Source organism: Megascapheus bottae, chromosome 1, assembly GCF_031878675.1.
Source record: "Megascapheus bottae isolate mThoBot1 chromosome 1, mThoBot2.hap1, whole genome shotgun sequence".
Classification (NCBI taxonomy): domain Eukaryota; kingdom Metazoa; phylum Chordata; class Mammalia; order Rodentia; family Geomyidae; genus Megascapheus; species Megascapheus bottae.
Genome location: NC_143509.1, coordinates 32,588,231 through 32,876,588, shown reverse-complemented (window position 1 = coordinate 32,876,588; position 288,358 = coordinate 32,588,231). Strand labels below are relative to the sequence as shown.

The 288,358-nt window shown below is 38.0% G+C and overlaps 1 protein-coding gene and 1 long non-coding RNA gene across 2 annotated transcripts; one reads left to right on the top strand and one right to left on the bottom strand.

The window, feature by feature from the left end:
• Window positions 1–52,672: 52,672 nt before the first annotated feature.
• Spata16 (spermatogenesis associated 16) lies at window positions 52,673–280,801 on the top strand. Its single transcript, XM_090342277.1, has 11 exons — window positions 52,673–52,762; window positions 79,801–80,413; window positions 130,833–130,978; window positions 160,787–160,876; window positions 207,098–207,182; window positions 229,615–229,762; window positions 244,392–244,538; window positions 245,846–245,958; window positions 253,651–253,815; window positions 257,376–257,459; window positions 280,433–280,801. Exons 2-11 carry the CDS (start codon window positions 79,802–79,804, stop codon window positions 280,553–280,555), a joined length of 1,713 nt encoding a protein of 570 aa, XP_090198403.1. The 5' UTR covers window positions 52,673–52,762; window position 79,801; the 3' UTR covers window positions 280,556–280,801.
• On the bottom strand, window positions 113,833–148,905 carry LOC150068929 (uncharacterized). The gene is made up of 4 exons (XR_016537131.1): window positions 148,797–148,905; window positions 148,598–148,689; window positions 140,351–140,481; window positions 113,833–113,883 (listed from the first exon to the last, which is right to left on the bottom strand). It is a non-coding gene; the product is annotated as an uncharacterized LOC150068929 (long non-coding RNA).
• Window positions 280,802–288,358: the final 7,557 nt, after the last annotated feature.

Below are 288,358 nucleotides of genomic sequence, written 5' to 3'. Positions count from 1 at the left end.
AGGATCATTTCCCTAGGATGAACCAAAGAACAAGACAGATGAGTAACTCCATTATCCCCATGGACCACTTCCTAAGACAAAATTTCATGACAGATAAAACATTCAAAACAAGGGACAACACACCTGTCTCCACCAGTTATGTTGCATTACTGGAATTGGTTCTCCAATGTAGATGGATTAAGTGTGCTTTGGTCATCAGCATGGAGATATTAGGAAGCTGTGTGACTGAGTGAGAGATCCTTAGGTCTGTTTGGGAGCATTCAGGTGGAAAGGACTAAGGTTTCTCTCATGGAGCTCTGCTAATTCTCCTGACAGGGTTGTTACAAATCCTGGATTGGCCGTATCTGTGGTCTCTGGACACCATCAGTCTCTGGCATTCTGCCTCACTGCAGGAACCATTCATCACCCACTTGTCCTCAACTTTATGATGCCAGCAATCATGAAGTCTTTGAATCCAGACCTTCACCTCCCCCCTCCTCAGGTCATTTCTTACAGTCCATTTTTAAGACATATTCAACACATTTGCAAACACACATACATGTGTACATGAACACACCTATCTAATATAGAGGCACATAACAATATGCACAATGATCTAAGCCTGCTGTTTTAACAGTTAATTTTCTGAGCTCGTTTTATGTCATAATTCACCTGATTCCTCTCTGTAAATATGTTTGCATGCAATATACAGTGTATGTATTCCCTTGAAGAGATAGGTAAAAATGTATTTAGATTTTTCGCAATAAATATTCATATTTCTTGTGATTTAATTAGATTATTAGCAATAGGTACTCCTATTTGTTCCATTTAAAGTAAAAGTTGGCTGTAACAACAAGCATATCTTTAGTCTGAACTTGTTGGAAATAAACTAGTGAATAAAACAAGTACAGTTTTTTTTGTTTGAGTTTTTGTTTCTGACACATAATCTGATGATCTTGTAATTCTCCTTCAAAGTCTCCCTCATGCTGAGATTACAAGCATAGGCTGTCAAGCTCGGTTTACAAACCAAAGAAGAAATATTACTGTTCTACAGTCTGAGAAGTATTTTATTGCCAAGTATTTATTTTCCATATTTTGTCAATCTAATAGGCAAAGATTGTTTTTTAAAATGGCTTTGAGGCAGGCCTGGAGTTTAGCCTAGTGGTAGAGTGCTTGCCTAACATGCACAAAGACCTGGGTTCAATTCCTCGGTACCACATGCATAGAAAAAAGCCAGAAGTGGTGCTGAGGCTCAAGTGGTAGAGCACTAGCCTTGAAAAAAGTCCAACGACAGTGCTCAAACCCTGAGCTCAAGCACAGGACTGGCAAAAAAAAAAAAAAAAGAATGGCTTTGAGGCTTTTTCTCTTGTCATCATTGAATTTGGTATATTTTAAGTGTTCAGGAAAATTTTACACTTTGTTTTCTGTAATATAATCATCTTTGACCTGTTTGTTGATTTCTAAAATGTTTTTCTTATATTAAGGGATTATTTTCTATGATATAAGTTGCACATTTGTTTGCCATTTACCTTTAGATTTTATATGGATATTTATTATTATATTAGAGTTTGGTGGATTGAGGTTTGAATTCCTGGTGTCAGGTTTCTTAGACTGGCCCTTTACTAATTGACCCATACCTCTAGTCTTGCTTTGCACTGGTTATTTTGGAGAAGTTTTTCTGCTCTGGCTGTCCCTAGACCATTATTTTCCAGATTTCAGCATCCTAGCAAGGATTACAGGTATTGACCTCAGTATTTTTGTTATATTGAAGTTATATGTTGAAATTATTTTTAAAACGTATTACTCTTGGGACTGGAATCATGAAGAATTTCTCCACTCTAGAAAAATGTGTAAAGGGCTTTTTTCTGGTTTATTATTATACTTTTCTTCTCCACTTCATTCTCCTCCATTTCCTTCATTTTTAATCTTCTTATTTTCTTTGGTGGTACCAGAAGTCGAACTTAGGACGTTGAGCTTGGCAGATGCTCTATCATGTGAGCCATGCTTCTTTCCCTTTTGGTCTTCATTATTTTTCAAATAATAGTAATAGGCTGTCATATATATGCCTGTGCTAGGCCTAGACCTAGACCTAGATTTTTCTATTTACCTTTCTTCTAGGAAGACAGACATGAACTACCCCATCGAGCTACTGATGGAAATAAAGTCTTCTGTTCATGCCTGGTCTGTTTCAAACCATAATTCTCTCAACCTCTATATATTCCAATAGCTAGGAATATAAGCATGAGCTAGTCGTACTCAGCTTATTCTTATACTTTTAAATTGTTCTTTTTTTTTTTGCCAGTCCTGGGCTTGAGCTCAGGGCCTGAGCACTGTCCTTGGACTTTCTCAAGGCTAGAGCTCAGCACCACTTCCGGCTTTTTTCTATGTATGTGGTACCAAGGAATCGAACCCGGGTCTTCATGCATGCTAAGCAAGCACTTTAACCACTAGGCCAAACTCCTGGCCCCTTAAATTGTTCTTCGTGACAAATTATTGACATATAGGCTTCAAAGATGAAATTTAAATTCAAATTTTCTTTCCAATAAAGACAACCCATTTCCCAATACCACTTATTGATGAACTCCTTGTTTTCAACAGTGGTTTCAAGAATTATTTTCATTTGTGTAATAAATTTCAGACTCTTGGAATCCAGTCACCACCAGGTTGCTCTACCTTAGAAAAAGAGCTAATTGAAAGACCCTAGATTCATACTAGTGACGAATGAAAAGCCCATAAGTCATGGGCTAAAATCGCAAGACCCAGAAGGATCTGAAGGCCTTCTAAGATAGATGATTTAGGGAAAGAAAACATTCTATGTTATTTGGCCTTCCAGCTGCACTAAGAAAACCAAGACTGCACCCTGAAAAAAATGTGTTTGGGTTACACAAATATCACAACCGCCATTTTGCTTCTTTATCTGCTGGCTTGCTTGCCTTAGCAACACCACTTACTGGTAACACAATTGCCTTCCAATTAGAAATAGCCACGTATGGTGCCACAGTGGGCAAGTCGACTAAGAATGATAATGTCTAATGTTCACACTGAAGAACAAATGGATTTAAAGATCACTAAATAATCACCAATGAAATTATGGCACAATAGTTTTGCATGGCCTGGTTCTGTAATCCTTGCTTATAAAACCCTCCCCCAACCTAAGCACAGGCTGTTTTTCACTATTAAGATGGTGATTCACTGTCTCAATAGTGGGAAGCAGACCCCACGTGGCTTAATAAAGTTCCTAGCTTTCTTTAACTGAGGGTCTTAAAGTCTCATTTGAATTTTGGATATAATGGGCTGTTTAAACTGGTATTATATTCCCAGTTCTGTCTCATACTTCTGCCCAGTCAGGCACAAAAACTCCACTGAGCCTTGCTGTTCCATGCTTTCATTACTTTCTTTTACTTAAGATTTACTTCTTTCTTCTAGCTTAATTTGTCTAACCTTACAATCTATTAATCCAGTTCAAAACACCTATTACACTTGCAGGTTAATTGAACAAGAGTGTTGCTTTTAAAATTGCATTAAAATTTGATCGTTTTTGTTTGGTTTTGCTTTTGTTTTTGCTTTTTTGTTTGTTTGTTTGTTTTTGTCCTGGGCTTGAACTCAGGGCCTGGGCATTGTCCCTGAGCTTCTTTTGCTCACGTATTGCACTCTACCACCTGAGCCACAGCACCTCTTCCAGCTTTTTCTGTTTATGTGATACTAAGGAACCGAACCCGGATGTTTGTGCATGCTAAGAAAGCACTCTAGCACTAAGCCACATTCACAACCTAAAATTTGATTTTTTTTTTTTACCAGTTCTGGGGTTGAACTCAGGCCCTGGGCACCACCCTTGGGCTTTCTCAAGGCTAGTGCAGTACCACTTGAGCCACAGTACCACTTTCAGCTTTTTCTGTTTATGTGATACTGAGGAACCCAACTGGGGTCTTCGTGCATGCTAGGCAAGCTTCTACCTCTAGGCCAAGCTCTTGGCCCCTGGTGTTTTTGTGTTTGTTTTGTTTTATTTGTGGATCATGGAGCTTGAACTCCACCTGGGCGCTGTCCCTGAGCTCTTCAGCTCAAGGCTACCGCCCTACCCTTGAGCCAAGCCCCATGTTCCATTTTCTAGGGGTTAACTGGATATAAGAGTCTTGGGTCCTTTTGTGCCTGGGCTGGCTTTGAATCATGATCCTCAGATTTCAGCCTCCTGAGTAGCTAGGATTACAAGCGTGGGCCACTGATGCTCCACTTCCTTGATGTTTTTAATCTAAGAATTTTACCTAAGCCTTTTTTGTATTCCTCAGTTTATGCATACACACATGTATATACTATTCATATGCATAAATATGTTTTAGCTTAAACCTAGATACCTAATCATAGTGTTGTTCTTACACACGAAATAATATATTTCATTTCTTACTTTTAAATCTATAATTGAATTTTTACAGATTTCTGTACATTAAATTTATATAGAATCAGCTCTTAAGTCCTTCACACATAATAGTTTTCTGGTCAATTGTTTTAGGTAAACACACTTCTGCTATCGAGTATGCTCTTCACAGTCTGCTTTTGTATTTCCTGCATTGTTCTCATCTAATTTCACTGGCTGCTACCCTGATTGTGATGCTAAACAACAATGGCAGCTGATTCTTTTATCTTTTTCCTACCTATAGTAAATACAATGATTCTATTTTTGTCATAACCCTAACATTTTAGTGTCCTAATATTAATGTGTTGGTGGAATATCCATCTATTAATATCTATTACTAATTGATCATAATGAGCACAGTTTTTCTATTTTACATATTATAGACTTATACATCAATTCTTCCTTTATATATCAACAAACGCTACCCAATAACTTCAGAATCTAAGGTGAAGAACCTAATGTTTTATTCTGAGATATTAATTTTAAAGATACGATTGAATTTTTTCTTCAGTACTACCTAATACTGAAACCTGGATGCTGCTGGGTCAGGAAAGTCTTGGTGTGAGTATATATGATTGAATCTGAAATTTCTTCTGTTTTATAAACAGGAAAATTATCTGTTATGTATGACTGGTTATATAACATCGTGCGGGTAGTTTCGTGATTTTTTTTTTACGACTGATGCAACTGTCTGTAAAATATAGTGTTTTCAGGGCACATATTTTTATGTGGACCTTATTTTTAGTATTATTTAGTAGAAACATGAACAATAACTTGTGAAATAAAACTTTTATTACTATGCTTCTATTTCTCTATGCATTTTAGTTGAGTGAAAAAAGTATCCTATCCTCCTTAAATGTTCTCCAGCTTTTAACTTAGAAATTGTTTCATTCATAACACAGAATTAATCTAAATGATAAAGCAGGAATTTCTGAAAAAATGCAACATCCAATTGCTTTCAAGAAACTGCTATCTTCTCAATCTCATCTTATTTAATAACTGATGTTCTTTTTTCATAATTTGGATGAATATTGTTATTCATGAGGGAAAGAGTGATTCTAACAGCCCAGAAAAGAAGGAACACATTATTGTTCTACTTGCTTATTTCCAAGTTCCAAGTTTACAAATAGCTCTTCCTTCACAATTCAGCTTACTACTCATCACTGACCTCGCTGTCTTCCACAGGCTCAGATTCTGTTGGTGGTTCTGGGCTGTGGAAAAGATGTTGGATGAGTAATATTTAAATGGAAGACATAGAAATCAAACTATGAGGTCATCTAAACTGATATAATTAGACAGATCACTAACTGTATTCAATATTTGACTGTTCCAGAAATTATGGTGATTGGCTTCCTTATAAGGCTTCATATAATGGCATCTTCAAAGCACAGTATTGTTCTAGACTCTCATTTCCCTGTAGGTGATACTTGGAAGTTGATATTAAATCTTTCTTCACTCTTTGGAAAAGAAAAGTGACCATCCTCTGTCAGCTTCCATTCACCTTCCACAGGTTTCAGGGTTATATAAAACCTCCCTCACTTTAGATAGATGGCTGTTACCATCCATTTCTTCAATGTCACTGTTTCCTCATAAACCAGTAAGCAGCACAAACAATTGTGACAAAAAACTATGTCTTCTCTGAAGGCCAATTGTATCAAATCATTGTTGATTTTAATTGTTATTGCATGAAAAAAATAAACCCCAGCTCCCTCATCTGGCTCTTTTAGCTCTACCATCCAGCTTCCTGTCAATTTTCCAAAAGTATTTCTTGAGAAGACTTCTGTGCATAAATATTTTCTTTCCTAATTTTGTGTCACATCCCTCCTCCTGTTTCTCTTTTAAACTCTGTTACTTAGAAAATCCCATTCTAATTTGGCACATGAAAAACAATCAACAGATGTTGTAAATATCACTGTAGACTTTCTGTTTCTACACAAGAAAATTGGCTGAGAACTGAGTGTCTGTGGTTCTGGATTTGCTTCCTGACATCACGACACCAATGCCTTTTTTCAAGCAGACATTCCTGCCCATTCAGTCTAAAGTATGGCAGCTACTCCCCTTTTGCCACTTTTGCATACATTCTCTAATCAGTGGAGCTGTGCAATTGCTATTCTGCTATTTTCCAGTATAAATGAATTTCCTGTGCTTTAAAACATTGTATCATATTTGTTTTTCTATGTTTATCTTTCTGGTTTTACAGTACTGTATTCTAGCGTCTTTTCTGCACATTGGACTTCTCTGAAAAAAAGACAATTCCTGAAGAAAAACAATCATTGTTTCATAGTTTCCCACATTCAATTTGAGGAAGAACTTTGTTAATAATGTTTATACCTCAGTCTATATTTAGTATTAGTAGGCTTTTAGGGGATTTTTTTCAATTTAAGAGCATGTGTGGAAAACAGCTAAATATCGGCATAATCATAGATTTAATTTTGCAGATGTTTTATTGGCATACATCACTAAACATCCACCTCATCTTGTAGATTATTTTACATTATTCATCATATTTGCTCATTCTGAATTCCTCAATGAACACTTCAGCAATACAGAACTGTAGGTTTCATCCATTTTAAGTATCTAGTTCTTAGTGTTGCACAAATAGATACACAATAAAAAGCAGAGAATAGCATTTATCTACACTACAAATGCTAGTCTTTTAGTCAACTGGAGAGATTTCAAATTAAGGAATGCTTGTCTTAGCAGGGTGCAGTGATTCATACCTGTAATCCTAGCTACTAATACGGCTGAGATCTGAGTAGCTCAGTTCAAAGCCCATCCAGGCCCTAAAGTCCAAAGTCCTTGAGACTCTTATCTCCAATTAACCACCAGAAAACCAGAAGTGGCACTCTGGCACAAGAAGTAGGGTTGTAGACTTGAGCTGAAGAGCTCAGGGACAGCACCCAGGCCCAGAGTTCAAGCCTCACAACTGATAAAAAGAAAAGAAAAGTTAGTCTTACCCAAGAATGTTCAACAAGAGCTATCCTTGCGTAGAAATACAAGGAAAGAGATATATTTCGAAAGGATTCGCACAACCCCGGTCTTTCCTATATGTAACCATGTGAAAACTTTAATTCTCAGAATTGACCTGTCATAGCCAAAGCTAAGAATTCTGGAAAAGGGGGGAATACATTTATAAGCTCTCAAATTACAGAATTTAATACATGTTTCTTATTAGAAAGGCAGATCTGTTCCTGCCTTTAATCGCTTAAGAACTTGGGTGACAAGAATGGAAAGCAGATTTGGTTCCTGTGGCTCATGCTTTCAATCCTAACTACTCAGGAGGCTGAGATCCAAGGATTGCAATTCCAAGCTAGACCAGGCCAGAATGTCAGTGATACTATTATGTCCAATTAACCACCAGAAAACCAGAAGTGGTGCTGTGGCTCAAGTGGTAGAGTGCCTAAGCCCTGAGTTCAAGTCCCACATGTCTGGAAACAGGGAGGAAAAAAAGAATGGAAAACAGAATCTTCTGTAACACAGTATCAATGAGTCTTCCACAGTAGCCAGAATTTTGGTTGTGTTCAGGTTCAAGACAAAGTTAGATAGGGTTTGTTAGATAGCAAGGGAGATTATTGGGTTTTAGAGTTTTAAAGCCTTAAACACAATAGAAAATCTTTATTTTTTATTGTTGGGGTAATGTATAGAGGGGTTACAGTTACATTCACCAGGTAGTAGGTGCATTACTTCTCACAAATTGATACCCCTTCTCATGTTTTTCTCCCCATTCCCTCCCCTCTCCCCCTCCCAATCATTTTGTTTCCCCCCCTTCCCTTTCCTATTTCAAATAAACATATACACAATATATCAAGAGCAAATTCAGGGAAAATGATGGTATTCTATTGCCATAGTGCCTAGCTGAAACTCTTGAACAAGAAGACACAGAGGCTGTCTCATTTATATATATTTCTGCTGGACATGAGTAGTTCTTTTCTTGCCTGTAATCCTAGCTATTTGGGAGGGTAAGATCTTAGGATCAAAAAAGTCCTTTGTCTTACATTAAAAACCTCATTTGTGGGGCTCGGAGTTTGGCCTAGTGGTAGAGTGCTTGCCTAGCATGCATAAAAACCCAAGATCAATTCCTCAGTATCACACACATAGAAAAAGCTAGAAATGGGGTTGTGACTCAAGTGGTAACAGCACTCAGGCCCTGAGTTCACACTCCAGGACTGGCAAAAAAATATTTTTAAAAATCTCATTTGTAATAATTAGTAGATATCTAGGACTTTCCTAAGCAGAGGATCACAATAGCTCAAAACCTAGGTACATAAGGTCATATAGGATGAGACTAAATGAAAAGAACTTTAGGATATGGAAACAAGAGGTTTATCTTGTGTGATTGTTGTTCTTAACATACTATGTTACTTCTTGTCTTTTTTTTTTTGCCCTTATGGCTAATGTCATATTGTTACTGTATCTGACTTACGTTACCTGGTATATTGTATATTCATTTATTTGTTTATTTAAAATAGGGAAGGGAGAAAACAAGATGATTGGGTGAGGGTGGGGGGAGGGAAATGGGGACAAAACCATGAGAAGGGGTATCAATGTGTGAGAAATAACTCACCTACTACCTGAGGAATGTAACTGTAACTCCTCTATACATTACCCTGACAATAAAAAAAAAAATCTCTTACCAGCAAAAATCAGAAAGTGGAGGTGTGGCCACAAGTAGTATAGTGCTGGCCTTAAGCAAAGAAGCCATGCTTCAGACCCACAGTTCAACTTCAAATACCCATATATGTACATATATGCAATACAAATATAATATATATTATGTAAATACATAAATACCATGTATATATAATTGGAAGCTAATAACATATAAAACAGAACCCAATGTATTTTCAGGCTGTAACTCTATGGCTGGCTTCATGGATGTTGTTAAGTAGATTCCAACATGATTCCAGCATTAAAGTTCTTGAATAGTTTCCAAGAGTTTGTTAGCTCTCCCTCTCTATTATAGCTGTATTTTCATGAACTGAGCACATTTTACTATCAACAATGTCACTTTGGTTTTGATCACATGAATGAGTTAGTCAATCTATTCAGAAAAGTCAGATGGCCACAGACAATTTAGTATTGGTTATAAATTGTACTTAACCCTGAAAATACTCAGGATATTGCCAAAAACATCTCTTCACATTGTCAAAAAGAAACATACATGTATAAGGAAGAGGATGAGATGTCATTTATGTATTTGTAAATAAGTGTACCTGCAAGAACTGTATCCCTACTTAGAGACATGCAGATAATTTATAGCCACCTACGGCAAAAACATTTGTTTTCCAAATGCAAATTTGCATCAGGGTGATTGATCTATTATGGGACAATCTGAGCATAACCAAATTTGATGTTTACTTCTGCACAATTTCACCTGTGAGAAGAGATAAAGAAAGCAAGATAGCCCAACTGCATAAAATACACACTTTCATACACCTCAGAACCTGCCTACATCAGTTCACTCCACATGTCATCAACAGCCGTCATTCATTCCTGGTGTTATTTCTGATCCCAAATAATCCTCTTTCACTCACTTCACAGTAACTCTCAACCTAAAGTCTTCGCAATATCCAAATAAAGTTCAAGCAACCTTTATTGGATTATTTACATGTTTCTTTATCACTTTCCTACCGTTTTTGTTAGGTACTCCTCTCAATGTGTTTCACAAACTAAGTTTTTGAGTGCTGTTCCCCAATATCATATTTCCAAAATGCTGTTCTTTGACCTCTAATCATTTGCTACTCAAAATGTGGGCCAGTCTTAGACAGCTTGAGTATCTGCACGTGTGTGAAAAACGCCCTATGTTAATCTCCGTGGAAAGACCCAATCAGAGTTAGGATTTTAACAAAATTCCTCGGGTGAATCCTGTGTACATTAAAGTTTAAGAAGAACTTTTTTCAAGTCTTCTGATCTTGGCTCTTCTGTATTTTACCTCTTAGGCAAAGGAAAGGCTTGGCACCCTTACTTCCTAGCAATGCAACAATAGTTTCTAAGTTGGTGATGTGCCACAATCAATTTCAGTGGAGGGCCCTAGCTTCAAAAACAATTTTTTTTTGCCTTCTAGTACCTATCCTTTCTAATTCTCAATTGCAAGTCTTGATCAGATCTTGCCATTTTCATTCTCCATGAATTAAATATGAATTCTTTTCCACTCTAACCACCTAAATTACAACTAACTAGCCTGTCGGTTCCATCTGCTCCATAAGAGTGTGGATTTCACATCACTGCTGCCACACTGGTTATGCTTCCACCTTTACCTCTATGTACTTTTCAGCTTCTGTGTCCATTTCAATTAAGAGTTCTATGGTTTTATGACCCTGGGTGAATTTCTTTTTGTATAAATTGCTTAACTTGTGTCTAGGTGTTACCTCTTCAATGTGGCCTTAGAAGTGATTTATTTATTTGCCTTTCATTGGGTTTTGTTCGGTTGCTTTATTGTTTTGTAACAGGGGAATTTGAACTCAAGGTTGGCACTGGGCTGCTCAGACAGGCTCTATCACCAGCTCTGCTTGTCTCTGGTTATTTTCAAGATAGGGTCTCATCTCCTGCCCATGGACAATGATCCACCTATTTCAGCTTGCCATAATTATTGAGATACAAGGCATGTGCAACCACATCCCTCTTTCTACTGAGGCGATGGAACCTGGTAAACTTTCCTGTACAGGATAGCCTATCTCCCTAGACCTCCTGATCTTGGTAACCTTCATAACTGAGGGCAGCAGAAGTACACTAGACATCCCAGATGTGTGTTGATAAGGGGTCTGGTACACTTGGATGCTTGGATGTCCGGGGATCAATCTTGGATCCTTCAGATCTTATCCTCCCAAATAGTTCTGATGGAAGGCCTCAACTACTCAAGTCAGGATAATTCGCCTTTCAAGTTTTCAATGTTCTCCACAGTTGTTGACTGGATATATAATGATTCCATAATACTGCTTAACTACTAGAGAACAGGCTAAAACAAACCCATATTTAAAGCAGCATAATACAAATTATTAAGGTTTCCTTTTAGTACAATGCTTTCTACCTTCATACATTAAATGTGCCTATTTTTACTTTTATAATTGTTCTTAACTATTTCTACTGTATTATTCAAATATGCGAGTATATATATGTATGGTTTATGTTTGTATATGTATTATTTGTTTTCTTCACATACATATATAAAGTAAAAAAGTAGTACTTTTTATAAGTTGTGATAAGTTTGAATAAAGTAGATATTGCAAAAGAGCTTCCTGGATTCAGAAAATTAGTTTCAAATTTACTGGAGTTGGGCCCATACAAAAAGAACAAAAGAAAACTGCCAAGGATTTAAAGTGAAAAAGAAAGACCTGAGAAATCACCAGTCAAGAATGATAGTGCTTACTTTTAATTTCTGTTATCAGGAGGCATAAAAAAGAAGACTTATAAGTTCAAGACCAATCCTGACACTTGGGGAGTGTGGTTCAAGTGCAAGAGGGGTGGCCTAGTCTAGCAAGTACGAGGTCCTGGATTTAATCACCAGTATGGAAAAAATTTTTGAATCAATACAGTTTTCACATTTAGCCTGTATAAAACAAAAATGCCTGGAATCTTCAATAAGTCAAAAAATGGTTTGGGGTTAGTATCTCTCCTCAGATGTAACTGTCTTGAAACCAAGGGCAGCATAAAGTCTGCCTTGCCATTTTAATAAGTTGCAGAATATTTTTTTCTTTAGCTGGTGGAAAATTGAACATTAATAATCCAAATAAAAATAATTTAAAGAAAACAACTTTTGTTTGTCAAATAAGCAAGGATGTTAAATCATCATAGTATCCAATACAGTGAAATCTAAACTAAACTTTTGACTACAGATTCAGAATTGAATTTGTGAACATATATTAAAGCCCAAGTAATGTCCATGGAATTTAAATAGATAATTTTATATTTGAACCCATACTGAAATATAGTGACATGCTATCCATTCAAGTAATTTGGATTCAAGGAAGCTCCAGTTTTGTTTCTTGCCTTTTCAATAACTAATATTTACTCAAATATTTGTAATTTTTTTGATCAGTCGTGGGACTTGAACTCTGGGCCTAGGCATTTTCCCTGAGCTCTTCAGCTCAAAGTTACCACCTTACACCTTGAGGCACAGCACCACTTCCCAAATATTTGTAATTTTTAAAGCATTTTTGACTGTAATATTCTATTTTAAAGGTGAGCATTGGCATTTAATCATTGTCCTATGTTGAACAAGTCAAGCAAGGATTTCTGACTTCATCTCTCATGTTTTAGGATAATTATACACTCTATACATATATAGAGTGTATAATTTCCCTAGAGCTTCCATATGGATTCATATATACCAATATGTGTAGATAAAAATGCTGAGTAAATGTGTTTTTTAGACTCTATAGCAATAACTTTTAATGATAATAATAAAACATTTATGCTTAAATATTTTGCTATTGATTTTAATTAAAATGTTATATAATACTTACCATGGGCCTTACAATGGTTTAATTGATAAGTATTAACTCTTTTATTTATCATTAACTTGATAGAAACTAGATATTAATATATATGGAAATATCAGACATGGGTAGGTCATGGCTATAATGGGATTCACACATAGTCTGTTTAGCTATGCCTAAATTCTTAATCACTACAACCAGCTCCTTCTTTGTGAAGGAAAAAAAGAGATAATTTTGTGGAATAAGTTTAAAATGTTTATTCTTTGTTGATCTAAAATTATTTTTCTATATGCAAAGTGCTGTAGAATCAGTCATAAGATGCTAGACTCTGGTAGCTCACACCTATAGTCCTTAGTTACTCAAGAGGCTGAGATCGGTGCTGGCTTCCAGGTGGAAGTGGAGCTATGTATGGCTCAAATGGTAGAGGGCCAGCCTTAACTGAAAAAGCTTAGAGACAGCATCCAGATCTTGAATTCAAGTCCTCTAGTGCTGGCACACATAAAACCAAAATAGAGGGCCGGGAGTTCGGCCTAGGGGTAGAGTGCTTGCCTAGCATGTACGAAGATCCAGGTTGTTATCCTTGGTACCACATATATAGAAAAAAGCCGGAAGTGGTGCTGAGGCTCAAGTGGTAGAAGTCTGGCCTTGAGAAAGCCCAAGGACAGTGCTCAAGCCCTGAGCTCAAGCCCAGGACTGGCAAAAAATTAGAATATATAAACTGATGTCCTTAAAAGATGCTGATTGGTGCCTTCAATTAACTAATATTATTTCTATGCTACATCTTATCAATCCTTTAACTTGTTACTTAGACCTTAAGTATTTCTTCATTAGCAGTCTCTTCTATATGAATTCAAGCATATTTGAACCACAATGCACTTTGTAATTTCAGTTTTGCTTATCAATTGATAAACATAATTGCAAAAGTCAAATTTCTACAAACATTTCCAAGAGACAGCAGCTATACTACAAGAACTTCCATTTCTGTGTTCCAGGGAGAAATGTTTCAACTACGTCTATCCTCTGTGATTTTTTTTCCTCATCTTAAATAACCTGTGTAAGTTTTTATTTCTTCAATACTGTTATATATTGTGCATTATTATCCACTAGTTGTCAAAGGTAAGGAGGAAACTCTCCTTTTGGGTACTGATGGCTAGATGTGAGAATGGTAGATTTCAGATTTAGGAGATACCTGGAGCTGTGTCATTTGCCTAAAGCACACCATACTTACCATATAGGGTATTCTCATCTTTCAATCTTGTTTCTACAAAGAGTGTCCTCTGCCCTCTTACAAGGATTTGGAATCAGGATATAAGCATGGTGGAAGGAACAGAGGGGATTTCACACAACTGGAATTCAATCTTTATCTTATTCAATCTTTTTAATCTGTTAGGCAAATGAAATTAGTTTTGCCTTCATTTTCCTTACAATATTTTCTTTGATCCTGAGAAATATAAAATTGCAGTTTATTAACTGCAATTGCAGTTTATTTTCTTGTAGAAATAAGAAACTTGGAAAATAGTATGGGTGAGTAGATTTACAATTCTGTAAACAAATAGAAAAGCAAAACAATATATACATAAAGTTGTTTTGTTTTGTGCTAGTACAAGGGCCAGTACTCAGAATCTTGCACTGTTACTTGCTATTTTTGCTCAGTCAAGACTGGCACTCTACCACTTGAGCCACAGCTCCACTTCCTGTGTTTTGTTTGTTTTTAGTAGTTAATTAGAAATAAAGATCTCAAGGACCTTTCTGCCTGGGGTGGCTGTGAACCCTATCTTCAGATCTCAGCTTCCTGAGTAGTTAAGATTACAGGAATGACCCCCCATTACTCAACTTAAAGGAATATACTTTTTCATCTATTAAGAATGTACTTTTAAAACATATTTGCATACTAGTCTAGCAAAGGGAGTCTTTATGCCTGAAATTTCCACATGATGTCTTGTTCAAAAGCCTTATTTTCGTTTTTCTTTTCTTCATTAGAGTAATGAAATGTCTTTGGAATTTTCAGAGGGTACCTATTTTTCAGGCCCATATGTTATCATATTGTGCTGAGCTTTTAAATGTGTTTAATTTTTATTTTAATTGCAAAGGAAAACTTCTATCTCCTTTCATTTCTAAAATCATGTTTCTGAATAACTTTAATTCATATAAGCATAAAAAGAGCCCTTTTACAGCCTCATTTCAGGTTATTGACTATCTTCGTACCAGTTGTCTTTTCAAAATAAAACAAAAACAAAATCACATATTTGCATAGCACACTTGGTTTCAAATCCATTTCACATACTTTGTTGCATTTTCTTCTTCTAAAGCTTTATGAGGTATGGAAGCTGATATTATTTTCCACACTTTATAGATAATGAAACTGAGGTACAGAGTTTAATGCTCTTGCCCAAGGGCATATAGCTAATAAATGATAAGAGAGAACTACAACACAAGCCTTCTCTTTTCCTGTTCACAAAATCATAAATCATGTGCTGTTTTTTTTTCCATGCTTTACTTTCTTCTCTAACCAAGCTCTTACTATTCTATTGGACCAAATGTTTATCTCTTCATCCTAGCAGTGTTCTCTGGTCGGGATTCCGACCCATGTGCTAGAGTGACCTCAATGTTCTTGTTTGTAAAAGGTATATTACGTGATAGAATCTGACTAACTCAGTTATAAGGAAAATAGCAAACTTTGCTTAAAATCCTAGTTCTGTCATATGGACTATGCCATCACTTTACCATCCTGAAGCTGTAAAACAAGAAAAATTTCGCTCACTGGTATTTGTGTGTGTGTGTGTGTGTGTGTGTGGGTGGGTGGGTGGGTGGGTGTGTAATTAATTAGAGATAAGAGTCTTTTTTTTTTTTGCCAGTCCTGGGCTTGGGCTCAGGGCTTGAGCACTGTCCTTGGACTTTCTCAAGGCTAGGGCTCTACCACTTGAGCCTTAGCACCACTTCCAGCTTTTTGCTATGTATGTGGTACCGAGGAATCGAACCCGGGTCTTTGTGCATGCTAGGCAAGCACTCTACCACTAGGCCAAACTCCTGCCCCGAGATAAGAGTCTTAAGAATGCCTCCACCCTAGCTAGCTTGATCGTGATCTTCACAACTAAGCTTCCTGAGCAGCTGGGATTGCAGGTGTGAGACAGTGTCTGGCTTTACTCATTGCCATTTTAAGGAATTAACTGAGATAACATACCTAGAGCTCTCCTCTATTTCAACAGGGATAATGTGTAGTCATTACTACTGTGGTTTGACTAAGTAGTGCCATTATTGACATCATCATTCCTGTCTTACTTTGATTGCTACTAAATCTCATGATTTCGGATTTTCCTTCACCCCTTATTCCATTGATCAACCTACTTGTTACTCTGGAAAACCCTTCTCCCAGCCAAACCATATCCACCTGCAGGTGCCTCTCTACCCATCACCAGAGGGTTGCCTTGGCAACCCTCAGTCTCTCAGTCCGGATCCCTACCTTCTAAAGGAGCCCCAAGGGGACCCTCTACCAGTGAGACCAGAACAAACCATCTTCAATAAGGCTTCAGCACTAAAGAGAGGAAGTCCTTTACCTGGTCTCAAGGTGAATTCTAAAGGCAAATAAGTTTTCTGTTGGTGTCTTCTTTTGTTATTATTATGGCTACCATTTCCATTTTCACATCTTTTCCCATTACTTTTGAATACAAATCCCCACTCTTACAATTCCTTGTCATTGATTTCCTCTGTTCCAAGATGATCTGGATTACTTCTATCTTCCAACCTTCCCAGGAGCCATTCCCTATTACAGCATGTTGTCAAGGCTTTTCTTCTTGCTATTTCCTTTAGGAGAGATGAATTTGGAGCCCACCCAGCCAAAAAAGGCTTGTGTGGCATACAGGTACTGGAACAGATGCCATCATGATAAATTTAATGGGATATCATTTTTTTAAGTTCCCCTGATATAGTTCTACCTTATAATTAATGTGGGAATTTTCTCTTTCCAGTCCCCAATCCCCAAGGGGAAAGCTACGGATTACTTGCTTTGGTCTGCTCCTCTCCTACTTGTTAATCTATTATCCTGCTCTGGAAGGTTATTCCTAAATAAGATTTCAACCACCTCTCCAGTACTCTACTCCTCAGAAGATGTGTAGGGGAAGCCTGCAGCAGCATCCCCTGTTTTCAAAGCATTTGATTTGCCCCAGAATGCAAACAGTCCAGCTTTCTTGCCTCAGTAGCATTTCCTGCTTCTCTTATTTCATATGGAGTTTTTGGCTAGATGATACTGTCCCCGTGGGAATAAGTAGGCCACGATTTTCTTGTAAAACTGTCATGCAAAAATCTTATTCATACTGAATGCAAAATAATGAGAATGGTGTTACACCATACTTTAAGATTTTAAGTCAGGAAAAACAAATCTTGCAATAGGAGCTGTTATAGATTATATTGAATGTATATGAATATTATTATCATTCTCTCAGACCCTGAAGTCCCTAATACTAGCAGAGAAGTACACAAAGGTCCTGGAGTCTCACCCAATGGATAATCAAAATGATCATCTTTAACTCACTGCAATCTTTGTACAATGTTTGGAGTGCTTTAGTTGTTTGTCTAACAGTGTAATAACAGGAAAATCAAAGACTATTGGTCTCTTCACTAATTAATATATATATACCACATATAGATATTATAGATAAATACATATTATAGACCTATATATTTCTATGGACATAAATATACATATCTAGGCCTGTACATATATTATATAAATCTATATAGAGATATCAAGATCTATATCCAGACATAGATCTATTGATACTTAAATATGTCACATCTAGCCAGATACCTTCTATATTTATAGAATAGATATGTATCTATACATATATATCAATTGCATACATATGCTATTGATATACTATTGCTATGTTATTGATAGAGGATAGCTGATAGATGATAGATTTGATAGTGATAGATAATGGATACAGATCAAGATATAGATTAAATGGTAGGTTGATAGATATGATTAATAGATGTAAAGCTAGATGACAGATACATAGAAACATAATGCCATATATGTACATATGTACATATATAAATATATATATGTAGATAGATAGATAGATAGATATCTGGTCACTATCAGAAGTGGATTTCCCCAGATAAAAACAAAACCACCACTATTCATTTTTATATGCATCCTCTCTCTAACCTTCTTCTAGTTCTTCTACTTCTATATCTAATAATAAAAATAGCTTACATTATGTCCTTTGAGGGCTTTCTTTTAAAAGTTAGAGCACTTTTTCCTATTGTCTGCTATTTTAAAGTGACAAGCAGGAATTAATTTCTTTCGCTTTGGATATTGTTCCCTATTTTTTTCTCTTTTTTTTTTCCTCACCCCATTTATACTCACTTTTTTTCTCTCGCTACCAGCACACCTTCTCTTTTGCTCAAATGACACTAAATCAACCACAAACATCCAATGAAAAATCAAAACAATTCTGTTTCCAAACCAGAAATGCCCATTTTCTTTTCAGGACAGAGAGAAAAAGAACACTTTTATCAAAAGCTATAATTAACTGAATGCCCTTGGGGGTGGGGGAGGGAAGAGAAGCATACTTTATAAATATCACTGTTAGTCACTTTTCCTTCTACAACAAAATTCCTGAGCATTTCAACAAGCTTCCATCCTTGGTGGCCTGGTTTCTGCACCTTGGATGGGGTAAGCATCGCATCATGTCTGAAGCAGGATAGAGTGCAGGTACTGTTCCCTAGGAGACAAGGAGAAAGTGAGGGACCAGAAAACCTTCCAGCCTCCTAATTTCCTACCCCATAATGCCATCAGATTAGGCAGCTATGGATAGATTTAGTCATTGTTTAAGTCAGCAACCTCAGGATCCAAACCCTTCCCAATTCCCATCAGATAACTATCAGGCCTTTAGCACTGAGGCTTTGGGGCCATTGCCGATTCAAACCATAACAACGGCAAAAAAATCCACTCCCATAAACCGATGAAAGCACTTTCCTGTCCGAACAACCATCTATGGCAAAGCTCATGTCCGCCCATGCCATTAAGGAGCCATCGACCTATTGAGTGCTTGTGCATTCCAGGTCAAACAGTGTGTGAAGCAAAATAGATTACTTTGTTTAATCTGTGCTCTAATGCTACAAGATTAGTGTTAGTAATATTACTGTCCTTTTCAGAAATGAGGAAATGGAAATTTCAGATGGCTAAATAACTTGCCTAGCATCAGAAAAAGAGAAGAAAATGTAGAATTGAAACTCACATCAGACTCATTTTACAATTCATCATTTTAATCTTTGTACACCAATGCCTTTAGATTTTTAAGGAGCTTTGAAAATACATTTTGAAACAAAGGTACCCATAATATCCTTTTTAAAATATTTTTTTAATTTGTGTAACTATCTTTACCTAGCTGTACAAAGGAGATTCAATTCAGCATGTTAGTTTATAAGAACAATGCCTCTTCATCAGTATCACTTTTCATTATTTTTCACTCTCTCTCCCAACCCCGCACATCCCCTCAACTTACCTAGCTCTGTTTTCACATATGTACATTGTATATTGTGACAGCCTTCAGCAACTCTTTCTCCCTCCATTTGTCTATCCTCACTGAAAATAATATTTGTGGTCAAATGAAACAATAAAAGAGATTTCTAAGATTGCATAATTTTTCAGTTCCTAATTATGTAAATATATCTACAATATACAGATATTTCATTGTATAATAATATAGCCATTTCTATAGATATGAATGAGGATTTATTAGTAAAAAGCAGCCAGTACATAATCAACTCTGAAAGAGATGGAACCTTACATGACCAAAGGCTAAAAGAGATGCACACCCCATTATAAAACATCATACATTTATATTTAACATTTGACCACTATACATTTAAATATTAAATTATATAAATTATTAGAAAATTATCCTTTGATTATATAACTCTTAGCATAACAAAAATTTTTGTATGTATCTACAAATCTATACAACTGAAAAGTTTAAATATTTCAAAAGTTAACTGGCTGGTAATGTTTGGATGTGCAATAAAATACCAAGAAATATGCTCCAGAAACTATTACATCTATTTCCATAAATATTATTCTTAATTTCACTTCAACAGAAGCATGATTTTTATTAGTAGGATGGTTTATTTAATACAGTTGTGTCTATTGATGAGTGATTTAAATAATTTTTAAGTGATGTATTTAAAAACATAGAATGTGAACATACTTCATTGCTGTCAAAAAAATTTTTTTGCATATTTGTTTTTTTATTGTAATTAGTAAAAGGGTTACATGATATTTGCCAGATAGAAGGTGCATTAATTCACATACATTGATACCCTTTCACATGTCTTGGTACTCGTATCCCTCCCCCCCCACACCCCCCACCCGTCTTGGTTTTCCCCCCTTCCCTATCAAATTTCAAATATCCAAATACAAATAAATTCAATAAATCAGATAACAAAGTGAGATGCTATACCAATATGAGATAACCAAGGGACAGCAAAGGAGATGAGAGACAACATAGTACATTAAGGATAACAATCATTCATTATATGGCTTTTGTTTCACTATCCTGGAGGTCCTTTCAATTAGCTTCACATTATATGTCCTTATGTATCAAGATTTTGCTCTATTGCAAATCTCTGCTAGTAGAGCCCAAGGTTTCTACTGATTATGACGAATGAGGGAAACCATTGAGCCTAAGTTCCTTTGAGTCTGGCTTACTTCACTTAATATGATTTTTTCTAAGTCTTTCCATTTCCTAACAAATGGGGCGATGTCATTCTTTCAGCTGTCAAAAATTTTTTAACTTATTTTCATGTCTCCAAAACAGATATTATCTAATAAAATAGTCTCTCAACAACTACAACATAATATATACTGTAATTTATGAGCAGTTAAATCAAAGCCTATTACTTAAGGTGTAATACTGGTGATTTAATTAAATCATTACTTTCGAATATAAACACAACTATCTTCAATTCTTACATATAAAGTCAATCTTATTGTCAGAATAATAAACTGTATTATAAGTCATATAAATTATCTCTTGATCTTTCCACATGCAAGTTTCAGAGTAAACAAAAACGGTGGGTTTTTATTATAAAAATCCTTCTGTCCTCATATGTAACTGTCATAAATTTGATACTCCTTCATTAATAAAACCCTAAACCAGAAAAGAAAAATACACAGAATAAAGGATCCTCTTCAAGACTGAGAAATAACATTTTGTTATAGTGCAAAAGATACTGCAATCATCCTATCGGGAAGGAAGCTTTTGACAAGTCAATTAAGGTCTCTTTTTTCCCATGTAAAGCCTTTCTGCCTCTCAAATCCTGCACTGGAAAGCAGTGTTGATTTCTGATGTCGATAAAAGGCTAGTCCTGGAACCTTCACTAGACCAAGAGCAATAACACTGTTATCTCTGCAATACAAGCTTCAGCACATGAAGAAGTTACTCCTGGGGTCTGTTAGACTTGATCACAGAAAAATGGTGAGGAAAAAGGTCATATTGTACTTGGGCTGAGTGCCAATTTCAAGTGACAAAGGTAATTTTTTTTAAATTTCCTTCTTTTTTTTTCACCCAGTCTTGAGGCTTGAACTCAGGGCATGGGTGCTGTCCCTAAGCTTTTCATGCTTATGGCTACCACTTTGCCACTTTGAGCCATCTGGGCCACTTTAGGATTCCTGGTGATCAACTGGAGATAAGAGTCTCAAAGACTTTTCCTGCCTGTGCTGAGCTTGATCTTCGATCCTGAGATCTCAGCCTCCTGTGTGGCTAAGGATGACAGAGGTAAGCTACCCACCCTTGGCTGATTTTCTTTCTTTGCTGCTGTTTGGTAAGTTTGTGCTCTCCACGAATGTCTAATTTGTTATAACTGAGATGAGTCTCCTATTGTTTAGGTCTGCATTTAGGAAGCAGAGATTATTTTCAATTGCAAAGGAGCATCTGTTTAACAAGACATCAATTCCAAACCTGACCACAGCTTCCATATGTAATTTACTTTATTCAATTATTTTGGGGAGCAGTGCTATACCATGCTTCAAACTCCAACAGTACTCAATCATTAGAGGTGTAAATCAGGTTGGAGTGCAGTATCCACTGGGTCTCATCCAACACTGGACAATCAGAAAATAAAAACAAGAAAATACAAGAGAGAGGAGAGAGAGAGAGAGAGAGAGAGAGAGAGAGAGAGAGAGAGAGAGAGAGAGAGAGAGAGAGAGAGAGAGAGAGAGAGAGAGAGAGAGACAGAGGCGGGGGGAGGGTCTGTGTATGTGAGAAAGACAAAGACAGATTGCAACTTGTTCATCCTCATTTCCACGCAATTTTTTATTACTATACCATGAATCCTTGACAATATAAAACCTATAAAGGAGATCTTAGGGATCTCTCTTACAGATCTGAAGATTTTGCAGTTGAATGCTTAAAAGATAAACAAAATGAGACACCTATTCTCCCTTCCAAAAATGAGAGATTTATATGGACCAAAGGGAAATAAATGTGTCAAATTGCTACTTAATCCTTGTCCAGGCAGAATTCAATCGGAATAAGGTGCCAGATTAAATTGCCATGATGATCTATTGAAATTACAAATATGAAAATTCCCACAACAGAAAGAATAATAGGTAAATACATATATATACATATATATGAATAAGAATACTGGTATAATATGAAACAAGTTACACAATTGCTTTACTTCAGAGTGAAGATTGAATTCATGTAGAACAAAAAATTTTATGTTGATCAATCCTATTAGCATATGTGCATTAATAAATATACACATACTCACAACCTGGATTGCATTAAAGTACAGAACAACTGATTTAATTAGATGAAATATTGATTTATAAAGAAGTATTAAAATTAGCATATTTACAATATTTCAAGATAAGAAGATTAAATAACATAATTAAATTATTTTCCATTTGAAAATGTATGGCTTTTCATACAGAGAATATCATATTTTGAATAAAGTAAAAGTATTAAAAGAAATTACAAGCCTTCTGTAAGTATCAGAAATATTTCTTCTAAGTTAAAGGAGTATAAACTAGAACAGAGAAAATAATTCTCTTTTTACAGTGAGTCAGTGACAGGTTCCTATATGCATTATCACCAGTTTAGATAACCAAAATATTTCTGTTGAATGTTTCCCAATTAGAATTACAAGAAAGCAAGAGAGCATGAGTCACTGAGGTGCCCTGTTTCAATGTCCTTCATGTTTCAAGAGCTATAAAATTAAGTTTTCTCATCTAAGAGGAGACCAAAAAAAATCTAATTACCCATAAACATTTTCTACTGAGAATAGGAAGCTGCAATTGTTTGACTCTTACATTATATGTATGATTTGCACCTAAGCCAGATATGATATCTCATCCATAAAAGAGACATATAAAATAAATAATAGAAGCCAGGTGCAGTGCTCACATAACCCTAGCTATTCAGGAAGCCCAGATCTGAGAATATAGGCTCACAACTAGCATGGGCAGGAGAGTTTGTGAGAGTCTTAGACCTAATGAACCATCAAAAAGCCAGAAGTGAAGGTATGATAGAACAAAAAAGCTATGGAGTAGCAGCCTGAGTTCCAGTACCAGCTCCAGTACCAGCACAAATTAAACACACACACACACACACACACACACACACACACACACACGGTATAATGAATGGATTTTTTCCAATCAGATGAGAAAGTTACAAGATTATCCTTCCCATTTCAATAGTAAAAGCAACAAAAAAGTGAATCCAGAAGATTCAGTCATTGAAACATGTGAATGACTTGAGAACCCAATCAAAATAATATTGAAAAAATATTGAGATTTTTTTATAGGAGAGGCAAGACATGAGCTTGCTGAGGAAGCAGTATGTCTGGAGAAGAGAGAAAAAAGGCAACTATCAGACAGATTTGGGGAGTTATTGGAATCCATACAGAGGGTGGCATAGAAGATTACAATTGTAAATAACGCATCCAAAAACCAAATCTGTGCAAATTTTCTGACTGTGGACTAAGCTATTCATCAACTGTAGGTAGTAATACACCAAAAGTTGGAACGATATCAAAAATCAAAGATGCTTGTTGCTTTCTAGATCTTTGTAGAAGTGTAAATCTATCTCCTGTCAGGCTGTATTGGAGCTGGAGGCATGGCTCAGATGGTAGAATGCCAGCCAATGAGTTGAAAGCATCCCATACTAAGTTTGACTCTTAGACTCAGAAAAAACATTTGTAGGTAAGTCATAAAGAAATGTATTATGAAACACAACAACAAAGAGTACATCTTAAAGCAGTGATGGACTAAAGACATTACACAGAATAGAACAATGTTAGTGACAGTTGGTTGTTCAGAAATAACAGAAGCTGAGAAACAAAGATATGGATTGTATTATGTGCTGGGGGTGAGAAAACGGTGAGCTTGGGATTAGATATACACTGAAAAACTCATCAGAATATAAGGCAAAATAAACATATTCTCAGCAAACAAAGGCTACTAGCAAGACAGCATTCCTTTTCTGTGTAAATACTAAAACATTCTTTACGTTCCAGAAAATACCAAATAGAATCCTAGATTTACAGGAAAAACTGAAGTCTATCAGAAAGTGTATAAATATATTTTATTTTGTGTGTTTGTATATTCACATTTGTGTATGTATCTCTATATACAAACAAAATGATTATATAATTACTTCTAAGTTTACTGAGAGATATGGATTGTACAAAGCAAAAATAAGAACAATCTGCTATGAAAATGTGCAAGCAATTGCAGTAAAATACAAAGAAACAGAAGTAAAAGGCCTAGGAAGAAGATGAAAGAAATTACATGAGCACTAGATACAGGAAATATTAAAATAGCATTAATGTGTGACAGCTTAGTGATCACAGAGCTCATGTCTAGAAGAAACATCTAAATGAGATGACAAATTAAACTCATCAATAATTGAAGAAAATAAAATAAAAATACTCTCAAATAAAGTGTCAGGCTAAACAAAATTGCGGGTCAAATTCTGTTCTGTTTTAAAGAAACACATTGAAAAAACAAACTATAATAACATTAAGCAAAAGAAATTTAACTCACGAAGGACAAAGGTGAAACCAGAGTAGCAGCAATATTGACAAGACAAATGTTGGAAATGAACACTACAACTTGGGAGTGGGTTGGGAGAGGGAATGTGGGAATGTGGGATAATGACATGAGAAGGGGTAACATTGTTCAAGAAGTAATTTACTCACTACCTAACGAATGTAACTGTTAACTGCTCTATACATCACTCTGATAGTAAATACATAAATTAGTTTTAAAAAGAAATTGATTTTAAAAAGAATAGATTTCAAGAAAAAGTACTGGAGACAAAAGGAAATTTCATAATGGTAAAACAATGTTAAACATAAGGCAAAATATAAATATATGGGTATAAACTATGTGTATGTATATATGTACATATAAATATAAACAACAGTAACATTTTTGATTATGCATCAAAACTGTCCCAATTAATTGCCATACCACACAGAGGTTCAGTCATAATCAAAGACATTTATGATTACTGTTTCAATAAGTGTTTTTTTTGTCCCAGTCCTGGGGCTTGAACTCATGGACTGGACACTGAGCATTTTTTGTTCAAAGCCAGTGTTCTACACTTGAGCCACACATCTACTTCTAGTGTTTTGGTGATTAAATGGAGATAAGAGTCTCAAGGTCTTTCCTGCCCAGGCTGGCTTCAAACTGAAATCCTCAGATCTCAACCCCTTAGTAGCTAGAATTATAGGCATGAGCCACCAGCACTGGGCTCAATAAGTGATTTTTATGGGGGAAAATCACTTTTTTTAAATATTTTTATTGTAATTAATAAAAGGGTTACTTGATATTTTCCAGATAGAAGGTGCATTAATTCATATACATCGATACCTTTCACATGTAGCAAACTTTTAAGTCTGAATTTAGCCATCAACAGTTAAATGATACATTTAGAACACCACACCCAGCATGTACAGATTGTCTGTACTCTTCAAGTGCACTCATAGCATTTATGTAGATCAGGCCTCAGGTCAGGGTTATGCCATTTTGCTATTCAGTCTACACTGGGAAAATCCACACACGTTTCTCACTGTTATAGCCCTGGAGATCTAACTTGCTCCTCATGATCTAGAAAGGTCGGAGCTGGAGAATAACAATTCCCACAGTGGAGTATCATCCAGTCAGATATGACAAAACTGAGAAACTCAACTCACAGATGAAATAAATGATGTTCCAGCTTAGACCAAATACCACCAAAGCATTTAAACCACTTAGACTATATGTCCACTGTGATAGTAGAAGAGAAATAATGTATATCATGTAGAAAATGACCACATATCTGGAAACAAACTACATATGTCTAACTAAGCCATGCCTAATGGAGGCTCAGTAAACAAACTGAATTTGTGACTATTCTATCATCCCAATGGCTACCAGATAATATTTGTCCAATAAATGCTTTTCAAGAGCATTTACACTGAAACACAACAAAGTAGTTCCAGGGTAAAACACTGTCAAAATTATCTCTAATCCTCAGAAGATTTAAAAACCATGTATTTGTTAATCATCTTTAAACTCCTACTTTCTTTATAAGTCCATAGCATAATGAGAAAACAAAATTTTTACTTGAGTGTCAATTATCTGCAGGAGTGCATGTTGTAACTGAGAAGACAAACAGAGCAAACACACAATCCAATATGTTTTGTATAGCCACTAGGACATTCATGCCTGAAGTCATTCCCCTGAAGCTGGGAAATTAAATTTGTCTCACCTGAAGCCATTTAGGTGATTTCAGGAGGAAGAGAAGACGAGTCATTATAATCCAAAGACAAGTTATTATGATCAGCAGAACAAACTCTACTCTCATCACATTTAATAAGAACTTGTAATTAATTTGAAAGCTGTATTCTTAATGTTGTTGACTGAAAATGGGTTCCAACTCGGTCCTATTTTCTGTTTACAACACAAAATCAGATGTCACAAGTACAAAAATGGTAAATAAAAATGCAAAAGCTCTTCCTTTCCATAGTCATAAAAGATATTAATCTGATCATACTCCATTGTATTGGACCAAGCATATACCTAGAATCTTTTTCACCAGTGACCTTGTGATTAACACTGGCAACAAAAATAACTGCAGTAAAATAAATCCACTTTCCATACTTGTTCTGAATTCCTCTTACTCTGGTCTTGCCTGATCTAGACCCTGTGCCTATAAAATAAGGACAGTGGTAGTTATAAATAAAGACAGAATACAGTGTTACAAACATCATAGTATAGTAGCTTCCAGTGTCACACAATATAGCCTATGGGAATTAAAATAAATTGCTATTTAATAGGACACTCTGTTAGCTGAAAGTAACCAATTATATTTTAGCCAGTGAATCCAGAATAAAATACAACAAACACTTTCAAGCTTGAGGAAATGGGTAGTTCCAGACTTCTTTTGCCTTGCTCATTACAAGCTGAATCTTTTGTGGATATTCATGTTTATTTCTTCTACTTACTTTATCTTAGGTGTCTTTTCAATCGCATTTCCTCTATAAATGGAATTTCATTGTGCATTTCTTCTTCTATTAAGCTTTCTTTGGTCCTATATTGCCTCTCTACCCAGACAGAATGCTAGGAAGAATTTTCCGCTTCTATTCATCTATTCCATGTCTTGTCTTTGAGTTTATTCAGGTTATTCCATCTGCCTTCATGACTCAACTTATTTCTAGCTGCCTAATAGATACTCACGTAATTGTTCAAGATGTAGTTCAGGCCTCATCCCTTCTACACCTCCTCTGCTCTGTTGGTTAGCTAATGTTTTGTTTACTATAAGTCCTCATTTAACAGCTAGCCAGTACTTGACAACTCTTACATGAATATAGCTTTCAACTTTCATAAATATTTAATTTAAAGCTCATGTTTTCTAGCTAAATAATTAGAACTTCAAAAACAGGAATTTGTTTTCTAAGATAATCATATCATTAAACTAGATTTACGTCTGTCACTCAGAAAACTAGCTGACAATTGACTTCCACAGAAATAAAACTGAACAATTTTCTTTTACTTCTTCATGTACTTATGTATCTATGGTGATACCATTTGAAACTCAGGAATTCATGCTTACTAGACAAATACTCTACCACTTGAGCCTACCTCACAATTTGCTTTTGAATATCTTTTTAGCCATCACCATCTGAGGAATAGCTGGTCAGCTTATTAATGAAGCTTTATATATACTAACAAAATGAAACTTTATATTGAGTATCCAAATTGGGCAACATTTTCTTCAAAATCAAAGCACCAGTTAAAATCAAAGCTTATCGGGCCGGGAATTTGGCCTAGTGGTTAAAGTGCTTGCCTAGCATGCATGAAGACCCGGGTTCGATTCCTCGGTACCACATACATAGAAAAAAGCTGGAAGTGGTGCTGAGGCTCAAGTGGTAGAGCTCTAGCCTTGAGAAAGTCCAAGGACAGAGCTCAGGCCCTGAGCTCAAGCCCAGGACTGGCAAAAAAAAAAAATCAAAGCCTATGAAGAGATCAAAATGAAACATTGGTTTGAACAATTAATACGTAGTTGTGTAATCAATAATGAAAAGAATTATTTCATTCAATTAGAAAGCAGTTTTCAGGTGTTCAAATTTAATGACCAATGATTGTGAAATTAGCTTTAATAAACATGAGGATATTATTATTATCGAAATACAGATATCTTTAAATGAGAGGGAAAGCAATTTGTCACAAGGAATGTTAGTTAGAAAATAGCTTTGTAGGATTCAAAATTATTTGATTCCTAAAAGTGAAATATATAACTTGGTGCTGATGGCTTGCACCTGTAATCCTAGCTCCTGAAGAAGATGAAATATAAGGATCACAGTTTGAAGCCAGCCTGGGCACAAAAGTCTGTGAGATACTTATCTCCAGATAACCAGGAAAAAAACTAAAGCTAGAAGTAAAGCTCAAATGGTAAAGTACCAGCCCTGAGTGAACAAGTCACCTGAGAGCCCCAATACTGGCACAAGTCCTCAAAAAAAGTGAAATCCACAGTTTAATTCTGTCCCGCTTATGAAGCAAATTCAGGTGAAAGCTGCAATCACTGCCTCCTTGTTGCATAGCAAGCCGATGTTACAGCCTTGCAGAGAGGCAGGCATTGGACGGATACATGATGCATTGTTGTAAGATGACCCAATACACAGTAATAGGAAAGAAAAAGACTAGCCATGCTTCAACTGCAAAGATGCGTTTAAAAGAGATCCTGGGGGGGGCGGGAGTTTGGCCTAGTGGTAAAGTGCTTGCCTGGCAGTCAGGAAAACCCAGGTTCGATTCCTCGGTACCAAATACATAGAAAAAAGCTAGAAGTGGTGCTGAAGCTCAAGTGGTAGAGCTCTAGCCTTGAGAAAGTCCAAGGACAGTGCTCAGGCCCTGAGCCCAAGCCCAGGATTGGCAAAAAAAAAAAAAAAAAGAGAGAGAGAGATCCTGGTCCTCCAAGCAAAAGTCCTCCAATCTTATTTTGGTTACAAATTGTGCATGACAGCATGATGTCTGGGCTCTCAAGAACTTTAAGAAAACAGAGGACACTCCATTAAGGGAAACTGAAGTTTTCTCTTTCCAAAAAATTTACTTCGGTACTGAGAAAATCTTACTAGATTACAGCATGTTAAGTGAGGTGTCCAAGCGCAGAGAATGACTCAGTAACAAAGCTGAGAATAAAACATGGGCTTTACACCCCAGAAAACTTCTATCTAAAATAAAATTGTAAACCTATGTGTAACTAAAAAGGTGTTCTCATGACTCTTAAATGCTTCACTGAAAATTTACATCTCTTCTCCCTTCCAAAATTCTTTTTCTCCTTTTTGTCCTCCTCCTCCTTCCCCTCCTCCTCCTCCTCCCCCTCCTCCTCCTTCTCCTCCTCCTCCTCCTTCTTCTTCTTTTCTTTTTTTTTTAATTTTTATTTTTTTATTGTAATTAGTAAAAGGGTTACATGATATTTGCCAGATAGAAGGTGCATTAATTCACATACATTGATACCCTTTCACATGTCTTGGTACCTGTTTCCCTCCCTCCCCACACCCCCCACCCCTCTTGGTTTTCCCCCCTTCCCTATCAAATTTCAAATATCCAAATACAAATAAATTCAATATATCAGATAACAAAGTGAGATACTATACCAATATGAGATAACCAAGGGACAGCAAAGGAGATGAGAGACAACATAGTACATTAAGGACAACAATCATTCATTATATGGCTTTTGTTTCACTATCCTGGAGGTCCTTTCAATTAGCTTCACATTATATGTCCTTATGTATCAAGATTTTGCTCTATTGCAAATCTCTGCTAGTAGAGCCCAAGGTTTCTACTGATTATGACGAATGAGGGAAACCATTGAGCCTAAGTTCCTTTGAGTCTGGCTTACTTCACTTAATATGATTTTTTCTAAGTCTTTCCATTTCCTAACAAATGGGCGATGTCATTCTTTCTGACAACAGCATAGAATTCCATTGTGTACAAATACCACAATTTGTTGATCCACTCATCAACTGAGGGACATCTAGGTTGGTTCCATATCTTTGCTATGGTGAATAGTGCTGCAATGAACATTGTTGTGCTAGTGGGTTTAGTATGTCCTTGTTTCTGGGTGGTTGGGTAAATGCCAAGTAGTGGAATTGCTGGGTCATAGGGGAGTTCTATGTTTAGCCTTTTGAGGCACTGCCACACTGCTTTCCATAGTGGTTGAACGAGTTTGCACTCCCACCAACAGTGTAGTAGTGATCCCTCCTGGCCACATCCCCTCCAGCATCTGTTGTCATTCGTTTTCCTGATCCTGGCCATTCTAGCTGGAGTGAGGTGGAATCTTAGAGTTGTTTTGATTTGCATTTCTTTTATGACCAGAGATGTTGAGCATTTCTTCATGTGTCTATAGGCCATTTTTGTTTCTTCTTCAGAGAAGACTCTCTAAGTCTTTGGCCCATTTTTTAATGGGATGGTTGTTACTTTGGAGGTTAGTTTTGGAGTGATTCAATTTTTTGAGTTGTTGATATATTTTAGATATGAGGCCTTTGTCCGTTGTTTGGTTGGTGAAGATCTTCTCCCACTCTGTAGGCTTCCTGATTAGTTTATTAGCTATGGAGCCAAAAAAAATAGAATGGAAGAAAGACAGCCTCTTCAACAAGTTGTGCTGGCAGAACTGGTTAACCACCTGCAGAAAACTAAAGCTGGATCCTTCTTTGTCACCTTGCATTAGAATTAACTCCAAATGGATCAAAGACCTGGAGGTAAAAGCTGACACACTGAAAACTCTACAGGAAGGAATAGGAGATACACTAGGCCTCCTTGGCACAGGTCAAAACTTTCTTAATAAGGACCAAGAATCACAACAAATCAGAGAAAGGCTGGATAAGTGAGACTGCATTAAACTGCAGAGCTTTTGTATGGCAAAAGACATAGCTAGTAAACTTCTTCTTCTTTTCTTCTCCTCATCCTCCTCCTTCTTTTCTTTCTCCTTCTCTTCCTTCCCCTTCTTCTCCTACTGTGCATCATTATCTTTATTACATGATGCCTGGCATGTAATAAACAAGATACTTAAGATATGGAACCAACCCAGATGCCCCTCGGTTGATGAGTGGATCAACAAGATGTGGTATTTATACACAATGGAATTTTATGCTGCCATCAGAAAGAACAACATCGCCCCATTTGCAGGAAATGGAAATACTTGGAAAAAATCATATTAAGTGAAGTAAGCCAAACTCAAAGGAACATATATAGACTCAATGGTTTCCCTCATTTGTCATAATTAGTATAAACCTTGGCCTCTCCTAGCAGAGGTTTACAATAGGGCAAAATCTAGATACATAAGGTCATATAGGATGAAGCTAAATGAAAGAGCCTCCAAGATACGGAAACAAGAGCCATATACTGAGTGATTGTTGTCCTTAATGTACTCAGTTATTTCTCATCTCTTTTGTTGTCCCTTGGTTATTCTCATATTATTACAGTACCTTACTTATCTGGTATATTGTATATATGTTTATTTGTTTATTTTAAATAGGATAGGGAAGGGGGGAAATAAGATGAGGGGAAGGAAATGGGGACGAAAACATGAGAATGGGTATTGATGTTGCAAAGTAATGCACCTTCTATCTGGTGAATATAATGTAACCCTTCTATTAATTACAATTAAAAACAAAAATTAAAAATAAACAAGATACTTAACCGCATGGGATGTTGGAGAAAGTCTAAGTTCTTACTTCACCATTCACAGGTTAAGAAACCAACATCTAAGACACACACACACACAAACACACACACACACACACACACACACACACACGGGGGAAAAGGGGAAGATGTCATTTGAAAATGATCAAAGTACTATATTAAAAGTATATATTATATACTATATCATAGTATATATTATAGAATATATTATATTATATAAAACCTAGTATATGCTATATATGAACATACTTATAAGTACAGATATGTATTAGAAAATGGGTTAATGAAAAAATGCCTAAATACTGGTGTTAAAGGTAGAAGAGGACTTAACAAAGTACAATATGGTAAATGAATTTGATCAAAGTATATTAGACATGTGTATGGAAATACCACAGTGAAGTCCTCTGTACATCAATTTACATTAGTAAAATAAAGGGGTTTACCACTAGAACTATTCAGGACTTCATGAAACAATGTTGCTCAACTGTTGCCACTTTCAATGTGAAACTTCCAAGTGGTATAAACAGAAAATGTGAATTAAAACATTTTTTGTCTGAATGACCAGAAAGGCATGTTTACACTTTCTTGTCCTGGGGAAAAGCTCAGTGTGTAAAAACAACTGATTCTGCCTTGTGTAAAAAAAATTAAGTGAAATAGTAAGAGAGAGAGAGAGACACAGAGAGAGACAGAGACAGAGAGAACAATAGCCCAAAGTAGTCTGTCAGTATGTCCTCGTGGTATTCTGAACTATAAGCAATTGTGGATACTTCAATATTCTTTTATTACTATTGTAAGCACCTTAATGAAATTAATCGTACACTCCAAAAAAACTTTTTGTATTATTTGTTTCTGTTTTTGTTTTGTTTTGTTGTTTGCCAATCCTGGGCTTGAACTCATGACCTGGGCACTGTCTCTGGGCCTCTTTGTGCTCAAGGCTAATGCTCTACCACTTGAATACCAGCACCATTTCTGGGTTTTTCTGTGTATGTGGTACTGAGGAATCCAACTCAGGGCTTCGTGCATGGTAGGCAAGCACTCCTCCACTAGGCCACTCTCTCAGCCCCAGACTTCTGTACTATTCTTTTTTCTTTTTTTTGCCAGTCCTGGGCTTGAGCTCAGGGTTTGAGCACTGTCCTTGGACTTTCTCAAGGCTAGAGCTCTACCACTTGAGCCTCAGCACCACTTCTAGCTTTTTGCTATGTATGTGGGGTACCGAGGAATCGAACCCGGGTCTTCGTGCATGCTAGGCAAGCACTCTACCACTAGGCCAAACTCCCAGCCCCTTCTGTACTATTCTTATACTCCGAAGTTTAATAGCATTATTTATGCAGACTGTAGAAGACAGAACAATATGCCTCTATCTCATTAACAAGAAATGCATATAATTTTAGTTTTAATTATGGAATCCTATTAATATACTTTTTACTACTGTCAACACATCTCTTATTTATTTTTTCATATATTATATGTCACCTTAATGTATTTCCAGCTTCATAGGCTCAAACAGATTGCAAATATAAAGAATGTACAGCTAGGTGCAAGTAGCTCACAAATGTAATCATAGCTACTCAGAAGGCTGAGTGTGGTTTGATACTTTCATCTCTAGCAAAATATCAAAATAGAAGTGTCACTCAAGTGTTAACAAAGCTAGTGAACAGCCCTGAATTCAAGCCCCAATACCATCACAAAGTATAAAAGGACTTATAAACTACTATTTACAAATATTTATTATGTCCTTGCTGACTTTCAATGGTTATTTTTTTTTAATAATAACAAAAACCGCATGGTATTGGCACAAAAACAGACCAGAAGATCAGTGGAACAGAATAGAAGACCCAAAAATAGAACCATATACCTATAGTCAACTTGTATTTGACAAAGGAGCCAAAGATATACAGTGGAACAAACACAGTCTATTCAATTATTGGTGCTGGCAAAACTGGGCAGCCACATGCAGAAAACTAGCCTTTCTCCATGCACAAGCATTAACGCAAAGTGGATCAAAGACCTCAATGTCAGACTGGAAACTGTGAAGTTGCTACATAATAGAGTAGGAGAGACAGTGGAACTCATAGGCACAGGTAAAAGATTCCTGAACAGAATCCCAGGGTCACAACAGATTGGAGAGATGCTGGATAAATGGGACTACCTAAAAATAAAAAGTTTCTGCACAGATAAAAACATAGTCACAAAAGTAGAGAGACAGCCAACCGACTGGGAAAAGATATTTACCAATAATACATCTGACAAATGCTCAATATCCAGTATCTACAGGGAACTCAAGAAACTAATCTCCCCAAACCTAACAACCCATTCATTAAATGGGCAAGGGAACTAAAGAGAGACTTATCAGAAGAAGAGATTAAAATGGCAGAAAAACATGAGAAAATGTTCATCATCTCTGGTCATAAAGGAAATGCAAATAAAAACAACCCTAAGATACCACCTTACCCCAACAAGAATGGCCAAGATTTTGAACTCAGACAATGACAGTTGCTGGTGGGGTTGTGGAGAAAAAGGAACCCTATTATACTGCTGGTGGGATTGTAATCTAGTTCAGCCACTCTGGAAAGCAGTGTGGAGGTTACTTAAAGAACTGAAAATTGACCTTCCCTGTGATCCCGCCATACCACTTCTGGGCATCTACCCTGAGCCTCATAACCCAAGATACGGTAAGGACACCTGCTCAGCTATGTTTATCTCTGCCAGGCAATGGAAACAATCCAGATGCCCTACTGCAGATGAATGGATACAGAAAATATGATATATATATATGTATACACACACACACATACACACACACACACACACACACACACACACACACACACACACAATGGAATTGTACATAGCCAACAGACAGGATAAAATAATGGCATTTGCAGGGAAGTGGATGAATCTAGAACAAATCATGTTGAGTGAGACAAGTCAAGACCAAAGGAACAAAAGGTGCATGGTATCCTTAATATGTGGCTATTAGATCCAAACAGTACAAGAGCGAGGACTCAATATTTGCATACCCAATGCTATGGACATGATATTGGAAATATAAACATAACTACATAGACAGAAAAACCTAGGATTCTATAGACATCATGTTTTATTTCATAAATTAACATGTATCTGTGATATACAAACCGTTAGCCTAATTTTGATTATGTTCTAAAAACATATATGTATATAGAGATTCCCTTCTTGAACACTTGTTTGTTAAGCATGTCATTTGAAATATGATGTAAAAATCAATGTTAATAAATTCTTTTCTTTAAAAATTTAGCAATTATTTTCTTTCTTTATTTTTTCAGTCTTTTTCTCTTAATTGACATGTTGATGAGCAAGGGGGGCTAGTTATATAAGTAAGGTAATAAGTATATTTATTTTTTATTTATTTTTTTTTGCCAGTCCTGGGCTTGAGCTCAGGGCCTGAGCACTGTCCTTGGACTTTCTCAAGGCTAGAGCTCTACCACTTGAGCCTCAGCACCACTTCTGGCTTTTTTTTCTATGTATGTGGTACCGAGGAATCGAACCCGGGTCTTCATGCAAGCTAGGCAAGCACTTTAACCACTAGGCCAAACTCCCGGCCCAGTAGTATATTTATTTTTAAACACTTATCTCATCCTTTATTTTACTCCCATTTACCCCTCCCTACTCCCTTCCTCCCTCAAGTTGTAAAGTTCATTTCCAACATAGCATCAAGTATCAATCTTGCAATAGCTTATCCTTTGTCCTGATTTTTTTTTGTTAGTCCTAGGCTTTGAACTCAGGGCCTGAACACTGTCCTTAGGCTTTCTCAAGACTAGAGCTCTCCCACTTAAGCTACAGCACTACTTCCAGCTTTTCCTATGTTTGTGGTACCAAGCCACTAGGCCAAACTCCTGGCCCCTGTCCTAATATATTTGTGATTCCCTTTCCCTTTCACATATCACATAAACTTATATTCAAGACAAAGGATACAGAAATATAAAACAGAAAAAAATAACTGCAAATAGAATGTACTAAGAACCTGTTGTTTCCAGTTCTTGGAGTTCATGTTAATACCCTTCATTCTATATGGTCTTATGCACTTAGCAATTGGGCTATTGAGAGCCCCTGAAAAATCAATTTCTATTGTTTGTGATATGTGCTTGTTCATGAAAATGCACCATCTATTTCTTTTTAAAACTGTGTATAATACATTCTCTTTGACACTGGTACTCTTTACTTTCATTCAATAGTCCATCATTTTTGATAGTCATGCTATATTTCACAACTGAGGTATTACCAATGGAAAAACATAGCCACTTCCAAAACTGGTGTTGGGGAAACTGAGCAGCTGCGTTCAGAAAACGAAATGTGGATACCTGCTTGTCACCATGCACTAATATCAATTCAATGTTAATCAAAGACCTCAATATCAGACCCAAGACAGAGCAGAGTAGGACAACATTAGAACTTATAGATACAGGCAGGAACTTCTTGATTAGAGTTTTGACAAGTGGGACTACCCTTAAAAAAGTTTCTGCAGAGCTAAGGATATAGTTACCAAACAAGAAAGACACACAACCAATTCAGAAAAGATCTTTTCCAGGAATACATCAAACGAAGACCTAATGTCCAATATATCATGGAGCTCAAGAAAGTAACCCTTCCCAAACTTAATAAACCCATCACTAAATGGGCAAGCTAGCTAAGGACAATTTCTCAGAAGAACAGGTAAGAATGGCAAAGAAACACCTAAGGAAATGCTCACCATTCCTGGCCATAAAGGGAATGCAAATCGAAACAACCCTGAGATTCCATCTCACCCCAGATATATTGGCCAATGTTTGGAATTAGAACAACAACCAATGTTGGAAGGGCCATGGGAAAAGAAACTCTACTGCACTGCTGGTGGGAATATAAACTAGTACAATCACTGGAAAGCAGTCTGGAAGTTCCTCACAAAACTAAACATAGACCTTCCCTACAACTCTGCCATATCACTCCTAGACATCTACCCTGAAAGTCATGAGGCAGGATATGATAAGGACATCTATACATCCATCTTCATTACACTGTTCACAATTACCAAGCTATAGACACAACCCAGATGTCCCACAATAGATGTGTGAATCCAAAAATGTGTACCTATATACACTGGAATTTTACACATCCATTAGAAAGAATAAACGCTGTCATTTGCAGGGAAATGATGAACTAGAGCAAGTCTTGTTGAGCCAGTATCAGAGAGAGAAACAGCATATTCTCTCACATATTCAGAAGTTACATCTAGAACTCATTTGGATATGACAAATTACACCAGATTCTAGACACTCTCACACAGTGATTCCAAAAGAAAATCGTATTTGGGGAGAATTACAAGAGTGCAATGCCTACGCACCTCTTCATATTTATATAAAATAATATGTATACTGAAATGAACTCCTAACATATGGAAGCAAAAGACTTTCTCCTTCCTTTTACTGATGATTCTGTGTTCTTTACCTTATATATTGTGCATTTGTATTCACATGTATATCTTTTGGAGGTTGAGAGGAGGGTACAGAAAGTGAGGATAAAGGATAAAAAGTGTAACAGTAGAGTGCACTAGCCATTGATGAAAATGAACTATACATGAGCTGGGAGTTTGGCCTAGTGGTAGAGTGCTTGCCTGGCATGCATGAAGACCTAGATTCAATTCCTTGGTACCACATACATAGAAAAAAGTCAGAAGTGGTGCTGAGGCTCAAGTGGTAGAGCTCTAGCCTTAAGAAAGTCCAAGGGCAGTGCTCAGGCCCTGAGCTCATGCCCAGGGCTGGCAAAAAAAAAGCAAGAAAGCAAGGAAGGAAGGAAGGAAGGAAGGAAGGAAGGAAGGAAGAAAGAAAGAAAGAAAGAAAGAAAGAAAGATAGAAAGAAAGAAAGAAAGATAGAAAGAAAGAAAGAAAATGAACTATACAACTCCTGGGTGGAGATGGGAAAGGAGGGGCTGAAAGAGTGAAGGAACAGAAAAAAAAACTATGTGAAAGGCAATATACCTGTTACCTGACTCTTGTAAGCATAACCCTCGTACATCACCTCTATAATAACAGTAACGTACAATTTAAAAATGAGGTATTATAATTTTGAATTCACTTCTGCTTTTATAAGTTCCACTAAAAGTCTTGGCAAACATCTGTTTTGAAAACCAAAATTCTAATGCAGACATCTTACTTAAAAATGTGAATTTCCTCTACTCCACGTCCCTGGGCTCTTCTGTACTTCAATCCTCATTCTCCACGTTCCACTTCTTCAAGTCCCCTGAAATCTGCCTCTATTCCAGGAGTCCTTTGTCATCGTCGCTCTGCCCAGCACACTCCAGCATGGAATCGATTGCTCTACCTGTGTTTTTACCTCCACTTCGGTGCTTCTGAGGTCTGATGGAGAAAATCACGCAACCACTCAGATCGATCCTAATTTCAGCTTAGGACTTTTCACATCCACGGAGCACCCATCACTGCCCGAAGCCCTTCTGTGCTTTGCCAGGCTCACGCTAGCCACTTCCAATGTTCCTCTTCCGTTCACACCTCCTAGCACATCTCCTCATCTGCAACAATCCACAGGAGACCTCCTAAAACCAGCGATAGAGACAGAGACAGAGTGCCTTCCTGCCTTCCCCGTTGCCAAGTTAACCTTTCTCCTACGTGGGCCTTGTCCCCAGCCTCTGAGTTCTGGACTCAACCTTGAACCCTTTCAGATCATCAGTTTCCATGTTCAAAGCCTCCTCCTTTCTTACTACTCAGTATTTCTACTCTATTTACAGTTTCCTTTTCTCCTGTACTCAAGAATCGTCCATATTACGTCTTTCCTGACTTCTCCTGTTAGGCTTCTCCTTTCTTTACTCCCTCATATTTCCTCCTCCCAATTTCTCTAGCCTCCCCCCCTCCCCAAACTACTCACACCCTTGTCCAGCCACTAACGATCTCCTCTTATTTAACCGAGCAAATGCTTGGTAATCCTGCCTAGGCTCTCTATGATTTCATTGCTAAAATCCTCCCTCTTTGCGTCTTCTGTGGCACTGCATACTCTCTGATGACTTTCCTCCCAACGTGTGCCCTGTTTCGTGTTGGTCTCGGGCCAAACCACTCTCCCATCCCTTTCAAGCAGGCATCCACAGCTCCACCCTCAGCCAGCTTCTCTCTGGTGAAAAATGTTCTCTGGATGATTTATGTGACTTCCAACACTCATTTACTGTCCGCCTGCTGATAGTCTCCAGAATTATAGCCCAGACTTCTCTGCTGAAACCCAGATCCATATAAAACAACTGCTATGAGATTTTTTTTTCCAACTAGGTCAATGCAATAGAGTCCTAAAATTCATAGGATAAAAGCAAAACTCATCAGATATGCTTCTGGCTTGTACAAATGCCTCCATTTTGTCCTGTTTCTGACTTAGCAAATAGTATTCCCAATTCTTTTGACTCAAAAATACATATGAATGGATTATGTATGTATCTATGTGTGTATGTGTATGTGTACAAATGGGGTAGTATTTTCATTTATTTGGGGAAGGGGGTTATGGGGATTGAACTCTGGCCTGGGCACTGCCCTGAGCTCTTCAGCTCAAGGCTACTGCCCACCCACCCTTGAACCACAGCCCCACTTCTCATTTTCTAGTGATTCATTGGAGATAAGACTTTATATTGTATTGCCCAGTCTGGCTTTGAACCGTGATCCTCAGATCTCAGCCTCCCAAGTAGCTAGGATTACAGACATGTATTTTTAGATATTGTAATATTTTTCTAACATTTTACATTAAACACAAAATCAGTATGCATCTTCATTCTCTGTATATCTTGATCCTGACAGCTTTTCCCTGGACCCAAATGCTTTCCCCATTCAGTTGACATTGTCAGTTTCCTGGATGAGTTAACAGCCTTAAATTCATGTCTCAGCTCCCTATGGGATCCATCTTTCAGATAAAACACAAGAAATACTCCAGTTAATTTCCCACAGCACCCTGGAATTTCTAACCTCCCCAGCGTGACAACGAAACCCCTCATAGTGTCGCCCCCACCTAACCTTGCATCTCATTCTTGATGTGGCTGCTCCTTTGTCAAGATACTGCGAAGGACCGGAACTTTACAGCACTATGATCTCTTCAACACTTGCCTCAGTCTGAAGGACCAATAACTAGCCACCTCCTCTGCGAAGTTCTGTTACTGTTGTGGTACCTGGCACCATTTTTTTATTAGCTTCTCAATCATCATCTGGAAAGAAAACATTCTTGAGTAACATCATTAAAAACAGCTCTGATAAAGCACAGTCACAACTACGTATCATAAAGCAGGTACAAGGTATTTTATATTCACAGAGGGATGATACAGTACTGTCCTACGCCTATAATACTAGAGGATACAATTAAAAAGGCATTATTGAGACTTGATTCTATTTTTCCAGCAGAAGGTACAAAGGATGGTATGACACAGCTCTGTAAAGAAATGTACTTTCTTAGATAGGATTTCCTTCTATTAGTGGCACAGTTCTAATAACTCACTCTATCAGTTATAAACCATTTGAAAATGAAGGCGTAGGAGCAAGAAGAAGAAAAAAAAACCCCAAACAACAAAACAAAAACTATACCCATACCCACAACCACTGGATTCATACAAAGATGACTGAATGAAGGCAAGCAGGACTCAACCTAATAATATTTTACCAAATCTGTTCCGTTTGAATGGTGAGAGCTCCACACAGGAGATGTCAAAGTTGCCAGACAATGCACATTTGGATATGTTCAAGGATGCTGACATTAATACTTAATCATTTACTCACTTATCCAGGAAGGGGAGATCAGTTACTACTGTAAGAGTGCTATTCTTGAGCAAAAAAAAAAAACTAAGGAAAAGTACCTAAGCCCTGAGTTCAAGTCTCAGTAATGGCACAAAAAAGAAAAATTCCAGTTCCAAAATACTCATGTTATCAAGTTTGTAGACTTCATCTAATAAATATATATTACATGAATAAAAGAGAGCAGTACAAATGTCTGTGAAAATATTTTATTATTTTTTGTAAGTAGCTAATGATTAAGAAAGTATAAACAGCATCTTAGCTAGGCATTTACACTTTATACTTAGGAAAACTTTAAAGTTCATTTATTAATGGAAACTCTTCCTTTCCATTTCAATATATAAACTACAAAGTTATGCAGCTCAATTCCTAAACCAGACTTGATTTAAACACTTTCTACTTAAGCAAAAAAAGAAAAAGAAAGTCTAATAGGCTTTTCTCTCATCCTTTTCCTTGCCTGGTAACTGATCTTTCCTGCTTATGACTCCATGTAGACTCTTCAAGTCTATTCAGGGATTAGCCTGGTGACTTCTTATGTCAGTACTAAAATGTCACAGTTTTTCTTTAATCATAGAAGTGATATTACAACTTGAGCAAAAAAAGAAAATGTGCCACCTTTCCTACCCCATGATGCTTAAATATCAAACAACCTATACCCGCCAAGCTGATGCCCTACTTGTCCAACCCAACTTGTTCAAAGAAAATAGGTTACCTTCCATTACCTATGATTACCAGGTAAAACACAGAACAAGGTACATTTGATTTCACATAAACAGCACACATTTTTTCTCATTTGCTTGTGTATCAGCTCTTATATGGGCTACGGTTACTAAAATACTATTTACAAATTAAAACTGGGCATCCCATCTGTGTGTGTGTTGGTCTGTGATCAGGACTTGAACTTAGTACTTGATACTTTTACTCATGGCTAGTACTCTACCAACTGATCCATGTCTCCAAACCCCATCTCATTGTTTTATTTGTTAAAGCTGGCTATGAGAGCTACTTCCAGGAAGTAGGTCCTCAAAAGTCACTTTCTGCTTTCTGGCCATCCACACCCCATCCAGCTTGTTTGAGTGGAAGATTATTATTGATCTACTTTTAGACACTCACAATCATTTCAATATAATCTGAATTGACTATCCTATAACATAATGTCAAGCAGACCAGTAAGTAAGCCAACAATAAATATATGAATGTGCAGCAGAAAAGGCAGCAGCTGGAGGTATCCACAGATCCTTGTGATTGGATATACCCCTGGAGGTACTAACACATTCTCCTTAGAGCTGCACAAGCACCATGACACCCCAGTGGCAGAATCTTTGTTGTGTATGTGACATTTATCAATGTAAATGCAATAAATGTCAAAAGATACATGAACAACTGGGCATATTCAAGTTATTTGTGCTTGAAAACAATTGGCTTTTGTGGAGTCAAAGTATAGGTCTGCTCTCTCACAAAATTTTACCTACTCTACCAGCAGAACAAATACAAAATACCATAGATACAATATACACTATATTTTCCTGATGTGTAATGTGACTTTAATGTAGTAAGACTTCAGGCATATGATTCTCAAAGTCACCATCTGTGATGGATAATTTAGTGGTTCACTTGAATTGGCCATGAAGTACCCAAATGTTTGGTTAAATATAATTCTAGATCCATGTGTGAAGGTGTTGTAGATGCAATTAATATCTAAATTGATAGTTTAGTAAAACTAATTATTCTCTCCAATTTGAGTAGGATTTATCCAATATGTTGAAAGCCTAGAGAGAACAAAAGGTAAAGAAAGAAAGGATTCTGTCTATCTGTCACTGTTTCTTTATCTCTCTCTCTCTGTCTCTCAGTGTCTGTCTGTCTGTCTCTGTCTCTCTCTCTCTCCTTGACTGTCCTTGAGAAAAGACATCACCTTTGGGCTAAAACTGAATCGTACACTATTGGCTCTTTTGGTTCTCAGGCCTTCAGACTGCTGATCTCAGCCCACATGGCCGTTCTTTATAGTGATCCATCTACAGAATCCCTAATTGATTCTGTTTATTTGGCTGATATACCCCTCTTTGTTCCCAAGCTCCTAATGGAGTTTCAAATAAATGAATAGAAATCATACTTTGAGGAAATCAGGGATGAAAATAAGGACCTGTCTCTTGTCTATCTCCACAGTAAGGTGACATGAAGCAGCTTTCCTCATGCAGGAGGTGGAGTCTTAGCAGATAGCCATGTGCTTTGGAAGGAGAACGAATAATGAATGGTCTGAATTGGGCCATCTACAATTGATGAGATATAAACAGGAAAAGCAAAATTATTAATCAGACATGCAGACAATCAGGCTTAGAACCAAGTAGCCAATCAAAAAGTAGATCTACTATTCCAGTATACAGAATTTATAACAATTAAAGAAGACAGAGAAAACTAGATTAGGGATAAAAATATCATAGAAACATTTAAGGTGATAATCAGGTTTCCATAAGGACAGACAAACATAGTAGGATGAAGCCAACCCTTATCTTAACAGCTGTGCATACTAAGATATGCTATATCTATGAGAAGAAATATCACCTCCAAAGGAGTAACTCCTCTGAACAACTAATGAACTATTTAATCAAATGATTACCAGGAAGTAGACACATGTTTAGAGGGAAGAGAGTGGGCAATAAGAAGGGATAAATAGAAAGAAGAGGCAATCATTATATTCAATATCAATCATGTAAGAAATGAACTTTATAACTTGAAAGTAGAATCTGGAGCAAGAAAGATGAAGAGAACCAATAGAAGGGTGACAGGAATCAAGATGCTTTGTACCCATGACTTGCCTTACAGAATTGAAACCTCTTTGTGCAACTACTCAATAATAATAACATAACAAAAAGAATGATCAATTTAGTATCTGTTGACTGACACTAATTTAAGCTATGTATTATTATGTTGAAGAATTCAGGTGGAGACAAATACCAGTAGCTCACACTTATAGTCCTCATTACTTGGGAGATTGAGGTTGAGATCAGAGAGTCATGATTAGAATCCACACCAGGCAGTCTGTGAGACTCTCATCACCAGTTAACCATCAAAAAGGCCAAAGTTGAACTATAGTTAAATGGTGGAGTGCCAGCCTGGAGAGAAAAAATAAAAAAGATGAAAAGAAACAAAGTACGATCGTGGAAAGCACAGTTCTCAGATGCTCTGAATGATGCTATGTTGTACTTCAGTGAGCCAAGAGAGGCTCAACTGGAGTCATGCTGCATGTTGGAACACTCCTGCATTCCTGCTGGGTGAATATTCACAGCTGAACCCTGCAAGAGAAATGAGCTCCAAAATGCCTTCTCCAGTAACACACTCACTTCTAACCCTGTGGTCACTTCCTCATCCTCATGAGTACTTTTCTATTCACTGGCTCATGAAGAAACTGTATTGCCTGTGTTGAACGTGTTACAGTTCTGCAGTACATCTGCCTGGCATTTGTATTCAACTGTTCTATCCTCTTTCTTGGTGTACAAGAGGACTTTATACATAGCACAAAGTGTTATAACTCTATTTCTACAGGTCTAGCCTTGTTTTAAATTATTTGCCCTTAATACTCCTCTATGTTTTCTGAAACACTGACCCCATTGGTACATTAAATGTTTGCATCCATTGTTTTGACAACTAAAAGCAAAGCAAGGTTTAGGTTTCTACTCCAACACTACTTTTTCTATTTCCAGTTTACATTGACCTATGACTGAAAATCACCTGTGACTGTAAAAATTAAATCAACATAAATTGACTATGCAGATGTGGTTGTGCATGTACAGGGTTCCTTCAGCCCAATCAGCTAACTACATCTGGAATTTTGTCAGGTACAACTTGTACAACCATACATGGTAATATCATCGCTTCATGCATCTCATTTTCTTATAATTAATTATAGAATGTAAGAGCCAATCACAGTCAGATGCTGGTGGCTCATGCCTGTAATTCTTGCTACTCAGGAGGCTGAGATCTGAGCATCACTGTTTGAAGCTAGCCTGAATAGGAGATTCCATGAGACTCTTTTCTCCAGCTAATTACCACAAATTCAGAAATGATGCTCTGGTTCAAGTAGTAAAGCACTAGCCTGGATTAAAAAGCTAACGGACAGCACGATCTCAACACCAAAATATGCACATAAACACACAACACACAAAACACACACACACACACACACACACACACACACACACACACACACACAGTCAATGATGTGCTCTTCCACAACACTTAGGATTTTCTCCCTTTCTGCCAAGTTTTGTAAATTCCTCCCCTGAAATAACAAAACCTTAAGTATTTAATTTCTGGTGACAGAACCAAAGCAGAATTTTCTTGTTTTACTTTTATTTTTTTGTTGGTCAGTGGGACTTGAACGCTGGGCCTGGCTCTGTCCCTGAGCTCAAGACAACTGCCCTACTCCTTGAACCATAGCACCACTTCTGATTTTCTTGTGGTTGATTGGAAATAAGAGTCTCACAGACTTTAGTGCCTGGGCTGGCTTTGAACCACTATTCTCAGATCTCAGCCTCCTGAGTAGTTAGGATTACAGGTGTGAGCCATCACACCAGCCAAAGCACAGCTTTCTTAAGGGGGACAACACAAGTTCACATTCTCCGCTCAGGGACTTGAACATGTTATTATTAGACTCTACATGGAACTTAACTAACCCATCCAGTTTACTGCATTGCTGTCATAAAAGGAAAATCAGGCAGCTCAGTTCTTGTAACCCAGAGAGAATCTCATTAAAGGATAACATAATTCCTATGGTATCCCTAAGCTTTAGCCCCCATGTTGACATCACCATTCACTCAAGTAAACCTAAAAGACTCAAGCTTCCCAGATGCCAACTCATAAAGAAATGAGGGTGAGCATTTGAAAAGAAGGTATGTACCAGGGGCTCACATCAAGAATCCTACCCAAGAAGGAGGCTTATATCTCAGGATCAAAGTTCAAAGCCAGCCCAGACAGGAAAAATCTGAGACTCTTATCGCCAATTAACCACCACCAAAAAAAAAAAGCTAGAAGTAGAGGGGCTGCCCAAGTGCTAGAGTACCAGCCTTGACAAGGGCTGAGTTCAAACTCCAGTACTGGCACAAAAAGAAAAGACACCCTTAAAGAAACCAAAACAAATCACATCAAGAGAAATATAAATCATAAATACATGCATCAAGGAAATGCAAATGTGACCAACATAAAAAACACACTTTCTATCAAATTAGCAAAAACAAAGCAAACTTCAGTACTGAAGTCAAAGTGAGAGACCTGCATGCTCCATTATACAACTATAAATCAGCTAAATATTAATCATTCCTGGTCAATGTGTTATCAAAATATTCTTATTAGAACACCTTGTCAAACTAAGATGCACACCTATGAAAAGGCATATCCTTTAACTTAAGGAATTCCACTCATAGAAATAAACCTAAAGAAATAAGCCAGAAGTAACTATCTGAAAAGTAAGCTTGCATTAGAATAAATATAATACCAAGAAAATTGCCCAAAAAAACCTCTCCTGTATTCCTAATAAAATCATGGTGCCTACATGCAATGTAAAACAAAAGCTACAATAATATTTTGCAGAACATTAAATATAATGCAAATAATGGGTCTTTTGTAATGTTAAGTTAAAGGAGATACAGCAGAACTTCAACTTAGGCAGTAAGGTAGGTAGAATGAGCTTTCGGAAAAAACATGAATACTAGATAAAATATAAAATGCATTTATTTTCATGCCTGGCTGGATTCATAAGAAATTAAAGAAATTAATTAATCAAAATGTAGAGAAGAAAAGCAACGATTAATGTACAGTTAGATGTACACTTGAACTTGCATGTTCCTGAGTGCTGACCATGATATGTATAGAGTCTGAGTTCTATTGGGTCACAGATATGAAATTCAGCAAAAGGGTGTAGTTTCTGCAGGACTGAGAAGCAGAATGCAGAGTTCTAAGATTCTCCTTTTCAGAAACTGGTCAGAAAAATGGGAAGTGGAGGAGTAAGAGAACATTAATGAAGAGATTTGCTGTCTCAGAAGAACAGGAAGAAAGGACAGAAGGAAAAATAGAAAGGGAAAGAAAATATTACTTCCTGAGTATTCCTAAACATAAATTTACATTTAGAAAGCTTTGAAGATGAAATTCATGTTGTGTATGTAGATAGAAAACTTTGAATAAAAATCTTACTTTAGCCGGGAGCTGGTGTGAGAATTGCGGTTCAAAGTTGGGCTGAGCAGAAAAGTCCCTATGAAACTCTTATTTCCAATTAAACGCTCAAAAATTAGAAGTGATAGGGCCAGGAGCATAGCCTAGTGGTAGAGTTCTTGCCTATCAAGCATGAAGCCCTGGGTTTGATTCCTCAGTACCACATACACAGAAAAAGTCAGAAATGGTGCTGTGGTTCAAGTGGTAGAGCACTAGCCTTGAGCACAAAGAGGCTCTCTAGGCCTAGAGTTCAAGTCCCACAACCAATAAAATTTATTGTAACCAAAAATTTATTTTAAGCCTCTCCAAATAATCTCAAACAACAGGAGGAGATATCAATCTAAATATGTCTGTGGCCAGGTGCTAGTGATTCACACGTGTAATCCTAGCTACTCATAATCATAGCTACTCAGGAGGCTGATATCTGAAGATCATGGTTCAAAGCTAGTTTTGGCAGGACAGTCCAAGAAACTCTTATCTCCATTTAAACAGCAAAAGCCAGAAGTGGAGCTGTAGCTTAAGTGGAGAATATCAGCCTTGAGGAAAAAAGCTAAGGGAAAGTATCCAAGCCCTGAGTTCAAGCTCCAGTACAAGTACAAAAAAAAAAAAAAGCTTGTGTCTAATTAATGAATGTGCTAGTTCACAAATACTTTATAAAAATATCTTTACGTGGTGGAACTAAAAAATAAATAAACTTAACTATTGCATATATTAAACTTACTTTTATTATATTGCAAAAATAAATAAATAAAAAATAAATTCTATCACCATGGTAGAATATTTTAATGTATTTATGATAGCTGAAGTAGACACACAAAATATTATTAAGGACACAAGATTTGAATCCTATAATTAATAAGCTCTATTTAATGGGCATAACTAGAATTCTGCACTTAAAAGTTGCAAAGTGCACATTTTTGACATATACATTTATAAAAATTAACCTTACATTACATTAAAAAGAAAATCTCAACAAATTTCCAAATAATTGGTGTTCTACTGACCATATTTTCTGATTCAGTGCTTCTCAAACTTTATAGTAGCATAACTACCAAGAGAGCTTTGTAACAACCTATATTACTCTGATAAGCCACAAACAGATCAACCCACTAGATTTCAGTATACTCCAAGAACTTGTTTTTGTTTTGTTTTGTTTTTTTATTTGCTTTTTGTTTTGTTTAGTTTTTTTTTCTGTCATTACTGAGCCTTGAACTCAGGTCCTGAGTAGTTAGTTGTCTCTTAGTTTTGTTTTGTTTTATTTTGTTTTTCACTCAAGGCTGACGCCCTACTGTTTGGGCCACATCTCCACTTTCAGCTCTTCAGTAATTAATTGGAAGTAAGAATCTCATGGACTTCTCTTCCTGAACCAGCTTCGAACCGTGTTCCTCTTATCTCAGCTTCTTGAATTGTTAGGATTACAGATATGAGCCACTGACCCCAGCCTAAAAATCAGCCTTTTAAACAAGTTCCCAAATATATAAAACATATATAGAAGAACCCAAATATATTTTCCCTAGGCTCTTTGCCGGTTTTTGTTGTTGTTGTTGCCTGAGACCTGTTCATGAGCTTCTTTTGCTCAAGGCTACCACTTGAGCCACAGCCATGTGCAGCTTTTTCTGTTTATGTGGTACTGAGGAATCGAACCCAGAGCTTCTTGCATGTTACGCAAGCACTCTACCATTAAGCCCCTTCTCTCTCCCAGGTCTGAAACTTGAATTTGACCTCAGGTAAATTGGCCTTGCTATTCCTAAAGGGTGCAAGGGAGGGATTCTTCAAGGCATTTCTTGTTGATGCTGCTAGTCAATGCAATGCTTAGCATTGCTGGCTTTCAGCAGCTTTACTCTATGACATTACTTCTCTCTCTATCAGTATCCTGCCCTTGTGTGTCTCCCTGTTTCTCCTCTTCTTATAAGGTTATCACCCATACAGGATTAGGGCTCATCCTAATTTAGTATAGCTTCTTAAAGCTATTAAAATTGTAAAGAACTAATTTAAAAAGAAAAGTCAATTTACAGCTTCCTGAGATTAGGATTTCATCACATCCTTTGACAACAAAGATGTCTATTGACCTGATGTGAATTCAGTCCTCTTGAAGTTGATTCAGGAACCATGTCTTAAAGACCGTTACTCAAAACAGAACTACATAAATGTGGGGAACTGTTACACAAAAGAAATGACTGTGATCAATGGTGAGTCAGGAATTTCAAAGTAGCTAGAAGCCAGTGTTTGTAATCTTCTTATCACAGAAATAATAAATGTTTGAGATGATGGGTAGACTATTCTGAGTTGACCATTACATAATTGTATATTTGGAGGCTATACCTTGAATCTCGAAACATACACTTATGTGTTATTAGCAAATGAAAAATGAAATGAAGCTATAGGTCAATATTTTTCAGCTTTCTTTTAAAAATGTCTGTGTGTTGGGAACTTAAAAATGCTTTCTAAATAAGAGATAACAATTAAAAAACAAGAAAAAGTACTCCTTGAGAGATACATCATAGGACATGTATATGCCACCATAGAAATAAAAGAGAAATGCATTATATATTATATGTATTATATATATATTATGCTTTATATATTATAATAGTAAAAAATAACCAAACTTAATACACAAGGACCAGCAGACTTGGGTAGAAATAAAAGTGGAAACAAATACAAACTCTGTAGAAAAATAGAAGCAAAATAAATGCAAACAAAAATAAATTCTTTGAAAGGACAAAAAAAAAGAGAAGACAATCAACAGAACAGTTCAGCAGCATTTTTCAAGGAAAGGAGAGAGAGAAAGAAAGCTTAATTGCAAGAAGGTTCAAATATTAAAAAATAAGAACATAATGACTAACATGTTTTAAAATGTAGAATAATTAAATTGGATTAGACAACTCAAAAGAAAAATAAAACACACTTGAGTTGGTACTATGCCCACTAAAGTAGGTTTTTCCTCCAGGAACACAAGACTAGTCCAAAAATCTTAAATGTACTCATTGTTATCTGCCATAATAATGAACTACAGAAGAAAAATCCTGCTCATATCAGAGAAGAAAAAGCATTCAATGAAACCTTGCTACAGTGATGATTTTAAAAGAAAATTGTCATCAAAAGAAGGAAACTCTTCACTTAATACATTGTACGTAATGGTCAAAGACTGACATTTTCACCAAAATAAGGACTAAGGCAAGAATAATTTATGCCTACCTCTCCTTTCTGATCTCATACTCTAAGGTTTGGCAACAACAAGAAAGCAAGAAAAATAAAAGGCATTAATAAACAGACCAGAAAGGGGGGAAATAGAAGTTATGTCTGTTTGTAGATATCATAGTTACCTAGGTAGAAAACCCCAAGAAACCATTTTTAAGGTACCTGCTTGAGTGATGCTGACTCACACCTATAATCCTCAGGAGGCTGAGATTTGAGGATTATAATTCATAGGCAGCATGGGAAGAAAAATCTCCAAGGTTGACATGTCTCCAATGAACCACCCAAAAGCCATAAGTAGAGATAGAGCTCAAGTGATAGAGTGTCATCCATGAATGAAAAAGCCAAATGAGACAGCAGCCCTGCGTTCAAGTCTTAGTACCTGCATACAGGACACACTCAGCTACTAATGCTGAGCTTAGGAAGATTACTGTGTATTTCTACAACATAGCAGTGAATTACTAGAAATAGATGCTTTTTTACAGAATAAACATTATAAGAACATCCAAAACATGAAATCTTTAGGTATAAATCTTCCAGAATATACAGTATTGAAATACTGATAGACACAACAAAATGTATCTCCTAAGCACCACGCTGAATGAAAGAATTCTGGTTCAAACCACTGAAGGCTATATCGCTACAGATATTTATGTTAACATTTGGGAAAAATAACACCAGGGGACCAAAATGCATGAAGAGTTGCCAAAAGTTGGGAATGGTCTATTGAAGAGTAATATGGAATTATTAAACAATGATTCTGTATCTTGACATGGAATTATTAAACAACAATTCTGTATCTTGACTGTATGATGATTACAATAAAGGCTCAAAGAATTGCTTACCACCAAAAAAAACATTTTTCAAGGAATGAGATGAGATGTTTGGGAAGCAGTGTGACCACGCATGTCAGTGGTTATGACCAAAGTGAGAATACACGCGTGCAGAGGATGGAAAACACTTAGGATGCATATCTGTTTCAGGAGCCTCTTCTCACTTCCAATCCATGCTCTACCGATTTTTGGAAAAGGTTAGTAGATATTGACTGCGGGACTTCTTGGACCAATTTATGTCCCTATTTTTCACCCAGAAGTGAAATATAGTCATTGCTCTGAGTGTAACAATGTCATTGCTCTGACTGTAACAGTGTGGAGAACTCAAACCATAATGAAGTCAGAGGCCCGATATCAACAGGTATAATCTTAGCTACTCAAGAAGATAAGAGCCAGAAGATTGCAGTTGGAAGCCAGCTTGAGCAGAGAAGTTAACCAACTTCAAATCCAAAATAACCAGCAAAAAGTGTGGTTAAAGGCATGGCACAAGTGGTCGAGCACTAGCAGTGGCAGAAAAAGTGAAGCAAACACTTGCAGCCCTGAGTTCACTCCCCAGTACCAACACACTTACTTACTTAATTAATTAATGAGAACAATGACTAGGTTATTCTCACAGTTTTTCCATGGACAAAACTAAACTATGATATTATCCCTGGGAAATAGTACTGAGGAATCGAACCCAGGTCTTCGTGCATGCTAGGCAAGCAATCTACCACTAGGCCAAACTCCCGGCCCTATATTTTCTTTTTTAAAAGAAAAAAATCCTTCAAAAGTTTTTCTCTAAAACACATATACATAGAAGTTTATAAACCACATACCTAAAAAAAAAGCCAGAAGTGATACTGTAGCTCAAGTGGTAGAGCCTTGAGAAAAAAAAAAAAAACAAACAAAGGACAGTGCACAGGCCCTGAGCCCCAGCACAGGACTGGCCAAAAAAAAAGAAAGAAAAGAAAATATATACAAAACTCTTAAAAGGGCATTTAAATGTAGTCTGTGCTATTGTGAGTGTAAAGAAACTAAAAATACTTTATATCAATTTATAATGAATAGATTGTGAAGACATGTGCTACAATGTTATTTGAGATTCTTAGGTAATTTTTATTTTTTGCACATTTTCCTGTATTTCACAAATTATTATCAGCGATCTTTGTACTTTTAGAAACTGGAAGGGAAAAACACAAATTGCCCTCAGCCTTCAAGGTGCAGGGGGCGTGGCCAAAGAGTCCAGGGCACCTCCTTAGGACAGGGGCGGGGCCAGCACGGCTCAGGAGGGGCTTCAGTAAAAGGCGGAAGATTTATATGATCTGAAGAGAAACCAGAGTATTCTCAGGAGGGGCTTTAGAATCAGGGGCGGGGTCTCTGAGTCCCCGGCGTGGCCATGAAACAGCAGAGCTCACAAGGAGGACACTGCCAGTGACTCTGCCAGGGGAAACTAGGGCTGTGTTGGAGCTCTAGATCAGGGGGCGGGGCCCGTGAGGCTGTGAGTGGGGCTCACTAGGGCGAGGGCGGAGCTTATGAGTCCGCAGGCGGAGCTAAGACGAAGGAAGGAGCTCTAGGCCCGGGGGCCGTGGCCTTGAGTCCGGGGGCGGGGCCCACAAGGCCGGGGGCGGGGCCTCGTGGACGACACTGCTCTCAGAGGGACGTTTGGCGCCGTTTGTGCGGGCAGCCGCGGGGAGGAGTCGGCCTTGGCCCCGCCCCGGAGGGCCGCACCTCAGCAGGTAGGGGCAGGGGCTCCAGCCAGATTCATACTTTCCTAGTCCTCTGGCTTGGTGAGGCTGGAGTTAGGGGAGACTAGAACCCCTTTCCTCCTTCGCTCCCGGGGCACGGGGGGCCCAGGAGGGGGCCGGGGAACGAGGGGACAGGGTCACCAGCTCTGGTCCCTGATGCTATCCCGTGGGGGGAGGAGTGTCCCTTGTGTGAGTGAATGAATTAATGAATGAATGCCTCCCTCCCCCCAAGCCCGCCTGTCACACCAGGGTCAGCAGGGAACACTAGCTGCCTGTTTACTGAATAAAATGTATATTTCCTATTCTTTACCTGTGAACAATGTACTTGCAAAGAGTAAAGGCAAGGCCTCTATGTGTGAAGCACCTGTTTAGGAGTCAACTTTATACACTAGCAATATTATGTCCAACAAGAGGTTAAGGATTTTACAGGTTTCAGCAAAGATACTGGGTGTGTCAAGTTGCTCACTTTCCCCTGTTACTGAAGCCTGAGTAGAGTGTTTTCTTCTAATATATCATAGGCTGTTGGTTGATTTGTTTTTAAATTGATGTCTGACAAGGCACAGGAATTTGCCTTTATTTTATTTTACATTCCATGTCAGTCCTGGGGCTTGAAATCTCTGAACTAGGTGCTCAAAGTTAGCACTCTACCACTGGAATCACAGCTCCACATTGAGCTTTTTGGTGTCTCACAGAATTTTCTGCTGGTTAGAGCCTTCATCGTCATTTTCCTGATATGAATGAAGAATGGAATATGAAATGTGAATATGGCAGAAAGCTGTTGTGTTTGCATTTCAGTGAGGATGAAAGCAGTTTTTAAACCTCAGATCATCCACCTAACTTAGTGGGATGCTGTGGGATATAATATAGATATAATCAAGATGGTTAATCTTAATAAAATAATCTGGCATAGCACATTATTATTAATGTTATTAATAAGACATAATCTCAGGAGATTGAGTTCTGAAGATCCTGGTTCAAAGGCAGCCTGGGAAGAAACATTTATGTGACTCAATTAACTCCAATTAAGCATACACACACAAAACCAAAACAGAACAAAAAACACACAAAAACTGGAAGAGGAGCTTTGATTCAGTTCATAGAGTGCTCGCCTTACTCAAGCCTTGAGTTCAAGTCCCAGTACTGGCATGGGTGTGTACACGCACACAAAGACAGAATTTAAGACATTTTTGTTCCCTAAAGATGTTTCACTGAAATACCTGTTCAAACTCATTCAATCTACTATTCATCAGGTGTTATTATAAGTCAATTGGCTAAAACTTCCCATTTGGACAATCTCCAAGGTGTTTTCAAAGAGAAATAATTTCAAAAGTCATTCAGGAAAATTGCCTCCTCCCCAGCCCCCTGTTTGTTTAGATTGAAAAGAACTACTTATAAGTTGTTCATCTTCTGAACAGTGAAGCCAGAACCTTGAAATAACTGATTACAACTCAAAAGTAAGCAACAAATGAGTAGGAATCATGAGATAGGAAGCTTTAACATGGTTTCTAGGCATAAATATGTTTATTGCTTACTGCAGGAGAAATGTTCTAATTAAGAGGCATAATATGACTAAAGCCACCTCATTCTATGCAGAAATTTATAGCAAGTTCACTCTCTCTCTCTCTCTCTCTCTCTCTCTCTCTCTCTCTCTCTCTCTCTCTCTCTCTCTCTCTCTCTCTCTCTCTCCTCTCTCCTTTCCTGCTTCCCTCCCTCCCTCCCTTCCTTCTCTCTCTGTCTCCCACATCAGTTCAAAACAGATGAATAGGAGTCCCAGTGGTAGGCCTGGGTAACCAATGGGATGCAAACACCATATGCTCAAGGGTTTTTAAAATCCTTTTATATCGAGACCAGAATATTGTCTCTCAACTGGTCTCAAATATATTGAGTCATCTTCTTGGAAAGAAACATTCAAGTTGTAACATTTTACACCCATAAACAGCCTTGCTGAATTTTTTTCAAGGATGTTATAAAATAAAATATTATAGCAGTCTGGCTTAAAGATCACCCAAATAGAGACTATAACTTATCACAGCTCTGGTGAAGTTTCAAAATATACATGAAGAATGAGCATGAGCCATCTGTCCAATAAGAAACAGTTTCCTTATTGTTCGATTGTGTTTTTTAAAAAAATGCTGAACAATGATAATAGCAATAAAAAATGACAGTGATGATAGAATAGTTAACATTTATTGAACACTCATGATTATTTTCTATTACTGTCCTCAACAAGCACAGGAGGCAGACAGTGTCATTAATCTCATTTTGTAAATGAGAAAAACCGAGATGCCAATGGCTATAAATGACAACACCATTCCAAATTCTCTGTGTGATGGGAAAAAAATGGTTATATAATGACCTGAGGGTACCGACTCTGATTTATCTCTACATGTTAGAAAGCTTTCAGAGATAAACCTATTTACATGTGATATGAGAGACATCTGTGTATACCTGCATAGATCTAAGGATTTGAACCAGTAATTTTCCTCAATTTAGGCAGCTTCAAAAGGTAATTGAGCTGATTTGACACAGGCTAAGTGTTAGAATATGACCCTTTGATCTTAATGAGAAGAAACAGGAGCTGAAGTCACACTGCACAGGAGAATTGCACGACAAGTGGAAAATTGATGTGGTTTTAAGTGGACCATTTAAAAGGAAATGTTTCAAGAGAATCACATTATAGTCACTGAGTAGAAATCAGAGCTTCTGGGACCCATCCCCTTTCAGGGATGAATTTCTTCTTCTATCTTGCTGTTACTTTCAGATTTACTTTAATAAGTTGTATATATGCCTTCCAAAAGGAAGCATTGGCCTATGGAATGTAAATTTGAAAAGATCGAATTGCTTTCTACAGGCAAGGATGTATATAACTCAGAGATGATGTGTTTAAGACGTGTCTGAAAATGCACACTTGAAAATATTGGTCTCATTCTTCCTCTGGCAACCTTAGCTTATTACTTAGGAGTTGGATGATTCCACATGTGAGTTTCGAAGTTTCTGGCATTCAACCCAGTCCTGTTTCTCTGTTAAAATAGCTTTTCATAGGAAACTCCGTATTGGGGTGTTCATCTGATTTCTCCTGCATGAATGCTTCCTTGCTTTCCTACCAAGCCTCATTTAAACCTCTTATTAGTCAGCACAACCCAAGCAGAATAATTCATTGCCATCTTTAAAGATCCCCTAAGTTATAGCTTGAGAAGACTTTGTATTATCACTTTTCTCCTCCTCCTCTCCCCACAAACTGTATGCTTCCCTTGGTGGAAATTGACTTTCTTTAGTGAACATGTGCAGGCGAGGAGCAAAACTATGACATAGTAGCCACTTCACAGCCCAGGACTCGGATATTTGGAAATCTAAGATTAAAGCATAGGAAAAAAAAAGAATGCCAAATGGAATATACATCTATCTGGTGCCTAGAGAGGGAAGTGGAAAGGAAAGAAAGAAGAGGGAAGGAGGAGAGAGGAGAAGAAAAGAAAGTGAAGGAGAGGAATGGGAAAAGGAGAAGGGAGGGAGGAGGGGAGGAGAGGAAAGTAGAGGGAAAGAGAGGAGGCAGGGAGGAGAGCAGGAAAGGCAGATGAGTGGGTTGGAGAAGGGAGGGCTTGGAAGGAGAGGAAAAGGTGGAGGAGAAAGGATTCTCCTTAGTGCTCAGATAAGGTGGACACTGGAGGAACAACAGAAATTGTCCATATTTCTTTATGCCTGGCAGCAAGATCATCGAACACTAAGGTCATCAGACTGGGAGCAAATACTTGATGTATGTGGGAGTAGACATAGATTACATTTGTAAATGTAAATGTTTCAGTTCAACTGAAAATATTCAGAATCCCTTCAGTGGCTATATATTCATCCGCTAAGACCATGACTGCAAGAAAGGAAGGAAGTGCTGTCATTCCTGCACATGCCATTTCTTCTTCCATTTTCCTCCCATCCTGCCTTGCCTAGACCACCATGCTGTGGTGCTGTCACAGAATTTCACTGGCCAGTCCTTCCATGGAACTGGATATCTGGTTTGGTTCTTACCTCAACTTTCATTCTGTTTACCTATTTTCCACCTATCTCTCAACCTTCCTAATTCTTAGTAACTTTTCATTCTTTTTGGTCTTTCAGATCCACACTAAGCTCTCAAAAATAATGGAATGGGAATGAGGAACTATTTGGAGAACTCTCTAGAGTCTCTCCAGGCCCAGGCTTGAGAGTGCTGCTTCTGTCTGTAGCTTGTTCAAGCTAATTTAGACATAAAATGATGAAAATGATGGCAGAGACAGACTATTTTTTGTGCCAAGCTCAGAAAAGCTCTTGAGGTACATTTCCACTAATGGTGAAATGTGGGAACAGGAACAAAGGCTATTAACACTTGCCAATCTTCAGTAGTAACTTAAAACTAATGAGCAAATATTTATTAAAGTTAAACAAATATTTATTAAAGTTGAATTCCAAACTTCATTCCACTCTTTTTTTCTCTTCTCAAGTCATGACCATTTTCTTCCCTGTTCCCAAGATCCAGGCAAAAATAATCTTTCTTTCTTTCTTTTTTTCTTTTTTTCTTGCTTGCTTGCTTCCTTCCTTCCTTCCTTCCTTCCTTCCTTCCTTCCTTCCTTCCTTCCTTCCTTTCACTCTCTTTCTTTTTTCCTTCCTTTCTCTCTCCCTCTGCTTCTCCCTCCCTCCCTCCCTCTCTTCCTTCCCCCTGCCTCTCACTTTCTGCTCAGGCTATTTTCTAGGGCAAGTGTCTATTGTTTATTCACAGTACTTTCCAGTGAATATAACAAATGTTTGCGAAGAGGTGTCTCTCATAAGCACACAGGGATTTTTCCTGATACCACTACAACTTTATACTTATGATGATGATGACATCAAACAAAGTGTTCGTGTCTGAGGCTATTATATAGTCTTATTATTATTATCCCAGTTTACCTCTGACCAGGCTCTGTAGTAAGACTATCTCTACTATCTCCCCCACCCCCACCCCGTGCCCCTCCACTTTCATCATCACTGTGTTGCTTATGTGAAGTGGCTTTCATTTGTTTTTGTGTGGTTTTTGACCTCCTGGTCGGTTTTGAATAAAAATAACTTTTGGGGCAGGGAGTTTGGCCTAGTGGTAGAGTCCTTACCTAGCATGCACAAAGACCCGGTTCGATTCTTCTGTACCATATACAGAGAAGAAAGCCAGAAGTGGTGCTGTGGCTCAAGTAGTAGAGCTCTGGCCTTGAGAAAGTCCAAGGAGAGGGCTTACGCCCAGAGCTCAAGGCCCAGGACTGGCAAAAATAAATAACTCTTGATTACCAAATTCTTGCCTTGCCTAAGGCTTACATTTCTACACTATGCCCAGGTTAGAGGCAACAGGAGGTATGAGTTGAAGGAAAACCTCAGAGCCTTTGATGTATGGAATTTCAGGCTGTCCTGACCTATGGCTTTGTTCATGTAAAACCTTTTAAATAACACATAGCCTACATTTCGCAAAATACACAAATTGTAAGTTCATTGCTCCTTGAATTTTTCCCAAGTGAGCATGTTCTGTCTAACCACTTCAGATGAAGTAGTGGTGACCGCAAACCTGGAAGCTCCATCCTCCTACTATTTATTTAAATGAATTGCACTATACATGGTCTTCAGTGCCTGATTTCTTCCTTCCCTCAATGTTTTGTGAGATCTGCCCATATGATTGCATTAGCTTTGTACTTCGTTTACTCACTTGTGTATATTTTCTTCTCCAATGGTTTGGTTTGGCATGTTTGTCCATTTCTGTAGGCTGTATTGAAAAAATTTGCTGCCAATTTTCTCAAGTGGTTATACTAGTTTGTATTCTTAGTTGCCATGTGTAGGTTTCTATTTATTCCATGACCTTGCTATTCATTGCCTACTTTTAAGATTTCAGCTATGTGCATGGATGTGTCATAACTGTTAACCTAAGGGTTCAATTTGTCTTTTCTTCATGACAAAGCTACTCATCTTTCTAAAAGTGTGTAGGTCATTTGGAGATTTTATCTTCTTACTTACCTATTTAGATGTTTGCCAGTTTCTCCACAAGGTTTTCTGTTTGTTGATATTGATTCATGGATGCCCTTTATGTATTAATGGATATGAGTTTAAGTGAGATATGTGTATGACAATATTTTATCTGTTCTGTGAATTGCCTTTTCATTTTTATGGTACATTTTGATAAGCAGGAGCATTACACACAGGTTGAATCTTTCTTTTCCAAAATTCTTGGGATCATAAATCCAAAGACATAAAATGGGCATATGCTTTGCATGCACATTCAATTACATGCAATATGTTTACCATATATGTATTTTGACTGTGCTCTGTCATGTAAGGAATTCCACGTGGTGGCATTTTGTTGGCATTGCAAAAGTTTTAGGTTTTAATCATTTTAGACTTCAGATTTTAAACTTTCAGATTAGGGATGGTCAACTTATAATCATATTTATTTTTTGTTGCTTAATGAATTTTTCCTACCCTAGTCATGAAAACATTGTTTTCTTCTAAAAGCACTCATGCTAATTTTTAAACATAGTTTCACAATGCATTTTAGAACTGCTAGATTTGTATCTTACAATATGAAGCAAAATTCTCTTTCTTATCATTACACTTAGCCAAATATCACGTATTTAAAAAGTTATATTTCCTTCCATTGCATGGCAAGGTAGCTTGTTATCAATTAACTGACCATTTATGTCTGAGTCTATTTCTAGACTTTTTATTCTGTTCAGATAGTCTAATTGTTTATCTTTGCATCAAAATCTGTTTTAACTGCCATGTCTTTATTTATAATAGCTCCCACTACCCAGCTGTTTTAAGTGTACCAGCTTTATTCTTCAGAATTAATGTGTTTTTTCTTGCTCTTTTGTATGTGAAGTGTGACGTCTGTTGTGTCTCCACTCATGAGTTAAGCTTTGGCCAATTTTGGTAAGGATTTCAGGTGCACTTGAAAAAAGAAATATTCACTCTCAGGTTTTGTGATTCAAAAGTCTGCACATGTCAAGTAGGTCAAGTTGATAACAACTTTCAGTGTTCCTAAGGCGTACTTTTAAAATTATGTTTCCTTTATTTACTTTCTTTTCTTTCTATTATTTTCTTTTGGCCTGAAATTCTACTAGCCACTAACAAATATGATCAGAGGTTTATGAGCTTTTCTTTATTTCAGTTTTTACATTATATATTTTAAAGTGAGGCAACTGAGTCTACATTTAGGTTTATGCTACTTTCTTTCAAATAGTCCCTTTTTATTATTTTTATTTATTTATTAAAAATTTATTTAAAACGTTTACATTGTGGGGCCCGGAATTTGGCCTAGTGGTAGAATGCTTGCCTACATACGTACATAGAAAAAGCCAGAAGACAGTTGATGAATGGATCAACAAGATGTGGTATTTGTACACAATGGGATTCTATGCTGCTGTCAGAAAGAACGACATCGCCCCATTTGTTAGGAAATGGAAAGACTTAGAAAAAATCATATTAAGTGAAGTAAGCCAGACTCAAAGGAACTTAGGCTCAATGCAGAGATTTGCAATAGAGCAAAACCTTGATACATAAGGCCATATAGTATGATGCTAAATGAAAGGATCTCTAGGATATAGAAACAAAAGCCATATAATGAATGTGTGTTTTCCTTAAGGTACTATGTTATCTCTCATCTCCTTTGCCGTCCCTTGGTTATCTCATATTGTTACAGTATCTCACTTTGTTACCTGATATATCAGATATATTTGTATTTGGTTATTTGAAATTGGATAGGGAAGGGGGGAAAAGAGGATAAGGGGTGGGGGTGGAGGGGAGGGAAACGGGGACCAAGACATGTGAAAGGGTATCAATGTATGTGAATTAATGCACCTTCTATCTGGCAAATATAATGTAACCCTTCTATTAATTACAATAAAAATACATGAAAAAAAGGAAAAAAAGAAAAAAAAGCCAGAAGAGGTGCTGTGGCTCATGTGGTAGGGCTCTAGCCTTGAGAAAGCCCAAGGACAGTGTTCAGGCCCTGAGTTCCAGCCCCAGGACTGGAAAAAAAGTGAAAAGTAACGTAAATGTATTGTAAAAGTGATGTGCAGATAGGTTATAGTTACAAAAGTAAGGAAATGAACCCACAGACCTATAGCCACCTAGCTTTTGATAAGGGAGCCAAAAATACAGGAGGGAAGAAAGACTGACTCTTCAACAAAGGTGTTAGCAGAATTGGCTCTGCTCATGAAGAAACTGAAGTTAGATCCTTATATATCACCCTGCACCAGAATCAATTCCAAATTGACAAAGACCTCAATGTAAGACCAGATACCATGAAAATATTACAGGAATGCCTAGGGTAAATATTAGGACTTCTTCACACAAACTTTCTCAATAAGGACACAAAAACACAACAAATCAAAGAAAGGTTGGTTAAATGGTATTGCATTAAACTGTAGAATTTCTGCATGGCGAAGGACACAGCTAGCAAGATGAGTAGAAAGCCCACAGAATGGGAGAAGATCTTTATTTGCTATGCATCAGACATTGGCTTCATATCTAAAACATACTTGGAATTCAAAAAAATTAAATTTCCTAAAAACAAATCCTCAAAGAAACAACAATCCATTAGTAAGTGAGTCTGAAGAAGAAATAAGATAATCAATAGACACGTGAAGAAATGTTCAGCAACTCTGATTATAAAATTGAAATATATAAATTGAAATCAAAACAACATTGAGATTCTACCTTATCCCAGTTAGAATGGCCATTGTCAAAAAATTAAAAATATTTCTATTGTAGACAATCTGAAAACAGAGACAAGACAGGTTTATAATGAAGAATTATTAACTGGATAAAAATTGGTTAACTAGTAAAAGGAGTAAGAAAGAACTGGGAATGCTGCAGCATTCTCAGAAATAAAGGAACCTGAACACAGAGATGATCTTCAATTTTGGATAGATCCTGCAAGGCTAAAATTGGGAGCCTCTGATGGAGTGCCAGTCAAGGGGACTTGCTGAGATTGGGTTCACTTGCCTTGAATCCAGAAAAATAATATAGCTGTAGTGATGAAAGAAGTTTGCCAAAAGGATATATTTGCTACCCTGTGTGTTTACTACCAGTAGTAAACACTGTGTAGACCCTACAAACCAATGCACTTGCTGATGATCAAAGCAACACATCAGAAGGAAAAGTCTGTTCTTCCTCTCCCAGCCTTTAAAGGATTCTCCACCACCACCATCTATTGGGAGAGCCTAAGTTCCACCAGCTGAAAAAAAAATAGAAATGTATTTTGCGGAGCTCAGCTCTAGTATCACAATTCAGGGAGAAGTGTGATGTGGGGATGAAGCAGGCAATAGATAAATAATTGGCATGGCTTCTTTATTTCCGGTAATACTTCCTGCCAGCACAACTACTTCATCTGATGATAGCAGCTCCATCCCCTTATCTTGGGTGGTGGTTGCATTCCATGCCATTTTGCATGGTGTCATTTTCAATATTCTATGCTCACATAGTCATGGTAGATACCAGAACACCCGTGAAATCTGTGGGGGAAATGGTTCCAATGATTGAAAAAAACTCTAGAAGTGTTCAGGGTACCTGGAGTTCAGTACTCTGTGTAATTGTGTAAGTTTGATTTGTTTTTCTCATAATACCGCCTATTTTCACTAAAGACCTTCTGCCTTCCAACAAATCTCAGATTTTCACTTTTTCCTTTACATTAAGCAGGTTCACTTTGCTTTCATTTTTAGCCCTGTTTGCTTTTTAGGGAAGGGGTTTCACAGAAAAGAACCATCAACTGAGCTGCATAATGCACATGTGCGAATATAAATTTTTAATGTTGAAATTTAGCCTTTTTATATTTATTTATTTATTCATGGTCATGCTTAGTCAAAACCATGGGGTAACTACTGTTAGCATTTATTTTTTTATAGAGTGACAACATCACACTTAATGAAAATCTTTGTATCTTTGAGTCTTAAAGATTTAACCTCTATAGAGAACTTATGTTCCAGATGAAGCACTAATTCCTAGCATGTTATCTTTTTTAATCCATGATTAAACTAATATTCACATCATTTGGAAGAGGAACCTGGGTTCCATTAAAGTTAACTTGCCAGAAATTTATGTGCCAAGTAAGAGACATGTAGAATTTGAACTCATCTCTCATCAAGTCTAAATTCATCTTCTGTCTTGTTCATCTCTTCAGTTATTAGGTAAGGAGCATCTTTTCAATGACAATTCTTTTCATTGAACTTCTGATTCCCTCATCAGCTTTCTAATCCCCCAGCAATTAGTCCAGTATTCGGGGTTTGGGCCAAATGATGGGGAATAAACCCAGAACTTTGTTCCTGCTACTCATAATACTGATGGGATGCATCCCAATTCCAGTACCTAATAAGAACTCCAAAAGTGTTGATGGACTGGATGAATGAATCCATCTTTAAAGGCAATTTGTTAGAAGCTAGGTAAGCGAACATAGTGTTTCATTAATTTCACAGCTAGTATAGCCTTACTTTTGCTGACCGACTATTCCATCAGTACCCAGAAACCAGTTTGACATTATCCAGGTAAAGTGTGTAAGATCACATTGATCTGTGGTCAGCATAATCATCAGACTACTGATATCAGAACCTCCTGGGATACCGTGAACATGAACATTCATTGGTCCTTAGAAGAATGGTATTTGCAAAATGCTCTTTAGGACAACTCACCTAACATTTAATGTACTGAAAGAGACATGAAAGTAATTCATATGAGACTATATGAACCTTGTTGGGTATGTTTGATTGTTTTATCATTTATGGGTAAAGGTTTACTTCATATGCTATATCCATTTAAATTCTTTGGACTTGGGCTATTCCCGTTATTGTTTTCCACTGCTTGCACCATATAGACATTTCTATCTATCATCCTGGTCAAATTCTGGAGGACGTTGGACACAATAGGTCCCAGGAGATTCTGATGCACACCCATGTAAACCATGAATTCCTTGAAAATAGAGGCACTCCGGCGATCAAATAAGACATGGCATACATCAGTTGCTTACAAAACAATACATGGAATATTGAATGGATTCGTGAATTTTTAAGAAAAGGTAGGGTTTTTTTAATCACTACTGTGTAAGTCACATTTATCTCACTTTGTAACACAGGTTTTGCTGCTAACAACTGTGGACATTATAGTTTTACAAATGAGTTTTGATTAAATGACAACAATATGAATACGCTTAAAACTTAGACTCAGAACCTACAAAACATCTTTATTCAAAGTCATTACATAAAGGTCTGCCCTCTCTAGCCCTCATCTCTAAAACAAAAGAATTAGAGATATGTCCTGGACTGTGTTATGTTAAAATCATCGCTTTTACATTTTTGTTTGGGTTTGTTTGTTTATGTAAGCTCTCTCTGTCTCTGTCTTTCTCTGTCTCTCTCTGTCTCTCTGTCTCTGTCTCTCTGTCTCTCTCTGTCTCTCTCTGTCTCTCTCTCTACCACTCCTGGTGCTTGAACTAAAGGCCTGGGAGCTGTTCTTGCACACTTTTGCTCAAGGCTAGGCTAGCGCTTCTGCCATTTGAGCCACAGTTCCACTTCTGGCCCTCCCCCCCCCCCTCTCTCTCTCTCTCTCTCTCTCTCTCTCTCTCTCTCTCTTTCTCTCTCTCTCTCTCTCTCTCACTCTCTCTGTTACCAAGGAATTGAACCCAGGGCTTCCTCATGCTTAGGTGAGCACTCTACCACTAGTCTATACTCCTAGCCCATTAATGAAGGTTTTTTTTATTTTTAATATTTTTTGGCCAGTTCTGCCTTGACCTCAGGGCCTGAGCACTGTCCTTGGGCTTTCTCAAGGTTAGAGAACCCTACCACTTGAGCCACTTCCGGCTTGTCCTATGTATGTGGTACCAAGGAATGGAACCTGGGTTTTCATGCATGCTAGGGAGCACTCTACCACTAAGCCAAAATCCTAGGCCCTATTAAAAATATTTTGTTTGACTTCTACCTCCACCTCTTAAGGAGCTGAGACTACAGAGCTTGAACCACAACCACTACTTTTTTGTTTAGTTTTTGAGGATAATAAATGAAATTATTTTTATTGTTATTTCTCAAAGATACTTTAGTATCTTGTAGCCAGGCCACCAGTGAAGCAGTCTTGTGATATGGGAAAGGATAATCAGTGCTTAGTAATCTTGGTTCAGGCAGGGATTCTCTGGGGATACTCAGTGTGGAGGAAAGCTGGATGAGGAAGCAGAGAGTTGCACAAAGTGTCTCCCCACACAAACTGAGAAATCAGTATGCCTCCAAATGTGAGGCTCTGAGAACAACCTGCCATCCATTTTTTGGTATCTGATTGGAGAATGTTTAACCTGACTGTAATCATGAGACCATATCAGGGAAGAACAAACTGAGATTGATTCTATAAAATAGATGCTTCAGAGACTGCAAAAATGGCAAATCATAAGAGACAAAGAAAAAGTGAAGAACTGTCCTAAAGTAGAAGAGACATAATAACTATTATCATTACATTATTCTTGGCTGGGTCTTACCCTGGAGCAGAAAAATACTAAGCGGACATTATTGAAACAACAAAATAGGAAGAATGACTGTAAATTAGACAATAGTAGGGTGATAACATCCCTGAATGTGATAACTGTATCATGTTACAAGAAAGAAACATTCTTGCTAGAGAGAAATACACACTGAAGTACAAGAGGTAATGAGACAGTACAGGCAATTTACTCTCTGGTGGCTTGCAAAAATAATACACAAACACATACACATGGAACAGAAATATAATTGGGATAAAAATGTTTAAACTTGGTAAACATGGCTAAAGAGCAAGACTGAGTCATGGATATTATTCTCACAGTTTTTGTAAGTTTAAATTTATTTCATTTTGATTGGACACTAATTGCTCACAACTATAATCTTAGGTATTCAGAAGACTGAGATCTGAGAATCACAGTTTGAAGCCAGCTCAGACAGGAAATTCCAAGACTCTCCTGTTCAATTAACCAGAAAAAATTCAAAAGTGGAGATATGGCTCAAATAATAGTGTACCAGCCTTAAGGGAAAAAAGCTAAGGAACAGCACTCAGGCCATGATTTCAAGATCCAGTACCAGCAAAAACAAAAATGACCAAATTAATTAGTTTTTTTCAATTAAAATATATTTATTTATTGTATATTTAGTTATTTAACTGCATTATATAATGTATCACATACATATACACTAATATGCATCTATACATATTAATACATATACATAATAATATACATGTACAATAATTCAAAGAAAAAGTTGCATAGTTTTTAGCAATGTATGTTCCACCTCTGTGTAAATTAAACTTTAAAACAATTTTTTAAGTAATATGTGTTGTTCAAAATGTAAAATGCTTACTTCGTCAATAGTGTTCATTTTGTTAGGATGTGAACAAAGTTCTGACGGGCCCAATATATCTCTCTATCAGTAAGAAATGACAGTTGGTATATAGCAAGCAGTGAAGTAAGACAGAGAAATCTGAAGAAAACTGAGGTCACTTTATGGCAATGAGCAGGCCATTTCCCCTGGCTCGGATTTCCTTCACCTACCAAATAAGGAAAGTGAAATACAATAGAAATCCTCTCCTTGGCTACACTTCTAAAATTTTGAGTTTAAGTTTGAAGGAATAAGCCAGGGGTTCATGACTATGATTCTAACTGCTCAGGAGGCTTAGAACTGGAATTGGATTCAAGCAAGGCAGGCAAAGTATAGCGGGGTGAGGAGGATTCCCAACTAACTATCAGAGCTGGAGGTGTAGCTTAAGTGATAAAACTAGTTGAACAAGCATGAGGACCTGAGTTCAACCTCCAGTATTGGCCAAGAAAAACAAAAATATATAAAGTTTAAAAGAATAAAATATAAAAACTTAGGAACTGAGAGATTTAGCAGCAGAATTAAAAATTTGACCAAAAATGCATTTTTAGCTTTTTAAATAAAGAGAAACTTAGATCTATTTTTTATGGGCAAGGACAGCACAGTGTTTGCAAAGAAACACTGAAAAGGTTAAACTCACTCTTAGAATACTCCAGAATCAGCCGGGCATGGTGGCTCACACCTGTAATCCTAGCTACTCTGGAAGCTGAGATCTGAGGATCTCAGTTCAAAGCCAGCCTGGGCACAAAAGAACCTGAGATTCTTATCTCCAATTAACCTCTAGAAAATGAGAAGTGGGGCTTGGCTCAAGGGTAGGGCAGGAGGCTTGAGCTGAAGAGCTCAGGGACAGCGCCCAGGCCAAGTTCAAGCCCCACGACCCACAAAAATAAATATATAAATAAAAAAGAATACTCCAGCATCTGGCAGCCTGAAAGCAGTATGTTTGAGGAAGAAACTTAGCCAATGGGCTCAGAAGCATAATGAAACATCACTTTGTCAAACCTCATTGCCCTTGTCACAGAAGTTAGTTCCTGTTTTTATCAAAACAGAGTAAGGACTTCAGCAAAGCAGTCTCATAGCAGTCCAGGGATGAGGAGTAGAGCCATTCTCTCTCTTCCCAAAGGGACTTACTTTTCTGAAGGTTTGAGTCATGCAAGAGTTCTGTGTGAACAGAATCAGAAAGATTATTTACTTCATAATGACCGAGTAAAATAGACAAGAGTAGATGTGTTGTACTGTTGATATCAAGTAACAAGCAATAAAAATAGATGAAGGGAAAGAAGGTGAGGAGGGACAGAAGAAGGGACAAAGAGAAAGAGGAAGGGAGAGAGGAAAGGAAAGGAAGGGAAAAGCATCAAAATGCCACCATAGCTAGTGACGCTTTCTATGCTGAAGCCAATTTGCAAAAAAAGGTAGCTTTATATGCAGGTGACTTCAAACTAAACTGTAAGGCATAAGTTGTCAAGTAGCACAAAAAAAGACAGATAATTTTAAATTATGAATTATACAATAGGTAGGATAAAATTGTTCTGTTGCCCAGTCCAAAAATATTTGTGTGAACTTAGTCTGTCTCCAGCTCACTCTTATGTATTAGCAAGGTAGGCATAGAGGCACAGCTCAAGTACATACCACTGTGATAAGTACTATGGAGAGATTAAAATAGATGACTGGGGGCTAGTTAGTTCATCAGAGAAGGCTTTTTTGGGGAGCACACAATTAAGCTATGATCTGAATTATGTAAAAATAGGGAAAAGAATATTTTATCCCTAAGAATGCAAAGGTTCTGAGGTAGGAATGAAACTGCTTGAGTAGAATGAAATGAAAGCTAAGTGGCCAGGGCCTAAACAGAAGGAAGGGACTTGCAAAGGGGCAGAGGCTACAGGGGTCATATTGGATTGTGCAGTTACAGACACCCACTGGAAAGGCACTAGGCAAGAATGAGGTAGGAGACTATTTTCATTTAAAAGGATGACTTGCCTTTGATATGAAGAAAAAGAGTTACAATGATCTAGATGTGGAATTATGAGACCTGAGGAACGCTGTCAGTGGACAGGGGTAGAACTCTGAAAGGAAGAGTCAGTACAGGAAGATGGCGATAGGATGGATACTGAGTGGATGAAAAGAATCAAAGATAACTTGGAAAAGTTCTTTCCCTTCCACTGGGAACAAAATGAGTGGCCTGCAATGACCCGGAGTAGACCAGGGGTGGAAGAACTGGAGGGGATGGGAATTAACAAATATTTTGAACTTGAACATTTTAAGATGCATTTTCATCCAAGTAGAGGTGCCATAGAGACCACTAGTCCTAGGGCTCTAGGAGCTAGGATTCCATGATAGTATTGAAGCCATAGGAATAGACACAGTTCACTTAAGCACAGGAGAGAATTGGGGCAAAGCAGCAGAACTCCAGTCCTGGGTTCTTGTGTGGATGGACAAGCAAGGAGCTGATACGACCATGAGGACAAGGGTGAGTAAAATTAGAAGAGCATGATGTCACTGGAGAAGAGAAGGCAGAATATCAACTGTGAAGAAATAAGAAATAGGAAAGTGAATGATGAGCAGCAAAAGCATAGCCTTGGACAGAATGGTTGAGCAACAAGGGAGTGGACTGTGAAAGAAAGATGAGCTGGAAAGATAGAAACTAGTAAAAGCTGCTTTTTTCCTTTCTGCAATAGAGAAGAGAATGCTGCTGGGGTAGCAGGAAGGAGATGCAGAGTCCAGGGAGGGTTTTTTGGTTCATTTTTCTTGGAAGAGCCTGCTGATTTAATAGCAATCCAGTAGCAAGAACAGGTAATGTGGAAGGTGACAGCTCTGAGAGCATAATAATCCAGAGGAACAAGGGGGAGAGTCCAGGAAAAGGTTTCCCTTTTGAGATGGGACTATTTTAAGGAAGTATCCTTAAGGAACTCTTTGGGGAATTACCAAATCTCTTTTCTTTCTAAAGTACCATTACATAATCATCCCATTCGATTCTTCCAAGACCATTCCCAGTTTTCAGAGGAGGAAAATAATGTTTAGACAAGAGGAATAATTTCTCCTAGGACATACATTTAATGAATAATAAACCCTAGAATTCAAGCTGTTCCTGTAACGCCACACTGAATGCTCTTTCCATTACATAACCCCAAGATAAAGTAGCCTTGTACTGCTCCGTCTGACACACTGTGAGTGGTGTTCTGCGTGTGCTGGGTACAGAAAGGTACAGTTGCTCCCAGGCATTTTGCCCATCAGGTGGTTGATCAGTAAATGGTTTGACAATGTTACATTTGAAGTCCCAGGAATCCATTCACGTGGAAGTGTTATGTCTGCATTCTCCCCCCCCTCCAAATTTAATGAGTACTGGAATGTAACTAGTCCATAATTATATTTGCAACTAAAAATCCTTAAAAACACTTACAAATCCATGATGCTTTTCTTGCCAAATTTGGCTGGCATACTCAAGTGGAACATAAATTGTGTTTACACTTATGTGTATCATACTAGAGCAAAGTTTCTTCTAATAAAATAGCAGCCAAAGTTAAATACTTACTGATCAAAAACAAAATTAAAGGACAGTGTCAGTCACCCCCAACCGGGGGCACAATGCAGAGGAATTTATTATTATGTTCTCCAAAAGAATAGTAATTTGTTATCTGATGTTCTGAGTTCAGGTGTCAGCTATGGTAAATTCTCTCAATGGTCTATTTCAAATTACTTAGGGTAAAAATAAATGTAATAACATGTATAAAAGAATTGTGAAAAACACATGGGCCAAGTGAGATAATAAATTTGGCATTAACTGTTATTATTCCATGTATACTATTTCATGGTATATTTTATTTTTGTGTGTGTGTACTCACACACATATGTGTGTGTGAGCACATGTGCATGCACCAATGCAGGGACTTGACCTTATTACGGCTCTGCACACATGTCATTCACCTTATTTCTCTACTGGTTGATGCTCTCCTACTTGAGGCATGCCTCCAGCCTGAGTATTTTGCTAATTAATTGGAGAAAGACTCTCAAACTTTTCTGCATGAGCCAATTGCATCTGTTGATCCTCAGATCTCAGCCTCTTGAGTAGTTGGGATTACAGGCATGAGCCACCAAGGACTGCCTTCTTTTCTTTTCTTTTTTTTTTATATCTTTGCAAGCATTATAAACCAAATTCACTTAACACATTTCTAACAATGATGTGCTATTCCTTATAAGGATACTAGATAAAAGAGAAAAGACATTGATGACCTAGAAATGTTTGTCCTACCTTTTCAAAAACAAATAATAAATGGAACTACCTTAACTGTATAATTGCTATGTTTCTAAAGAAGCATAGACAATCTTGCCAGCCCTAAATAAGTGCATATATTCCAATAACAAATGTGCCTTGAAGGAACTACACACCAATAGCATACACAGCTCTCTGTCTCCAGTAGTCAAGTAGAACAGCACCTTCTCTGAATGATTGTATTTACTTATACGACACTCTCTGTGTATCCTCCACCAGAGCTCGCCCCAGCTCACCCACAGCTTCACAATGAAGACCTGGCATCACCCCTACTCTCTGTTAACAACTGCCTAGCACTGTTACCTTGCTCATAGTTTAGGTGCTCAATATATGATTATTAGTTGGAAAGAATATTGTATAGCATGTTTTTTTTTAAAACAGGAAGATATTCTGGTAGACTAACAAGCAAGGTGTTTTTTTTCTCATAATGTCTCTCTGGTTACATTTAATAGCAAGTTAAAATTAGATCCTTTTTTTTAAAGAAAGAAAACCATAGCAACTGGGATGTTGAATGTTGGAGAGAGCACATTCTTAAGGCTTCTCTTTTTCTTAATTGTCCATGTTTGAACTGTGTGTTTCAGTGAAAAATCTAATAAACAATGTGCATTACTTATCATTGCCATGTAAGCTGCCCATTAAGTGTGAGAAGCAAAAGAAACTCCCACAAAGAAGAGAAATCTTGATGACATGTCTGAACAAAAAATGTTTTAAATATTTACTATGAATTGTTTGAGAAGATATGGTGTGCATACACAATAGAATTCTATGCTTCCATCAGGAAGAATGACATCACTCCATTGGTAAGGAAATGGAAAGACTTGGAAAATATCATAGTAAGAAATGAAAGCCAGACCCAAAGGAATATAGACTCTATGGTTTCCCTTGTTTACAATAAATAGTGCATGTCTAGGATAGTCCTAGCAGAAGATCACAATAGCTAAATAGTTATGTATATATGACCATATAAAATGATGCTAATTGAAATGAATTATAAGATGTGGAAACAATAAGCTTTTTTGTTGTTGTTTTAATATGTTGTGCGAAGTTATTTTATCTTTTTTTTAAATTTTGATACCTTGTATTTTGTATGTATATTTATTTGAATTGGAAAAAGGAAGGGGAAACAGAGCGTAATGAGATAAAAGTAAAAGGGTGAACCAATGCAGCAGTGATACTCACAACACACCATGTTGGAAATGAACTTTACAATTGAGGGAAGGCAGTCAGGAGGGAGGGAAAGCGGGAAAAAAATGAGGGAAGGAGCAACAATGTTGGCCAAGAAATATACTTGCTGCCTTATTTATGTAACTGTACATCACCTTTACAACAAAATTAAAATAACTTTTTAAAAATCTACTGAATATATTTAAGGGGGTTACTCACTGGAAATGATCCATCACCTGACCTCGCTTTATTTCCTGTATCTGTAGTTACTATAAAGCCTTGGAGATCGTTATCATATCAATAATTTGCTGGCAATCTTATGTTAAGCCATCTCTCTGTAAAGAAATCAATTTTACAGTTCTCTCTTCCAAGTTAAAGAATGAGCATTTTTACAGAATGTTATCAGCAAAATATTTCTTTGACATACATAGTGATTGTCTGATAGTTTTCTCTAAAGGTATTTTATTGAAGTATTTTTATTGAGGTAATAATGATTAAAATGTAGTTCAGTACCATAGGAAGACTGACTAATGCTATGTTAATCAAGTTGACTACTAAAAAACAAAACATAACAGTGAAGAGGCTGAGAGTTTAAAGCTACCCTTTACATGATTCATCAAACTACCAAAGAAGAAAATGTAGTTTCCCTAGGACCAAATTTAAAACAAAGTATAACAAAACAAACCCATCAAACCCTGTTAGAAACATCCTTTTTTTCAAAGTTTTATCCATACCTCTAGAGAAAAAAAAATCCAAGACTTTTTTTTCAGAATATGTGTAAATTGGTCTTGGATTCACCACATTCATATCGATCAAAATATATATGCAAAATTCTGAGCTAATGTCTGGATAAGTAAAGCATGTCTCTGCTTTTAGGGAGTTTATTGGAGAGAAATCCATCATTTAGGCATAACTGTGATTTAAAAATAAGTACTATAAATTCCCTGGCTACTCTGAAGAGGTATTGAAGAATAATTCCTGTCTAGGTTGGGGCAAGAGAATGGATGGTAACGGGAAGGTGGGAAGTTCTTAGTAGGGGCTGGAAGTGAACATTTCTTATATTGAAGAACTTCAATAGAGAAGGTCTAATGATTTTTGCCTTGGAGCTAGCTTACAGGAGGGGTGTTGGGTAAGGAAAATAACATTGGGCTAAGAGGTGAAAGACCTTGAATTCCACATTACTTAAAGAGAATTTAATAGATCTGGGAAAAGCTCTGAGTAGTTCCGTAACTCTTCTGTCATGTATAACAATTTTTATAAAGAACATGTCCTTCATCTGAAATTGAAGTCACATGATTTAGACCCAGCCCACTAAATAGTGCTTGGGTGCTTTCTCAGCCTGCCTATTTAGGGCACATTGACATATTTGAGTATGTGTTTTGGATTTGAGGAGGGGGTTCAAATCATGGTTTCTTAGCTAAATTTGTCTTGATTCATCTTCTACAAGTCTGAAAGCCAAACATTTGCTAACCTGCTTAATTGCCTTGAGCATCGATATGCACACCACGGCTGTGTTTTTATTGCTTGTGTAAACCTTCAGTAAAGACCAAACTATGATTGCTAGAGAGAAAGGCTTCAGGGCTGGTACAAAAGTACTCAAAAGCTTCTTTCTTATAAACAATAAAACCTTTTTTTATCTTGTAAGGAGAGAAAGGCACAGGGCAAAGGCCGGCAAAGGACTGAAGCTAAAAGAATTTAAAGACAAAATAGAGGAAGGGGAAAAAAGGAAGCAGACAGAACAATTATTCTTTAGAACAAACAATTGCAAAGATAACTGCATTCATATGTGTTCAAGAGACGTGAAAAATGCAGCCGAGACAGATAATGCTGCTGTACCATGCTAACAATGTTACTAAGGGCAACCCACCTCCGATATTCTGAAATATGTTAATGTTTGAAGTAGACGGCTAGCATAAGACACCTGAGAGGGAGACTACAAGTTGAGGGATATCTTATCCACCAACATTTACTGCTCAGTTTTTCACTGTGACACTGGACATGAATCAGAGTTCCTGAAAATGTGTTATTTTTGAGCTTCAATTTCCAGAGTAGCATCTCTACTACTAAAAGAAACTTATTAGACAAATGAGCATCTGGAATGATCATCCACCAGAGTGAGCTTCCTGCCTTTCTTTATTCATTCTTTCTTTTCCCTCTTCCTCCCTCCCTCCCTCCCTCGCTCCCCCCCCCTCTCTCTTTCTCTCTCTCTCGGTGATACTAGGATTTGAACTCAAAGCCTTGCACTTTTTAGTCAGGTGTTCTACACCACTTGAGCCATACCTCCTGTCCTTTTGCTTTAGTTATTTTTTGACAGGGTTTGGATTTTTGAATGAGACTGGCCTGGACTGGATCCTTTCCCAATGGCCTTTCAAAGTCACTGACAGATTTGTATGCAATACTTATCTTGTTTATGAAGATGAGGTTAGGCTAATATTTTGCCCAGGCTGGCAAACTGCTATCCTCAGTATCTCTGTCTCCAAAATAGCAGGAATTACAGTTATGAATCACCACACCTGGCCTACTACAGCAAAAACTGTAGCTTGAACCTGGCTTGCTGGCCAGGTGCTCAAGTCTCTTCTGAGGCCCCATCCTCATCTTCGTAGAGAACTTACCTGAAAAGCCTAAGCTAATTTGTTTTCCTAAATCCAAATCTTCTTACAGTACAAAACCAAATACAAGAGTGACTGCCAAGACATGTTTTTCCTGGGGCTACTTGAGTTACATATGTGATTCAGTGGCATATTGGATGCCAGCAATGATTTGTGAGAGAGAAAAGGGAGATGGGCCTTGCTTGGAGAGAGACTCCACTCATATCCATGTGAAGCACCCTAAACACTGGCAGGATATACACTTGCGAAGGTCCCAACCTTTCCATGCCTTTACATCACAGAAATAATACTCTAATATGTCAATATAAGTCACTGGAGAAGTATTTTTCTTGTCGTTACCACCAGCAAATGAATGTTGGTGAGTTTTTGGAATTTGGCCTGTGATAATATGGACCATCACTTGTATATTTGCAGTATACCCATGTGTAACCTTACACATGTACTTCTTTTGATTATTAGAATTTTATTGTCTTCATGTGGTTGCACAGAGGTTACAATTCAAAGAGTCAGTGCAATGCTTCTTGATCAAAGTCAGCCTTTCCATCATTCTCCTCCATATCTCCTAATCTTACCCACTCCCTTCATTTTCCCATTTTCATTTTCTCACATACAGTGTACTTTGAATATTATGACCTCATTTCCCACCTTTTCTCTTTGCCTACCCCCTTTTCTTACCTTACCTCTCCCCCACACCTCCTCCATGCTGCTGACAACTCAAATACCAGCTTTCTGGTATTCATTTTGTTAGACTGTAAGTTCATTGTTCAAAGGAGTTACACCAACTGGAATTCTCCCATGGATGAATGGATAAATAGATAGAGATAGAGAGATATATCAAACCTTAATATGTATATGTTTCTGTGCATATGACCTTGTATGTACTTACATATATATTTATGAATTAGAACTGATTTCCACATATGAGAGAAAACATGCATGCTTGTCTTTCTGGGCCTGACTTAATCCACATCTAGGTCCATTTGAAAATGTTATAATATTATTTTTCCTGATGGATAGTAAAATTCATAAATATGTATGTGCTTATAAATATTATATATGTGATACATATTAGTACTATGTGATATATATCACATTCTTTTATATAGTCATATACATATACATACATATAATTACATATTCTTGATTCATTGATCCATTAAAGGGTTCTGAGCTGTTTCCATGAAAAGAATTAGCAGAAGAGAGAGACAAATCCTTCAAACAGTACCACAGAGCAGGGAAGTATGTCTTTATTTGTACCCTGACTTGTAATGTTTTACAATGTGTTCAAGAGTAGAATTGCTGATTTATTCTGACAATACCTACATAGAGATTAGGAAAGCAGGAGTACCCCAACCATTAAAAGTTATTGTTAGAGTGTCATTTCTTTATTTTCCTTGAGGAATCTCATAAGTGACAGTTTAGGGATATTTGAAGGTCTTTTTAGCCCAAATTCTATCTCTCAAGTAAATAAATGAAATAATATTAACAAAATAATTACCTCTGAGAAACAACTCAGTTATTTTCTTGAGTTAAAAAAATGGTCTCCTTCTGGACAAATGGCCCCAATAATCTCTTTCATTTCACTGTTATCTTAGATAACATTCAGCCCACTTCTTTCTGTCTTCTGGCCTCCTGGTGAGCCAATGTGTTTACTCTAAGGTGTACTGTATAGAGAATGAGGTCCAGCCTGGACAAAGGAAGAAAAAGTAATCTGAGCATAAGTCTTGCTGATGACGAGCTGCCTGTGGCCAATGCAACCTCTCTCTAGTGCTGTTTCTTTACAATATATGTATTCCAGTTAACCAACCCAAACGCATTCTAGAGCAAGATATGATAGCAAATAGAAGCTATTCCTTCTGTTACACTACAAGCTGGTGGTTAGAAGAGCTTGTTATTTGTTATACCACTGCAATTCTCTCTTGTATGAACCATGCTTTGTTCAATACATTTCTGCATGTATGTATGTAACCCTGTATATGTCTTCATACATGTTTATAGTTCAGATCTAACTTCTATATGAGAAAAAAAACACCTGCCCTTTGTCTCTGAGCCCAACTTCTCAACATAATTTTTAACTTATAGTTAAACAAAATAAACACAAAGAAGCTGAAACATGTGTGGGGAGGAGGGGAGATTCAAAGGGAGGAAGGACAGACAGAGAGAAGTAGTATGGATGAAGACAGTCCATATGTGGAATTGGAGCAGGTAGCTTCAAGGGATGGGCAGAGCAGGGAGAATGGGGGAGAATGATGGAGGAGGTAACATTGACCAAGATCCATTTCATTCATAAACTGATACGCTGAATTGAAACATCTTTGTATAGCCACTTTATTTTTTTCAGTATTTTTTTATTGTAATTAGTAAAGGGGTTACATGATATTTGCCAGATAGAAGGTGCATTAATTCACATACATTGATACCCTTTCACATGTCTTGGTACCCATTACCCTAACCCCCACACCCCCCACCCGTCTTGGTTTTCCCCCCTTCCCTATCAAATTTCAAAGAACCAAATACAAATAAATTCAATATATCAGAGAACAAAGTGAGATACTATAACAATATGAGATAACCAAGGGACAGCAAAGGAGATGAGAGATAACATAGTACATTAAGGACAACAATCATTCGTTATATGGCTTTTGTTTCAATATCCTGGAGGTCCTTTCAATTAGCTTCATACTACATGGCCTTATGTATCAAGATTTTGCTCTATTGCAGATCTCTGCTAGTAAAGCCCAGGTTTCTACTGATTATGACGAATGAGGGAAACCATTGAGCCTAAGTTCCTTTGAGTCTGGCTTACTTCACTTAATATGATTTTTTCTAAGTCTTTCCATTTCCTAACAAATGGGGCGATGTCATTCTTTCTGACAGCAGCATAGAATTCCATTGTGTATAAATACCACAACTTGTTGATCCACTCATCAACTGAGGGACATCTAGGTTGGTTCCATATCTTTGCTGTGGTGAATAGTGCTGCAATGAACATTGTTGTGCTAGTGGATTTAGTATGCCCTTGTTTCTGGATGGTTGGGTAAATGCCAAGTAGTGGAATTGCTGGGTCATAGGGGAGCTCTATGTTTAGCCTTTTGAGGCACTGCCACACTGCTTTCCATAGTGGTTGAACAAGTTTGCACTCCCACCAACAGTGTAGTAGTGATCCCTCCTGGCCACATCCCCTCCAGCATCTGTTGTTATTCATTTTCCTGATCCTGGCCATTCTAACTGGAGTGAGGTGGAATCTTAGAGTTGTTTTGATTTGCATTTCTTTTATGACCAGAGATGTTGAGCATTTCTTCATGTGTCTATAGGCCATTTTTGTTTCTGTTTCAGAGAAGACTCTCTTTAAGTCTTTGGCCCATTTTTTAATGGGATGGTTGTTACTTTGGAGATTAGTTTTGGAGTGATTCAATTTTTTGAGTTGTTGATATATTTTAGATATGAGGCCTTTGTCCGTTGTTTGGTGGTGAAGATCTTCTCCCACTCTGTAGGCTTCCTGATTAGTTTACTAGCTATGTCCTTTGCCATACAAAAGCTCTGCAGTTTAATGCAGTCCCACATATCCAGACTTTCTCTGATTTGTTGTGATTCTTGGTCCTTATTAAGAAAGTTTCTACCTGTGCCAAGGAGGCCTAGTGTATCTCCTATTCCTTCCTGTAAAGTTTTCAGTGTGTCAGCTTTTACCTCCAGGTCTTTGATCCATTTGGAGTTAATTCTAGTGCAAGGTGACAAAGAAGGATCCAACTTTAGTTTTCTGCAGGTGGTTAACCAGTTCTGCCAGCACAACTTGTTGAAGAGGCTATCTTTCTTCCATTCTATTTTTTTGGCTCCCTTGTCAAAGATTAGGTGGCCATAGGTCTGTGGTTTAGTATCTGGGTCCTCAGTTCTATTCCATTGGTCTTCAGGCCTGTTCTTGTGCCAGTACCAAGCTGTTTTGAGAATTATAGCTCTGTAATAGAGTCTAAAATTTGGAATTGAAATTCTTCCAGCGCTGTTCTTTCTGCTAAGAAGTGTTTTTGCTATACGGGGTCTTTTATTATTCCATATGAACTTTTGAATTGCCTCTTCTATTTCTTTAAAGAATGCCATTGGGATATTGATGAGTATTGCGTTGAATTTGTAGATAGCCCTTGGCAAGACTGTCATTTTCACAATGTTGATTCTTCCAATCCAGGAGCATGGGAGGTTTTTCCATTTCCTTAGTTCTGCTTTAATTTCCTTTTTTAGGGTTTTAAAGTTTTCATCAAAAAGGTCCTTTACATTCTTAGTTAAGCTAATTCCTAGGTACTTTATTTTCTTTGAGGCTATTGTGAAAGGAGTTTCTTTCCTGTTTATTGCCTCATTCCTCTCACTGTTTAGCCACTTTATTTTTAAAAGAAATAGAAATTCACTAATTTTCCATTTTAAATAAGTTTATATTTCGCAGCAAGTCTAGAAGTGTGGTAAGAAATAGAGAAGATTATGACACATTTTGATCATTGGTGCTTCAGGATAATGCCTCATCTCCATGCAATGAACTTTGTCTATCCTACTGCAACAAAAATATTACTATCGTAGACTCAATGTACAGCTGTTAGTCATAGCCCAGGAAGCTGAGGTGTATCATGTAGGAACAGAGATACCAATTGGAAGAAACTGAAAAAGGCAAAGTTTACTTCTGCAGGAAGGTGCACCCTCTGCCAAAATTCTGGCAGACAAGGACACAGAGCTGGCAGGATGCTCCTTTTTAACCCCTAACCCAGCAGACCCTGTCCCTCTGCTCTCATTGGCTGAGCTGAGGTCCATAAAATACACCAGCGATACAGCTTAATGAACAGGATACAACTAAAATCCAAGGAGCTTCTAAAAAGAATGTCTTAAAGTGATCAGGAAAAGGATGTATGTAACTAAGATGTAATTGACAAAGACCAATCCACCTGGCCAAATGAGGAGCCCTTCAGGAAACCTATTCTTTGAAGATTAACAGAAAAGGAAGCCAATTGCTTTGATAGAAAAGAGGCTTTTTCTCAAGAGCCCCATATCGCTATAAAATCTGTTCTGAACAACAATTGCTAGTAAAGTTGTTTAAGCTTGAGACTTCGTTTTTTAATAGAAGAAGCAAATAGAAGAAACTGTTGTGCTCACGTTTTTGGAAGCTTTTCAAAGGAAACAGCTGGGGTTTCTCAGACTTCCAAGTCTATGATGCAGGTTCAGCATGGATTTTATAATGAGATCTGGACCCCCTGATTCTCTGGGAAATTAATATAAAGATAGATTTGGGGAATAGAGGTCTCTTTTGGTTTTCAGTGGATAGGTATAACCTTTTCCTAGCCAATGACTTTAGGCATCTGATAAAAGTATTCACTCAGTTTTATTCAGCTAGAGATTGTTTTTCTAAACAGAAACAGTGTAGATGTATTTTTAATAAGTTCTTTTCTTGAAGAACTTGAAAAAGTCTTGAGGAGTTCTGGGACTGGTACATACATTGTCTCAGTTAAAGAGCCCATAGATGATATAAATTCCATTTTACTTTGGGGAGATATCTGTATGAATTCCAATATAATATCATCCAAATCTATAGTGTTTCCAATGAAACAAAGTAAAAACCCGCAGAATTTCTAAATATTGTCTGAATTCTTTTCCTTCTTGCCTCTATAGGATGAGTTCAGGAAGCAGCAGGAATTTGGAAACCACACCCAAGAGAATCCATCAGGATCCTCTTGTTCCCAAGACAAACACAAGCAAGAAAACGTCTACCTTAGCAAATTCACCCAGCAGCCTGGAAGTGCCACCAGAGACTAAAAAAAGCTGTGGAGATAAACAAGCCGAAATCCCAGTCGAAAGAATAAAAATGACCAAGAGCATCAAGGAAAAGCAAAACAATGATTTAGAGAAAGTGGGCTCTAAACGGAAAGCAGAGGGTGAAGAAAAGCCAGTGGCTAAGAAAGAGGCCAAAGTAACAGAACTTGACAACCAGCTCCACAACATAACTCTGCCTCATATCTCCTTAAAGACTATAATGGATGTGGAAGCAAAGTTGGTTTACATTGACGAGGAGGACGTGAACTATGAGTTCGTAAAATCTTTCATGTCCACCGGGGTTCAGCCAACCTGCCAAGCTGAGGAAATCGCAGACCCGCCAAGTGGACCTAATTTCAGCTTTCTGCCTCAGATTGACAAATGGCTCCAGGTGACCCTCAACGATGCCAGCTCTTGCTACAGACAAAAGAAGTATGCTGTGGCCGCGGGACAGTTCAGGACAGCGCTGGAGGTATGGGAGTTAAGAAAATATAGATCAGTGGGCCAGGAGTTTGGCCTACTGGTAAGAGTGCTTGCCTAGCATGCACGAAGACCTGGGTTCGATTCCTCGGTAACATATACATAGAAAAAAGCCGGAAATGGTGCTGAGGCTCAAGTGGTAGAGCTCGAGCCTTGAGAAAGTCCAAGGACAGTGCGCAGGCCCGAGCACAATCCCAGGACTGGCAAAAAAAAAAAAAAAAAAGAAAAGAGAGAAAGAAAATATAGATCATTGTCTAGAAGGTAGGAGAGAGGAGATGCAGTTATATTCAGCCGCTCCACTCACAGTGTCATGAACAGGAATCATAGGTGAAAATACTTATCAGAATTATGCACTCCCCGATTTATATAAAAAATATAAAGAATTAATATGGCCATATGAACTTGGCATACAGAAATAGCCCCAGACTATAGAAACTTATGCTTTCAATCTGTTAATAAACCCTACAGCAAATACCCCAAGTGAGGCTGGTTTTGTCATTTAGATGCACTTCTGTAAAAACCACTATGTTTTATTACAATGAGATGAGTAGACTATAGATTCTCTCCAAAGAGATAGTTAATGTGCATTTGATTGACCTCTTTTGTTATGTAGTTTCCTTGAGCAAGCTCCTTTTACCTTTTAGCGTGAATTGATTGATACTTCACACATATTACTTACAAGAACTGATTGATGCCATACATGATACTTACTAGAAACAAAATTTTACCTTGTCATTACATTTCCTTTGCTAGTATACTTTATTAAGAATTACTTTTTCAGCAGAGCCAGGTTGATGTGTCAATATCTTGACATTAAGATTTAGCCTTTGAATGAGTACTGATGGCCTACACCCCTGAAACCCTAGCTCTTTGAGAGGCTGATATCTGAAGAATGCAGCCTGAAGCCAGCCTGGGCAGGAAAGGCCATGAAACTTTGACCTCCAATGAACACCACAAAACCAGAAGTGGTACTTGGCTCAAAGTGGTAGAATGCTGGCAAAAAAGCTCAGGGACAGTGCTTAGGCCCTGATTTTAGGCCCCATGACTGACTCAAAAAAGGAAGAGAGAGAGAGAAAGAGAGAGAGAGAGAGAGAGAGAGAGAGAGAGAGAGAGAGAGAGAGAGAGAGAGAGAGAGAGAGAGAGAGAGAGGATCAGAAGTGATTGGTAAAACTCAGATACATCTACAAATATTTCCCTTCTCACACAAAAAAAGACATGATGTACTATTTCAACTTCTTAATCTTGTACCTTGTAAGGAGTGGTGATGAAATGTAGGTCGTTCATTAGTGTCTGATGGAAGCCTAACTGTTCTGGGAACTGAGTCCTTTGGCCCAGAGAAATGACTGCTGAAAAGACTTCGTGAAAGTCCTGAGCATTTCTGACAGAACCATTTTTAGCTGGGTTTTTGTTGTTGTTGTTGTTGTTGTTGTTGTTGTTGTTTTCCATTGGAGGAAGGTTAGAGGTACGATTTTATAGGTAAAGAAAGAGATAATTTGGGCAACAAAAAGACGTATTATTTTCAAACGCTATACAAACTTATATTGGAACTAGATAGAAGCAAAAGATTTCCTAAATTAACTGGAAGAAAATACCCATCTTTCTATAAAGCTCAGTGTTGAATACTAATGGAAAAATTCTGAATCATGATTTGATGACCTGAAGACACAACTGTATCAGAAAATGCATGTATTCTCTCCTCTCCTTCCCTCTTTCTCCTGCCCTTCCCTTTTCTCTCTCCCTGGATTTTTAGGAAACTTTTGGATGCTGACACTAATTACTGATAATTAACAAAGGTAATTATTTTGAGACCGAAACTTAGCTTAGACATCTGGCCTAGCTTTCATCTAATTATCTTGGGAGTTAACTTGGAAATCTTACCTAGAATGTCTGGTAATAAACTAAAAGCTACAGGGAATAGAGCAATTTGTAGCTTCTTTAACTCTTCTTCTCCTGAAGCGAACTTGCAAATTTAATACTTTCCCATTGTTCTCAGAAATTATGTAATACAGATCTCTTTTTTTTGCTCATATCTTAGAATGGCTTTGAGTAAGACATTGTGGGTGACAGATGCCAAGAGCAGAACGATGATTACAACTGATAGATGTATTGGCAAATATTTCAGTTTGTATATATATAGGGTTAAATTTGTCTGTAAATGACAGAATATTTAAACTAACCCTGTGGGAAAGGAAAATATTTCTTTTCCTCTCTCAAATGTGTAAAATGTGTCAAAGTTTGGTACAGTTTAACCCACAGGCACCAGATTATATTTTTTCCCTTAAGAAGTGGACTTGACAGCCACTGGTGGCTCAGGCCTTTAACACAAGCTACTCAGAAAGCTTGGATCTGAGAATTGTGATTCAAAGCCAGCCTTGGCAGAAAATTCTATGAATCTCTTATCTCTAGTAAATTACTCAGAAAAAGCCAGAAGAGGTGCTGTGACTCAAGTGGTACAGTGCTAGCCTTGAACAAAAAGAGCCTCAGGGACAGCAGACAGCACCCAGACCCTGAGTTCAAGCTCCAAGAGCAGGAAAAAAAACAAACAAACAAAAACAAGTAGCCTTGACCTCCAAAATGGTTGCTCCTACTGTACCATCACATGCATGTTCCAGCTAGCCAAAAGGAAAAAGAGAGAGACTCAAAACCACAAGGTGTCCACCATTTCAATAGTTTCTTCTCTGATCAGAATTTAGTCATGTAACTACACATTACCTGTGAGGAAGACTGGAAATTCTTGCATTCCAAACAGTCTAACATTCAGAGGTTCTATTAGATAACTAGGAATAGGTATTACTTGGAGGAAATTATAATGCATATAAATACTTGCCAACTTGGTGGTATACATTAAGCAATAGGAGTAACCAGAATTCTGGTGGTTAAAAGTAGCCACAGATGGGGACGGGAGTTTGTCCTAGTGGTAGAGTGGTAGACCTGAGTTCAATTCCTCATTACCACATACATATAAAAAAGCCAGAAGTAATGCTGAGGCTCAAGTGGTAGAGCTCTACCCTTGAGAAAGTCCAAGGACAGTGCTCAGGCTCTGAACTCAACCCCAGCCGACAAGTGAATTATAAAAGTACAAGCCAATCAAAGGCCCCAGAGATCTGAAAATATTTATTAATTAACACAATAATTTCTAGTGCATGTCAGAAGCCCATTAGGAATATTCAGTTGTGATATTACTTTTCATGTGCTCTTAGCAAAGTAGTCACTTCTGTGTTTTCAAAAAGTCACTACTCCATGTAGGTAATTCTTATCACAATAATTCATAATGGTTCAAATAGGTATGCATTGATTCAAAGACAATTTAACTTTCAAAAAGCACTAAACTTTAATCTTTGAGGTATTTCAGAAAATTTCAGGCATTTATTTAAACGAGCTAGATGAAATAACTTATTTTCATATGTTTTATTTGTGCCAAAATTAGGCCAGTTGTTCCTTATCTCTTTGGTCAACTGATGAATTGTCCTCAAGTTACAATGAATCATAATCCAATCTTGGGTTTAAATATTGTATATCTCAAGTCAAGGCATTCGAGCAAAATATACAAGCTGAGGATAACACAAATTGAAATCATTTTCATGCCAAGATACTCTCTATATTTTTTAAAGAGGGCTATGCAAATTCATTAACTATAAAAATAGTAGAGCCTCATCAGTTGAGGTATCATATGCCTAAAATCATACTTCCTCAGGAAGCTGAGATGGGAAGAGATTGGAGTTAGAGACTAACTTACCTCATCCATTTCATCATCCAATAGCTGGTGAGGTGGTGTACATCTGTCCTTACAGCTATGTGCCAAGTGTAAAAAGGAGGATCCCAATTCACATGTGCCCTAACACAAAGCCTCATTCAAAAAGAAAATGGAAATAGAATGATCTGAAGGTCTGGCTCAAGTGATAGAGTATCCACCCAGAAGCATAACACCATGAGTAAAAACCCCAGTACCACACACACACACACACACACACACACACACACACACACACTAAGGATGCATTTGCATATTAGGCAATATATACTACTGCTCAATGAATTGCTTAGCTGGCAGTAAAAAGGAAAATTTTAATTAATAGACATTGTAACCACATTTTCAAGGGAATAATAATAGTAATTAATATAGACTCCTAGAGAGTTGTAAAAGGTCAAAGGACCGTAGTCAGATGTTTCTTATCACATTTGAGAACCAAGTCAAAACCATCAGTTTAGCTTCAATCAGAGGATGTGAGTAGTTAAAAAGGCTTCTACTTCTGAATGAGAATAAGTGTGTATTTCCCCTTCAAGTGTCACAGCTTCAAGCAATCTTATTGAACCAGTCCAAGAAAGAAGAATAAAGCATTCCCTTCCCCCCACAGAAACTTTCACATCACAGAAGAACTCCTTTCAGTGCTACTCTTCTTTTAATATCCTGATGCCCATGATCTGCAAAGTTAAATAATTAGCAAATTTAATAATTTCATAGTTTTTCTGCATGCCAGCTACTGCATTACCCATTTTGGTGCTATGTTCACTCATTATTCTATTTTCTTCTCACACCAGCCAATGAAACTAGATAGACAGTGGAAATAACTGGCTCAAAGGTCCTTCAACCTTATTCGTTGAAGACTGGCCCCCACCGCCACGCTCTTATAAGTTAGTGGATAGTGATTAGTCAATTGGAGGTGTGCCCCTGAAGGAACAGGGAAGTTGTAGTCTCTTCCTCTTTGCTCCCCTGCACGCTCGCTCACTCACTCAGGATGGAAGTAGTGGGATTCACACTGCATTTCTGCCTACTGCCTCAGCACAAGCTCAAATGATCAGGCCAAGCTATTAGGCTCCAGAACTACCAAAAATGGGAGCCCAAACAGCCCTTTCTCTTTCTGAAAGAAGTGTGTCATGTATTTTGTTATATTAAAAGAAAGCTGACTAGCACATTTACCCTCAAGTTCACATTGTGTAGTTTGACCTTGACAGTCTTTAATGCCTAATACTGACTTCGTGGGGGTAGGGGGAAGAAAAACAAACAAAAAACCTTTATTTGGCATTTTTAATTTTTAATCTTAATTTATTTTTAAATAGTGGTACAAAGGGGTTTCAGTTCAATGTATCAGCCAGGCATCAGTGGCTCACATCTCTAACCCTAGCTACTCAGGAGGCCAAAATCTGAGGATTGCAGTTCGAAGCCAGCTTAGGCAGGCAAGTCCAATCAACCACCCAAAAGCCAGAAGTGGAGCTGTGGCTCAAGTGGTAGAACACTCATCTTAATCAAAAAAGCTCAGAGAGGGCACCTAGGCCCTGAGTTCAAGCCCCAGGATAAACATTAAAAAATTACTACTTCAACATATCGATTTATGAGTAAAATTCATCTTGAACAGTGTTACCCTCTTATTGTTCTCACCCATACTTGCCATGCAGTGCAGTTACCTGCTTCTATTTTCACCCATGTACAGTGACTAATGACTACCCTTCTCTCTATGGCAATGCCCCTTTGGCCTCCCCTATCTCTAACAATACCTGTTTCTGTTTCGTTGGTAGTCAGTTATGTTCAACTATAAGTTACTTCTTCAAAGCTGGTACTCCGTCATGATCCTCCCCTCTGAATACCATCCTGTATGGTTTGCCGAACGGAACTGCTGCTTAATTGTACAAGTAGAAAAGAGTTAAATGGGGGGGAGAGCATACTGCCAGCCTGCACAAGATGGAGGGGTGCAGGGATGCATGAGGGGGAAACAAGTGGAAGGGAAGTGGCAAGGGAAAGGCTGCTAGGGGGCCGAGGGCAAAATAAGGGGCAGAGCTAATGATGGAGACTGATGTGTGTGTGTGTGTGTGTGTGTGTGTGTGTGTGTGTGTGTGTGTGTGTGTGTGTGTAGAGAGAGAGAGGTGGGAAGGGGACTATTTTCCCCGGGCAGACCTAACAACATACCTTAGCTAATAGGTTTCTCTACTTATGCATGTGTCCCTGTATGTTTTCATATACACTTATAATTTAGAGCTAACCTCCACATAGGAGAGAAAACATGTCATTTGTCCCTCTGAGCCTGAGTTACTTGATCATAGCTTAAGTTTTTGCAAGGTCCATCTTTTTCCCTGCAAATGACATAATATGAAGTCTTGGGTAACAAGATAAATGTTTGTATACATGCATATGTATATATATGTACATATGTATGTATATCTACCTACACACAAACACACACACACACATATATATATATCATATTTTTAATCTGAGCTATCTCTGTGTCTTGGCTGTGGTGACTTGTGCAGGTAATGAGAACACATGCCGCCTCCACTGTACGCTGACTTGTAATCTTCTGGGTAAATGTCTAAGAGTGCTTCTGCTGCTGCTGCATCTAGTTCTACGCTTACGTTTTGAGGAATCTCTCCTTGCCCTCCATAGTGATTGGGCTAGTTTATATTTCCTACCTGTAGTGTAATGGAGTTCCATTTTCCCCATATACCAGCCAACATGAACTGTTCCTACTCTGGGGTAAGACAGAATCTTAGTGTTGCTTTGCTATGCATTTCCTTTATGACTAGAAATGAGGAACATCTCTTCCTGTGTCTACTGACCATCTTTACTTCTTCTGAAAAGCCTTTCTTTAGCTTTTTTTTTTTTGGCCATTTATTCATTGGGTTATTGATTCTTTGAGTTTAGTTTCTTTTTTTTTTTTTGCCAGTCCTGGGCTTGAGCTCAGGGCCTGAGCACTGTTCTTGGACTTTCTCAGGGCTAGAGCTCTACCACTTGAGCCTCAGCACCACTTCCGGCTTTTTTCTATATGTGGTACCAAGGAATCGAACCTGGGTCTTCATGCATGCTAGGCAAGCACTTTAACCACTAGGCCAAACTCCCGGCCCCAAGTTTAATTTCTTTTTTATTTTATTTTTTGTCAGGGTAATGAATAGAGGGATTACAGTTCATCAGGTAGTAGGGGCATTACTTCTCGTACATTGATTTCCCTTATCCTTTATGTTTTCGTCCCCCTTTCTCTCCCCCCTGTGGTTTAGTTTCTTGAGCTCCTTTTAATGTCTTAAGCTCCATTTTCTAGGCTTTATATATTTTTTCATTATAGTCATTATCTTTAAGGATGATCATTTAACATGTCAATTTGTGGGTACAAGGCCTCTTGATTGGTGTCATCATCATTCTCCCCTTTCCCTCCCAGCTCTGCCCTTTCCCTCAATTTTCCTATTGAGTTCCTTTTCTATTCTGGGTATCAGGCCCTTGTCAGATGCACAACTAGCCAAGATTTCCCATTTGGTAGGCTCTTTCGCATAGTCACTGTGTTCTTTTGCAATGCAAAGACTTTTTAGCTTGATGTAATCCAAATGGTCACTTTTCTTTCCAAATTACTGATCCCTTAGAATTTTACTCAAGAAATTCCTGCCTATATCAGTAAGTTATCAAGTTTGCTGCCACTTCCTTGTAGTAGTTTCAAGGTTTAAGGTTTACATTGAGGCCTTGGATTCATTTTGAATTGCTATTAACACAAGGTAGCAGACAAGGATCCTGTTTTTGCCTGCTGCAGGTGGACATTCAGTTTCCCCAACATCGTCTGTAGAAAAGAAAGAAGCTGGCCAGGAGTTTGGCCTAGTGGTAGAGTGCTTGCCTAGCATGCACGAAGACTCGGGTTCGATTCCTCGGTACCACATACTTAGAAAAAGCCGGAAATGGTGCTAAGGCTCAAGTGGTAGAGCTCTAGCCTTGAGAAAGTCCAAGGACAGTGCTCAGGCCCTGAGCTTAAGCCCAGGACTGGCAAAAAAAAGCTTTGCAAACAATAGTTTCAGTATCTATGCTTCAGAAGTTTTGGACCTGCAAAATTATGTTTTTAAAGTATGTGGAAGAATGGGTTAACACTGCACTCAGATTGCAGAAGACCATTACAAAAATTACTATTACATCATTATTTCACAAAATAATGGTTCAGCACTAAGCCAGTACAAAGGAATGGAGAAAATGGAAAGGTTCAGCACCAAAAAACTAGAAAGGAAGAAAGAAAATGGAAAGGTCATGTGTTTAGAATGAAGGGTATTTTTTAAATACATTACATTTTAATTTTAAAGAAATATTATTAACTTGCCTTTTTTTCATTTCCCCTTGGATCAAGACAGCACAGGTCTGAGAACCAGTTTTTGCAATCATTGTTCTAGAACACATTCCCTTTATGGTAAACGTTAGGTATCCAGGACAATTGAACCCACACGAGGGCCTTCTTATAAGATTACTCCCAGTGTAATGGAATTTGGTATGAAGCAGGTCCATTTTGGATCCCATTCAAGGGGGTTTATTTAATGAAGTAGCAAAGATATCTCATTATAGGGCCGACTCACCTATAATTGCTCTGCTGAGAATAATTCTGTAGCAAGTCTCTAGGGCATAACAATGAGACTATCCCAGAAAGCTCAATTTAAATGGATTCTAACACAGGTATTTCTTTGTGCAACATAATCAGTAAATTAAGAGTTTACCCAGTTCTCAGAGTGTCTGGGCCGTCCTATTACATATCAGTGGTTTTGCATGTGGATTCATACCCCAGTTCCTAAATTCTTGCTGGACTCTGGGCTTTTTCCCTCATTTTCCTATCAATAGCCCTCTAAGATTGCTATTCTCATCCCCATTTTCCAGATGAAGAAACTGATGTTCTCAAAAGTTTACATAACTTACATAAATTGACACAGCTTCTGTGTGACAGAGCTGAGATGAATGTCAGGTGGCCTGATTTCACATCAGAGTTTTTTACACTTCTACTTTTTATATTTTAACTTACATAAAAATTGCAAGGAATCTTATTAAAAATACAGATTCTGAATTTATCACATAGGACACAAGATAGCTAATTTCAATTAGGTTTCAGATGTTCTCTTTGCCTCCTATCCAGGGCCCACTAAGTAGCAATTGGTTCTCAAACAACTGCCATCACACCTGAAGCAAGAGCAAACCTTCTTTAAGTGTATAGACCATTACGCCACGAATCGTGCCTCTCTTCTTACCTTCTAGGTATAAACTGTCTGTTGAACTCTGTCTGTTCAGTATTAGATATTTGTTTTAATTTGATTATTGCACCTTCCTTCCCTAGGGATATCATACTAATAAGTACTTAATGAAGAAAGATATTTGAAAAAAAAAGAGCACTAGCACACTTTCATGGGAGGAAAATACCAAATGAAAACCTTCTGATCCTTGAAAATTAAAGGATGAAATTAGCAACTTTTTTAGAATTAAACAATGACTCTGTAAAATTGCTCTCAAGAAAATTAAACTGTATGATCAATAGAAAAAAAGTATGCTAATATCACTAACAGATACCTGGTTGGACCTGACACAGTCTAGATGCTGGAAATGTGAATAGGAATGGAGCCTACTCCTGCCTGCTCTCAGGGGTCACAGGTTAGATACTGAGTGCCAAGGCATATCTGCACTTGGGGTTATGGGTTGTTTTCTTTTTGTTGTTGTTGTTGGTTTTATTGTTTTGTTTTCATTTTAGTGTGTTATTGTTTAAAAGACATTTTTAACCTAAAAGGTGACCTTGAAGAGGACACGTAGAAAGACTGGCTACATTTCTCAGTTTAATTTAATTCTATCAGGGGATCCTCATCCCATCCCTAGGGGAATTAAAAACAAACAAACAAACAAAAAAACACTGAAAGATGGAAGCTAATTAGAGAAGAACTGAATATCAGTTTAAGACTTCAGGAATTAGAGAAGTGATGCTAAGATGCCGCCATAGGAGACTTGGAGGACATAGAGAGACACCCCCCCCAACTGCCTGAGCCCCTATTACTGGCGGCCTGTGACCCCAGATTGTAGCCCTTCAGAGAGCACTCACCTCAGACACTCTGACTACTGTGCCTTCTCTGGACTGAAGTAGACATTTGCATATCAGCTGAAGGAGCCAACATTCTAATTGGTAGGCAATGGTGTCCCCACAGCAGGCCAGGAAAAGGTGGGGTAGGGTTGGGGGAAGGAGTGTAGATCAGTGTAGATCGAGTTTTCACATTATTCCATGATGACTGTCTGGAAAGAAGAGTAGGAGAGTTCCACAGGACCAAAACATAAGTGGTATTCCATATAAAAAGACTATGGAAGTCACTGGTTGTTTTTTGTTTGGATTTTTTTGGTCTTGTTTTAGCTGCTGTTTCTGGGGCTTGAACTCGGGGCCTAAGCACTATCCCTGAGCTTGTGTACATAAGGCTTGTACTCTACCACTTAAGGCTCTACTTTTGTCTTTTTTATTTTTTTTTTTTTGAGGGGGAAGAGGAATCCTAAACTGGAGATCAGGGTCTCAAGGACTTTTTTACACAGGCTGGCTTCCACCTGTGACCCTTAGAGCTCAGCTTCCTGAGTGGCTAGGATTACAGGTGTAAGCATGGTGCCCAGCTAAAAGCCAGTTCTTAATGTAAGTGTAATCACTTGAGGAATTGCTCTATCTGTGTGGATGCTCAAACCTACTCCCAGGAATCTGATACAGTTGGCTCGGATCTAGACAACCACCATGCTGGATGACCAGCACGCCATATTCCCACATGCATCATTGAGTTGCTCCAGATTGAGAACCAATAGCACAGAAGCTGGCCATCTCTTTTCTCTCTTAAAATCATCTACAGTACTTGCAAACCCCTCTGCAACTTCTAAAGACAATGAATGGGAGCAATGTATAAGCATTCCAAAGCAATTAAACAGCATCTAGATGACCTGTCAGTTTTCCCGAGGGCATAATCCATGATTATAATAGGACTGAAATACCCACTGTGTCATTTCCACACAATTCCACTCTACTGTTGGACAATTCCTTTGCATCATTGTAAAACATATATCAATTAAAAAAACAAATTAAAAGTCATACAAGAAAATTAAATATTATACCTCATATTTACTCTTTTGAAGCTTATACTTAGAATAACTTTTTAGTACTCACTTAAGGTAAAAATTAACTTAAGGACTCCTTTCCTATTACTACTAAAGAATTGATTCATAGTAACCTCTGACTAGTGGTAATCTGAATTATTAAATGTATTCCTGATTGAAGTTATCACCAAAACAAAAAAGAGATTAATCCACAGGATGCAGAATCGACTTTTGTTTATGAACAGGATTGCTTTCATAGTTAGAAGTAGACATTTTTGTTAACTTTCAAAAATGTAATTTTTAGTTCGAATAATCTCACTCACTCACAAAACTTGATGATTTAGGACACCTTGGAAATCATGGATTTATGTTGATTTAGGAGTGACCTGTGGAAATAGACTGACACTACCTAGGGAAGAAGCTCACTGTGCATACGAGTATTCCCTGTTTCTTCTCCAAACCTCTGGGTTGAGAAGTCCAATGAAAGCAGGTGATTGCTAGCCCTAGCGTCAATCCTGGGCTCCAGCAATGGTGGGCACTGTGCCAGACACAATGGCATGAAGATACCAGAACACAGCCACAGAATCTCCTCACCTCTCAGAGCCAAGTGTTTGCTCTGCATCCTTGTGGTTTCAGGACAAATATGGTTCCTTTACCACTACAAAACCATGTGGTTTCTACTGCCACTCCAATCCGACATGATTTTGATTGAGGGCTCACGCACATTAAAAATGATTCTTACTCAAATATTGGTTAATGTTACTAAACATTTCTCCAACTATTTATCTTTTGGTATTTAGTACAGGGTTCTCACATACAGTGCAACTCTATGTTCAAATGAAGCCCACATGTCCTGAGTACCTGAGATCTACTTTGTTTTGTCACAGAAATGGACCATCAACTTGTCTAAGAGCAAGTTTATCGAGAAGATCACAGTTCAAGGCCAGCCTAGGAAAAACATTAGTAAGACTTTAATCTCAGTGAAAATAAGCTAGGTGTAGTAGGTAGGAAATATGAATGGGAGGATTGTGGTCCAAGGCCACAGTCCCAGAGCAAAAAGTACCAAGACTCTCACCAGAAAATAACTACAAAGTGGAAAGTTCCTCTCTAGCAAGGACTTAAGTTCAAATCCCAGGACTGCCAAAAGTAAAGCAGAGAACAGGAGAGGGGAGGGAAAAGAAAAAAAAGAGTGGAATAAATGAAGGAAAGAAGGAATTAGAGAAGAAAAAAGGAAAAGGAAGAAAAAAGAAAGGAGGAAGGGGATGTATTAAGTCTCAGGCTTGTAGTTTGAGATTTGAGAGAAATCTCAATTTCCATTAATTCGGTTTGCTAATATAGGGGAGTTGAGTTTAAAAGCATGAGAGGCCAAGATATGTGAAGATTTACCCATAGCTGGGTGTCAGAGCTTACTAAGATGACTGTGACCCAGGGCAAAGAGGAGCCATGACTTAAGAAATGTAGGGCAGTTATCTGGAGTCAACAAGATAGAGAGTAGACTCAAAGAGCCTGGAAGAGTCTACAGGGGAGACTGTCTAGATGACCTTGTTTTCCAGCACTCAGGTGATAAAGGAAAGTAAGAGGAACCACGTGACCTGACTGCAGGGTAGACGTGGGCTCCCTGGAGAAGCTAACAAACTGAAGATGGTGAAGGAAACATTTAACCTTGTAGTGAAGGGTATGGAGTAAATATTTACAATAAGCCATGTACATGAGACTGAACCACACTGAGTGGGGTGGAGCACAACCAGAGTCAGATTTGGGGGTGTCTTATTTAAAGACTGTGAAACATACATTGAAGCAGAAAGTATTAAGTATTTCCTGCAAGTCCAGCTGGCTGATGGTCCAGCATGGGCAGGAACCTGTGTGCATAATCCATTTGTGATGACCATCTTTGCATAGCTTAGAAAGCCCTGGTCAACGAAAGGAAAGGAAGCAGACATTCATAGTGAACACAGTAAAGAAAGAATTGTCCCCTGTACCTCTGCCGAATCTGTTTTTTCCTATGCATACACAAAGCCCAAAGTGAATGGGTTATTAGAAAGGGTTACTAGCAGTAAAGGTTATTAAAATTATGCAAATGGCTACAATGACAAATTGCTTTTATTACACACCTTTTAAGTTGGTAGGCAGGGTTGTTTGTACACTTTGACATGTTCATTTATATTTATTGGGCTTTCCTCCTGTTTTTGATATTTGAAATATTACCAAATAATTGTTTATGAGTACTTACAGAAAAGCAACCCAATGCACATAGTAGTAAGAATACTTTAAAATAAAGGAATCACCTTTCTTTCCCTAGAGCCTTTTAAAAAGTTAATTTGACATATCAATAAGTGAGAACTCTCCGTAGCTTTCTAAACACATTACATTGTGTGCTTTTAGGACACTCTCCTATGGACAATGCCTAGGGCACTGGCTTTGAGATAGGGGTCAAAGTTATTTGTTTTCATGTAACATTTAACACACAAGAAACTTTTTTTAATACCAAGCAGAATGATGAAAAATGAGCACTAATGAAACAATCAATATTCTGGCTTTCTGATGTCTTCATAAGGTGAGGATATTGAAAGCTGGTAATTTCACACCAGTTGGTTCATTTGTTTTTATTTTAATCAATCATGAGCTTGAAATTTCATTTATCAATGAGCAAGGGAAAAAATCACATAGCTTCAAGTAGCTCAGCCCTAATATAAACCTCAAATGAGCTGAATGTCTTATCATTTATTTGTATGGGTTAGAGGAACAGCAATCAAGTATCCACTTAAGCAAAGGAAGTACCTAAAATATTATAATCTCTAACACCTGGAGCATGTGTGATCTCAGTGTCTGGGAACCTCAGCTGACACACAGGGGTCTGCTCAGAGCTTCCAGCATTCGAGTTGCCTCTACAGATAACTGTAAAATTGAGTTGTCACCTGCTTCTCTCAGCACTGGGGGCAAGGAACACAGAGGCTGCATTCTGAAGCAGGCCCTGGAGTGCAAAGTGTTTGTGCTCATTAACTTAGTCACAGTTCCGCTAAGAGGTAGCGCCATCTCCCCTGTGGGTGTCCACTTAAGGAATCTCAATGGTGACCACCGCCATTCGTTAAGTTTGGCTGTCCCAGGAGGAATATAAAAAAATGACAATGAATCCCAAATGCCTTGACTGATGTTAGAGACGGCTGTAGTTGCCTGCCATCTATTTTTGACCTCTGGGTAAGTGCATCCTGATGACAGTGACAACATAGTGAGTTTCTTGGGTAAATCATTAGCTCAGCCACATGACATGACCAGATCAAGAAGAGGTGTGCCAGGCCTTCATGCAATCTCTGTTTTATGTACTTTAATAGCTCGTTTCATTTCTGAATAGTATTGTGTTTACAAAGTTCCAAGTTCAGATGTAGGAAATGGGGTATAAAGTCTCCTCTCCCTGCCTATCCTTCAGCCGCCACATTTCTGTCTAAACGAGCAACCATTGTTGACCTTGTAATTCAATCAATTATTAACAATATGGTAGCTGACAATATTCTATCTATATTCAAATATTATTTTTCTTAAAATAAGTCTCAAAGGTCATTTTTTCTCAGTCTATAACTCATGGCATAGCATTTCACTATTTTAAAGGTATCTATTCTTCACTGACGGTCATCTAGATTGTCTCCAGGGTTCTGTTCTTAACAACAGTGCTCCAACAATAACCCAATAGGCATGCCACTTTTCATGAATGCTCATGTCTATAGGATACAACCCTGGTGTTCAAGTCCAAAGAGTTTGCACATTGTATATAAATAAGGATTAGGATAAATTACACTCCTATGTTTCAGAGAACTATTTTTGTTTGCTCATAACAAGCTATTGTATTCTTCTGTATCTTTTCTAAAACAAGTTAAAAAAGTAGAAAGCAAATTTGTATTTTCTTATTACAAATGATTGCATATACATATATATATATATATAGTTGCCTATGCTTGAATCTTTTACATTGACTTTGGTACATATTTCCACTTTTATTATTTTTTCCCATTTGTTTGTATCTGGTTTGTGCTGGCTTGACCTTAGGGCTTTGTGCTCTTGGCTTTTTCTGCTCAAGGTTGGTGTTCCACCACCTAAACCACACCTCTAATTTTGACTATTTTCTGGTTGAGAGAAGACCCCAGACTGGCTTTGAACTGCATATCAGACCCCAGCCTCCTGAATGACTAAAATTATTGGCATGAGCCACTAGCACTTGACATGTTCTATTTTTGCATCCAGTTTCCTAATGGGTTGATGCCAATGTTAGGAAGGCTGTGGCTTTTAAATTCTAAACAAGTTAGAAAAGCCCCTTTCAGGCAAATAAATTTTCCTCTCTGTAATTCTGGTAATTCTCTATAGAGGAGCAGAAAATGACTTCCCTTTTTAATTTGTGTTCAGTTATAAACTTGCATTAGAACCCAATTACCACCCTTCACTGTGCCAGGTCCAGCCTGAGTGGCCATTTGTTACACTATGAGGTAACTGTCTCTAAAATTAAGTGTATGTTCATATTTTCAAGAAATGGGATAGTAGTTAAGCAATAACATTTACCAAAAAGAGAATTCTTACTCTATAAAAATTAGAAAGCTTTTTATTAGAAAGGCTCTTATACAAAAGCATTACTTCTCTTACACTGAGAGATTATAAAATCTACAAGGGCTAGTTTAGTGATTTAGGAATTATTACTTGAGATTTTCACCTTTTAGGTTTTCATGTTATTTCGAATATCTCCAGTCTACTACTGCTGCCATTGGTTCTAGAGACGTTCTGAAAAGAGTTATAACATAGCAGATGCTAATACCTATATAAATTTAGATTTCGCTTGTAATAGTCAATAAGCATAGTGGGTGGTAAGTACAGTTCTATTAGTTGTTGACTTTTGTTGAAAATGTCATCTTTAATTCATCTCTGGTATAAACCATTGATTACAAGTAGAAATACAATTTGATTCCTACTGATACATATTTACTCTAAAACAGGATATAAACATCTCAGTTGGGACTGGAGCTTGGCCTAATGATACAATGCTTGCCTAGCATGCAAGAAGCCCTGGGTTCGATTCTTCAATATCACATACACAGAAAAAGCCAGTAGTGGTGCTGGGGCTCAAGTGGTAGAGTGCTAACTTTGAGAAAGCTCAAAGACAATGCTCAGGCCCTGAGTTTAATCCCATGACTAGCAAAAAAATGAAATTAAAAAATTAATATCTCAATGATGGCTCTGTAAAACATGAAACTCACCTGGGAACTCTCTTGAACTGAGTGGAAATGACTGAAAGGGTATTTTTCTTGCATGATATCAGGAAACCACTGCAGAACTCTGAATATGAATTATGTCGATGAATCCAGTAAAAATGAATCTCACAGAAAGATGACAGATAGGTAGGTTTTCAAATGATTTCTTATCTTTAAAGAGGTGAAAGAAAAAAGAATTTTTCTTCACTTCCATATCTAGCCAAAAGTTAATAATTTGCAATTAATATTCCTCATTTTTTGTCCTCAAATTGTTTAAGTTCAAATACTTGGAGACTGATTTTTGTATGTGTTTTGGGTTTTGTTTTTGTCTTTCTTATTGTTATTGTAAAGGTGATATACAGAGGGGCTATAGTTGCATAAGTCATATAAACAGTGCATTTCTTTCTGAACAGTATCACCCCATTCCCTTGCTGTCTCCCAATTTTTTCTTCCCATCCCTACTCCCAAGTTATACAATGTATTTTCTACATAGTGTCTGGTGAGTACCACTGCTGAACTTATTCACCCATTGTCTCACATTTCTCTGCCCCCTCCCCCTCCCCCAAACAGATAAATGAACAAGCAAGACAGAAGGAAATGAAAACAAAGAAAAAAATTCCCTTGTTTCTATCTACTGGAACATATATATATATATACATATATGTATGCATATGTGTACATATATGTGTATGTATATATATATATAATCCTGGGGCTTGAGCTCTGGGCCTGGGCACTGTCCCTGGCCTCCTTTTGCTCAAGGTTAGTGCTCCGCTCTATACCACTTGAGCCACAGTGCCATTTCCAGCTTTTCCTGTGATTAAATGGAGATGAGTCTGCTAACCTTTTTTGCCTAGGCTGAGAGCCTCCAGAGTAGCTAGGATTACAGGCAAGAGTCACCAGTGCCCAGTGATAGATATTATTTTATGTGATCAGATGCACATAGCTATTGTGCCTATGTGATTCTGTCCCAAGAAAACTTTCCTTTGGTCTCACTCTGAGTTAATGTCTAGAAACCTATATATCATGTCCCATTGTATTTTTTTAGAGAATTCATCCTTTGTTTTAGTGCTGTTGTTTTGTTTTAATATTTTATTGTCTATAAATAGGCATGCAAAGGAATTTTGGTTCGACATGTCAGTTTGTGAATGTAATACATCTTGATCAATGTCAGGCCTTTCATCATTCTCCCCATCTCTCAGAGTGTGATGCATGTTAACTGTTGTTTATTGTTTGTACACTTATGTCAATATTCATTCAGTGGCTATTGTGTTAATTCTTATGACAACTTAAATGAGTAACATGATTATTAGCCCCATTTTGTAGATGAAGAAGATAGGCTTATGGCAAATCAACTTGCTTCATTAGCAAGTTAACTAACAAGAAACTAGCAAGATGTCTCATAAATAACTAGCAAGTCAAGTTCATCTAACTAGAAAATAGCATTTGAATAGCTGAGGTCACAAAATATAGTAACTGAAGCAACTGCATGATACTACCTATATGCCGGTGGAGCCTTTTTAAAAATTTTACAGAAAACCACAAATGATATCCAAAATATCACCATTACCTAGTAACTTTTATGAAAATATTACACATAAGTCTGAATAAATTCCAACATCTATTTGTTATGAGGTCAATAAGCTTACATAAAATGGAGCAGTTGTGTCTGTCATATTTTTCCCCTATGGGTGTGCCATATAGTTTTTGAAGAGGCTCCCTCTTCCAGGGTGAGGCTTCCATCATCCTGAAGTTTGATACTCAACTGAAACTGGATCTTTGAATTCTTTATGAGAAACTGAACATAAAAATAAAATTAGCCCAAGTCCCTTTAAAATACTTTTGACCAGATCTTATTTTCCCTTTTTTAAGCACATTTTAGCATAAACCTGCTGAGAAATATATGCCTGCCCTTTACGGTCATTTACTGGCTGAATGCTTACAACTATATGCTTGGAATTTGCCTTTAGCTCAAAATTACTTTTATTTTTAAAGCATTAGATAAACAATATAATATCCAAACAGGGATTTGGCTTTAAACATTTATGATTCATGTTCTTAAATAGGTACTAAGCAAACCACACAGTGAGATGGCTGTTGTTCTTACAGTGAGAAAATCCAAGAGGAATCGAAAGAGTGGAAGACAAGTCTAGCAATTATGAGAACTTATGTGTTTGGGCCTCAATTCATCCCAGATTGAGCCATTTTTTTAAGAATGTACTTATGATGGCTTATTGTATGAAGGAAATAGAACTGAAATAAAAATTAAAGGAGCAGGACTCAAAAGAAGAATTGAAAACAGAGGGAATAGGAGAGTAAGATAAGAAAGAGCATATCAGAAAGCCTATTCTGTGCTGTATTGCACTCCAAATGAACACAATGCCATATTCTGTGCTTAGTAGGAGTTCAAATACAAAGAGAAATGAACTTATTCAGCTACATTCCATTTACTAGCTTACAAAAATACCAATCTACTAGAAAGAGTGTCTTTCTATTATTACGGAACTCTAAAAGAATTTTGTCACATGAAAATTGTATAAGTTTTATCAATATCTTTTGAAGTTGTCTCAGAATATAAATATCATTTTTACAAGTATGCTATAAACAAAAACAATGGCTCTATTTTTTCTCTCCAATACAGAACATGTGTGAATTTATCCTACATGTATCACTCTATACATAATAATTTCTTGTCAACATCAGTCCAAAAATTCCATTGTGTGCCTGTTCTATATCAGGCAGAAAGGAAGGTTGGAGTTCTACTCAGAAACAGTGGAATATTTATCTGAAGCCTAAGAGATGAGCAAGAAACAGACAAGCAACAGGAGAATATAAGATCTTCCTTGTCCAAAATATTTAATACCTCCCCTTTTCTTTTTTATATATTTTTATTTTATTTTATAGAAGGGTTACATTATATTCACCACATAGAAGGTACATTACTTCACAAGTAACCAATTAAGCATATATAAAATATATCAGATAACAAGGTGAAATATTCTAACAATACGAGATAACCAAGGGACAGCAAAAGAGATGAGAGATAACATAGTACATTAAGGACAACAATCACTCATTATATGGCTTTTGTTTCTATATCCTAGAGGTCCTTTCATTTAGCGTCATACTATATGGCCTTATGTATCTAGGTTTTGCTCTATTGCAAATCTCTGCTAGGAGAGCCCAAGGTTTCTACTGATTATGACAAATGAGGGAAACCACTGAGCCTATATTCCTTTGAGTCTGGCTTATTTCACTTAATATGATTTTTTCTAAGTCTTTCCATTTCCTTACAAATGGGGCAATATCGTTCTTTCTGACAGCAGCATAAAATTCCATTGTATAAATACCACATCCTTGTTGATCCACTCATCAACTGAGGGACAAATGGGTTGGTTCCCTATCTTTGCTATGGTAAATAGTGCCGCAATGAACATCGTTGTACTAATGGATTTAGTATGTCCTTGTTTCTGGACGATTGGGTAAATGCCAAGTAGTGGAATTGCTGGGTCACATCCCCTTTTCATTTACGTTTGTTTTCTATGATTGTTAATTTTTTCCCGAACTTAGTAGCTTAAACAAATTAGTTAACTCTATGGCATAAATAGATCTCACTGGACTAAAATCAAGGTATCTGAAGAGTAAGTCCTTGTGTAGGCTCTAGGGGAGAATCTGTTTCGTTGCCCTTTCCAGCTTCTGTAGTCCTCCAGCATTCCTTGGCTTTTGACCCCTTCCTCCTCCTTCACAGCGTATTGGCTTCAATTCTCCCTGACTCTGACATTGACTCTTCTGCCTCCTTCCTTCATAAGGAGTCTAAAAATATAGTGAGTTGCATCAAGCCCAGTCAGAAAAATCTAGGAGAATCTCCTTATCTTCCAATCTATTGTATACCAGGGCCAATGGGATAACACTGTGTATATTAAATTAATTCCCTCTTAATTACTGGCTCTTTAGGAGCTGTGAAATTATGAGTTCTTATTCTACCTGCAAGCTAAGAAGGTAGCCGGTCAGAGTTCAAGAACGATAATAGAAATCATGAGACTCCCGGACATGAGCAAGAGCCTTCACTGCAGCTGGCACAGACAGCTTCACATTCCATCAGGTCCTCTAGTCCCTAAGTTCCATGGCAGTGACACACACCGGGCCTGACAGGTGCCTACATATGCTATGGGACTGTAGTGCAGGAGAGGAACCTCAGACGTGGGGAACCTAAGCCCTTTAAATGGACAGTGAGCCCACTTTCTTCTCTAGATTGGAACACTACCATTCTCTTGTTGATCACACTAATGGGCTCGAAAAACAAAAGATCATCCCATCCCATGAACAAGACTTGCAAAAACACTAGCGACCATGGAAATATGTGCATGGTATCTTTGATTTTATAGTATCCCAAACCCAGTTGGTCTTATATCAAAGCATGTGGTTTCTTTTTTTCAAGTGCCATTTTTTTCAACTTCATGACTTGCTCAGCTCACTCTCTTCTTATTTATACATTTTGTTTTTACTTCAAGTATTTTATTTAGGCTTCTTATTCTTCCAAGATCTAGAAATCACCTATTACATTCCCTTGTTACTATCTTATCACTATATAATGCCACCTGGAAACATGATGAATTTTTACCCACCTAATTTACTATATAAGTAATACAAAAGCCAGATTGGCCTACATTCATAATGAGGAAACAAATATTAGTAAATTAACTAATTATGGCTCCCCAATGTGAGCAGATAATTATTAGAAAAAACCAGGGGACATTACTTTTTTGTGCGGTGTTACTAAGAAGTAAAATGTCACTACACAAATTTGTTTCCATATAGTAAACCTACACCTACCAGAAGAACAGGTAATGAGCATAGCAAGTTTAAAAAGACCCAATCAAATGAGTAGATGATTATATTTGACAGGAAAGGTGCCAACATGAGTGAATTTGCTAATGGGTCTATTAGCTTATTTGCTGACTTCCTAAAGTTAAAGGTACTGATCATATATGTTTCTGGTTTTCAGAGTAAGAATAACAAAAGAAAGAAAGAAAGAAAAGAAAGTGAAGCCATCTAATGATGAAAAAAAGGTACTTGATCCATATGCAGGAAGTTAATAAAATGATACACAACCTTTCTTGTTTGTGTACAAGGAATGCGATAGACACATTTCAATAAGATACAGTTTCCAGGCAGTATTCCCTCCCCTAGTGGTAAGAATTGAGGTGAATTTCAATGTCCTGCTAATTAATCATTCTGAGACCAACATTAAGATGTCAGATCAAGAGAAAGGCATCAGTCCTTGTTCAAAATAGGGATCCCTTCAGGAGTCAACTAAGCTGTATTTCTTTGGTTATGTACAGAGTAATTACCTGCAATCTCACTGCTCATAACCTCTGGTCCTGTTCATGGTCCAGAAAACCTGGAGTGCAGCACCATTCCTATTTCCACCACCCCTCATGCTCCTCCCATTATAGATCACAGAGCCCATGTGAAATTGATCCATTTGAATAGAATGGACCAAAATACTTAGCAGTTTTCAAGGACACACTGTAGCAAAAGGCTGCAGCAAGCTAGTGCAAGGTGTTTACGAACTGCAATCAGAAAACTTGCATTTTCAATCTGGCTCCTTCCCATGTGATCTCTAGAGGATCTACACTTCGATTTTCTCATTTGCAAGAAAACACCTGCAATGTGGTGTTCTGGCTCTGATCTCAGGGTTATGTGCTGCCAAAGTCTGTGGAGGGAACAAACCCTAAGCGTGAGGTGTGTTTTAATCTTTCCTTCTTTCCTTTTTCCTTCCTTCCTTCTTTCCTTCTTTCCTTCCTTCCTTCTTTCCTTCTTTCCTTCCTTCCTTCTTTCCTTCCTTCCCATCTTCCTTTCTTCCTTTTTTTCTCTCTCCTTCATGTCTTCTTTCCATTCTTTGATTTCTTTCTTTCTTTTCTCTTTCTTTATTTCTCTTTCTCTTTCCTTTCTCTCCTTACCTTCTCATTCTTTCTTTTTTCTTTCTTCTTGCTTTTTCTTTTTCTTTTTTAAGTTGTTTTATTAAAGAATTTATTAACATTGATTTTTACATCATATTTCAAATGACGTGTTTAAGAAACAAGTATTCAAGAAGGGAATCTTTATATACAATCACTGGCACTTAGATTTTAGAACATAATTAAAATTAGGCTGAGGGTTTGTATTTCTTCTGTGGGGGGGTAGGGGGATATATTGTGTTGTTTTAGAATTCTCCTTGAGGGAGTTTTACAGCAATTATTAAAAGCAGGCTTTTCAATCAGTCGCTGGTAACTCACAATAGGAGGTTGAGATCTGAGGAGCGCAGCCCAAGCCAACCCAAGCAAGAAAAGTCCCCTGAGGTTCTTTTCTCTGGTTAAATTAACCAGCAAAAAAGCCAGAAGTGGAGTTGTGGCTCAAGTCATAGAGTGCCAGCCTTGAGTGAAAATGCTAAGGGCCAGTGTCTGGACCCTGAGTCCCAGCATTCACAAACAAAAGCAAGCTTTTTTTGTTGTTGTCATTTTGTTTTTGGTTTTTATTGGACAGCAATAGCCTTTCAGTGGATAGTCTGCTAGTCTCCAGCCTAAGACTGGGCCTAAGACTGGCAAGAAGAGTGTAATAAATGCACAATGTATGAACTGCTCAAGCTAGAAAGCTCCAAGCAAGGTTCAGAATCCCACCCAGGCCTTTAGCCCTGCTTCACAGAAAGATCTGCACATTGTAAGTCCAGGAAGAGCCTTGCTCTGTGGTTTAGGGTCCTGGTACTCCCCAGTCCCCCTGCTTTCTGCCATCCCAGGTCTCCCCTTACTCATCACCCCAGCAAGGCCTCCCCACTATGCACCCCTGCCTGAAACAACTCCCAGTCCTCGCCTGTCCCAGTCCTGACACAATCTGCCATCGCCATTTCCTCAGGTCCCCTGTGAACACACTCTCTCTTTAGAGCCTTTATGGGAATCGATTCTTATCCTCTCCCTCACTGGCTGCTGTCATTGATAAGGGGTAATCATGCTCTCCATCTGAGTCACTGCCTCCACCCTAGATCTACCAATTTTCTCCTGGAGCTTCCTTCTAGCTCATCATTTCCGCAGCCATCCTCTGATAAGGACCGTTCAGCCATGCAGCTTAGATAAGGTGAGAATCCGGAGGGGAAGAGGCCGACTTTGCTGTGGCTTTTCTTGTGCCTCCCATTCCCCAGCTCAAGTGAAGGATTCACACTCGAGGGAACCAAGCGTTCCTCCATCCAAGCCAATTCTGTGCAGATGGATGTGGAGCTGCATTATTATTTCTCTGAACTTCTCTGAGAACTTACCTTTCATTTGGTCATGAAAAGCAGGTAATGGCAAAATCTGCTTTCTGAAGCACTGTCACATGAGTGGGTCTGTATTGTCTCATGGAGGACGGGTCACTTTTGGACTGTCTTTGGACAGCTTTGATCCAAACAACGGCTCCATTCTCTGGTTGTCACAGTAGCTCCCCTGTCCCTACCACGGGCTCCCCTGTCCCTACCACGGGCTCCCCTGTCCCTGCCACGGGCTCCCCGGCACCAACCTGCCACATATCCCTCCAGTTGAGGGCTGCGGAGTGAATGTGGTCTTCGAGGAGGTCGATGCTCCCACACGAGGTGTGTGTCCATGTCCCCAACTGTCCTGCACACACACACACACACACACACACACACACACACACACACACAGACACACACAGACACACACGCACGCACGCACACACTAACGAACAAGACAGGCAGCAAAGGGCCCCAGCAAGAGGGCTCCACAGCATCATGCGTGGTTTGGCTTGAACTTTATTGGGATCAGAATGGACAGATTCAGGCCTGGATGGACTTGAATGACAGAGAAGTGCCTTATTGACCTCAGTGCTGTTGCTTGCGCATGCGCCTAATTGGAATTCCCGGGTTTTTATACCAGATGCAGGAGATACAGTCCTGCTGCGTGAAGTCTCTGTAGAAGTTGCGACCCAGAAGGTCACACAGAGGACAGTGCTCTTCCCGAGTTTAGCCGGTTTGGGCAGCCTTTTTGTTCTGAAGGTAGTCAAGGATCCTAAATCAGTGATTATAATTGACTGCATTAAGTGGAGCAGAGCAAAGCAGAGATTCTCGTTTTCCTACTCACTGTTTTCTCCAATGAATGAATGAATGGATTCATGGATAAATAAGCAAATAAACACTTGTATTCCCTGCTTGCAAATCTAGAGTACCTATGAAGTATAACCTGAGGCCACTCCAGTCTAGACATTCTCAGATCCTTTGAAAGGGAAGTTTCAAGTTCAATTCCTGCTTACTTCCCTTCCTCTGATTTTTCTCTAGTGAATCTAAGTTCATCTAAGTAAATATTAAGAATATGAAATTCACATCCTATGTACACAATTATATACCTAATCATATGTGTGTATAAAATTTTGGTTCATCCACTTTTCTGAATAAAGACACATTGAAATAGAGAGCATGAATAAACAAAAAGCAATTGAGGACAGTCTAATTAACTTACATAAAAATACACTTTGGCACTCTCCAGATCCATAGCTAAATAGTTGCATTTGGAGATTTTAAATTGATTTTTATTTTTGGTCAGAGGCTTTGTTATATAATTAAGCCATTTTCAAAGAATAATTTGAAACAGTCTATAGTACGTTGCAACTGCTACTATTTTTTTCCAATTTCCAATTTGTCTACATATAAAAATAACCTTGTTATTTTAAGTATATAGGATGTGTATTTTACATCATATTTTTCCACTTGAAATTATATTGTGCATACTTTTCATGTTATTTATTGTTCATCTTTACCATTACAGTTTCATGAGCCTAAGAATACTCTTATCAATTTCCCAATCACTGGTAATTAAAAAACATTTCCAGTTTTCCATCCTACAGAAAATGCCAACAGAAATTACCGAACATATAGACATTCTTCCTAAGTGTCTGGCCATATTTTTAAGATTTTTCACATATCCATTACCTGGCTATTTGCTTGTTATTTTGGAGACAGAGTCTCATGGACTTTTTTTCTGCCCAAGCCAGCTTCAAATCTCAGTCTTACACACCTCAGCCTCCTGAACACACTGAATTAGGCATTAGCCATTGGCATCTGGTTTCAACTAGGTATCTGATGAAATCCAAGCAACATGTTTACAAGCAAATGATCTTAATGTCTTACCATAAAGAATAATGTATCATACATAACTAATAGCAGTTCTCTTTAAATTTAAGCAATGACAGGAATGAAATCAGTTTTAAATTAGTTAACACGACTTGTACTTTTCCAGTTTATTTTTGCTGATGTTTAGTTTTTCTTTTCATGATGATTTGGTTAATGGTCTTAAGCAAGAAGACCTATAATTCCACTGCTTTTTAAAAAGATAAATCCTTTCTTTTGTCCTGATCTGCTGTCATCGTTGTTGCAAATCTCTGCTTCCTTTTTGTGATATAAGTTCCATAAAATTGCCTGCATTTGTTAAAATAAACTTCTACTTATCTCAGATTTTCCTCTCTCAAGATCCAACAGGAGCCTCAATTTTGTTCTTTGTGATTTCGTATTTGTTTGGTCAAGCACTGCCAGGAGCTGGTGTTTAGACCAGGAAGCGACTCATTATTCTCCCAAATGGATCCTGTGTCTCAGTTATTAATCTGCATCAGCTGGAGGCAAATAGCTTTCCCCAACACCCTCCAGTCTCCACACATAATCAGGAACTCCGCATAGGAAGACAGGGTTGGTAGAAATTTTTGTCTGGCTATGAGGAACAAGCAGTTAATGTAATATAAACAAGTCATATGGCATTTTTAATTTGAGTAAAAAAATACACATTTTATTTTAAAGTTGTTTGTCTAGTCACTGCCAGGTATCTGTTAGCTACTATGCATGCAGATTCGCTTTCTCTCTGTCTGTCTGTCTCTCTCTCTCTCCCCTGCCCCCCCCCCTTTCTCTCTCTCTTTCTCTCAATTCCCAAGTAAGAGTTTGCTGTTTATGATGTTAGGGTTCAAGGGATTTGATTAAGCCAAGCACAGGGAAAGACAAGCCATCTTTATGAAGCTGCAGCTTGGGTGTTGCTGGCTCCCTCTCAAATTTTACAATAGAACGCTCGAGGACTGGGAGACTGCCTGTTCTCACAGTACATGTTTCAAAAAGAAAAAAACATATTCCATTCCAAGTTTGTACAAGACATCACTCTTTTCTCCCCAACAATTTAGGACTGGTGATAATTCTCTGAACATTGAGCATATTTATACGCAGCTTGGCTACATGAAGTAAAAGGCCCAGCTTTCAGATGTGTGCTTTTGCTTTCAGTCCTCCTTGCATTTTAGAAGTTCATAAATCAGGGAATGCATTCAGAATTTGTCTAGTGGCGCCTCTGTTCACTTAAAGTCAAAAACTTAGCAAGATCAGAAATTGCCTCAAACTGGTTCTTCCATTAGTCATCAAATATAATTTTGGAAATAAATTGCTCTCTGAGATAAGCTTTCCATAAAATCTCTGCAGTGGCTTCCCTGTGCATCTCCACAGGCTTGGGCTTCACTTTCCCATCACCCTCACCCCTTTCTTTGTGAACCACCCTAGTGTTTCTCTTCAGTGCAACCACAGCACGAATCTTGGGAAGAAGTGCCAAATGACAGGGCATCAAGACATGTGTCTTACTTTACATGCTGGAGTTTCAACATGACAAAGCCCATCTTGATCTCTCCACATCTTGGGAAAATACTCCAATATGATCTGCAAGAGCTTGTTTGCCTGTTTCCTTTTTTTACTATTATTATTTATTTTATTTTCTTGCCAAGGTACAGAGGGGTTACAGTAGCATATGTAAGGTAATGAGTGCATTTCTTGTCAAACTTTGTTACCTCCTCCCACATTTTTCTTCCAATGTCTCTCCCCTCAAGCTTCCCCTCTCCAAAGCTGTAAAGGTTCATTTCCAAGATATTGTCTTGTGAGTATCGCTGTTGCATTGGTTTTCCTTTTGTCCTTTGTCTCACCATTTTGTATTTCCCTTTTCCTTCCCTAATTTAAATAAACATACATCACACTAGGTACCAAAACCAAATACAGTGACAACAAGTGATAAACCATAGTGGGGGGAAAAGTGAAAGAAAAAAGAAGCAACTTCATGTAGTACATTAAAAGATAACAACCACAAAGAAAATCCTCTTATTTTCATATCTTGAGGTTCATTTCACTTGACATCATCTTATAAAGCCATATGTATATAGCTATTGTGATCCTTTGCTAGGAAAATCTTACACATATATTAAAAGCTTAGAGACAGTACCTGGGCCCTGATTTTTTTCCAGTTGTCCCTAGCCACTGGATGCTTACAGGAACAGTTTCACTACTTATGGTTTTTGTTGTTGTTTTGTTAGCCTTGGGGCTTGAATTCAGGACCTAAGTTATGTCCCTAAGTGCTTTTGCTCAATGCTAGCACCCTACTACTTTGAGCCACAACTTCATTTCTGATTTTTCTGATGATTAAGGGAGATAAGAGTCTCACAGACTTTCCAGTCCTGGCTGGCTTTGAATCATGATCCTTAGATCTCAGCCTCCTGAGTAGCTAGGATTACAGGTGTGAGGCACCAGTGCCCGGCTGTCTCCACTGTTTATAAGTACTCTCTTCCCAAGGATAGTTACATAGATTCTGCTAAAAGAATGCTAGGGTAGGGCTAGGAAATCTCGTCCACTACCGTTCTAACAATGACATTCTTGCAATTCCACAACGTTAGTGCAAATCAAGTGAGAGAAAATTAAAATCACAATTTTGTGACTCGGAGATGGATTGATACTGTAAGATATGGTATGGGCCATTTTTATACTAAAAATCCTTGTGTATCTAAAGTTTAACTGTTCCTAAACATTTTAATTTGCTAAGGCTGGCAAGTAACCCTATTATAGTTAACAAACACAAAGGTTACTTTCCTTTGCAGATTCACACATTTTTTGGTTAGTCCTGAGGCTTGAACTTGGGACTTGAGCACTGTCCCTGTGCTTTCTCAAGGCCTAGTGCTCTATCACTTGAGCCACAGCACCACTTCCAGCTTTTTCTATGTATGTGGTACCAAAGAATTGAACCCAGGTGTTCATGCGTCTGGGCAAGCACACTTACACTAGTCCCAACTCCGGGCCCCAATTCACATACATACTTATAACCCACATGGTATGTATACATATATTCATATATGTATATAAAATATGAGTTAAGGAATGTTTCCCAAGTGATCGATAGCATTCTATCACCTATGAACTAGGTGGAAATATCTCATTCTAATGTTAATGAAGAAAAAGTGATTTGAGTTTATATGTTTATATTCTTGATTGTTAAAACTACTTTGTGTACTGACTGGTAGATCAGTGCACACCAGTCATGTCGGTACACCCTGACTACTAAGTAATGGTGGAATATTTTTTAATATTTTTTATTGTATTTAATAAAAGGGTTACATGATATTTGCCAGATAGAAGGTGCATTAATTCACATACATTGATACCCTTCCACATGTCTTGGTCCCCATTACCATCTCCCCACCCCCCCTCTTGGTTTTCCCCCCTTCCCTGTCCAATTTCAAGTAACCAAATACAAATGTATCCAATATATCAGATAACAAAGTGAGATATTGTGACAATATGAGATAACAAAGGAACAGCAAAAGAGATGAGAGATAACATAGCACCTTAAGGACAGCAATCATTCGTTATATGGCTTTTGTTTCAATATCCTAGAGGTGGAATATTTTTATTTAAGTGTTTATAAAGGATAAAAATGTTTGCAAAGAGAAGCTTGAGTAAATTCATGTGAAATAGCCATAACAACTTCATTCTCACTTCCCTACTGGTGTGGGCTGCTTTTGTCTTGGTGTAATAAGATACACAAAGCTGGATATTCGTAAAGAAGTTTATTTAAGCTGGTAGATGGGCAAGGAGTCCTATGCTAAGCACAGTAGAACAGAGAAGCTGCAAGGAAACTAGCCATGCAGTAGAGGTGAGACCTGGGATTGTTTGTAACAATATACATTTCAAAAGCCAACTCATTTGTGAGATCAGTGTTGTCCCCATGACCTGAACGATTCCACCATCTCTTCATATTATCATATTGGGGACCAAGCCTTCAGTCCATGAAGTCTTTGGAACAAATGACTCCCAATCATTGGACTAAAATGTGAGAAATGTAATTTGGTGTGTGTGGGTGTGTGTATGTGTGTGGGGGGGTGGGTGTGTGTGTGTACTGGTTGGTGCTAGGGCTTGAACTCAGGCCCCAGGCACTGAACCTGACTGCTCTATCACTTAAGCTACTGCTCTACTTCTGGCTTTTTTAGTGGTAAATTGGAAATAAGAGTATCATAGACCTTTCTGCCCAGACTAGCTTCAAACCATGGTCTTCAGATCTCAGCCTTCTGTGTAGCTAGGATTACAGCCACCAGAGCACAGTGGAAATGAAATTTTCCCTCTATAAGGTGGGGGTGGTGGTGAGAAGAGTACTGCTTTAGCCACGACCACAGAAATTTGTTTTTTTGGAAAAGAATTGAAAAGTTTTCTATTTTATAATTTTTTTTTGCTGAAGAGCTCATGTCACATATGTTTTTTCTTATTTATGAGCACCATAATATTGTCAACTGTGCAGTCCTTGAAGCCAGAAGTGATTTCAAGTCATAATGAGGCCTGCATCTAAGATATTTGTGACTTGTCAAGCGCACAGAAATACAGAGAATTGCACTGAACTCTGGCCCTGTCTCTATCAACTCACTGTCGAACTCTGGACAGTGTCATATTTCAGGCAGTCACTTTCTACATTCAGACACCAAGAAAAATTCCTTAACAAACTGAAAACCTTCTCAGGGTGACTTGACAGATGATGTGAACGATAAAGATACTTAAAGGTACAGCACCCTGGGGAGGTTGCAAAAGTGGTTATTTGCTGCAGGCTTCACCAACTCCTTGTAATTATTGCAGCCATATGACTGAAAAGAACAGACATGGAGAATTCTTTCTACTCATCCAAGGAGCGGGTTTCTTCTAGTTACATCAATGGGCAAATGTGAGATGAGTGCAGTCATAAAGGTTGAGCCCCAGAACAGGGCCTACCGCCTGCGTCTGCGCGGGATATCTTTGGGAAGTGAGGTGCTTCAGGACTGCAAACAGCCAAAGCTGGATCTGCAATACTAATGAGAGGAAAACCTATTCTCATTCGTCGGGCTTCTTCTGATATCATTTCTTGGCACTAAAACAGAGACAGAGAAAATGTACAAATGGATAGGTGTCAATATTAGATATCATCTCCCCTTTCTGATCACTTGGTGTCTGTGCTACTTTAAATATCATTTCTACATTGGGCGCCAGTGGCTTGAACCTATAATCCCATCTCCAATTAACCACAAAAATGCTGGAAGTGGAGGTGTCACTCAAGTGGTAGAGCACCAGCCTTCAGTAAATGAAACTCAAGGACAGCATTTAGGCCCTGAGTCAAACCCCAGAGTCATATAAATAAATATGTATAACAAAATTATATAAATGTGTATTTTATATGATACAAATATTCATAATATATAACAGAATATATAAATATACATATATGATATTTAATATATAAATATAATATAAAATGCTATAACATTAAACATGGCTATAATATAAAATTATAAAAACAATAAAAAATAATATATTGTAAATATATAATAAAAGTCGATAGAATATATCAATACAATATATTGAAATATAGAAATATGTATTTTGATATTTATATATAAAATCTGCTTATATACATTTATATGTATAAATATATGTTATCTCTAATATTGGAAGACATTTTCCCTGAACCCAATCACTCAGGTATGACCCCAGTAAATTTAACCTGGTAGCAAATGAAATCAGAATCAGTGTATGCTATCTTTGGTGCAGTCAGGCTGTATTTAACCTACAGCAGGTAATTTTTATGTAAGGAATTCTCTCATCCTAAAAAAAAAAAAGAAATCCAGTGTTTTTAGCTCTTTTCTCTTAATGTATGTGTCCTTCATATTTCATCATTACTACAAATAAACACATTTCCTATTGAAGAACCTGAATTATAACCAGTACTCTTAACAGCAAAGACATATAGGCTAATCATGTTATTAGAGCACACTCTCTAGATTCTGAGCTTTGCAAGTTTGAATCCAATCTGACATCTACTAAAACTTTATAAGCTTGAGGAAGTTACTTAAGCTTCTAAGTGTTCAATTCTGTAAAATAAAATGAAATGACATATGTGATATAGAACCTATATCACATGTTAAAGAGCTCAGCACAATTCATTTCATGTAACTACCAAGTAGATAATTGTTATTATCCTTAAGATATAAAATATTGATATTATTAAGTTATTTTATGATGTAATTAAGTTATCACATGTCCTTATGGGTTTTCTTCCCACACATGTGACTAAGAAAACATTAAGACAGACATCTCTTTCCTTTTCCCATGCTTCATTTTTCCTGAAGCTGATGCTTATCAGTAGGCACGCCAGAGACTGGCAATGGGCTTTCCATGTAAGCTTGCAGTTTCTAAGCAGCTCACTACAAAAATTCACTACCCATATGTCTAGGTGAATCGTTCCCTTCTGTCAGAAATGTAAAACATTCTCACAGAACCTTAGGAGCCTCTAGTTGGAGGGTTCTAGTTGATAAGATGGAAAAAGACCACTCTCTTCTTTGTACATATGGACTGAGAACCTTGAAAGTAAGTTCCCAGTCTCCCTCAAATCCTCTGAAATCCCCATCACTTCTCTAGCAAAAGTAGTCCACTCTGAAGCCCATGCCTCACACCTGTAATCCTAGCTACTCAGGAGGCTGAGATCTGAGGATAGTGGTTCGAAGCCAGCCCAGGCAGAATAATAGTCCATCAGACTATGAGTTCCCTATGAATTACCGCAAAGGCTGAAAATGGAGATGTGGTGCAAGTAGTAGAGCATTAGCCTGGAGCGAACAAAGCTCAGGAACATCCCCTAGTCCCTGGGTTCAAACCTAAAACTGGCACACACACACACACACACACACACAAAATGTCGGTTCTGATATCTTACCACCAACTCTCAGAAACAGCTTGCAATTTCTTACATAGAAACTTTGTAGACTGAAATTTAAATAAAGTCTTATCCTCATATAAAGGATAGAGTAAGTTATATGTACTATGAAAGTTTTGTTTTCTCTCTTTAGATGCATTACATAATATTTTTTTGTGCCAGTCCTGGGCTTAAGCTCAGGGCCTGAGGATTGACCTTGGATTTTTCTCAAGGCTAGAGCTCTACCACTTGAGCCTCAGCACCACTTCTGGTACTTTTTCTAAGTATGTGGCACCAAGGAATCAAACCCGGGTCTTCGTGCATGCTAGGCAAGCACTCTACCACTAAGCCAAACTCCTGGCCCTACATACATAATTTTTTAAGGAGGCAGGATCCTCAGATCATGGCACTTATGTTCTGTTTTCTCAGGAATTTAAACTGAAAATCCTTTTCTTCTAACATATATTTCAAAGTCAAAAAGGAGGATGGTAGCTAACAAACTACTCAGGTGGAAACAGAAGACAGACCTGTGAACAAAATACTCCAGAAATAAACATCCGACAATGTGGGGAGAGGGCTGAATTTGAAGTCTGATCTTCAGTGTCTTCCTTGTGTATCGATGAACTGTGTGGTCACTAGATGTGGTTTCATTGCCCACAAAATGTCCAACAGAGGTTACCCTACTTACCTCACAGAACATCCGTGAAGAGAAAAATAGATCATGGAGGCAGAGAGGGTACATAAGTATCAAATCTCTCCCCACCCTCTTTTGACCACAAGATTAACTATTCTCTGTTCGCAAACTCCCTAACTAAAGGCTCTTCACACTTTGCTGTTCTTTAGCACTGAACACCATGCACTGCTGCATTAGAGGGGTCATGATTCACTGGAGCTGCAATCCCTTGCATCAGTGTTTACTTTCAGAGTATAATGATAAGAGAGTAGCAGACTTCATTTTACCTGAAGGTCTACTGGATAATTCTCCTTTATCCAATTTTTAAGAGCAAGCTCTTTTTTAAAAAAATAAAAATAAGTCATCATATTGACTAATATATTCCCCTCATCTACATAATATAATATATTCTTCAAACTTTTTATTATCCCTGAGTGGCCATAAAAATCTCAGCTGTTTAAAATGATTTTTTTCAGATTTACAGCATTCCATAAAAATTTTGGTTGTAAAAATTATATTTTCTACCAAACTAAAACTAGTCCAGCCTCTTGGATATTTTAAACTGTTATTCAACATAGCATAGAACCTAAGTATTAATTTACATATACATTTTGATGGAACAAATCCATTGGTATTACTGATTTTTTTTTAAATTTTATATTAATCAGAATTTTACACCTGATGTAACAGCATAGATCAGAGGACCTCAGAACTCCATTTGCTCTCAGCCTGGAAATAGAAAGATGTTGGTATCCACAAATATTAACTTCCAGAATTCTTTAAATGTACATAAACATCTCGGCAATATTTGAAAAAAGAATTTTAAAAGACAGTGAGACATGCCTGGATTTGACTAACTTAAAAGTAGCATGGGTAACATAACATAGAAATTGAAATAGAGTATGCTAGCTCATATCAATAATATCCTTAAATTGCCTGTGATAAGATACATGAAATCTGCTTCTTCTGCTCCTCAAATTCTTTTTAGAAACATTTATCTTGAAATTAGGATATTAACCAGATGCCAGCCCCATTTGAACTAAGAAGTAAGAGAGATAGAAGTTGCCTGAGGATAGCATTTTTCAAAATGAATTTCACCAAACTTCAGGCCCTCGAGATGCTCTTTTATAAAAAATGGTTTTGTTGTAAGAAGTGGATTCCGTGGTCAAATAAGTTTGTGAAATATTGTGCAATGTCTCATTCTTTTAGGCATCAGCAACATGCATTAGTATGATAAGTAGTTTTACTATCTCAGTAGTCAAGCATATCATGAGTTTATTGTATCTTAGAAGTTTTTTTGCCTTTATAACTCCTTGATATTTGGTACAATATGGTTTCAGAACTGCTTCTGTCCTGAAGGCAACAAGTGGAAGAACAGTGGGTGTGGAGACACAGATTTTTGTTGTTGTTGTGCCAGTACTTGAGCTTGAACTTGGAGCCTGGGAGCTGTCTCTTAGCTCTTCCCATTTGAATCTGTTACTCTACCATTTGAGCCATAACTCCACTTCTGCCTTTTCACTGGGTCCTTGAAGATAAGGATGTCATGGACTTTCCTGCCTGGTCTGGCTTTGAACTTTGACTCTCAGATCTCAGCCTCCTGAGTAGCTAGGATTTCAGATGGAGCCACCAGCGCTCAGTAAGGCTCAGTAAGGCACAGACTTGCATGTGCACACTTTAGGCCTTCATACAAGGGTGGGAAATAAATCCCTGAAACTTCCCTGCTTGTATAGCTGGTACTGGTCTCAGTTCTTCCCATCTCCCTGCCATGCCAGAACACTTTGCATCTGTCCCTGGGTCTTGTCCCCAGGCTTTGCCTCTGGGCGTTGGCGAGACCAGAGGGAAGCCTGTTTGCTTGTCTACTTGTCTGACCCTCTGCTCTCTGTCTTTTGCATGAGAAAAACCTATCTCTTCTGCAGTTCTTCTAGTTAATTTAGGGGTGACTTTCTTCTTGGAGCCATACCCAGTGAACATATTCTAATCAGCCAGCCCTAACCCAATCTGCAAGTGGGATGAAATCTGAGCACTTTTGTAAGCCAGAGTGCTCTGAAATTTTTCCATAGTAGTTCCTGATGAATATGTTGCTGGATGGAGCATTTGCTTCAAAATAATTAATACTGATATAAAATGTCTGTGATAACTAGGAGAAAATAGGGGAAATGGAATCAAGTGATGGACCACAGAATATTTGAATTTGTGGATTGTTGGCTTAAAAAATTGCTTTACTTCTTTACTGCTTGAACACTACCATAATAAGATTTGGTGGCTTGCTTGTCTTGGTATAATTATTCCACTTTTCAAAGGAAACTGTACCCTCACACAGAACTCAGCCTTTCCTACATAAGGTATGGAAAAACATAAGAATGTAGATTAGAAAGGTAACAGATCAGCAGTTCATAATTTAAAAAAAGGGTTCCACAAAATCTCTGTTACCTTCCAAGCTTCTCAAAATATGACTACTTTTTCATTCTATTGCATTTCAGCAAAGGTGAGAAAGGAGTAATCCAGAAACAGCTTTGCCTAGGAAGTGGGTAGTTCTCTAATGAAAGCCAGGAACTCACAGTCTGGTCATTACTAGTAGCCAAATCCTCACAGAAAGCCAGACCAGAACCCCTGCGTGTGAAACAGCCAGTGATTCCTCCTTTCTTTCTATGTCACCTCCACTGTCTTGTCTCTTCCCTCTACTTCTACATGCTCTTGACTCCTGTGCTGCATGAATTAGTCAACACTATTTCATGTATGAAGTAGGTGACCATAGCAATTGAGTAATTAATGTATGTAAATGTAGCTTATCTGGCTGTTCAATAGCTATCTATTATCAGGCCTCTTCTATAATCCACTCATTTCTTAATAATAGTAAAGTGGGAAAAGAGAAGAGATAGACATAGAGAAATGATAGATAGATAGATAATACATAGATAGATAATACATAGATAGATAGATAGATAGGCTAGAGATGAATAGTTAAGCAATGTTAATTATAGCTATTGGGATTCTCAACATCATTAATGACCATTGAGAAGCACTATTGCGTATGTAGGATTTAGACAAGATAGCAGACCAGGATATTAATCATAGCTTTAGCACTTACTGTCTCAGAAGTTAATATCTTCTTTTAAACCCAATTTCCTCATCAGAAAATAGGGAGTAATAATATTTAATAAGACATCATCTATAAAGGATAATATTTAATGGGATCCCATATATAAAGGGCTTATCTCAATGCCAAACACATAGCTCTCAATAAATGCCGGTTATTTAATTACTCCATGAGATCTGAGTTTGAATTAGATAATATATTTACCCTACAATTCAACTAACTCCCTTAAAATAAGCATGATGAGTAATACTGTCTTCATTTTAAAGTTACTAGCTTTATGAGTTAAAATTCAGGGGGCATAAAGTAAAGGAGATTTATTGCTGCATGTCTAATCTGCTTTACACATTAGATAACTTAAGCTTGGGGGGTAGTATTCCTTTATAAAAAAAAAAAACCTTGAAGGTTAATGTGTATCATCTACATGCTTCAGAGCAGAAGCAAATTATTCTCTGGTCAGATCAAGGTGAAAACACAGCAGAATGAACCCACCATAGCCACACCTTGATTTTAAGGCAACCTGGGAAAAAAGAAGCCAAAGCACAGCTATTTTAACAAATAGGAGTAGGACTGATTAATTACTTTTTACTGTCATTCAACAGCTTGTCACCCAGAGAGTAACCTCATTTCCCATAAATTTAATAGAGGTCATACCATGGCCTACTTGGCTGGAAAACATTGCCCCACACAGTCCTTTGAAGTCCACTGATGTGTGAACATAATTCTCTTAGCCCTATATACTCTGTCTCTCCTGGGGAGACAACTTTAGTCGATCTATGTGGTGTCACACAAACTTACAAATGACAAGTTCTCCCATTCATTCCTCTTCCACGTTAAAAAAAATAGAACATTTAAAATCACTGAGTGCTTTGCTACACTGTTGAGTTTCCTTGTACTCTGCTAAAGGAATATGAAACAGGAAACTGTTAGCTGCAAGATCCTTGCAGACTTGACCCTGTAGTTTGATACCTCAAAAAGGAATTTCACCTGATGTGGTTGCTCACTCCTGTAATCCTAGGTACTCAGGAGGGTAAGATCTGAGGATCAAGGTTCAAAGCCAGCCCAGGCACAAAATGACCTGAGACTCTTATCTCCAATTAACCTCTAGAAAGTGGGAAGTGGGGCTTGGCTCAAGGGTAGGTGGTACCCTTGAGCTGAAGAGCTCAAGGATAGCGTCCAGACTGAGTATAAGCCCTGTGACCCACAAAAAAATAGATAAATAAATAAAAGTAAAAGGAATTTAAAAGATTCCATCAAGAAGTTAGCCAATCCAGATGAGGTCTCACAGTTGTACCTAATTCTCATCCTTCCCTAGGCACCAACCTATGCAGAGACATTAATAAAATAATTTACACAACCTCAGTTGAAATTAAATATAAGTATATATTTCAATTATATAAATATATGTATAGTATACATTTATTTATATATAAACATATACACATATGCATATATATCTGAAGGAGGAATAGCTGATAGAAAGTACATAGAGGGAAGGAAAGAAAAGGGAAGGGATCACATTGTCCACAAGAAATGTACTCATTACCTGACTTCTGTAACTGTAACGCCTTTGTACGTCACCTTTATAATAACACTAGTTTTTAAAGTTAATTGGGGAGGGGTTAGAGATGGAGAGAACTTGCTTTAAGTGCAGGAGGTCCTGGGTTTAATCAGCCAAATAAGCCATAAAACAAAATGTGGCTTTTTATCTACTGCCACTTGCATACTCTACTCAGAAACACGGGGCCCTTTGCAGCTAGAATACCAGCCACTTCCCTGCGTGCCCACTGTCTGTGCCTCAGCACCTTGTCCACGCAGTGCCTCTCTCTTCAGGCCTGGGAAGTGATGTCAAGGCAGTTAGCCACACCCCCGTGGAGGACATGAACAGTGCCAGACCCCGCCCTGATGAGAGGAAGAGCTGGTGAAAGAGCAAGCCTGGAGTTTGCTTTCTGTGTGTTTGCTTGTTTCACCTGCCACTTTCCTGTATGGAAGGCCTGTCAGAACTGAAATGAGCTGCAAGAAGCCACTGATCTAATCTCTTAGCAAGCAATGTTGCTTGGATTAATTTCTTCTGCAAAGACAGGCCTTTGAACAGATTCTGTGTTGTGGAAAATGGGAGTCTTAAACTCAGGTGGAATCCAGAAGACATATTTCCAAAGAAAAAAACTGTAACCTCTAGTAAGATCTCCTGAATTTCTTTTCTCCCCTACTTCTTTTCCTCCCTCCTTCCTCTTCCCCTCCCCCTCTTCTTATTCTCTCTCTCTCTCTCTCTCTCTCTCTCTCTCTCTCTCTCTCTCTCTCTCTCTCTCTCTCTCTCTCTCTCTCTCTCTCTCTGTCTGTCTCTGTCTCTCTGTCTCTCTCTGTCTCTCTCTCCCTCCCTCCCTCCCTCTCTCTTGCTCTGGGCTTGAACTCAGAGCCTCACCTTTTCAAACTCAGCTTTAGTTGCTCATGGCTGGTGCTCTACCACTTGAGCAACATCTCCAGCCTGGCTTTGTGCTGGATAATCAGAGATGGGGATCTCATGAACTTTTTTACTTGGACTGGCTTCGAACAGGAATCCTCCAGATCTCAGCCTCCTTAGTAGTTAGAATAACAGGCATGAGCCACCAGTGCCCTGATGTCCTGAACTTCTAACAGAAGCATAAGCACTAAGACGAAAAGAAAAAGGAGGAATTTAAGACAATGAGCCTTAGGTAAAGAAAATAAAGCTTTCTTGGTTAATAAAGTAGAGCAAATCACATGCCCTTTTCAGAGCTTTGTGTCTACATTTGTGCTGGTCCCGAGGCTTGAACTCCAGGCCCAGTCCCTGTCCCTAAGCTTTTATGTTCATTGCTAATGTTCTACCACTTGAGCAATAGCTCCACTTCCAGAATTTTTGCTGGTTAATTTGAGATAAGAATCTTATGAACTTTCCTGCTAAGGCTGGCTTTGACACATAATCCTCAGATCTCAGCCTCCTGAGTAGCTAGGATTACAAACCCTCACTCACCTCAGTAAAGCTTCTATCCAGTAGCTGTACAATGAGGCAATATCTGCCTTATCTACTCCATGGAGACAGAATTAAAATGTAATTATGCCTGTGAGGATGTCTTGGAAATCATAAAAATTCATTAGTAATGGAATCTTTAATATCTTTAATTTTTAGAGATTGCCTTCTACGTTCCTAATTTTATCTCATATTGATTTTTTGCTTGTTGCTTCTAATTTAGAATTCGTTCTGCAACTTAGTTTTTCTGTTTTTTTTTTTACTTTTCATTACTTGCTCAATTCTACAATCAAAATTACCTTCTCAAAACAATCAAGAGTATTGCTTTTTGAAAATCATTTTTCATAATTTTTTGTTTCCAGAGAAGATCTTAGGTCTCCAACTTTGACTACATCACCTTCCTTCCCAGAGAGACCTTTGTCCCTAGAATCAAGAAAGGTCCCTTACACTGTGCTGCAGTCTAGTACTGGGTGGGTCAAGGCACTTCTCTGAGGGAGTTCAGTCTGTGACTCATAAATGAGAACACAGTACATAAATAAGGCTAGAGAATAAAAGAACAAAAAAGTCATGAAAACACAAAATAAAAATGTAAACTAAGCAGTCTATACATTATGAAATACTCATAAAAACACAAATATATGCCACCAAAGGGGTAGCTTTGCAAGTAACGAAGAGAAGTAGAGGACAAAGTCTTAAACTATAACCAGCCCGACACATTCTTAATCAGCTTTTATCAAAGAGACAGAAATGAAAGCTAACAATTTTGTTCTTGAAGTAAACCCCAGAAGCATACAACAAACATGAAAAAATTACAATGTGTCATTTAAAATAACTAAGAAATAATAATTTCCTCCAAGCCTAAGAAAAGCAAAGAAGGGAAAAAAAAACTAGCAAAATTGGGGAAAAGGCAAAAATTAGTAAATTAGAAAGAAGAGGAGAATTAACTAACTCATTAACCTAAGAGCTTGTTACTCTCAGCGAAAACAAAACCATCAAATCCCAGACAATTCTGGGGGAAAAAAATAAACAAGCATAAAACAGCCAGGCTTTGGGGGCTCATGCTTGTCACCCATGCTGCTAAGAAGGCTGAGATGTGAGGATTATGGTTCGAATCCAGCCTGATCAGGAAAGTCTTTGATATTTTTATCTCCAGTTAATCTGCAAAAAGCCAGAAGTGGAGGTGTGGCTCAAGTTGTAGAGTAAAAACTATGAGTAGGAAAAATAACAGATGGTAGCATAAGGCTCTAAATTCAAGCCCCACCACCATCACTAAGAAAAAGGGAGAGATGGGCCTGGAGTTTGGACTAGTGGTAGAGTGCTTGCCTAGCATACACGATGTCCTGGGTTCGTTTGAGTCCTCAGTACCACACATACATTGAAAAAAAAGTTGGAAGTGGTGCTGTGGGTCAAGTGGTAGAGCCTTGAGAAAGTCCAAGGATGGTGCTCAGGCTCTAAGTTCAAGCTCCAGGACTGGCAAAAAAAAAGGGGGGGGGGAAGAGGGAGGGAAGGGAAGGGAGAAAGAAAGCATTGCAGATAGGAAGGAAGGAAAGAAGGAGGGAGGGAGGGAAGAAAAGAGGAAAGAAGGAAAGAGTACTAATGACAGGAGAAGAAAGGGAAGGAAAGAGTAAAGAAAACACTGTAGTGCTGGGATTGGGCAAGGGATATTTGAGATATTCTAAAGATAAAACATTTTCTTCTGTAATGATGGCCTTTAGATTAATGATTTTGTAGGAAAACAATTAACAAAATGATGCAAAAAAACTGAAAACTTGGACAGAATAATAGTTAACCAGGAGAAAGGGGGAGAAGGTGAAGAGAGCTAGGTGCAGATTCTTTTCTACCATTTATTTTAAATGTCCCTGAACAGTGAAAAAGGATGACATCTTTCCAGCCTGCCTCACAGAGCGAGCATAAGCCTGACATGGGGACATTGTAGATATAATGCACAATACATTGCATATTTGTAAAAAAATCAAATTATATGTTTGGTAAATAAATCAATAAAAATCAAAGCAGTCACAGGAGTGGGACAATGGTTCAACTCTCAAAGTGTTCCTAGCAAACCTGAGGACCTGACTTTGAACCCCTGTTCCTACACACACACACACACACACACACACACACACACACACACAATTTTAATCACAGTTGACTAATGTAAAAATGAATAAAATTTGTGAGCAAACAAAGAATTCTTTATGTATATGACTTAGCTAATTCCTAACTTTAGTCATTTTTCCCCCTCTATCTGAGAATTACTACAGTTCTCTTTTGTTGTGTTTTTGCCTAAATCTTTTATGGACTTATACTTGGTTAAATGTAGTGAAGATGAATTACAAAACAGAAGTAAAACTAAGATATAAAGTATATGAGCTCCTTTTTATTGTAAGGTCCAACAGATGTGGTATTTCCATTTTGGATTGTTGGTTTCTCATTAGAAGCATTAGCTTATCGTGGATTAACTCTTTCATGTCTTTAACCAGTTGTGAGTTGGCAGATCACAGAATGACTGCAGAGTCCTACTGAACTGATTAAAAGCACAGACCGGATGGCCAGATTGTTAGAAAAAAAATGTCACTGCTAGCTCAATGGCCTGAGCAGGTTCTCTGGGTCCAATCTTCTCATCTGTAGAAAAAAGGGCATAAAAATAATACTTCCTATAGTGATGGTTAGAAAAAAGCAATGAAGATTCAAAACATTTCATACCAATATTTGTATCAAATCAATGTTTGTAACCATTGGTTTTATTGATTTTACATAGGAGTATAGCCTTAATACAGAAAATAAAGCCAGTGTTCTATCAGATAATCTTGAAACATTTTTTCTAAAATGCAGAGACGAGAAAAATATGTCAGCCACTCTAGAAGAAAGGAAGAACAAGAAATTATATTTTAAGTAATGCATAATGGTTCATAGATACAATCCTAGCTATCTATTAAAAGGCAGAGATCTAGAAGATTGTGATTCAAGGCCAGACCAGGCAAAAATCTCCTAAGACCCCACTTCAACTAGTAAAAAGCTGAGTCTATGATACATATCTGTCATCTCTGCTGTGGCAGGAAGAATAAGTAGGAGGATTACAGTGCAAGTTCACCAAGCATAAACATGAGACCGTATGCTTGTAAACAGTGGAACATCTGCCTATCAAATATGAAGCCCTGAGTTCAAATTTCAGGACTGACATAGAATTACTATTTTGAGAAAGTAAAACACTGCCGTTGGAATGGGACCAGTAGCCAAAGACATAATAAAGGGAATGTTCTAAGTTGGAAATAATACCTAAATATGCAAACAAAATAATTTACCTTTGTCCAAACAACACAGTTGAAAATGGGACCCATGTGGACTCGTGGAAATAATTGAGAATTAGAAGAACAACAACATATTAACTAGTTGGATAAAAGAAATAAGTTGCAACAAACATTATTCTAAGTGATGACTGGGATAACTACAAAGATTACAGTTCTCTTATGTACATTGTAGGTGCATTGATGGAAAGAAGAACTAGAAAGTCAAGCACTGGTGGTTCACACCTGAAATCCTGTTTACTCAGGAAGCTGAGTTATCAAACCTATCCTGAACAGGAAAGGCCAGGAGACTCTTATCTCCAATTAACCACTAGAAAACTGAAAGTGCCACTATAGCTCAAGTGGTAGAGCACTAGCCCTGAGGGAAAGAGTTCAGGGACAGTGTCCAGGCCCTGAGTTCAAGCTCCATAACAGGAAAAAACAAACAATAATAACAACAACAAAAACTAGGGCTTCACAGTGAAAATGATTATGCCTCAAGAAATAGTCAATTATGTTTATTTACACTTTCTCAGCTACTCATAAGTTCAGAAATGTTTCCAACTACATATATTCTTTATTGAAAAAAATTATTGGAAGCAGAGGCTAGATAATGGAAAGGTAATTAACCTTTCCTCCTCACCCCCCCAAAAAAAACCAACAAAAGGATCAGATTGTTGTGCAAAAGAATTTTCCCTGCCCTGTGATTATTTCTAAATACAACCCCTATCTCACAATAAATACCCTAAAATAACAGATCCCAGTGATATGAATGTGGGGAGATTCACCTAGAGGCTTTCTCAGTGGCTTGTTAGTGACTTCCAATAAACAAACTTCATTATGAGGCATCTCTTAGTACAGAAATGACAGAAATCAGTCTATAATTTGAGCACATTCTTATGGGACACTTTTTCTTGGATATGATTCGTCCAAACCCCAATTATCACAAATCTGTTCTTGTTCCTATAACTATAAATACCCTAAATTTAAAAAGAAAGCAAGGGATAAAGTAAAAGACACTGAAATCTAACATGAGTTTTTTTGTTAAACTTTCCTTTGAGGTGATTATAAATCAACATGCAGTTGTAATGCATGGGGACCCTACATGCAGGCTTTCATCCAGGCCACAAGCTTCAAACCTTAGCATAGTGTCACAACTAGATTATTACCAAACTATTTATTCTAAAATTTCTCTCATGCTGCTATTGTTGTAGTTGGTGGTGGTGGTGATGATTGTGTTAAGTGTGTGTGTGTGTGTGTGTGTGTGTGTGTGTATTATTTCAGTTCAATTGTATTATGTGTAAATCCGTGTATCACTCACCAAAGTTAAGGTACTCTAGAGTTCTATCAATACAAGTAATCTTCCTAATACTCGCCGTACCTGTAACCCTAAGTATTTGGGAGGCTAACAATGGAGGCAGAATGTTTGAAGTCAGCCTAAGCAGAGAAGTTTGTGAGCCTCTCTTCTCAATCAATAGCTGGCTGCGATGGCAAACGCCTGTCATCCTAGCTACAGAAGCTTAAAATAGGTAGATGGCAGTTAAACCACATACCTGCCCAGGAAATAAGAGCCTACTCGAAAATATCTGGGGCACAAGGGGGACTGGAGGTATGGCATAGCGGTTGAGCTCTTGTCTAACAAGCACGAGACCTGAAGTTCAAAATCCAGTACCAACAAAAGAAAGCACAGCACTCCAGTTTCTAACACTTGGCAGGCACAGATTTGTTTTCCATTCCTATAATTGTGCTTGGTAATCATACATAATTTCGCTTGTTGTTCATTCAACATGTTTCCTAAAAATTTATTCAAGTTATTGTATGTATCACTGTTTCTTTTTTCTCCACTTTCTTCCTGAGCAAAATTCAACAGTAAAGAATGAATCCGTTTGTTTAAACACCCGCTAGCTGGATGGCATTCTAGCCTCTTTCCCCTCAATCTGGGGCTGTTGGGAACGGGGTTATTGTAAACATTCTCCAGTGGATTTCTGTGGGACCATAAGCCTTTCTCTGGAATACTTGTCCAGGAGTGTATGGATGTCATATGCTTAGCTCTTGGAGAATTTGAGTTACTTCCACAATGGCTGTATCATTTGCCTGCTACTCACAGCTCACGAGGGATCCGCAGACTTGCCCACATCCGCCACGGACATCCGTGGCTGATTCTAGAGATTCTGACAGGTTTCAGCAACAGGACACCTGTTTTCGTTTGCCTTTCTCTGATGAAGACTGGTGTCAACTGTGTTTTGCCCTCCTCTTTGACCTCTGTAAATCCTTCTCAGCAAAATAACTCTGTCTGTTCCTCCTTCAGACTGCGTTCTTGTGGGCTTTTTAAAACTCGCGTTTTGATTCCATTACGGTCTGTGAACATGCTCAGGATCCTTTCAGTTGTTTTCAATTTACTGTGGTTCATTTTAAGATGGAAGAAATTGTATAGGCAACTTTTTCGTGGGCACTTGAGAAAAATATACATTCTGCTTTTGCTGAGTGAAATGGTGTGTGTGTGTGTGTGTGTGTGTGTGTGTGTGTGTGTGTGTGTGTGTGTGTGACAGAGAGAGACCGAGAGAGAGATAAGTGGATGATAGTGTTGTTTAGATCATGTCTTTGAGGACACGTCTGAATATCTTTGCTGATTTAATATTTCTTGTTATTTGCTGGAAGGGGATTCTTGAAACCCTTACTTACAAAGGTAACATGAATGCATATTTATTTAATGTGTCCTAATTTTCAGACAAAATAGGGAAGGCAAAGAATGAATAGCAAAAGACAGATACACTTATATATAGCATATCCATTTTTTAATTTTTTTATTTTATAGCACATCTTTTTTTATCACATAGAACTATAAAAGTATATAAATAAATATGTCAGGGAGGAGAGAAATGGGGGAAAATACCAGTGTTTGAGAAGTAATGCACCTACCATCTGGCAAATGTAACTGCAACCCTCTATACATTACAATAAAAAAAGAAAGAAATATGTCAAAAATGACTATTACATACAGTGATAAAATATTACATGCAATAGACATCATTCTTTTATCTTCATGACTTTTTGGAGTTTCAAAAACAATATGAAAAATTTTAAGTCATTGATTGATGATGACATATGTCTGTATTTATAGATATTTAATAATGTAACACATGTCATGTTTTTCAAGATGTAGTTTTCTCTTCAAAATCTTCAAAGGTTCTCAAAATTACATCCCAGATGTATCATGGATAATGATAGCCCAAACTAAAGTAAAATGTGGTCACTTGTCAGTGACTCATGCCTGTAGTCCTAGCTACAGAGGAGGCCGAGCTGGGATAATCATTGTTCAAAGAGACTTTTGTCTCCAAAAATCACTTAGAAAGCCAGAAATGATTCTATGGCTCAAGTGGTAGAACAACTCGCCTTGAGTAAAAGAAGCTCAGGGATAGTACCCAGCCACTGAATTCTAGCCCCAGGACTAGCTAGAAAAAAAAAGAATACAACTTCATTATAGCATTATTTCTGTGATTATTGTGCTTTGTTGCTTTTATCTCTTTTTAAGCAATCTTGAAAATTTTGGTGCTCAGTTTCTAAAAATCGATTTGATATTTGTTACTTAGAAGAATTCTGAGAAGTCTATGAAAAAGTATTAACTCTAAAATACAATTATCTCACTGTTAATTAGAAATATTGATGTAACTATGATATTATATGATAAATTATGAATATAACATTATAATTATTAATGATATTATTATAATTTTTGATAATAATAAATTATTATCTCAATATAATTATAATCACACAATTATATAATATTGATTACTTGTATATAATTGAAATATAATAATTATACTTTCATTATGTGCTCATAATATGCATAATTATAATTTACATTATGTAATAATATACAACATTGTATATGTTATAATTGTAATAATTATAACTGTTACAGTGCATATATTATTATATATTATAATATATTATTAAAATTACATTCTTAGGTTTATATTAACATTAGGTAATTAGAAAATTATCGAATAATCTTGCCAAATGTATACTAATTAAAATGTGAGATCAGTATTTACCTTCTCATTAAATCATAGCTATTTTTCTAAACTTTTTTATTGCATTTATCCTTCAACTTTTCTGTACCTTATTCAGAAATATTTTAGTTCTTTTTACAATATAAAATTGCTTTTTTTGCCAGTCCTAAAGCTTGAAGTTAGGGGCTGGGCTAAACTTTCTCAAGGCTAGCACTCTACCCTACCACTTCTGGCTACCGCACCACTTCTGGCTTTTTCTGTATATCTGGTACTGAGGAATCAAACCCAGGGTTTGGTGCATGCTAGGCAAGCACTCTACCACTAGCCACACTTCTGTCCCTGCGATATAAAATTAATAACTTTTTACTAAATCCAAGTCTACCTACTGATATTCTATTTTACTTCATGTAAAGATTGTATTCCCTTGGTCCTATGATTTGTTTCACTAAATATTTTCATACGTAGATTTTTATTGTGTGTTATGTATTTATTATTATTTTTTGTGGGTCATGGGGCTGTCTTGAGCTCAAGGTTCTTCAGCTCAAGGCTATCGCCTTACCCTTGAGCTAAGCCCCACTTCCCATTTTCTAGAAGTTAATTTGAGATGAGAATCTCAGGTCCTGTTGTGCCTGGGCTGGCTTTGAACCTCGATCCTCAGATCTCAGCCTCCTGAGTAGCTAAGATTACACGCGTGAACCATCGTGCCCAGCTAAGATTGTTATTTTTTAAGTTTATTAATGAAAGTGAAGTACAGAGGGGTTGCAGTTACATAAGTCAGGTAATGAGTACATTTATTCTTGATTTTTTTCTGTCATATATTTTTATTGTAATTAATAGAAGGGTTACATTATATTCACCAGATAGAAGGTGCATTACTTCACATACATTGATACCCTTTCTCATGTCTTGGTCCCCATTTCCCTCCCCCCCACCCCCACCCCTCATCTTGTTTTCCCCCCTCCCCTATCCAATTTCAAATAATCAAATACAAACATATCCAATATATCAGATAACAAAGTGAGATACTATAGCCATATGCGATAACCAAGGAACAGCAAAAGAGATGAGAGATAACATAGTACATTAAGGACAACAATCCTTTTGATTTTTAAAGAGTATATTTTAAAGCAAGTATGAGTTGGATATCAAACATCCAAGTCCCTCATCTTCTACAGAATGAAATTCTCAGTTCCATAAGCAAATTGTAAAATTTAGCATAATATCTGGAATATTTTCAAGATCTTGCTGCCAGGGTTCCTTCTCTGGGCCTGTAATTCTGCTTTAACCCCTACATCTTTTTATTACAGCTTGTCTTATGGCAAAGCTTATTTCAAAGATGTAGTGCTTTGGGAAACAGCAACTAAAGCAATTTTTGATAAAAATCAGTAGTCAACCTTACAATACGTGATTGATAAAGCAAGATCATCACAAATACACATCAAACTTACCCAGCACACTGTCTACCTTCCCATTTTAATCTGAATAGAAAATTTATCTTGTCTTTTACTGCTGTCTAATAGTTTGGTTTCATGAAGTATTCTCATTTGTGTTAAGACTGATCATTTTTATTCCTTTTCTGGCCTTGGATCTCATAAAAGTAGAGACTATTGCAGGCTTTAGGCCATCAGACATTTATTCTTTACTTTCTCTTGGGGTTTATAGACAAAGCCTTTGATATTATCAAGTCTGAAGGTCAACTTCCTCTTGCCATGAAGGATTTGAATGTCCTCATAGAAGCTACTCCCCAGTTCCCTGAATGGCTTATAAATCCATCCTACAGAAAGTGCCGTAGAAGCTGGCCACTGGTGACTCACCAATAATCCTAGTTACTCAGGATGCTGAGATTTGATGACTGAGGTTCAAATCCAACCCAGACAAAACAAGTCTGTAGGATTCTTATGTCCAACTAACCAACAAAAATCCAGAAGCAGAGCTGTGGTTCAAGTAGTAGAGCCCCAGAAGTGAACAGAAAAGCCTTAAGTTCAAACATTCAGGGCTAGAACAATAAAAGTGTCTGAGAAAGAAACTCTTGTTCATATCAGCCATTTAGAAAGAAACATGGACAGGAAAGGGCAAAGAATATATACAAGAGATGGCTTTGTTTTTGTTCGATTAAGATTTTTATATTGTTCACTATTTTAAACCTTGGGGTAAAACTGCTGATTAAAGTAGGAAAGTTAAAGAAATCTATTACTTTAATTCTATGAGATAATAAATTATGATACATAATTTCTACATGCTTTTGACTTGCAAAATTCTAGTTAGATAGTGCTGGGTTCTGAGGGATCAAATTGGTAGAAGAGAGGAAATGAAATCCCAAGCTGACAGGTCCAAACTGTAATGTTTTCTACAATTATATCTCAACATCTGCTTACAAGCACACTGACATTTCTGAGGTCAAACTCTCAAGGAATCATCGCAAAATCTGTATTAAATGTTTCTCTCTTTTATTGCCAGTCTCATCAAGAAATCTCCACAAAGCATCGACATTTAGCAATGACTGGGGTCATTTCCATGGTATCTTCCACAAATCATCTTACTTTTTGTCTTCAAATAATTGACAGGAGTAGTTAATGCTGTTTTCAGAAAGCCTTCATAAGAGTTGATCCTTTATAAGGGATAATTTGGGGACAAGGCTCTGTCGGTCGGTCGGTCTTTCTATCTATCTGACTATCTATCTCTATATATCTTTTACCAAGCAGAGATAATAGCTTACATTTAAGCAGATATTAAAATTAACAAGAAAAATGTTAACAGACCAAGAGAAACAGGTAAGAAATAAAAAGAAAGCAGCCTACATATAGGGAAGCATAATTAACTCATTAAAATGTGAAGATGGAATTTTTTTGCCTCGCAAACCATAGTTAAATAATCAACAACTATTTATTCACTGAATGGATGAACTATTATCCCCCACTCACCCAATTTGCAAAGGTCTTTTAAGAACAACATAAACCTACAGAAGTATCAGGATTCCCAAAGAAAAAGATCATAGCATCAGGTAACTGATATATTGAATATATATATATATGTTCACATATACATAATGAATATCTTCATTTTAGATTCTCTTTCAACTTAGTTGTTCTTTTTGTTTTGGATAGGACTATGGAAATCAACACATTTTAGTTTGATTTTTGTTCTTGGGCAGTTTAGGGGTGGGGGGAGTTGGTGGTGGTGATGGTTGTAAGGCTTGAAGTCTGGGCCTGAGTGCTGTCCCTGAGCTCTTCAGATCAGGGCTAGCACTCTAGACAAACACATTTTAGAGCAAAAGGTAGTCATTAACCATATTGCATATTTAAAAATTTAATTCACCATAGTGTTTATGTAAAGGGTAAGCTAGTCTGAACACATTATCCTGTAACGAAAAAGATCTTAAAAACATAAGAGGCAGAGCACCAGATCTTTTATGTTAAATGGATATATATTAACTCCAAGTATTACTATTTCTGATGAGAACATTTTCCCCAGCATCAGCATCAGCAGAGGTAATCTATAGCAAAGGAAGAGATCTTCATGGGGCAGTGAACTGAATTAAGTTCCATCCATCTTAATGCCAAAAAGAGAAGTAGAAAGCAAAACTCTGGGTAGGGGAATGCTGATCCACTCTTGTTATATTATAGACACTTTTTAATGTTTGGGGTTCTCCCCCCCAAAATTAATTATTTTCTTTCTCTACAGTTTATCTATGTTGCCCAGAAGCCACTGATTTCCTGGAATTTTTATTAAGAATTCCACATTCTTGCCATCCTTTTCAGACACTGTGGCCTCTGCCAATAAATCCTAATAAATTTTCACTTCTTTTCCTTCAATAACATCCTAGAGAATATGATTCAGACTCAAATTAATCACCGATCATGTTAATGGTTCCTAGGAGTTTACTTCCGATACCCCTTATTATATTAAATCAAACTTGATAGTGTACTACATCATTGCTCAGCTGGGTTTTCATAAAAGCACTGGTATTTACTATGATTTATGCCTAGTTTTCTGTTAATATCTGCTTATTGTATGCTTTATTTTCGAAACAGCCATTCCTAGCAAATGACACTATTTAAAATCTATCATATCTCAAAAATATTTTAAAAGAAACATTTCACAGTAAAAAATGTCACTGATTTTAGATTATAGTTACATAATAATGTATGGAAACAATTTATTTGACAGACTCAAAATGTTACTATTTTACTTACAGTTTATGGGCATATATATGATTTGCTTCTTTAAAGTATTATATAACAATATTATTAAGAGATTTAACATGTTTGGTTTTGTTTGTTTGTTTTCCTATTAAGCTTTGCAGCAAAGGGGCTGCTCTAGGAAAACCCTTTGAAGCACCTGCTGAAGATATAGCAAGCGTGGCAAGTTTCATTGAGACAAAGCTTGTCACCTGCTATCTACGGATGCGGAAGCCTGACCTTGCCCTGAATCATGCTCACAGGTAAAAAAAAAAAAAGGCAAAGACAAAGAAAAAGAAAAAAAATAAAATGTTAACATCCTCTACCCAAAAGGCAGAGGGTAGAGTGTGCTATCTAAGCCTGGCTATTCACCTTCTATTTCATTTCAAATGAAGATGAAACAAACCATTTATGTGCTGCTTCATTATTGGTATAAAGCCAATAAAAATGAATACACAAATGCATAAAGCTGGAGACAGTGAAGAGATTCTCAAAAAAAACTGAAGAAACAAACACTTAACAATGAATGCTTCATAATTCAGGACACATGAAGAAGGCAGTAATTGTGGTAGCAGATTGCTATAAAGAAGATGAAGAAGGGAGGTGGTATTAATGGGTAAGAATTTCCCAAATTTTGGGAGAGATGAAGAACGTTAGAAGGAAGCACATGTTAGAAGCTTATGGCTTATTTGGTGATACCATAGCTGACCCAAAGGCTGTTAGCATCTTTAAAAATTTCTTTTCTGTGTTGACATCCTTCCAGAGAGTTCTGTGTCATTGTATTACCACATTGCTTTCTAGAATTTTCTGGATTACCTAGCCTATCTTTTTCATCTATAAGAATGTGCTTAGATGAATGCTGTAGGCTTACACCCATAATCCTAGCTACCCCAGAGGATGAGATCACTTACTGGTAAATACCATGTCCTGTCTTCATCTTCTCCATAGAAATTTACTACCACAGTTATCTGCCTTAAAAGCCAGCCCGGAAAAGAATCTCTTAGACTCTTAATTCCCATTCATCAGCAAGCTATGACTCAAGTGCTAGAGTGCCTACCTGAAGCAAGAGAGATCAAAGAACATGCCCAGTATCTAAGTTCAAGCCCCAGGACACACACACACACACACACACACACACACACACACACACACACACACACACACACACACACACACTGTACCCATCTGGGTCATAGCTCCTAAAGATTTTGTTCTCAATTTTAGCCTGCATCAAAGAAAAATTGATCAAATTGCATGCCTTCAAATTATAATGCTTCTACTCTTCCTACCTGACCTAGAGCAATTTACTTCTAATTGTGTTGTTTTTTGCTGTTTTCACAACCTTAGTCTTCCTTTGGATACAATTGGCAAAACTAACATGAAAATGAAAAACTAATACCCTGTTTTGCTAGTGGCCGGTGGAAAACATAGTTGTCAGTTATTTGAAAGCCCACATGTAGGAAGGTGATCTGCTAACATGGTAAAAGTCCTTTGCAAACTCAATATCCACTGGGATAGAGAAATCCTACCCAAGGAGTTTCACAGCTCTAACAGTGACTGTACTTGACTGACAAAATCGGTTTGAAATTCACACGCTAACTTGCTTGAAAGAAATTCTCCACCTTAAATATAAACTATATAATCTAAAGACAGATTCTCTTTGACACCAAAGGGAACTTCTGCCTTCTCTAATATATCTAGAAATATTTTATACAATCATATTTTCCAACATAGTATCAGGATACATGGCCTGTCAAAGAACTTTACTCTATTTCCATTTGAAAGAGGCAGTATTGCAAAGATATCCTGTATTTCAGTATGTCAAAAATATTGCAATTTCTGGGCTACTAGGTTAATTTGGGAGGACAATGGGATAGGTAGTCAAAACTGAAACTAGCTCAATAAATACAAAGGAATTTATAAACAATAATTAATTCAGACACATGAAATCAATTCTATGTCACCTTCTCCATGATTTTTACCAGACATCAAAAAGAGCTTCCAACATGGCCTACATTTTAGGGAAAATACTATATAATTGCATGCATGGATGGGTTGGTTTTAAAATTATATTTACTAATAGAAATGGTAGAGTCATGACAAAATTTAATTTCATTTATTTAAAAATGATAATAGTAATGAAGAATCCCACCATTAATCAAATATACAACCCAGCAAATAAGATGTGCATTGTATACTCACTATTTAGATTGAGAAATTTTCTGTTTTAAAAGAAAGTGGCATTTCAAGACCTTGAAAATTAGTCAGAGCAAAAAAAAATACAGTGATGAATAGTAGGATTAAATTTCATATACCTCTTTCTATGGTAAAATAACTTTTGCTTGTAAGTTGAGCATTAAGTAAGAAATGCAAATCGATAGAGGTTAAACAGTCAATTCATACAATTAATAATGTACTAAGAGAAATAAATCATTTTACTGAGCTTGTCACGGTGTGGAGCTATAAAAGCCAGTGCATATGATTTTCATACAAAAACATTTTCCCAGATTCCAGATTTTAAAACAAATTCTGAAATATAATCAATAAATATATTTTACAAAATTAATTAATTAATAAGAATACTATAAATAGCAACAAGTATTAGTTATACATCGAATGCCAAATTATGCTTTTGTATTTCAGCTACATTGTGCTGCTTGATAGTAATCATGGCTCAAAATTAAAATATTCCTTTTTTGCATTTATTTGCATTTGCTGGAGCATCCTCTCTTTAATTTCATGTAAATGTAAGGTCTACTGCATATCTTTAGGCATCTTGTTAACACACAAATTAGCTTAAAAATTACCATGTAGTTTTGCTTCTGATAAGAATGAATGCACATTGTTTTGTCATGTCAAAGACAGCAAGAAACATAACTTTCCAGTTTAGAGATCAACAAAGATACATTTGGGAGTCAATCAGCATGCATTATCCATTAAATAATGAGTGACACAAAGCTCTAGACACAATTGTTATCAAAAATCACTTTTTGCTTGTAATGAATACAAGAATACAAATAGAGATATCATGTTTCCTTTCAGACAAAAGTGAGATCTAGGCTCACCAGTCAAGACCTCCACTCTCTCCTGCTTCAGACTAGGGCCACTGTGCTTATCAGTACAGATTCGAACACTTCTAAGAGGGATTCCCAGTTACACTTGCTTTGTCACAAACACAAATCTTGCTAGGACAATTTCCATGACTCTTTTCGTGTATTCCCCACTTGTAGTTTTTGTTTGTTGCCGAATTTGCTGCCACAAGGTGGCAGACAATATGAAATCTGAAGTCTAAAGTTCCTAAAATTGGGAAAAGATTATTTTTTTAACAGTTTTATAGTAGTGACATGCAGTCATTTATTCATTCAGCAAATATTGACTGCATTCTCACAAGAAAGCTTTCCTGGGTTGGACTGTGAGCTAACCATTATAAGCTGAAATGCACACAAAAGTGAAAAGTACTTTATTTAGTATAAAATATGCAATAAGTACAAAGTGTGATCAATGTTGTGAAGACGATAAATATAATTTCGTGATGCAGAGGCAACATCATACAATTGAGTCAAGCACAGAGACTGAAATCTGACTCCTACTCACAAGGTAGCCTGAACTTCATTTCCTATAACTTTTGTTTATAATAATTAGTCCTGTTTCAGAAATACTACCTCACAATAGTTTTTGAAAATTATTCATGGAGCCATGGATTTTTTGAAATTGCAGCGTGACAGAACTGTTACTGAACCGGGCTTACTGCTACAAACAACTGATCCAAAATTGGACAAAATATATGAAACATTGTTTCCAAGCATTAGATACTTTTCAGACTAGCACTGAACTTTGAAGGAAAGGATCAATCCACAGTGAGCTCCACCACTTTCTCAGCTTTTTACTGGGTTTATTTTCATACCCTAATTCGGGAAGCCAAATTGAAGTATGGTCTTGTAGAAAGCACAGGGCACACATTAAAATAGATGGCCACCAGCTATTCTGGTAGTTACGAGGAGGGGACTGAAGAGGTCAGGATGGCACAGAAGCATGGTGGAACTATCTGCCCAGGCAGATGTCTTACCACAAGTCCCTAGCCAAGGTCGGAGACAGGCATGTGAGGAGAGAGATTGCAACCCTGAAATACTAGATGGCCAATGGTGGTAGGAGATGCTTTTGTAGCATATTAAAGTCCAAAAAAATGTCATGTTTATGACTGGGAACGTACATGTCCTATCAAAAGGGCCTTAAGGTAACTTTCAAAGCCAAAATAGACCTGTCTCAGTCATAGCTTATAACTAGTCTTGATTAGAGTGAGCATATCTGCTATTTAATTCTCTAATAGAAAAAAAAGAAATCCTGACATTTTCTCAGAGAGGATATCATAAATCCAGTTTCCTCTGAAAATTTCATTTATAATTTCCAGCAAATAGTTTTAAAAGGCAAAGAAGTGTTTGTGTATGCACACGTGCAAAGAAGTATGAAACTACTTAAGAAAATAATCAGGCAGCTCATACAGATCCCAAGATGATCCTCGTGGAATGACTAGGCAAGATTTTAACGATGCCATGAAAATGTTACATGCTCAAAGACGTTATGGGAAACATAGTTATCATTAATGAGGAGCTGAGACTCTAAACAGAAAAAGTCAAAATTATAGATAAGAATAAAACAGACACTACTTATAGATTAACAAAATATCTGACACTTCAAAAGCATTGATTAGCTGTAATCAGATTGGAGACTGTTAAAAAAAAAGATGAGAGAACTTCAAGGCTAATCAGTAAAAGTTACCCAACATGAAAAATAGGAAGGAGAAAGAGATTTTAACAAGATTAGTCATATGTTAGTGTCCTGTCTTCAAGGATTAGTGATAAATAACATCACATATATATGATTGAATTCCCAAAGGAAAGGGATAAAGAGACCAAAAAATTTCTATTAAATGTCTCAATTTTATTTATTTCTTACAATAAATAAAACCCAGTAGCCTCAACTAGGAAAATATATCCAGAGAATCATAGATAAGTATTTAAAAGCCAAGAGGAAGAGAAAAATATTAAAGCAGTCCAATATAGAGAAGTAGGGAACCAGGCAAAAGAACCGTGCTACAAATTGCAGATAACTTTCCACTGGAAATTCTGAATTTCAAAGACTAATGGAACAGCTATTAAAGAAAACTGAAGCCAAGATTGTAATTTCAACAACATATTACTAAAAACCAAGATCGAAATTTAAAAATTCATAAAAATTTAGTTGAAAAGTTACTTCCCAGCAAAACTGCATTCTTAGAAAAAGAGAGGTATTTACCTATTTCAAGAAATTCCATAAATTGAAACTTGGATCTGCATTAATAATTGAGCAGCACCAGAATAACAAATGCTTGAGTAAATCTAAATGGCTGTTTTCTTCCTCAAAAATCACTTTAAATATTAGTGTTTCAACTGAAACTAATGCCATTTTACAATATTGTCCAAGGTAAGAATATTAGAGAAATGAGGTTGTGTCTGTGTTGGTATAAAAAAGCTATAATACTACAATGACCTGTGAAAGAAAAACAAATACAGCTTTTCTACACTGAGATGTTTAGAAGACATAACACCATATTAACTTCAATGTGCTGTGATAAATGAAGGATATTTCTTATAATGTCTAGATTAACCATTAAAAGAATAAAAATGTACTTAGTGTTGAATTGAAATATCTCTGTATAACTATTTGAAAATAATAATAATAAAAATAATAATAATAATAAATAGTTAAATGTACCTAGGAAGCCAATAAATGGCTTAATTTTTTAAAAAATATTTACTTAACTGAAAATAAATCAGGAAAGAAAAAATGAAGATAACAAAATAATAGACACAGACAAATAAAAAGTCTTCTTAGTTTTATTAGCCTTGGCTTGCAGAAATAACTTTTCTTTGCTGCCTTTATTTTTTCAATTTGAAATTCAAATAAACTACTACTTCTGGATCTCAAAAGGTATCAGGCTCATATTTTACATCAATTCCACATGAATAACAAAACAAGTTGTTTTCTTTGGTTGTAATAAACTCTGTATTTTCATAGTGAAAACTATTCTAAAATACTCTTTGCAAATCTAATAGATATTTAATGAAGTAAATACTTGGGCACTGTCCATAAAGATGCAATTTTTTTGAAATGCCATTCTCTAATCTTGACAATTAAAATGCTCCAGAGTTACATCAGCTTATAGTACTACAAAACTTCACAAATTATAGATCCAACTGGTTGATAGTTGAAGTAGCGAATTTTATATATATATATATATATGTATGTATACATATATATATATATATTCCTGATGAAGCACAATAATTGGGAGGACAAGAGACTTCATGTGATTGTGTGTGTGTGTGTGTGTGTGTGTATGCCAGTTCTGTGGCTTGAACTCAGGGCCTGAGCACTGTCCCTGAGCCTTTTCACTCAAGATTAACACCACTTGATCATCAACCGCTCCATTCCTAGCTTTTCTTTTTTGTAGGTGGAGATAAAAGTTTTACTACAATCCTCAGATCTCAGCCTCTGGAGTAGCTAAGATGACAGGAATAGTCACTAGTGTCATGTGACACTTCTCATATCAAGATAGACAGATAGATCTATAGCAATCAAACAAGCAAGCATGCATGCAGAAAAGAAAAAGAAAGAGAGACAGAGGGGGAGGGAGGGAAGGAGGCAGGAAGGCAGGGAGAGAGGGAGGAAGAGAAAAAGAAAGAAAAAAAAAGAACTCACGGTATCTTTCTTTAGAAAAACATATGGGCAATTGTTTAATGATATTACCATTCATTCATAAACATATATGTTTATACTCATTTTCCTTAACTATAGAAAATCCCTGCTAGCTAGAAAAATCCATGCTGCTTCCTGACTTACTGATTTCTCCTTTGAGACCAATGAAATAATAGTAATATGTATAAGTTTGTATCATCTTGCAAGTGGCTGGACTTATGGGGAATGAAACACTTGGCTTTTTCAAAGAGTTGAGCACATTAAATACTGTATGGATCATTAATATCTCTGTACCTCTTGTTATTGCTTACCTATGAAAATTAATATATGTATATTAAAAAAACTGGGAACATGGTTTGAATGCTAGAGTACCTGCCTAGCAAGAACAATGCCTTGAGTTCAAACCCCAGTACCATTAAAAAATGAAAAAAAGTATAAAAAGCCAAATGCAGGCTAGGAGTTGGGTCTAGTGGTAGAGTGCTTGCCTAGCGTTCATGAAGACCCGGGTTTGATTCCTCGGAATCACATACATAGAAAAAGTTGGAAGTGGTGCTGTGGCTCAAGTTGTAAAGCCTTTGAGGAAGCCCAAAGACAGTGCTCAAGCATTGAGTTCAAGCCAGGACTGGAAAAAAAAATGTGATGCCTCAAAATATAAATCCTATTTACTCAGGAGGCTGAGATAGGTAGATTGTGGTTTCAGCTCAGCCTAGGAAAAATATTCACCAAACTCCATCAGATGGCTTGGCATGAGGCTTCATGCCTGTCATCCCAGATTCGCAGCCTGTATAAATAAATAATTGTGCTCAAGGCCAGACTGAAAATAAACATGAAATCTTATTCATTTAGTAACTAAAACAAAGAGGATAAGCACATGGCTTAAGTGGTGGAATACCTGCTTAGTAAATGCAAGATCCTAAGCTCTAACTGAAGTATCTGAAAGTTAAAAAAATGTAAGATGATAAATTAGATAGATTCAATAGGCAGATAGATATTTTTACTGATTACTTCAAGGTTTTCCTTAAACCTTGATCTAGGATGAACATGACAATTGCTGCAGAAGAGCAAGTATCTTTACTAAACCATATTATAAGGAAAGACCACAATATCTTTCTGCAGTTCAAAGTTAAACACTTCCAAAAATCTTTCTCAGGCTGGGTTCCAGTGGCTCATGCCTTCGGTCTTACCTATTCAGAAGACTAGCCCAGGTAGGAAAGTCTAGAAGACTCTTACCTCCAATAAACTAGCAAAAACCAGGAGTAGAGGTATGAGTCAAGTGGTCAAATACTAGTCTTGAGTAAAAAAGCTAAGCAATAGTGTGAGGCACACACACACACACACACACACACACACACACACACATTCTCAGGTAGAGAAAAAGAAGCATCCTATATGAATTAAGCACGTATATGAAACTTAATTTGATTCTTTCAAAAACTTTATGAGGTGATTTTCCTATTCCAACTTCACAGGTGAATATAAAACATCCGTCTATAACATCTATGATGCCAGAGTCAATTTTCTTCCTAAAAAATAAAATAAAGCAAACCAATCTTTAAAAAAATTGGATAAGATGACATTGATCAAGATGCACTGTATTCATAAACTGTTTTGGTGAATGGCAACTCCCTCATAAAACTACTTAAAGATAATTTTCAAAAATTTACTCCCCCCTAAAAAAACCCTGACAGTTATCTCATTCTAGTTTGAAAATGATCTTTTATAAAATCATGCCATCTTGAAAATCTGAAGGAGCTGCCATGCAGACTTGAACAGGAGTGAGATGTGGTAAATCACTGTCCCTGCACTCATCCAGCCTGGCTTCACCGAAGGTGCTGGAAAGCCTAGCTTTCCTCGTGTGGATGTACAGATAGTGACATCCCAGGAATGTACAATGCTTAACTACCAACATGCCACTCACACACAATTCCCTTTCTTGGCTGTGGAAGCCCTTGCGATTCCTCAAATTAATCAAAAACAGCCTTGCAATGTAAACACATAGCCTTCTTTAAAGAAATGTAATAAAAGGAACAATAAATATTAAAGCAAATCCATTTAGAAAACAACTTAAATGTGTCCCAATATGATGCACAAGATGAAAACCAGCTCTGGGTTTTCAAGTCATTGTTTATGTTGTCTTAGTAAGAACAGGAGAAAGGACCCAGATGGCTGAGATCTTATTAGAAATTACTGAAAAAGAAGAGGAAAGGAGAAAAGGACTGCCTAAAAAAAGATGAAAATATTTTAACAATATTCAGTTACCTTTAAGTAGCTGTACAAAGTAGTTGCTCTTAACAAAGTAGTTGACCAAATACTGTGTCTTAATGTCACCCTTTTTTACTATCCCTAGCCATCCCTTTAACCTGCCCCTTCACTCAGTTTCCTTAATTTAGCAGGACACTCATTGGAACTTTTATTTGCCAATCTCAGGGCTTGAACTCAGGGCCTGAGCACTGTCCTTGGTTTTCTCAAGGCTACAGCTCTACCATCTGAGCCACAGCACCACTTCCGGCTTTTTCTATGTATGAGATACTGAGGAATTGAACCCAGGTTTTTGTGCATGCCAGGCAAGCACTCTACCACTAGGCCATGTTCCTGGCCCACACATGAGATTCTTAACTACATTATCCCCTGCCATTCTCTTCTTTATTCACCTGCCACTCTTCCAGTGACCCCAACCCACCCATTTCCAGTACCCCTTTCTGGGTGTTTATTTTGTTGAACTTTGCCTTTCTAACAAATTATAAATTTAAGTCCTCCCTTGAATCTAGCATATTTAAGTTAATACATTAATTATATATATATTATTCTTTCTAATGCACAAGTAATATTTCTTTATGTATATACACTACATTAGATCAATCTACCCATCAACTGAGCGGTGTTCTGGGCTAATTCCATACCTTGACTATGGTGAATAATGCTGCAGTTAGAAGTCTTGGCTACATGGCCTAAGCTGGTCTCAACATGCTGGTCTCAGTTGATCCTCTCACCTGTTTCCCATACACTAGGGCTGCAGACCTATGCCACGTGCCTGGCTCAAAGGAGAAAAGTTTAAGAAACAAGAAGCAGCGTGGGCCCTTCTTGAACTTCCTATACTAGGAAGGTTCTGAAACTACATCAACATTCTCTATATTAAATACATTTACCATTTTTTGCTATAGCAGAGTTTTTAATAGCTTGATTGATTAATTAATTAATCAGCAGAGAACTACCCCTGCCTATTCTTGTCTTCATTATACTTTGCCTTTCCTTTCATGTCTCTCTTCAAATTGGCTACGTTTTAATTCATGATCACCTTTCTTCATTTTTTATTCCTTGAGTTATTATTCATTCTGTTTCTCTTAACAGTTTAGCCTAGCCTCAACTCTGAAATCAATGTCCATTTAGCCCTCAGTTCACTTTACCTTTAACTCATGGATCAATAGTAGTTCATACCTGTAATCCTAACTATTCAGGAAGCTGAGATCCAGCCAGACCAGGGACAGGAAAGTCCATGGGACTTTTATTCAGAAGCAGAGATGTAGTTAAGTCATAGTGAGCCAGCCTTGGTCAAAAAAGCTAAGAAGTAACAATTAAGCCCCAGTACCAGCATTCACATGTGTGTGAGAGTACACACACACACACACGCACATGCACACACACACACCTCATGAAAAAAAGTACTGATTACCTTATTTATGTAACTGTAACCCCTCTGTACCTTACTTTTACAATGAAGTAAAATAAAGAGAATAGTATTGTTTTCTTGTGTTACATCTGTGAAGTGCTAGTTATTACCAGTTTGTTTCCTGCTTTAGACTTGCAGTGACATCTTTGAGAACAGATGAGGGGCACTGGGGTTGTTTCCCGGCTAAGCATAGCCTTCAGGGGGACATTGTTCATATTGATTCCGAAGCTGGCAAGAAGTCTCTCTGTGGGTGGGTGTGTTTATATGTTATCTTAAGATGATTCATTTAAATTAGTTTCTGCTCTCTAATATACCAGCTCTAAAATCCATTCTGATGGGTTGAGAGAGTCACTTAACCTTTCTGTAAATCCATCCTTTGGAAATTCTCACTGGGGTCTTAAAAGCATTCATGTACTTACAATTTTTAAATGTTCTAAGACATGTAAGTAATGTGGCCTGAGGTTAGCATGAGTAATGAGAGCAGGGAAGATATGTTTGTTTCTATTTCCTGATCTTCCTACAGGATCAACTAATGGGCAAAGGAAAATCTAGGCTGGCAAGAATTAATTCTGCCAGCTGGGCACAGTGGCTTCTGCCTATAATCTGTACTACTCAGGAGGCAAACACAAACACTTTATAGCTTAGCAGCCGTGAATGGATGCAGTGGGGGTGCACAGCCCTTCAAAATGTTTTGGTTAAATTTTGGAAATGACGTAGTCTCACTTTTCTTCTAAGTTTACAGCTATTAATATTCTTGAACATCTGTAGTATATGTGTCCCAAGAGGAGGTCTAGACCTATTCTGGTTGTGTGTATTTGGTTTTGTTTTTGTTTTTTGGTGTCGGTTTTGAGGTGTGAACTCAAGCCCTGGGCATTGTCTCTGAGCTTCATTTGCTCAAAGCCTAGTGCTCTACTGCCTGAGCCACACAACTCCACATCTTGCTCTTTTGATGGGGGTAGTTTTTGGAGATAAGAGTTTCATAAGCTTACCCGCCCAAGCTGGCTTCAAACTGCAATCCTTAGATCTCAGCCTCCTGAGTAGTTAGAATTAAAGGCATGAGCCACTAGCACACAGATCCTGTTCCAGTTTTTAAATACTTGTCTTTTTGTATGTCAAGGCAACAGATCTTTATGAAGACATTAAAAACTGGAAGAGCGAGAAAGGGAGAGAGACAGACAGAGAGACAGAGAGAGACAGAGAAAGACAGAGACAGAGACAGAATAGTAGAAGATAATCTTACTACTAGAAGAACTGGAGTGTGACTCAAATGATAGAGCACTAGCTAATGAACCAAGGTATCAGATACTAAGTTCAAGTCTTGAACAACAACAAAAAAAGAACAAAGAAAACTAGTTTCCTGGGGTTGGAGACATGGCTCAGTGATAGTGTCTGCCTCCTAAAGTGGCTTACCCAGTGTTTTCTCAGCCCCTTCCCTAGCACTGAACTCTCTAATGAGACAAACAGTCTATTACATGCCAGGTGAATGTAACAAGAGATGAACTCAGATCAAGCCAATAAAAGCAGGGCTCAGATGCCAATCCATATTCAATGTACAGTACTTGCCAAGTGGAGTTTCATATTTTAAATTCTCTGTTCTCCTTGTCCAGATAGCAATTCCTTGTTCATATGCCTGAACTGGTTTTCCCTCTAACAGTCCTTCTGTTAGAAGAGCTGAGGACCTGAGAAAGAAAGGTCTTCTACTGACTTTTCTCAACTCATCAGTGTAAGTATGGGCACAGGTATTCCATGAACTCATTACAGCATTGACAACATATTATTAGCCTCAATGAGCTGTTGGTGAATTCTTTGGTGTCACTGTTACTGCTTTATTTCTTTTTTTTGTAAACTTGATGTACAGAAGGGTTATAGTTACATAAGTAAGGAAAGGAATATAATTCTTGTTGAACATTGTTACCTCTCCCTCATTTTCTCCTGCTATCCCGTCCCCCCTCCCAAGTCCTAAAGTTCATTTCCAACATAATATTCTGTGGGGATTACTGTTGCATTAGTTCACCCTTTGTCCTTTGTCCCCACATCAGATAAACATATATAATACAAAGAGTACGGAAATCAGAAAAGGACAATGGGGTGCAAATCAAAGGGGGAAAGAAAAAATGAAAGAAAAAAAACAAAGAAAAGAAAAGAAATAACTGCATACTGTATGCTAACAAAAAGTAAAACCTCTTGTTTCCACATCTTATACTCCATTTTGATTAGTATCATCCTATAAGGTCATATTTTCATAGCTATTGAGATATTATGATCTTCTGCTAGGACTATCCTTAGATATAGACCAATTATTACAAGTGAGGGAAAATAAGCAACTTATGTTTCTTTGGGTCTGGCTTACTTTACTTAATATGATTTTTCCTAAGTCTTTCCATTTCCTTATAAGTGTGGCAATGTCAATCTTTCTAATGGAAGCGTAGAATTCCATTTTGTGTATGTACCACATTTTCTTGATCCATTCATCCTCTGAGGGGCATATGAGTTGATTCTATACCTTGGCTATGGTAAATACTGCTGCAATGAACATACCTTCACTAGATATATACAGACAAAAGTCTCATAACTAAAATATACTTACAGCTAAAAAATTAACCCCTGCCCAAACAAATTCTCAAAGATAACCACCCCATTAATAAGTGGGTTAAAGACTTAGAAAGAGACTTATCTGGCCATAAAAAATGCAAATCAAACTAACTTTGAGATTCCACTTCACTCCACTTAGAATGACTATTATCAAGAAGATAATAATAACAGATGCTGGTGGGGATGTGGCCAGCAAGGAACACTACTACACTATTGATAGGAAGGTAAGCTTGTTCAGCCACTCTGGAAAACAGTATGGAGGTTTCTCAAAGTCTAAACATACAGCTTCCCTATGATCCAGTAATCCCATTCCTGGACATTTACCCAATTGACCTCCAACAAGGCTACACTAAAGCTACCAGTACGAATGCTTTATTTCCCTACCCATTTCCCCTTCTGCTTAGATTGGACAGCTCTTCTTATATACCCTGTCTTGGCTCCCTGGTCTTATGAAGATACACATCACCATATACGTGTATGTGTTTATGTGAATGTGTATATCACCATATATGTCAAACCATATAATATATGTCTTACCTTTAAATTGAAATCCCTTTGTATAACTACTTAAAGACAATTAAAAGCAAGTATTTATTTAAAAAAAACATGCAAACAAAAACACAAAAAAGTCACCTTTAGTGTGAGTCAGCATTCTTCTTGGGGCACCTTAGCTGTGATTTGGTTACTGGTGGTTGGCAGAGCATAAACACTTCCTGTAAAATTTTCCTTATGAAAAAATGCAGATCTCCTCTCTTTGCTAGGTCAGCTAGGCAAAATAATTTATAATTGGATATCAGCATGCTTGTGAAATTAGCAGTTATTAAGCATCTGTAACCCAATCTGACTAGCCTAGAAGAGAATTGAGCTCACTGTAATGTTTGATTTTTTTGAGTGTTTAACAATGCAGCATCCAGAGATCAAGCAAGTCTAATAGATAGATGATAGATATAGATATAGAAATAGATCTATACATATATGTCACTCACTATGTACTTAGCCTCAGTCTTCTACTTTTATAGACTCCTGTACTCTTGCCTTATAAAGCCTAAAATGAGCTTACACTTTCCTTTTAGTTTTTCTTATGAAATGTCGTCAACACATGTATGCTCTCAGAAAGTAGTTCATGGTTTTGAGAATTTACATGTGAATACATCTAAGGGGGAAGATATTTTTGTTTTCAGACAGAATATAAAATGATGTAATAATGTAATGTAACTACCAAACAAATATGTGTCATGTGTCTTTTCACCTTCATTCTTACAGTAAAAGCTTTCGTCTGAATTTTGGCTATTTACATACATAGTAAGACTCAAAATTTAGTCTGATGAGCCAATTTTATATTGTACAAAGCTTGATTTTCAGGTTTTTTGTTTGTTTGTTTGTAGTTACTTGCTTTTTTAAAGTGATAAAATTTTATTGGTTTCTCTGGCCATACTGGATTTGAAATATGACATGAACTTCCTCAGATCTCTGTCTCCTGAGAAGCTAGGATTATAAGCATGAGCCACTGGCACCCAGTATCCTCATTTGTTCAAAACACTATCGAAGATCACAAAGGGTATATGTGTCATCTTTAAGTGTTTCTAATATAGAAATTAAATAGTAAGTGCATTCACACATTTGAAATCTCAAAACTATTTGATATTACTTACCATAAATATATTTAATGAAAAATGTTTTAAAAAGTCAGGCATAAGAAAAGTAGCATGCATCTTCACACATAATGTCTGTCATAATAAAAGAGTGCTAAGTTTTCATATCTGATTTTGTGTTCAATCTGTTACAATATGGTCAAGTAGTATGAAAAAAATCCAGTCTCACACAAGGCATATGTAGTTTTAAAAGAAGATAATTTAATTTAATCATTTCAAAGGCTTCTCAGATAATTCCAAATATTCTTGGACACTACGCCAAGACTTAACTATGCCAAGATTAACTGCAATATGGATCTTAAGTTGTATTGGTTAATTTTGTTCGCCATCTCTAAGGTTAAAAGCCATTGTTCAGTCTTGTGCTTTCAATGGATCGCTTACCCATTCATGTTTTCATGGACCATATTACCTATTCACCTATGGGTTGTTTGGAAAATATTATATAGAAGTCAACATTTTGTTTCATTACGCAATATCCAATTAAAAAGCCTACTTGTTCATACAACAAATCTTACTTTAAAAAAAATTAAAAGGGCCTTTAAGAGTTGGGAAGCTGTCAAAAACAGTTACAGATGTAAGTTTGCCCAAATTCCAATTTTTGCTTAAAAGCTCAAACTTTTATCCTTGGCAATAAATACAGTCAGTTGTGTTCCTTTAAGTGACAGCACTCTCATTTCAGTTGCAAGAAAATGCCTGCCAAATTCTAAGTCTGATAATCATGGTTTGTAAGTCATTCTTCCAAGGAAAGCATGCTGTTCCATGAGCACACTGGCTAAGTCATTCAAATACAAAAGACAGCACGGGGCTTTTCTGGGAAGTGTTCATCACATTTTGGTTTGGAAAAGCCTTAATACATATTTCCTATCCCATCCTAATAAAAATTAAAAAGAAATATCTTTAAGTATTGAGATCTATACAAAAAGAATTTTGTGGAGCTAAGAGCAGCTCATAGTGAAGAACAAATGTACACTCTGGAATCACTGGTTTGATCATAAGAGAAAAAACAGCCATCATGGCATTAAAACATCAGTGAGAATATCAATACAGTAAAATAGGAAAATAGTACATTGCCATTTAATGAAAGTAGCTTTAAGGTTGTAAATCACTAGACAGTGTCTCAGGACCCTGGGGAATCTGTGGGCCACAGTTGGAATTCAAGGTTTTCTTAGGAACCACCCAACTTCTATACCTCTCTTCTTTCTTCAGAACAGTTGCAATGATAGTGTTTCTGCAAATATGTTTTCCATGAAGTTCTTGCTTAGTAATCCCTGAAGCATTAGTAATTTTTCCATAAAATTAAAATTTCTTTCACTAACAAGAACCAGGCTTTCACAGACTTCTACCTTCCCAGTTGATTAACTTACTGTGTTAGCTAAGCACCTTACATGACAAATTTTAATGTGACTTACTATCAATCACCACAGAAGTTTTGGCTTACTTTCCCAGTTTGAGCATTCAACCTTCCTTTCCTCAAAGTGAAAAACAAAGCTTAAAACCCACCTTCCCTCATGTTTCCTTCTAGATTATCACTTTCAAGTTTTAAACATTGACATCATCGTAAATCTCTTTGAATCCCCTTTTTCCCTCTCTGCTTACACCCTACTCTTTAACTCTTGTTTCAAGTTTATTGCTGCTTGTGTTTGTAGTTTTGTGAGATTTTTTACAATTAGTTTAATACGTTTGTTTAAGGGCTTGTCACTTATTATTCAATGTAATATTTAAAACAAATAGTACACTATATGGTATTGGCATTTTTGTTACAGAAATACCAGCACTTCTAAACATAGCTAGAAAATGAATTCTTTCCAATGTGATGTTCTCTGGTATGATTATGTAGCACCAGTCTCAAAGGATGAGACTGAATAGATAGGGCCAAACAAGATTAGGTGTCAAAATAGAGAATTTAGTCATCTTGTCTGCAAAGAATAGGAGTATGTGTTCGAAAGAAAAATCATTAATATTCTCATGAATAGTAAAGAGCTAACTTTCATAATTGGAATCACTTTGAATAATGACAATTTGAGTTATAAATAAACGTTGAATGCTACTACATTGAAAGCCTTTCCTCTTATCAAAGTCCATACTCAATTCTAACTTTTTCTCAACACTTGAAGCTAATATAGTATGTATCCTAGCAATGGGACAGACATCACACTCATTCCCCACTGTGCCCGCTGAGGTATAAGTCCACTAGTTCTAATGGGCTCGAGAAACAAAGTTCATTAATTAAATAAGGGAAACTGTATGTTTCTGTGAGTGCACACACACACACACACACACACACATGTGCACACACACTCGTGCTGGTCTAGGGCTTGCACTCAGGGCACTGAGATTTTTTGCCCAAATTTAAGGTTCTATGACTTGGGCCACAGCTCCACTTCTGGCTTTTGGAAGTCTAGTTGGAGATGAGAGTCTCAAGGATTTTTTTTTTTTTCTACCGAAGCTGGCTTCAAATTTTGATCCTCAGATCTCTCAGTCTTCTGAGTAGCTACAATTACAAGTTTAGCCACCAGTGCTCCACCAATAATGAAATTCCACACAATTATTAGGAATTCCAGTAGTACATAAAGCACAGTAATTACAGTCAGTATTTCTCATTTGGTAGAAAGGCTACCAAAGGCTTTATAGTGATAAATATTATCTCAGTATAATTTTCAGTCCACCAACCACAAAAATCATGAGAGATTTTTAGTACCTGATGATTAAAAAATGTTTTTTTCCTATCAAAATCTCTCTAGTTCTCAAGTGCTAAAATCAGAAATCCCTCTAATTATTATATTTCAAAAGAAAAATATTCTCTATGATATGGAAAAATTATGTAAGGGAATCCACTATAATTTATTTCAGTTCTTTCTAAAGACTCTCACATAACTTGCCATTTGAAGGCAGCACAAAAAGTAATAAAATTCAGACAGACATTTAGACTTTCCATACAATAAAGCCACTCAAAATATCAGTTTAAGTTTGTATTTACCCCTTTGGCTCTTTTCTTTAGAGCATGTACAGTGTCTAGAACATGGTTTACACCCCCAATAATTATTGCTGAGTGAATCATAAGTAATTGTTTGCAGATTAGAAGAGAGGGGAATGTATTAATTGTGCTTTTCAAAGAAAGCATTCTAAAATACATCCCACCCAAGTAACACAGAGAATAGAAAAAACCTGGCGAATGCCACATGCTGTTCTTGAACCACTGCTGCCTCAACCCTGGCCCTCATTCTAAATTAAATTACATGGACAGGTGAAAAGAGTCTCCATCTTTGGTTTCTGAATCTTGATAGCTTTTCTGTATGCAAGCCGAGCTCTAATATTTGTATCACAGACCCTGAAGAAAAGATAATAAGGGCAGCACTGTATTATTTTTAAGAGAAAAATGTCAAGAACAAAAAAATGAAAATGTCAAATGACTGGTTGATATACTGTATTACTTACCGAGTATTTTCTTGGGAGAAATGACCAAGTGATTTACTAACAGCTTTACTGGACAGTCCTCAGATCACAATGCAGATGAAAATAAAATAGGAATCTGTTTCATATTTACTCTTCCTTATATATTTGACAGATGGAAGGGAAAAATAACACACAATTAGTCTACAAAAAAAACATAGGCTTACCCTGTTGACTCTCATAAGACTGGGCTGTCCAGAAGTTCCTCAAGAAGAGTACATTTCAGCTACTTCACTAACATGTTTAGTCCATAAATAGTAGATGCATATTCATAAAAATGAATATTAATCAAGAATATTTCTTCTAACAATGGAGAAATTTCCAGTGAATAAACAATATTTAGCCCCAGCTAGGTAACCATAGCTCACTCCAGCTAGTCACAAAGGTGGGGGCAAGGAGGTGATGTTGAAGTGATGACATGGATCGAGATGCATTCATTGTACACATAAACGGCTTTGTTAAATGACAAAAAATTAAATAAATTGCATAAAATTAAGATAAGTAAGGGAAGATGGGTGGGTTGCACAGCACTAAATAGTGTATAAGGAATTTTTATGACTGTCCTTGAACATTATTTTGCCTAATCTCCCACTCAGTGAAGAATTCCTTTTATATGTCCTGACAGATGGCATTCTAAATATCATTTAAATGTTTCAATAAAAGAAAATTCTCATCAAAGCCTGTTGCGTCATTGGTTATTAAGACCAACCTTATGTTGAACTGAATTATTTACAGATTCCTAGCACTGATTGATTGTTGCCAAGCATCACTGGTATTATATAGAATCATTATTCTATGTTCCACATAGAAGGTCCTTGTATTTGAAAGTACATAATAAGTCTCTGACTAATATCATTGTATTATCTAAACATTGATTTCTTTCCACCTTATTCATAGACTCTTTTGTTCCAGACCAATTAGACATTCTATACACATTCCAATATGGTGAAGATATGTATATTTGCTCATTAGTATAGATAATTCAAGAGACTATGTGTTGTAGGCACAATCATATGAAAACAGCACCTGTATGTAAATCCTTCTATTGCTTTAACGTAAGATTTTATGTGCAATTTTGGCATCTCTATCATATCAAATCACATTTAGTTGTGGTTAGTTTAAAACATTCACATTTTTTTTCTACATGAGAAAATTCAATGCCATGATTATATTTGTAGAAATGATTTCTAAATCTGTAACAGAAGATATTCAGTTTTGAACCAGTCAGGATAATTTTGAATTATGCTCTGTCAACAGTGATATTAGTTTCTGGTTGGGTAAGATTTATGCCATCTGAAAATTTTATAGATATCCTTTCAATTTCTTAATCTTAGTCACAAAGGGAAATAATGTCCACAGAAAGGTATAAGGCATGTCATTAGGTAACTTTTCTATAATAACCCAGACCATATTTCAGTGGTATTAATGAGTTATCCAACTAGCTATAATCTATGGAATGATGTGATTATCCTCCATAAATGACACCATCTTTTCCACAAGAAGATCATGTTTTGCCTAAATTTAAATATTTCATGTTCTTGGCATTCTCTACATCTGCCAACTATTTCTTTTTTAAACTGTTGGTCCTTTATTAGGAGTGTAAAAAAGGTCCATGTCAGGAGGATGAATTCATCAATATTTTTCTCATGACCAAGTAACATAAAGGGAACTAGATTTTGACAACTTTGCTTAAATAATTTCATATTAAGTTGAAGCCTAACCTCCTGAAAAGTGACAGCCCATTCACATTCACAAAGCATAGGCAAAAATTCATGGTCTCTGGGGAAGAAATACAAATAAAACCTGTTGGGGTTGGGGATTTAGTTGAATGGAAGAGCACTTTCTTGGAAAGTACAAGGCCCTGAGTTTGGTCCTCAGCTCTGAAAAAAAAAGAAAGAAAGAAAACCTATTCATCTCTGAGAAAAGGTAGTAAAACAACCTGCCTCCACTGTCACATATTGGACAATAAAGCATGAACTCTTCCCCTGGGAAAGAAAACGGTCATGTGTCCAGGACAGATACCAAGAAGAGTGCTAGCTAGCATCAACTGACAGGGAATAGAAAACATTCTCTTGACATAAGGCAAGCTATTTTTTTAACTCAAGTTTGCCTGCTATAGGGAAATGTTTAAAATAAGGAAAGAGATGATAATAAGAAAGAATTGTTACTACTAAGAAAAAAAATTTTATAATTAAAACTATGGTAGCCAGTTGCCAGAGCTCATGCCTATAATCCTAGCTACTCCAGAGTCTGAGATCTAAGGATCTCGATTCAAAGCCAGCCAGCAATGGCACAAAAGTCTGTGAGACTCTTATCTCCAATTAGTCACTAGAAAATTGGAAGTGGTGCTGTCTCAAGGGTAGGGTGATAGTCTTGAGCTGAAGAGCTCAGGGACAACACCCAAGTTGAGGGGTAGGGCACTAGCCTTGAGCTGAAAAGCTCAGGGACAGTGCCCAGGCCCAGAGTTTAAGCCCCAGGACTGAAAAACAAACAAACAACAACAACAGCAACACAAAAAAATATGGAAATTGCAAAAGAATGAAAAACAAATGAATACAAAAATTAATTCCAGAGGTTCTAAATAGTTCAATAAGGAAAAGAAAAAGAATAAGTGTAAAGAAAGAAAAGTAATGATCCATGAAGAAAACTCTAAAGAAACCTTAAAGAATCTTTGAAAAAATCTTTGAAAAGGTTAGAAATCCATATTAGAATAAAAGAATTTATTTTTAGTTTTTATATATTTTTATTGTAATTAAAAGAAGGGTTACATTTCCTTACAAATGGGGAGATGTTGTTCCTTCTGACAGCAGCATAGAATTCCATTGTGTATAAATACCACATCTTGTTGATCCACTCATCAACTGAGGGGCATCTGGGTTGGTTCCATATCTTTGCTATAGTAAACAGTGCTGCAATGAACATCGTTGTGCTAGTGGATTTAGTATATCCTTGTTTCTGGACGATTGAGTAAATGGCAAGTAGTGGAATTGCTGGGTCAAAGGGGAGCTCTATGTTTAGTCTTTGAGGAACTGCCATACTGCTTTTCATAATGGTTAAATGAATTTGCATTCTCGCCAACAGTGTAGTAATGATCCCTCCTGGCCACATCCCCGCCAACATCTGTTCTTATTCGATTTCTTGATCATGGCCATTCTAACTGGAGTGAGATGGAATCTTAGAGTTATTTTGATTTACATCTCTTTTATGACCAGAGATGTTGAGCATTTCTTCATGTGTCTATAGGCCATTTTTGTTTCTTCTTCAGAGAAGTCTTTGTCCCATCTTTTAATGGGATGCTTGTTTTTTTAAAGATTAGTTTTGGAGTGATTCAATTTTTTGAGCTATTGATATATTTTAGATATGAGGCCTTTGTCTGTTGTCTGGTTAGTGAAGATCTTCTCCCACTCTGTAGGCTTTCTAGCTAGTTTGCTAGCTATGTCTTTTCCCATAAGAATTTTTTTAATCAGTCATGTTTCTACAAGTTAGCAATGGACCACAAAAAATAAAAACAAATTTAAATATGATTGTATAGCAAAATAATTATATCACATAATTTCAGTTTATATGTCTGTTTTTCAACATCCAAGAAGGCCATTTTAGACTGGAACCTACTGTTTCCCAAAATGTAAATGGAAGAGTAAAAAATTTCTAAGAGTCTGAACAATTACTGCAAAAGAAAATAAACTTTGAGAAACTTTGTAGAGTCATAATCCCTAATCAAATGTCTTTCATTTGTCTCATACTATAAATAAACTCAAATAATTCATGGGTTCCTTTGTGGTTCTGAGCTCTGGGAATTAGCCAGCACAGTTGGAATTCCCTTGTCCTGCTGATGGGAATGAGAACCACATTTCACCTTGCAAGAGGCTGATCATATGCTTGCCAAGGGCCCAAACATGCTTGGTAAATCAATAGATAAACGGTGGAACTCACTAACCATTTTAAATGAACAGTAAAGGGAAGAAAGCTAAAGATGTACAAGAACATGGATGAATAAGACAAAAATTACAATTATCTTGGTAAATTTAAAGGATATTTGAAAAAATTAGATTTTCTCTGGTGACTACTCTTAGAAAATAGCAAAAGAGGTGGTGGGGGGGAGGGTAATGGGTACCAAGACATGTGAAAGGGTATCAATGTATGTGAATTAATGCACCTTCTACCTGGCAAATATCATGTAACCCTTTTATTAATTACAATAAAAATATATTTAAAAAAGACAAGAAAAGAAAGGTAACAGATCAAAACATCAGTGTTAGAGGGAACACAGAGCCAAAGTATAAGGAAAATCTTCAATATATTTGTACTTTCTTTAAAAAAAAAAAGAAAATAGCAAAAGATATATCAATTTTCTGAAATTGATCTATACAGTAATCACAAATATAAGTGAATATTGAAACAGCCTTATATTTCCTCATTTATTTAAATTCTCTTTAAAAAAAAGTTGGCTTCTGCAGTAAAAACTAAATTTATAAACATTGAAAAAATAACCAAATATTTATATTTACAAAAAATATAAATAAAACTGAGTTCTGTGAATTTACCTATAGTACCACAAATTTATTATAGTGTATGTGTGTATGTTTGTGTGTGTGTGGCCCATAAGAAATTAGGAAATAAAAATGAGACCTTACAGCCACTCTTTTTTTAAATGTTATTTTATTACCATGGTAATGTTATATAGGGATTACAGTTACATTCGTAAGGTAGTGAGTACATTACATCTTGAACATTGTTACCCCATCCTGCATTTTTCTCCCACTTTCCCTCCCCCTACACTCTCCCAGGTTGTAAAGTTCATTTCCAGTATATTGTCTTGTGAATATCGTGGTTACATTGGTTCGCTCTTTATCCTTTGTCTCATCTTCCTGTTTTTCACCTTCCCTTCCTTAATTCAAATAACCAAATAAATGTATACATAATACACCAGGAGCTAAAGTCAGATACAGAAAAAAAATCAGGGGATAAACCAAAAAAGGGGGGAAAAAGGAAAGAAGTAACTTCACATATAACAATCACAAATATAAACTTCTTGTTTCCATATCCTAGAGTTTATTTCACTTAGCATCATCCTATGTGGCCATATACACATACTTTTGAGCTATTGTGGTCCTCTACTAAGAAAATCCTAAATGTATATTCATTATTACAAATGAGGGAAACCATGGAGCCTATGTTTCTTAATATGATTTTAGCCAAGTCTTTCTTATGACCACCTTTATGCATGCACTGCTTCTCAAATTTAGTGTGCATCAAGATCACTTGAGAACTTTTAAAAATAAATTTAATTCCAAAATTCTGCAACATATGTTTTATTTTTATGCATAGTTTATTAGCATCAAGTATCTGTACATTTTGACAAAACAGCATTAATAAGGAATTGGAAAGATTTGGGAAAAAATCATATTAAGTAAGCCAGACCCAAAGCAACATAGACTCCATGGTTTCCCTATTTGTAATAATTAGTATTTGTCTAGGATAGTCCTAGCAGAGGCTCACAATAGCTCAATAGCTATATAATATGACAGAATAAAATGGTGTTAATTGGAATGAACTCCAAGATATGGAAACAAGAGGGTTTCTTTTTTGGTTGTTTTGTTTGTTTTTTATGTGTTCTGTGAAGTTCTTTCTTTTTTCTTTCATTTTTCCCCTTTAGTTTATCCCCTGTTGTCACTGTTTTTTGGGGGGGTGGAACCCCATGTCTTTTATATATATATATATATATATATATATTTATCTGATTGGAGGAAGAGAAGAGGAGTCATAAAATGGTAAGACAAAGGGCAAAGAATGAACCAATGCAACAGTGATATTCACAAGACCCAAAGTTGGAAGTGAACTTTACAACTTGAGGTAGAGGGATTTAGCGGGAGTGGGGGTGGAGGAAAGTGGGTGAAAATGAGGGGAGTAACAATTTTGACAAGAAATGTACTCATTACCTTACTTCTGTAACTGTAATCCCTCTGTATGCCACCTTTATAATAAAACAATTTAATTAAGTTAAAAAGAGAAAAGTTTGGGCTAGAAGAGTGGCTCAATGGTAAAGCTGCTGCCTAGCAAGCATGAGGCTCTGAGTTAAATTCTCATCACTGCAAAATCGTGACAGGATTCAATATTTTCCAGACATAAATGAATATTTAAGGAAAACAAATGGCACATACCCACATAGGACAGCAATAATTTCAAAATATCTTTTGGGTTTTTTTATGTTCATGTTTTATTCCTGTATTTTTAATTTAATAATTATATTTTACTGTTGGGGTGATGTCACATAGTTGGTACATTACTTCTTGAACATTGATATCCCTTCCCATGTTTTCTCCCACTTTCCCTCCCCCACCTCCTCCCAATCATCTTGTTTTTCCCCTTCCCTTCCCTATTTCAAATAAGCAAACTTATATACAATATACCAGGTAACACAGTCAGATGCAGTATCAATATGAGATTAACCAAAGGGCAACAAAAGAGAAGAGAAATAGCATAATACATTAAGAACAACAATCACTCAAGATAAAGCTCTAGTTTCCATATCCTAGAGATCCTTTAATTTAATCTCACCCTATATTACCTAATGAATCTAGGTTTTGAGCTATTGTAATCCTCTGCTAGGAGAGTCCTAGGTATGTACTAATTATGACCATTGAGGGAAACCATTGAACCTATGTTCCTTTGGGTCTGGCCTACTTCATTTAATATGATTTTTCCAAGTCTCCATTTCCTTACAATGGGGCAAGGTCTTCTTTCTGATGGTAGCATAGAATTCCATTGTGTATAAATACCATATCTTCTTGATCCAACCATCTACTGAGGGCATCTAGGTTGGTTCCATATCTTCACTTTGGTAAATAGTGCTGCAATGAACATTATTGTGCTAATGGCAGTAGTATGTCCTTGTTTCTGGACGTTTGGGTAAATATCAGTTGGCATCATTCTTTATGGTTGTATGTACATTGTTACTGAGCCATTGTTATTCTCTGCTAAGAATAGCCTAGAGAAATATTCTAGTTATTACAAATGAGAGAAACAATGCAGCCTGTTTTTGTTTTTGTTTTGTTTTCTTTTGTTTTTGCCTCTGGGTTACTTTTACATGATTCTTCCAAATTTTCTATTTCCTTATGAATAGGGCAATTAAATTCTTTCTGATGGCAGCATAGAATTCCATTGTGTATATACCACATTTTCTTCATCCGTTCATCCACTGTGGAGTATCTAGGTTGACTCCATATCTTAGCTATGGTAAATAATACTGCAATGAACATGGTTGTGCAGGTGGCTATAGTGCAGGCTGATTTGTGGTTATTTGGGCAAATGCCAAGAAGTGAGATTCCTTTGTCATAGGGAATCTCTATGTTTAGTCATTTGAGGAACCTTCATACTGCTTCCAGAGTGATTGAATAAGTTTAAATTCCCACAAATAGTGGCCATAGCCCCACCACCATCTGATTTTACTGGTTTTCTTGGTAATGGCCATTCTAAATGGGTGAAGTGGAATCTCAATGTTGTTTTGATTTGCATTTCTTTCTTTTTTCATATATTTTTATTGTAATTAATAAAAGGGTTACATTATATTCGCCAGATAGAAGGTGCATTAATTGACATACATTGATACCCTTTCTCATGTCTTGGTCCCCATTTCCCTTCACCCCCACCCCTCATCTTGTTTCTCCCCCCTTCCCTATCCAATTTTATAGCCACAGATGTTGAATATTTCTTCATATATCTATTCATTATTCCTGTTTCTTCTTCAGAGAAGTCTCTCTTTAAGTCTTTAGTTGTTAGCCCATTTATTAATGGTATTGTTCCTTTAAGGATTTATTTTTAGGAAGTTTAACTTTTTGACCTCTATGTTTTAGATATGAGGCCATTGTCTGATGTATAGCTAGTAAAGATCTTCTCCCATTCTGTGGGCTTTCATATTCATCTTGCTACCTATGTCCTTTGCCATGCAGAAGTTCTGCAGTTTGATGCAATCCCATTTATACAGCCTTCTTTGACTTGGTATGTTTCTGGATCATTACCTAGGAAGTTTCAACCTTTGCCAGGGAGCTCTGATGTTTCCCCTATTCCTTCCTGTAATATTCGCATGGTATCTGGTCTTACATTGAGGTCTTTAATCTATTTGGAATTGATTCTGGTGCATAGTGATATGTAAGGTTCTAACTTCAGTTTTCTGCAGGTATATAGCCAATTCTGTCAGCACCATTTGTTAAAGAGCGTATCTATCTTCCATCCTGTGATTTGGCTTCCTCCTTGGAGATTAGGTGGCTGGTCCTCAAGCCTGTTTTTGTGCCAGTACCAAGCTGTTTTTATTACTATAGCTTTGGAATAGTGTTTGAAACTTATTATTGATATTCCTCCAATACTGTTCTTTCTGCTAATGATGGTTTTCACTATAGAGGTCCTCTATTATTTCATATGAATTTTTGCATTAATTTTTCTATATCTTTGAAGAATGTTGTTGGGATTTTAATGTTTATTGCATTGAATTTATAGACAGCTGAATTTATAGATAAATGCCTTCCAATTCAGGAGCATGGGAGGTGTACCCACTTCCTTAAATCTCCTTTAATTTCCTTTTTCAAGTTACAAATTGATTTTTAAAATAAGCTTTTATGTCTTATAAAATTTATCATTTTACATGTTTCCATTGTCTTAGATTGGGGCTAATCAACTGAGTAACCAATCACTGCCCCCTAGTAAGACTAACTTCATTCTTTTGACAAAAATTCAATGACTTGTATAATTTGGTGGTTTTCTCTAACATGGTTCTTGCTTTTTACCCAAAACCCTATCAGCATAGCTAAATCACAGTGATTTCGTCTGTGATAAAAATCAAACTAATCAGTGCTGAGACCTCTTTCTGATTACAATTACAGCCCAGTGAGATGGTCCGTTTTGATCCTGGGCTGTCTGCTCCATCTCCCAATGGCTTCAAATGATAAATGAACTTTTAAAGAAGGAATGAATCATTGTTTCCTCTACAAATTGCACAGGACATAAAAATACATCTTTAAAGAATATGTCACTTTAGAAAGTATGAAAAAACATGGTTAAGTGTAAACCACAGACTTTGCAAACATATATAGTATTTGCTGAGCAAGTATCTAATAAGAGTACCTGCAAACATACAGTAAATAAAGCAGTGATTACAAGAGAGTCCAAATGAATAGATGGCCAAAATGCAACCTCCGTTCCAAAATATCTGTTTATATTTTCACTTTCAGGGTAGAGAGCAGGTCTTTGGAGCCTTTTGTGAAGCTGGAACTCTCATGGCTCAGGTTTCATGTTTCACTATTTTCCCACTTCATAGAACCTCGTCCAGTCTAACAATTGGTTCTTATTTTTCTGTTAGTGGTTGTTTGGCCATTGTGGAATGTTCATATATACACACATTTTTAAACCTATTTTAAAAAAAATCATATGAACACAGTTCCTACTGTGTCTCCCATAATAAATCATATTCATGAAAAAAATGTCCTCTCCCTCCCTCATTCCCCTTTTCAGTTAATTTCACCCTTCACTCTTCCCCATATACATACACTTCATCTTTCTCTCCAATCTAATCTACTTTGGTCAAATTTACTAAGCTGTCAGGCCAAGATTTTTGAAAAACAGTTTCACAAAGCCAGAAAACTACATTGTGAACAAAGATATGACAAAAACTAGAAACATCTGGTTCTCTGAGATTCTCCCCAACATCTTGGTTGATGTTTACAAAATGTATATAAGGGAATTAATTTTTATAGACAAGAGGAATTTGTTATGAAAGAGAAGTATTGATTTCGGTCCAAGTCAGAAAATCCAAGTTTTCAAAAACACTAATCTGAAGCACTGTGGCTTGCTTTTATTTGTATTGCTTTTATAAGGTTAAGTAAGTAGATAGGTTTCTCAAATATGCTTTTTTCTCAATGAATATATAGAATTAATATACAGAATATACTCAATGAGTATACAGAAAATACTAGTTTCACCTTGATGCCAATGAACACGTGATTGTTCTGAAAATTCCAACATTTTAGTGAAAATTCACCAAAACAAACTGATATGTATTCTTAAAGGATTCTGTATCATTTGCACAAATCATTAGTCAAAGACTGTAACTCATTAACTCATGTTCCTCTAACTCAGAAATTTCATAGGAAAGAGGGTAAGCTACAACATTGTATCTTTCCTTTGGCTAAAAATGGAAATGCAAACTTACAAAATTCCTCTTTAACCTCTCTTACTTCCGTTTGTGTTGGAAATGAAATGCATGCATCCATGTTATGATCATCTAAATCTATAATTTTGCACAAGTCAAATAGATGGCTTTGATTTCCATAAGCAATAATTCTGAGAAAATTCTTTTAGATTGTGTATTTTTTAACCTGGAGTTCATGAATAGCTCTGAAAAGATCATACAAGTTATCTAAATCTGGACAACTATGTGTGCATGCAGTTACAGTTGTTCTGGACAGAGATTCATAGCTTTCATTTGATTCTCAAATAACTCTATAACTCTCTCAAAAATTATTAAAAACCATTTACTTGTAAATTAAACCAACCCAGGTGTCAGTAGCTTATACATATAATCCTAGCTACTCAGGAGCCTAAGAACTGAGAATTCCAGTTCAAAGCCAAGCCATGCAGGAAACTTTTTTTGTTTTTTGCCAGTTCTGGGGCTTGAGCTCAGGACCTAGGCATTGTCCTTGGGCTTTCTCAAGACTAGCAGTCTACCACTTGAGCCACAGCCCTACCTTTGACGTTTTCTGTGTATGTGGTATAGGGAATCAAACCCAGGTCTTCATGCATGCTAGGCAAATATGCTACCATGCGCCCAGCCCCTGAAACTCATATCTCCAATTAACCACCAAAATTTCAAAAGTAGAACTGTAGCTCACTTTAGAATAAATTGCTAACCCTTGAGCACAAAAGCTGAGTTTGGGCTCAGAGTTCAAGCCTCAGGACAACAACAACAACAAAAAAAAACAGACCCAGAGACCCAATGCGAGGAAGGACCTAACCAAAGATGGAAGAGGCATGACCACCCTCCTTAATTAAAAGTCCAGGGCTCTTCCCTTTTCACCACATCATCCAGCTACAAGAAGACACAGAGCCTAATAATGTAGCTCAAAATGAGCATGCTGCCTAACTTGCAACTACCAACTACTTTCTTTTAAGCAAATTCCAGTAGTGAACAACACTATTCTTTCATTAAAAGCAGAGTCTCCATACCCAGCTATCAGTGGCTCATTCCTGGAATGCTGTTTACTTGGACGGCTGATCAGAGGATGACAGTTAGATTAGAAGTCAGATTATACTGAAAAGTTCAAGAGATTCCTTCTCAAGCCATTGCTAGACACATTCATGCACATCTGTCACCCTAAACTCTATAGGAGGCTGAGATAAGAAAGACTGTGTGGTTCCAAGCCAGACCAGGCAGAGAAGTCCACAAAACTGCATTTCGACAGACCAAAGCTGCTTGTGGTAGTGTATGCCTGTCACACTAGCAACAATAGAAAGCCTAAAATAGGTAGATGGTAGGCTAGGCTAGATACACAACCAAGACTTTATCTTAAAATAGCCAATGAAAGGCCAGGACTGGGAATGGATCATGCTTCAAATGATAGAGCACTTGACCAGCAAACATGAGACATTGAGTTCAAATCTGCCCCCCTCCAAAACAAGGACAAATACCACAAATAACCTATGTCTTATATACAATATAAGTTAGATGGAAATTCTTTATCACTGTCAAATCTAGAAAACATATTCAGTGCTACAAAGTTCCTTTATAATGCAAACTTAATTTGTATTTCAGTAGCGCTTGTTTATTTGTCTTAACTGACAATTACAGAAAGAAAAGGCATCTTCATTTAGTACTGTCTTTTAAAACAACAGCGTAAAGATGAATGCATGTGATTTCATTCCTGTACTCTTCTGGGAAGTGTCTTTTCAAAACCTAATAATGTTTGTATTTCTTTATCTTTTTACAGGAGCATTGTTTTAAACCCAGCCTATTTCCGAAATCATCTTCGTCAAGCAACAGTATTTAGATGTCTGGAGAGATATTCAGAAGCTGCCCGGTATGTTTGTTATAATTTGTGAAGATTTATTTAAAGTTAAATTCATTTTATTCTCAGATTCTGGTAATCGTGTAATAGAACTCTCCATTTCTCTTTTGGAATATTATTTTATCCAAATTATTGTCTTATAAATGTCAAGCCAACAATTATTGAGTATCTTTTTTTTAATTAAAGCTATTCCATGTACATAGCTCTTAGCACAATTCAAACTTTCCAGCCACAAGGTCACCAACAATGACGGGAAAACTTCCATAGATGTTGGAAGTGAACTTGACCTCTTGCTCCTGAGGATGTTTCTAGTCCAGACTGTCATGACACAATTCTGTGATTCTTGAGTTCTGGATATGAAATCCTATCCCATGAAAGGGATCCCAGAAGTCCATTTGTAAGAGACATGGCACCAGTTAGGTACCACCAAGATTTATTAGAAATACCCCCAGAGAGCTGCCTCTTGGATGCTAATATGTGAATGAGAACCTTGAAAAGCAGTTCCTAATATGCTAATCCTCAAACCCCACACTTAGAGTAAAGGAATACAGGAGTTATATAGCATCTATTCTCCATCCTACCCTTGAATTCCTTCTCACCTGTGACAAGTGAAGCTTTGTGTTGTTATTGTTGTTCTGAGATCCCCCTCATCCCACTCCAATTCCTTTCCTTGGCAAACCCCCTCAGAGTACAGAAGCCTACTAATTCTCGCTCCTCTACTTCAGCTCTCTAGGAATTTGGCAAGATAATGGGGATCTTTTTAGGATTAGTCTAAGTATTCACTTTGAAATTAGAATCCAGAAGCTACATGGAAGTTATAGGGATTCCCTACAATTGACATTGTGAGATATCACTTATACTTGTGTAAGATGGTTCCAGGACTTGTCTGCTGTCAACTCAATGATGAGTATTTTCTCTCACTTCTCAATCAGCCAACCAATACAGATTACTATCTTTTGACCTGTGTATGACTACCACCTTTGAAGAATTAAATTAGGTCTTTACTACTGTCTTTTTCCTATACTATTTTTTTTACAAATTTTCAAATGTGTTTTATCTCATGTACTCACATCTAACTTCATATACATATCATTTTCTCTGGCTGACTTACCCTTGGCTCTTACTTTCTACCCATATCCCTGACTAGATATGGGAATGGAGGGAAATGAAACCTCCTTTAGTCCCATAATTGAAAAAAAAGAAGAGTTTGCTTTTAATTGTACAAAATTATGGGCTTCATAGTGGCATTTTCATACACGTATATAATGTCTGTCGATTATATTTACCCCACAGGAAGGATTTTTATAAAGGTCACTACCTACAAATAAAGCTGAACATCTTTGTTTCAACACAGTGATTTGCAAAATAGCACTCATTAAGAGAGGGCTAACTAAAATATCTGAATCCAGTTAAAAGACCAACAGAAGGCTAGATACAACTTCTGGCCTAGGTTGAAACTAGTACAGCAACTGAAATTGGTAGGCTTGTAAAGGCTTTAAAGAGCAGGAGGCAAATAATTAAGGAATTTAAAGGAAGCTGGTTGTTAAACCAGAGCATAAATAAATAATTCTGGGAGACTTAGTTTTGTGAAAATGAACAAATGCACATTTGTTTCAAATTTTTATTTGTTCTTACAAGAGTTAACTCATAGCAAACCATCTTGGTAATGGGGTGAGGTAACGGTGGTTATAGTATTCTTAATTTAGTTTGCAGTAGAAAGAAAACAAATTTAATTTGATCAAGTCCAGTTGTCTGAGTCAAAGTAAAGCCAAGAAATTTTCATTAACTTTAAAAACAGTAAACAAGTAGTGTGAAGTGCAGAATTCATCTGTATTCGCCATGTAACATGGATATTCCATAGTGGTATCTGTTAATGTTTGTTTGTTTGTTTATTCAGAGAGTCACTATTATTAATCCTCAATTACTTCAGATTCACTGTATGGCTTGGGCTAGTCTTGCACTTTCAATCCTTCTACCTTAGCCACTTGAATACTGGGTTTTTGTTGTTTTTGACAAGCATCTCTTTGCAGTAAAATAGCTGTATCTTCTCAATATTAGTTGATCCTACTCCATGAAATAATTTCTGAAAGTTGGTAGTTATGCTGGTGTAGACTTCCTAATGAGGAAGCTGATACAATTACTACTAGGTACACCAGTTTTCATCTCAGTTTCCTTGGCAATTACATTCTTCAATATAAAGTGTACATCATTCACTCCCCATGCTATAAACAGTGAACATATCTTAGTGTCTTTTGGGTATTAGATTTCTAAGGTTAACCCATACATATGGCACTCATTTTTATCGACCAAACTCTTGAGGATTTGCCTAATTTGCTTTAGTCTTTCCACAATCACATTATATTAAAACTCAGTGGTAAAGTCAACACACCAAAGTTATTTCTTCTGGGATGTCAAGTCATCCTATTTAGGGTATTGACAATCATTACTGACTATGAAAGAATGCCATTATTATGTAATCTGGGAAATGCAAAAGTTGTGATTTTCAGTAAAGTGGAACAGTAGGTGTCTCATCCATAAGAAACAATTTATGAGCACACTGGAAATTTGCACATCTGAGATTGTCTGAACTTGTCTACCTTTGCCTAGAAAGAGACTCTTGTTAGAAAGAGGCTCTTGTTATGTAGGTGAATACGATTCCAGCACAGGCTCTGAGGAGGCCAGGCCTCAACCAGAGAAACTTCAGGAAATGCTATTCCTGATGGCTACATTAAATGTATCAATCAGGTTTTTAATAGTGTGTTCTTCTAGTTTATATGCCAGTGTCCTTTCCATGACAGCCCACTAAAAGAGAGAGCAAGAGCACATAGACTGTAGAGAATAAATAAAAGTAAATACCTTATCCTGGTTTAGGAAATATATTAAGGAGACAATTGGCACTGGCTAAATTGATGAAATCATATTTTCTACCACAAAATGAAATTAAGATTACTATATAACCACCTCCACCTCACCCTACCCTCAAAACTGAGCCACCCTGGGAAGTCTTATCTGAAACAGCAAGTTTCTTTACTTATTTCTTCACTAGGAATCTGCTAGTATTGGAAACTTAATTCCCAGGTCAGAAGATGTTGTAAGGTGATGCCTTTGGAACTATTATGAGGTCTTTAGGTCATGAGAGCAAACCCCTCTGAATAGATGAAAGCCATTATCACCAGAGTAGGCTAATAACATGGCTGATCCCCGATAAAAGGTGAATTCAGTACATGTGTGAATGCTCTTGTTCTCAAGGCATTGGCTACCTTCTACCATGGAGTGGAGCAGCAAGAGACCCTCACTAAATGTGACCTTTGATCCCCCCAGCCTCCAATCTCCAGTATTGTATTCACACTTAGTTCCTTCCTTTCTGTACATTATTCAATTATTCAGTCTCAAGGACTTACATAAAATGGACTACAACACTGCATAAACATTTATTTATGTTACATGCCTCTCTGTTCTTCACTCAAGATTTCTTCCTCCCTTCTAAGGGCTTGTGTGACAGATAAAAACAGACTTCTTTTCTGCCTTTTGGTGCATGGATAAGCCGTTCTGAATGGATCTAATGCAGGTGTAAGTCCTTAATTTTCTTGCCATTATTTAACTGATTATTGATTATATTTGATTTTCTTTTACCATTTAATATGAGACTATGTGGGAATTTCCTTGACATGCACTCTACTATGTTTTCAGATGCAGTTAGTTGCTGACTGTTCTCCAAGAGAATCTGAACGGTAGAGGTTAGTTTAGTACAGACCCAGACTTGGTAGATTTCCTGAGAGTCAGCAGAAGCATGGCATTGTAGTTTCTCCTCCCCTACTACCTTCTCCTCCTTCTTGTTCTTTTTTTTCAAAGTGGATCTTTCTGGGAATAATGCATATATAAATGGCAACCTGACAAAAGAGCAACCCCCAAATAAATTGAAGTGTTCAGAAATCTAGTGACATAGAAACAAAGTTTCCAAAGACAAGCAATTGCTCTGAAGCAGAATCACAGCAGCATGCAAGAGTAGACCATGTCAACTTTCTCTGTGTCATGGAATTCCATGATGTTAAATGAGATTATTAAGTATCTTGCAAACAAGGAGAATATTCTGACAGGTAGATTCCACAAAGATGCTGCTCAAAAGTTATAGCAGTGTTGGGAATTGATTCTACTCAATAGTTTAACTTAGTTCTAATTCAGTTAAAAGTGCAAAAGCCATTGATGAGTTGGGTGCCAGGGGCTCATGTTTGTAATCCTCACTGCACAGGAGACTGAGGTCTGAGTATCGATATTGAAGCCAGGCCAGGCAAGAAACTCCATGAAACTCTTATCTCGTATTAGCCCCCCAAAATCCTAGATGTGGGGTTATCATCTCCTTGAGCACAAAAGCTTAAGGAGAGACCCCAGGACCTGAATTCAAGCCCCGAGATTAGTACAAAAAATCTACTCATATGTCAATGCAGAAGACTCAAAATGCATAACAAATAGTTCAGGCTAAAAGAACTTCATAAATGTTCACTCAAATAGCCTGGGGGTAATTTTTAATCCATAAACTGGTCATCTGTCCTAAGGACATCCTTTCTTCTTGTTGGAGATACTTTGCCATTGTAGAAACAGCTTTCCTATTATCTGATTTTTTTTGCCAGTCCTGGCCTTAAGCTCAGGGCCTGAGGACTGTCCTTGGATTTTTCTCAAGGCTAGAGCTCTACCACTTGAGCCTCAGCACCACTTCTGGCTTTTTCTAAGTATGTGGTACCAAGGAATTGAACCCACTCTACCACTAGGCCAAATCCCAGCCCCCTATTATCTGATTTTGATGATAAGAATTGTATATGTTGGAAGATTCTGTGTTGGGAAATGAATCAGATAATTCCACCATCAAGTGACTTAGTGTTACCTAGATAGTACAAAGCTCTATGAATCCTAAACACTTTGAAAACACTGAATCTTGGTGTATTATGTCTAACACTGACATTAATAAAGATAGATTTAGTCATTTTCCATGGCATAAGACAAATAGCTCACCTTTCAATTGCAGCTCCTCCAATTTTCAGGTAAGGGGTGGTTTGTGGTTTCAAAGGGAAAATATGAAGGTTCAAATATAGGACAACTTCAAATTCATAATGATCTTTTTTGTATTAAGGACCTGAAATTGCAGAATAGCCAGGTGGTAGTGGTTTATGCCTGCAATCTTAGCTACTCAGATCTGAGGATCTAAGCCTGGGTAAGAAATTCCAGGAGACTTTTATCATTCATTAATCAGCAGAAAGCAAGAAGTGGAGCTGTGGCTCAAGTGATAAAACACTAATCTTGAGTAGAAAGGCTCAGAGACAGCACACAGACCTGCACACACACAAACACACACACACACACACACACACGTAGACACAAACACAAGTTGCAGAATTATAAACATATAATCTTAAGAAAATACCAATTTTAAGATAGTGTTAGCTAAGCATAGCATGTCAAAGTTGCACTTTTTTGACATCTTTCAAATTATAAATTACCATAAGAATAGAGGTTTAATGATTTTTGTTTTTTTTTACCAAAAAAATAGGGATTTTTTTTTTATCAAAAGGGGTTTAAACTCAGATCCTGGGTATTGTCCTGAAGCCTCTTTGTGCTCAAGGCTAGTGCTCTACCACAGCACCATTTCTAGCGTTTGAGTGGTTAATTGGAGATAAGAATCTCAGTGGGGGGAGATCGGCAGAAGATGGCAGCAGTTCAGTGTGAGTCTTTCTGAGCTCTCACCAAGATACCAGTTCTAGCATTGTAGGGGAAGCTCATACCCAAAGATCCATCCTAAGTAAGCTTTAGCACCACAGACATCTTAGTCAAAGAGGAGAAAGGCAGGAAACCGGCGCAAGAAGACAGCATGGAGAGGCACTAACCACCACAGAGACAAAGCCTCCCTCCAGTCCCTGAGCAGACAGCGATCTCAGCAGCACAGACCCGCCGGCTCCAGACAGAGCCACACAGAGCCTGAGCAAGCCCAGAGCCATCACCTGGCCATGCACAGACCTGCCAGCTTCACGGAACCAGAAAATCCAGCAATTTGTGAGTACCTCTGAGAAGTTTCCACTTCTGCTCCCAGAATGGCAGTGGGAAGGAATCCCTTCCCCCACCAGCCAACAGCAGCGCCATCTTGACTGCTGGCAAAGACCCTGACAAACAAACTGGAGCCTGAGCATTGGTGCTGGCAATCCATCATTCAAAAGGGCAAAGGATTTCCCAGAGGCAGCTTAGCCTGATGGCCACCAGCTGCACTAGCGGAAGTTCCTCCCCTTGAGCAGGGCTGCACTCCTGGTAAACAAAGCCAATCACAGCTCCACTGGTTTTTTTTCCTGCCCAACCAAGCAAACTGATCAGAAAAACCACAAAGCCAAATTGCAAGAGAAAAAGACTTTTTGAAGTGATTGGATCCAGAATTTAGTGGAGACACAAGTTTCCTATCCCATCCCCTCCCCCGAAAAAAAACAGAAGTATACCCTTTTTCTGTTTTTTCTTTTTTTATATATATTTTTATTGTAATTAATAGAAGGGTTACATGCTATTTGCCAGATAGATGGTGCATAAATTCCCATACATTGATACCCTTTCACATGTCTTGGTCCCCATTTCCCTCCCCCCAACCTCGCCCCTCATCTTGGTTTCAAATAACCAAATACAAATATATATCAGGTAACAAAGTGAGATACTGTAACAATATGAGATAACCAAGGGACAGCAAAAGAGATGAGAGATAACATAGTACATTAAGGACAACAATCATTCATTATATGGCATTTGTTTCTATATCCTAGAGATCCTTTCATTTAGTGTCCTACTATATGGCCTTTTGTATCAAGGTTTTGCTCTATTGTAAATCTCTGCTAGGAGAGCCCAAGGTTTCTACTGATTATGACAAATGAGGGAAACCATTGAGCCTAAGTTCCTTTGATTCTGGCTTACTTCACTTAATATGATTTTTTCTAAGTCTTTCCATTTCCTAACAAATGGGGCAATGTCATTCTTTCTGACAGAAGCATAGAATTCCATTGTGTACAAACACCACATCTTGTTGATCCACTCATCAACTGAGGGACATCTAGGTTGGTTCCATATCTTTGCTATGGTAAATAGTGCTGCAATGAACATCGTTGTGCTAGTGGGTTTAGTATGTCCTTGTTTCTGGATGGTTGGGTAAATGCCAAGTAGTGGAATTGCTGGGTCATAGGGGAGTTCTATGTTTAGCCTGTTGAGGCACTGCCACACTGCTTTCCATAGTGGTTGAAGGAGTTTGCACTCCCACCAACAGTGTAGTAGTGATCCCTCCTGGCCACATCCCCTCCAGCATCTGTTGTTATTAGTTTTCTTGATCCTGGCCATTCTAACTGGAGTGAGGTGGAATCTTAGAGTTGTTTTGATTTGCATTTCTTTTATGACCAGAGATGTTGAGCATTTCTTCATGTGTCTATAGGCCATTTTTGTTTCTTCTTCAGAGAAGACTCTCTTTAAGTCTTTGGCCCATCTTTTAATGGGATGGTTGTTACTTTGGAGATTAGTTTTGGAGTGATTCAATTTTTTGAGCTGTTGATATCTTTTAGACATGAGGCCTTTGTCTGTTATATGGTTGGTGAAGATCTTCTCCCACTCTGTAGGCTTCCTGGTTAGTTTACTAGCTATGTCCTTTGCCATACAAAAGCTCTGCAGTTTAATGCAGTCCCACTTATCTAGCCTTTCTCTGATTTGTTGTGATTCTTGGTCCTTATTAAGAAAGTTTCGACCTGTGCCAAGGAGGTCTAGTGTATCTCCTATACCTTCTTCTAAAGTTTTCAGAGTGTTGGCTTTTACCTCCAGGTCTTTCATCCATTTGGAGTTAATTCTAGTGCAGGGTGACAAAGAAGGATCCAACTTTAGTTTTCTGCAGGTGCTTAACCAGTTCTGCCAGCACCACTTGTTGAAGAGGCTATCTTTCTTCCATTCTATTTTTTGGGCTCCCTTGTCAAAGATTACGTGGCCATAGGTCTGGTTTACTATCTGGGTCCTCAGTTCTATTCCATTGGTCTTCAGGCCTGTTCTTGTGCCAGTACCAAGCTGTTTTGAGAATTATAGCTCTGTAATAGAGTCTAAAGTTTGGTATTGAAATTCCTCCTGCGCTGTTCTTTCTGCTAAGAAGTGTTTTTGCTATACTGTGTCTTTTATTATTCCATATGAAATTTTGGATTGCCTCTTCAATTTCTTTAAAGAATGACATTGGGATATTGATGGGTATTGCGTTGAATTTGTAGATAGCCCTTGGCAAGATTGTCATTTTCACGATATTGATTCTTCCAATCCAGGAGCATGGGAGGTTTTTCCATTTCCTCAGTTCTGCTTTAATTTCCTTTTTCAAGGTTTTAAAGTTTTCATCAAAATGATCCTTTACATTCTTAGTTAAGGTAATTCCTAGGTACTTTATTTTCTTTAAGGCTATTGCAAAAGGAGTTGCTTTCCTGATTGTTGCCTCATTCCTCTCACTGTTGGCATAGAGGAAGGCAGTTGATTTTTGAGGGATAATTTTATACCCTGCTACCCTTCCAAAGTTTTGAATCAGCTCAAGGAGCTTGGGAGTAGAGTCTATAAGATTCTTTAAATACAGAATCATGTCATCTGCAAAGAGGGACAGTTTTACTTCCTCTTTCCCTACTTGGATCCCCTTTATGCTTGCTTCTTGCCTTATTGCACTGGCTAGGAATTCTAATACTATGTTAAAGAGGAGTGGAGAGAGTGAGCATCCTTGTCTCATTCCTGATTTTAGAGGGAATGGCTTTAGCTTTTCGCCATTAAGTATAATACTAGCTGTGGGTTTGTCATACACAGCCTTTATTATATTGAGGAATATTCCATGGATTCCTAGTTTCTCCAGAGCTTTTAACATAAAGCAGTATTGGATCTTGTCAAATGCCTTTTGTGCATCTATTGAGACAATCATGTGATTTTTGTCCCTGCTCCTGTTGATATGTTGAATTGTATTAATTGATTTGCGTATGTTGAACCAGCTTTGCCTCCCTGTGATGAATCCTGTTTGATCATAATGTATACTTTTTTTGATGAGTTGTTGTAGATGGTTGGCTAGTATTTTGTTGAGAAGTTTTACATCAATGTTCATCAAAGAAATAGGTCTATAGTTCTCTTTCTTTGGTGAATCTCTGTCTGGTTTGAGGATGAGGGTTATACTGGCTTCATAGAATGAGTTTGGTAAATAACCTTCATGTTCAATTTTGTTGAAGAGCTTGAGGTATTGGTGTGAGCTCTACTTTGAAGAGCATATAGAATTCAGCTGTAAATCCATCTGGCCCTGGGCTTTTCTTAGGTGGAAGGTCTCTCATTGCCATTTCTATTTCAGAGCTTGAAACAGGCCTGTTTAGTTGGGTTAGTTCTTCTTGGTTCAGTGTGGGTATGTTAATATTGGCTAGGAATTCGTTCATTTCTTCTAGATTCTCAAATTTGTTGGTGTGAAGGTTTGAGACGTATTCCCTCATGATACTCTGGATCTTGGTAATTTCTGTCATGATATTACCATTTTCGTCTGTTATTTGCTTATTTCGGTGTGCTCCCTTCTTTTTTTGGTAAGATTTGCTAAGGGTTTGTCAATCAATTTGTTAATTCTACCTGTTTTCATTTGCATTTGTGTTCTTTTTTTTGCCATTTACCTCCACCTTTTTTTTGATGTTATGATTCTTTCCATTTTCTTTCCCCTCCTTCACTTTCCTTCTGTCACTATGGTTGTTCCTAGAAACATAATGACAGCATTGGGTACAGACTGTATACAAATGATATTTTTATTGATTTTATATTGATACAGTCACCTGCTTTTTAATTTGTTGGTTCTTAATCCTAGTATTTCTTGTTTAAAAACTGACAATTGTGTGAGATCTCCCCCCCACCTTTTTCTTGTTTTTCTTTTTTGTTTATTTTCACTTTTTAAAATTTTTATCATTGAATTCTCCTATGTATACCTTCCTCTCTTCTTTATATATTCTTATTATTACTCTTCTTATTTTCATAAGTTTTATCTTATTTCTTTTTTATAGTGAAAACTTAACAAGAGCTTTATCTTGTGTGATTGTTGTTTTTTCCATATATTTGTTATTGTAATTAATAGAAGAGTTACATTATACTCACCAGATAGAGGGTGCATTACGTCACATACATTGATACCCTTTCTCATGTTTTGGTTCCTATTTCCCTCTCCCCCCCACCCCTCATCTTGCTTTCCCCCATTCCCTATCCGATTTCAAATAACCAAATACACATATATCCAATATATCAGATAACAAGGTGAAATACTGTAACAATATGAGACAGCCAAGGGACAGCAAAGAGATGAGAGATAACATAGTACATTAAGGACAACAATCACTCATTATTCGACTTTTGTTTCTATATCCTGGAGGTCCTTTCATTTAGCATCATGCTATATGGCCTTATATATCTAGGTTATGTTCTATTGTAAATCTCTGCTATGAGAGCTGCTATGAGGATTCTACTGATTAGGACAAACGAGGGAAACCATTGAGCCTATATTCCTTTGAATCTGGCTTACTTCACTTAATATGATTTTTTCTCAGTCTTTCCATTTCCTAACAAATGGGAGAATGTCATTCTTTCTGACAGCAGCATAGAATTCCATTGTGTATAAATACCACATCTTGTTGATCCACTCATCAACTGAGGGGCATCTTCTAAATTTTGTACTCAACTATTTTACCTTTCTATCACCTCAGGGCAGTTATCCTTATGCTATCTCTTTTCTTCATTACTATATTAGTCTTACACTCCTACATTACTCTTTTCTTATCTCTTCTCTTGTCTTTCATGCTATTTTTCTATATCTGGTCCTCTGTTCATCCTTCAACTTTTATAATGCATGGATCTACAATTGATGGTTGTTGAGCAATACTGTATATCCAGTGTTCAATTATACTGTAGGTCCAGAGGGACATAAATACAATAGAGATTATATTGAGGGTTTTTTTTCTTGGTCATAAAATGGTGATCAGTTGTGGTATTAGATTTGTCTGAAAGTGCACAGAAAGAGAGAGAATGATAATACCAATCTAAAATTGTGAACATCTATTGTCTGGCCAGCTAAAGAACTCCAGGTTGGTTATTGTGCATCTTGTGCAATATTGTGATCTTGTGCAATATTAATCTTGCTCCCATTTTTAAATGGGTAGAACAAGAAACTCAAGAAAAATGGTAAATCAAGGAATGGCAACTCTCACCCAATACAAACAGGCAACAGAGCAGTCAATGGCAAAACTAGAGGAGAGTCCTCTAAATGCTATACAAGTGCAATTGATAAACATGATTAATGAAACGTTTGAAAACATACAGAATGAGATATGTGAGGATGCCATATCTAAAGCAGATGAAACCATACAGAAGGTGATACATGAATGTAAGGAAGCCATAAAGGAGGCCATAATAAAGGATTTACAAGGAAAAATGAACAAATTCATAGAATCCACAAACAAAAAGCTGACCAAACTCCAACAACTATACAATGAGAGAAAAGCTGTGCAGCTAACCACTCAAATGCAAATCAAGGAGTTAAAGAAGTCCATACACGATCTAAAACAAGAGATGCAAGGCATCAAAAATGAGCAATTGGAAGGAGGGAGATGAAAAATAAAGTAGAAATCTTGGACAATGCAGAAGAGAGAATTTCTGGGGTTGAAGATAATTTAGTTGTTATAGAGAAAGAACAGGAAATGAGTCAAACCAAATCTAGGAAATATGAGAGAATGCTTCAGGAGGTCCAAGATACAATTAAGAAGCCTAATTTAAGGCTAATTGGTATTGAGGAGGGCCTGGAGAAAGAGGTCAATGGTATTGGAAATATACTTCAGGGAATCATCTCAGAGTACTTCCCATTTAAATATCCAGAAGGGCAGGCCCATCCAGATACAAGAAGCTTTTAGAACCCCAAGCAGACTTGACCAGAAAAGGACATCCCACTGCCACATTATAATCCATACAGGATCAGTAGAGACGAAAGAAAAGATACTAAAATGAGCCAGGGAAAAAAGAACAATCACTTACAAAGGTAAATCAATCAGAATAACCACAGATTTCTCAGCAGAGACCATGCAAACAAGAAGAGATTGGAAGGGTATGTATCATGCCCTTAAGATGAATAACTACCAACCAAGAATACTGTACCCAGCTAAGCTCTCATTCATAACTTAGGGAACAATAAAAACCTTCCATTCCAAGGAAAAGTTGCAACATTATGTAGCAACAAAACCAGCATTACAGAAAATTCTCAAAGATGTTCTACACATTGAAAACCAACACAAACAGGATACTGACAAAGAAATGGCACCTAAAAATCATACCATGTAAGTATTGCAAGAACTGTCAAGCCACAGGCCCTAATAAAAACTTTAAAAAAAATGCCAGGAACTAGTGAATATTTTTCAATCCTAACTCTCAATATCAGTGGACTTAACTCTCCAATTAAAAGGCATAGACTATCTAGTTGGATCAAAAAGCAAGATCCATCACTCTGCTGTCTTCAACAGACACATCTTGCCCCCCCAAAACAAGCATTTTTTGAAAGTGAGAAGCTGGAAGGGTTTATCAATCTAACGGCCCTCATAAACAGGCTGGAGTTGCCATCCTCATATCAGATAAAATAGACTGCAAATTAAAATTAGTGAGAAAAGACAAAGAAGATTGTTACATACTAATAAAGGGATCTCTCCTCCAGGAAGACATAACCATCCTAAATATCTACACACCTAATCCCGGAGCACTGAACTTCATCAAGCAAACTTTACTTTCACTAAAATTACACATAGATTGAAACACAGTGATTGTTGGTGATTTTAACACACCACTCTCACCTATGGACAGATCAACCAGGCAAAAACTCAACAGAGAAACCTTAGAATTGAACAACAGTATAGACCAACTAGATCTGTGACATCTGCAGATTATTTCACCCAGCAACATCACAATATATGGGTTTTTTTTTTAGCAGCACATGGGACATTTTCCAAAATAGAACACATTTTAGGGCATAAAACAAACCTAGGCAGATTCAGAAACACTGAAATTATTCCCTGCATTCTCTCAGACCACAAGGGCATCAAACTGGAACTGAACACCAATCTCCACCAACGAAAACCCTGTAACTCATAGAGATTGAACAACACATTGTTGAATCACCAATGGGTTATCGAGGAGATCAGAACAGAAAGTCAATAGTTTATGAATTTTAATAAAAAGGAGAACACAAAATACCAGCTCTTTTGGGACACAGCAAAGGCAGTACTCAGAGGAAAATTTATAGCTCTGAGTGCCTACAACAACAAATTGGAAAAATCACAAACCAACAATTTAATGTTACACCTTAAGCTCGTGGGAAAACAGCCACAAACCAACCCTAATCCCACTAGAAGGAAGAAAATTATTAAAATCAAAGCAGAATTAAATGAATTGGAGTTCAAAAGAACTATAGAAAGAATCAACAAAACAAGAAGTTGGTTCTTTGAAAAAATTAACAAAATTGACAGACCCTTAGCAAATCTTACCAAAAAAAAGAAGGGAGCACACCCAAATAAACAAAATCACAGATGAGAATGGTAATATCATGACAGAAATTACCAAGATTCAGAGAACCATGAGGGAATACTTTTCAAACCTTTATGCCAACAAATTTAAGAATCTAGAAGAAATGGATGAATTTCTAGCCAATATTAACATAACCACACTGAACCAAGAAGATATAATCCAACTAAACAGAACTATTTCAAGCACTGAAACAGAAATGGCAATAAGAGACCTCCATCCAAGAAAAGCCCAGGGGCAGATGGATTCACAGCTGAATTCTATATGCTCTTCAAAGTAGAGCTCACACCAATACCTCAAGCTCTTCAGTGAAATTGAAAACAAAGGCTCTTTGCCAAACTCATTCTACGAAGCCACTATAACTCTCATCCCAAAACCAGCAGAGATTCATCAAAGAAAGAGTACTACAGACCCATTTTTTTATGACTATTGATGCAAAACTTCTCAAGAAAATACTGGCCAACCATATTCAGAACTCATCAAAAAATTCTACACTATGATCAAACAGGATTTATCACAGGGATGCAAAACTGGTTGAACATATGCAAATAAATTAATATAATTCAACGCATCAACAGGAGCAAGGAGAAGAATCACATGATTGTTGTCCAGAAACAAGGACATACTAAATCCACTAGCACAACAATGTTCATTGCAGCACTATTTACCATAGCAAAGATATGGAACCAACCCAGATGCCCTTCGGTTGATGAGTGGATCAACAAGATGTAGTATTTATACACAATGGAATTCTATGCTGCTTTCAGAAAGAATGACATCGCCCCATTTGTAAAGAAATGGAAAGACTGAGAAAAAAATCATATTAAGTGAAGTAAGCCAGACTCAAAGGAACATAGGCTCAATGGTTTCCCTCATTTGTCATAATCAGTAGAAACCTTGGGCTCTCCTAGCAGAGATTTACAATAGAACATAACCTAGATACATAAGGCCATATAGAATGACACTAAATGAAAGGACCTCCAGGATGTAGAAACAAAAGCCATATAATGAGTGATTGTTGTCCTTAAGGTACTATGTTATCTCTCATCCCTTTGCTGTCCCTTGGTTATCTCGTATTGTTACAGTATTTCACCTGGTTATCTGATATAATTTGTATATGCATACCTGGTTATTTGAAGTTGGATAGGGAAGGGAAGAAAACATGATGAGGGGCAGGGGTGAGAGAAGGGAAATGGGGACCAAGGCATGAGAAAAGGTATCAATGTCTGTGAAGTAATGCACCTTCTATCTGGTGCATATAATGTAACCTTTCTATTCATTCCAATAAAAATATATGAAAAAGAAAAAGAATCACATGATTGTCTCGATAGATGAAGAAAAAGGCATTTGCAAGATCCAACACCCCTTTATGCTAAAAGCTCTGGAGAAACTAGGAATCCATGGAACATTCCTCAGTATAATAAAGGCTGTGTATGACAAATCCACAGCTAGCATTATGCTTAATGATGAAAAGCTAAAGCCATTCCCTCTAAAATCAGGAATGAGACAAGGATGCCCACTCTCTCCACTCCTCTTTAACATAGTATTAGAATTCCTAGCCAGTGCAATAAGGCAGGAAGCAAGCATAAAGGGAATCCAAATATGGAAAGAGGAAGAGAAACTTTCCCTCTCTGCAGATGACATGATTTTATTTTTAAAGAACCCTAGAGACTCCACTCCCAAGCTGCTTGAGCTGATTCAAAACTTTAGCAAGGTAGTAGGGTATAAAGTTATCCCTCGAAAATCAACTGCCTTCCTCTATGCCATCAATGAGAGGAACGAGGCAACAATCAGGAAAGCAACTCCTTTTGCAATAGCCTCAAAGAAAATAAAGTACCTAGGAATTAACTTAACTTAGAATGTAAAGGAACTTAATGTACTATGTTATCTCTCATCTCTTTTGCTGTCCCTTGGCTATCTCATATTGTTATAGTATTTCACCTTAGTATCTCCTATATTGTATGTATGAGTATTTGGTTATTTGAAGTCCAATAGGGAAGGGGGGAAAACAAGATGAGGGGCGGGGGTGCAAGGAAGGAAATGGGGACCAAGACATGACAAAGGATATCAATGTTTGTGAAGTAATATGCCTTCTAGCTGGTGAATATAATGTAACCCTTCTATTAATTACATTAAAAATATATGAAAAAAAAAAAGAATCTCAGTGGGACTTTTCTCCCCCAGATCAAACCAAGATCCTTAGTTTTCAGTCTCCTGAGTATCTAGCATTATAGGCGTGAGCCACTGGTGCCCAGCTTGAGAAAAAAAAAACCAAAAAAACAAAAAACCATCTTTTTAAAAAAACCTCAGCTGTTCATAAGGTCACCCACAAATTCATAAAAAAATTTCAGTAACTTTGTGAATTTCTCCATGTTTCACTGATGTTTGTAATAATTTCTTTTGTTCCTTTTCTCTTTTGGATGGCATACTATGAATATATGTCATTCCTAAACATTTCTAAAATGATTTGTCAATTCAAAATTCTTGAACTTAGTATAGTTCCTGCAAATATCGGAATAAAATAATTGTGACAGAAAGTAAAGATGGAACCCGGGCGTGGTGGATCATGCCTGTAATCCTAGCTACTCAGGAGCCTGAGATCTAAGGTTCAGAGCAAACCTGAGGAACTAAAAAAAAGTGAGACTCTTATCTCCAATTAATCACTAGAAAACGGGAAGTGGGGCTTTGTCTCAAGGGGTGGGGTGATAGCCTTAAGTTGAAGAGCTCAAGGACAGCGCCTGGGCCCAGAGTTCAAGCCCCATGACTGACATTAAAAAAAAATGAAAGAAAGTAAAAGGGCCAGGAATTTGGCCTAGTGGTAGAGTGCTTGCCTAACATGCACTAAGACCCAGGTTCGATTCCTCAGTACCACATAAATAGAAAAAAAGCCAGAAGTGGCTCAAGTGGTAGGGCTCTAGCCTTGAGAAAGCCCAAGGATGGTGCTCAGGCCCTGAGCTCAACCCCAGGGCTGGCAAAAAAGAAAAAAAAGTAAAGAGGGATTTTCATTTTTCTTTGCCATAGCACTAGACTTACATCTTCAAGAAAAATACAGTAAAATAATGGAAGTAACATTAAAAAAAAAAACTTGTAGGAGGTCCCAAGGTACTATAAATGTGAGGAAACAAAGATCTCATCCCTTCTTATCACATGCCTACCTATTTCCACAATTTCTAAAAAATATGAAATGGGAAGAATCAATTAAACACAGAATGTTGAACCCAAAAGAGCTTAGGCTCAACTGAAAATTCTGTAATATTTTCTAAGTTCTGGTAAGTGAATTAGCAATTACTCTATGTATGCTAAATATGTATTAGACCTAAACATCTGTGCTTTGTATCTATAAATTGGATATAATAATAACATATATGTGACCAGAGCTATCCCTGAGCATTAAGGGAAACAATTTATATCAAGCACTCAGCACAGTACTTGGCTCCACATAAAAATGCATAAAAATAAGCATTCTTGTTAACAGAGTTTTTTTTAACCAGTCCCAGGGCTTGAACTCAGGGCCTGGGCACTATCCTTGGGCTTTCTCAAGGATAGCACTCTACCACTTGAGCCACAGCACAGCTTCCAGCTATTTCTGTGTATATGGTACCAAGGAATCAAACCTAGGACTTCATGCATGCTAGGCAACCACTCTACCACTAGCCTACACTCTCTGGCCTCAGTTGGAGCTCTTTGATGCCTCTACAACATTAAAACCAGTATGCATTGAGCAGGCATTTAGCCTGGGTAGCTCACTAAAGACTCTTATACGCTGCATTACTCTGAGTCAAGGCTTTTGGAAAACTCACTAATACCACAGAGATTGAGAGGGCAAGATTCTGGTTTGTAGGGGAAACTGAAAGGAGGAAGATTTCTAACCATTATGGGGTTGCTTAGTTTGCTAGTTTGTATGGTAGATGGAAAAATTATCAGTAAGTTTCACATCCTGTTTCATTCTGATTGATATTCGGATTATTTCTGAAGGTCATTAGAGTAGGGAGTTCCTCAACATAGGCCAATGGAATTCCAATTCAGGTGAACATGATTCTAATGTCTCACCTTTCTCCTTTCATTTCTAACAGTCAAAAATGGTGACATTCTAGTAAAAGATTACCTTGAGAAGCCTTATAACACTCTTCTAGAACTTGAACCCACATTTTTACCCTATATTTTAAAAATATTGGCATCAATTCAGGAGACTTCCTATGCACCTAAATTAATCTTGATTCTACTAATTGTGGAGGTTATATCTGTTTCTAGATCTGCTTGCTAAGGAGTCATCTACCCTGGAGAATTATAGTCAAGGTAGAGAGAACTGTGCCCTACCCCCCAAAGCTATTATGACCAGCTATGTGTGACCTTGGGCAAGTTAATTAAGCTCTTTGACTTTCAATTTCTTCAACCATAAAATGGAAATAAGAAGACTATTTTACAAAGTAATGAGGATTAGATGAAATAATGAATATAAACCACCACACTCAGTGCCTGGCATATAGTAAACCCTCAATTAATTATTGCAGCAGCTGCAATTAGTGTTGTGCTTAACTTTGAGGAAAGGTGTTTAAATCCCTGACCCATTTGCCTTGAGCTACTTCTGTTCCCTGAGCCTCTGGTGTGGAGGTTATATGCTTGGGCTCCCACTCTGTGTTCACTTCAGTGGTTTCATCTGCAACCTTTGCCAAACGACGCCAGTTGTGTAGTGTGCATTATCCTTGTTCCTTATAATTAAACAAAGTTATATTCTATATTTTGCAGACAAGGAAACCACAGCTTGAGTGTGAATGACTTGTAAAAAGTCACATGCCTGATAAGTGACAAAATCTAAATTTTGAACCTAGTTTTGTGTGAAACCTGAGGGTCCAGTATGAAAGGAAGCAATGGATACTGTCAGATTCTTCTAGTTGCTTCCCCAAAGAGTCTGAGATTGTCTCATTGTTCTCATTTCACTTTATTGATTACTAGTAAGCATTTTAATACATTTACTGTATGTTCTAATACATTTAGTAGCCAATTAGATGTTCTCTTCTGTGAAATTCTCATGTTTTATCTCAATCTTTGGAACACTTTCATTGGTTTGTCTTTGTATCATTTAATCATATGATTCTTTATAGTCTAGATATTAATTACAGGCTATTTCTTTGACTATATGAAAAGTATTTTCTGAATTGGCTTTGGAAAATATATGATTTAACATTTGTATTATCAAATATAATCCTTTATAATTTGTAATATTTGAGTTTTAAGAAATCCTTTCCTACCCCAAGCTTATTAAATAGTATTGTATTTTGGCTATGGGAGATTTAAAGTTTTCCCTGTCCCCTGAAAGGTTTAAATTAATGATTGATTAGCTAACGATTTGGTATAAAATTGATTTTTACATATGATGTGAGGTAGGGAATCTGTTATCATTACTTTAATTCATCTCTTGAACAATTGTCTTGACAGCATCATCGTGAATCCTTTTACTATTGATCTTTAATTATCTCTATTGACTCCAGTTTTCAATATATGAACATGTTGATTTCCTGTCCCTCCTTGATTCATACATTTATTTTATTGTCAAAATAATACTATGCAATATGGGATTGTTTATGATTTACCTTGATATCTGACAAAAGAAAATCTTCCCAGCTGATTCTTTTTAAGAATACCTTATCTAGACTGGCCTATCTTTACTCCATAGAAATTGTAAAAAGAACTAGAATTGAAATCAGGATGATTAAATTCCAAAAGATTTTTCTGGTTTTTTGTTTGTTTGTTTGCTCCACTGAAATCCAAGATCAAGAATGACATTAGCTTGAACATTTTTGTCCCACAATTTTCTCCCAGTTCCATCATTGAACTTGCTACTTCTTAAGGAAAGCTTAAGTATGCTATCTATTCAGTAGCTGCTTCAGATTCTAGACTTTCAACCCTTCTCACCACATGTATGTCTTATTAAAATATGATTACTAAACCACTAAGGATTAACTTATTTTTATTTTTTTATTTTTAAAAGCAGGGGTCATTTTATTTACGAGTCTAGACTCGGGCCTCCGTGTACCAGCAGCCAGCAACACTGAAAAGGCCCTGAGCAAGAACTTTACACTGCTTTTTTTTTTTTCCTTTACTCTTTTTTTTTATTGTAATTAGTAAAAGGGTTACATGATATTTGCCAGATAGAAGGTGCATTAATTCACATACATTGATACCCTTTCACATGTATTGGTACCCGTTTCCCTCCCCCCCCACACCCCCCACCCGGATTAACTTATTTTTAGAAAAAAGTCAGTTTCCATTTTTGCATGCAAACCCTCTTGTAACTAAAACTATTTTAATGTCTATACTACATACAAAGCAAGCACAAGGAATACACAATGGTCAAAATTACAATCATTTGAGTTTCAGTGTAAGTACTGGTAGTATTAGATTATAATCCTTAGAATTAAATCAGTATCTGTTTTTCCATAGTAATACAAAAATAACTTCATAAATAGACATATAGAGCATAAAGAAAAACTCTCCCTTGGAAAAGAATGCCAATTAATAAATGTAGAAAAATGAGAGACAATCAATATGACCAAATACCACAGTAACAATTGGTGCAGGCAAGGTTCACTAATGAACTTCGAGTTTCCAGTCCAGTATGGAAGGATGTGGAAGTTATCACTCCATACTAATGCTCACCAAACAAAAACAAAAACCAAGATGACTTTTGAGATCCATCATGGACATACATCAGAGGGAAAAGCAACTATTTTTTAAGTACAGCAGAAAACTGAGTTGTTTTTTGTAAGATTTGCAACACTAGCAAGTAAAATCCTAACCTGCTTTCGTTTTAACAGATTCCTTTCCCTGTGAACAGGGAAATGTCCAAATCTACCTTCGTCCCACCATCTTGATGCACTTAAGGATGAACAACCAAGAGAAGCACTGGTGGTGTCCACAGCGCATGCCCCAGGCTCCTTAGAATACAGAGATCTGACCATAGGGCCATACACTGTCCTTCCTCACAGCTCACCACTGAGATCATAAGGCTCAGCTAAAGATATTCCTGTTAGCCAGAACATGAAGCCCACACTTGAGTTTAAAAATATTACAAGGGCTGGGAGTTTGGCCTAGTGGTAGATCACTTGCCTAGCATGCACAAAGACCCGGGTTCAATTCCTCAGTACCACATACATAGAAAAAAAGCTGGAAGTGGTGCTGAGGCTAAAGTGGTAGAGCTCTAGCCTTGAGAAAGTCCAAAGACAGTGCTCAGGTCCTGAGTTCAAGCCCAACACTGGCAAAAAAAATTATGAGGCATACCAAAAGATTAGCAACAGAGTATACAGAGAACAAATGAACAAGTATCCAAACTAGAATCAGATATAGTAGAAAACTAGAATCATGAAAATACTCTTAAATTATAATTAATGTATGAGGGTTATAATGGAAAATGTAGCCAACCTGCAGAAGTAGATGAATACTATAAACAGAGGTAGAAATTAGAACAAGAATCAAAAAGATTTCCAGCATTTGTCAGAGATCAAAAATACTGTGGCACAAATGCCTTTGATGGACTCATTCACAGAATGGATGTAGTCGTATAAAGAGTCTCTGGGATTAAGTATATGGCAATATAAACTTCTAAACCTGAAATGGAAATACTTTTAAAAGAGTAGAAACAGGGCCTGGATTTTGGCCTATTGGTAGAGTGCTTGCTTGCCTAGCATGTACAAAGACCCAGGTTCGATTCCTCGGTACCACATACAGAAAAATGGCAGAAATGGTGCTGTGGCTCAAGTAGTAGAGCTCTAGCCTTGAGAAAGCACAAGGACAGTGCCCAGGCCCTGAGTTCAAGGACCAGGCAAAAAAAAGAGTAGAAACTAATGAGCATATCCAAGACATGTAGAATTAAAAGAGATGAAAATACATGTAATAAGTATACTTGAATAAGAGAGGGAGGAGTTGATGTGCATCTATATATTGTAGAAATGGCAAAAGGAGATGCAAAGAAAGAAACAGAGAGACAGACTGACAGAGACAGATACAGAGACAGAGACACACAAAAAGAGAAAGAGGAGGGGAGATTGGGTCTTCATGCTCTTTTATCTTTAGAAAGGCTCTAATCCCAGTTAGGAAGACAGCCCTCAGAACTTCATCACTTCTCAAAAGCTTTCACAGCTTAATAGTGTTGCATTAAGGAGTGAAATTTCAACAGGAATTGTGGAGAGGTACAAATATTCAAACCACAGCACTGCACCCCTCACCATTCCCAATCCTATCTTTTCCATAAGCAGCATGTATTCCAGCAACACCTCAAAAGTCTAAACTCCAGCATCTCCTCCATATATTATATAAACTAGGTATGGATGAGACTCAAGATGGGATTCATGCTGAGAGAAGTTTCTCTCCAAACTGTGAACCTGTAAAACTGAACAGGTCATGTGCTTCCAAAGGACAATCCAGGCAGTGTAAGAGAGGCATCCCATGACAGAATAAGAGGGAGAACTGAAAATAAGAAAGACCTGATTGGTCCCAAATAGATCCAAACCCAACTTGACAAACAGACACCATTATAAGGCTCGGAAGTACAAGTTTTCACTCCACACTGGGATGGAGAAAACATGTGATGTGTTGTATGTCTGAATCTGGCTCCTTTCATCTTCTCCAGCCACATCCCTTTTCTTTTCCGTGGCTTAATAATTATGTATATATTGCCACATTTCCCTTACCATTCACCTACGGATGGCTGCTTACACAGACATAACTTGGCTATTGTGAACAGTGCAATGAATATTTCCAAAATGTGTATCTAGCAAGCACTGTTATCCACTTTAAAAAATATCATTGAAGTCTTCATTGACAATAAACCAAGAAGAAGATATACAAATGAGAGCTAACTTGCTGCACATCACATGTCATCAGGAAAAATGTGCATGAAATCAACAAGATGATAGATACTACCACAAAAATATTTGAATAGCCATGATCTAGAACACCACAAACGGCACCAGTATTGATTAGGAAATGGACAAATGTGAACTACCATCAATACTGGTGGGAAAGCAACGTGGCCCAGCTGATCTTAACTGCTGAGATCTTTCAGCAGGTGCATACATTCCAACAACAAAATATTAAAGTACTAGAAACAAATGCACAAAGACTTGAAAGACTTAAAGTCATATTTTTTTTGTTGGTCATGAGGCTTGAACTCTGGGTCTGGGCGCTGTCCCTGAGATCTTCAGCTCAAGAATATCACCCTACCCTTTGAGCAACAGTGCTCAAGTCATATTTTCAAGTGAAAGAAACCAGTCTGAAAGAAGACAACATATCATATGATTGCAACTAGATGACAACCTGGCAAAGACAAAATTGTATAAAAAGATCAGTCACTGGAAGTTAGGAAGAAGGGATGGAAGAGTAGGCGGGCAAAGAATTTTTAGGGCAGTGAAACTATTCTGTAATTTACATATGTACCAGTATTGATTCCCTGACTTGTTCGTTGTGCTATGGTTAGGTAAACTGTGTAAACATTGTGTTTGTTATGGTTAGGACCTGCTGTACTATATTGGGCTTCTTAAATAAATCAGTGTGTGTGGGTGGAGTGTGAGGGTAGGAGGATGCATGAATGTGCTGGTACTGGGACTTGAACTGAGATTGGGTGCTGTCCCTGAGTTTTGTTTTGTTTTTGTTTTGCTTTTGTTTTTTTGCTCAAGGCTGGCATTCTTCCCAGCTGAGCCACAGCTCTACTTCTGGTTTTTGGCTGGTTAACTGGAGCTGACTTTCATGGATTTCCTGCATAGACCTGCTACAAACTCTGATCCTCACAATCTCAGCCCCATGAGTAGATAGGATTACAGGCGTGAGTCACCAGTGCCCGGCTTCTTGAATCCTGTTATCCACCATATTCTAAAATTTTAAAGTCAACTTTTCATGCTTTAAGGCATTTTAATCAGCTTTCTCTTGTAGGCTATTTTGAGATATCCTTCTTTGCCTGCTATAATTTAAGAACGTGTTCATTTTTTTCTATATATTCTATCTCCTACAGTTTCCATTTTAATTTTAGCTTCTGAAGCTTATCCTGCTATTCTTTTATATTCTCTTTTAATTACCTGAGTAAAGTCTAGTGCTAACTCTGTTCAGATTGGGGCAGGATCTGCAGTTCCATTTTATCTCTAGTAATTGTGCTCCTCTTGGCATGACATCTAGCCACTGTGGACTGGGGGATGTCATGCTGGCAGCTACTCCTTGTCTCCTTTCTCCAGAAGTTATGAAGATCAATTCTTATCCCCTGGACTCCAGACATCTAATTCTCCTGCATCCCCTTCCTCTGGACTTTCCCTTCCCAAATTCATTCTTCAATTCACTACCTAAAAATTCCTACTTTTCAAAGGTGTTGTCTATTGTTCCTTTTGTAAAAAGCTGTGCATTTTCTTTGGTCATTAAATTCTCACCCCTGATTGTAAGGAATCAATATATAGTGATGCTAAATTCAAGTCTACATTGTCAAATCATGGTCCCAAATTCTGCTAGTCCGTATCTGCGTATCTTCATCTTCCATACATTCCTTACTGGCTGGATTATAAACATCTCCCCAAAACATGGTCTCAACTGAATTCTTCATGTTTATTGGTAATTGTAAATGCTAAGAGGGTTGATATCGGAGGATTTGTAGTTCAAAGCCAGCCCAAACAGGAAAATCTGTGGGACTCTTATTTCTAATTAAACACCAAAAAGTTAGAAATGGAGAGGTGGCTCCAATGGTACCTGCTAGCTTTTGGCAAACAAACATAAAAACCTTAAGGGACAGAAATAAAAGATACTTCTCTCCAGTATCTTAGTTTTCTAACATAGGAGATTGATTAAATAGTATAAACACCAACAGAATACACTATTCTAATGCAATAAGCAAGTATCTACTAATATAAACCATAGGTCATATCCTCCCCATATTAATTGTTAATGTATGGTATGGTATGCTTTATGCCTTATTTATAGAACAATTTTGAACCTCTCTCTTTAGCTTAGTTCTTTTAAATGCTCCCCATAATCTACAAAACAAACCCTTGAGGGGAGGGGCTGCCACTGGATTTCTTATAATTAGGTCTATCTGATTTCCTCTTCTCCCTGTCGCTCTTTCTCTTTCTCTCTGTCTCTGTTTCTCTCTCTCTCTCTCTCTCTCTCTCTCTCTCTCTCTCTCTCTCTCTCTCTCTCTCTCTCTCTCTCTCTCTCATTCTCTCTCTCTCTCTCTCTCTCTCTCTCTTTCTCAAACACACACACACACACACACACACACACACACACATCATGCTATTACACTTCAACCCATTTGACCCACATTCTGTACCATCACACATCCTCAGCACACCTTCTCTCCCTGGCCACTTTCTGATACCTGCTCAAAGCTCATCTCTTCCTAGAAGGAAGTCCCAGTGTGGACTTTCTACAAATAGAATTCACTGTTCTTTCAGGAGCTGGTAGCTTACCCCTCTAGTTCTAGCCATTCAGGAGGCTGAAACCTGAGAATCATAGCTCAAAGCCAGCCCATTCAGATAAATTTGAGTCTTATTACTCTTATAATTACTTATAATCCAATTACTGTAATCAGAAAAAAGCCAGAAGTGGAGTTGTGGCTTGGTGGTAGAGCACTAGCCTTGAACAAAAAGTTCAGGGGACAGCATCCAAGCCCTGAGTTCAAGCCCCAGCAAAAGACATTTACCACACTGTCCCATATGCATGGTGTGCATACAATCCATGTACAAATCTGCTCACACAAGCGTTCAATGTGAATTGCACTTTCCAGCATGTAATTCAGACATGGAAACTCAAAGATTTCCCAACCTAAAATCCATCAAGAAATTAATTAATATTGTGTGCTGTTGGTCCTTCCTGTTCACTGTCATTTTATCTTCCCCAAGTGACTGATCTGTCCAACTAATTCTTCCTTGGTCTTCAATTAATTCATTTCTTCCCCCCAGAAGAACTATAAGAACACTCGGTTGCCTGACAGATGTTTGATTTATTCACAATTGATTAGGGATGTCCTTACTATCTTTCACAAACTGTTTAAATTGTTTTCGGATTTGCGATGATTGTTACTGATTTGACTGTTCCTTGCCTGTGGCTTATTGAATAGAAAGGCAAAATGGTACTTGCTACTATTTAAATTTTGATTTTCCTCATATTAAAAAATTTATTTCATTGTTGGGGTGATGTACAGAGGAGTTATAATTGCATTCATCTGGCAGTAGGTACAGTACTTCATTTTTGTTTGTTTTTATGTTTTGTAAGTTTTTATTGTATTTTATTGTCGGGGTCATGTATAGAGGGGTTACAGTTACATTCATCAGGTAATGGGTACATTTCTTCTTGAACCTTGATTCCCCTTCTCATGTTTTTGTCCCCCTTCCCCTCCTCCCACCCACTCCAATCATCTTGTTTTCTCCCTTCCCTTCCCTATTTCTAATAAACCAATAAACATATATACAATACAGGATGAGGCTAAATGAAATTGACTATAGAAACAAGAGGTTTATCTTTGTAATTGTTGTTCTTAATTGTATGTACTATGTGAAATTATTTCTTTTCTCTTTTTTTTCCACTTATGGTTAATCTCATGTGGTTACTGTATCTGACTTTACCTGGTATATTGTTTTTTCCTCCATTTTAACCAGTATCTTAGAATGCAAGTAAGGACAGTGAATAGGAATGTTGTGTTCACTGGATTTTCATACCAGTCTTCAGCCTCTGGGTTCTTCTCCAGAGACTGGAGAACTAGCTCCACCTCAGGGCTGTAAGAATTCTCTCTGCTGGTATGGCCTGATCTCTCTAGATGTTTCACAACAATCTCCTTCTAGGTATTTTATGCTTTAGGTATAACTTTTCAAAATAATTGTCTCTAAGGTTCTCTGTCAGTGGATTTCTATGACAGGCATTTGCTTTCCTCAAATGAATTCTATAAAATCTCAGCCATGGTGGTAGATTCTTAAATCTTCATGCTCTTAGGGCAAAAAGGCTGCAGTATCTCTTCAAAGACACAATCCTTGAGCTTCTGGGTCATTACTCAGTTAGGCAGAGCTGAAATATGTCCCATTAGGGCAGGATGTGGATACTTCCTGTGTCCACTCTTGATGGTGCCCACCGCTAGAGCAGTAGCTCAGAAGCACATTGGCAAGGTGCCAGATTCTTTTTTCCAGAAGTAAGTGAATTACATGAGGGTAACAAGAACACAGTTTCCTCTACAGTGGTCATATTTTTCCTGATAATATATCTTACTCCACCTGCTCTCAGTCCCCTCCTCCTCCAACCACCACACACACACAAACACACACACACACACACGCACACATACACACACACACACATGAAAAGATACAATTCATTGTTCTGGTGAGTCTCTTGCACCACTTACTCTTCTGTAAGATAATGGCTTTTCTTTCTTCAGTCCCACAGAAATATTTCCTTCGTTATAAACAACTCGCCTAAAAAAATGCCTGCCAGCTGTTATTACATTTCAAAATTATCTGTTTCTGCTTTAATTTATAAATATGCTTCCATTACTTAATGTCTCTGGGCACATTTGCAAACTTAAAAAATGTGATTAAAAACTAAGGAAATACCTTGAAAACTATGATTGTTTAAAAGAGAGAACAAAGGATATCGCCTCTGCTTCCATTAACCTTCAGGCAGCATCTAAACATGCAGAGGGCCATGGTTCTGTGACCCAGAAGCAATCCCAAGCCAATACAATGAGCCAGCTCTAAGGGATTGGTGCTTTTCCTCTGGAAAAAAGGGTGGTGGCCCTGGAAACTCAGTAACTGTGGGGCTAGAACCTAGCTCTGTGTTTTTAAGTTCTTCTATATTCTGTAAAACAAGCTCAATAACTTAATAACATAAATACATTTGAGTACTCAGAAATAAGCTATTGTTTACTTAACATAAATATCCATTCACTTCCCAGCTCAATGACCTTGCTTCTGTATTTACCAGATCAGGAATCTTGCTCTTCTTTCTTTCTCTCTCCTCTGTCTCTGTCTTCCCTCACTCTCCTTTTGTCTCTATCTCTGTCTCAGTCTGTCTCTCTGCCTTCTCCTCCTGTCTCTATTTTCTATCTCTTGCTGCCTCTCTGTCTCTTTGTGTGTGTACGCGCGCGCGTGTGTGTGTGTGTGTGTGTGTGCGTGTGTATGTGTGTGAGACTCCTCATTTCTCCTTGTTTGTTTATTCTTTTTAAGTATACAAGTTTTGCTCTCTGATCAGAGTACTTGTATGTTTTGGATAATCTGTGAGATAATAGAAACACATTATGTCTACTAGACAGACTTTCTGATTCAGATTTATAAATTAAAAGCTACAAAATGTGGAGTGCATTTGGAAAGCACAAACTCAGCATGAAAATCAGGTTCCTGTGAACTACAGCTGATAAATTCAAAGGCAGTCACTCCGTATGTTAAGCTAACTGAATAAATATATGTTATCTCTTAGAAAATACACACATCTTTTAAGAGAAAAACAAGTGAATGTGTACATGCACTTATCAGTAATCTTAAATGAGGGGGAAGACAATATAATTCACTAAGAATCAACCTCATTGCTGGGTACAGTGACCTGGGCCTGGAATCTTAGCTACCTAGGAGGCAGAGATTGGGAAACTGGCTGGAGGTCTGAGTGAGTTTGGGAGACTCCATCTCAATCTTGCTTGAGCACAGTGGCTTATGCCTGAAATCCCAGTGACAAGAAAAGCACAAAAACAGTAGGATCACAGTCCCGGCCATGCAAGTATAAAGCTAGACCCGATGTTGAAAATAACCAGTGTGAAAAGGGGCCAGCAGAGTGGTTCCTGGGGTAGAGCATCTGATTATGAGACTGTCACATCAAATCACAATATGGCAAAGAGATTAGATAGATAGATAGATAGATAGATAGATAGATAGATAGATAGATAGATAGATAGATATCAGCATATTCTTTAGTTGACTCTTACTATGAAGGAGAAATAAAAGAAATGAAAAACAAAATTTCTTTCTTAATGCACTTATAATCCTGGTAGAGGACAAACATATCAGACAGGTAGATCTAATCATGGAAGGTGATAGATGTAGAATATGCACACCTGTTCTGAAACATATCCTCTGAAAAAATAACCAGAGACCACTTAACAGATGAGGATCTAAAACCATTCATAGCAAATGGCTTCTTGTTACCCTCAAACAGCAGGAATAGGCCAGTGCCATCTTGGGAAAATCTACATGGATGGTGACTCCAAGCCTAGAACCAACGCCCTCTTCTGAGGGTTACTCCTAGGCACACCAGCTCAGTAAACACATTGCCATGGTGTTTACACATCCAGGGACCTGAAGTGAAGAGGGAGATGGGGGACGGAGACAGGGCGACATTCTTTTCTTCCTCTTCTCTTCTTTCTGCTACTGGTTTGTCTCCAAAACTGTCTGGCCCTTCCATCTGTATTACTAGTCACACGTGTATTGACCAGTACACAGGCTGAGACGATCACACTTAATTCATAGTTAGCAAGATCACCACATTTTATTCCGACTCCTCAGACAAAATCTTGGTAATCAGTAGCTTTAACTATATTCTCCATCTATCATCAGCCATAGTGCCTTTTCAGAGGGACAAAAGATGTGATAGCTATTCTAGAAGAAAGAGACCAGCTTATGGATAACAATGATTATTGCCCTCCTCTAACTCAGAAAGAAAAATTCTCCAAAGCAGAAATCAAATATCCCAGAATATGTATATTAGTTTGCTTTCCCAGTATACCATTAAAAAACAAATAACTGGAGGAATAAATTTAAAAGTGTCTAATGCACTGCAATGTCTATAGAATCCTCTTTCTCCTGATTTGAACTTGGGGCTTCAACATTTACTAGGTTGGCACAATGCTCCAATCCTGTTTTTGAAATTATTTTTCAGTTAGAGTCTTACTTCCCATCTGAGTATGGACCTGAGTTGCTATTCATTTACTTTAGATTTCTCTTTGTTGCTGAGATTACAAGCATGTGCCACCATACCCAGTTTCCCTCTGCTGAGGTGAGGTCACATGAACTTTTCTGCCTAGGCTGGGCTGGAACTGTCATTCTCACAATCTCAGCCTTCCACGTGGCTGGGTGACACAGATATACATCTCTGTGCTCAGCTATGTATTGAGAAGAATTTCTTATGAATTTTTCTGTCCTGGCTGGCCTCACACTGTAATCCTCCTGTTCTCAGCCTCCAAAATTGCTAATATTACAGGTGTAAGCCACAGATACCCAGGTTTAAAATCCTGCTTTTGAGAACACAGCTATACTTCCTTTTCTTTAACAAAATCATTTCACAAAGATTTGTGTGAAATCACAAATCATTGACAATCTGTTCAAGACAACTGGAGACAAATAGTAACAACAATGAGAGAAGCTTTAAAAATCACATCCCTGGCAATTATTCATTTAGGTAGTCCTGGGCATTGGGTGAGTGAGTCAGTCATCTCCAGCCTTCATAGAGCCATGCTATGTTGAAGATGCCTTTGAAGAAAACCAGTAACTTCATCTAAAAGGGAAGGTTAAAGGTCTTTCCTATAGAAGACAAACCAAGAGCTGTCACAGGCCAAGATCACCTGCATAGAATTAGGACAAAGAAGGCTTAGGAGTGTGTGAGCTCAGGAAAAGAGTTCTTGCTCAGCACTACTAGAAGAAAAAGAAAAGCCATTCTCATTGTAGGGTCCCAAACCTGCATGGCTACTTACATTAGTCATAAGCTTCCATAAGTTAAGTGCAAGACAAAACTTTAATAACAATGAGAAAAATCAATATACTTTTGAAGGAGTCTAAATGAGCCTGTTTTGGTATAAGCTTTTCAGTGCAGCAATGTGTATTTCATTTTCTTAACTCTTGGTGTTAATACCTGGGCAGAATACTAATTGGCAAGCAACCACTCACCAAGTGCCTGGCCAGCAGTCAGGACCTGCTTGTTATGCATTGCAGGCAGCATGGCTCTTAATCCCCCTGACAATTCTGTAATGCTGGCAACTATTTCTAATCTGCATTATAAAATGAGCAAACTCAAGCACAGACAGGTTCAATCACTCCTCCAAAGTCACACAGCTAAGAGATGAGGGAACTTAGGATGCACACAGACACAATGTCAAATCCTCATCTGAGCTTCCAAGCCTGTGCTACCTATTGTCTTCAGGTTAGTGTGATGGCAAACAAAGTTATCAATGACAAATGTACACCATCGAGCATTCAAATGTGAAGAAGAAAAGGTGTCATTTTATGACACTTTGTTATTAAGGGAAATATTTTAGACACAGGGTATTTTCTGTTGCTTCTCAAATTACTTGGTTATCTTCAGATCAACTCAAATATATATAAGTGGATACGTTTGTTGTTATATCTTATTAGTGTCAATGTTAGGGCTGGGTGCTATCCTTAAGCTTTTTCAGTCACAGCTGGTACTTTACCACTTGAGCCACAGCTCCATTTTTGGCCCATTGGAGATAACAGTCTGGTGGATACTCTTGCCCCAGCTAGCTTTGAACCATGATCCTCGGATCTCAGCCTCCTGAGTATCTAGGATTACAGGTGTGACCCAGGGAGTTGAACTGAGTTTTGAGAAAGGGAAAAGTTGGATTCTATAATTTTGGCCTAAGACTAGGCCTAGTTGGATTTTACCATGAGAAATCTTTGGTGTCCAGAAAACAAGGAGAACAGAAATGGGGGAAGGAGAGAGGGAGATGAGAAGAAGGAAGGGAGGGAGGGAGGGAGGGAGGGAGGGAGAATGTTAAAGCAGAGGAATTTTTTGCAAAGAAGTCTAGAAAGGTGCTGAAAGCAACATGAGTGCATCAGATTTTTCCCTGTAGTCTTCTCTAATCATACATGACTGTCATAAAAATCAAGAAATAATTGGGCATTACCTTTCTAACCTTTTGATATTTTGGAAGAACAAGCTGGTCTGTGGATACTTGCAAAATATACTTTCTATTGTATCTTAATGTAATTCTCCCAAAAGAAGTTGTGTTCGTGGAATTGGTGGAGGGAGGCTGGTATGATGACAAGGCAGTTCTTCTACCTGGATCATTTTTTTTTATTATACTTGCTGTCTTCAGATATTTGAACTCAGGGCCTACAGGGGCTGTGCCTGGTTTTTTTTTCTTCTCAAGACTAACACTTGACAACCTGAGCTCTACCTCCACATTTGGGGTGGTTATTTAGAGATAGAGTCCCACAGACTCTCCTGTCTAGGCTGATTCTGAACGGCAATCCTCAGATCTCAGCCTCATAAGGAGCTAGGATTACAGGTGTGAACCATTCTTCTTGGGAAGTGAATGTCCTATGTAGCAACTGTGTCCATGTTAATATAAGCCCAATGCCCACATATAAACCTTTCTGAGATACACATCCAGCTCATGAACTTCCCACATGCTATGTCTCCCCCTTGGCCTGGATTAGAAACATCTGACTCAACCAACACTTATCTGAATACCCTTCAGTGGACAACGTCATTTTTTTTGATCAGTCCCAGGACTTGAACTCAGGGTCTGAGAACTGTCCTTGGGCTTACACAAGGCTAGAGCTTTACCACTTGAGCCACAGCATGACTTTGACTTTTTCTATGAATGTGGTACCAAGGAACTGAACCCGAGTCTTTATGTATGCAAGGCAAGCACTTTTATGAGTAAGCCAAACTCCTGGCCTGACAATATCAATATTAATAGTGATGGTATCTACTTAAAGTTCAAATTGTTTTGTATATTCTACTAATTATACACTTTATAGTGATTGTCTTCGTTGTGGAGATAAACCATAAGATGATATGACAAACATTATTATAGATTTGTGAATTGCCCGAAGCCAATCTTGTGACAGAGCAGAGTATGATTGCCTAAGGTCAGCCTTCACAGAGGACTACAAAAATGAGGCTTACCCCATTTCTTTTCCCCTAGTTTATTTCTCCCTCAAAGAATCTTTTTAAAAGATATACAGGATTATAGTTGCATATGCCTGTAACCCTAGCCAGTCAGATGTCTGAGCTATGAAGCATTGGGGTTCAAGGTCAGCCCAGGTAGAAAATGAGCCAGCAAAAGACCAGACTGGAAGTATGGTTCAAGTAGTAGAGCACAAGATGGGAATGAGAAAGCCAAGCAACAGTGCAAGTTTAAAGCCCAGAACAAGATTACTAGCTAGTTGTCTTTATTTCATTTGACAGCCAAAAAATTACCCTGCTCCCAAAATTCTTGATAATACAATACCAAGTAAGGAAGTCATGAGGTAAAACTCAATTTCAAAAACTTAAAATATCGTTACACTAACTTTTGCAGTGTTTATGACTCAGATTTTCTGTAAACATCTCAGCCCTTCCTGGTTTCCCAGAATGTGGTAGGTGATTGGGTTATCAGTCCCTTTGGCAAGGATGATTTGCATGCAGAACCATATTCTTGGGGCTGCTAGGCCTCCTATAGTTGAGCAGGAGAACCCCACAGGACCCCAATTGTCAGACCCCAACTATTAGGAGTGACCACTGTCTGGACTCATGACAAAGGATGCCTGATTCAGAAGTCTCAAATCACTTTTAAATCTGGTTCTGTTTCCTTGGTAAGACTTCACGTGGCTGTTGAATGCCTATTACTTTCCATAAGCAAGTTACTATGACAACCTCACTTCAGTGTACACTATGGATACCAAGGATCTCTTGGGAAAAAAATGGATTCCAAATTTCAAGGAAAATCAGCCTATCATATTGAGGACAGTATGTGCCCACTAAATCCCTCTTTCCTGTCTCCCCTGCTTTGCTAGTAAAACTCAGGTTCTGAGAATCAAGTGTCTGAGTTTACACTATGATAGACTTGTGTAAGAGGCTCCATAATGAAGTTGTTTCATCGGACTGTATAACCCTTGGATATTCTGAAGTTTTCCCCTCTTCTCCAGAGAACAGAAGACAGAGTGGCATGCAGTCAGACTATAATACTTTCATTTCCCTGTTTTTAGGCAGCAGCAAGACAATTCTGGCTACTCTCACTGTAAGTTGTTCCTCTGTTGTGAATGAGTTTATTTTCTGATTTGAGTGTTCCTGTTTCCAACTGCTTTACATTTTAGATTGGCTCCAGACACTGCTGGTATGAACTACTGGAAGCAAAATTAAATTCAAGATTGCCTCTTTTTATACAACCAGGCGCCTCCAGGGTTTGTTCCTTTTTGAGTAAACACAAGATCCTTTCATTCGTCATTTCATCCTAACCATTCTATCCTTCCTGTGACCCCTGCCCGCAAGAAGCTGAATTAAACTTTACCATCCCACCCAAAGATTCAAGAAACATGAATTCTAGATTCTTCACTCCATCCAAAGATGAGGGTGCATTGTGCTGGTAAGGAGTGTTCCTAGGAGTTCAATTATGGATCATGGTGGAGGAAAGGCTAGGGACATGGTGGGTAAGCTATAACAGGAGACTGGCAGGAACACTCACTGGGGGAATCTTCCAGAAGGAGCCCTTTCAGAGCCTTCGCTTAGATTATCCAGGATCTATCTACATATCTTTCAATTTCCTTCTAGCCCATGTTACCAGTGAGTATCTCCTGAACAGAGCAGTGTTTGTTTCCACCAATGTCACTATGAGTTTTGCTTTTCCTGAGTCCATCTAAAAAGGAAGGAGTGAGTATTAGGTATTGCTTTTCTTGCATTAATAGGCCAGGCATCTATGAATCTGACTTGGGATCCAAGGCTGGCTCACTCAAGGCCTGGTATGGACAGTATTTCATGCCTAAAGACTTTTCCTCCCCTGCTTTTGTCATCTTGAGTTTGTCCTCAGAAATGTCTCATCCCTTTCCCATTTTCCTGCCATCACTCCCCAGACACAACAGTGTGTCTACAATGATCTTCCAAATATGTTCTCTGAATAATTGACACAGGCTGGGAGCCGTGGCTCACACCTGTAATCCTACCTACTCAAGAGGCTGACAACCAAGGATCGAGGTTCCAAGCCAGCCTGGGCACTAAAGTCCATAAGACTCTTTTCTCCAATGAACCACCAGAAAACCAGAAGTGGTGCTGTGACTCAAGGGGAGGGCAGTAGCCTTGAGCTGAAGAGCTCAGAGACAGCACCCAGGCCCAGAGTTCATGCCCCACGACCTACAAAAAAAAAAAAAGAGTTGACATAGTTCTATCTCTGTCTCTAATCTGTAGAACTTCCCAGATAACAATCTACTTAAAACCCTAGAAGGGGTCACCATTCCCATAGTATATACTTCAGGCTCTCCTGAGACTTCTTTCTGCTTTCCTTACCTGCTCAAAATTCAGCAAGATAGATAGGTTGGGGTTAACCACTTTTCCTCCTACTTCTGTCCTCTCTACTTGGATCCAGACTATATCCAGGACATTTTCCTTAGCCTTATTCTCCTCTTGCTCCACTAGGTCATCTCCAACCACTGTAAGTTCCCCAGGCTTCCTCCCTGATTATTGCCAGCCCTCTTAGCTGCATTATATCGATTAGTCCACTTTATTCATCGTGATAAAATTATCTCTCTGCATGTTTGCTTCCCCATTAGATCTTAATAATAGGAAATGGCTTATTCATCTTAGAATTCCATCTGTGGACTTAATGAATTCATGAAGCATGCAAATGAACTCAATAAAAGCTTGGATTCAGATCCTTCCCTTTACCAATAGGGCTCTTTCAGAACACTGGGGCCTCAGTCCACCTTCTTCATCCTGAACAGCAAGCATGAAGGGATATTACTTATGTGTCCATGCCCAAATAGTAAAGAGAGACATCTCGGAATTTTCCCACTACGGCCACAGGCTGTTATAGACCCTGTGAAACTGCTGCTTCAATAGGACCTCTCTTCCAGCATGGATCCCTAAAATCACAGAAGGTTCCATGTCACTTCAACCTGCTGAAAAGTCTTCAGTATTCACAGGACCAAGTCCACAAATGTCCACTAGTCTATCACATATTGTCTTCAGTATAATTGTGTAGCATTTTCTCTGTCTCTTCCCCTCCACATGCCCCATCTCTCTTCAAATGCTGCAGTCATGCCCTTTTGTTCTCAAAAGAAAAAAGAAAGAAATCTCATGCTCTTTATCATCAGTTAAAAGTACTCTTGCCATTCTTCAGGTCTCAGCACTGAAGCATCCCATTACAGTGGCCCGTGCAAAATCCTAAAGCACTTAGGATTTGCATTAAGTTCACATTATGTACATTAATACTTGCAGAGCTCTTCATGGAATAACCTGTATTTTGGTTGCTTTTTTCAAATACAGACATCATATCAGTAATCAAATTAGAAGCTCATGGAAGTTAACATCATGTCCTCATAGTTTGGGATGTTGCCATGGCTTTAAACCTTACAAGAAAATGGTAAATATTTTATAATGTCTGTACTCCATTCAGAAAATATGTGAATTAAGTCAAACTTTCATATACAATCTGAAATGATTTCTATATATCTAAGCCTTTTCATCCAGACAGAAATTTTCTCCTTTTTAATATACATTAATTATATAGAATAATGGCATGAGAATTGGCATTCTCATGCATGCATACAACATTCTTTGATCATATCCATCCTTGTATATTCCCTAAATCCTCCCAGCTCTCATCCTCTTCTCTTCCCCATGTACTTTCACAGACATGCACTGTTGTAGAAATAATAGCAACTCCAGACATGTCAAGAAGGGAAAAACTGACTTTGTCAGATTAATAAGCCAAACAAGAGGATTGTCTATGGCTAAGATAGCAGAGGTTGAGGATGCGGTCCAGATCTGGGCTTCCATAAGCAAGAATATTACCTTTTTAGAACGTGCACCAACAGTCAACCATTTGGCAAGAAATCAGCATCAAAGAAGACAACTAACATTCATAGAGACTCATTAAAATGCACAGGAGAAGAAGAGCAATGTGGAAGTAGGCTAGAAATATGTTTACCCAGAAACAATTTGGTGTCTCTGGCAGAATCTTCATTCTGCCAATGAGTTTTTGGAAAATTAGCCTCTCTAAACTCATTTCCTCATTTCATAGCTCAGTCATAATAACAAAATGTGATGTAAAAAATCTTGCTACATGCACTGTAAATACTCAGTCCTTACGAGGGTAAGATGGGTGCTGTCATTAATAATAGTACTGGTTGCACTACTGTTGTTTGTTGTTGCCAAATGTGGATTCAGGGACAGGCAAAATTTGGAACTTCAAATCATTAGGCAGGCAGTGAACTCCAAGGAAATCACTGGTCTAATCATGCAGAAGCAAGCCTGGCTAGAACAGTGGTAATTGGAATCTGGAGCTGCAAGCAAATCAAGAGTCTGTGGACTCACTGGGTTGAAGCTGGAAAAGATAAACTCTTAGCCTCATGGATCACTTCCAGCTATCTTAGACATAGAGGTTGACTGGTTACAAAGATCCAGAGACTGAACTCTAATTTCTTGTTCCCAAGCCATCAACTCTAACTTCTTTAAACCTCATCAAATTCTGAATTGCATAAACTTAAAGCACTGGAGAATACACTCATGGAGATGGGTCTCTAGATGAACAACAAAACATAAGGGGCAAGAGATAAAGAGGAAGAAAAAGAAGTGATTAGGAAAGGGTATAAGAGAGTTTGTGATATTTTCAATACCTGAATGGATGTAATGGGTACCAAAAAATAAAAATAAAAAATAGAAAGTTGGGAATCAGCTAGGTGTGGTAGTGCATACCTGTAATCCCCAAACTTGGAAAGTGTAGGTAGGAAGATTCTATGACTAATCCAGGCTGCATCCTTATTTCCAGGTCAGCCTAAGAAACACAGTGAAATTCTACTCGTGCTAGATAAAGCACTACGATGTGAAACTCCTGGGACTTACAGAGCGCTGCTACCCAGAACAACAGTGGGGCTGGGAGGCTCGGCACGGCTCAGGAGGGTAGAAAGCAGCCACTGGACAGTTGAAATATACCTGTGCACTTGCCAAGGGCAATTTATTTTTTTCTAAATGTAAATAGTCACATGTGGCCCATGGCATTCATATTGGATAGTATAAATCTAGAGAGAAAGGAGAGCAATAAACAAATAGACCAGTGCACTGACACAGAGTGTGGAATTTAAGCAAGAAAAGGATGTGGCTTTGCCTGAGTGGGTAGGGCAGGAGATCTTGACAGGAGGCCAATGGAAAATGCTGGAAAATGTGCTGAGGGGAAAATCAAAGACAGCTGAGAGTTGTAGGTCACCACAGGAGCTGGGATTTCAGTTCAGGTCACTTACGTTTACATTTCTAAAGATCACTAGCTGGCTGCCTTGTAGAAAATATACAAGGCTACAAGGAATTGTTTTCTCCATGTGTCTATGTGTGTTTGCCTGACTGAGTTTGCAAGCATGGCGCTTTTGATCAGAAGAGTGTCTCTTCATACTATTGTGCAGTTATAAACATAAAAGGAATAGGTATTTGCCCCAATACTAATTCATTTAAAAATAATGACATAAGTATGCACATGTATGCCTGTGTTGGTGTATACTTATCCATGTATGTATGTATATTAATATGTATGTTTCTGTTTGTTTCTGTTTATATATGTATATGTATGTATGTCTGTGTATGTATATATATATATGTTTGTATATGTGTATGTACATTCTTGATCTTTGTATAAGTATAGGGAAAAGAAATTTATTGATAACACAGAACAAGTCCACATTAGAACTAGCAAATGTGCACATGTCTAATAATCTGTGTACAAAATAGCTTCATGCAAAGCACATTGTAGAAGGAAGAATTTTTTAAAAGTTGAAAGGACAACCACAAACCTGACGAACAGCAAGAAGAAAGGCCTGTGAAGAAAGATTCAAGCAGTTCAGGTTAATTACTGAATCTAGGAAAGAGAAGGTGAATAAATGATTTGAGGATGTTGAGAAGTGCGGTTCTATTCCAGGGATAACATCCGGTCAGGTGCATTAACACTGAAGAGATAGTGCTAACACCAGCAGATTAAAACTGCAGAAGATGCTATTTAAGGCTGTGAAACTCCAGAATCAGTGAGGAAAGCAGCCCAAGGTCTTTCTGCGGAGGTCTTTAAAACAGAGTAGATTCTCATCGGTCTCATTTGAAAGGTTTAAGTGTGATCCTGCCTGAAGGCAAAGTGAGGAACGAAATGACTTTTCAAGGTCCCAGCCAGTCCACCAAGGAAGCTGATGGTGGACCCGATTTTCTTGTGTTTACTCATCTCTTATTCCTGCACACCACCGTGTGGCCACACCGCATAGGAATGTGAGACATTGTGAACAGAGGCCTTGGGAAATGTCAGCTGTATATTCTCATGCTCTTAGAAATGCGAAAGCTGTCAGAAATGTTTAATCTGAGAAGTTGCCTGGTGTGGTTGTGCTTACACAAGTGATCCTTTAGTGAGATTAATTTGGAAAATAGAAGGTGATGCCTAGCTTATTTATAATAACAGGTCTGATTCACTGCATTTCTGCTTCTCTATAAGAAGCAGATCTGATTCATGATACACTGAGACTGTATAACCTTTCAATACATACACATACCCGTGCATGTATACATATGCCAGATTCTGATCTTTTTACATTTCACAGATGTTTTGAGGAAATAAATGAGACTTCAGTGACAATTTTATGAAATAAATTAAAACAAGGTATTAAAGTCTTGGTAATTCATTTGCCAGGAAGCAGTAATAATTGACACATGGCTGAAGGCGACATGTTAAAAATAATTGCCAGCCAGAACCTAGTGGCTCATGCCTATCACCCTAGCTACTCAAGAAGCTGAGATCTGAGGTACACAGTTTGAAGCCAGTCTGGTCAGGAAAATCTTGATGAGACTCTGATCTCCAAGTAACCACCAGAAAACTAGAAGTTGCTCTGTAGCTCAAGGTAGAACATTAGCTTTGAGCATGAGAGCTCAGGGACAGCATCCAAGACCTGAGTTCAAGCCCCACAACTAATAAAAATAATAATAATAATTTCCAAACTAAGGCATGTATTTTGGGGTATCTTCCCTCTGTAACTTACATAACAAATATGCCAGCATCCAATACCATATACTAATCTCTCATACTCTCTCGAATTCCACTCGATTCTATATGGACAAATGGGACATGACTTCATTGTCCTCTCACTTCTACTGCAAAACCAGGGTAGTAAATATAGTACAATATCCCTGGGACCAGACCTCTGCAATTAGGTCCCTAGAGGACATATGACTTTATTCACCTCAAGTTCTTTACAGCATCTTATTCTTTTGTGTCCATACCTGCCAGTACTGGCATGTCAGCACTGGGCCTTGAACTCAGGCCTGAACACTGTTCATTAGCTTTTTTGCTCAAGGCTAGCACTCTATCATTGAGCCGCAGCTCCATTTCCAACATATATAGTGATTAATTGGAGATCAGAGTATCATGGATTTTCCTGCCCCAGTTGGCTTCAAACATAGATCCTCAGATCTCAGCCCCTTTAGTAGCTAGGATTACAAACATGAGCTGGAGTACCCAGCTGAAATGTGTTTTTGCTTTAAACAAATAAATAACATTATGTATGATTGTGAATGCATCATTGTATGACTCCCTTTCTGGGCACTGGAGACAAAGCAGTGAATGAAACAGATGAGAAATCTTGCTCTCAGGGAGCAGGCCCACCTCCCTTCCCATCCCCACTAAGGAAAAAGACAATAAATGCATAAGGCCTTAACTACACACCAGAACACTAAAACCATATGTAAGCAATGCACAAATGAATAAGAATAACTGTATTCCATTCAAACTTCATTAACAAACATAGGTGGTGAACCAGACTTGACTCACAAACTATACTTTGTTACACACACACACACACATACACACACACACACACACACACACACACACACACACACACACACATACACAGAGGTAAAGATACCATTAAATACCTCCAAAACTAACAGAGCAAAATACATGCCCTATTGAATGGCGATATAATGGTAAAGCAAGGTAGGATATGGTGGTAGTAAAGTTCTTACCACAAGGAAGTGAAGCACTGAACCACAGTGATGTCAGAGGTGATAGCAGGACTCACTCCTTCATGAGCAGCATGGTGGAGAAGATGTCTTCTACAGAGTGAGTTAAGCAATGGTGGTAGGAAGTGAGACCAGAGAGAAGTTGCAGGACTGGAGGCCATTATAAAGACACAGGGTCTTACACCAAGAGAGTTCAAGCCACAGGAGTGGTCTGCCCTGATGCAGTAATTCCAATGATATCACTGTTATTGCTGTGTTAAGAGTAAACAAATGGAAAGGCAGGGAGTCTGGTTTGAAAGCTATTGCAATAAATGTTTCAAGTAGGAGAAAATGGACCAGGTAGTATCCTAAAAGGGTAAGAAGTGGCAAGATGTTAAAATAGACTAAAGATAACTTTCCTGTCACCTTACCTTAGAGTTGAGAGACAGTGCAAGAGAGGAGTCAATAGTGATACCAGGAGTTTTTGCTTGAATTTCCATGCAACCCACTCAGCAATGCCTGGTGGAGTACATATCCAAAGGAAATTAAATCAGTGTATCAAAGGGACATCTACACTGTCATGTTTATTACAGCACAAGTCACAATAGTCAACATATGAAGTAAATCTATGTTTCCATCACTGGGTGAGTAAATATGTAAAGCATGGTTCAGAAGTTGGTCTTGTGGATTTAGAGGATAACCATGATTATCAGCAGAGATGAGATTTTCAGAAGAGACCTTAGAGGAGGGGCCCTAGGAAGGACATAGTTAATGACTACAAAATTACACTAAGATGGCACATGTAAGTAAGGGAGTTCTTTTGCATACTATGGAAACTATCGTCAAAAATAATGTATGGTGGGGCCAGGAGTTTGGCCTAGTGGTAGAGTGCTTGCCTAAAATGCACAAAGACCCAGGTTTAATTCCTCGGTACCACATAGCAAAAGCCAGAAATGGTGCTATGGCTCAAGTGGTAGAGCTCTAGCCTTGAGAAAACCCAGGAACAGTGCTAAGGCCCTGAGCTCAAGCCTGGGACTGACAAAAGAAAGAAAGGAAGAAAGAAAGAGAGAGAGAGAGAGAAAGAGAGAGAGAGAGAAAGAAAGAAAGAAAATAATAATAATGTGTTGTTTCAAAATAACTAAACAAAGAGTTTGATATGCTTTACACTAAATATATGATACATGATTGGGAGTATGGGTATGCTAATTAATTAATTTAATCATTACACGGATATATGTTACAATACCGTACCACATAGTAGTCCATAAATTTGTATATTCAGCTGTTTCCAGTCATCGGTAGCTCATGTCTATAATCATAGCCACTCAGAAGGCTGAGATCCAGAAGCTCACAGTTTGCGGCCAGAAAGGCAGAAAAGTGAGCTAAACTCCATCTCCAAAATAAGCAACAAAAATCAGGGCTAGAAGCCCTGATTGGTGGTAATGTACTACCAATCTAGCAAGCCTAACATCCTGAGTTCAAACCCTAGTACTGCCAAAAGACAAAGAAGCTAAGTATTGATTATATGTATGTATGTATGCATGTATGTATGTATACATATATGTATGTATATATACAGACATAGATATATCTCAAAAAAGGGGGCATTGGGGTAGCTCAGTGTTAGAGTATTTTTATACAGAGTCCCTGGGTTCTAATTCCAGAATGAAAAAGCAAGGCCAGAAACCAAGGAAAAGAAACCAAATAGACTGTTGGGAGTGAAGAGCTAAGGGATAATCACTAGAAGTTTGTATCTACTAGCCAGCTACACAGACTGTCCACAAGATTGTGGAGTTTGAGAAAGCGGTTTGGAGTAAGGATATAAATGAATAAAGTTATTGATTTATGTATGTATGTATGTATGTATGTATGTGTGTATGCGTGTGTGTATGTATGTATTTGATATTTGAACTGTAAAACTGATATCACTGAGGATAAAAAGAAAGTGAGGAGATCCAAGCATTGCATCCCAGAGTGCCACACGCCTGATGAGAGCGTCCAAGCCAGAGGCTAGAGTATAAGGCACCCAGAAGCTTTGAGCAATGTGAAGCCAGCAGCAGCGTTGGCCAGAGCAGATCCCCTGATGAACACCAGAAGACTTGGCCAGCATGAAATCCCAGAGAGCAGGACAGAGAAGTTACTGAGAAGAGTGAACCAATTTTTTTTTCCAAAAGTGCCTTGCTATTGTTGTCTGTTTCTTTTATTTTTTAAAATTTTTATTGTAAAGGTGATGTACAGAGAGTTACAGAAGACAGGCATTGAGTACATTTCTTCTTGAATACTGTCGCCTTTTCCCTTGTTTTCTTCCAGTACTGTCTTTGGTCACTGTTCTCTATTTCGGTGCCTTTTGTCTTGTATTTATCTGATGAGGGGAGGAGAAGGAGAAGCACAGAAATTTGGGGCAAAGGAGTGAACTAATTCAGCAATAATACTCACTAGATACTGTGCTGACTGTTTCTCAATAACAAGAAAAGTAACTGGAGAGGGGGTAAGGCACGAGAGGCTTTGTAGTTATTTCTTTTGGAATTGGAATGAGAGAAACCACAGCATTTGTGTACACGTGTTAGCAGAAAACCCAGGGAGACATTGAAAGAGAATGGAGAAGCCAGAGCGTGGAGAGTTCAGTAGCAGCTTCTCTGTGGAGGCGCCAGGGGATGCGTTCTGGAGTGGAGGCTTGTGGGCTCGGTTTACCTATCACTCTGTGAAGTTCTTAGTCCAGCCTCGAAACTGACAAATAAATCAGACCAAAGCCTGGCCATTCAAGGGGCTTGGTCAGGTCTAGAGGGAAAATAGCACTCCAGAAGAATGAAGATAAGAGGAATCCAGTCACCAACAGGGAAATACCACGCCAAGTACAACCGAATAGTCCTCGGGATAGCAGCCAGTGGGTAAACCAAGTCCCAGATGGAGACTGGGAAGAATGGCGGGTTATGTTCTCATCAGATCCAAGATTGACTCCTTCTAGGTATTCAAAGAGCTGATTAGATAGATATCTTTGCCTACCTACCAGTCCGATGGTAAAATCCCTGCCTGCTGCCTCATCTGCACACTGCATACCCTAACGGTATCTCCAGACACTTTCCATGTGTTTTCACTGACTGACTGGTTCTGGCCGAACAGAACAGTGCCATGATGGGACTAGATGAAGGCCTGTGTAACACGTAGCTGCTAGTCTCACTGAGAAGGAAGTGAGTTGGACAAACACAAGCCTAACTTGCGTTCTTACCATGAACCCAATGGCTTGAAAGGTGTGGAAAGAAACACGTCACACTCACAAACTATGCCTCAGCAAATCCAGGAGTTTGGGATTTACTTCCAGTATTTGTTATTTAATTTCAGTATCTACTCAGCTCTGATAATAATGGTACTTCACTGAGGTGTGGCAAGTAATGAATTCAATAAATCTTATTTCTTCACTGATTTCAATAAAAATTTGGAGCTCTGTCCCTTTACAGGGGAAAAAGGGAGCCCACAGGTATAATAAAATCACACAGAAATACTATACACAGCTTGACAACACATCATTGCAGAAAAAGTAATTTGGAAAACATCAATAAAATGCTAAGACTTCTAATTTTATAATAGGGAACTCAACCAAATCACCAAGAGTAGTTTTTAAGCATGCAAGAAAGCCTTAGAAATTCAATGCAGGGCCTTCAAGGTTGAGACCTTTCTCCACTTTGCTTTTACTTGACCCAAGCCATTGTCTCCTGTGTTCTAAGAATATCTTTTGCATTTTTTGCATGCTTTAAATTGTAAACTCTATTTGTTAAATTCTGCTCAATCATTTCAGTAAAATGTATTGTTATTTTTAGAAGATAGTAAACCAAAATCCATCTGACTATTAATTGGTAATTATACCAATTCCCTTGACTTACCGGCCATCCTAACAGTTTGCTTATCTTAGAGTTAGGCAAACTAACTCAAATCCACCTCACTGTGCAGTAATTATAAATTGGGTTTTATTGGCCCTCGTGTGCATTTAGTTGTTTATTTCCTCTATCTGCTTCCATAAAGCAAATTTAAATGCTTGTGAGTTCACATGATGTATAAAACTTAAAATGTTTACTCTCTGACCCTCTGTAAAATGTATTTTCCCACCTATACATTAGCTAACAGCTGATATCTTTGTTATACAATGTTTGTTGAGCCACAACAACAATAATGAAATAACTAGATTAAATGACCTAATTAAAAGAACCAGATTACAGACCAAGTTATCATGTAAGAGTACTCACTGCCTGTACATATGTGTGTGTGTGTGTGTGTGTGTGTACACATACACATCCCTATGGGGGTAAGATTTTCACATTTTTCCATTGATTTCTTAAATTTCCAATTTTTCAAGTGAATTTCTCTTAGATAATAAGATACCTACAAGTTAAATAGACTTTCTTTTTTAGGTTGTCACAAGAACATTTTTCCAAGTGCTTCTTTCAAAATGCAAACATTCGAAATACACTTTTGCCCTTCTAAAGTCTATGCGTTTTCTATCTCATTTTTACTCCATACATATTCAGACATCAAATCTGCGTTATCACTGTCGCCTTGGGAAAGTGTGGAAGGACTCTCAGGAGAGTCTGGTTATTATCATTTCTATGAATGCTAGTATGTCACTTCTATCCAATGCTATATTGTATGAAGAAAATATCAAGTTTTCCTCCCAGTTGCTGTTTCTTTCCACTGCTAATTTGTAGACCTCTTTTTTTCCCATCCTAAGCTAAAATCGAAACATTTTAATTCTTTCAGCAACAGAGTGCTCTAGTCAGTTGATAGAGTCTATGCTTCAAACAACCTATATTTAGGAAAGGAACATTTCTAATTCAATTTACAAGAAACAACACGTATCTGCAGGCAAAGATAAGAAAAACACACAGGGGTACACAGTGATAGCTCTACTTAAATAAATAAACTTTCGGTACTAGTGATTAGGTACACAGGATTATTATATGTTTAATTGGCTAACGTGACAATTTGGAATTACTTCTAGTCACATTTAATTGGATTTGGAATCTCTAGAGGAAAGAAATAGAGAAGCCTAGCAAAGAAACAGTCATAAAAGTAAACTGTTTTCTCCAAAGGGTACTAAGTAATGAATTAATATCCATTCCACAATAGTTTTTAATATCCCCTTTGCTTAATAAGACCAATGTGGTGATTGTACGCACTCAATAATAAACCTAATTCAATTAGGCACCAAGATTTGGGGGGAAAGGATTAGTTGCTGAAGTAGGGATTTGGGTTTGTTTGTTTTATTTTTTTTTCAATTTTAAGAAGGCTAGTGTAACCAGATGTGGATAATCTTTAACTCAAGTAAAAGCCTGAGATTTGCTTAAATATGTATTGAATACTGCTAGCTTTTTGTGCAATGCTAAGCTTGAGATATCCTAAAGTCTATGAAATCTGTACTATTCTACAAATGCTGTGTCGCTTTCCACAAAACGACCAGAACAAAGCAGCTCCTCCTCACCTTTAAATACTCCTAGTACAAATAGATACAAAGAGAGAAATCTATTTTCAAGACACATGACTTGTTCTTTCTCTCCGATAGTTTTAGTTTAGCTATCAAAAAGGAAGTACATTCTAAATTCTGACATGTGTTTTAACATTGCACTTCATTTTCATCTAATTAAACCTATATGTTGAGAAACTTTCTTTGTCCATATTGTACCTGCTGCATGATCTGCTTTTCCTCTGCCCTGTAAATTCAAGCTTTAAAAAAGGAAATCTGTCTTTGTCCCTTAGGAGTGCGATGGTGGCAGACTACATGTTCTGGCTGGGTGGAGGAAGCGAGCGGTATGTAAGCAAGCTCATCAAGCTGTATTGGCAGGTAAAAAAAAAAATGATGTCCCTTCTAGAAAAGAAGCCCCTCTCCTTTTCAAAACCAAAATGAAGGATTGGTACTTAAAAGACTGCTGGAAAAGGGATCTATGGGCATATCAATCACCAGGCCACCACCGAGTGGTAATAACATATTTTATAATGAAGTAGATTTTTCTGAGACTTAATTTTAAGGGCAAAATTCAAGGTTGTTAACCTGCGGCCCATACTTCAGTTTTACAACCCAATATAAATTTTCAACATCCCAAGAACTCCTTTTCCAGCATACTGCTCTAAGGACCTGATATTTTCAAATATGAGCCTTACGTCAGGTATGGTGGGATAGGACTGAAATCCTAGCATCCAAGAGCAGAGACAGAAGGATCATGAGCCCGAGTCCAGCATCAGTTACAAAGTGAGTTCCAGCCAGGGTTGCCTAGCTGCCAAAGCATGACCCTGTCTCAAAAAGCAAAATAAATGGAATGCCATTTTCATGGGTCCTTTTTGTTCTATTGCCTATAAAAACAAATTTTAGACATAATTTTAATATATACCAGTCCCTGGGTTCAAGCTCCACAAGCAAAGCAACAAAAAGAAGCAATATTAACACATAACAGAAAAGTTAGATGCATTTGTTGGGTCAAGTTACTATTTGGAATATGTGACTAGTAGCAAAGGACAAATCTTTCTCTTTATTTAAAATGGCAGCATGAAATAATACCAAAGGTCAACTGAATGCCAAGCATTATAGAATTATTAAAATTATAGAATTGAGTTGTTTATGAATCCATTCCCTTTCCCAGTATATGAATCTGTTCTTGTCCTTCCTCACCACATAATCTGGAAACTTGTATGGAGACATATTTAAAGTCATCTCCTACTCACCCCCTCCCATACACATGCAAATAACTAATATCTAATTGCTAATTATTCACCTATTTTTCTTATTAAAAATAGATTTGCATCCCCAGAGAATTTCCACTTGGTGATTTTAGAAAGAGTTATATGGACCAAGGGAAAACTCACTTCCAAATGAAATATATTCAAATATTTTTAAAAATTCAACTAGGTGTATCAGCTGTTTTTCTTCCATAGCTTTTCCTTTCCTGACCATGTGGGATTTTCCTTCTTTTTCTACTTGGTTCTCATTTTATAAGAATTTTTTAAACACACTAGAAAAAGGAGATAATAAATTACTAACCGGAAAGTAAGAAATAATAGCAGACAGTCTTCTGTAATTCCCTGGGTTTTTTTCCTACATATACATTATTGCCTCTTGGCTTCTAGCTTTTGGCCATATATCATAAAATATCTTTAGTAGCTGTTAAGTATTAGGTTAGCCCTGTAAAATTCATAGTAATTTATATGGTTCCATCTAAATACTTGGGACCCAACTGTGTTCATATGAACTGTGGTGGTTGCTATTTAGCATGTAAATCAAGCAATTGTAAAGAATTATAGATATGCAACATCAGTGAACAATATGAACTGCAGATGTATAAAACAAAAAAGAGAAGTTCTTAATTTAAAAATCCACAGACATTTACAAGAGGCAGAAAAGAGTTGTTGCTCGGCAATATTTAGTAAGCCCAGCCTACAGAAGTTCTCAACAAATATTCATTCATTAAACAGACACAGATATGGTATCTGCTTTGTGTTCTACATTGAAGCTACAGAAAATTCCATTCAATATTGGCATTATCTAAAACAAATTAAGAAGTTGAAACTTGCATAAATAAAAATGTTTTTTATTTCCTTTAGCTTTCAAAGAACATTAATGTCCCTCTGTTATTTACTTCATACTAGAAAAAAATAATCTCCGCTTGCCAATACATGCATATAAAAAGGGATACAACAAATTCTTTGCCATTCTGTATTAATGAATAGTAAGAAAAGCCTACCTCTTTTGTGATTTGTTCTTTTTCTCATTTAATTGGAAGAAACTGATATGGTGAAAAAGTTCCTCTTTGGCAGTTAGGTCAGATTCAATGTAAGGTCTAATGCCAACTAGTAATAAAACCTCAGGAAAATTAGTCTCTAGCTCCAATTACAGAAGCTTCACCTAGAAAGTAAGAGCTAACTAGCATAAAGTATTTGAGAAAATATTTTATAAGCCTATTGTAATACTAAAACCACAACCAAACTTTGAGACTCATGCTAGTACTATCTTAATACTAAACCATGTCCAAACTGTTAAACTCATGAAAGTGAGAGCAGAAATTTAAAAAAAAAAAAGCAACATCATTAGAAGTCACATTCTACAAGATAAGCTTCATATACTAAAATATTCTTTCTAGACCCAACACTAGCCCACAATACCATTCTTCTATCTCCCTGTCACTAACCAGCTCCTCCTTGGTTTCCACTCAAGATATGTACTCTGTGTTCCTGATTCTTATTCTTCCCTGAACCAGAAAGGGGATTTTGTTCTGTGTCCCCTCTAAATGCAGCTCCGATATCCAAACCCTCCCTGCAGTTCCACTGATCAGTATAAGACCATTTCTCACACATTTGTGCTTGCAGTTCTAGACACCCAGAAAGACCAAAGTCAGTCACTGTTTATAAGTCTTTTGTAAGATAAGAAAATACCATATACAGGCAGTTCCTAATTTAAAATGGTCTGATTGACAACTTTTTGGTTTTACAATAGTGTAAAAGTACACCCATATAGCCGTCATTTTTCACTGTCAGCCCAGCATTCAATAGGTTACATTATTAGAAAACAGACCTTACTTTACTTTATTAGAAAACAGACCTATATTAGATGATTTTTCCCAACATAGACTTGTTCTGTATACACCTAAGGTAGGCTAGGCCAAGTGGCCAAGTTTGGTGAGTTTGGTGTAATAAATTCATTTTCAACTTACAAAGGATTGCTTATTTATTATTATAACTCCCCTGTAAGTCACAAGGCAACTGTTCTTTTTCTCTTTTGAGCATATAAAATCCCTACCTTTCCAGACTAGACTCAGTGTGGTCTCTATTTACTCCATACATTGTTGACTTACAAATGCAAAAGAAACCATCTCTGCTTTGTGACTTTAGGCACACCTTTCAGTTGTACTAAGAATGCTTTTCACATCACCAATCCAGAAAAAAAATAGATATAAATCTCTATACTCTATGATATCTCACATTAGGATATATTACTCTGCACAAAAGTGTTTGTACATGTTACTGTAGAATGGCATCACCTCTGTTGAGCTAGAGGGTTGGAAATAAGTCATGACAATTGTACTGGCACACACTGCCTCTGCACCTTGCAACCCATCTTCTATGTTCATCTGTCCTCATGGGAAACACTGGGAGACATCAACACAAATCTGGACTTCCTTGCAAAGTCGGGCTGAGAATTCGCAACTTTGAAGCAGCTGTTTTGATTCTGATTCCAAACTCTACTCCACCTCCCAAGCATGTAAGGCTTTCCATCTAGGGTGTATATGGACCGTATCATGGAAACAAGCGAAGCAACTTTCCTTCTCTTCCACTCTCCTGTCCTGTTGTGCATTCACTTTCAGCTAGGTGGTCAGTGATGGAGTTTGTCTTGCATATGGCTTCATCTTCTGCCATGTGAGTATAGAACCACTCACCAAAGTGAAAGGAGAAAAGACAAGAACAACCGATGTTGTTGCAGAACTTCTACAACACAAATGCAGAAACACCACTGAACAGGGTGCCGCATCCGCTTTTCCTTGCCTTAATTATTCATTTTTCTGGATTAAAAATATCAGTCTATAACATTTAAACCTCCAATTTGCAACCTCAGATCCCTCTGAAAATCTGGTTCAACATATAAGCATCTACCTAGAACAATATTAAATGAACGCACATAGGAATGTATGTACTGTTTAACTTGTTATATTGCAAACTGATCTTCAGGTAATCAGAAAAGCAAAGCCACAGAATTGTGGGTTTCTCACTACTATGGAAACAGTTATGATTTTTCTAGTCTAAGAACTAGAAATCTTTGACATCACATCAGTTTCAATGTTTCATGGTATTAGCAATCAGAGGTAAAATTCAGATTCACAAAAATGTGTGATCTCAAAGGCAGTGGGAATTCCTGTTTACTTGCAGGATCTCATAAAGGGAAGCATCCACCAAGAAATACTAAAATTTTCTGCTTGGATTTGTGTCACAACTTTGCCTTTCCTTGAGTCAATGATAGCATCTTTGTGGGGCCAGATCACCAAGACTTGTCTGTGTCAGCGATTTGCTCCAATTTTAACATTGACATTGTGGCTTTCATCAGAGGGAAGCAATTCACCAGGGGCCTGTACATTTTTTCCCTGGGAACTCAAAAATCTGTTAATCTCACCTGAAGCTGGTACTCATAATCCTAGCAATTTAGGAGGCTGAGATTGGAGGCAGGACAGTTCATAAGACTCACTTTCAATAAACCAGCCTTCAGCAGAAAAGCCAAACAATAGTGCAAAGCCCTGAGTTGAAGCTCCAGAATAGCACCCCCAAAAAAGTCAATTTCACCTTGCATGGTTAAAAAACTTAACAGTGCTATTTGATCTTCTATATTTACAGTTGCTCTGTGACCAAAAAGAAAAAAAACATTTTAAAGAAATAAAAGTAATAGCTTATGTTTTTTAGCAGCTCTGTAATGATAACTTCAGTATTTTTAATACAACAATCTGCTTGACCTACATGTACAAACATCAGCCATCACAAGACAAATCCTGCAATGAACTTCTCCTAAATCTGATTGTTCTAGGAAGAAATTTTTCTTGTCCGTTAAAGAAACAGTGGAAATGAATTAACCAAATCAAATCACTTCTAAACCTCTCTTCTGACCTGCCCACTTCTCTATTAAGAAAGAAAGTCTGGAGGGCTCTTGCGTCTGCACAAAGGGCTCCTGAAAAGGCCCTGATTGGAGCTGTTGTTGGCTCCAAAGAAGCTGAGGCCTTCACAGCCAGAGAAAGAGCTCTTTGGGGATTGTTGGAAGAGCTGTTGACACCAACACAGCCCTGTGTAGAGAGCCTGACATGCGGAGCCTCTTTCTTGTGTGAAGCGGCGGGGGCTAAGGCAGTGCCAGCTTCTTGTGTCTTCCATCTGTGCAGAGAATACTAAGGCTTCCCGTTCAATTCAAGTTGTCCTTGGCATTGAAATGGTCCCCATCTCAAAACCATCAATGCTTTCACATGGTTTCCAAATGCAGCTCACCAAAGAGAGAGAGAGAGAGAGAGAGAGAGAGAGAGAGAGAGAGAGAGAGAGAGAGAGAGAGAGAGAGAGAGAGAGAGAGAGAGAGAGAGAGAGAGAGAGAGAGAGAGAACTTTTTGGTGCTATTAGTCTACTCACAAAGGACAAAAGTGGCTTCAGTGCAAAGCAAGGGATTTTCTCCAGCTACATACTCAGAGAGGGTGGCATCACCTTGTATGGCCCCTCGGCCTGCCCCTGGATGCCAGAGGTTCTCAGGTGATGGGCTAAGACTGTTCATAGGATGCTCGCTGTTGCGCCTACTCCTTCATAATGGGCTGGCAGAAGACATTTGGGGCTTCTAACGCTCAGAACATAGTCTCCAGGATGTTCTTGTCACTTTGCATATGCATAAGCCCCATGACAGTCACATAAGCTTAAAGCCTGTCCAATTAAAGGTGTCCAAACTCTAAGTAACCAAATAACTTTCTTCTTTAGAGGAACCACTTCGCTCTAAGATACCTACATTATTGCATGGAACTTCTTATTAATCTGCTTTTCTCCAATAGTGTCATCAAAGTACATTGCAAAAAACATATCAGTAATTATTTGGGAAACCAAGCTAAGTACTGGCTAGCCATGAAATTCAAACCAATAATGTCTGCCATGGGACTTTTTGGGCATCATTGTTTTATCATTAAGACCTTCAGGTACTATGTAAATCAATGCTAGTTATTCTAATTTAATCTTTATGTATTGTATACATTTCGCGCTGTACACTGGAATAAATTATACACTGTACTATAAATATATAAATATATACAATTATTATTTTTTTCCAGTTCTGGGGCTTGAACTCAGTGCTTGGGCACTGTCCTTGGACATTTTTTTCTCAAAGCTAGCACTCTGCCACTTGGATCACAGCACCACTTCCAACTTTTTCTTAGTATGTGTATGAAGGAATCAAACTCAGGGCTTTGTGCATGTTAGCCAAGCACTCTTACCATTAGGCTATGTTCCAGGCCCATAAGTACAATTATTATACATACACATGCAAAGAAGAGGGACTGAGCAAGCTATCTACTAAGCAATTCACAATGGTCATTCCCAAACAGTAAGATTAAATCTCATAATAAACCTAACATATGTCTAAGCTAATAAAATGGAGGACAAAATAAAGGTGATAATTATGACTTCGCTTAGCATCTTTCTGTGAGTTTGTGCATGTGTTTTAAGTTCACAGTTGTGAAGCTACTTCAGATTGTTGTCTCTGTTCACAGGGACCACTCTGCCCATGACAAGACATTGTAATGCTTTTACCCAGCGTGGCTATCGGGGCAGTAGAAAGCTCGTAGATTCCTCTGCACACAGTGATACAGGATAACTTAACGCTGAACATGTTGGGTGTTTAAGCTAATGAAGAACACTGGGTATTATATCCCTCTCCTATTCTTTACTTTTCTTCTTAATATTGTAAAATCATATTAGTCATTTGCTTGGTGACAAGTTATAACTCAGACCTCAGAGTAAAAATAAAATCGTCAACATGAAATTACAGGCAACACAAGGTCAAGGAACCAGAAACATTTCTCATTATCTTTAACAAAACACCTACATTTTCCAGAGAAGAATAATGTGTTTTCTCCAAAGATTTTCTTCCATGTGAAAAAAAAATCCACAGAAAGGAACAAAATAAAAAGACCATATCAACATCTCTCTTAATGGCCTACCTTTATACTTCACTTATTTATTTATTTGGTCCTGTTGGAGCGAGAATTTATGAAATATTTTGGTGGGAGCCCAGACCATCTAATTTTTAGAGTTGATGTAACTTGTGAAGCTCCAATTCTTGTATTATACTTACATTCCCATGTTGGGCATTGAGTGTCTATAGTTAGCTTCAGGTCTTATGCAAAATAAATTGGCAGGTGTTTATTCAGGAATGAGTGATCTCTGAACATGAATGTGGAAATTAGCTTAGTTGTGGTTTCTTAGTGCCTTGGGAAAGTGGAAGTTGACTTTGAAGGAACAATCAAGAAGGACAGGATGAATATATATTATGGCATTTAAAGGAAAGTGAGGGCAAGAGAGAGAACGGGTTCATGTTTTCTCTCATATGGGAGTTAGGTACAAAAATAAACATACATAAAAACACACTCAGAGGGCTGGGAGTTTGGCCTAGTGGTTGAGTGCTTGCCTAGCATGCACGAAGACCTGGGTTCGATTCCTCGGTACCCCACACACATAGCAAAAAGCCAGAAATGGTGCTGAGGCTCAAGTGGTAGAGCTCTAGCCTTGAGAAAGTCCAAGGATAGTGCTCAGGCCCTGAGCTCAAGCCCAAGACTGGCAAAAAAAAAAACACACACTCAGAGCCCTATCCAAATATATATATATATATATATATATATATATATATATATATATAATCAAATTAACTGAAACATGACATGAAGAGGTGGATTTGAACAAGTTATAGACAGCTTAACAAACATGAATGCCAAGAAGCTGAAACATGTCTTATTTGAAGGGGTGAAGACTAAGGAGAGGAGGGGCAGATGGATCAAGAGAGAAATAATGGGTGAATGCAGTCATAATATTTAATAAATACAATTAATTAATATGTAATACTTACATGAAACTGGAACTGGGTAACAAGATGTGTACTTCTGAAGTAAGGGAGAATGATGGAAGGGGTGACACTGGTAAAGATACGTTGTATACATAAATTGACAAGTTGAATTGAAACCCCTTTCTGCAACTATTTTACAATTATTTTTAAAGAGGCAGATGGAGAGGCTAGAAGAGAAAGGTCAGCTCTGATAAGGAAAGCATGCAGTATATCCTGGGATACAAGACTATACTATGAACAGAAGAACAATAGGATGGCAGAAGAAAAAGCTAAAGGAAAGAGGCATTGGGTATATCCAGTAGGATAAGCCACTTCACTTCTGTATAAATTAGCTACTACTGTAATTCTGATATCTAACAACCCACTGTAAAGCCCCGTGGCTTACAACAGTCAGCAGATTGGCCTAGATAGACTTCATGAAGCTAAGTTCCACTAGACTTAAATTCAAATTCCAGAGTTTTGCATGTGTTCCACATCTTCCTCCTTCTTTGGGTAATAGGTATTTGCTGGATGTCCTCCCTATGACAACTACGCACGTGCATTGGAAGCTTCTCATTTTCTCATGTTTTTCCTACAGCAAGGATTCGTTCCTCCACCCACCTCAAAGGCATGCAGGGATGCGGATATGACATGGCTACAAGAAGGGGAAAAACTAAGGTCAGCAATGCAGTCTACCAGGATTCCAGATGTTTGCCTCTCTAATGAGAAGGAAGCTGGCCCCCAAGTCAGTGATTGTAAAATATCAGCCTAGTTGGGCACTTGTGGCTCATGCCTATAATCCTAGCTTCTCAGCAGGCTAAGATCTGAGGATCCCAGTTTGAAACCAGCCTGGATAGGAAAGGCTTTCTCGGATTAACCAGCAAAAAGCTAGAAGTTGAAGTGTGGCTCAAGTGGTAATGCACCAGACTTGAGCAGAAGAAGCTAAAGAAGAATTCTTGGCCTTGAATTCAATCCCTAGTACCGGCACAAAAATAAACACATAATAATATAACACAGTGCAACACATAAAATACAAATTGAGTGATCTGCATTAGAATAACTCGGAAAGAACACATCAAATGCTAGATCCCAGAGTTGGGTAGGGTCTTTAATTCTGTATTTTTTTATTGCTCCTTTTTCTACCAGAAGTTTTGATGTGGAACCTCTGAAGGCCTCTTTAATGCCATTTCAAATTCTGTAAGATAGTGATCAACTTAGCCTACCAAAGAATTTACCTGGAACTTCCCTACATATGTGATACTACCTGACAATGCATCCCCTATAATCCATAACCCATAAACTCCCTCTACAGCTCTACCACATGAAAGGCCCCCAGTAAGTTAGGCACGTTATTCTCTTTTACTACTGAAGTTTATAATTCATGTCCCCTTTTCCCCATGATATCTCAGATTTTACCTGCTAAGCAAACCAATATTCTTTCCTGTATTGAGCCTTAAGTCTAGACAACATTGGGCATTGTCATGGAAGTGACTGGCATGCAAAGAGATCTGTCTCTCCAGATAGGCAATATTAAAACTCCCATTTTATAAAGTGCCATAATTTTTCTGGTAAAAGACTAGGCTAAAGAGGAAGTATCCAAGCTGAGCTGAGATGCACAAGAGAGCTTCCTTTCCCAGCTCCTGGAGAAAGACAAATGTAGAAATGAATTTCTCATCTAATTATTCATCCCTGTTTATATATTCTTTAATGACATGTTCCCATGGTTACCAACGTTGTTAAATGCTGCCTGTGTTTCATTTTGCATTGATGCTATTTGAGGTAGTATGCTGGGAGGAAAAATTCACTTTTAAATGAAAGATGTAATTGAGGCATGAATTTGATCCGAGATGGAGTGTTACAGTGAAGGAGATGGCGATTTCGACATGATTTGCTGGTTGTGTAGGTTTGTGTAGTTCTGCTACCATGTTTTGTGAGTGTACTGGGAATAGGAAGGGAGGAAGAAGGGAAAGGAAGAAAAGAGAATGGGAGGAGGAATAGGAATATAAGTTCACATTTGTCATTTCACTACTATTACACTTTTAAGATTTATCCTATCAAGTGAGTGAGGTTGCTTTTTATCTCCCTTTGCCCAGCTCTCCTGCACCTCAGCCCCAACTGGAGACGCCAAGAGCCCAAACCAGAAACAGTCCATTCCTTCTCTTCAGTGTAAATTTCAGCAAGCATGTCATCACTCTAGTTTGCCTCTGAAACCCAAACTCTAGCAACAGCACAAAAGGCCACCTCCTGCTAAAGCAATGTCAGACATCCCACAACCAATTGGGGGAAAGGAAGTGGGTAAGAGTTCCTACCAGTGCTTCAGAATGTGCCCTGCAGGGGGCAGCTTCCCGCAGTTGTGCACAGCCTACTAAGGACATGCTGATAATCCAGGCTCCTTAGAAAAGCCCAGCATTACGTGCAAACACGTTAATCCTCGGCCACTCCGGCACAATATTTATTTTGTACTCATCTTCACAAGAGCGCAGTTTTTAATGGCAGTGGCTTAACTTTGCAGAGATTAGCAGTAGGTGATCAACTAAGCCCATGCCATTTAAATGCTTTTTCTTTTCTTTTTCTTTTTCTTTTTCTTTTTTTTTCTTTTGTCTCCTTAAAGGCTTTTTGCGTTTCTCCTGATTTTTGAGAGACACAGCTCTTAGAAATGTAAGGCAATTTGCACCTCTTTTACCCGAACAAATTTAAGCCTAGCAATTTGATTCCCAGGATTCCAGTGGCTTCTCTGCTAGGTTACCATGAGGTTATTTTGTTTATATAAAGACTTTCCTTCCCTGATTAAATCTGGGAGCATCAGGATGCCTTTTTTGTTTTTATTTGCATCTGCATATCAAACACTGTTATGTGCCAATCCAAATTTATGGGCTTTTGTGGTTATCTTTTATATTTCACATAGATTTTTATGGGTTATTGATTTACAAGCTGGCAGAGAAATTGAGGTCACTTTTCTTTAGCATTTAGAGCTGTAGAATAACTATTTCATAAAAATCACTGGAATTTTTAAACTGTGTCTGCCCAGGTAGAAGATAATCTGCAAATCTCAGAGCTTTTAATGTTTATATTTATATTCACCCATCTTTCAGGCTCTTTTGCACACCAATTAAAAGTAAGCTCCCTTTATTTAAGTTCATATAATATATTTTCCTCACTAATTTTGAAACCTGCCTATTTTACCTGTTCTAAGATCACTTCTCCCAGTTAGACATTGGTCTTTTAGATGCCAAAACTGTTAACATACTGTATTACTTGATTTTTTTCAGAATTCTAAAGTAACGATTAAGCTAATCGATTTTTATTCAAGCAAGCATAAATACTGTCCTATGAAGCTCAGCTTAAACTAAGGAGTCAATAACTTGTGAGGAAAACTATCCTTCAGGAAACCTTGGAAAGATGGTTCTGGCCCAAAGCTAAGGGAAGGGAAACACCATAATTACTAGGCAAGTTTTCATTTCATTCATTCTTCATCACCTGGAGGCTGGTTTGCTGTAACACTAATGTAGGAAGCCAACAAGGACAAGATTAGCACCTGGATTCTCTTCACCTGGAGTGTTAATTTATGATCCTTTGAACTTGGGGGTTGTTCTTATTGCTATATAACACATAGAAATATACATATATACACATTCCACATATACAAATACTCATATATATGTGAAATAAGCACATCTATTTTGACAAATCCATGGAGTTTGTCAGAGATTATCCTTCCTCTAATATCTGTGGATGTGTACTGTGTCAGGAGGAAAAGTCATAAAAAGGCCCAAAGCCCATGCTTCAAGCATATTCGTGAAATCTACTTTTGGGGGCTTTTTTTTAAATAGAAAGAGGCCAGGAGTTTGGCCTAGTGGTTGAGTGCTTGCCTAGCATGCACGAAGACCCGGGTTCGATTCCTCGGTACCAAATACATAGAAAAAAGCTGGAAGTGGTGCTGAGGCTCAAGTGATAGAGCTCTGGCCTTGAGAAAGTCCAAGGACAGTGCTTAGGCCCTGAGCTCAAGCCTAGGACTGGCAAAAAAAAAAAAAAGAGCCACCAACTGAAGGAGAGTAAGTGCAGGCAAATGAGAGAAATAAAAGAGGATAGAAAATGAGTGGTTGCCAGTCCAACCTGAAACTCAAGAAAGAAATGAAATTAGAGCAAGTGGAGGGACAGCAATGACAGATTTTGCATGTTACTAACATGGTACAGTCATCTCCTTTATTGGATTCCGGATAGAGCCTCATTTTTCTTTCATCTCTACACCTCACACATGCATCTCTATGACAAATGGTCTCTGGTTGGAGCCTCCATCAGAGCTATGTGCACTGCACTCCAGATGCCAGCCTCCTGCTCTGCAGCTCTATGCCAGAGCTCCCACGGGCTTGCATTCCAACCTGCATCAGCTGGACAAAGCAGTAAATGCCATTTTGGAATCTGTGTAGTCTATTGGTTCAGGATAGGAGGCGCTGGCTGGGCTGGAACAGATTTGAGTCCCAGATCTGTCATAAAATATCTGAGTGAAAATATGCCATGCTGTAGAATAACGATATAGGATAAAAATTGAGGTTTTCTTCTCTGCAAAACAAGATAATGCCTCTTTATTTCCATGTTATTTTAACAAGTTAAGGAAGTAATTTACCTGTTCCACTCAAATTCATCTCATTGTAGCCAAGGAATGTATGAGAAATATTTGGTAGAAAAGCAGTAGAGATGTGTGAACCAAATCACCAGATCCTTGTCCCAAACTTGTCATGGAAGTGAAGATATGGCACAGGTCATAGAGTGCCAGCCTTAAGTATAAAACTAAAGGAGAGCATGAAGCACTCACTGGACCCAAGCCCCAGCACCTGCGCATGTGTGTGATCATGCATGTACAAGCACATACACACACGCACACACAATTACCATGAAATATAAATGAATAAAAGTTAATTAAGGGCCGGGAGCATGGCCTAGTGGTACAGTGCTTATCTGGCATGCATAAAGCTCTGGGTTCAATTCCTCAGGACCACATATACAGAAAAAGCCAGAAGTGGTGCTACAGCTCAAGTGGTAGAGTGCTAGCCTTGAGAAAACCCAAGGACAGTGCTCAGGCCCTGATTTCAAGCCCCAGAACTGGCAAAATTAATTCAGACACATTTGAAGTATTAAACCCTGAAGTTATCTTATTAATGAAAGCCTCATACATAACCAGAACTCTTAACTCTAACCCTAAATAGACTGAGTGGTAAATAAGAATTGTGTAAAAACAGTCTCAAAAAAAAGTCCAAACCAATAACTATTTACCTTGATCCAGATAACCTGATCATGTAATCTTTATCCTTTACTGACAATGCGAACAAAACTTAACTATCTTATTTAAACTTTGTGAGGATATTTATAGCTTTCACATCACTGGCCTGATTGATATACCAAGAAAGCTGAAAATATCCACCTACACTAGAAAAATGCAGAACCTAACAGTAAGTGCAGTTTCATGAAAGAACATGTGTAATGCTAAATAACTGGGCATTAACATGTTGTCCATTACACCAGAGGCAAACAACTATTATTACATGTTTTCTCTGCCATGCTCTCATGTTGTGAAAGTCATCACAAAATTATCATAGAAAAGTCTCAAGGTCAGTTTATTTAAGTCTGCTTTTAAGTTTAACTCTAAATTTCAAGGAACTCAAATCTTGTCAGGTGCTGGTGCTGGTAGCTCATACGACTAGCTGCTAAATATTTAGTAGCCTGTGATTCAAAGGATTGTGGATTGAAGCTAACATGTGCAGTAAAGTCTGCCAAACCCTATCTCCCAAATTCCCAAATTATCAGGAGAAAAAAGCCAGATTGGAGGTGTGACTTAAGTGGTAGAACACCAGCCAAGAAGATAAGCCAAAGAAGCATGAGGTCTTGAGTTCAAATCCCAGTACTACTAAACCAAAATTCTTCTAAATGAAGCCAGTATATATTTATGTGAAATAAATTTGAAAATACTGTTTACAATTATTATTTTTAAATTTTGTATTAATTTATAGTCATCTTTCAAAATTACATCATTATTATAACAATGAAGTGTTATGTTTGCCCTTAATGATGAATGATTCCAATCTCATGGTATGCACTCAGCTTTTAAGCATGGTAAGTTTTCTTTTAATTTATTCTAAGAACAATACAATCACAGTATTCAATCACTAATGATACTGACCTACATAGATTGGATGGGAAATAAAGGACATGATATATCTAGACATATTTGTTACAATGCTAAATGAAAGCTTATTTCATTTCTCAAAATGCTATTTTTCTTAGTTGGGGGATGGTGGCTCATTCCTGTAATTCTAGATACTCAGGAGGCTGAGATAGGAGGATCATAGTTCAAAGCCAGCTTGGGCAGGAAAGTCTGTGAGACTCTTATCTCCAATTAAATCACAGAAAAAGCCAGAGGATGCTGTAACTCAAATGGTACAGTGCTGAGCAATACCTCAGGACCAGCAGAAGAAAATAAATAAATAAATAAATAAATGCTCTTTTTTTTATATTTTTATAATACGGATTGTGAAAGACTATAATTCTTAAATATATATTAGGACTACCAGATTAACTACTACCACATTCAACCCCCAAATTTCCAGAAAGCCATATAATTTGATTTCTTATTGTACACTGTAGTCCAGAGATTCTGATTGGCTCCCTTCCATCGGCAAGGCGGGAGCCCAAACACTATTCCCTGAGTAACCCCTTCCCCTACTCCTGGGGAAAGCAGAAGCTTCTGCTAAGCCATATTTCCTGTGCCAGCCTGCAAAAGATTGTGGCTCCTCTACCCTACATACCCACCTCACACTAACCCACACCACAACTACCAGAGGCTGGAAGGTTTCTATCAAGTGACCAGGAGGCAATGCCTTAATTATTTTTTAAAGGACGTGAAATGGAATATGACAGATCCATTTTAAATTTTATGAAATTAAAAAGGGGTGGTACACCCACAGAAAGACATAGAAGCCATCACAAACCTCAATAAATTAACCTGGAAAAAATCCTAAGGCTCCCTGAAGATCGAATCTAAGTAAATCAACTTACTGTAATTGTGGTCAAGACTGATACAGTGAGTAATGAAGAAATAATTCGATAATAAGGATTTGATTACCTTTTGTAATTAGAAGCGACAGCATTTCTGAATCACTGTCACCAGGCATATTGTTAAAATTAATACGTCTCCATATCTCTAGCCAAAAAACAAAACACCACAGCAAAGTAATCATATACTGCTTATCCTGACAATGCTTGAGATGTGTGATTTCTTTGTTATACCCACTTCAAGTATACTTTAGAATTTACCGTGAAGGAACAACCCTTTGGGTTAGGAAAGAGGTTAGTTCTTCCTCTCTTTTCACTTCTACTTTCTCTCTCTCTCATTCACTCTCTCTCTTTCTTTATTGCTATTTCTTTACCCTTGACAATATATCTCTTCCTCTCTCTTCCGAAGTCTGTTGTTATACAATTATCTTGAGCAAATTGATTGCAAGGTATTAAGTTGCTCTATTTACTTAGCTGAAGTACAAAGAGAAATGATTATAAGTTACTGTATGTAGAGGAAAGACTCACCCACATATGCTCTTGACTTATGTCACTCTAATGCAAGCCTTAAAACTCAATAAATGTGAGGATAATAATAGTTACTAGCTCCTACAAATACAAATACCTTATTTTAAAGCTTCTTTTTGAGCTTTCTCTAAGCATAATTAACAGCAATGTACATTTCACAACAGGATGCATAGCCTTTCCCCCCACATCTCTGCACACACATACCATTTAGTGAAATTAGACTAGCTCACACATTAGCAAAGAACGATCCAATTGCAGAATATTGAAGGCAAATAAAAAGTATGATTACAAATCTATCTCCATTTAAGTACAACTTATTCTTTTATGAGCAGTAATTCCTCTCTTTATTTTTGAAATCAAGAAAAGTCTTTGATCATGAAAGGAAAATTAAAATATGTGCTTTAATATCTGTGATTATTTTATACTGTAGTTTCTAAAAATCTGTAAGTATGATTTTTAACTTGCACATATTAAAACTCTTATTAAAGACAAATCCAACTCTAAATTGCTAAATTAGAGCAGCTATACACAAACAAACTTGATAACCTGAAAGAAATAAAGGAACTTCCTGGACACAAGCAGCTTACCTATCTTGGAGAAACAGAAAACCCAAAGAAACTAATCAATTACAATAATCACATTAAACTAGCAATAAAAGTCTTCCAGCCAAATAAAAAAGAAAAAGGGAGGGAGATAAAAAGGAAATGGAAGAAGAGGCAGAGGAACAAGAGACGGAGGAGAAGGAGGAGGGGAATGAAGAGAAGGCAGAGGTAGAGGAAGAGGAGGAAGAGGAGGAAGAAGATAGCACAGGACTAGATGAGTTCAACATTTAACAAAAACTTATACCAATTATTTCTAAGTTGTTCCAATACATGGAAGGCTGGAGAATTGTTCCAAATATATTATATAGAATCTAACTTCCTGATAACAAAACTAGCCAAGGAAAGGAAGGAAGGAAGGAAGGAAGGAAGGAAGGAAGGAAGGAAGGAAGGAAGGAAGGAAGGAAGGAGAGGGAGGAGAGGGAGGAGAGGGATGAGGGAGGGAGGAAGGGAGGAAGGGAGGGAAGGAAGAAAGAGAGGGAGGGAGGGAGGAAGAAAGGTTATTTAAAACCTTCTTTTAGCTTTCTCCAGGCATAATAGCAATGTACATTTCACAACAGGATGCACAGACTTTTTGCCCCATCTCTGCACACACATACCATTTAATGAGATCAGGAAGGAAGGGCAGGCCTATTATCTTGATAAATATACATATAAAAATCTTCAAACTGATTACAACAGCCTATTAAAAACATTAATCAGGAGTCAGGTGCTAGTGGCTATTCAGAAGGTTGAAATCTGAGCATCACAGTGTAAAGCCTTCCCAGGTAGACAAATCTGGAGATTCTCATCTCCAATCTCATCTCCAATCAACCAGCAAAACAAAAAGCTAGAACTAGAAGTGTGACTCAAGTGGTTAAGCACTAGCCTTGGGCACAAAAGCCTTGGGCATAAAAGTCAAGCCAAAGCACAAAGCCTTGAGTTCAATCCCCAGTATTGGCACGCGCGTGCGCGCACACACACACACACACACACACACACACACTAATCACCACTATTAAATAGGATTCGTTCTATGGTTATGGATTAAATGTTAGCTCAATGCACAAATAAATAAAATGTAACTAATCAATAGAATAAAAAATTGTAGAAATATAATCATTTTGGTAGATGCTGAAAAACCTCTTGATAAAAATTCACCGTATCTTCATGATAAGAATGCTGAACAAATTACATACAGAAGAAATACACCTCAATAGAATTAAGGTTATATGTAAGAAGATAATAACTAGGAATATTCTGGATGGGGAAAAGCTGAGTACTTCCCTCGAAGTCTGGAATAAAACCAAGAGACCTACTTTCACCACATTGTGCAACAGCCAGAGTAATCAGGCAAGGGAAAGAAATGAATGCTATCCAAAATGAACAGAGGAAGTCAGATTGTCACTGCTTGCCGATGATAGGATCATATACTTAGAAAACTCTCCAAGGACTCCGCCAAAAACTAAGAAATAGCATATTTAACAAAGTTACATAATACAAAATGAATACCTCAAAGCTTCTAAACAAACAAAACAAAAAGAGTTAAGAGACAACCTACCAGGTTCAGAAGCTAAACTTTTCCTACATGAGTAGTGACATTGTTACACTCCAGCAGAAAATTGCCTGAAACAGAACTCAAGAAAGCAAAATTATTTGCAATAGTTACAAATAATAATAGCAGTAATAGTAATAGCAATAATGCCTGGCAATAAATTTAACCAAAGACATAAAAGATCTCTACAATGAAAACTATAAAACATCACTGAATGAAATAGATGACACACAAAAAAATCCATGTCTGTGGTCCGAAAGAGCCAAGATTATTAAAATGGCTCTGCTACCTTAAGAAACTGATAGGTTCGACAAAATTCTTACCAAAATATCAGGCATTCTTCACAAGTCTTAAGTAAAGCAATCATGCAATTTATATGGAAGCATTTGTATAAAACAAAAAGATCAAATTGGGAAGCATTACACTATCTGACTTGAACACTTAGGAACAGACTTGAAGTTGTCGTGACATTGTTTTGGGCACAGACATGTGGCTCAAGGGCCCAGATCAGGGTGCCTGAAAGTGAATCCCTGCAGCCTGCCACCAACCACTGTTGAGGATACAAAGTTTCCACATTGGAGAAAATACAATCCTCCCAATAAACAGAAAAGCCGAGAAAAACTAGTAATCCATACAAAAAGAATAAACTTAAACTCCTATCTATCTCTCACCAGTTATAAAAATTAAATCAAAATGTATTAAACATTTGGATATAAGACCTGAAATAATAAAACTTCAGAAGAATTAGTGCAAGATTCAGGAATGGAGAAGAACTTTGTGGATAAGACCCCAAAATACAGGAACCTAAAGCAAAAGGGAAAAGAAAAGAATAAATGAAACTAAAAAGCTTCTCATATATCAACAGTAAAGAGACAGCCTACAAAGTACACAGGTGAAATTTTCCCTAATTTTTTTATTAATGAGTTAGTTAATAATGTGTCAAAAAACCGAAAAGATAAATGGGTGTGCACTATTTCTTTGCAAAAGCAATATGATATGTGATACATGTTCAACATCCCCTTATTGTTTATTTCTAGGAGAAAAATATATATACATTGAAATACAGTAGGTTTGTGTAAGAGAAGTATTCTCATTAGTTCCATAGATCCAACTGTTTTATTTTGGGTTTTTTGTGATTTCTTTTGAGGAAGTGTCCCCACACACAATTTGACCCTTAATCATTACATGTGTAAGTCAGTCTTCCACCCATTTCCTTATGCATCTCCAGGACATAGGGAAGACTAGACCAAAGAACCTTCTTCCCAGATTCTCTGTGGGCGGAGAGTGACATTGCTCTCTGCCTAAGTGGCAAGGAGGCCTGGACCAGAGCCACAAGTTGTAGGCCAAAAATCCAGACAGTGCCATGAGTGGATCAAGCTGCCATGTGAGAACCATGCTCCTGCCACTCGCAGCAGAGCTGATGCGGGCTCTTGGGCAGGCATCCCGCTGCCCATCCTGTGAGGTGATTTAGCACAGACACCCTGCCAGCAGACACTGAGCCGCCAGCAGTTGGAAAAGAAACAGGGATGAGTGTTTTCTCCAGTCTTGGCTTGACTACCCTACTGCTAATGTCTTGCTGGATACAAACTGGAGGATACAATATCTTCACTGGTTTGTTGGTTTGGGGTTTTTTTCCAACCAGAATTTAAGATAAAAGGAATGAAGAGAAGGAGATGGGGGGTGTAGGGGGGACAGTGCAGAAAAAAATCAATATGTATCTTACAAAATTTAAGAAAAGTTGGGGAAGGGCTGGGGTTAGGAGGGTTGGATGAGAATGTTGAAAGGGATGACACTGATCAAAACAAATTATATTCATTGTGGAATAGTAATTCCTTTGTACAACTACTTAAACAAAAGAAAAGTATCTTTAAAAAAACCAAAAAGAGGCCAAATAGTGTGACACTAAATGTAAAGACCTCCAGGATAAGGAAAAAAAAGCCATATGATGAGTGATTGATGTCCTTAATGTACTATGTTATCTCTCATCTCTTTTGCTATCCCTTGGTTATCTCATATTGTTATAATATGTTATCTGATATATTTTATATGTGCTTTATTGGTTGTTTGAAATTGGATAGAGAAGGGGGGAAATCAAGATGAGCGGGGGGAAGGGAGGACATAGGGACCATGTCATGAGAAAGGGTATCAATGTTTGTGAAGTAATGCACATTCTATCTGGTGAATATAATGTAACCCTTCTATTAATTACAATTAAAAAAAACCAAAAAGATAATATGTCCTCCACCCACATATTGAGAGAACAATGGAAGAGCTTTTGAGGCATCAGAAATTATTAGGGGCTATGTCTGGGGTCCAACATTACTTCACCCACCCACCCCCCAAAATGTATATGTTAAACATACGAATATGTAAAAATCTCAGAGTGAGATGGTGCCTTTAAAATGAAATTTCTTTGTGCAACTAATTAATACTAATAAAAATAAAATGGTTCTAGGATATAGAAACAAAAGCCATATAATGAGTGATTGTTGTCCTTAATGTACTATGTTATATCTCATCTCTTTTGCTGTCCCTTGGTTGTCTCATATTGTTACAGTATTTCACTTTGTTATCTGATATATTGGCTATATGTGTATTTGGTTATTTGAAATTGGATAGGGAAGGGGGGAAAACAAGATGAGGGGTGGGGATGGGGGGAGGGAAATGGGGACCAAGACAATGAGAAAGGGTATCAATATATGTGAAGTAATGCACCTTCTATCTAGCGAATATAATGTAGCCCTTCTATTAATTACAATAAAAATATATGAGAAAATAAATAAATAAATGTACATTTTAAAGAAAAAAATAAAATGGTGCAAGATGTTTGAAAGGTGGACTAATCTAAAAGGAAGTCCTTATGGTGGACCCTAATTCTAATCTCCTTTTATAAAGAGGAGATTATGAGACATACACAGAAGAAAGAACATGTGAAGACACAAGAAAAGTCATCCCTAGCCAGGGAGTGGAGCCTAAGCACATACCAAGCCATCCAGACTTTCAAATTCTGGAAGACTGAGAGAATAACTCTCTGTTGCTGAACACCACTTGGTGTAGTGTTCTATAAGGCAGTTCTAGCATAACTCATAAAGCAGCAGCTTAAATCAGCATCCATGAGAGGTAAAATCAGGTCCTGGCTTTTAACATTGAGATCTGGAGCAAATTCCTTCTCAGCACACCCCTGCACACACACACACACACACACACACACACACACACACACACACGCACACGCACACTTGTTCACTTCCTAGGTTAGGACCAGCTCCACAGATTGGTTATAGTAAAGTACATGTGGGCAAATGACACTTGAAGAGCTTCCTGACTCAAGTCAGAAAAGCAGGCCTGAGTTGCCCATCTGTACCTCTGAGTTTCCAACATGCTTCCCACCTTGTCTCCCTGTCCCCTGCCACCCAACCCTCCCAGGCACTCACAACTCACACTAACTGTCTCATGCTGGCTCCAGGCTTGGTCTCACAGCTCTCTCTGTTCTTGGACCTCTTTCAGTGGGTGATGGAAGTTGTGTCATTCAGTCATTCTGAAATCTATGGAAGTTCATTCAGAAATGTTCCCACTATTCATTTTGCATAATCTTCCATGGCTCATATCACAGAAAGGGGAAGCCTCTGCTACTTGAAATTCATGCAGAGCTGATTCACCAACACAGGTAGTCACAGTGGCTACGGGATGTCACTGCGAATGGAGCAGGCAATGTGTATGGTCAGTTTAAAATAGGCCTGTCATTTCTTGCCACCTCATTAGGAAATGATGATAATAATAGAGATTATGGATTTAAGTGGAATTTTTTCTATTAGAAAAAAGTAGAGTTTTTTTCTTGATTGTCAAAGAAAGTTTTTGATAAAGGTGGACTTTCAAGTTATATAACTTTCTGCTATTTTCAGAGAAAAAATTGATATACCTATAGATACCTTTATTCAATGCTCCAGCCTCATTAGAAGGGAAAGTTATAGGAAAGAAGAAAGTTCCTTTAAAACTTGACATAACTTTCTTTTGGGTCTGGTACAGATTGTAATGGATCTATTTAAAGCAGGAAGCTGGAAGCACTGGCAGGGCTTTACCTAGACTGGTCTGTGAGCAAATATAATTTAAAGAAATTCTTAAATAGCTAAGTCCCTCTCAAACGTTACTTGTGATCTGGAGGGAAGGGATTCTTTGCAGGGAGGAAGTTGAGAATGGTTCTTCTTATTTCGCAAGACTTCCCTGGGTTTTCAAAGGCAAATTAAATATGTCGGTGTCGTTTGTCATGCTTAAATAGAGATAGTTCAGTACATTTTTTTAAAGAAAACTTTTTTGGTATAAATTACTCAGCAGTGTCTGTTTCTTAGTAAGTTACTTACAATGCTGGACTGAGGAATTCAATGTTCTACATCAACTGAAAAATGTAATCCTAAGCTGGAGGCTGAAGCCCATAGACTCACAATGCCATGCAAACCTGGAAAAAAAAAATTGTAAGCACCCTTTCTCAACCAGGAGCAGGGTACAGTGGCATACAAACTATCATTCCAGCTACTGCAGGAAGTGTTAAATAGGAGGATCACATTCCAGGCACAGGCCAAGAAAAAGTAAGACCACATCTCAAAATGGCCAGTGTGATTCAATAACTAGAGGCATGGCGGTGATAGAGCACCTATCTAGTAAACAAGAGACTGACTTCAAGCCCCAGTACCACAAATAAATGAATAAGATACCTTAAAAAATAGAAGTTTTGTTTTTATTCTGAAGTAAGTTCAGTGTAAAGGTGACCATCTCTTCATGTAATTGGATTTCTTTAACATGAAATAATAGTTTCAGAACTAATTAAAATTGTGTCCTAATGAATATTTAGGACCAAGATATGTTATCTTTGCAGTACAGTTATATAGATTTTTTAATCATCCATAAAGGTAATTATACATTTTATACCCTCAAAAACACCATCTAATGTTACAGATACCCAATGAATTCTTTTGCTTCCTCCCAGGCTATGATTGAAGAAGCTATCACCAGGGCTGAATCCTTCTCAGTTATGTATACCCCATTTGCAACAAAAATAACAGCTGATAAAATAGAAAAAGTAAAAGAGGTTTTCACCAAAACTCACCCTGCTTATGTGGAATATACCTACACAGGTAAGGTTCAAAAATCAAGTCATCAGGCAATACTGTACTTCCTTAGAAATGAAATGGGGTGCTTTGGGAGTTTACTTATTTGTTGTTTCTGCTTTAATGGTTTGTTCCCAACCGATCCTTGAATATTCCTTGAGTCTCAGATTTCTGTGTTAGAGAGACAGTGAGGAGGGAGGGGGGAAAGGAAGCAAACCTATGGCAAAATGCTACCTTCCCCACATCCTCCATCTGTTCACTAAGTGGTTATAGCATTTTATTGAGGATTGTTTTCCAGTACCTACCACCTCCTCTTTCCCTCCATCATTAACCTCACTCCCAAGTTCCTCTCTTCCCTTCCCTTATGTTCTTGGACCTCTACTGTTCTGAGAACTAAAGACATTACGACAGATGCACATGGCATTGTCCTTTGCCTCTTTTTTTTTTTTTTTACTTTAGAAAGCACTTGCTGCCTGGGGTTGGTAGCTCACATCGGTAATCATAGCTACTCAGAAGGCTGAGATCTGAGGATCACGGTTGAAAGTCAGCCCAGGCAGAAAAGTCCCCTTGAGCTTCTTATCTCCAATTAACCATTCAAAAACTGCAAGTGGGGCTATGGCTAGTGGTAGAGCACTAGCACTGAGCTGAAGAGCTCAGGGACAGTGCCCAGGCCCTGGGTTCCAAGCCCCATGACTCACAAAAAAAATTTTAAGTTCTTGCTTCTGTTTACACATTCAAGAATAATTTGCCAACATACTATTTTTTTCAGTTCTATTTGTGTGTGTGTGCATGTGCACTGATAATAGAGCTCAGGGCCAGGCACTACCCCTTAGCTTTTTCACTCAAGGTAGTGCTCTACCACTCGTTTCTTCAGTAGTTTTTCTATAGCCAATTGGAGATAAGAAAAGAGTAACAAGAGAAGACAGATAGAATTCCGGATCTGCAGGTCTTAGATTCAAATCCACGCCTTTGCCATTAAGCAATGGTCTTCATGGGACCAAAACATTAAGAAAAAATAGGTTCTATGGATCCTCACCTTTCTTCTTAATGCCTCAAGTACTCCAAAGGAAAAGTAGTAAGAAAAACAACGACAACAAAAAACAACCAGTAATTGTTGAGTTGCACATTGCTAAAGGAAAATGAGCATTTGAGGGCAAAGAAAGGAGAGGAGATGTTCACATGGCTACAATGCTCACAGTGTTGATTTCCTTAGTTGGAACATCTTACAGGAAGGTAGGCCAGGGTACCTTACACTCTGGCTGATGGTTCCATGTTATTCTATACATTTCAGGGGGTTTTCTATTGAGGGCAGGTGGCCAGCAGCACACAAATTCATACCTATTTAATGCCATGGGAAACATGAGCCTCATTTAGCCATTTCCGTTTTTACTCATGGATCTCTAGGTAAGGAAGGGGGGCAATGAGGAGTCATGGGTTTGCCAATTCCTCTTCTGGTGTGATGAGTTCAGTCGTATTTAACCTACTTCTCAGGGAAGTCATGATGATTAATTAATACTTAGGAAGCATCGTTGCCAGTGAGAGTTTAAAAACAATAATAACATTAATGAGCCAGATTCCTGTCTCATAGAACTCCATCAAACCTGTTATCATGATGAATTATGATCTTCCGGCAAGACAATTCATGTTACAGGATCTTATACTTTCGAAGAGAAGATAATTATAAGTTACTAATGACTGTTTCTATTATTTTATAATTACTAATTGCTAGAGTTTGACAGTGTGCTAAGAGGAAAGATACAGCAGAGTCTGAAGGAGGAATGGAAGGTAGGCAAAGCAATCAGGCTAGAATTTAAATGTCTTTGGGATTCATGAGGGTTTTTTTCTGTGCAAACTATACTTTTAGTAAACAAGAATAGCCAGCTGGTGACATTATTTACTTCTATTAAAAAATGAATTGGGGGTGGGCAGGGGTCCCCAGAGCTACTGCTGGGATTTGATGAAGTTGTCTCTACCATCTCTGAGATGTTGTCTTTTCCACACTCCCAAGTGAGTGAGGGCCCCGAGTGTGTGGGGAGGGAAGGTCCCATGCCTCCTTCAGCATCTGGATGTCTCTCCTACAAGATGCAGAAAGATGATCAAAATGGCATTAATACTCTCAGGTAGTGCCTAGAGAATGAATCACAGCAGCAGCCGGCCTAGATAGTAATTACATTGTTCTTCCTCAAACAAACAAACAAACAAACAAACAAACACACGTCTCTCTTTTATTATACTCATTTACTATTTTATCCATGGCACTAGAACTTGTGCTATACCACTTAAGCCATGCCTTCCGTCTCAGCCCTGTCTTGCATTACTTATTTTTCCAGTAGTTTTGTGTTTTTAACTAGGGCCGGCTTCAAACTGCTATCCACCTACCTGTGCCTCCTACATAGCTGAGACTGCAAACATGAACCACCAAACCCAGCTTGTTCAAGTGGGCTCTCTCAAATTTTTGGCCCAAGCTGGACTCAAACATGGTTACTCCTAAACTCTATCTCCTACGTGAAAGCCAAGGATTCCAATGGAAGCCAAGATTCCCCTTCGTCAGGCTTGATGGATAGAATTAAAAAGGCTTCTATCCTGGTAAAATTCCACAATTATTATTTCAACAATGATTATTTCAACAAATATTTTGTATAGCAGGAAGGGCTGCCTGATCCCACAACAGAGGTGTTCCAAAAGAAAATGTTATTACATCATTTTTCCATCTCTACAGCCACTATTTTCAGAAAAAAAAAAACACTACTCAGTGCACAACTAACAACATCCTCACAAACAATGTGCTCCTTCCTACCGCACACCTGTCCACAGCAGCAGGCAGAGACCCTCAGAAATACATTTACAATCCCCAAATAGGATATGGCCCAACAGATATACTGATACTCATGAAAGCAAACTAAAAGGCTTTTGTAGTAACCAAAGAATTGAAGGCCATAGGTAAACTCTCTGTGTCATCGACCTCATTTGTCAGGGAATCTCCAAAAACTTCAGACCAGGCGACTATCATCAAAGTTTTGCTGGAGAAGTAATTATTATCATTAAAACTTGGAGACTAGTACAGTCCGCTGTGCCAGGGGAGGTTGGCAGGAAAAGCTTCCACTCAGAAACCCTAGATCACCTTCACCAAGCGTTTCTGGAGCCACAGGGTCTCAGCAATCACTGATAGAGGTGATTGTTGGTGGCCAGGGGTTTGGGGGTGCCCTGGCTTTGATTTTTCTCTAACCAGCCCACAACCAGCCCTACAAAGGATTTCCACATGAAAAAAAAATGATGCAAGAGGAAAAAAATCATAAAATTAGTTCATTTTGAAATAATACTGAAATGTAAATCCCATTTTTTAACTAAATGAGTTGACCAAATTAGAAGTTAGAAAACACTCTTAACCTTCATAGTAGGGACAGTCCCAAGTTCTTTTTGTAATTTTTTCCAGTGGTCAGGGGGGCAATACTAGGATTTGAACTCAGGGCCTCAGCCTTGCAAGATTGGTGCTCTACCACTTAAGCCATACTCCCAATGCTGCATTTTTCAGGTTATTTTTTTTTTGCCGGTCCTGGGCTTGAGCTCAGGGCCTGAGCACTATCTTTGGACTTTCTCAAGACTAGAGCTCTACCACTTGAGCCTCAGCACCATTTCTGGCTTTTTTCTATGTATGTGGTACCGAGGAATTGAACCCGGGTCTTCGTGCATACTAGGCAAGCACTCTACCACTAGGCCAAACTCCTGGCCCCTGCACGTTATTTTTGAAAGTGACATCTCTACAATTTTACTGGCTTCAAACTTTGATCCTCTGGATCTCAACCTTCTGGGTAACTAGGATTACAGGCAGGATCCACGAGTGCTACCCCAATAAGTTTTGTGAGCTGAATAAAGGAGGGTGAAAATTTAAAATTTGTCCTGTGGGCATCCAGACTTTCACAAGCTCAAAGCAATTATGGTGCCACCATTTCTGCATCAGTGATGTGAAGAAACCCACCAAAACCTCACAGTCATATTATAATAGAGCTCTGTTGTATTATGTTTCATACAGAAGGAAAAAAATACTGATTATTTTTATAGTGTAGCTCTCCATTTTTCTTATTTAAGGAAAAATCCAGTTTGATTCATGCAGAGTAGTCAGGGCGTATAAAACAAACAATAACTCACCAGCTGCAGAATTATTATGTTTTCATTTATAAAGATTTGGCTTGTGATTTTTATTCATATATTCCAATGAAATAATGCAATTCTGCACAGTCTTTATTCCTGCATGGTTGTATTTTAATAATAATAAAGTAATACAATAAGCATAACCCATCTCCTCTTGATGAGAATATCAAGATTTATGTACTAAATAAATAAATATTCAGTAATGGATCTGTGCTTACTAATGTTTAATAGAAAAGTTTTCTGGATCAGATATCAATTACTTTAACACTTAGGTGGATAGAGTCATATTTTGTCTTTCCAATGCAATTTAACTCCCAAGAGTAAATATGTATGTTCAGAGGAATAATATATTGTTGTAAAATAGACCTTTAAAAATTGCTTTTCACTGAAATCTATAACCTTGAGTTTGTTCTGTCATCATTTACCCATGGCATAATGCATTCTTATGCTCTCTCAAACAGGAAGTCAAAATTCCTCATTGTGTTCTATCTTCTTTAAATGATTATAATTTTGTCGGGAACTAGGAGTTTTCAAGATCAAATCTTTTTCCCTTCATAACTAGCTTTCTCAAATGGAAAAAAAAGTTACAGAATTAAGGAACCTCCATCTCCAAGCTCATTAAGGAAGTGTTACAGCCGAGTTGGTCACAAAAGACAATCAATCATTTCAGGTTCCTACCATAGAATCCCTCATAGAATAAGAAAAAATCATTTCCCACAGTTACAGAAAAATCTCTTGAAATATAGGATGGAATTTCCTGTCCTGAAAATTTTAAAACGTTGTTCTTTCTGGTGTCCAAAATGTGGTATTCTAGCAGTGCTGTCCAATGGAGGTAAAGGCTGTTCTCAGCAATAGTACATAAAGGTACTCTGCCTCAGCTCAGCCAGAATCCCCTCAGAACTCAACTGCCCCCTACCTATTTTCTTATGACCAAAGGAAGACAGAGGTGCAGGTGCTTCCCACCTATAATCTGAAAACTACTCAGGAGGCTTCCAAATTCATCTATGTTGTAGTGTAACAGATGTTCTTTTTAAGGTCGCATAATATTCCTTGGTGTGTATTCAGCACACTGTCTGTCTACTCATCTATACTTAGAAAAATGAGTTGCGGGGCTGGGAGTTTGGCCTAGTGGTTAAAGTGCTTGCCTAGCATGCATGAAGACCCGGGTTCAATTCCTCGGTACCACATACATAGAAAAAAAAGCCGGAAGTGGTGCTGAGGCTCAAGTGGTAGAGCTCTAGCCTTGAGAAAGTCCAAGGACAGTTCTCAGACCCTGAGCTCAAGCCCAGGACTGGCAAAAAAATAAAAAAAAAATGAGTTGCTTCTTTCTTTGGCCATGGAATAAGGTGCTAATAACATGTGCACATGAGTATCCTTTCAGGTCTCTGCTTCCAATTATTTTGAGGATATATCCAGAGATGAAATACTTGGATTTAAATTTTTGAGGAACAACTATGTCATTCTCCAGAGTAGTCATCCCTTATATGGTTGTACTAGCATAAATTTTAAGTGTCTAGCAATGTAATAATGTTATAGCAATGGCATCATCAATGTCTGCTCTATTTTGCTATATTCACGCTACCTATAAAAATAACTCCCAATCCTCACACTCTTTATTTTTTTCCTATTTAAAAACAAATTCTCCCCAGAACCCAATTTGAAGCACTTACATGTGTTTTACATCTCAACTATAATATTTTGAACCCCTCATATTAAATGGAGAGGTATTGAACTGTTAACTAAACCCCATATCCATAACTTTCAAGAGCCAGAAGGTGAGGAACACACTGATTTACATAAATGAAGTACCAAAAGGTAAGATGACCTTGAAGTTCAACTTGATCAGCAGCTCAGAATCTCTCATTGCTATTTTCATAGTCAGCTTCATTCTGAACATAGTCTTGGTGCTCCTCTGCCTAGAGCATTCCCTCAACTGCTACAGCTTGGAGTGGGACAGCCAAAAGCTCAGATGCCATGTACATACCTCAACACACTCCTTGAAGGAGCCCTCTAGCCTCTTCTTTACAAGTCCTTGAACTTGACCCAAATTGCATCCCATGCCTTTGGTTGAACCAGTAATTAGAGACAAGTAAACATGATAGGCTGTCTGACTTAGGAAGGTTGGTCTCACCTTTAAATTTGTCAAAGGAAAATCAAAGGGACCCGTGACCGTTCAGACTTTTCGATTGTGTTATAGGACAGTAGTTAATTTGAATTATTGCAACATTTTGTCATTATTCTGCCTGTAGTGAGTCTAATGCATATTGAAGGGAATTGCAGTATTTTTATTATTCGTATTGTCTCAATTCCACGTTGGTGAAGGTGGAATTAAGAAACTTCAATGTAATAAAGCACAGAATAAAGATCCAACATAGTTGATTAAACAAAACTTCGAAATCAATAAGAATTCTAAGGAAACTAGAAATGAAATGTCTATGAAAATCCTGAGGGGTTATTTATCTTTCTACGTCTTTATATAGGTTATGAGAGGAGACTTAAATATAAAATAATCTAGTCTCAGAAAAGTAGACTTCAGATGCCTGGAGAGAAATCTGTTTTTTTGTTGTTGTTTTTTTTTTCTGGATGGCAAGCAAGTTCTCTACTTGCATCTGTAACTCTGAAATGATCATGAAAGTGAAAGGGAAAATATAAGTTATTATAAATAAGTCCCCACATACCAAATGCAAAAATCAAAGTGTACTATATTTTTTTGTTTTGTGCTAGTACTACAGCTTGAACTCAGGGCCTTGAGCTTTCCCTTGCATTTTCTACTTAAAACTGGTACTCTACTGCTTGAGCCACAGCTTAATTTGAGGCTTTTCACTAGCTAAATTATAGATAAGATAGATAAGTCATCTAAGCTACTTACACATAATTTCAAAAATGAATAAACAGAGCCAGGCGGTGGCTCACACCTGTAACCCTAGCTATTCAGAGGCTGAGATCTGAGGATCAAGGTTCAAAGCCAGCTGGGGCACAAAAGGACCTGAGACTCTTATCTCCGATTAATCTCTAGTAAATGGGAAGTGGGGCTTGGGTCAAGGGTAAATAAATAAACAAATAAATAATTTTATACTCTTAGGGAATGAGTATAAAGTCTCAATGCCTCTGTGCCTCTGATCATACAAAATAATATTTACCAAAATGAATTCCAGGAAACGGAAACAGCTACTTCGTCCTTTTGGTCTTGTTCATTGTTTACCTGTTTTTGGTAGGGAAGGAGAGGCACAGAAATAGAGGCACAAGGGGTGAACAAATGCAGCAGCGGAACTCACTAGACTGGGCTGAAAGTGAACTTACACAATTTCTGGGCTGGAATGGGAGGGAAATGAAATGTACTCATTACCTGAGTGAGGAGAGTAAGGAGTAACTTATGTAACTATAACCTCTCTGTATATCAATTTTATAATAACAATATAATAATAATAATATTTTAATGTCTCAAGGACTTTCCTGCCTGAAGTAGCCTTGACCCACAATCCTCTAGGATTACCAGTCCCTAGTACCCAGTGTATCTTCTGCTTTTAAAAGTGGAAATCTTAGCTGGGTGTCAGCGGCTCACACCTATAATCCTAGCTACTCAGGAGGGTGAGATCTGAGAATTGTGGTTCAAAGCCAGCCCAGTCATAAGACTCTTATCTCCAATTAATCACCAAAAAACCAAAAGTGGCTCAGTGGTAGAGCACTAGCCTTGAGCTGAAGAGCTCAGGGACAGTGCTCAAGCCCAGAGTTCAAGACCTGTGACTGATGAAAAAAATAGAAATCTTTTTACTATTTATAAAGGAGGGCAATAATAATAACTTAGCTATAAAGTTGCTGCCTTTGGCTGTTTTTTTCTGCTGATGTGAATTTGTGGATAACTTCCAAGATAGAAGTATTGACATTAAAAAGAAGTACAAGATAAAGCTCAGAGATGACTGAGAAAGAAGTAATGACAAAGGGTTGGCATTATAAAGTACTATAGGAGCTAAAGTCTGAACCTGATCAGTAAAAAGTAGTCATATAAAACTTACCTGTTCTTATATTACACTGAGCAATCAGGACCTTTAGAAATTAGATTTTGCTCTAACCCAAAATGTCAGAACATTTTGTTCTGGACAAAGGGCAAAGAAATGACACCCACATCCGAAAATAAAAAGATGAAACTTATAGAGAGGTAATGATAGAGTGCTAATCAATTTGCATACTTTCTGAAAGGGCTTTTCAATCTCTGCAATTCTTTTAATGCTTTCAATAAAGCAAAGAAATGTATGAATGCCTTGAAATGTTCATTCACAATCTGTAGGCTACAGTCATATTAGGTGTCCACTAGAAAATACAGATGATAATGTTATTTCTATTTCATACTTTAGTGCCAGAGAACTCACATTCTATTTAATGGATATTTAAGTTCATAACAGATACAGCTATTCCTCACTCAGGTAATCAACATTTTTCTGTAAATGTTTTTCTGATGCTGTCAATGATTCTACCAAGCCAAGCTTTCATTATTAATCCCATCATTTGTGTGTATGACTGAATGTCCATAATTCTCAAAGAATAAGCTGCAGCATGGATGCCACCCCACTCAGAAACTGAACTTTTTGTTCAGGCAAAACCATTCTGTTCATTTGGGCATCTCCTAAAGCAAGTTATCTTAAGAAAGGAAAGCATACTTTTCTGATTGAAGTAAAATGCAGAACAAGGCTGTGTGATTTTATTCCTAAATTGAGCAACAGAAAATATGTCATGCCTCAGAAGATTGGGGCATTTTATTAATTTAAGATGGGATTGCTGGTTGGTGATTTTACTCAAATCATTAAAAATTGGGATTCAGATGAAATGAATTCCAGGAAATGGAAACAAAAGGGTTTTTTTCTTTGTTTTTGGTTTTTGTTTGCTTATTTTCTTTTCTTTTTGTCTTGTTTGTTTATCTCTTTGGGAGTGTAAGAGGGCACAGAAACAGAAGAATGAAGGATGACTAATGCAGCAAATTAGACATTATGTTGAAAATGAACTATATTACTTGGGGGTGGAGACAGGAAGGAAAAACTGAGAGAGAGCAAGGGAAAGGGGGCATCGCCCCAAATGAAATATACTCATTCCCTGACTTATAAAATAGTAACCTTCTGTACAATGCCTTAATAATAACAATAAAAAATTAAAAAATGGAAAAAACATGTTTGGGAGCCAGGCACCAGTAGTTCACACTTGCAATCCTAGCTATTCAGCAGGCTAAGATCTGAAGATAGCAATTCAAAATCAGCCTAGGCAGGAAAGTCTTTATCTCCAGTTAACCAGCAAAAGCTGCAAGTGGTGAAGCACTAACCTTGAACCAAAAAGCCAAGTGAGACTCAAAGCCCTGGGTTCAATTTCTAGTATCAACACATACACACACACACACACACACACACACACACACACACACACACACACAGCATTAAAATTTGTTGAGTTAAGTCCTATCCCATATGAACTGAGAGATTCATTGAAGTGAAAAGTACATATTATTTTTAAGAGCATGAAGAGAAGAATCTAAAATATTCAGAAAATGCTTATGAATAAGACACGGGGCCTTACATCAGGCACATTTGGGGGAAAAAACAGGAATTGATGGAATTATGGAGGATGGATATAAAATGTGATGTTTCTGGATGGAAAACAGTTTAGAGGCCAGATAAACACAGGCTGCTACAAACAAGTGAAAATGGGTTTTGCTTAAAACACAGAGAGAGAGAGGGTGAGGGGAGGGGGAAGAGAGAGAGAGAGAGAGAGAGAGAGAGAGAGAGAGAGAGAGAGAGAGAGAGAGAGAGAGAGAGAGAGAGAGAGAGAGAGAGAGAGAGAGAGAGAGAGAGAGAGAGAGAGAGAGAGAGAGAGAGAGAGAGAGAGAGAGAGAGAGAGAGAGAGAGAGAGAGAGAGAGAGAGAGAGGACATAGATCCTAAGCAGATGCACATAGTTGAGAAGTCTGATTGTTAGAAAGAAGTCACTGTGATTCTGAGGAAAGACACAACAATGATAGAGTTGGTAGAAACAGGGAGGGTCGTTGGTAAGGACCGTGGCATGGACCAACACTGGTAGCAGTGAGACTTGTGGCACAATTTTTTGTAGTCCACATGTAATGGGATGAGAAATTTGACCAAGGTGATGGCAAGGACAATGGAAAGAAATGAGCTGGTATGGGATGTGTTGCAATGGGCAGATTTAATTAGTTTTGGGGACTCACTAAATATCAAGGAATTAAAGAAAAGACAAGTCAACAATGGCTTCAGATTTTTAAGCCAGAATAATTGAATAATGGCTATCTCAATAACATACCCGTGAATGCCAGCAATAGAAAACTGTGGAGAACATAAAAATCACTTTTGAGGAATAAATTTGCTCATTTTCAAGTAACATTGGAAAGGATGAGGTGATAAGAAAGAATTTTTCCTAGAGGAATTTGGAAGTGCTTTTGAATTTGGTGACATTTTTAAAGTATGACAATAGCTTTGATAAAAATATTTAGTTAGCAATAATAACTAAACCCACAAGACTAGAGACATCCCCTAGGATTTGTATATAAAGATAATGCCAAGGAGCCAGCAATTTGGGGAAACACTGAAGGAGATGGCACAGTGAGAAAGGGAGTGTGTGTGTGTAAGAGAGACAGAGACTATGGCTGAGAGCTCTTAGAAGGATGATTTTTTAAAGAAGGGACACTAGTACAGCAAGATCAAAGAGCTTAAAGACTTTAAAGACTTGAAAACTGGCCAATTCCAAACTTCTACTATACAATGTATTCCTGATTAATAGAAAACTAACCTCTTCACTAAGAATTGGATGTCTTTCGTGAGGGAAGAGGACACAATGAAAAGCTGTGCTTCTGCAAAAAAAAAAAAATGTAATCTGTGCCTGGCACAAATGCCACTTGCCTTTCATCCTAACTTCTCAAATTGCTGAGATCTGAGGATCTTACTTTGAAGCTAGCCTGGACAGGAAAAGTCCATGAGACTCTTATATCCAATTAAATACCAAAAACCTGGAAGTGGAGGTGTGGCTCAGGTGATAGAGCACTAGCCTTGAACAAAACTGTTATTGTTACTGTATCTGACTTTGTTACCTTGTATATTGTATATGCATTTGTTGGTTTATTTGAAAGGGAAGGGGAAAACAAGATGATTGGGAGGAGGTAGAGGAGGGAAGTGGGGACAAAAACACAAGAGGGGAATATCAATTTTGAAAAGTAATGCACCTACTACCTGACAAACGTAACTATGACCCTTCTATACATTATCCCAACAATTAAAAAAAACTGATTGTGAACAGCATCCAGGCTCTGAGTTCAAGCTCCAGTAGCAGCACCAAAAAAAGGAATATGCATAATCTGCCTTTGATGTTACTCCCTTATGATGATAAAACTTTAGACCAGGTCACACTGGCGCACTAGACATTGAACAGAGTGTTCTGTCCCAATCATTGATATTTTGCTTCTAACATGATCAATTGAAAAGGAATGCCTTCAAAAAGACTTATTTCTCCCAAGTTTTCTTGACATGATGGGAATAAGAAAGAAAGACATTTTAAAAATCAATTCTACTTTTGTACCAGAAGTCAATAGAATCTGATACACGTTCACATCTGCCAGATGCACGAGGATTTGGAATATAGGTAGATATCTATAAGTATGAAATCTTCAACAATTAACACTCAAATTAATGTTGCCTGATATTGAACATTGCAGGCCCTAAGCCACCTGCAAGGGTATATGTTCAAACAACTGCAACTTGCTCTGCATACAAACAGGAGAAAGGATACTTGAATTTTTTCTGAATTTAACAGTGTACATAGTAAATCTCTATTTCTCTCAAACCTCACCTGAAGTTGGGTACCAGTGGCTCACACCTCTAATCCCAGCTACTCAAGAAGCTAAGATCTGAAGTTCAAAGCCAGCCTAGGAAAACAAATCCTGAGCATCCTTATCTCCAAATAACCAGAAAAAGCCAGACTTAGAGCTGTGGCTCAAGTGGCAGAGTGCCACCCTTACACAAAAAAGCTAAGAGTCCAAGGTCCTGAATTCAAGATGCCCCCTCCCCCACATACACACAAATCACTTCACCTGAAAATTAACAAATTGAATATCCAAAGGACAAATCATGTAGAACCAAAACAAATATAAAATACTTATATCCACTGTCATATTTTGTAATACATGATCTATAGTCCATCTAACCACTGGCAGGATAACTCTTCATCTCCTCTTCATCCAACCCAATATTCGATGGTTTCTTCATCCAACAAATATTCAAGGGCAAGAAGCAGCTAACTCTCAAAGTCCTTGAGCTGTCTCTTCAAGAGTCCTCAAATATCTGGCTAACTTGGACAACAATGAGGCCAAAACATTTCATCTCAGTGCTACTCACTGATAAATTCTTCCCTTGTTGTCTTGGAAGTAGGCTGTAAATTGATGATATATCTGGGATTATCTACTGCAATTGTTTTTAATTTTTCATTTAAGTAGTTGTACAAAGGGGTTTCAGTGCAATATGTTAGTTTGTGAATATCAATGTCACCCATTTTTTGTTCTCTCTCATCTTTCCCAAACTCAAATTACCTGGCTCCATTTTCTCAAATGTGTATCTCATACTAGGACTATATTTGTCTTCCCTCTCTCCACTCATCTGCCCCTACCCTTTGACCTCCCACTTTTCTACCCCTCCTCACCCCCAGCTGCCAACACAACACGTTTCAGTTTCCTGGTATTCATTTTGTTAAACTGATCCACTTCTGGCTTTCTTTCTGTTAATTGGAGATATAAGTATCATACACCTTTCTCTGAAACTGGATTTAAATGGCAATCCTCAGATCTCAAGCTCCTGAATAGCTAGGATTACAAGCATGAGCCATAACACCCAGCATATGTTTTTTAAGTTATTTTTTTAATTGTAATTACAAGAGGGTTATAGTTATATTCTCCAGATAGAAGGTGAATTACTTCAAATACATTGATACCTTTTCTCATGTCTTCCCCTCACTCCTTCCCCTCATCTTGTTTTCCCCCCTTCCCTTTCCTATTTCAAATAAACAAATAATCATATACAATATACCAGATAACAAGGTAAGATACTGTAATAATGTGAGAATAACCAAGGGGCAACAAAAGAGATGAGAAATAACATAGTACATTAAGAACAACAATCACACATTATATAGCTCTTGTTTACATATCCTGGGGGTCCTTTCATTTAGCCTCATCTTATAGGGCTTTTGTATCTAGATTTTGAGCTATTGTAATCCTCTGCTGGGAGAGTCTAAGGTTTGTATTAATTATTACAAATGAGGAAACCAGCATATGTTTTAAAGACATATTACCAGAATAGAGTGAAAGCAATATTGGAACTGCCACCAGCTGAGTCTTAAGAATAGGTTATCAAATTGATCATTAACAAATTATAATTCAAAGATACTTGGAATTTTTGCCTTTTCTGGCATTATTAAGCAGAGAGAATTTATTAAACCTTCTCTATTTATCCACAGCTATTTGAGAAGTCTTTTATATTAAAGCAAAGCTTTGTTGATAAAAATGAAGATGAATTAAGAGAATCTGGCCTTCAAGACTCCATAGCTGGGATTTATTCCTAGCCAAAAATAATAGTGGGTTGGTGTCCCTGTGGTTAGGTGCCTGGGTTTGAATCCTATTTGATCAATTTTCAAGCTATGGTCACAGGCAAATTGTTTCCCGCCTCTATCCTTCAGCTTCTTATCCATAAGTGGAGGCAGCAGGACCCCAAGCGTTAATGCACACAGAACTCTCAGAAAGTAGGCACTCAGTATCCGCTCTTAAGGACTGAGTCATTAAGGACTGAGTTTGTTTTAGAACTGTGTCTATGACACTTGAATTATTTCCAAGTCAAATTACAAGAGTCAGTGCATTTATCAATTTAAATTTCCTTCTATAACTATAGGAAGGACGGTAACTAAATTGATTAGCCTTGTACTTTAATTCTCACTTGGTAATTTTTCTCTTTCCTTTTCTATAACATTATTTCCTTAGATTTAAACTGTAAACCAAAAATAAAAAATCAAATTCTCTTAGGAAAAAAAAAGAATCGCTGAAAATACCAAGTCTGCAAGTTGGTCCTGGAAAGATAATCACATCATGTTGTCATATGTTATTAATACGTTTTGTGTGTGTTTAAATCACTAAGAAATTAAAAATAGAAATAATAAGGACTCCAAGACATGAGAAAGGGTATCAATGTATGTAAAGTAATGCACCTTCTATCTGGTGAATATAATGTAACCCTTCTATTAATTACAATAAAAAATATAAGGAAAAAAGAAATAGTAAAGACTGAAATATGATTTAAGAAGATTACCTATTTGACCATCTGCTGCACAGAATCTTTCTTTCTACCTTAAATGTTGATATTTATCATTTTTCCCTTTAGGGTAATTCTTAAAATGTGGGGTTAAAATCTGGGAAAGGAGCCCTTGAAAATCATCAAGCTGTGGCAAAGATTTCTTAGTTGCTTGTCTGTCATCTTTCAGATTTCCAAGGACTCCACATGTTGCCTCAGACCACAGATTGGTCATCTTTTCCTCCCCAACAATATCTTTTGACTCTTGGGTTCAAAAACAAAGATGATGGAAAATTTTTGGAAAAGATGTCAAGTAGAAAGCTGCCAACATTCACAGGTGAGCCATTCAGACTTGCTATTATCTCTCATTATGGCTTCAGCACTCGAAGTCTGCATTATTCATCTCAGATGGAGTAGTGGGGGGTTGGAATTAACTCTAACTCTTTCTTTCTTTCTCTCTCTCTCTCTCTCTCTCTCTCTCTCTCTCTCTCTCTCTCTCTCTCTCTCTCTCTCTCTTTCTCTCTCTCTCATCTTCTTTGCAGATTAGTTCATCTTAGCTAGAATTCTGATTATTGGGGAACATTTCCCCTAACAGCACACGCAATTTTGGAGTGTTTGCCCTTCATTCCAACCTTCTCCAACTACCAATCATGCACTCCATAGAGTATTTAGTAAATATGAGCTTTTATGAACTATTAGCAAATTGAAAAGACAGTCATACAACAAAACTAGAATGAAATAAAAAAAAAAAACACAGAGCATAGCAACTCTGAATCACTTGAATTACCTGTCAATGCAGTACCTGACATCTGTTCTCCTTTCATAAGGATTTAGCCAAGAACTTGGGTCCCCTAAAGAGTATATAGTTGAGTGGGGTTCAATAATTCTGGTTGTAATGTTCAAAACTTAAGGAGGTAAAGTTGCAAACTTGAGAACTAAATTCACAATCAGGCTGAACATATTCCTTCAGCTATAACCACGTAATTCAGCATTTGTGAGCTGGGTGCTGGTGGCTCATGCCTGTAATCATAGCACTCAGGAGGTTGAGATCTGAGGAAAGAGGTTCAAAGCCAACCCAGGCTGGAAAGTCAATGAGAAAACCGAAAGTGGTTCTGTGGCTAAAGTGGTAGAGCACTAGCCTTGAGCTGAAGAGCTCAGGGATAGCGCCCAGGCCCAAAGTTCAAGCCCCATGACCAACAAAAAAAATTTTTTTAAGGAATTTGTCATTTGTCTGGCTCTATATGAGCCAAGGCTTATGTCAGCTTCAGGGCAATGAATGCTGCACACTCGAATAATACCTGAGAGAAACACGACAAGAATCAGACACATTTATGACATTTTTTTCACAACAAAATCATACTCTGCAGAGATAGGTGACTTGTTACAGGCTGTCTCTCAGATCACTCCATCAAAAAACACAGCAAAATGAAGACATGACAGTTTCTAAAGGGCGATGTCTCCTCTGCCTTTCTCCTCACAGATCTTTCATTGTTACGCATGTGGTCTGGGATAAGACTAGTTTCTATACTAAAGATTTCTTATCTATTAATATTGAGATTCCTGTGTACAGCTTTCTAAAGAAAGCATTTTGAAATGATAGTTTAAGGAATAAATAGTATAAAAGTTTATTGTTACAATTTTTAGAACATAAAACTCCTTTCTGCCTGCTGACCAGAGAAGATACGATAAGACACATGGAGACAATGGGAAAGCGAATCTTGCCAATATTGGATTTTATCAGAAGCACCCAGTTGAATGTAGGTATATAAGTCTTTTATTTTTGTCCAATGTACAAATATTAGAGAATTCAAAAAGTATGGCAAGTTTAGGCAGCAAATAGTAGAAGTGTTGGAGGATTTGAGAAGCATTCGTAGAAAAATCTCCTTTGTAAAGCCCAATAAAACATTAGCAAATGGTTTTATTCCTTTTAGATTTGAGATGCTACACATTGCAACATTGCATTCAAGTATTTGCTAGATCCATTGTCTCTTTAAAGAGCTTCTTCTTTATGTCTTCCTATTATCTAATTTGAGTTGGCAGTGAATTTCTCATTTTCAATCAATAACAAAATTTTAGCAAGCACAACGTTTTGTCTGCTTCATTTATTGAGCTGTTGTATATAGCCATCTGGTTACCTATGTACGAACTCGAGCTAACATTTCCATAGTTCAGTGGTGAACTGGATGCTGCTCTAAACATTGCAGCTAATTTTCCTACGGCCTAAGGTCAATTATCTAATCCTTTACTACAGTCCAAGGAGGAAAAAAGACTTTCTACTTTGGGGGATCATAGAGAGCTCAAAACATGACCTGAGTGGTATGGTATTCTTTGACAAAATGTAAATCCTCAGACTGAAAATACAGAAAGAGAACTTCTCCCTAACAGGCTATAAAGGCAGCAGGTTTCTCTTCTTTTAATTGTTTGGTTGTTTTTGTTTTTGTTTTCAAAAGGCCAATAAGTTGGAAATGTTAAAGAATCGTCTGCTTGTGGTTTTTCACTCCACCACCTATTTGATGGGCTTATCCTAGAAGGTGATCTGAAGGAGTTGTCGCATACTTCCTTCACATCTGTTCAGCTAGTTCTTTAACATTAGTCCCTTTATTCACCATTTTAGAAAAGTTAGAAAACGCCTAATCTATTTGCATGATTTGGGATTCTCTGCTTGGCAAATACCAAAGTTCATTTTATGCTTTGCCTACTATAACAGTCTTTCCTCCCTGCAACCCTGTTCTGCACAATTATCTCCCCTACATGAATAAACAATCCATCTTTGTCTTGCTAGACTTAGGCTTCCATGGCAAAATGCCACAGATTCATTGACTTCAGCAACAGAAATTTATGGCCTTGACTGTGGAGCCTGGGAGTCCAAAACCAAGATGGCAAACCAGAATGAGGCTTCTTATCATGATTTTCAAACAACTGCCTTTTCCCTTTGACCTCACATGGCACAGAGAGAGACAGAGCGATGACAGAGAGAAGAGAGAACAACATACCTGGGATCTCTTACAAGGTCACTAATCCCGTCATGAGAGCTGTACCCTCATAACTTCATCTAACTCTAATGACCTCAAAGGACTTCCATCTTAAAACACCAACATATTGACAATGAATTGAGAGTGACACATTCGATCTCTAACAATCTCATTGGTTGCACTACAGATTTGGGATTCTAGTTGCAATTTACCACAACCTCTTACAGATAGACACACACCCCCCCACACACACACACAAACATACATCTCCACCAACCTTCCATCCTAATTAGAAATTCACACACATCATTATTGCCATTGTCAGACCCTGACAGGTGGGAATCATTGCTAACAAAAATGGTCAACCTGTAGGACTAACTGATCACCCAGGACTGTGAAGTGACCTGCACCACAACTCTTTGGAGGAATATCTGCCTGCTACTTAGCCCATAACTGACTTCATCATATGTTGTTATCTCATGGCATAAAAGCAGGTTATGGGCCAGGAATTTGGCCTAGTGAAAGAGTGCTTGCCTAGCATGTACGAAGACCAGGGTTTGATTCCCCGCTACCACATACGTAGAAAAAAAGCTAGAAGTGGTGCTGAGGCTCAAGTGGTAGAACTCTAGCCTTGAGAAAGCCCAAAGACATTGCTGAGGCCCTGAGCTCAAGTCCAGGACTGGCAAAAAATAAAAATAAAAAAGCAGATTAGACACATCCAAGCGTATGCTTGGGATACAATTCTTGTATTTCCTTTTCTCCTCAACTTTCAAATGTATTCTGACCACTTGGAAGTCTATCTATGATCGTATCTTCATGTGTCAGAACAGGAAATTTAAAAATCATAACCACTATATTTACCAAAAACATTATGATCTGACTTAGCTTTTTTTTCACAGCTGGTATTATACCAGTTGAGCTATATCCCCAGGCCAACGTTTTGCTATTTAATTGGAGATGGAGCCTTTTCTGCAAGGACTAGTTTTGCAAATCCATTTTCAATACCTCAGCCTCCTAAGTCACTGGAATTATAGGCATGACCCACCAGCACTGGATTAAAGATATTTTTTTAAGCAACTAAACAACTCAGTCTTAGGTGGAATCAGTTTGAATATTATTCTGCTCATTATAAAGAATTTCATCAACTTTCCTGCATTCCCTTGTAGGAGAAACAATAGTTTAAGGAATGTTTAGTTGAGAGTTTCAGTGGTATTAAGGTGAATGAGACCAAAGGGACAATTGATCTAAACGTTGGACCCTGGTTTCATACTTACCCAGCCACAGCTTCATAAAACAGAATTGAATAAAATAGTCTCCAAAGGTAAACTTAGGAGCTGGGCGTGATGGCTTACACCTGTAATCCTAGCTACTCAGGAGGCTGAGATCTGAGATCAAAGTTCAAAGCCAACCTAGTCATGAAAGTCCTGGAGAATCTTGTTTCCAAATAACCACCAGAGAACCAGAAAGTGGTGCTTTGGCTCAAGGGGAAGGGTGGTAGCCTTGAGCTGAAGAGCTCAGGGACAATGCCCAGGCCCAGAGTTCAAGCGCCATGACTGCCAAAAAAAAAAAAAAGTAAACTTAGCTTAATGAATCAGGCAATAAGAAATATTATAGAAATATCCTGAGACATAAACTAAATAGTTCCCATTGGTCTTTGTAAGTTCTCCTTGAAGTGTTTTTCTGATGAGGTATTGAATACTATCTATTTGAGTGGGTAGACATTGCATTGTTCATATCACTGCCCTAATTGGTGACATCTATGGAAAAGGACTGGTGCCTAAGAGTGTCCAGCCTCTCCGACACTTGAATAAATATCTAAAGTGCTTTCTCTCCTATCTTCTCATTTCACACTCACTGTTCAGTGTATCACTTTCATCTTCTCAATAAGGGAAATGTTGCTCAGAACAGCCCTAGAATGAAGTTCACATAGCTGAGGGATTCGATGCTGAGACTCAAAACCAGCACACTCCTCTCACTCCTGAAGACTTACTACATCGCTTGTAATAAAATTTTCATCCTGGCTGGGGGCAAAACATGCATAAAACAATATGAAAATAACTCCAGAGCTGGATTCCATTTTTAAAATGGATATTTCAGTGGACACACAAATTAGACTCAGAAAATCAATTGTGGAAAAGCTTCCAAGAACACATAGATTTTCATAGTCATGAGGTTGTAAATGCCATAAGGAAGGAGTTTCTTTGCTGAGAGAACTTTGTAGTTTCTAGACGTTGTACACTCTGGCACATGTTCATTATCTTTCCACACTGCTGTGTTAAATGCGAACACATGTCCAAATGAAGGTGGATTTTTTTAAGAGTCAGAAGCTGTAATACTATTTTCCTAATAGCTTCCAGTCTTACTTCATGTCAACCCACTTACCCAGCAACCTCTGACAATATTTCTTTCCCAGGAGTTCTACCCTAATTATTTCACAGGCCTGCTTTTCTATTCATTAACTTTGCTGATTTCTGTCAGTTTCAAACTTATGGACTATGCATTCCTGGGCTAAATGTTAAAGAGTTAAAAATAATAATAATAAAATCTCTCATCATGCATGAAGCCTCTTTCCCAGGATGCATTGCTCAAAATGACCTAACTAACTGTGTTTTTCAATACCTCGTTAATTTTACTTTTAATTTCTTCCAAGTGAAGCATAAAAAATGTTTACACATGCACAATAATATTTTCTACCCTACATAAGCACACAAACATTTTTGTTGCAATTAATGTTTCCATATGTATGCCAAGTAGAAACAGATTCCAAAACTCTTTTTTGGCTGTATTATGGAGTGCTACTTATTGGCCACCATTTACCCATAATTGCTGATAAATCTAAGCAATTCTGACACTGAAGCCTTCATTTGAACTTGTTGTTTGCCTAACCATCTTAGATCCATGTATAGTTTTTCACTTCAATCTTAGCCATTTTTTGTGTGTGTGAGCCAGTCCTGGGGCTTGAACTCAGGGCTTGGGTGCTGTCCTTGAAAGTGCTCAAGGCTGGCACTCTAGCACATTCGCTAACTCTCCACTTTCAGCATTTTTTGGAAAGTTAGTGGAAGTAAGAGTCTAATGGACTTTCCTGACTAGGCTGGCTTTGAACTGTGATCCTCAGATCTCAGCCTCTTTTTTTATTTTTTTATATTGTCTGGGTAATGTATAGAGGGGTTACAGTTATATTTGCCAGGTAGTAGGTACATTACTTCTCATGCATTGATAGCCTTTCTCATATTTTTGTCCCCTTTCCCTCTCCCACCCCCTCCCAATCATCTTGTTCCCCCCATTCCTTTTCCTATTTCAAATAAACAAATAAACATATTTACAATATACCAGGTAACAAAGTCAGATACAGTAACAATATGAAATTAACTAAAGGACAAAAAAAGACAAGAGAAATAACATAGTACATTAAGAACAGCTATCACACAAGATAAACCTCTTGTTTCCATATCCTGGGTGTCAGCCTCTTGGAGCTCTTTGAAGGCTCCTAGACTTTCTTTGGAAGGTAGCTTCCTTTCCTAGCTTTGTTCCTTCATTTGTCATGATTTTATTCTTGTTTATTATCTTAAACTTAAAGCAACTGCATTAAAACCTTCCTGTTGGCATTAGATAGGGATTTTCACTTTTTTTTTTTACTTTGTCTTTCAAAACTCCCCTCTCACTTCTCTGAATCGATCACTTCCTGATAAACACAATCACAATTCAGTTGGGGAGGGGAGGCAGTGATCATTAACAGTCAACTCTGTTCCTTTGCTAGCTAGCATCTTATTCTTGTGTAGCGCTTCCTGCTTTGTTATTCATCCAACAATCAAGCTAACAAAACCCAGCGGCCTGCCACTATTTTCATTTTCATGATGTTTTGGAAAATTACACTAATAGATTATGTTCCCAAGCAGGCTGCAGTTGTTTCTGCTCTATTACCACGTTCCTACAACTAGCCCCATTGTTTTCTTTTAAAGAAGGACAAAGAAAGCAATTTTTCTTCAAAAAGAAAATTGTTTCTCCCCCGCACCCCAACTTGCTTCCCTCGACTTGACAGAATACCATTGTTTAGCTACACGTTTAAACTGAATGGTAGGCTAGCCATTTCGTCAATGCAGGCAAGGATCTCAAATCCACCATTTGCGATCCTCTTAGAGGTTTATAGATTTTCAAATCAACAGCTAATCAAGAAGAATGAATTAGAGAGAATACAGGACATTACTTGAATGGCACCAATTGGTATTCGGAAGAAATAAAGCAAATGCAGTGCACTGGTGCCTAGCCTTTCTTTATTTCCCTGATTCTACAAAAATGCCGACTTCAAGAAGCTGCTATCAGTCAAAATGGAAGTGTGACATTTCAGAAAATGACTTTCTAATTTCACAGGGAAGTTCAGATAATCTTTGGTCGTGCTACTTTCTAACCATTTTTCTCAAGAGGAAAATCTCGTTTAAGAAAGAAATCAAATGTCTGCTCTCTGTGATTTCTGAAAGAAGTCCTGCTTCATACGTATCACTAATGAAGTTAAGCACTGGTGGTTCATGCTTGCAATCTTGGCTACTCAGGAAGTTAAGACATGAGGATCAAATCAGCTGGGCAAGAATGTCATGAGAGTCTTATCTCTAATAAATTACCACAATGCTGGAAGTGGAGGTGTGGCTGAAATGGGAAAATTCCAACCTTGAGTGAAAAATCTAGGCTAGGTGTGAAGCCCTGAGTTCAAACCCAAGTACTAGCACAGAAAATGAATAAATACAATGAGTAGTCATAGAAGAAAATAGTCCTTACCAGATGTAAACCTATAGAACTGTGGCTTATCTTCCATCTTCTGTTTAACATTTTAAATATTTCAGGAGGCATCTATGTAGTTATTATTTCCAGGGCCAAAATGTGGCTCAGCCAGTAAAGCTTAAGACATTAACTGTCTAGCTAGCAAATAAGTTTAGGCATTCTGGTGCAGGTGGCACAGGAAAGTCCTGGTTCCACCAGGATGTGGAATGTAAATGCTAAGCTAAGCCTTCCTGTAATTTCTCGCTTGTCAGCACCCTCCAAACCACAGACATCCAAGGCTTTTTTCTTGAACATTGATATAACCCCTTAGGTCAGACATACTTCTAGCTAAAGATGACGATGGGAATTTCAGGATAAATCTTTTCTCTTGTGTGAAGCTCATGCTTTGTATTCAACTTTTCAGAAAATGGATAACTGTAGCAAATATTCTGGGGGAGCCTCTGAGATGTCATTTCTACAAAAGTTTAAAATACCATAGATTCATGGGAGTGGAAGGGAGGCAGGGTTCCTTACACTTGTGCAAGGTGAGTCACACTTGCCATTGAAATGGCTGATGGAGCCTGAGTGCATTGCCACCAGTGGGGGAAAAAAAACATCCAAGGAGAAGTATAAATAAAAGCAGGGCTGGTGGGCTTCATGTAAATTATCTGGGTGAACAAAATCCAAGGCATGTGAAAATTGTCTTTGATACAAAGAGAAAACAATAGGTAACCCTCAGCTTCTATGATGACTCTCTAAGGTAAATTAAGTCACTTGTTGGGGAATACAGTCCTGTAAAAACACTGCTACAAGAACACAAGTACACTTTTAGTTTGGTTTTGGTTTTTTGCTACATATTTATTTATTTACTTCCAAATAAATAAACAAAGGGGTTTCAATTCAACATGTCAGCTTTATGAGTATAATGCATCTTGATCAAGGTCACCCTCCATTTCCCCCCATCTCCTTCAACTCCATCCATCCACTCAAACTACCTGGCTCCCTTTTCACATAGGTACACTGACTATTACAACTTCTTCACCCACCCTTCCTCCCCTTGACAACACCTCCCCCCCACCGAATAAGTTCTCAGCTTACTGGTATTCATATTGCTAAACCATAAGTTCATTGTTCAAAGGAGGTACAAACTGGGATACACCATCCTTCAGTTTGTGTGATTTAGATCTATAAGAAAAAAACAGCATGTGTCCTTTGTCTCTCTGGCCTGACTGACTTCACTCAATGTATTTTTTTTTTCAGGTCCATCACCCATTTCTCCCGGCAAGGGACATAATATCATTCTTACTAGCATTCACTGGCTGTACACTGGGGCAGGGGATTTCATGTGACTTTCCTCTTCCTGCATGCAGTGTAATCCAATCATCTCTCCTCATCCCTTTCCTAATGCCCCTCCCCCTTCAACAGGTGACAGGTACAGTTTCAGTCTTGTCTCCACCCTCCATCCCAGACCCTCATGCAGAGCAACCAACAACCCCACTCAGACCTGCAAACGGATCCCTTTTGTGTGTATCCACCTATTTGAAAGAAACAAATACAACATTTTCTAAAAATGGAAGCAAGAAACATTTGTCCTAGAATATCTTTGCTTCAAAATATGCAAAGATATGATGCCAAGCCCTGACTTCGGTCCCCAGGGAGAGGTCCATTTCGGTGGCCTCGTGCTCAAACACGTCCTTTCTCTTTCCCTTCCTCCTGCGAGAGCAGGGAAGCTGCTGTGGGTGCCCAGGTGTCATGGAGAAGCTGCACTACGCCAGTCTCCTGAGCCAGCTGCAGAGGGTGAAAGAGCAGTCCCAGGTGACAAATCAAGCCATGGCAGAGCTAGCTACCATTCCCTATCTACAGGACATCAGTCAACAGGAGGCAGAACTGGCAAGTGTTTGTTTTCTTTTGTTTAAGGCTTTTACAGGATCAGAGCCAGCAGAAGAGTGATACAGTCTGAAAAGAGAACTGTGATGATAAGTCTGAAAGCAAATTCCAGCCATCATCAAGCACCCTAAAACTAGGAAGTTCAGGGGTGGGCCTGGTTATTCTTGCTCACAGCGATAGATAGATAGATAGATAGATAGACAGACAGATAGATGGATTCATTATTTATATATTCATATTGTGTACCAAGCTTTTGATTAAAATAAAAATTAAATTCTAGCCAGACGCTGGTGGCTGATACTTGTAATCCTAGCTTCTCAGAAGGCTGAGATCTGAGGAACAGAGTTCAAAGCCAGCCCCGGCATGAAATTTCTTGAGACTCTTATCTCCAATTAACCACCAGAATACCAGAAGTGGCACTATGGCTCCAGTAGTAGAGGACTAGCCTTGAACTGAAGAACTTAGGGACAATGCTGTGGCCCAGAGTTCAAGTCCCATGACCAATCAAAAAAAAATTGAATCCTAATCAGCTCCAAGATATTTTAGTGCATACTTCTCTTCTATGGAAAAGTGAGAGGACAAAGGAGATACACATGGACATAAACAACCTGAAGATCTTTAGAAGCTTATTAGGAGGTTGAGATCTCAGATTTGTGGTTTGAAACCAGGCCTGGCAGAAAAGTCCATGCAAGGGCCAGGAGTGTGGCCTGGTGATAGAGTGCTTGCCTCTAGCATGCACGAAGACCTGGGTTTGATTTCTTGGTACCACATCTACATAGAAAAAGCCAGAAATGGTACTGTGGCTCATGTGGTAAAGCTCTAGCCTTGAGAAAGCCCAAGGACAGTGCTCAGGCCCTGAGTTCAAGGCCCAGGACTCGCAAAAAAAAAAAAAAGAAAAGTCCATATGATATGAAACTCTTCTCTCTAATTAACCACCCATAATCTGGAAATGAGGCTGTGGCGCAAGCAGGAGACACTCTGACACTCTACTACTTGAGCCTCAAAAGCTCAAGTGAAAGAAAGGGCTAAGGAAAAGCATGAGGCCTTGAGTTCAAGTGCCAGTACTGACACAAACACATCTTTAGCTTTATGATATACATCAACAATGCTGACACATGCACACTAGACATTTAGATAAATAAATGAAGTGTTATTTTTGGGGGAGTGGGAAATAGGGTTAGTCAAAATAGGTGGTGGGGTTTGGGTTTAAGCTGGACTTAGAAAGCTAGATATTTCTGGACTTATGCAGACCCAGTCCGAAACTAAAGGAATAGGTGACAAAAAAATCTTCAACTGTGTGTGCTACAATCATAATAAATAGTAGATTATAGCACCTCATTTGTAAAACTGTTACTGCACAATGTGCTGTCAGTTGAAGGAAAGGTAAAATACACACTATGTGGAGATCCTCACAGGTGGTAAGGAAAGGATCCTTACTTCAAAGCTATTATTGAGAGTGGCTAAAACTAATTATAGACCTAAATTGAATTCACCTAGCAAGGATGAGAATAGCCTAGAGCAATTACCTACCATTTTCAGATAACCCACAGAATCCTCCCTACATTTTAAAGATGTATATAATCATTGATAATGCTCATCTAAACCTGTTGAAAGTTTGTTAAATACTGATATTCAGAGGAAGCAGGTGAAGTGGTCTGCCTCATCAAATAATAAATCTGTACATGCTCATGATGAAAATGGTGACATCAGTCTATTAATCAAAGAATTGCTGAGTTGAAACTGGCAATAATATTTCCTAAACCCTTGCAGTTATGGGCGGGGGACAACCTTCTAGGGGACTAAATGTTTATTCTGTGTTCATGAGGCATTCAGGAGTATAGAGTTTTCACAGAGCTCTCATTGCCAATTTACGATGACTAATGCTCTTCTGAGATAAGAAAATGTTAATTTAGAAAGCCAGCAAATTGTTGATCCAGTCTTCCTGAAAAGCATATTTACGATCAAAATGAAAAATATAGGGGGGTTCTCTGTGCTTAAGTCTGCTTAACTACAAATGGATGGAAATACTAATTTTTCATAATGCACACAAAGAGCACAAAACTAGCATCACTGACACTGCTAGCTAATGGACAGTTTTTTAGCATCTAAAAGTTTGGGAAAATAAGATTTGATGGGATATTTTCATAATTTATATACCCACCATAAAAACACCAAAAGAAGATACAAAGGAAGCTATCATACAAAAAAAAGATTTTAAAAAAAGATATAAAAGGGAGGTACATTGCAAGCCAAATATTTGAAAAGTGTATTATCTTCCAAGATTTTATCATCTTAAGTAATAGATTTTACGTTCCAACTTTCAAGGATGAGATCACCTGAAAACACAAATCCTGGCAACAGCTCATATAGTGCTACATAAACCATGCCTGCTGAATTGAGGGTGTTTGAGTAACAAAGCCCCACTGTGTCAAAACAGACACATAATCCAACAGTTCATACCATTGGGTGCTTGTTTTGGTCTTTCATAACAACAACTATATATATACGTATACGATGTATATGTATATGTATATATATCCCTTTGGTGTCATAGGACTTATTGCAACTTCAAGTATGATAGATTGTTTCCTTTTATTTTGTTTTTACTTAGGTGGGGGTGGTACCAATGCTAGGGCTTGAACTCAGCATCAAGTTCTCCCTTAGCTTTTTCGCTCAAGGCTGGCACTCTACCACTTTAGTGGTAGAGTGTTTGCTGGTTAATTGCAGGAAAGAGGTGTAATACACTTAACTGCCAACTGATCTTAAAGTGTGACTCAGATCTCATCCTTCTGATAAGATAGGATTTACAAGCATAGGAGAAGCCATGCCAAGCTCATTTTGTTTTGTTAAATGTTCTTGGTCTTGAGATAACCTATAGCCCAGGCTATTTTTGAACTTGAGATTCTCCACCATTCCTAGTGTTAGAATTCCAGGTGTGTATTACCCAAAGCAGCTTATAGAATAGTTTTCAACTGGAATATCTCAATAGGGGAGCAAAGTTTGGCATGCTGAAAACTTGTCTTTCAATGGGACACAAAATTAAAAGAAAAAGAACTTGGTTATTTCAAATTTTTAACCAACAATGGTAAAAGAATTTAAGTGAGCTAGATTCTTCAAGAGGCAATAAAACAGTGCAATTTTAGTATTGTCTTCTGGTGAGTTTTTACATGATGTCTGAAATTATGATGCATTAGCCTCAGGAGAAAACATTAAAGCGTGTTCATGTACAACATGTCATTTCCTGAGAGAATTAACTACTGCCTTCATTCTTTACAGCCCAAGTCTGTTGTATGTTTTTCTTTCCACAAAACATTCACACTTCTTACATTAAAATCTATACATTGTCTACAAATTTGCGAGAAGACTTTACACATTGTCTCAATATTTTATGTCTTCAGTAATGTCTGAAGCAAGGATGAGATGCCGCATTCATGGTAGGGGGAAAGATGAATAATAAAATCATCAGCGTACAAATGATTTTTTAATTAGGTTTTAATCTGTGTGTTTAGGGAAGCTATTTCTGCATGAATTCCACAGTGATAATTTTTATCTTGGTGCCACAGCTGCAGTCACTAATGGCGGATGCCATGGACACCCTTGAAGGAAAGAGGAGCGATGAGGAGCGTGTCTGGAATACAATCCAAAAGGTAAAACTTGGAGTGCCAGGAAACAGACAAAAAGGCAGGGTGTTCTCAAAGAAAATGTCCACCTGGGTCAAATCTGTTTAGAAGTTTTTTGGTTTTGGGATTTTTGATTGTTTGTTTGTTTTAATGGAAGCTCTTCAGGATGCTTTCTGTTTACTTTTCTTTCTTTGTTTCCACATCTTTCTCTCCCTCCCTCCCTCAAATATGGATGTTTTGAATCTCCTCCCTCAGGTCTGCTTCCTTGCCAGCAGACTGTGGTCATATGCTTTCACAATTCTTCCTCACGATCACTCTCATTTTCATACTCTGTTGAAATAATCAGCTTCTTCGTTATTTATAACGATCATCTGTAAAGGTTTTCCACTTTCATTTTAGCCCACTTCCCCAACTCCTTCCCCCATTCTCCTCACTTGAGGACTGATGACTGCATTTCACTGAGAGACAAAGGAATCGTGGTGTGGGTGTCTTGGTGGAAGAGGATACTGTGGTAGTTAAAGGAGCATTACCTCGTTGGTCACTGGAGTTTAAGTGCAAAAGACAATGAGAATCACATGGCCTCAAACACTGAGGCAACTTGCATGACTCTAAGGGGCTCTGTGAAAATGAAAGACTCAGCACTAATGGGTCTCCAGCCCAGCTCAGTGTAGTAAATTCAGATCTGTCTACTCTTCATCAGCCTCCTCTTGTCACTTGTAAGGACCCACAAGGGTCCCTGGAAGACGTAAGAGGACCAGAGCAAAGGACGCTTTCACTGTAAGCAACAATGGCCAGCCTGAAGGGTTCCGGTGCATCTACAGAAGCAGCCATCTTCCAGACAACTCAGAAGTCCTATAATATACCCAGAAAGCCAACAGGACTCAGCAAATAAATGCTGGATATCTGTTGTCCTAGGAAGGACCTTAAGTGTTTGGGAGACACAGCCAGGGACAGGATGAGGAGCCACACCATCTGGACAGATTCCGAAACGTTTACTGAGTACAACAACAAAAGCAGATTCTCAGTGACCTATAGAAACAGACTGAAAGAATAGCCTGGTCTAGGAGATCAGAAAAGCCATTTCTGAGAACATGCTATTTGCACAGTACTTAAAGGATTGGAGGTAGCTATACAGGTGAAGGGAGAGATTTCCAAAGGAAAAAGGCTGCACCAAGAATGAAAAGAAAATGTGTCACATAGAAAACTTGCCAAATGAAGAAAAAGAAGAAGGGGGAGGAGGAGGGGGAGGAGGAGGAGGAGGAAGAGGAGGAGGAAAAAAAGAAGAAGAGGAAGGAGTGGAGGAGGAAGAAGAGGAAGAAGGGGAGGAGGAAGTGTTGGAGGAGGAAGAGGAAGAAAAGAGGCTATTTCTAAATGAACTACAGAGGCAAGAGAAGTCAAATCAGAGAGACTTTTGAAGTGAGTTAAGGGTTTAGAATGTTACTCCGCATATTTATCTAGAAAATGTTTTTTCATCTATTTTTTATTGTAGTTAATAGAGGTGCTACAGTTATATTCGCCCGATAAAAGGATCATTACTTCACACACATTGATACCCCTTCTCATGCTTTTGTCCCTATTTCCCTCCCCCCACTGCCTCCCCTCATCTTGTTTTTCCCTCTTCCCTTTCCTATTTCAAATAAACAAGTAAATGTATATACAATATACCAGATTACAAGGTAAGATACTGTAACAATATGAGAATAACCAAGGGGCGACAAAAGAGATGAGAAATAACATAGTACAGTAAGAACAACAGTCACATATTATATAGCTCTTGTAGAAAATGGTTTTTAAGACAGTTTTAGTCCTGTGGCACAAACAGGTTGAAGAGCTACAGAAATGCAGGGTGATGGTCGTTCAGGGATGTAGCTAAGGTGGCTTGCTCTAGAGTGACAGCACAGTAGAGCAATGCAGACAGCTACGAGAAATATTCAAGAGGACACGGCTGTCCCCACATTTAGTGCTGGGACTTGGGAGGCAGGAAAACAGGCAAAGTGAAAAATGGAACCAAGATATTTTCTGGAAAAATTAGTCAAGGGGTAGGGAGTTGTTTGCTGGTGCTATTTAGTAGGAAAGAAACTGTCACAGGTACAGCTTGTGGTTAAGAATAAAAACTCTTAGGGGGTGGGGGGAGGGAAATGGGGACAAAAACATGAGAAAGGGTAGCAATGTTTGTGAAGTAATGCATCGTCTATCTGGTGAATATAAGGTAACCCTTCTATTAATTGCAATAAAAATATATTAAAAACAAATCAAAACAAAGAATATAAACCCTTTTACAGAGAGCAGCCAGGAGACAGAAGCTATACCTGATAGTGGAATGAAAAAAAAATGAATAGAAAGGATGGTTAACTAAGGTAACTAAAGATATGAAGGGCTGGGAATTTGGCATAGTGGCAGAGTGCTTGCCTAGCAAGCACGAAGATCCAAGTTCAATTCCTCAGTACCACATACATAGAAAAAAAAGCCAGAAGTAGTGCTGTGGTTCAAGTGGTAGAGCTCCAGCCTTGAGAAAGCCCAAGAACAGTAGTCAAGCCCTGAGTTCAAGCCCCAGGACTGGCAAAAAAATAAAGATGTGAAGGAATAAAAGGAAGTTAAAGGTTAAAGTTATGAAGAATGTCTTCCAAGAACACAAATAACAAGCAAGATGCTGGAATGGCCAAAAACATAGACTCTTAGAGCTGAAGCCCAGGAGCTTCCTGGCAGGTATCACTCAGCCGCTCCCGAGACTCTTCACTCAGAGGAGGAGGTGTGCGGCAGGAATACAGGTTTCTGAGCACACAGATCACTAAGCCACTGATGGGGATTAAGGGGAGGAAGAATGGCCATGGATGCGTTTTGTAACTTTTGGAAAAGCTAGCTTCAGCCCCTACTGCAGAAAACAATGTATGTTTCTGAATTGAAGTAGGTTTTCTTTAGAGAGGCTTACAGCCACTTCCCAGCAAACAGAAATAAATAGGAAGCAGAGAGAACAGGGGAAGTCTTTTCTTCCTCCTTTTTTTACAAAGACTAAGGGGTGGCAAAATGGAAAGGGACCTTACAGAAGGCTAGGCCAGTGTCATAACCCACAACAGAAAGTGGGTTTGAACTGAGAGACTGTAGGTTCATAATTGGCACAAGTTTAGAGGCTGGCAAGACATCCATGAGGAGTTTCTTTAAAAAAGGATTGAAGTAGGGGTGGCATGGAGACTGAGTGGCTATAATGATTCCTTAGTCACTAGCCAGTTGGTATTGGTGACATTATTTGATGGTGACATCACTGAGAAAGAGTGTATAAGGTTGGAAGAGAAGAACTTGGTGAACATTTGAAAGTTAGGAAGAGAAGCCCACAGATGAGACCAAGAAAGACCAATAGCCATCAAGTCAACCCAGTGCTAAAGATATCAAGCAATGAATCAAATCTACTTTGGGGCTATAGAAATAATTGTTTGGATGGCCGGTCACAGTGGCTCATGCCTGTAATCCTAGCTACTCAGGAGACTGAGATCTGAGGATCAAGGTTCAAAGCCAGCCTTGGTACTAAAGCCTGTGAAACTATTATCTCCACTTAACCACCAGAAAACTGGGAGTGGTGTTGTGGCTCAAGGGGTAGGGCAGTAGCCTTGAACTGAAGACCCCAGGAACAATGCCCACACCCAGAGTTCAAGTCCCACGAATGACCACAAAACAGAAAGAATTGTTTGGGGCAGAGGGCAGCAAGCCACGATCTGCAGGTCATCTCCAGCATACCCACCTGCTGTTATAAATAAATTTAATTGATATAGCCATGCCACTCATTTACAGGTTGTCTAGATGTACTTGACCCAGTTTAGTAATTAACCAGCTATAATGACTCACAAACTCTGAAATATTTACTATCTAGTGCTATAGAGGAAAAGATGGCCTCATTCATCCTGAAAGTATATGTATTTGTATAGTAAATATTTGTATTTTTAAAAATCTAAGAGATACCAGAGCAGCAGTCCAATTATTAAGTTCTGGGAACCAGCCAGAAAAGGTGGAATAAGAGAGATGGACATCTGTCAACATCCTACAAATAGCTACTCACTCCACCTGACTCTCAGCCTGTGCAATTGGTGGAATGTTCCTAGAAGCACTTAGCCTATTCTCCCTTATTCTAGTTATCTATTGCCATGGAGTCATTGTAAATGCTCTAGCTGGAAGCATAAATCATTGTAAATGCTTTGGTTGGAATCAACTTTTTAATACTACCTCTGGTATCTATAATTTGGCCAGATTTTTCCACAAGTGGTTCTTGAGGTTTCTGTGGAATGGCTAGAGTCCTGGGAAGACTAAAACGATCCACCCTCCAAGATGGCTGACTCACAGACACTATAAGCAGAGGCCTGTGACTTGATTGCCTAATATAAAAGCTCTCTGTATGGCTTAGGTTTCCAATTGCACCACTGCTGGGGTGTCATGAAGCCCTGTTTCACAACAGAAAGGAAGGAGAAACCATTCATCTTCTTAAAAGCTAGGCTCAGAACTGGTGTGGCCATTTCCAATGTATTCTGGTGAACAACGCAGTCATGAGTCAAACTAGACCCAAAGGGCTGGAAGAATAAGTCACACTATCAAGAGAAAATGTGCCATGTGCACTTGTCAATGGGCTGAGATGATGCAGCCATCTTAAAGAGGAGATACTGCAAAGGATGACTCGGTGCCTGGGTCTGGGAAACATACCTGGGAGAAGCAGACATTCAGAGAATGGTAAAGTCAAGGCCCCTGTGGCCTCCAAGGTACTGTGCAGCCCAGGCCTCTGTACTCAACCTGGGATGTCTACAGTAACTCTCAAGCATCCAGTCTCTTCAAATTAAAAGCCCTGGTAATGAATCATAGCTTTCTAAAGGGAAGCTCCGAGAGGTCTTGAGGAAGATGTGACTCTACAAACCATGACCCTGTCACTTTCAGACAATGCAGTAGCAAGTAATTTCCTTTTACTACTATAGAGTTAATTTGGGGCAGCACTATATAAAGATATATATATATATATTTAAGAAAAAACTAATTGTACAAGTTATGCTGTGTTCTGAGCTCACTTAAAGTAGATACCAGAGTCACTATCTCTGAGATCTATTATCTGTAATAGAAACAGCTGTTATACCTAATGAAAGCACTGGAAATTTTCATGTGAAACAGCAGAATTATCTCAGAAGCTCCTGGTGCCACATAGTTAAGGGTTCTCTCAGAGTCCCCACTACCTAGTCCAATTTTCTGCAGTCTACTCTGGGAGAGGTCCACAGGGGGAAAAGGACAATCAGAATGAAATCTTAGGAGAGCTGATCGCCTATCTGCATTGCTGTCTTCTGTGAAGTTTCTCTTAAAAACCCAGAAAGAAACAGCTGTGTTTTTCTTGATTCACCAGAATTAAAATATCTCCCTTTATAGAGTTTTAGAAAAGTGGTAGTGACTTTTGTTTGGCTTTGCAATATTTTTTATAGTCACTCAAGAAAGATATGTTCATGTGGGATTAGTGAGGCAGATACAAAAATAGTCAAATTATGGCCAAAAAATAAAAAGGTACATTTGTTTATATTGGAATAGCCATTGTATATTTCAGTAAAAATATCACACTCTGCTTAGTTTTATTCTAGAACAAACATATCTAATGAAGGACACCATTCTACCGGTCTTGTTGATTGTGCCTTCAGCTAAAATGTTCGGGCACCTATTCTGGGCTGGATACCATCCTAGATTTTGGAGATGTAGCATAAGAAAAAGCCATGTTCCCATAATGTTTGCCTCCTACCAACACAGACTGTGCACTACCTAAAGAAATACTAAAGTGTGGTATATGTCAATAAACATCATGGGAGAATGTAGCATGGTGGGAAAGTGGCAAGTGCCACATGAGAACTCACATAGATATCTGGTTTAGATACCTTCTAAATAAAAGACATGGCAAGTACAGAACCCCAAATGTGTCCTGTGTTTGCAAAGACATCAAGCACAGCAATATGGGCAGACTAGAATAAAAAAGGGTAAAACCCGGGTGCCAGAGGCTCACACCTGAAATCCTAGCTACTCAGGAGGCCAAGATCTGAGGATCAAGGTTCAGTTCCAGCCTGGACAGGAATGTCTGTGAAATTCTCATCTACAAAACTCCACCAAAAGAGCCAGAAGTATGAGATGTGACTTAAGTAGAGCTCAACCTTGAGCAAACCAAAAAACATCAGACAGTCCCTGAGTTTAAGCCTCAGGTCTGTCCTCCCCACCACCACCACCACCAAAAAGTTAACAAGAGGTGACAGAGGCATAGGCTTTTCAAAAGCTAAACACACTGTCAGCTACAAGGGTGAGGACAGGTTGAAGTGGCAAGGAAGGGGCAGGGAAATAAGTTAAAGGGTTAGTGTAATGATTCAGGAGAATAGTAACCACGGCCTGATCCTTAAACCAAATGTTAATGATGTGAGTTCAATTTCTATTCAGAAGGGAAAGGCGTATTTAGAGACAGGCCAGTATTGCAAGACAAGCAAACAAAAAGATTCCGAACTCATAATTGAGAGATAAATTAGGCCTGTCACACAGCTGGTCAAAAGCCACTTCCTTTCTCTGAGCCTCAGTTTTCTCATTTGTAAAAATGCCATGTTACAATCCAAGATTCTAAGTTCTTTCCCAGCTCTAAATGATTGTATCTTCTGAAAGACACAATCCAAATAAAACAATAAGAGCTAGTATTTACTGAATTTTTATAATGTGATATTTTCATATTTATTTTAATATGTACCAACTTACCTATCCCATTAGGTGAGATAGAAAGAAAAAGGGGGTAGCAATTTGCCTAAATTCATGCAGACAAGTAAATGAGGGAGCTAGGACTCATTTGACTTCAGAGCCCATTCTCTTTCTTGATAGAAGCTGGACATTTGTGTTCCCATGCTTGAGTGATGATCCTTGTTGAAAGATGGCTGAACATTCAAGCCTGAGGCCAATAAAGAATTAAGATGGCCTCCAAGCAAAGTAGAATTTGATTGCAAACTCAACTCGTTTGTCTTCAGGTCTCAAAATTAAGATCTTCCCTGCTGAGCCAGCAGGCCACTAAAGGAGTTTCAATGTATATCCTTGTGACATACTCTATAGGATCCTTCTTTGTTCCATTGTTTCCCACCTTAGATAAGCCCAATTTGAAAATCCCTGACTGCAAACCCACTGTCTGCCTTCTGAGAAACACAATATATCCCTCAGCATCTTCCTGACAGACTCTGAAATGTATTACTGAATCTTGGCCAGCACTGAAGTTCTCTGAGCCAGGCCTAAAGACAAATAGAAAAAGGGGTCTTCAATGGAGAGGGAAGAGGTGGACAGAGTTAGTCATAATAGTCAGGACCAGACAAATGAAGAGGTATGGACGGGGTTGGGAGAATGATAGAGGACATTGATTAATGTTCATTTAACTCACAAATTGACATCTTGGGTTGAAATCCCTTTGCACTACTACTTAAAGGGTGTGTGTGTGTGTGTGTGTGTGTGTGTGTGTGTGTGTGTGTGAAAAAGAGAGAGAAAGAGCGAGAGGGAAAGAGAAAGAGAGAGGGGGGGAAGGGAAGGGAAGGGAAGGGAAGGGTAAACTGGAACATGAACTGAGGTAAGGGGGGAGGTTGTTGATTTGTTTTGCATAAGGGAAAACAAAACAAAACTGGCCTTGAGTTGTTTTTTTTTTCTCAAGTCTGATGTTCTACTACCTGAGCCACAGCTTGACTTTGGTTTTTGTTTGTTTGTTTGTTTTGGGGGTTTTTTTGGTATTAACTGGAGTCTCATGGGGGCTGGGAGTCTGGCCTAGTGGTAGAGTGCTTGCCTAACATGCACGAAGATAGAAAAAAAGCTAAAAGTGGTACTGTGGCTCAAGTGGTAGAGATCTAGCCCTGAGAAGCTCAAGGACAGTGCTCAGGTCCTGAGTTCAAGGCCCAGAACTGGCAAAAAAAAGTTTCATGGACTTTCCTGCTCAGGTTGACTTCAAACCATAATCCTCATATCTTAGAGCCCTGAGCAGATAGGCTTACAGGATAAGCCACCGGCACCCAGTTTAAAAAGAAGAAGAAGAAGGAGAGGGAGAAGGAGAAGGGGAAGGGGAAGGGGAAAGGGATGGGGAAGAGGAAGAAGAAGAAAGAAGAAAGAAGAAGAAGAAGAAGAAGAAGAAGGAGAAGGAGAAGGAGAAGGAGAAGGAGAAGGAGAAGGAGAAGGAGAAGGAGAAGGAGAAGGAGAAGGAGAAGGAGAAGAAGAAGAAGAAGAAGAAGAAGAAGAAGAAGAAGAAGAAGAGGAAGAAGAGGAAGAAGAAGAAGAAGAAGAAGGAGAGGAAGTGGAACAGGAGGAGGAGGAGGACTGAAACACCTGTGCCATTAAGTCAGAATGCCTATTTCTTCTCTCCAAGAAGCAGACATTTATACACCATTGTCCACAACTCAGAAGAAAGACACTCATCCTTCATTTACAAAGGCTAAATATCATGCAAAAGATTGGAATTGCATCAGATTTAACATAGAAGATCAGTTTTGTTTTGCTCTGCCTCTAGATTGCTGCTTTAAGACTGGGAAGAAAGACTAAATATTGGTATCTTAAAAGCAATGAGAGGAATGCATTAACACGGAATCACAGGCCTGCAAATTTTCAGGACAAATTGCTTGTTTCGATTACCATCCAGTATAAATCCATCAAAACAATCAAGGAATTTACTTCATGCAGTAGATATGAGCATCTAAATCATCCACATGAACATTTTCAAAATTATTTACCAGTTTGAGTGTGTGTGCACATGCATGTGTGTGGGCATGCCCCACTTGCGCCATAGCTCCACTTTCTGGTTTTTTGGTAGTTAATTGGAGAAAAGAAAAAGAGCCTCATGGATTTTCCTTCCTGAGCTGACTTCTAATGACAATCCACAGATCTCAGCCTCCTGAGTAACTAGGATTACAGATGTGAGCCACTAGTATCTGGCTGAACATTATTTACCTTTACATGTCCTTTTTTAATCTCAAAGTCAGCAGGTATAGATAATACTCATGTTACCATACAGAAATCTTCATTACCACACTGATTGGTCTTTCCAATGAAAGTGTGAAAATTCTGTGTCACCGCAGCAACTCTGTTTTATGGAAGACAAATCACCATATAGGAAAATACAAATGTGGGAACCAGGGCAGCTGGATAGAGAAGGAGCAAGAAGAGCACATAAGGACCTATTTACTCTCCACATCAGCATTCAAACCTGACTCCTTCCAGAAACTCTTCAGAGTCAGATTGCATACACAGCACTATCTTTCATGGGCCAATCTTTTGGGCTGACTAGCATGGGACTGAGTTAGTACTTCGGTGTGGACTGCTGTCTTTTCAAGGATTCAGCAGCCTATAGCTCATTTGCAAAGCAGTTTCCCCTCCAGACCCACCCCACCACCACCACCCCCCCACCGCCTCCAGCAATCAGGCTTTTCCTGTGTGTCTTACTCTTTAAGGAGTCTTCCACGGATTTATTACAATTTCATTGTGAAGTTTGCAGCTTCTGGTTATGAACTTCCTCATTACCATATCCCCAAATTCCTTTACAGTGTGAGCTCCAGGCCCCAGCAGAGCAGCTCTGCCCACAGTGTGATGCAGATGGGGTAAGGAAATGGAAATGCCTTGCTTGCTCACCACACTGGAAGGAAAGGACATGCACTAAGGACAGACAGAGAGAGATGAGGTCAAAGGGCTGAGCAAGGAAGGCCAAGTGTCTGGAATAAGGCATTGGAACCCTTGGAATGAATTGTGTCTGGGACAATCTGGGGCTCCAGGTTAGTCCCTCTGGTGGAGGAGCCACTACCAAAGTCCTGAAAACTGGTAAAAAAAATAAAAATTATATATATATATATATATATATATGCAGCAAAGCCACCCTGGAGAGTGGAGAAAGCCAAGAGCATCATTCCATTCCAAACACTCCTGATCACCGGGCAATGGTTTAGATCTAGGTGATGAATTTCAATTAGTACTGGAGTAAGATCAATTAGTAATGGAGGTAAGATCAATTTCCCCTCCTTTTGACAACAAATACAAGATATCAGCTACTTACTAAGGGAAGCAGTAGATGTTAGCCCTGAGTTTCAAGAGCTGTAGTTGATGGAGGGCACAGCACCTTATTGTAGGAGCGTATGATAAAGGAGATCACTAAGAAAGACAGAGAGAAACAGGGGGTGCCAGGTCATGTCCCACAATGACCTTATGTCCACCCATCTACTAAGGCTTCTACCAGCTCCCAAAAACTGCTTAAGGATTACATTTTTTGAATAAGATTACCCATTGGGACCAAAGTTTCCACACATGGGCCTTTAGGAAACCCATCAAGATCTAAACTGTTGCATTTATTATACATTTCCTGTCTCTGCATTCGTCTATCACCACTTCCACCTGTGCCTGGCCTGGCCTCTGAGATGGGGCACCATGTCCTCCTCCTTTCTCAGCTGAAAACAGTGTCTTCTAAAACCTTGATGATTTGGCAAGAAATGTCTGCAGCAGAAGACCAATGACAGCATCACCCTCACCTAGGGAGCCTGGATCCAGGAAATTAGCCATTTTGAAACGGGTTTATCAAGGTGCAGACAAAGCTAATCTGCCATCGTACCTGTGGACCTAATAAAACACTGTTATCCAACACATGATCAAGCCTGTCTGGAGCTTGCTTTGGACAAACTATCAGAACAGGAACAAGCTATTGAGAATTTATTGTGAATAAATATGTTAATGGTGGTGACAAATATCAGTGATTATAATTACTCCCCCCCTCAGCCTGTTTGTTCCAGGTATTTGGTACAGACAACAGCAGTCACTGTTATCGCTCCTTTGAAAGATGAGAAGAAAGCTCTGGAGAATTAACCAGGAGGCAAACCCACACTTGTAATGTCAGGGTTTGGTCTTGAACTAGATTAGTTTGAAATGAAAGCTCTGTTAGTAGTCATCTGCTGGAACATTTGTATTAATCAGATGCGTAAGTCAGCAAAGCACCAACAACGCTGCCTCTCCTGAGCTCAGATTCTGTAAGAAGCCAATGAAAACAACTTGTGAGTCTGTTTTTGACAGTGAGTGAACAGAAACATCAGAGGCTGTGGAAGGCATCTTTCCCTGACTGTCACATCCTGCTGCCCTTGGAAACTGTTCCCAATCATGGCTGACGGGTCCCAGATGCCTGGCCAGATCTGTACCTTAACACCACAGCTCTCCCCTAAATTGCACTGCTTTATTGCCTCCCCTCAGATTTCTTCCTTTCAGGAAATACCATGTAAAATTCCTCTGTGTGTGTGTGTGTGTGTGTGAGAGAGAGAGAGAGAGAGAGAGAGAGAGAGAGAGAGAGAGAGAGAGAGAGAGAGAGAGAGAGACAGAGAGAGACAGAGAGAGACAGAGAGAGACAGAGACAGAGACAGAGAGATAGTGTACTGGGACTTAAACTCAGGCCTGGGTGCTGTCTCTGAACTTTTTAGCTCATGGCTTGTGTTCCACCAATTGAGCCACAGCTCCACTTCCACCTTTTTTTTTTATGGCTATGGTTAATTGGAGGCAAGAGTCTCAGAATGTCCTGCCTGAGATCCTCAGATCTCACATCCTAAATAGCTCTGGCTACAGGTGTGAGCCACCAGGTTCTGGTTGATTTGCTTTTCTAGGTTGTTACTGCCCTTTACCAACTTCAGAACTTCATGAACACAGCTTAGACATCTGGGCATTCCTATAGTATGCTTACTGTGGCTCTGAGTGTCACTGTTGAGTTATCTAAATTTGTATTCTGGGATATACCAGGCTTTCAAGAGAAACACAATTTTATAAATACACATTGTCATAACTTTAAAATTTTACTGTCACAAGCAAGAGGCTTCCTGCGGGATTTCAATGAAGATATTACATTCCTCCTCTGTGTTCTAAGCTTGCTCTCCATTTGACCCACTTTCAAACTAATGGAAGAGAGCAAACAGAAATTTTAAATGTTCGTATTATTTCAAACCTATGTGTCTGATCTTTGCAAATGCTTTTTAAAATGAATCTTTCATAAATTAAGTGCAGCAGGGCACTAGTGACCCACACCTATAATCCTAGCCATTCAGGAGGCTGAGATCTGAGGATCATGGTTCAAAGCCAGCCTGAGCATGAAAGTCTGTGAGTGTTTTATCTTCAATTAATCAGCAGAAAACTGGAAGTGGCACTGTGGCTCAGAATGGTAGAGCACTAACCTTAGCAAAACAGCTCAAGTACAGCATTCAGGTCCTGAGTTCAAGTCTTACAATGACAAAAAATAAAGTTGGGTGTAACCAGGATCTGATGGTTCATGCCTGAAATTCTAGCTACTCAGCAGGCTGAGATGTGAGGATCTCAGTTCAAAGCCACTCTGGGCAAGAGAGTTCTTAAGAACTTTATTTTCAGCGCCCAGGTCCTGAAGCCTCAGTACCAGCACACACACACACACATACACACACGCATACACACACACACACACACACACACACACACACACACACACACACAGTACTGATCAGAGACACAGGAGAACACATATCTCAAATGTATTTTGGATAGAACAGTACACTTGCAGTTTATGCTACAAGTGGGCTCCTTTAAATTATAGAAAGTGTGGGCCTGGAATGTGGCCTAGTGGTAGAATGCTTTCCTTGCATGCACAAAGCCCTGGGGGAAGTGGCACTGTGACTCAAGTGACAGAGCAAAGAGTGTCCAAAGACAGTGCCCAGACCCTGAGTTCAAGCCTCAGGACTGGAAAAAATAATAATAATAGTAAGTGTCTTGTTTGAGAGTCAACATTTTGTTTTATATACTTTTATACAGTTCATTTTATAATTCTTTTTAGTTCTTGTAAATAATAAGATAAAAGCTACTAGTGGCTCATACTTATAATCCTAACCACTCAGGAAGATGAGATCTGGAAATCATGGTTCCAACCAGCCCAGTCAGTCCCCAATTAAATACCAAAAAATAAAAATAAAAAAAGCCAGAAGTGATACTGCGGCTCAGCTTGTAGAGCACTAGCTTTAGGCAAATAAGCTCTGAAACAGTGCCCAGGCACTGAGTTCAAGCCCCCAAGATGCACCCCTCTCAAAAAATGAAACTGGGTAGATAGAGGAAACCAACAAAACAAAGATGGAACAGTAAAACAATAGAAATTACTAACCTGAACATTAAAGAAAATAGTCTGGGAGAAAATGAGCAAAGCCTTGGGAGCTGGGGAGAAGTGGAACATAACAACAAATATAATTGTGTCATTGGAGTTTCAGATAGAGAGTAAAAGTGAGCAGGGCTGGAAACATACTTAAAGAAATAAAGAAATCTTCCCCCATTTGACAAAAGATGTGAAATTATCAATTTGAGTAGTTGAATGAAATCTAAGCAGGAAAAAAAATCCAAGGAAAATTTTCATGAAGCTACATCAGAGTCAACGTTCTGAGATAAAGAATCTTGAAAACAGCAGAGAGAGAGAGAGTTGATGCATTCCTTACAAGAAAAACAGTTCAAGTGGCAGCTGCTCTTTCTTAAGAAAGGGTAGAAACCAAAAGCAAGTAGCCCAATATTTTTCAAGTACTCTAAGAAAACTTTCAACTCTGAGTGCTAGACCCAGTGGAAATATCTTTTAGGATTGAAAGGAAAATCAAGACATTCTCGGGTGAAGAAAAACTAAGAAAATATGTTGATGGCATATCTACCCTAAAATAGCAAAAGAAAATTCACTAAATAGAAAAAAAGGAGCAATAAAAGACTTCAAATTACAAAAACAAATGAGCACTAACAGTACAAGCAAAACTAGGAGTAAGAGCCATAAACTTGGCTTCTCTTCATTATGTTTCATGGTGCAAGCGAGAAAAATACCTTTGTGTATTGTGGTTTTCATTGTAAAGAAAATACTTAAGAATATTATAAATTAGTGCCAGGCACTGGTAGCTCATACCTGTAAGCTTCATCACTCAGAAGGCTGAGATCTGAAGATTGAAGTTTAAATTCAGCTGGAGCAGGAAAGTCTGTGAGACTAATCCTCTCAAGGTTAAGTCTTGAGCCACCTTGAGAGAAAATAAACAAACTCAGAGACAGTCCCCAGTCCCTAAGTTCAAGCCACAGTACCAACACCAAAGGAGAAAAAAAAAAACAATATTATAAATTCTGTACATCAACCAAACATGGGCTGCATATGACAAAGTATGTAGATACCTACAGCTGTATAAAAAGCTTCACCAAAAGAGAAGAGAAATAACATAGTACATTAAGAACACCAATACTGTATCTGACTTTGTTACCTAGTATATTATATATGTTTATTTGTTTATTTGAAATAGGAAAGGGAAGGGGAGAAGACAAGATGATTGGAAGGGGTTGGGGAGAGAGTAATGGGGACAAAAACAGAAGAGGGGGTATCAATGTGTAAGAAGTAACAAACCTACTATCTGGTGAATGTAACTGTAATCCCTCTATACATTACCTCGATAATAAAAAAAAATTTTAAAGCTTCTGGAGAAATCAAAATGTAATTCTGAAAAAGTGCCTAAGTGTCACAGAAAGGTCAGGAAAAGAAACCCTAAAATGAAAATCAAAGGAAACAAAAATACAAAGTGACAGAATCAGCTCTAACAAATCAACTATTATATTCAATTTAAATGACTTCACTATACCAATTAGAAGGCAGAGCCTGGGAAAAATTGATTTCTAAATATGGCCCTGAAGTATCTACTAAATGGCCTTGTGGTAACTAACAGGCAAGATAGTAGAATCTCTGAGAGGTGGGCTCTAGTGAAAGATCCTTGGTCGTTTGGGAGTTTGTCTTGGAATGAAATACTGGGGCATAGCCCCTAATTCTTTCTCTGTTTGGTTTTCTGGTAATTACATGAGGATTTTAGCATATACCTCCACTATGATGCACTATTGTACCATAGACCCCCAAACCATCAAGACCAATGAATCATGTACTGATATTGAGTCAAAATTAACTTTTTCTCTTTTACATTGATTTTCTCAGATATTTGTTAGAGTCAAAGAAAGCAATACTTCATGTCTACTTTCAATATAATGATTTGGCAATATTAGCCATAAATATGAAAAGATGCATCAAAAAAGCATTAATAAAAGGAAAGAATGGCCAATATCAAAACAAATAGAATATATATAAGATGGAGATAGGATTATTCCATCATTCTGTAAAAAGGACATAGCAACTCTAAACATATGTGTACAAATAACAAGATTTCAAAATATATGAAATAGCGGTAAGGCATAGTTCAAGTAGTACAGCAGGACCAGGAGAAAAATAGAATGTCTAAAAAAAAATGACATATAAAAGATCTTCATGGTATCGAGACTGTTCTTTATAGTACCAATGTATATGTCCTCTCCAAAATCCTGGCTATGGATTTCTATAGTTTTGCAGGGTGTTATCATTGATAGAAAGCCATATTGGCTATTCCTGTGTTTCTACTTTCTCGTGGATGTAAATGTACAATTACCTCAGAATGAAGACCTGGATATGATAATTCACACAGAACCTTCCAAATAAATTGCCCCCTTAATTGTGGCAAACTGAATTAGAAAATTCTATATACTAGATGGCTTGTAGACAACTGAAGTTTATTCCTCAGAGTCCCGGAGACTAAGAAGGGGGATGATGATGATGATGATGATGATGATGATAATGATGGCACAAGTAGATGTAATGTCCAGGAAAGACACAATATCCAGTTCAGATATGGGACCATTTTGCTGTGTCCTTACCTGCATGGAAGAAGACAAGCTAAGCTCCTGTGGGCCTTATTTTTTTTTTAAAGAAAAGTAGAAGAAAAATGTGGGAGGGGGTAACAATATTTAACAAGAAATATATTCATGGCCAGGAGTGTGGTCTAGTAGTAGAGTGCTCACCTACTGAAGCCGTGAGTTCAATTCCTCAATACTACATACACACAAAAAAAGCCAGAAATGGTGCTGTGGCTCAAGTGGTAGAGTGCTAGCTTTGAGAAAGCCCAAGGACAGTGCTCAAGCCCTGGTAACCATTTTTTTTATTTTTTATTATAATTAATAAAAGGGTTACATGATATTTGCCAGGTACATTAATTCACATACATTGATACCCTTTCACATGTCTTGGTACCCATTACCCTCCCCCCCACCCACCACCCACCACCCGTCTTGGTTTTCCCCCCTTCCCTATCAAATTTCAAATAACCTGGTGACCATTTTTAATGAGAGCTGACAATATAGTTTGCTACGGAGGTTTTAAGGTTTTTTTTGCATGCTTTTATAACATTTCAGGAATAAGTACCTGAGATTTTCATGTTGTGCAGTATACCAAATCTATTAAATGAGAAAAGAGAAACAAGGATTTGTCTATCAGCTTGCATACCAGCCAAGAAGAGTTAAAAGTGAACTGCTATATTGATAGCAGAAACAACTCTGTTTCAGAGACCAAGTTTATTTTAGAAATTAATTTCAAAGCTATTTGGAAACAATTATAATTCTAATAAGAATTTAAAATTCAAATAATTCTGGATGGTAAATATTTAAAAACATTTGCTCTGGAAACTAAGCTGGAACAGAGCACAGAAATTCCTAGTAGCAAATCACTTCAGTGAAGTGAAATGTCTTGTTTTTCTGAGAGGATTTTGGGCCGATCTGCTAATCACTAAAGACACACACTCTCATCCTGAAACCACAAAACCTAGTGCTCACTTCCCAAGTATTTGAATCTTATTGCTCAACGTTCTTCCTCCTAAAAACAAAATCTTTTTTGTTTAACCATAATTGAGGGGGGAGGAAGCATAAACCATGTGAGAGTGGTTCATGTCTGTCATCCTAACTACTCAAAAGGCTGACATAAGAGGACTGCAGTTCAAGGCCAGTTCATGCAGACAAATCAGGGAGACTCTTATCACCAATTAGCCACCAAAAAGCCAGAAATGGAGTTGTGGTTTAAGGAAGAAATCCTCAGCCTTAAACAAAAAAGCCAAGTAAGAGCTTGAGGCCCTAAGTTCAAGCCTCAGTATTGGCACGCACGCACACACACACACACACACACACACACACACACCCCACATACACATACCTATACAAACAATCCAATTCCAGAGGCATAGATATGCAACCAAGCCATATGAATATTCTTAATCCATTTAATCTAATGGGATGTTCCAAATTTAAATCCAGCCTGGATGTCCCTTCTCAAGGTAATTCCTCATCTGTGCATGTTTGTGGCTGCCTTCTTGCATCATTATTGGTACATCACTCTAGTTCCAAGGTAAACATGAAGTCTGTGCATGGGCTTCAACCCCACAGGGCCCTCTACTCAGTGAGAAAGGTGTATAGTTTGAAGTGCCAAAGTCCTATTTTAGAAGAAAGCAAGACAGTATGTGAGCTTCTGCTTCACTTTATGACCTGTAATATCATTTGCTAGACTCATTCCTACAACACAGACTGGGCACCTGAATGACAGGGTTTAAAGTCTGGTGATACTGAAGGCAGGAGGCTGAGATCCAAGTATCTCCTGGGTTGACTCCTGCTGATGTGGGAGGAAGATTCTTTCACATGCTCTGCTCCCCTTGCTGTGCTTGGAGGACCATGTTGATGGTGCCTTGGCTCCTTAGGAACATCTGCCCAGCCTCTGCCTCCACCCCTAGTGGTCCCCAATCTCTCCTTTTAATAAAGATACCAGTCACTTTGGGGGAGAATGGGCTCAACCTGACTTGACTACTTGAGTAAAAGATCCTATCTGAAGATAAATTGCATTATAATGTACTTGGGCAACAGTAGATTTTAGGATACCAAGCCAGGCACTGGTGGTTCACATCTATAATCCTAACTAGTTGGGAAGCTAAGATCTGAGACAGGATGGAAGCCAACCTAGACAGACAAATCCATGAGACGATCACCTCTAATTAATCAGTAAAAAGCCAGAAATAGAGCTGTGGCTCAAGTGATAGAGCATCAACCTTGAGAAAAAGAAATACTTAAGAGATTGTTCTAGACATGTGAAAGGGTATCAATGTATGTGAATTAATGCACCTTCTATCTGGCAAATATCATGTAACCCTTCTATTAATTACAATAAAAATATATGAAAAAAAATTTTAAAAATTAAAAAAAGATTGTTCTACTAAGTGAGACTAGAGGACTTTTAGGAGCCTATAACAGTACCTTAATATTGGGGATGTGTCCAGGAGGGGTCACTACTACACTATTGGTGGGAGTGCAAACTCGTTCAACCACTATAGAAAGCAGTATGGCAATTCCTCAAAAGACTAAACATAGAGCGCCCCTATGACCCAGCAATTCCACTACTTGGCATTTACCCAATCATCCAGAAACAGGGACATACTAAATTCACAGGCACAATGATGTTCATTGCAGCACTATTTACCATAGCAAAGATATGGAACCAACCCACATGTCCCTCAGTTGATGAGTGGATCAACAAGATGTGATATTTATACACAATGGAATTCTATGCTGTCAGAAAGAACAACATTGCCCCATTTGTAAGGAAATGGAAAGACTTAGAAAAAAGTCATACTAAGTGAAGTAAGCCAGACTCAAAGGAACATATGCTCAATGGTTTCCCTTATTTGTCATAATCAGTAGAAACCTTGGGTTCTCCTAGCAGAGACTCACAATAAAACAGAACCTAGATATATAAGGCCATATAGTATGATGCTAAATGAAAGGAGCTCCAGGATATAGTTGTTGTCCTTAATGTACTATGTTATCTCTCATCTCTTTTGCTGTCCCTTGGTTATGTCATATTGTTACAGTATTTCACGTTGTTATCTGATATATTGTATATATGCGTATTCGGTTATTTGAAGTTGGATAGGGAAGGGAGGAAAACAAGATGAGGGGCAAGGATGGGGGGAGGGAAATGAGGACTAAGACACTAGAAAGGGTTTCAATGTATGTGAAATAATGCACCTTCTGTCTGGTCAAAATAATGTAAGCCTTGTATTAATTACAATTAAAATGTATGAAAAAAACCAACAACAATGGTGTCTGAGTTCAAATTAGAAGACTAAGAAACTGATTGATGACAATATCTTTACACTATGATGTGACTTGGGCATATCAGAACCTAAGACATTCAGTTCCCTGTCATCAGCAGCAGTCCTCACACTCTCAGAAAGTCCTCAAGCACCATGTCCTCATCATTGTGACAGCCAGCCAGCTTTGGCTCTTACATACATTAGAAAATATCACCTGCCCATTTTCCAAATGGACATATTAGACCCCAAATGACCAAGTTACCTATCTGATACAGCCAAGCAAGTAGAGTCTAACAACGCCTCTCGGGTAAAAACCCGATCATTTTCCTGCTTTACATACTTTATGTATTTCTTTGTTTTATTTTTCCTAGGGGCTTTATAGCAATTTCTTTCATTTCCAATCTGTCCTTTTTAGTCCTACAAATCTATTTTTCTCTTCTATCAGTATGTTATTTCTTTTCCTGATTAAAAACAAAAGAGAAGAAACTTTACTAAAAACATGTTGTAGATCTCCAACACTTCAGTAAGTACAGAAGCTAAATCTAACTTACTTAACTGCGTATTGGGTAGTTCAGCTAATGGTGTAATCTAAGGGAATGGCCTCTGATCTGAAAATGTAGGTGCTCATTCACCGTACTTAGGCCTGGATGGCTAAGATCTGAGGAAAGTACCTGTTATGGAATTTTATGACTTGGCTGGACCCCGAGCATCACGAAGGTCAGCCATCCCTCTCTAGAATCAAATGTTGATATGAACTCAAACTCGGAAAGGCCAAGTGACTGCTCTGGCTCACATGCTAATTTTTCTTCTGACTCTTCACCTAGAGTCCATTAACCTCCAGATGTTTCAAGAATGTAGCCAACTTGTTGCTGGCCTCAGAGTCTCAAAGCTAAGACATCATAATAGAATGGTAGGGTATTATGGTAGTAACACTATGAATTAGGAATTCATTTATAAAGGCAAAAAAAACTTTCTGAGAAACTTTCTTATATATGCTGATACTAGAGTTTGAACTCAGGGCCTAATGAATGTCCCTGAGATTTTTACTCAAGACGGATGCTTTAGGGCCGGCAGTTTTGCCTAGTGGTAGAGTGCTTGCCTAGCATGCGTGAAGACCCGGGTTCAATTCCTCGGTACCACATCAGTAGCAAAAAGCCAGAAGTGGTGCTGTGGTTTAAGTGGTAGACCCTTGAGAAAATCCAGGGACAGTGCTCAGGCCCTGAGCCCAAGCCCAGGACTGGCAAAAAAAAAAAAAGACTGATGCTTTACTGCTTGAACCAAAAGTTCTACTTGGTGTTTTGTGGTTAAGTGGAGATGAGAATCTCATGGACTTTTCCTCTTGAGGCTGACTTCAAACTGAGATTTTTCAGATCTCCACCTCTTGAGTAGCTAGGATGACAGACATGAGCCACCCACACTCAGTTACCCAGAAGAGTTCAGAGGATGCCACATTGAGTGTAGACAAGCATACCATGTGCCAATAACTGAGAGGCTTCCTAATTGCAAAAGCAATGGACTGGTGCCAGACAGAGCTAGAGGACCAAGTAAAGAGGTCTCACCCACATCTGGATAGGCCATGGAAGAGTTCAGGAATATTAAGGCAAGGATGCATCTAACTTCTACTTTAAAGTGATTATTCCATTGTCATCACAAGGTAGACAGATATGTAGGTAGACCAGAAGAATGTGCATATATGGAGAGACCTCCTGCTTTCATCTAGCAGGCCTTTTTTGCAATATTTCTCCACTGTTTGTTTCATTTGTCTGTCTGTATACCAGTCCTGGATTTTGACCTTAGGGCCTGGCACTGTCCCAGAGCTTTTTTGCTTAAGGCTATCCTGCACCACTTGAACTACAGCTACCCTTCTGGTCTTCTCATGATTAACTGAATCTCACAGCTATTCTTTCCCAGCCTGGATTTGAACTGCAATCCTAAACTCTCAGCCTCCAGATGAGTAGCTCAGATTACAGGTGTGAGCTATGGGCTCCTGGCTTTTCTCTTCTTTTTTTCTTTTCTTTTTTTGAGACAGGGTCTTTGTCATCCAAATTGGCTTCAAACTCAACAGTCCTTTTGCCTCAACCTCCCAAAGTGTTATTATAGCTCTTGTCTCTTTGTTGCTGAAAGGCAACTCAGCTAGTCAATGTTGCTATTACTAAAACCAGCAGCCGTTTAATATTTTAAATAATTATTTTTCTGTCTCATTTAAGAAAGTTATGTTTGTCACATTAGGGCTATAATATCAGATTGGATTTGGGCTTGTTGCAAACATTCTCATTGTAAAGAGCTTTGATTTAAATGACACACTTCCAGTGTATATGACAAGAATGAGTCATCAACTCAACTATCAAAACAATGGTAAAGTGTCATCCTTCAGGTTCGTGCTGACTACTCTCTGCTAATTTTTTGCTTTTAAGTTTGGTGAAAACATAGTTAGGTAAGGGCTTAGAACCCACAGGACACTGCATCAACTTCATGGCAGGAGAGTTTCAGTGATACATGCAATGATGTCACCAATGTGAATCTGTGCTCAGACAAATTCACTTGATGTAATTTTAAAAGGTTATCCAGCTGGGTGGTAGTGACTCACCCCTGTAATCCTGGCTTCTCAGCAGGGTGACCTCCAAAGTCAGCTGATGCAGGAAAATCAGTGAGACTCTTATCTCCAATTAATGAAAAAATGCCAAAAGTAGGCCTGTGGCTCAAGTGGGAGAGCAACTAGCCTTGGGTACAAAAACTCAGGGACAGTGCCCAGGCCCAGAGTACAAGCCCCATGACCAGCCAAAAGAAAAGGCTTATCACACTGAGCACTGGTCACTCACACCTGTAATCCTAACTACTCAAGTAGCTGAGATATGAGGATCAGGACTCAAAGTTAGCCTGGGAAGTCTAGGAAACTGCAATTAACCAGCAAAAGGCCAGAAATGGAAGAATGGCTCAAGTAGTGGAATGCCAAATTTGAGCACAAAAGCTAAAGGACATCATCCAAGCCCTGAGTTCACAGCCCAGGACTGGCAATCACATGCACACATGTACATCCATTTGAGCACGTGCACACACACACACACACACACACACACACACACACACACACACACACACACGACATGCACATGGTGTTTTGGTGTATAAACGTCATCTTGTTTTCTTAAGGGACTCAACGCCTGCTATACAGTGCAGGATATACATGAGTGCTACTATCTATTATTCTCATTTTGAGAATAATCTTAATCTTTTGGATGTTTCTCTGAATGATAAACAGCTTGGAAGTGGGATGGAAAATTGGAAAATTGATGTACTAAATGCTTTTATCTCAAGCAGAATGATATCTTGAACAGCAAGTACACCAGCTCTGAGCTAACTTTATGACAATTGCTCTATAGTGAAAGATATTAGAATACTATAATGTGCAGGTCTTAGAGTCAAGGTTAAGTATGAATTATTGTATCTACTGATTTCCACTGATGTAAATTTTTATAATTCTTTCAGACAAACAATATGCAATACACTCAAGCAACTGCCATTGAATAATTGTAGGTTTTTCTCTGCAAAAGAAGATAGTTTTATATTATTTAGAGAATTAATGTGTTCTAGGTATGCACTGGTGGCTACTCAGGAGGCTGAGATCTGAGGGTCACTGTTCAAAGAAGTCAGTTCAGGGAGAAAAGTCCATGATATTCTTAGCTCCAATTAACTAACAGAAAGCCAGAAGTAGAGCTGTGGCTTATTGTGGTAGGCAACAATATTGATCAAAACAGCTCAGGGATAGCACCCAGGCCCCTAAGTGCAAGCTCTAGCACTGACACTAACAAAAAGCATGCTAGTAATAGTCCCATTTTGGTGGTGACAAACTCCACTCTTACATATCCATTCCCTGTTCCTAAAAGAACAAGGGTGGGGGTTGAAACAGAAAGGGAAGAAGTTTTACTTTCTGTCTTGTCCACTTCTCCTCCAATGTAGACTTTTCTGTGTTTGCTTAATTTTAAATAAAATATCCAGAAAACCAACAATAGCTATTACAGATCTGTTCATCTCTTCCAGGTTGGACGAATTGAAGATTTTCTCTACCAATTAGAAGACAGTTTCTTAAAAACTAAAAAACTGAGAAATGCTCGAAGGCAAAAAACAAAAATGAAACGACTTCAAACCACACAGCAAAACTAGTCAGCAGGGAGCCAGCATTCTCACAACACATCTGAGGAAAGAGGCCAGCTGTGATGGGCTGGGTGACAAAAACCATCACCAAAGGAAAGAGGTGGCACTTCCCTTGGCTCATCTCTAGCAAAGACATTCTCTCCTTCATTAATCTCAACTGGCAGAAATAAATGTTCTCAGCCAGTTGACTTGACTCTTGCTCAAATGTGTCTTGTTTAGTTAAAGAGCTCATAAAATAACCATTTCTGCCTCTTCCACCTGCCTGGTTCTTTATGGTTGTCCAGGGTAAACCAGCTCTGCCCATTTGGATTTGGCATGTCTATAGATATGACTTTTGTTCCTGAGCAGGCTGGGAATTATTTACATGCCACAGGAAGACCTGACATTTAAAATCACAAAGCAGAAAACTTAGTTGCTTGATCCTTGTAGAGATGGTCATAGGGTAATATGGCTGATATCATTGGTTATATTATTAGTATTTCTCCAAGGGCTTCAACTTATGACCTCTAGTGTTTACACAGCTTGCTTGCATGGCTGGTGGTATATCACTTGAATCACACCTCCAGCCCAGTTTTTTTGCTAGTTAATTGAAGTTAAGGTCTCTAAGACTTTTCTCCTCAGGCTGGCTTCAAACTGTAATCCTCAAATCTCAGCCCCTTGAATATCTAAGGTTACATGCATGAGCCATCAGGTCCCAGCTAAAATCTAAATTCTTGTTAATGTGCCTCCTAAACTGCATTTTACCTATCTCTTAATAAACATAACACAGATTCATATACTTGACAAGGTAATTATAAACATCACCAAACAGATACTGGCAGCTTACACCTAAAATCCTACTTACTCGGGAAATTGAGATTTCAGGACCACCATTCAATGCCAGCCTGGGCAGAAAAGTCCACAAGACCTTTATCTCCAGTGAACAAGCAAAATGCCAGAAGTAGAGGTATGGCTCAAGTGGTGAGAGTTCTAGACTTGAACAGTGTCTAGGCCCTGAGACCAAACCCTAGTACCATCACACACACACACACACACACACACACACACACACACACACACACACACACATACACGCACATACACACACACAAGACTCCAATTCTCCAAGTCATGCCAACAAGGGGATTTGAAAACACACAAAATAGAAAACAATTTCTTAAATATCAGAAAAAAATAAGATCTCATAATACATTAATACCAACACAAAGGGGAAAAAAGGAGCAAAAAACATTGAAGTTTTTTTTTTTGTGAGAGAAGTTCAGCTTTAAACTCAAGGTCTTGCCTTTATCAAGCATTCAATCTACCATTAAACCACATCACCCCCCCCCCAAGTTTTCTGTATACAATGAGATTGTGCAGGAATGAATTAATGGTCAAAAATGCAAGATACAAATAGATTTACAAATAGATTTTACAATTTTACTGGAGAGTATTTGCTCAGTTCTTCCTTTGATCAACTATTCTCCACTTTTCTACCAGAATCAACACAAACAGCCCCCTTTCTTTGGCACCACCGTCACTCAGGTTAGATATTAATAGAATTATAATCATGTAAAGACAATAAAACTTAAAAGTTCCTTTTTGTGTCTACACTCACATCAGAGCAGCTTCAGTTCTGTTTTTACAAATAGTGGAGTGTGTGTGTGTGTGTGTGTGTGTGTGTGTGTGTGTGTTGGTACTGTGCTTAAATTCAGAGCCTAGGCACTATCCTTTAGCTTTTCATTCAATGCTGATAGTCCACCACTTATGCTACATCTCCACTTCTGGATTTTGGCTGTTCATTGCAGATGAGAGTCTTGGATTTTTTTTCCCCAGGCTGGCTTAGAATCACAATTCTCAGAACTCAGCTTCTTTATTAGCTAGGATTACAGGCATAAACCATTGGTGTCACACACGTGTGTGTACCTACACACACACACACACACACACACACACACACACACACACATACATACACTTTTAAAGTAGCAAATAATGTTTGCTATTTGGTGATGAAATACAGTTTCAGTGCTGGTAGTTCATATTTTCCTGCTTTGCCCAAAGTGACAAAGTTTTGCTTTGAGAGTAGATGATGCAGTTTGTGAAAACGGCCCAAAACAAAATCAGTATATAAAGGAAAAGTCAACTGAATCATGCCAGTCTGCACCCAGTGTCACATGGGTCCATGGCGACACAAATGCCACTGCAGTAATACTGGGAACATTCTAAGGAGAATCTTGTGAAGAGAGCGACTGAGTAACTGCGCACTTTCCTGATTGGTCAGAAAGCACTGAACTGCCAGACACTCCTACATGTTTTTGATGTCACCCATACATTTTTTGATTAATCAAAAACCTATCTGACCGGGCTCACGCCCATATTCTTAGCCACTAAAGAGCTCAAGCTCAAGCTACTCAGAAGGTCAAGATTCAAAGTCAGCCCATCTGCAGTTAACCAGCAAAAAGCCAGACTGGAGGCCTAGCTCAAGTGGTAGAACATCAACCGTGATCAAGAAAGCTGAGTGACAGCTGGGTACGATGGCTTATGCCAGTAATCCTAGCTATTCAGGAGGCTGAGATCTGAGGATTATGGTTCAAAGCCAGCCCGGGCAGTACAAAGCTGGGAGACTCCAATTAATCTCTAGAAAATGGGAAATGGAGCTGTGGCTCAAGGGTAGAGTGATACCCTTGAGCTGAAGAGCTCAGGGACAGCACCCAGGCCCAGAGTTCAGGCCTATGACCCCCCTCCCCCCCCAAAAAAATTAAGCTGAGTGAGAGGTGAGAGCCCTGGGTTCAAGCCCCAGTAACCACACACACACACACACACACACACACACACACACACACACACACAGAGCCTAAGAAAAATCACTTGTCAGAGTATATCAAAAGCCCTCAGGGTGGTTATATCTTTGGCCCCAATAACTCCACTTCTAGGAAATTAAAGAAAAAATCAAACACATGTTACAAGATAAGAGTTCAAAAATGTTCACGAGTTATTTTTAACAAGAAAGCATAAAAGGAATCCAGCCAAAATTTCCCAGCATAGGTAATAGGCTAAATGATTTATGACGGTATATTCAATGCTTAACCTAATAATATAGAAAAACGTTATAATGTTAAAAGGAAAAAGTAAGAAGTGAAACTATAGATAGCATAATTATAATGAGATTATAAAGTATATGCCTATAAAAGACTGAAAGGAAATACAATGGATGTTAAGAATGGTTATCTTTAGTGGGACAATTATGGGTATTTTTTTAATATTTTCCTTAATATTATGCAATCTGTTCCTTGATAATAAAAAATAATCTTTTAAAAATGTTATTTAGTATCATTCTGCAGAGAAAGCACTCATTCAGATCAGCTCTTCCTCTGTCCAGTTCTTGCTCCATGGATCATGGCTACCACACATAAGCTAATGATTTTTTTACAGAATTCTGGGAGGCACAAACAACTTTTATAAGCCCCACTACCCAGAATCCCTCAGCACAGGCAGTCCAGGGATCAATAAAGAAGCCATTAAACAGAGGACCCATTATACCATCTCACCAGTGTTGACAAATAACTACAAGTGCCTTGTCCCTCACACCTCCCCACATGTGTTCCTCATCACTTTCTCCTCTGATTATTTCATTTAGTGCTTTCTCTGTACTCACAAGACATCATCTCATGAAATATGGGATGATCACAGACCAAACATCCCTTAAATCAAAGTGTATTGAAAGTCAAGAGACCACTGGCAGAGGAAAGCTTTGATTTACAGTGGCTTGATTCATGGAGGCGGCATGATGGAGTCTAAGTTCAATCAGATATATCACACATTGTCTGAGCCACTCAGCAGTTCCCTGAACTCATGGACATGGATACAAAGGGTGATTGTGCAGCCTTGACACCCTGTAGATTGTCAAGACGGAATGTAATGACACCCAGAGGTGCACATGTGTTTTTCCGAGAAGTTATCAGAAGAAAGAAAAATCAGAAAACTCACCCAAAGAGCATCTCAAGAGTTAAAAAGACAGGCATATTTTGTGTGTGCCTTGGTGAAGAGAATCCAGAAATACTAAAACTACTTGAGATGCTCAGAGTTCAGAATCATTTTTCATAACCCATTATAAAAGAAGTGGCATGCCCTTATGGTGAATTGCATGTTGTTACTGTATCTGACATTGCTACCTGGTATGTTGTGTATGTGTTTATTTGTTTATTCGAGTAGGGAAGCGGGGGACAAGATGATTGGGACAGGGTGGGGAGTGGGAATTAGGGACAAAAACATGAGAAGTATCAATGTATGAGAAGTAATGCACCTACTACCTGACTATACATTACCCCGACAATTAAAAAAAATAAAATCAGTGGCATGGGGGGATGGAGGCGTGGCTTAGTTGGTAGAGCACTGATCTGTGAGCAAACACAGCAGGTAACAAGTTCAAGTCCCAGTCTCAGACCTACAAGAAAAGGAAAGCAAGAAAAGAAATGGCATGGGGATTTGAAAATTAAACATTAGATATGTATGTCTGTTGCAGTCTTCTATTGCTTCAAGACAATGTGCAGAATTAATATTCACCCATAATCAAGACTTTAACTTTTTTTGTAAATATGTGTGTGGGGAAGTTGAAAAACAAATATTTAGGGCAACATGGGAAGACTGAATCTCTACTGTTGATAGCACAAAAGGCTTGCCCAGCAGCGTTACAGATCCCGTGAGTAGTGGTTTCTGATCCTTCTTCCTTAGAGGTGCTGGTGTGCTGTAGAAGATTAGTTTTGCCATGTAAATGCCTAAGAGTGATGTTTCCCACTCAGCTCACCTCCACAGAGAGAAGACAGGGGTGACCAAAACCCAGACAGCAAAGCAAGGTTAATCATGAAAGATCTGGGTTCAAGTCCTGGTACTACATAATAAGGAGTCAATGTAAACATAAATCACAAAGAAATGTGTTGTGATCACACCTGACCTTCACCACACGCCAGGCCTTATCCCAATTCATGCTCACCACACACCTGAGACAGGAAACTTTATTTTGGCTTCACAAATGAGTGATGGAAGGCCTCAGAAGGTATAGAAGCTGCTTCAAAGCTAGACAGTAGCAAAATTAGAACTCAAGCCCAGGCAGCTTTACTCTATAGTCGGAATTTAATCTAGTGGGTTTTTGTGTTTCCTTGTTATAGTGCTGTAGAACCTTGTGGGTTCTAACATTAGCTATGTTAACATTAGCTGAAACCCTAGAACTGACCCTGCTATGGCAATTACTACAGTAATTATCACCCTGGAAACATGCCCAGGGTAACCAAGGAACTGGATTCTTTTATTTCAACTTTGAATTTTTTTAGTTTGAATCTTTTGTGTGTGCATGCACATGCATGCCAGTCCAGGGGCTGACCTATTTTTTTCCTCAAGGGTTGTGCCCTGTCACTTGACCAGCACCTCAACATTTGGCTTTTCAGTGGCTATTCAGAGGGAAGAGTCCCATGGGCTTTTTTATTCTGGCTGTCTTTGAAAATATGGTCCTCAGATCTCAGCCTCAACAGGCATGAGCCATTGGTGCCTGCCCACCAATTTTAAGTAGTAAGTCAGTTCAGTTATTTTTTTATATTTGTAATAATCTGGACACGAAGATCACCTTTTAGCTTTAACTTTTTTTTCATTATCTTTAAGTAGTTGTACAAAGGAGCTGCCGTTCACCAGAGTAGTTATGAATCAAGTACATCTTGATCCACTCACCCCTTCCAACATCCTCATCCACCCCTTGCTTATTGTAATTTTAAGTTATGGTGGAATTTTGGCCATTTAACAAAGCAGTGTAAGCATGTAGTGCATCCTGATCTGTGTCATCACTTCAACTTCTTCACCACTTCAACAGTGTCACCCCCTTTAACCCCTCCCTTCCCTTATACTTCTCAATTCTGTGGTGTATACAGTGACTTCTTGCCTGAATTCCTCCTGTTCCCCCACCCCCTACTTCATTCTTCTGTCTTTCTCATTTTTTCCCCACTCTCCTCTCTTGTAAGTACCCATTTTCTGCTACTTATTTTGTTGGGATTTGACTTTCTTTCTATGTGCCCTCTCTATACAGTCTAGTCTACTTCAGTGAATTCATTTGTAACCCCTTGGAACACCCAGTGTGCTTACTTGTAGATTTATAAGGACATCTAACTGACAAAAATGAAGAGAGCCATGCAACCTATGTTTCTCTGGGTTTGGTGTACTTTGATTAATATAATTTGTTCCAAGTCTTTCCATTTCCTTACAAATGGTACAAATATCATTCTTTAAGATGTATGGGTAAAATTCCATTGTATTTATAAACACATTTTCTTTATACATTTGTCCATTGAAGAGCTAGAAAACCTTGCTAAACTACAAAACTGTACCATTTCCCCTGCTTGAGACCAATGGCAACTACCAACGGGTTCCCTCAGAAATACTTGGAAAGAGAGGCCGGGAGTTTGGCCTAGTGGTAGAGTGCTTGTCTTGCATGCAAGAACACCTGGGTTTCATTCCTTGGTACCACAAATATAGAAAAAGCCAGAAATGGTTCAGTGGCTCATGTGGTAGAGCTAGAGCTTGGCCTTGAGAAAGCCCAAGGAGCTTAGCACTCAGGCCCTGAGTTCAAGGTCCAGGACTGGCAAAAAGAAGGAAGGAAGGAAGGAAGGAAGGAAGGAAGGAAGGAAGGAAGGAAGAAAAGAAGGAAGGAAGGGAGGGAGGGAGAGAGGGAGGGGAGAAAGGAGAAAAAGAAATACTTAGAAAGAATGATCATAGGAAAAGATTGAACTTCTTGCTGTTATGAAGGCAGAGACCCAAAGCTTTGTGAACTTGTTAATATGAAACATGCACTTACCATTTAAGAAGCTTCGATGCATGGGTGTATTCATAAACAGTGCTAGTCGGGGCTGGGAGTTTGGCCTAGTAGTAGAGTGCTCGCCTAGAATGCATGAAGACCTAGTTTCAATTCCTTGGTACCACATACATAGAAAAAAGCCAGAACTGGTGCTGAGGCTCAAGTGGTAGAGCTCCAGCTTTGAGAAAGTCCAAAGACAGTGCTCAGGCCCTGAGCTCAAGACCAGGACTGGCAAAAAAAAAAAAAGTATTCTCTTTGGTTAAATGATTACAAGAGATAAAAACATGCCACAATTCTAAACCTTCCCCCATTAAAAGGATATAAGAGACTCTTATGGATCATTGAAACTTTTATCAGTCATTTTCCTACCATGAAATAAGCATTTGTATTAAATTGATATTACATAAAAATCAAATTTTAATGTGTGGACATTCTTTAAAATCATGATACCACCTGTTAAAAAGCAGACTTGAAACTAATTCCTTGTTCCTTCACAGACATTAGAAATGAAAGAAGCTGAGTGTGAGTGGCTCATGCCTATAATCCTCCCTATTCAGGAGACTGAGATCTGAGGAACACAGTTCAAAGCTAGCTGAGGTAGGAAAGTCCAGGAGACTTATATCTCCAATCAACCACCACAATGCTGGAAGTGAAGCAGTGGTTCAATTGGTAGAGTGCTAGCCTTGAGCATAAAAGCAAAGGAACGATTCCCATGTCATGAGTTCAAGCTTTAGTAGTGACATCAAAAAACATTTTTTAAAGGAAATGAAGGAAACTAGACATGAATAAAATTAGAAATTACAAAGTCAAATCTATCACACAATAAAATGTGTTCCCCAAATGTGGAAATGTCAGGGCATCTACCCAAAGATGCCAGTAGTTAAAAGTATGTTTAGGTACTTAATCAGCAATGGCTATAAGAGCTAAGTTCCCCAGTTGAAGCCACACTCTGGCTGGTACAGGAGCCACCCACACTGAGTAAGAAAGCAATGTGT

Bases quoted from the DNA above. Each gene is read 5' to 3' on its own strand.
- Spata16 (XM_090342277.1), top strand. From the start codon at position 79,802: ATGAGTTCAGGAAGCAGCAGGAATTTGGAAACCACACCCAAGAGAATC. The intron at 207,183-229,614 runs GTAAAAAAAAAA...GCTTCCTCCCAG, and splicing joins TCATCAAGCTGTATTGGCAG to GCTATGATTGAAGAAGCTAT. The intron at 245,959-253,650 runs GTAGGTATATAA...CTGCGAGAGCAG, and splicing joins TCAGAAGCACCCAGTTGAAT to GGAAGCTGCTGTGGGTGCCC.